Genomic DNA, 208,389 nt, shown 5'->3' with positions numbered 1-208,389 from the left:
TGTCTTGTCCTAGGAGCCTTAGGCAAGCCAGGTTCGCTTCTCAACTTCAGTGCCCGCCTGCAAGAGGTCACAATGCCCATGTCACAGTCCCTCCAAAGAGCAAAACCATCATGCCCCAGTGAGAAAAACACCTTTTGTGGAAAGAATGTTGTTCTTGGTAGTTCACAAAAAGCATTGAGAGTAATCAAAGGGAAAATTCAAAACTCTGTTGGACTTACTTCCTCTTTTTCTGGGTTTAGTTTTGGTTTTATTTTGAACTATATTAGGAATGAGGTGTTGTGTTTTCCTCTTAGTGTTAGGAGCTCAGAAGAACTTTTAAAACTTTGATTTGGAGAATTTCAAACCTAAAAAAGCATTACAAGACAAAATAGATTGCATATCAAATAGGTATTCTACAATCATCACTATTAACTTTTTTATACATAAGACTTTTGTCACCATTTAAAGTCTGAATTTTATTTCATTATTATTTTTTGAGATGGGGGGTCTTGACATGTCACCCAGGCTGGGTTTGAACTCACATCTTTCTGCCTCAGTCTCCTGAGTAGCTGGGATTAAAGGTGTGAACCATCATACCCAGCTTAAAAATCTAGATTTTCCTTTTTTTTTTTTTGCAGTACTGGGATTTGAACTCAGGGCCTTATGCTTGCTAGGCAGGCACCCCTACTATTTGAGCCACTCTGCCAGTGCTGTTTTGGGTTGTATATTTTCAAGATAGGTTCTTGCAAACTATTTGCCCAGGCTGGTTTGGAACCATGATCCTCCTGATCTCTGCCTCCTGTGTAGCTAGGATTAAAGGTATGAGTCACCAGTGTCCAGTTAAAAAAGTCTGGATTTTAAATAGATTCTTGGATGGGGGACTCATATTCCCCAGCCTGTTCAAGTTTAGCATCTGTCTCATCACAGATGGATTTTCCAGGACCATTATATTCACCATGAGCTCCCTGAGTTTTCCCAATTCAAACTTGGACTTTTTCAGCCTATTCATTTTTCTACACAGACATCATGGATGTCTCTAGATATCCATGATAACTAGACTGATGAGCTTTTCTATGTCTTTCTCAGTGCTGTCTGGGATCAGTTTATTGACCATGATCTTCATCATCTTCTGGACTTAACAGATCTGTTGCTGTCAAGTATAAGAGGTCTTTACAATCTGATGCTACATTTTTTAGTAGAAGTAACAGAGAACAAATGAAACAAATAACCACCTTTTTTTTTTTTTTTTTTTTAGTGCTGGGGATGAAAACCCAGACTTGCACATGCTAGACAAGTGCTCTGCCACTGAGCTACACCCCTGGCTCCTCAACTATTTCTATGTGGAACATGGTTGGTGCTTTCTCATCACACCAGTCTCCCTCAGAAAGTGATCAACCACTTTCTTTCTTTTTTGGTGGGACTGGGGTTTGAACTTAGAGCTTTGAGCTTACAAAGCAGGTGCTCTACCACTTGCGCCACACATCCAGTCCATTTTGCTCTGGTTATTTTGAAGATGGGGTCTTGTAAGCTACTTCCTCCGGGCTGGCCTTGAACTGTGATCCTCCAGACCTCACAGGTAGCTGGGATTATTTGCATGAGTCAATGAATCACTGGCACTTGGCCATCAACCACTTTTTTTTTTTAATGGAAGCACTGGGGTTTGAACTCAGGGCCTCATGCTTTCTAGGCAGGCGCTCTACCACTTGAGCCACTCCACCAGTTCCTTTCTTTTTGACTCCCTTTCTGCACCTTTTTTTTGTTGTTGTTGTTGTTGTTGTGCTGGGGCTTGAACTAGGGCCTTCACCTTGAGCCACTCCACCAGCCTGTTTTTGTGATGGTTTTTTTCAAGATAGGGTCTTGTGAACTATTTGCCTGGGCTGGCTTCCAACCGCCATCCTTCTGCTCTCTGCCTCCTGAGTAGCTAGGATTACAGACGTGAGCCACTGGCGTCTGGCCTTTTCTTCACTTTTTGTAAGGCATTTGCTTTTGCCAGCTGCCCAATATGCTGCAGAAGCCAAGGTCAATTATTAACATTGTAGCACATTTTCCTTGAAGATTTTGGGGTTTTTGTTTCTGGCAGTACCAGAGTTTGGATTCAGGACCTTGCCACACTCTATTACTTGAGCCATGCCCCCCAGTCCTTACTTAGTTAGATTTTAAGTCATCGGAGAGTAGAGGAAGTTGCAGACATTACATCCCAACTCATCTTCCTAAATGTTTCAGGTTCTATCTCCTAAGGACAGGCAACTCTGTTGACTTATCCCCAGTGCAATCATCACACTCGGGAGATTTAACCTCGTTATAATACTATTGTCTAATTAATACAGCCTAGGTCCTTCTTTGCCAGTTGTCCTAATAATGCCTTCACGTTGTCTCCTCTAGTTGAGGGCATTTCCTCAGTCGTTGTCTTTGATGACACCGACACCGTGGAAAAGGCCCGCCTGGATTTCGGTTTCCCCTACATTCTGGGACTCAGGACTGGCGCCTGACGTCAAGGGGCACCTGATGCCAGCCTACGCCCGTAGTTAAGACAGCCCTCGCAAAGTTTCCTTTTCCCTTCATCACTTTTGGGGTACCCCAGTACTTTGGGGGGCTGGGGGTGTCGCTCAGGGTAGGTGCAGTCCTTCCAGCAGCCGTCCCTAGGTCGGCCTCGGGCTTGTCCTTCTCTGAGTCGCAGTCCCTTCATTGTACTCAGCCTCGAGGCCATGCCCTGAGGCGACTTTGCGATGGCTCGGGAGAACAAATCCCCCCGGCACGTCTCCCACGCCTGGCAGAGGCGGACGCGCAGACTACAGCTCCCAGAAGACCACGCGCGCGGGAGTGGGCACGTGTCCCTCGCCGGCCGCCGTCGGCGGTCACGTGGCCGTTGGCACGAGTCACGTGAGTGCCGGCGCCGTCACGAGAACTCACCCGGGGTTGCTGTTGCTTCCCGGCTGGTTGGTCCGCTGCCGGCCATGGCCAACGTCTCCAAGAAGGTGTCATGGTCCGGCCGCGATCGCGACGACGAGGAGGCGGCGCCGCTGCTGCGGAGGACGGCGCGGCCCGGCGAGGGGTCGCCGCTGCTGAACGGGGCCGGGCCGGCCGCGCGCCAGGTGAGGCTGCCGCGGGTGTGGGCGACGTGGTGCGCTGGGCCCGGCAGCCGGCGGGGTCCGAGGAGAGGGGTGCGTCGCGTGCCCTGTCCTTGACGGCCACGACGCCGGGGTGGTTATATTCCCTGCCGGTGTACCGTAAGATGGAGTCCCCCAACGGGAGGCCGGTGGCTTTCTGCTCCCTTTTTAAATTGTAATTTCATTTATGGTTCTTTGAATCCCAGGAGATTTTAGCAGGTTAGATGGCAGCGGAGGACCTCGGTCCGCCCCCTTTCTCGGTGGGGGTCAGCGCGGACACCCAAGGCCATCTTAGCAATGACAAGAATCTACCCGGTTTCTCTTAGCACCGAATTGATAGTAAGCAACAGGGGACTCGGCTGTCAAAGCGGTTTGTGTCTTTAAATGCAGAAAGCTTTGGAAGAGGATTAGGGTTTCACTACCCCCCTCTCCCCCGATCCCCGTCTGTCTCCCTGTGTGCATTGTGTTAATTTTGAGTCGGTGAATTATTTGTGTTGAAAAAGCTCTTCTCTACCTTCTCTCCTGGTTTAGACTCGTCTGTAAGACATTTGTATGGCGTTTGAAGGTTAGTAAGGCCACAAAAATCAGGCTATTTCTGTAAAACTTACATTTTGGTTTTTCCAGTCTCATGAAGCTGTATCCACAATGAAGGTCACAGTCTTCTCTTTGCTGTTAGGAAGTAGCTCAGCTCTCTTTGAAGTAACATCTGCTTGCACCCTGTGGTCTGCAGAAGTGAACTGAAGTGGGCAATTTAGAGTGGTGGGGCTGTGTGAATAGTTCTTTTGTTCTTGGGATGTTTTTAGAAGAAATTAGTCTGGAAGTCCCTAAGACAGAAAAGGAAAACTGACTTTGAGAGCTGACAGAAAATGATACTGGAAGAGAGATTGAGTTTGGGTTTATCTTAAGCAACTGAGTAGGCGTGAGGTTTTCTTCTTTTCTTTGCAAGTAGATACAGGAGTTGGCTTGCTTTAAAAAAAAAAAAAAAAGACTGCTGATTTCTTCCCTTAAATATCATTGTAGGCATTTTTGTTTATTTGCAGTTAAAAAATTGATTGCTCTTAAACAACTTACAGAAATAATTGGCCTTGCACCTGTCCTGAGGTGGGCTCTGATGCTTGCTTAGGGTACTGAGGTGCGTAACACAGCTTCTTTCTCAGGAGAAAAAGGCCCTGCACCCTGTGAGGACTGCATGAGGGGCTCCAGGGGAGGTCACATTGGTGCTCAGTTTGAAAAGTGCAAGATCCTGAAGCAGGCAGAGCAGCAGCAGAGGGCAAAGAGAGTGTGTATTTGGGTCTCTGCCATAGTTTTGGAATGTGATGCGGGATGTGGAGATTAGACCTGTTGGCTCATGAACTGACTTTGAGTTTGGCTTGGCTTTGAGGGAGCCCAGCAGGAAGCTGGGGGCTGCAATATTAAGGGATCCTTAGGCTGCCTCAGCAGATGGACAGGCACAGTCTGGAGGCTGGGAGTTCTTGGAGGCCTTTGCAGAAGAGCACAGGCCCAGCTGAGGATCTCGGTCAAGGTCCAAAGCCTGCCTGTGGCAGTTTTCTCATCTGCAGAAAAGTTAATACAGCACAGCACTGAGCATGGTGCCTGTTAGCAAACACACTCTTAATAAGTATTAGTTGTTTCCAGTGGTGTTAAAAGCAGCAACCCAAAAGTGACTCGACTTCACACTTGGCAGTCCTGCATGGCTCCCTTAGCAGCTTCTTCCAAGTCCTTCCAAGTTTCTTTGAAGACTGTCTTGGGGGGAGGTCCGCTATGTCCCCTGGGCAAGCTGCTGCAGCACAGGGGCCTTTGTTTGGTTCCAGGGCCCTTTTGAACTAAAACACCAAACTCAGGCCAACAACCTCTGTGGGAGTGTTCTGGTGAGCCAAATACGAACTTGTCTTTGCTGCTTCCTGATCCTCTAGGGTTTGTTTCAGGATTTCTGGGGTTAGACATCATTGCCACCTGGACAGAGGCACAGCTAGCTGAGCACCATGAAGTAGCGACTGTAGACGGGGAAGACTGGAGAGTAGTTTGTTTGAGGCTGGACCTCTATTTAAATCTCAGGCCCTCACAGCCTATGATCCCTGGTCCTGTTCTTAGGCCCACTGTGCCAAGCACAGGGGGATGGTAGGACAGGGAGAGAGTGAGGTCAGCCTACCAGTCACGGTCATGTGTGTGGGCAGTGGAAAGCAGAGTGTTAGAGAACTTACCAAGAAGTCTGCTTGAACCAGGATTGGATGGTGGCTGGTGAGGTGGGGGCACTGTGCATTTGCAGTATCTGTAAACGCAGAACACTCCTGCAAAGCCACTTTGGGGAGCACTACTGGAAACCTCCAGCACAGGAGGGGTCTCAGGTTGTTGTGGGACCATGTGCTACCCTAGTAACTTGAAGCCACAGGCCATAGCTTGAAGGTGCTGTTTGGAGCTACCGGAGACCTGGTGGTACAGTAAAGCTGCAGGGGAAGGTCTTTAGTCATCCTAGTGACCCTGGAGCCCTGCTTTCTTCGCATGAGCATCCATAGGAGGTTGCCTGCCCCCTCCCTTGCTGCCACCCCTCCCCAGCTCTACTCTCTGTAGGGCCAGCAAATCTTCCCCAGAAGGGTGGGTGGGATAAAGTCAGCCGAGTATACTGATACAGCCCCTGGCCCAACAGGGTGCAGAGAGCTGAGGAATGCAGCTGAGACTGAGCTGGGTCAGAGGACCCTGGGAGGTCACAGTGCACAAAATAAGGTGACATGAACCATCTCCATCCCAGGCCTGTTCCTGCTGTCTCATACCACTCCTTACAGATCTCACCCCTGCTCATCCATCAGATCTCAGCCTAAACGTCACCTGCTCCCAGAAGCCCTCTGGCTACTGCATCTAAAACAGGTCTCTCCTTGGTTTGTGTATAACTTTTTGTTTTTGTTTTTCTAAGTAGGCCCTGCTAGGGCAGCCTACGTGTCCTAAGTGCTTAGCAAGGAGGCTGGTACCAGACTGCTGGTACCTCAAGGTGCGGAGCAGGAAATGTGGAACAGCAAACATTTTTAAATTTTTCAAAAAATATTTTTAAAATTATGATAAAAAAACACATAGCATAAAATTTACCATCTTAAGTTTTTTCCTTTGTTTTTTGAAACAGACTCTCATGATATATCCCAGACAAGCCTCAAACTTGTAATCTTCCTGCTCAGCCTCCCCAGTGCTAGGATGGCAAGCCTGCACCACCATGCCTGGCACCATCTTTTTTTTGTTTGTTTGTTTGTTTGTTTTTGTTTTTGCAGTACTGGGATTTGAACTCAAGGCCTACACCTTCAGCACTCCACCAGCTCTTTTTTTTGTGATGGGTTCTTTTGAGATAGGGTCTCATGAACTATTTGCCCTGGCTGCCTTTGAACTTGCGATTCTCCTGATCTCTGGCTCCTGAGTAGTTAGGATTATAGGCGAGAACCACCATCGCCCGGCCATCATCACATTTTTAAGTGCACAGTTCAGAAAGTATATCCCTGTTGTTTTGCTGGTGCTTTTGCAGTGCTGAGGATTGAACCCAGGGCCTTGTGCGTGCTCGACAAGCTCTCTACTACTAAGCTACCCCCTACCATTTAATGTTTTATTTTGAGACAGGGTCTCTCTGAGTTACTTAGGCTGGCTACTCCCCATGTAGCCCTAGCTAATGTCAAACCTGAGATGCTCCTCCCACAACCTCCTAAGTGCTGGGATTACAGATGTGAGCCACCGCACCTAATTAGTGTGTTATTACTGTTGTGCAACCAATTTCTTTCTTTTTTTCTTTTCCTTTGGTGGTACTGGGGCTTGAACTCAGGGCCTCACGCTTGCTAGGCAGGCACTCTACCACTTGAGCCCTTTTTTGTGTTAGATATTTTTGAAATAGGGTCTTGCAAACTATTTGTCCAGACTGGCTTCTTCTGATCTTTGCCTTACAAGTAGCTAGGATTATAGGTATAAGCCATCAGTACCCAGCTGTTGTGCAACCAATTTCCAGAACATTTTCATCTTGCAGAACTGAAACTCTACCCACTAAATAACTTCTTTTCTCTCTTCCCCAACCCATGGCAACCACTGCTTTATATATAAGAAGATCTCTTTGGATAGAGGATAGTTGCATAAGTGTCTCCTTCTGCTTGGCCTGCCTCCCCTTGACTAGGTAGGGTGGGCCCAGCTAGGAGGTGCTCCTGAGTAAATCAGGGCTCACAGAGCCAAGGGAGTGTCCCAACAAGGGGATCTTGCACCTGTCCCATGCTGTACTGCCACAGAGACCTCCAAGTCCAAAACCCACCCAGCTCTACATTATGGCCACCTATCCTGTTGGGAGCATACTTGAAGTCAGATGTAGCACAGAGAGGAAACTAGAGAGCCTGCACTAAACATGGCATTGTGGAGGTAGTAGACAGCTGAGACCCTCTCAGTGGACAGGGAGGGGCCAGGGCTCAGGGACAGGGAACATTGGCTTGTTTGGCTGCTGCCCACTCCAGCCTATGTCTTGGTGTGTGGCAGGCATTCCATCTCAGTCTAGAACACGAGGGTGGGGTGTGGGTTGAGGAGAGCCCTGGCACTTCTTTCTTTTTTTTTTGGCGGGACTGGGGTTTGAACCTCAGGGTTTGAGCTTACAAAGTAGGCACTCTACTGCTTGAACCACACCTCCAGTCCATTTTGTGCTGGTTATTTTGGATATGGGGGTCTTGAGCTGTTTGCCTGGGTTGGTATGGAATCTCGATCTTCCCAATCTCAGTCTCCAAAGTAGCTAGGATTACGGTGCCTGGCTAAGCCTGGGTTTTCTGTTCCATGCTGCTCCTCTCAGTGATGGGTTGCAGTTCTGGGAGCAGGCCTGGACTCCAGCGCCTAGGGAGGCCAGGACATGGGGTGGAGTTAGAGTCCATTGCATGCCATGTTGCCATGTCTGGGTGCCTCATGACCTCTCTTCTGCTTTTAGTCACCTCATCCTGCATTTTTCCGGGTTGGACAGATGAACAACGTGGAGCCGGATGACGAGCTCCTGGACCCGGTGAGTGATGTGGTAGCCCCTTCTGAGCTATGTTCCAGCTGAGGGCAGATAGTCCCCAGCCTGAGGGTAGTGGACAGTGAGCAGTTCTGGGCGGGGGCACCTGGACAAAGACCACAGGGCTCCCAGAGACAGTGCACAGGGAAGGCTGCTGGGAGGGTGGGGGAACATGGTTCCTGTGTGCCCAGCAGCAGCCTGAAGAGCACATATGGCAGAAGTGCTGTCAGGAGGAGTAGTACAGAGCACAGAAGCCCTGGGCAGGAGTGAGCATGGTGTGAGGGGCTCCAGGTGGGTAGGGCTAGGCTAGGAGGGGTTTCAGGGGTGAGGGGTCCTTGGAGAGTTTGAAGGATGACCATGTCCTCTGACCTTAGGATGGGTTCTGGCATCTCCCAAAAGTGACCTCTTCCATCCTCTGTTGTTGTGCAGGTTCCCTGTCCAGCAGTTGCCACAGGGACCTTTTTTTTGAGCCCCCTCACCCCTCACCTGAATTTGGGTCCTCTTGATGGCCTGTTCTATAGTCCTGACTTGTCTCCATGACCAGTGTTGACAAACGCACTCACTTGCTCTTGGACATTTGTGTTTTTCTGTGTCTAAGAGATGGCCTATGGATTCTGTCCTTTGCTCTTGGCATAGCAACTGCATTAGATTTGGGGTCTTAAGATAACCTTGTGCTCCTGGGACAAACCCACCTCATGGGTTGCTAGATCCCTTTGCTCATATCTTACGGTCGACTTTTGTGTCTATTCCAGGGGATATTGGTTTGTAGCTTTCTCATGACTTCCAGGCCTGCCTTTGGTGTTGGGATAATGCTGGCCTCTGGGATGAGTTGGGAGGTGGCCCATCCTCTGTCCCTTGTTCCTCCTTCCTAATGAGAGCATGTAAGCTGGACATGGTGGCACACGTCTGTAATCTCAGCACTCAGGAAGCTGAAGCAGGAGGATCTAGAGTTCATACCAGCCTGACCTATACAATGAGACCCTGTCTCAAAAAAAAAAAAAAAAAAACTAGACTAAAAGAACAACAAAGAGAGAGAGAGAGAAAGAATATTTGATTTTGTGTTTTCTTTCCACAGGAGGTGGACCCTCCCCACCCCTTTCCCAAGGAGATCCCACACAATGAGAAGCTCTTGTCCCTCAAGTATGAGGTTGGTCCCTCTCCGCCCTGCACCCGGGCCCTGCCCTCTCAGTCCCTCACCGTCCCTGGCTGCACTTGCACCCAGATTCCTAGCCAGGGTGGTAATCATCCCTGCACTTGATCTGCAGAGCTTGGATTATGACAACAGTGAGAACCAGTTGTTCCTGGAGGAGGAGAGGCGAATCAACCATACGGTGAGCTGGGGACTTGGGGTGCTGGCTGCACTGCTGTCCTGTGGGCCTAGCAGTGTGGGACTTGGGGTGCTGGCTGCACTGCTGTCCTGTGGGCCTGACAGTGGGGGACTTGGGGTGCTGGCTGCACTGCTGTCCTGTGGGCCTGGCAGTGTGGGACTTGGGGTGCTGGCTGTGCTGCTGTCCTGTGGGCCCGGCAGCGGGGGACTTGGTACACTTGCCACAGGCTGCTGTCCTGTGGTCTCCCTCTGCTGCTCTGTCCTGAGCCTCCAGGCTCTGGAGCCACTGTTCATTCCTCTGACTGTGACTCTTGGTCCTAAGTGTCACATGATACCTGGCCTTGGGTGCTGGAAACAGTAGGACGGTGTTGTGCTCATTGCAAACAAGAGGCTGTTCCTGCAGATGTCAGACACAGTTCTTGGAATGTCAGCAATTGTTTGTGGATTTGTCAGGAACCTCACCCACCTCTCTCTAGCTTGTCTACTCAGGCCTCTCCATGTCATTCAAACTTTGGCAGGACTTGGACCCAAGTGTCACCCACTGTTTACTATGTGTGGTGGTGGTCTTCAAAGTATAGAGACACTCTTGCTGATGCCAGAGCAGCCTATAGCAAGGCCTTGGCCATTGCTATATGGCCATATATCTGATTGTACCTCTCCCCACAGGCCTTCAGGACAGTGGAGATCAAGCGCTGGGTCATCTGTGCCCTCATTGGGATCCTCACAGGCCTTGTGGCCTGCTTCATTGACATTGTCGTGGAGAACTTAGCTGGCCTCAAGTACAGGGTCATCAAGGACAGTATCCTTTCCAGCTGCCTAGCATAGAGCGAGAGTGGGGGGAGGGACTCAGCAGCCAAGTCTGAGCCTGAGCCCTCACAAGCAAGCAGTGCAGAAAGGGCCTGGCCCTGTAGGGGCTTTGCAGCGTACTCATCCCAGCATGTGCTAGTCCAGTTGGGGGAGACCCTGGTGGGTGGGCTGTGTCTCCATCACAGTAAGACTGAGATGTCTCAGACATCAAGTTAACCCATGGTTTTTCTGGGTAGTGGTGGCATCTGTAGTAGACCATGCTTTGAAGCAGATGTGAGCCCAGGACGTGCAAGCTGTCCTTAACGAGCCTCCAGATATCGACAAGTTCACAGAAAAGGGCGGGCTGTCCTTCTCCCTCCTGCTGTGGGCTACACTGAACTCTGCCTTTGTGCTTGTGGGCTCTGTGATCGTTGCTTTCATAGAGGTACAGGGGCCAGGTGCAGGAGGTCCAGGTGTTTCAGACCCAGGATGGGCTGGAGGGTCTCAGCAAATGGTTGTGGCCCCTCCAGTTCACCATCTGTGTGCTCTGTTGGCCAGTGACTGGATGCTTTCTGCCAGTGAGAATTACAAGTTAGATTCAGCTCAAAACTGATGGAATTCATTGAGTAAAAGCACAAAACACACCAGGGCCTTCTTGCCCCAGAACCCCGCTGGTGCTGCTCCTGACCCAGTAGCACTGGCCTTCAGAGGTCCAGGCAGAGCAGCTTCTCCCCAGAGGAACTCACTCCAGGGGATGGACCCTTCAGGCTGCTCCTTTATCCTGGGGTGTCCAGGAGTCTCCCCTTTTCATAGGCTCCTCTTCTCCCCATCCTTGTCATGGGTGATAGAAGAAAGAAGAGGCAACATCTAGAACCTTCTATTTGAGTGCAGTGTAGTGGCCCCATACACAAGAAGCTCTGGTTCTTCTTGGTGCCTGATGGGTGCCCTGTCTATCCTGGGGTTCCCCGCCTGCCCTACCCCTCCGCAGTCCATTCCGTGGGCCTTTTGTCTCCACCCATGACTCCTTGCAAATCCGTAGCGTTTACTCTCTCAGAGGTTGATCCATTTTGGGGTAGGGGTATGTGAGGTTATCCCCCAGATATGAATCCTGTTCTCCAGGCCAGGCTCTCCTTGTCTCCTGGGGCCATGGGGCTGTACCCACTCATTCTACCTGCTCAGAGGTGCCTTCCTCTTCTTCCAGCCAGTTGCTGCTGGCAGCGGGATCCCCCAGATCAAGTGCTTCCTCAACGGGGTGAAGATCCCCCATGTGGTACGGCTCAAGGTGAGGTTATAGTAACCCCAGGTAGAACACAGTGCAATTTGGGGTGTCTGTGATTGGAAAATACATCTCTTGTCTGCTTGCCCTCCACACCTTGCCCAGGACCTCTGTGTACTGATGCTGATGTGTGCAGATGTGCTGACAGGCTGGGCTTTACATATTAAGCAGCACAGAAACAGTTAGCCAGTGTACACCCTATGACTGCAGCTGGGTAGAGCCTGTCATAACTAAGGACTGTGTGGCCATTAGTGTTTCAGAACCAGAGTGGCTGCATTAGATGGGAAACTTGGGCTGTTTTCTTTCCATTTTTCAAAATTTTCTATAATACTCATGCTTAATATCAGCAGCATTGTAATTCCATAGAGGCTGGGCAGTCATGACCACAGTACACCCACTGCCATTTTTGTCTGTATAGTCAGCTTTCCTAACCCAAGACTGGCCAGAGGCTGCTTCTTGTCACCATCTTAGGATGGGGTGGGGATTGGCCTCCCCTGGGCTGCTCCTGGGCCTGGTGCTCTACAGACCCCCATTTGACTCACATGTCTTTGGGTCCCATCACTGTGCAGTTTTGTTGCTCAGGCTTATGGACAGGTTTCTGCACTCACTGTTTTCCCTGTATACAGACGTTGGTGATCAAAGTGTCCGGCGTGATTCTGTCCGTGGTGGGGGGACTGGCCGTGGGAAAGGTAACTAAATGTGTGTGATGCTGTCCCAGCCTGTCTGAGTCCTCATCCCTGGGAGGATACCAAGGCCCATGGATGACCTGTGCGTGCTGTTTGCTCTGTGCTTCCAGGAAGGACCAATGATCCACTCTGGGTCGGTGATCGCTGCTGGCATCTCCCAGGGAAGGTCGACGTCACTCAAACGAGATTTCAAGGTGAGCCCTCTCCTCCGTGGATGTGGACTGGGGGTTTTTGGACATGAACATCCCCCAGAGCTGGGCTCTGCCCCATTCAGAGTCCCCACCTGGACCTGTGGACCTCCCTTAGCATCTCCAGTCAGGGTGAGCCCCATCCCTGTCCTTCTTCTGTCCCCATCCTGGTTCCCATCTCTATCCAAGAGGTGGCCTGGCCCATTTCCAGCCCAGTCAGGCACAGGTCCTTTGTTTCTTTCTGCTTCAAATGGCCTTTCCGTGGCCAGTTCCCACAATTCCTGTGTAGTGTGTAGGTCTGTTTTTCTGTGGATGGGTGTGTAGCTTTTGCTAGCTTTTAGAGGGATGTATTACCTGAGGGAAGTCAGAGCTTTACATGGATTCTCTGATGTTTGCTTTCAAGATACACTTCAGGTCAGTTGTGGTGGTACACCCCTGTAATCCCTTTCAGGAGGCTGAGGCTGGAGGATCTCGAGTTCAAGGCCAGCCTGGGCTACTAAGTGAGAACCTGTCTTAAAGAAAAACAACAACAGAAAAATGCACTTTGGCAATTTTGCCCTCTTTCCCCACCGTCACCAGCATTTTTTTTTTTCCTCCTTTGGTCATAACTGGGGTATGAACTCAAGGCCTTGTGCTAGCTAGGCAAGTGCTCTACCATTTGAGTCATGCCCTCCAGCCTTTTTTTGTTGATGATGTTGTGTTTTTTAGGGTTTTTTTGTTGTTGTTGTTTTTGTGGCACTAGGGTTTGAATTCAGGGCCTACACCTTGAGCCACTTCACTAGCCCTTTTTTGTGAAGGGTTTTTCGAGATAGGGTCTCCTGAACTATTTGCTTAGGCTGGCTTCGAACCACCACTCTTCTGATCTCTGCCTCCTGAGTAGCTAGGATTATAGATGTGAGCCACAGATGGCCAGCTATTGTTAATTTTTTGAGACAAGGTCTCATTCTGTAGCCCAGGCTGGCCTCAAACTCGAGATCCCCCATCTTCCTGAGAGTTGGGATTACAGGCATGAACCACCACATCTAACCAGACAGTCCTTTTTAAAAGCAAGAACAGATTCAGATTTTCCACATTCGGTTGTCTTCAGGTCTCACAGTAGAGCTGTGAGGTTTGATAGACTTCTTGCACATGTGGAGAAGTTGTATTTATCTTCTCAGCTGTGGGCACGTAGGTGCTTCTAGCTGTGTTCTGTGAATCCAGTGGCTGATGATGTGATTGTCAAGAAGACCCTTCCCCATTCCTCTTGTCTCTTTGTTGGTCCCTCTCGTGGTGACCTGTCACCGGCCTCCTTTCCTGCAAGACGTGATCCTGCAAAGCTGCCCACAACACCCTCTGTCTCTTCCTGTTTCAGATCTTTGAGTACTTCCGCAGAGACACAGAGAAGCGGGACTTTGTCTCAGCAGGAGCTGCTGCTGGAGTGTCTGCTGCATTTGGAGCCCCTGTGGGTGAGGAGAGGCCAGTTTTGCCTGGTCTATGGCTTCACCCTTGGGGGCTTCATAACTGACCAGGCTGGGAGAGCTGGGGTCTCTCAGCTTGGTTGAAGAAATAGACTTGATGTTTGAAGATGAGAACTGGTCAGGGTGTAGCCAGTGACTCACCTCGAGGGAATTTAGAAGAGGCCAATGGCATCGTTAGTGTGCCTGGCCCTGGCCCTTAGACCTTCTGAGAGCCCCTCTCCTTGGGATCTGGCCCCACCTAGTGGCTTTCTTGTGACGTGTGTGTGTGTGTGTGTGTGTGTGTGTGTGCGCGCCCACACGTTACTGGGACTTGAATTTGGCTTCACGCTTGCAAAGCAAGTGCCCTACTGCTTGAACCACACTTCCAGTCCATTTTGTTCTGGTTACTTTGGAGGTGAGGTCTTGCAAAGTAATTCACCCTGGCTGGCCTCATACTGTGATCCTCCTGATGTCAGCCTCCCGAGTAGTTAGGATTACAGGCGTGAGCCTCTGGCACCTGGATTTGTGATGTTGTTTTACTTCCCTGGGGTCTTAGGGTGGGTGTTGGCAGTGTGTGCAACTGCCATGTAGCCAGGGTGACACTTCAGGCCTGTTTGCTGCCTTCCAGGTGGGGTTCTGTTCAGCTTGGAGGAGGGTGCCTCCTTCTGGAACCAGTTCCTGACATGGAGGATCGTAAGTGCCTACTGATGGCATCTCTTGGTTAGGGCTCCAACATCCTCCTCCCCTGAGGTCAGGCATCACTGATAGTCATCTCCTGGTCAGAGTGGATACGTTGCACTCAGCCCACCCTTTCGTGTTGTGGAGTCATGTCCTCCCATGGATCGGTTAACTCTTCGCTCTGTCCTGGGTGTCCTTGCCAGCTCTGAGTGGCTCTGGGCAACCTCAGACCCACTGCCTTCCCTCATGTCCTTCATTCGCTTATCCGTAGCACTTGTCCACAGGGCTATGGCCCCATCTTTGCCTGGTTATGCAGTGGAGCCCTCTTGACTCCTGTGCCCTCCCTTCTGTCTTGGGTGGGGTCTCTATAGACTTGCAGCCTCCTGAATGACAGGTGCCTCCACCCTCTGCCTGGTTCTAGACTTTGAGTTTGGTGGGCTCTGCATGCAACTCTGAGGGTACTGGATGGGTTCTGACATAGCTTGGAGGGCCTGGGTGGGCCAGGTGCAGCTCTGAGGCTTTGACCTCCTTCTTTCTGTCACAGTTCTTTGCTTCCATGATTTCCACCTTTACTCTGAATTTTGTTCTGAGCATCTACCATGGAAACATGTGGGACCTGTCCAGTCCAGGGCTCATCAATTTTGGAAGATTTGACTCTGAGGTAACCTGCCAGCCCATCCCATCTCACTCTTTATGGTGCCGGACAGGACCTTGTTTACTAAGGCCAGACTTGAACTTGGTCTTTGGGAAATTCTAGCTCTTGGTTGTGGAATTGAACTCTTATGTGCAGGCTCCAGGGGCCTGTGGGGCACCAGGGTTGTGCACAGAGACCTGCCAGTCAGGCTTCTTGTGTCCCACAGCTGTGTGGGATAGCCCACGTGCCAAGCACCAGGGCCAGGCTACATGAGCTGTCCAAAGCAGCTGGACTATGAAGAGGACCAAAGTCTGCTCAAATCACCTGTTTCTCCCACCCTGTACACAAGTACTATCAGGTTCCATGCACAAGGGCAGAGCTCTTGTTCATCCTGGGGTTTGAACAGCAGGAGCTGAGGACATAGTCCCTTCTCTTTCTCTCCTCTGCACAGAAAATGGCCTACACCATCCATGAGATTCCTGTTTTCATTGCCATGGGGGTGGTGGGTAAGTACCCCTCCCCTCAGGACAGGCTGTAATGAAAACTTTAATCTGTGATGATGGGTGCCCCAACTCCCAACACTCCAGGTACGGCTAGGCTTTGCAGTGGGCAGAGAATAGGGCCTCCACACCCTGCCCCTAACACTGGATGGGGGGCAGGGGGAGACTCAGGAAGAACCTCAAGCTTTGTGTTCTACTGCTACTTCCCCTTTGGCAAAGTTCCAGGGTGGGGACAGGGTCCCTGAGGGGTAAAGCGGGATCATGGCATCAACCAGGTGAGATCTCTATCTGAAATGCATGGAACTGAAGTGGCTCAGATTTTGAAACATTTGCATATGCATAATGAGATATTTTGGGGAAGGGACCTAAGTCTAAACACAAAACTCATCTGACCATGTGTACATACATGATCTGGACTGTACTTGTCATGGACATTCAGGTGCAGGGTTCTCCACTTGTGAGTCATATCTGTGCTCAAGGAGTTTTGGGTTTTGGATATTAGATTAGGAATGCTTGTCCTTGTATTGCTCTGGGAGAATCTTTGCCTCTGAAAGGAAGGCAGAGCTCCCAGAGTGGTGGTGTCTGGGAAGTGTTTCTGCAGGCCCCTCTACCTCCTGCAGAGGAAGGGGATTCCACCTTCCCATATAACTGACATGAGCATTTTTCCTGGTCGTAGGTGGCATTCTGGGAGCTGTGTTCAATGCCCTGAATTATTGGCTGACAATGTTTCGAATTAGGTGAGAAAGAGCCTGTGTTTTGTGGACTGAGTTGATAGATGTGGCCATTCAGAAAATGGAATTTGGGATCCATGCCCAGCCAGAGCTGAGAGGACTTGCACATGTGGTCCTTCCCTGATGGCTTATACCCAACTGAGCTTCACAGACAGACATCTTTGGGAGGTGCATGGTCTGGGGAGGGAGGACAGGCAAGCCCTATGCTGGAGGATCCCCCAAAGAGAGCATGGGACTTAACTGTGAGGGACAGTGCCCTGGGCAGGAGGCCAAGGCCTGGGGAAAATTAGATACCACTCTAGCCTCTGCTGGGATGCTAGTCTCATTGTCCACCCTGCACTGTCAGCCATCTTGTTAGGAGGGCAGCAGTTGAGTTCTGGAACCTTTGGAAGGGTCCTGGGCTTGCAGAAGCTTCTTCCTCATTCTTGCACAGTTTTGACCCCTGTGGGAGTGGTGGGGGTTCACTGCTGGGAAGTTTGTCACCACAGGAAGATAACCCCAGAATGTCCTGGAGTCTGGGTGGATTGATCATTAAGCCTGTGCTGTGTCACCTTCTGAGCTGTGGCCTCTGGTTCAGGTTGCCATGGCAACCACTGGGGCTGTCTCTGGCCTCCCTGCAGCAAGGTCCATTCTGGCTTTGGGCTCTAGGTACATCCACCGGCCCTGCCTCCAGGTGATCGAGGCCATACTGGTTGCCGCTGTCACGGCTACAGTAGCCTTTGTGCTGATTTACTCATCCCGGGACTGCCAGCCCCTGCAGGGGAGTTCCATGTCCTATCCCCTCCAGGTAGGCCTGGGCTGTGGGGCGGGCTCAGTGAACATGGCCAGCCCCCAAGGAGCCCTTGCCTAGACTGTTGACCTGACCAAGCTGCAGAAGTGAACAGCTGGTGCATGTCAGTCTCAGGCCTGTCCACATGTCCTTTTAGTCTGAGACCAGCTAATGGGTGGTCAGGAACGGGTGGCAGGACCAGGGCTGTTCTCAGTGCGGTCCTCTTCCCAGAAGGGAACCTGGTGAGAGCTTCCAAAGGGGGCTTATGGGTATGAAGTTGAGAAGTGCACGGCTGTGTCCACATAAAAACCTCCTATAGATGTTTGTTTCAGTTCATTCATGATAACTTCTGAAATGGGAACTGCTCACGCATCCAGTCTGTCCACAGGCAAACAAATGAGGTTTCCCTCCATATAGTAGACAGTAGGCAGCCATGGGAAGGGCAGAAACAACAACACGTGCTGTACAGTGAGGATGGGTCTTAGAAACAGCTTGCTCTGAGAAAGAAGCCCAGACTACATGAGCATGCAGTTGCTGGTGGTGACACCAAGTCTGCATCACCCTTCCCACTGTGCTCTCTCCCGACCCTCCAGCTCTTCTGTGCAGACGGTGAGTACAACTCCATGGCTGCAGCCTTCTTCAACACCCCCGAGAAGAGTGTGGTCAGCCTTTTCCATGACCCACCAGGTGAGTGCAGATAGTGCTGCTGGGCAATGCTGGAGACTCTGGGACAGGTTATTGGTTCAGAGGTTGCTGCCCTGGGCTGGGGGGCCAGCCATGGCATGGTGGAGAGTGCTGGAGGATGGGGGCCAGTAGTTTGGAGTCAAGGCAGCAGGGCTTCAAGGGGCTGTCTGGTCCCGTGTGCACCTGGTGGCTGATCACCTGAAGTAGGGCTGGCCATATTCCCACCCTACCATCTTCCTCTCTGGGGATGGTACCTCAGGGTACCTCCATCTCACCTCTCAGCTGGAGTCACTGTCCATCAAAAAACCCAGTCCAGTGACTATACCCAGGGCCTGCCCTCACCTAGCCACACTTGTGACATAGAAACAACAGTGCTTCCAGATCAGAGCTGCCGGTGCACTGCTGTGACTCTCTTCTGCCTAGTTCTGGAGCTCCTCTCCTGCCTAACTCATGGGGACAGTTATTTCTAATTGTTTCCTGCCACAAGGCCACTGGGGACTTATGAAATGCTTATGAAATGTTGCAGATAAACATGGCATGGAATGTGCCAGTGGTCTTCCACATGTGGATCTCTGCCCTCCTTGACCTACGCTTTGCTTTGGTGGTCTGTGCCATAGTGCTCTCAGCATACAGACAGACAGCACCTTACTGGAGCTTACCTTTCCTCTCAGCTGTATTAACGCTTTTTTTCCCCCTTTTTTGGTGGTGCTGGGGTTTGAACTCAAAGCCTCACTCTTGCTAGGCAGGTGCTCTACCACTTGAGCCACTCTGCCAGCCCTAGCCTTATTAGCATGGTTTCTTGTTCATAAATGTGACCTCTTCCCTCATCTGGGAGAATAAGGCCCCTAGGACTTGGAGTTCGCCCACTGGCAGTCACAGTGGCTAGGAGTGGCCATCGCCAGGCCTACCTGTCCTTTCTCAGATGTGACATCTCTGTGTCCTGCAGCTTTGGGGCCCAAGAAGGACTCCCCTGAGTCGTCCACAACTTCCAGGAGGGTGTTTTCCCCAAACCACTGCCCTATTAAACCTGGACCCTGCTCAGGCTCAGGGAAGTCCTTTCTTTGTTCAGTTGGTTGATTTGAGGTCAGGCTGATGATGAGTTGCAGAGTTGGGAGCCTGGTTGCTGCCCACAGGGCATGTGCTGCACCCCCAGGGAGGGTCCTTAAGACTGGGCATGGCACCTTTGCTCCATGGTGTTGGTTATCCTGAGAGTCTGAATACATCACTGATATGGGACCTGGGCTGCAACCCCTGACTTGAGGTCACCCTGTTGAACCTCTTCCCCACAGCTTCCCCATCCAGTTCTCGGGGCCAGTCCTTCCCCTGGGGAGGCTGAGAATGCAGACCCTTCTTGGGGAACCACTGGGGTTGGGGCTTGGGTGACCTGGCTCCCGATAGGGACCATGTAGGCTTGACAGAACAGCCATGTATGGGTCAGGACAGCCTAGCAGCCCTCCTCTCCCCTAGGCTCGTACAACCCCATGACCCTGGGCCTGTTCACCCTTGTCTACTTCTTCCTGGCCTGCTGGACCTATGGACTCACAGTGTCTGCTGGCGTCTTCATCCCGTCCCTGCTCATTGGGGCTGCCTGGGGTCGTCTCTTTGGTATCTCCCTGTCCTACCTCACAGGAGCAGCGGTAAGTAGGGGAAGCAGGAGGAGGGAGGCTGGCCCCCACAGTTCAAGTGTTCTGGTGACTCCAAGTCTCTTGGGGCCAAGACCAGGGCAGATGAAAGTAGTGGGGCTGTGGTGCAGCTGTATCTGTGCACTCTGCAAAGACTTGTGTAGGAAGGTTTTGAGTTTTTTTGGTTTTTTTTAAGAAAGGGTCCCAACTATGTACCCAGACTGGCCTCGAACTCATGAACCTCCTGCCTCAGCCTCCTGAGTGCTGGATTTACAGGCATGCATATCATGCCCAGCTCAATCTTTTGTTAGTAAGAGAATATCATAAACAAATGAGAAGAGCCTGAGGCCATCCTGGCCTACCCAGGGGCTGCTTTCCAGGAGCCCATAGGCTGGAATGGGCTAGCCACCAGGCTTCACCAGTCAGGGTGGTCTTCCCAGCCCATCCATCTCAGCTTTTCTTTATAATCTTTTCTTTTCTTTTCTTTTTTTTTTTTTTTGAGTTTAAGTATGATATATTTCATACATTGTAAGAACTTTTGCAAATACTCCAACGTACCCTAACCAGCACAATAATAATTTTAAAAGATGGTCGTTTGTTACTCAGCAATAAAAACTAATAGAGATAACAGTGTGTCACATTTTTTTTTCTTTTATTTGTATGTGCATACAATGTTTGTATTATCTTTTCTTATTTTTAGTTTGGTCATTCAAATAAGATTGAAAAATTATAGAAGGGGCTACAGCAAGAAGCCTGCTGCCTGCCCTACTTCTGCTCACCAGGCCATGGGCTTGGCTTTCCAGGTTTCCTTCCAGGCACCACTTTGGTTTTGTTTTATTTTCTGACCTGAGATGTGATTCCTGTTCTGTAAAATTCTCATTTGCAGAGTGAATAGTTCAGTGGCGCTTAGACTTACAACACCATGCAGCATCACTGCTGTACCAAAGTGTTTTCTTCACCCTCAAGGACCCCTGTTAGCAGTCTCTCCCCACTCCCCCATCCAGCTCTGGCAATCCCTCATCTCCTTGCATCTCTGGATTGCCTGTCATACACATTTCCCATGAATGTACACATGCTGTGTGGCCCCTTGCGCCTGGACTGTCCCACAAGTGTTCATCTGTGTTAAGCATGTGTTGGAATCTCTGATGTTCCCTGGTAGTCTGGACATGGTGCCCTGCACACACTCATGCCCCAGCTTTCCTCATGTCACACATCTGCCACTCTGCCTCCCGACATACAGGGTCATCCTTCCAAGTTCTCCAGAGTGTATTAGGTGGTGTGATTTGTGCACCCTGTTTCTGAATGAGGCACATCTAGGGTGTTTCCACATTGTTTGTACCAGAGGGTGCTGTAGTAAAACGTTTTTGCATGTGTGTCTGTGAGCTGTCATCTTCCCTCCTGTGGGTGGATGGTTGGGCCCAAGCATGGTGTCCTTACTGCTCTATCCTGTGGATGTGAGCAGGGTCCTGCCATCTTATGCTGTCTTCTCCCCATGTTGCCTCCCGTAGATCTGGGCAGACCCTGGCAAATATGCCTTGATGGGAGCTGCAGCCCAGCTCGGTAAGTCCTGGCTCTTAGCCAGGTGGTGCTAGGCTCTACAGGGCACAGGGTCACCTGCCTCGCCAGACTGGGGCTGTGCCTGTCCATCATGGGAAGCTCAGCTAAGGCTGATTGTTCTTGCAGGGGGTATCAGCTCCATTCAAATGAGCAAAACAGGAAGAGGGTACAATGCTGGGGTGGTCATAGTCCCCCACCACATGGCCAGGTGGTAGCAGTCAAGCCAGGCAGTCACGGTCCTTGCAGTTGGAGTCTGGAGGGGTCGGAGGGTGAGTTCCAGCATGGTACAGAGAATGCAGTCACACAGTGGGGCTCACGGCCACCCCCACAGGTGGGATCGTGAGGATGACCCTGAGCCTGACGGTTATTATGATGGAAGCCACCAGCAATGTGACCTATGGCTTCCCCATCATGCTGGTTCTGATGACTGCCAAGATCGTGGGTGATGTCTTCATCGAGGTGTGTAGAACCCCACACACTGGCCTCAGAGCCTGTGGTGGGAGGTGCTGTCGTCTGGGGCCTGTAGCAATGCAGAGGGAAGAGGGTCTCGAGAAGCCACCCTGCAAATGCTGTTACTCAGGCGTGGTGGGGCTCTTGTGGAGCACTGTGGAGCAGTGCTAAGCGTCCTGGTGCTGCCCCCAGGGTCTGTACGACATGCACATCCAGCTGCAGAGTGTGCCCTTCCTGCACTGGGAAGCCCCGGTCACCTCACACTCGCTGACTGCCAGGTATGGCCACAGGCTGCTGCTCTCCTCCTCCCTACCCTGGGCTGAGGGGCCACACTGGACCTCCTTCCTTCCTCAAGCAGGCGTATGCTAGGCTATGCTGGATGCTTTGGGGGTGGGAGGGAAATGGCAGGAAAGAGGCCACTTTACCTTTAGGAGGGATACTGCCCAGGCACTGGCCCCCCGTGGCCAGTCTGGTCTCCCAGCTCTTGGCTAAGCCTGCAGAACAGGGAGGTGGGGCATTCTGGGGACCCTATTTCCTAGTCCAGCAGTTTTGTGTCAGCAATACAAAAAGAGGCTCTTTAGGAAGTGCCTTGCTAGTGTGAGGTAAGAACTGTCAGAAGCGGTGATGTGATGATGATCATCGGGTGGGGCTTTTTGGCAGGGAAGTGATGAGCACACCAGTGACCTGCCTGAGGAGGAGAGAAAAGGTTGGTGTCATCGTGGACGTCCTGAGTGACACAGCATCTAATCACAACGGGTTTCCCGTGGTGGAGGACGCAGGTGACACCCAGGTACCACAGCCTTCCCTATGTACAAGGTTGTTTCCTAGAGCGTGTTGTCAGGAAGCATTTTGTGAAGTTTGCGTGGACAGGAAACCCTGTGCTGGGTGTAGAGTAAAACCCTGCCACCTGCAAAAGGCAGAGTCTGCGGCTGTGGATGTGCTTGGCTGTGGGAGGGCCATCCCCACAGGCTACCAGCTGACCAAACTGGGCCAGTCAGCATGGTGGTTGCTGTGACCATCAGGAGGTGCTAACAGAACATGAGCCTAGCTGTTTCTGGAACCCCTAACCCAGGTCTTGTCAGGCTGGGTCATGTGGGATGTTGTGTTGTGGTTTGGGAATACTTTAGGGCATACTGAGAGCTGCACCTCACCACCATCCGATACTACCCTCCTGGAACCTTGTTTCCATGGTTGGTGTGGTCAGGGCCATGCTGCGCCAGCCCAGGGACGTGAGATTGATGGGATTGGCTGCATGAAATGCCTGCTACAAGGCACGTGCTCAGAAGTGACCATTAAACAGTGACCGTGGACCAGAGCAGAGTCAGCTGGGATTCCTGCGCAGATGTCCAGGGCTGCTGCCCAGGCACTACCCACCACCCTCTGCAGCAGTCACAGGCCACCTCTGACCCTCTCTCTCCCACAGCCAGCCAGGCTCCAGGGCTTGGTCCTGCGCTCCCAACTCATTGTGCTCCTGAAACACAAGGTGCGCCAGCAGGCTGGGGTGGGGGCATAGGTCCTGGGTGTGTCCTTTGTAGGCACTGACTGTGTAGGTGCTGCCCGCAGGTGTTTGTGGAGAGATCCAACATGGGGCTGGTGCAGCGGCGGCTGAGGCTGAAGGACTTCCGCGACGCCTACCCACGCTTCCCCCCAATCCAGTCTATCCATGTCTCCCAGGACGAGCGCGAGTGTACAATGGACCTCTCCGAATTCATGAACCCCTCCCCATACACTGTGCCCCAGGTACCTAGGGGGACCAGGTGGGGTGAGGCATGGTCACCCTCATACCTGATAGAGAGTAACCAGGTGATAAGGATCCTTCTAGAACATCTTGGAGGGGCCACAGGTGGGCTTCAGCAACAGGACAAGTAGGCTGTGGCCACCTGGATGGGGAGGCTTCATCCCCTGGGAGTCACACAGTGGACGTAGAGACCCACACAGCTATGGAGGGAAAGGGACAGCTTAGAACTCATCTTGCCCATCTGGAGCTGGGAGACACTGCCCAGGCTTGAGGGTCCAGTCTCTTCCAGGGTGTGGGAAGGATGGGCTGAGGGCTGCACTCACCTTGTAGGAGGCATCTCTCCCTCGTGTGTTCAAGCTGTTCAGGGCTCTGGGCCTGAGGCATCTGGTGGTGGTGGACAACCGCAATCAGGTAGGACCAACGTCCCTGTCCCGTGTGTGGCGCCTGGAACCAGGGTGCCAGGCTTCTCTGCTTCCTGCGCCCCAGCAGGTTGTGGTAGTGCTTGTTCTGTGCTCCCTTGGGGACTTTGAGGTGTGGTACCCAGCCTGGCCCTGTAGCCCTCTGTGTTAACGCTGGCACACAGGCTGTGCCCCTTGTCCTGGCCACATGTCTGCCTTAGAACCTGTACCAAAACCCTGGGCTCCCATCCCCAGCTACATGTGGGGCAGGGGTTCCACAGGCAGGTGGGGTGCTGACCCCATTAGAGCTCTGTGACCTGGTGTTGCTCCTGTAGGTGGTTGGACTGGTGACCAGGAAGGACTTGGCCAGGTACCGCCTGGGGAAAGGAGGACTGGAGGAGCTCTCACTGGCCCAGACGTGAGGCCCCACCCTCAGCGGGCAGCGGCACCATGGCCCCTTTGTGCCTTGTCCTGTGTTCCCTGGTCTCCTGGCCAAAGCCTCGCTTTGGGCAGCACAGCAGCAGGAGCAAGCATCCTCCATCCTTGGACCTGGCTGTCATGTAGGCCTGGCCCTTGTCATGGGCAGTTGGTTTACATCCTCAGCACTCCCCATGTGCCCGGCCCCTCAGACTTTCTCCTTCTTGGGTTCCTTCCCCTTCAGGGATCAAGTGTGTGTGCAGTTGCACCCCTGGCAGCTGGCTTCCTAAAAGCCAGCAGGGACTGACGTGTGAGTGAGATGGGCAAGCTGCGCCCTGTTGCTGCTTCTGTGTTGTTTCTGTGGAGGGGTCCCCTCTGATTGCCATGCTGCCTGCATCTTCAGGCACCTCCACTGTAAGGGCTCAAAGGAGCAGGCTCCATGGGGGAGCCCCATGTGTGGCCTGTTCTGGGTCTGTGCCTGACTTGGGAGACTCCAGGTCCAGAAGATGGAGAGATGGGGTCCGTTCCAGGGTCTTAACTGCTGAGACTCCCCTGAGAGCCTGAGTCCTCCTCCAGAGGGTCCCTGCACTTGAGGACAGCAGCCAGGGAGGCAGGTTTCCTCAGCACCAGGTGGCCCTGGTATCAGCAGTGACTCACTTCTCCTGGCTGCAACAGCCAGAAAGTGCAAGACCACTGGAGGTGTCCTCCCGAAGGCCTCAGAGGACCCCAGCCCAGCCCATGGTGACCCTAGGCTGGGGTGACCCTAGGCTCCAAGGGACACTTGGTGAAGGTAATTTCAGTGTTGTGTTGCTAGCGTGTTTCTGTCCTGTGGAGCACTGGCAGGTCTGTAATGCTCCCTCCCAGGGATTGGCCCCTTTTCTGCCCTCCATGGGGCATTGAGTGTATCTGGGTCTGGGTGCAAGAAATAAGGGACTCTACCCAGAGAGCCAGTGCCAGCTTCCTTTTCCTCTCTCCTCTGCTGGGGTTGTACTGAGCCTATGGGTCAGGGTGCTTACCGTGGTGATAACAGGCATACCACAGCCACCTAGGGTCCCTGTGGGAAGGTAAGCTGCAGACCCAGTCAGGTCTTGGTAAATAGTCTGGCACCATCACCTGGGACCCTGGCCTCCTCATCTTGTCCCCACAGCCTTGCTTTTGGGGATTCACCATAGAGCCTGGCTTCTGCCACCATATCTGAGTGATGTTCCCCCAAGCCTGGGCATGAACACTGGTGGGAGGCTCTTCCCCAGGGAGCCCTCTGTTTACACAAAGCTCGGCACAGCCAGGTCTTGTCCCTGACCCACCTTGCCTGCTCCACTGGGCCCTGGTGGGTGGGTCTGAGTGATCAGGGCCTGAGGTGTTCTGGGTCCTGGAAGGGGGCATTTGAGTTGAACCCAAGGGAATGAAAAACACTGCATAGGGCCTCAAAGACTTGGTACCAAAAAAAGCACGTGCAATCTTGTTCACAGTCGTTTTATGTTAATTATATGTTGAAATGATATTTTGGATATATCAAGTTAAATAAAATGAACTATCAAAACTCACTTCACCCGTCTCTCCTGACTCAATGAGGCTGCTAGGAAAGCTGAAGTCTCCAACCAGCCCTGTATGCCCTGGGCATGTGCCTCCCCACTCTTTGTGACCCAAGGACCAGTGATGGCTCCTTGTGTCCTCCCTGTCTATATAGGCCACAGGCCCACCCACCTTGAAAGATAAACCCTTTGCAAGAAGGATCCTTCTCTGTGCCCTTTGGATCCTATTGGGAACCGGCAGTTGGGAGGCCACACGGGATAGGCCGGGTGAGGACTCAGGTTCCACTGGCAGTTGAGCCGTGAAGTCACAAGGTTCTCGTGAGGAAAAGAAGGTTCCAGAATAGCCCTGCTGCCCAGTTGTGCTTGCCTCTCTTGGGATTCTCTGGGAAGGAGGCAAGGTGTGAGGGCAGGAGCTTATTTCCTCACACCTCACCCACTCCCTGAGGCTCCCAAGCTTCCCACCGGACCCTCACTCTCTTCCTGAGACCCCCCCCCAGCCTTCCTGTCCAACTTCCCTTCTTCCCTTTAGCCAAACCCCCATCCGCCCTGGCCTGGTTTCCACTTCTAGGTAGCCACAAGGGCACTGGGCCCAGGGCCAAAGCTGCAGGTGGGGGCTGCTGGTGAAGCCATGTCAGGTGAGCCAGAAGGAACAAAGTCCAGGGGAGGGCCACACAGGTCAGCTCTGCTTCCAGACCCCCACAGGATCCTGACAGCTGGCCAGGTGCACTGTCCTGTTTCTGCAGTCCAATTCTGTGTCATCAGGCAGGTCCCAAAACTTCTCTGAGCTGAACCTCTACCTGGGCCAGGCTGCGTGACTCATTGAGAGGAGATCCTCAGGGTGTTGTGTGTCTGCTGTGATTTGAGTCTCTAATCTCCAAGGAAGCCAGTCCCCTGAGGAATGGCCAGTTCCCAAGGTGCCGCCTTAGGGCTGATGGAGTGGCTCAAGTGGTAGAGCTCCTGCCTTGCAAATATGAGGCCTTTAGTTCAAACCCCAGTACCCCCCCACCAAAGAAAAATAACAGCTCAGCCAGGGTGCCTTCTTGCAGAGCTGGCTGGCAGCATCTTGTCAGGGGTGTCACCCCCCTCACAGCCGAGCACCATCACACTGGAGGACCTGGAGCTCCTCCTGACTGAAGGCCTGGCCAGCCCTGATCCCTTGAGTCTGGGGACCTCCGAGAGGTATGAGTCCAGTGGCCTGGCATCCAGTTCCTCTGTCCCCGAGCAGGATAATTCCAAGTGCCAGAAGCAACTGGAGCAGCGGTGAGCCCCACAGGGCACAGAGGGTGGGAGGATCCCGAGGGTGCCGCTCCCATGGCGCATACGACCTGACCCCGCTCACTGTGGCCCTGGCCAGGGTGGCCGACCTGCAGGCCGAGGTGACATGCCTGCGAGGACATAAGGAGCGCTGTGAGCACGCCACGCTGGGCCTGCTGCGGGAGCTGTTGCAGGTGCGTGCTCGCGTGCAGCTGCAGGCCTCGGAGCTCCGGCAGCTGAGGCAGGAAGTGCAACAGTTGGCCCGGGCTTCCGAGGAGCCACTGGAGGTAAGACAGCAACAGCAGCATCCCCACCCACAAGTCAGCTTCCCCTTTCCTGGACCCTCAACCCAGCTGGGTCCTTGCTGCCCAGGCCCAGAGCCCCCAAATCCCAGCTCCCATGTGGCCCTGGGTCTGTGCTTCAGGGGCTTGGCAGACAGCAGACCTGGCCTGTCCAACCCCACACTCTCCTCCTTGCAGTTCCCTAGGCCACAGAACCAAAACCAGATGCAGTCCCTGGATAAAAGGTACCCCCCACCCACCCGTGGTTGTTCTCAGGTAAACAATTCCCACACATAAGAAAGAAAAAACCAACCAACCAACCAACCAAAACCAAACCACATACACACAAAGAACAACTCCCACACATGGTACAATTTGCAACCTGGCTCTCACTCCCTGGGGTACCCTGAGCAGGTTGTGGGAGGCTGGTGATGAGGCCCCACAGCCAGACCTCCAGCATCCACAAGGCTGCCTAGCCTGCCCTGGGCCTTGCAGAGCTTGCTCCTTGTGTGCCAGGCTGGTGGAGGTCCGGGAAGCCTTGACCCAAATCAGGAAGACCCAGGCGCTGCAGGACTCGGAGCGGAAGGGCACTGAACAGGAGGCAAACCTAAGGTGGGTTGCAGCCTCCCAGCACTGGCTCTGAACCCATCTTGCATGTGCATCTGAGAGTCGCAGGCCTAATCAAAAGGCTGGGGTCTCACCTGCCCTGTACTCCCAGCACTTCCCAGGGCATCTTCTGCCCTCTGTGGTGAGCTGCTGGGGATCTCAGACCCACAGTGGAGCCTCACGGGGCCACACCCCCCCTCCTAGCACTTGACGCTCACCGGGCACCCCAAAGTCTGTTTCAATTTCCGTGTGTTACCTGGGCAGCTTGTTTTCTCTATATTCCCTGAGCCTGAGAAGGGCTCAGTATCCCACAGCCTGCCTACCTCCCTGTGGCTCCCCAAGCTAGCTCTCTGGCCAGCTTAGCTTGTGTGACTGCCCCTAGGCTGACCAAGCTGACAGGCTTGCTGAGACAAGAGGAGCAGGGCCGGGAAGCGGCCTGCAGTGCCCTGCAGAAGAGCCAGGAGGACACCAGCCAGAAGGTGGACCATGAGGTGGCCAAGATGCAGGTACCATTCAGGAGGCTGGCCCAGGCAGGGTCAGGGAGGAGACCCTGACATATCTAGCCTGAGACCTTGCCATCAATGGTGCCTCCCTCCCCCTGTTCCCCCTGTAACTTTTTTTCTTTTCTCTCTCTCTCTCTCTGTCTCTTTTGTGTGTGTGTGTGCTTGTTAGACAGGCATTCTACTTGAGCCACACCCCCAGCCCTTTTATACTTTAGGTATTTTTCTAATAGGGTCTCATGTTTATGCCTAGGCAGCATGGACCTCAATCTTCCTAGTTACACTTCCTGTGACAGATGTGTGTCACCATGACACTCAGTTTTTATTGGTTGAGATGGGGGTCTCACGAACTCCCTGCCTGGCCTGGCCTCAAACTGTGATCCTCCTGATCTCTGTCTCCTGAGTAGCTAGGATTACAGGTGTGAGCCACCCCACCCGCTTCCACCCAGATGATAAAACTTGAGGAGGACCTGCCCTGTCCAATGGTGGCCTCTTACCGTAAGAGGTGCTGTTCATTAACGTTAGTTATGATTTTAGACAATTTAAAACAATTCCACCATCATACAAGCCACATTTAAAGTGCTCAGCAGCCACGTGAGGCCAGTGGCTTCAGGTTTAGGGATGCCTCGCCACGGAAGGTGCCCAGGTACATGCCATTTGCTGCTGCTGTGTCTTCCTCCTTTCCCAGTTCATGTGTACAAGTTCAGGAAAAGGAACCTTTGGCCCCAGAGCCCCTTCCACAGCTGTTTTCAGCTTCCATCTTTCCCTCCAAATAGGAGTCACAAATGCCCAAGACCCTGTGTTCCCTTCCACTGGTGACCCCTAAGAGGAGCCTCTGCTGCACCATGGGGCTAGAAAAGGGGGTGCCACACACCTCAGTGACCCAGCTCCTCAAATCTGCAAACAGAGACCAGGAGCTGCAGGGGTTCCACTGTGTGTCCAGGTCCTCACAGGGCGGGCTGGGTGCTCCCAGCTGCTCCCACATAGCTCCGCTTCCTGGAGTTGGTGGCAATCCCTTCTCACCACCCACTGGGAAGTTGAGATATTGACTCCATCAAGGTGGCAGGGATATTGGGTTGAGGAGTCCTGACCTGCTCAGCACAGGGTAAGCTGCTACTCACAGGGCCTGACTTTTATTTTGTTTTTTAATTTCTTAGCAGGACTGGGGTTTGAACTCAGGGCTTCACACTTGCTAGGCAGGCGTTCTGCTGCTTGAGCCATGCCTCTAACCCAACACCCGACTTTTCCCGGAGCGCAGGGGGCATCTGAGTCCTTCTAGGACTGGAATCAGCACTCTATGACCCTCTGCTTGCTTTTATAAGTAAAGTTTTATTGGCACAGAACCATGAACATTTGTTTACATACTGTCAGTGGCTACTCTCGGGCTACAACCAGAGTTGGGAGGCTTAAAGAGAGACCTTTGCAAGTCTGAAACAATTGTAGTCTGGCTCTAGAGAAAAAGTTACTGACCCTGCTCTAGGGCACCCTCCTTGTGGGCAGGGAGGCCAGCAGGAGCTCAGATGGAGTGAGGCCTTACCTGGGGACCATCTGCTCATGGACTGTGGCAGCTCTCCTAGTTCCCACCTGGCCCTGGGCAGAGCCTGAGCACTGTAGCTAGCAGCAGGAGAGCTCTGTGCTGTGGAGACTCAGTGCTTAAGACAGCCAGGAAGTTAGATGGAGGAATGGAGGGATAGGCTGAGCCTCATACCCCTCTCCTGCACCTTCAGACCCCCATGCAGTAGGAGAGCAACTGTGGAGAGGAGGCCCCAAGGGTCTGCTCAGTTCCCCTTCCTACCCTCACAATGGGTCCATGCATGTCCTCATGTGTGTCTAGACCCCATCTCAGAATGGGATTTGGTAAACACTGTGCAGCCTTTCCTGGGTACAGCCTTTATGGGCACTGAAGCTTTCTGGATTCCTGTGAGACTGACCTGTAGATCAGTCCTGGCCTACAAGCCTGATCCTCTGGGGGACAATGTTCCCTGCCTCCCTGCCCAGGGTGTGGCAGGTTTGGCTCTGCTGGGCTCAGGGACATAGGAGGAGGTGTGACTTGGGCTAAGAAAATGACTAAGCAGGGCCAGGCAGGCTCTCCAGCAGGGAGGCTGAAGGTGACAATGTATCCCTCCCCAGGCCCAAGTGACCAAGCTTGGCGAGGAGATGAGCCTCCGGTTCCTGAAGAGGGAGGCCAAGCTGTGCAGCTTCCTGCAGAAGAGCTTCCTGGTCCTGGAGCAGGTGGGATCCTGGGCTGGGCCTGCTGTCCTTCTGCTTACACCCCGGGCCAGGGGGCAAACTCACAGCAGACAGCCATGTTCCTGCAGAGGATGAAAGCTTTGGAGAGTATGCGGCTGAGGGCAGAGGGCAGTCTGCGGGAGGAGCTGGATGGCCGCTGGCAGAAGCTGAAGGAGCTGACTGAGGAGCGCATGCGAACCCTCTGGGCACAACACGAGGTGAGGTGGGCCTGGGCTAGTGCACAGGTGGGCAGGTGGAGGCTAGGGTGAGCACGGGGGCTCAGGACCACTTCTGCTGCAGCAGGGGGAGGAGGACCACCTATTGGAGCAGTGCCGGGGTTTGGATGCAGCCGTGGTCCAGCTGACCAAGTTCGTGCGGCAGAACCAGGTGTCACTGAACCGTGTCCTGCTGGCTGAACAGAAGGCCCGGTGGGTATCCTGTTGGGCTGGTGCACTACCTAGTCCCTTGCTCAGGAATTGACCCAGGCTCAGCAGGGGATTGGTCCTGACTTCCTCACTCCCCAGCAGTCCCGAGCAGAGCAGTAGGCCCACTAGACACACGGAGGCCAAGTAGCAACCCTCATCTCTCCCTCATCCTGCCCTTCCCTGAGGGAGGAAGCCCTTCTTGGTGGCATCTGTGACAACACCCTGTCCTCTGGTCCATGGGATCTCCTGGAAGGTTCCAGAGCTAGCAACCAGGACCCCTCCCTGGCTGCAACTGCGGGACCAGCCAGCCTTACTAAAAGACAGTCTTGGTGACACTAACATGCAGGGAGGCCAAGGTGAGCTTGGAGGAGAGCCAGGCTGGGGAGCTGGCCTCGTACGTGCAGGAGAATCTGGAAGCTGTGCAGCTGGCTGGCAAGCTGGCTCAGCAGAAGACGCAAGGCACACTGGAGATGGTGAGGGGGCTGGTGGGGCAGGTGTCAGCAGGGATCTCCCCCATAAACACAGACACAGGTATCCGAATGGAGCCTCCCTGACCTCTCTGCCTGTCCCCCCCGCAGCTCCTAGAGAAGAGCCAGTCCCTTGAAGGTTTGGTGACTGAGCTGGCTCGGCAGCTGCAGGACCTGAGTGACCACTGCCTGGCCCTGAGCTGGAGACTGGACCTGCAGGAGCAGACACTTGGCCTAAAGCTGTCCCAGGTGAGCACAGGCAGACCTAGAAGGAAGGACCCTTGAGAAGAATGGGGATGAGGGCAGGGTGGCCTTCCTCCACCAGCAACTGACTCCAGGCATGGGTAGCCCCCGCCCTGAGACCCCTGTACCAGGCAGGATGGCTCCTTCAGCAGCCTCAGCCAGTGTCAGCTGCTGAGGTCAGAGAACCTGACACTGCTGCTGTGGCCTTCAGTTGCCCCCTGGGGCACAGAGGGTCAGTGGGCCAGTGAAGCAGCCTCTGCCCATGGCGTTCTGTTTGTTTTTTGTCATAGCTTTATTGAGGTAATAGCTCACACTTTAAGATGTACAATTCAGTGTTTGTAGACATCCGTAATGCTGTGTAGCCATCACCCCAGTCAGTCACCCCAGATGGAAACCCAGACCCATTAGCGGTCTGTCCCCTTCCCCTGCCCAGTGCCTGGTCACCACAAATTCTCTTTCTGCCTCTCTGATCTGCCTGTGCCTGATGCTTCCGTGTGGATTCACACAGTCTGTGGCCTTTTGTTTCTGGCTTCGCTCCCTGACCACATTTTGTGGACCGTCCCTGTAGTAGCGTAGATCAGAGCCTCAGTCCTTTATGGCTGGATAATGTCCCTTCATGGACAGACCTCATTTTGCTGACCCACTCACCTGTTGATGGATATGTGAGCTGTTTCTTTTTGTGATTTTTGTGAACAGTGCTGCGTTGGCCATGGTCTGGGGGCTGGATTCCCTTGGATGCCCTGCATCTCCCTGGCACACGTGTGGTTAGCACATCTCCCAGTGGTACCCTATGACCCCACCTCTGTCCCTCTCATACAGTGTTCTCTGTCCCTTTCATTATCTCAGTGGGCAGCAGAGCTGGCCTTCCTCTTGAGGATATGGCTCTGTTCAGCCAGGTGACCTTTTTTGAAAAGGCTCTGGGGTTTTCTTGGCCCTTCTGGAATGTCTGTTCCCTGAGGTGCCTGGGCCAGGCCATCCCAGGCTGGGTGCAGGTTTGTGTACAAACATGCTTGGAGCCAGTCGTGGTGGCACACACCGGTCATCAACGAGGTGAAGAGGATGAGGCAGGAGGATCACGAGTTCGAGGCCAGCCTGGGCTACACTTGAAAAAAAAAAATGCTTGGAATCAGGGTGAACTTGGAGACTGCCTGCCCTCTTCGAGCTCCCCATCTCACCTCCTGAGGCCTCGTTATATGCTGGCTACAGTTGCCCTCTTCCATCCATCTGTCCACCCTTCCTTCCTGGGCTCCAGCCTCACTAGGTGTCTGAATCCTAGGCAAAGACTGAGTGGGAAGGTACAGAGAGGAAGTCCTTGGAGGACCTGGCCAGGTTGCTAAAGGAGATTGCAACCCAGCTGCGGACAGTGCAGGAGAAGGTGGACAGCCTTCCCCGGCAGGTGGGTGAGAGCTGGGGTGCAGGCCTCACCTGTGTGGGCACAGCCCACTTTCAGGGTCAGAGACCCCCCGCTTCCCTTCTCCCCATGCCTGCCCTGAACTGGGCCTGGACTGGCCTGGGGCTGCTTAGCTGTCTATGTGAAGTCAACCTGGGCTCCTGCCCACTCCACTTTTCAGATAGAAGGTGTTTCAGACAAGTGCATCCTCCGCAAGAGCGATGCGGACCTGAAGATCTCAGCTGAAAGCAAGGCTAGGTGAGGGCCCCAGTGGCCTCGCGGACTCCTGGGAGTGGGCAGGAGCTTCACTGACTGTCCCCAGGCTACACTGGTCCTCACGGTGCCCCTCAATCCCCCATGTACCTGTGGCAGCTCTGTCCCCTCCCTAGCCAGCCAGTCTCAATCTGGACTCTCCTCCTCTCTGTTAACACCCTGCATTGACCCCTCTTCCACCATCCCTATTAGAGGATTGGCAAAGCTGAGCTCCTTTGACATCCAGAGATGTCCCTTCTCTGGCCCAAGCCTGCTCCCCCCCCACTTCCCACCCCCCAACTTCCCACCCTCCATAGCCAGCCCTTGGTTCCCACAGAGAGTTCGCTGTTGGTGCCATGAAGCAGGAGCTGACCACCCTGCTGTCATCTGTGCAGCTGCTGAAGGAGGACAACCCCGGGCGGAAGATTGCCGAGATCCAGGGCAAACTGGCCACGGTACCCCTCAGGCCCGGGAAGCCGCCTGTGCCCAGCCACTTGCCTGAGCTTAGTGAGGGTGGGGACAGCTGGTGGCCTGTATCTGCTCATGACTGGGACTGTGTTTAGTTTCAGAAGCAAATTATAAAATTGGAAAATAACATCCAAGCCAACAAGACCATCCAGAACCTGAAGTTTAATACAGAGACCAAGCTGGTGAGCGGAAGCCCTTGGGTGGGCCACTTGTGCCACGTGGAGCCCTCCCACTCCCCCACCTCAGTCCCTCCCACTCAGCAGTCCCCCTGGAGGCTCCAGGCAGCTCACCAGCCGTCTTGTCTGTCTGCCTAGCTGGAGCAGAGCAGTGTTTCCCCGAAGATAAGGGCCTCCAGCCAGGCTTCCCCAGTGGAAGATAAGCCCCCGGTTTGCTGCATGCACGCGCACGCACACACACGGCTTAACTCCCACGATCCTGTGGTCGTCCTGTCTCCCAGGGCTCCCGGTAACACTGGCGATCCTGTGCCCCACAGCGCACAGAGGAGATCGCGACCCTAAGGGAGAGTGTGCTGCGCCTGTGGAGCGAGGAGGGCCCCTGGCCGCTGACGCTGGGCAGCAAGCGGGTGCTGATGTCCCTGGTGAGGCAGCGGTTCTTTGTCAAGGGCGTGGCCCCTGGAGAGCTGATTCCTGTCAACTGCTGGGGTGTTTATCAGGCTGTGAGGTGGGCAGCAGGGAGCCTGGGTCCTCAGGGCAGTGGCCATGCCACAGGAGGTAGGTGGAAGGTCCTGGAATGAGCTGTATCTCTGGGCAGGTGGCTGCAGTGGAAAGCTGTCTTCATGAATCTGGTGGCCCGGCGGAGGCCCAGTGTCATCTCCCACCTAGAGTCTGCACCCCAGCTTGCATCTCTGACCCCTTCCCAGAAATAAACATGCTAACTCTTGTGCCTGTGAAGCCAGAGTCCTCCCCGGGCCCTGTGGGGCTGACAAGGGGATAGAGCAGTAAGAGGAGCCAAAACCAAAGGCTCAGTCCCTGGACCTCCCTCCCAGGACCCTTCCTGTCCCACCCAGCCCAGCACCAGGTTGTTGCTTTCCACGGTATGGGAGCCCCACTTCCCAGAAGGGGCTTAGGCCCATACTTGTCAGAACCACCCCAGCCGCCAGTGAGGACCCGGGGAAGCTGCAGGCTTCAGCCAGGCCCGCCTCAGGTCATCTCTGTCCTGGCCCAGCCTTCCATCACATGCAGTGCCAGCAGAGGAAGCAGCTTCTCACCACTAATCTGGGGAGTAAACAGCCATGTTTACTCATTCCATCAGCGGTGCCCCCTTCCTGCCACTCAGGGAAAGCTGGGTTCAGCCTATAGCTCCAAGTCATAGCCTCTGGGAGCCACGGTTCCTGCCCAAGTTTATCCTCCTGTGGGCAGAGGGGCCCGTGTATAGTGGGAGGTTCTGAGGGCCAAGGGCCAGGTATGGCTGGGTCTTGATGCCCCATCACTCCTTCTCCCTCCCAGCCCTGGTGGCTCCTGGTGATAGCAGTTCTGGGGCACAAGACAAATCCAGACCCTTTTCTTGGTCCTGAAGAGGCCTCACCTGATTGGGGGGAGCTGGGATGGAGGGGCCTGGGCAGTGGGAAGAAAAGTCTAGGATCCTGGGAAGGGCAGCCCCATTGCCCCAGTACATTCTGATACTGCCCAGTTCCTATGCCTCGGCTAGCTGTGCTCCCTCCAGGGCCTGGGCACCCACACCTTGCAGTTCAGGGTCAGTCTCAGCTGACCAACTGGCCAGCAGATCACTGAAGTCTGGTGTGCCAGGATGGAGCAGGCCCAGAGGGCTGGGTGCTGGCTCCTTCCAGAAAGATGGAGGTAGCTTCCTCTGGGTCATAGGGATGATGTGACTGTACTTCCGCTCTAGCCTCAGTCTGTGGCCAGCTGACGTGCTGGGCTCTGAGAACTGCCGTAGCCCGTAGTCAAAGAGCTCGGCTAGGGGCCCCAGTGGTGGTGCCCCATCCCCACCAAGGCCCGGCCTCCACACCTGCCCCTCAGGCGAGTGGACCCCAGGCTCTGTGGCCTCCTCATCCTCCAGTGGCCCAGCCTGGGCCAGGCATACCAGGTCAGCATAGTACAGCTCCCGGGCAGAATGGCTGGCCTGGCGGCTGTCACCATAGATATCGCAAGCATCTGGGTCCTGTCCCTTGTCCTTGCTGCCAAAGTACCGCTGGATGTCACCACTGATGAGCTCCGAGAAACGTAGCAGCTGGAGTGGAGTCTCAGGGCTGCTGGGACTCTGGGGGGCTGGGCTGCGGCCCTGTGGCCTTTTGTCCTCCAGTTCCTCATCCCCATCCTCCTCTTCTTCGTCTTCCTCCTCCTCTTCCTCCTCAGAAGTTTCTGGAGGTTCTGGGTCTGAGGACAAGAAGGGTTGGTGGGTTGGTAGGGGCAGCCGGAAGTCACAGAGAGGCCGTATCACACCTGCCGCCATCTCCTCACTGTTCTTGAACCTCTGGGGCCTGTGGACAGCAGGTGCTGGCTAGGAGAAGATAGAGGGGCAGGTTAGTGGTCAGGGTTAGCAGTACCTCGCTGGACTCAGAGCCCATAGGTGCCACAGGAAGGCTGCTTTGGCTCCTTACTCCCTGGAGCCTCCAGCCCTTCTTGTGCTTAGGTAGGACACTGGCTCAGCAGGGAGTGATAGGGGCAGACTAAGTGAACACATGGCTGATCTGGGCAGGGGGAGATTTCTGGGGTGCAGGAACAGGGTCCAGGAGCTGGCTCCAGGAGGTGGCTGGCCACTGGCAGGAGTAGCTGGATCCTGCCTTGGAGGGTGGGGCATCATGAGTGCAGGGGAGCTGGTGCTGTTAGCAGCATTAAAATTGTGGTCACTCAGACCAAGAGGGCAGTGCAGGAAGGAGAAGTCCCAGGGGCTCACTCTGCCAAGCAAAGCCAGGGACGAGGCTGAGTACGGTGTCTGTCCCAACATAGCATGGGGCTGCTGTGGCTGCCGAACCAGCAGCCTGGTGCCTTCTTTGCACAGCCAAGAATCCTTGCAGCCACGGTGGGTAACACTGGGGCTGCCAGGGTCCTGCCTGCCCTGGGTGAGGATAAGCAGGGCCATCCCATCTCAGTAAGTCAGCCACACAGCTGCAGGGACTTGAGATTTTTTGCTTGTTTGTTTTTATTATGTTTTAGCTTTATTTTTTTAAGGACAGGGTTTCCTATGTGCCCCTCAATTCTCCTGCCTCAACCTCCCAAGGGCTGGGATCACAGGCGTGCACCACTATACCTAGCTAGCCCCAAGTTTTAATCTGACAAAAGTGTCACAATGTGAAGAGGGGACACCTGAGTCTCCCAACCCAGGCACCTTCCGGTAGGTGGAGGACCCTGGGAGGAAGTGGAGCACCAGGGGCCTCCATGCTGGTCTAGAGAAGCCAAGGAAAGTGACTAGACCTAGGGCTCAGTGGAGGGTCTGGGGAGGTGACTGAGGGGGTGGCATGTACTCCTCTGGCCAGCTGCCAAAGTGGGGGTGGTTCTGAATCCTGGAGCCTGCCTCCAGGAGCAAATGCCACCAGGCCCCTCTATGGTATAGAGGCAGATGAGCACCCCAGTAGGAGAGAATAAGAAAGGGGAGCAGATGCCCAGTTCCCGTGTTCAGAAACCAGTCTATCTCTGAGGGGCCTCAAGTGGCCAAGGTCCTTGGACAGGTCTTCTTGGGGTCAAGCTGACCCAGGCAGCTGCCCCTCCCTTGTTTCCTGAGGCCCTGATGTGGGAAAGCTGAGGTGAGCTCTGGGGGGCCTCCTGCCTCCTCCTCCTCCCTGGCTGGCCACTCCGTGGTCCACACCATGCTCATCACACTTGGTCCCCTGTCACAGGAGGCATCCAGTGGCCCTAGCTCTGGCTTTTGGAGATGGCTGCTCCTGGAAAGCAAGGCACAGGCACCCTCCCTAGGGGAAGGGTCCCTGCAGTGCACCAGAACACGGGCTTGCAGCCCTCCCCACCCACCACCAGGCCCTGGCTCCTACCTGACTGGAGTGCAGCTCTCGCTCAGCAGGCCCACCTCCACCTGGGCGCAAGCATTTATAGCTGGGCTCCGTAGCCGCCCGCGGCTGGCAAATATTTGGCGACGGCATTGTCATCGCAGACTGGGCAAATAGAGCCCGTTTGCTTTAGCGCCCAGCAACCAGGGCCCCGCGGGGGGAGCACCTGCAGACCAGCCTCACCTGCACGCGGTCTGCTGGGGGACCGTGGAGTGTTTGCCTCAGGCCCAGCTGGCCCACACCCTGGACCCGAGGACCCTTATCTCTGCTGCTGATTGGGGCCTGGTCCAAGCCTTGTCAAATAGGCGGAAAATTAAATTTCATGCTATTTTGAGTTCTGGAGTACACCTCTCTAGAAGACATCCTGCCTGTGCAGCACAGGTTGTAAACCATACTTCCCAGCAGCAGTACCCCGGGCAAGGAGAGGAAGCAGAGCCCATGAGACCGCCAGCCAGCTCAGGGTGTGGGGTCTAATGTAGGTGGCCCCTGAAACCCCTGCCTAGGCCCTACAGTCATCAGGGCCATTTTAGGCAGCTGAGATCAGCTGCAGCCATCACTACCGGTCCAGTCAGGACTGTGAGGAGGAAGACCCCTACCTGGCTGCTGCTTCCCACCTGTCTAGTGCTACAGAGGTGTTTGCAGTCAGTCTGACTGAACAGGAGGGCCAGGCTGACATGGCACCTCCATTCCCTGGTCCCCAGCCTTCCTCTAACTACTGCCATTCTGAGTGGAGTTGGGGGACTCTGACTCCTGCTGACTACCTTGAGTCCTCCCAGGGCCAGGGCCCCCGGGTTTTTCTTTGTTTTATTTTTTTTTCCAGCAGTACTGGGGTTTGAATTCAGGGCCTTGCATTTGCTAGGCAGGTGTTCTACCATGTGAGCCACACCCCCAGCCCTTTTTGCTTTACTTATTTTTCAAATAGGGTCTCTCATCTATGCCTGGGCCAGCCTGGACCTCAGTCCTCCTGTTTATGCTTACCATGGAACTGCAATGACAGGCACACCCCCCACATCCAGCTTTTTTTAGTTGAGGCAGGGTCTTGAGAACTTTTTACCTAGGTTGGCCTCAAATCTCAATTCTCTTTTTTTTTTTTTTTTCAGTACTGGGGTTTGAACTCAGGGCCTTCACCTTGAGCCACTCCACCAGCCCTATTTTTGTGAAGGGTTTTTCCAAATAGGGTCTCATAAACTATTTGCCTGAGCTGGCTTCAAACCACGATCCTCCTGATCTCTGCCTCCTGAGTCACTAGGATTATAGATGTGAGCCACAAGTGGCTGGCAAAATAAAGTCTGATCCAATTTTTTTTTTTTTTTGGTGGGACTGGGTCGATTCTCTTGATCTCTACCTCCCAAATACCTGGGATTACAGGTGTGAGCCACTGTGCCTGGTGTCTCTCAGGCTTTCTGCCACGTAGTTCTGTGTTAGATTCCTGGGACTGCCATAACCAATGATCACAAGCTAGACGGCTTTAAAACAGCAGAAATGGGGGCTGGTAGAGAGGCTCAAGTGGTAGAATACCTGCCAAAAAGCCTGCAGCCCTGAGTTCACACTCCAGTACCACAAAGAAACAAAACAAAATAAAAAGCCAGAAGTGGATTTGCTCTCACTCTGGAGGCCAGAGTCCATATCAAGGTGTCACCAGGGCTGGTCCTTTCCAGAAGATTCTGGGGTTCTATCCCAGTACCTGGTATTGCTGACAATCCTTGGCTTGTGGCTACACTGACCTGTCTCTGCTCTTGTGTCCACATGGTGTGCTTGCTCAGAAGGATGCCTACCATTGGATGGAGGGCCACTATCCAAGCTTGTCCTCAGCTTCACTGCTTACATCTGCAATGACCCTATTTCAAATAAGGTCACACATTCTGCGGTTCCAAGTAGACATGCGTTTCTGAAGATCCCATTCTGTGCAGTCCAGGCACCCTCCATATGTGATGTGGCCCCACGGTACTCACTTGGCATCAGCTATGGCTCCCGCTGTCACTGGTGGGATTGGATCTGAGGACAGTACTTTAGCTCCTCTGGCTTGGCTTGTGCCCGTCAAGGGTTCCAATCACTTGCTGTCCTGAAACTCCAGCTTCTGTGTCTCCACCATGGGGTCTAGAGGGACGGGTACCACTTTACTCTTTCTTGGGCCTTTGCTCCTCAGCTCCAGGTGCCACCCCCTTAGGCAGAGACGACACATCCTACCAACTCTGTGACATCCCAACACACTGAGCTCTGGTCCTTTCAGACAAGTTTTTTTGTTTGTTTTCTTGCAGTGCTGCAGGTGGAGCCCAGGGCCTTGTGCATGGAAGGCAAGCGCTCTGCCCCTGCGCTGCACCCACCCCTGGCTCTGGCCCTTGCGACCACTGCAGTCATTTCCCAGCTTGTGGGTGGCAGGAGCTTTCAGTGACCCTGAAGTCATTTAGTGCTTGGAGAGGCAGGACCTCTGGTCCTGAGGGAAGCTGCAGGGAAATGAAAAGTTTCCCCCAATGACAAGAACCTCCAAGGGCCGGGCTCATGCCCTGGTCTGAGGGATCTGGGAAGCCATGCATATTTTAGGATGAGGTGTGTGCCTGGAGTTGTCACTTAGAGAGGGGACGTCACCTGTAGGTCCCAGGGAGGGACTTGAGGGCATAGGGAAGGTGACCACATTGTCACAGCCAGTCATCTATGATTTACCAGCAGTACCTCTTCCCAGGAAGGAATCCCAAGCCATGCCCCAGGTGAGTCATATCCCAGGTGAGACCATGTCCCAGGATGAAGCTTATGCCCTGGGTGAAGTATGTCTGGCTAGACTCAGTCTGAGAGTCCAGTCTGAGTCTGATCTCAGGCTTGACCAGATCAGAGACTCCAGAGTCCAAAGCCACTTGCCCAGTCCTGGCTGTGGGTGGCCCTGCCTCTGAGGGTTCTCCTCTGACCCAGTGTAGCAGCCCAGCTGTCACCCTAGACCTATGGGAAGCTTAGGGTTCCAGGCAGCGCCCTGGCTGTGGGAGCAGGTAGCCCCCCTCCCCCGCCCAACTACATACAGCCCTGTTCTCCTGCCAGCTCAGGCAGCTTCGGGTGTGGGGCCCTGGGCACCCCCCAACCCATCTACCCAGGACCCCAGAGTTTGGGGCTGTAGCTGATCCCTGCTGAAGCCACAGCGCCCTCTGCTGCCTGCTCCATGTAGGAAGGATGGGCCGGCCCAGGGAAGGGGCTAGAAACAGGTGGAGGGCAACACTGGCCTGCCAGCCTGGGGTCTGTGTGCTGCACACACACCTCCACCTTGCTAGGTGCACAGGGGAGGGAGTTTGGAAACTAGGGAGCCGGGAGGAGGACACGGGAGGGCATGTGGACTGTGGCATATGTGTCCTACCCTGACCAGCACAGGAGACTGTGGACAGGCTGAGGTTGTGGGTGCAGGCAGCCACCTGCTCCCTCAGTACAGCCCCATCTGTGTGGACCCCAAACTGGGTACTATGGGGTGAGGAGATGGGACACTGCCTTGCCTTCAAGAAGGTCCCATCCATGTCACCGTGGGAGGGGTTTGGTGTGAACGCAGCAAGCAAATCCCAGTGAAGGAGAGACTGAAAAGCCCCAAAATGCTGCTGCAGAATGCAAATCTCTGAGTTATCAAATGACCTGAGATCATCACAGCACAAGGTCCCTGAAAGACGGAGGCAGGAAGTCAGAAACACAGACACTGACCTGTATCTGTGGCTTTGAACATGGGAGAAAGAGCCATAAGCCAAGGGATGCCACTGTTCCAGGGATGCCTCCAGTGTGACCTGCTGACACCTCCATTTCAGGGCAGTGAGACCTTCTTGGGACCACTGCCTCCAGAACTGAGTGTCATTCAAGCCACTCAGCTGTGGTATCTGCTTCAGCCTAATAGGAAAGCCATAGCAGGAGATTTGGCCAGAGGTTGGGCTGGGGGAACATAAAGGGCCTCCCCCAAACCACAGGGAGCACCCGCACTCATGCCTGGTGAGCGCCCCACCACTGCAGCCTCTGTATGTGGGACCCTGTCCCTGAGGGAGGAGGACACAGGATTCTTATGCTTCCCAGGGCTGCTCCCCCCATACATCTTTTCCCCTAGCTTACGACTCAGGCATCTGGACAGGGCTGTGATAGGGCTTTGGGTACTGCAATGACCAAGGGCAGAGATGCCCACTCATGCTGCCTGGTAGCAGATTGTCCCCTGACAGCCTGACCTTATATTTGTCCTGAAGTAATCTGGTGTTCTTCCTTGTCTGGCAAGAGACCTGGGAGAGAACTCCAACCTAGGACAGAAAATTCTCGAGTGAGGAAAAAAACAGAGCAGATAGGTGTCTGGGAAGAAGATCCTCATTAGGGCCTGAGGCAGGAGACTAGGGAGGGTTACTACTGTACCAGTCAGACCAAGCTGTGAGTGTCCCACAGGGGCAGGCTCATAAGAGGAAACAGGCCTGAGATCAATTTTAGAGGCAGGCCTGAGGACCTAGTATGGGGAGGTCAGTATCTCACCCCCTTCCTTGTCCCTTCTGAGTTTTGAGCCTTGCTCAGGTAGACCAGCTGCCTGGCAGGTAGATGCTGAATTCAGACTTTTGTCTTTGGTGAGGCTAGGTTGGGGGATGACAGCCTGAGGGTCCTTTGGATCAGCAGAGAGACCTACGTTCCCAGAAGTTGCATATGTCTAGGTGGTGTTGGGTGGGTGGCCAGGGCCTGGCCAAGCAGCTTGGTGTCCCCAAGGTTCCTGGCACCCATCTGGGGCCCTGGGGGGGGGCTGGGCCCAAGCATATGTCCTAGCATCTGCTCCCAGCCTGGCTCTCACTGCAGTCTGGGCCCAGCAGGGCTCTCTGCCCACTGCCCCCACCAGCCTCCACCCCATTGTCAGGCCTCAGGTCCTAGAGAGTGGCTCTGCTCTTTGGAGGCAGCAGTCCTGCCTGTCCTACGCACCCTATATTGATCTTCCCGAGAAAATCAATAGCTCCAATATGTCAGCTCTCAAGTGGCGCTACAATAAATTACCCTGCCATTAAGCACACAAGGACTGCAGCCTCCACACCCCCCCCACCACCATTAGCAGGACATTAGGCCTCCCGTGAAATTTCTCTGTGTGCTTTGAGATAATGAGGGCTGAGGTGTTGGTTTATGTCCAGGGGAGGGGAATGGGTGGGTCCACACACGGCCCCTGCACATCACACCGGCTGTGGGTTTTCCCTCTTCGGTTTCCTGGCCAGGCAGGAACATGCCAGGGTATTAGCGAAGCTGGGTGACTGCAGGAGGGCCCAGGATGTGGGCTTTGCCCTGGGTGGAGCTGTTAGGAGCTATTGGGATTCAGGTGACAGGAAGGTTGCTATCTGTCAGCTTCCTGGGGCTGCTGTGTCTGACTGAACACCACAAACTGGGCAACTTAAAACAAGGTTTATCTCTCATGACCTGGAGGCCAGAGATCCAAAATCAAGGCATCAGCAGGACCGGGTTCCCCACAGATCATGGGGAGATCCGTAGTCCTTGGGGTTCTTGGGCTGACAGCTTCATCACTTCCTCTGCCTGTTTTTTTTTTTTTTTTTTTTTAATGTGTGTGATACTGAGGTTTGAACTCAAGGCCTTATGCTAACACTCTATAACTCTATCATGCCTCCAACCCTTTTTTGTTTTAGTTATTGTTCAGGTAGGGGCTTTCATTTTTGCTTGGGGCCAGCCTGGAACCAAGATCCTCCTACTTACATCTCACACAACTGACAACTGAGAGTACAGATGAGCACTACCACAACCCAATTTATTAGTTATTGAGATGGAGTCTCACAATTTTTTTTTTGTCCCAGACTTCTATCCTTGAACCATGATCCTCCTGAGTGTAGCTAGGATCACAGGCATAAGCCATCATGCCTGGCTCAGCTTATCACATTTTTTTCTCCCTCTGTGCCCTAGCTCTTCTTGTAAGGATGCCTGTCATTGGATCACAGTGTGATGTCAGGTTAACTAACACCATCTGTAAAGCCCCTGTTTCCAAATCAGATCATGTTCTTGTTTTCTGGGGTGGAGGGCGGGACACCACTCACCCCAGTACAGCATCTTCCAGTCTCACAACAGCCTGAGCAGGGTGTGTGGTGCCCATTTACAGCTGAGCAAGCTGAGACTAGAGGGGTCAAGTTGCCCACCGAGGTGTCTCATTTCTGCCCCTGCTCTGTCATCAAGACTGAGTTGAAAGCTGGGTGCCAGTGGCTCACGCCTATAATCCTAGCTACTCAGGAAGCAGAGATCAGAAGGATTGTGGTTCAAAGCCAGGCTAGGGAAATAGTTTGTGAGACCCTATCTCGAAAAAACCATCATATAAAAGGGTTGGTGGAGTGCTTCAAGTTGTAGGCCCTGAGTTCAAGCCCCAGTACCTCGAAGAAGGCTGAGATGGGTGCACTGGTTGTCAGAGGCTGGCCTGCCACAGTGTGAAGCCCCAGTCCCGGTTGCAACTTTTCACTCTGGACCCATGAGCTGTCCTGGGCAGCTTGTGCCCTGCTACCCTAAACATCCCAAATGGGTCATCCTGCATGTGGTTCCCTACCTAGGGAACCCTTGATCTGCACCTCTTCTAGGTTCTGCACCACCCACAATGGAGACCCTTCCCCCACACACAGTGGGCGTTGCCAGGTCCCTGCCAGGAGGGTTGTGTGGCAGTGACTTTCTGGGGTGGAACAGGTGAGGTGGGTCCAGGGAGGAGGATCTGGGCAAACAGGTGCCTGTGTTGACACAGCAACTCTGAACAGGGTCCTGGGCTGGCCTCTAGGGTGGGGAAGACTCAGGTGTGGGTGAACTCAAACACATTCAGCCCTTGGCTCCTGCTGATGCCCGGTAGGAGTGTGATGATTTCCCTGTCAGGAAGCTACCAGCTAATCTGTTTTTGTGGCATGCCTAGAGCAAATTATGGCTCAGAGGAAAAGGCTTGTTCAGGACACCTGACTACACACAAAGCCATGGACAGCCAAAAGCAATGATCCCTATCAGGACCCTGAGCACAATGAAGGCAGAACCAGGTGACCAGGCTTTTCTGAGGGGAAAGAAGCACCACCCAGTAGAAAGGGTGAAAAGCAGGTTTCCAGACCTTGGACTATCTGCAATTGGAATGGGTGTGAATTTCTCTCCAAGACTGGAGCTAAAATGACATGCTTTATGTTTCAAATCAAATTAAACTTACTGCAGGTCCCTGTTTCCCAGAGTGGGGAGAAATTCAAGTCCAACCTTCCTGCCTTCCTGAGAGACCTCAGGACAATGGAGCTGTGGAGCTAATGAAGGTGGGCTCCAGGTCTTTAGAGGCCCATCAACTGTTCTGTGAGGAGCCGTATGTCCCTCTCTGTGGCCTGGTGATGGCACCCCAGCTCTGAGAGTTGTTCTGAGGGCCTCCAGAGACACTGTCTAGCTGCGGTGCTGTAAGAGTGAGGCAAGTCTCCATTGCTAGCAGAAATGCCCACATCACCACCAGTTACCATGGGGAGGGTCACCTCTGTAGAGACAGAAGTCCCTTCCTTCTCACTCTCTAGGACCCTTAGGTTCCAACCCCTAGGATTGGAACAAAACAAACAAAAGCATGAGGATTCCATCTGGCGAGAAAGGAGCCCAAGGTTTCTGGGACTTGAAGTTGTTTGCCCCATGAAACGGAGAAGGGGATTTTCAGTTTTTGTGATTGGCTCACGACCTCAGGAACAAGCCCAGAGTAACGGTATTGGCCTGTCTGGGATTAAGTCCACGTGTACCTGCTTTATATCTGGCACACTGCAACAGTTTCTATGTGGCGTAGGTACTGTAAGGTAATTAAGTCCGAAGACGAGCACAGCACACCACGAGCAGTGCGAGGCGCAATCCCACGAACCTCTCCCCGGAGGCGGTCAGGTGTCTGACGCCCCTGTGGGTCTGCAGTCACCCCCAGGGGAAAGGTGGCTCCTTGGGGACTGGGACAACCCAAGTGGACGTGAAGTCCCCTCCTGTCTGTGTACCGGGCCCTCCCACCGCGCGGCTTGCGTCGGGCTGAGGTTCGACGACTCCGACCCGGCCCCGCCGGCTGAGGCAGCTTGAAGTGGACGCAGCCGGTAGCCGAGCTTCTCCGAGGAGCGCGGCCAGTCTTCGTCGCCATTGCAGGGCCCACAGGCTCGACCCCCCCCGGGCGGGAATGGAGACCACACTTCCCGGCATGCAGCGCGGCCTCCGGGAGCCGGCCCTGAGACGGAAGAGGCAGGCAGAGGAAGCGCGTCATTTCCGTTGCGCCACTGCACTCACGTTCTGTAGTCGTGAGTGGAGGCCTGGTATGGCGTCCGGTTTCCGCTTTTGTGCGACGGAAATGACGCAAGTGCCGCGCGCCGCGGCGCGGAGTGCAGAGCCGAGGTCGCGATGTGCGGTCTCCTGTGTACACCGGCTGCTGGGTGAGCGCCTCGAGGTCTCGGCGAGCAAGGCCGCGAGCTGACGGGCGGGCGGAGTGCTCATTGGTCTCTCTTTTCCAGGGCCGTCCGGGTGTTGCGGTTCGTGGGCTGGGCTTCGCGAAGCCTGCATCTGCCGCCCGGTAGCCGGGCTCTGTCCCAGCCCGCGACTGACGGGGAGGAAGAGGAAGATCCCAGCCGTCCCATTCAGTTTTCATCCAGTAGAGCCAATCCGTCCCGCTGGACGGTGGAGCACTCCCTGGGAAAACAGCAGCAGCGGCCCTGGTGGAAAGTGCTGCCCTTCAGCCTCTCTCTCATGGTTCTGATCATCTGGTGTTACCTGAGGCGAGAGACCAAGTCGGACAGTTGGTTGAGACGGGTGTTGGACGAAGAGGGGCCGGAGCCCAGTGAGCGAGCCTAGGAGCCTGGAGCTCTTGCCGCCTACGGGGCGTGAACTTGACGGGGTGCCCGCTGGGGCTGGCAGGGAGGAAACAGCCCTTCGGAGTCGATGTCGCGGCCCCGAAGGACTCGGTGGCGCCTTTGGCGCTGACACACGTGCGGGCGGGCAGGGCAGAAGCCGCAGTCCCGGATCTGCGCTTGACTGATACCGATGCCCACTGATTGCGTCCAAGACATTTCAGTCCGTAGAAGAGGTTTAGGCTGTATTGTGTGCTTTTGGGTTCGTGGTGTCTGTACAGCCTAATCGTGTTTCCGAAGCAAGTTCGGCGACACTTGTAATGTTGTGTTGCAGGTCATTTGCTTTACGAGTTAGAATCACTGGCAGAAGTGTTAATTTACAGTGCGCCATGATGTGTATAAATAACATCTATTGGTGTTTACATACTAACATACTGAAATACATTTGAATTTGATAACGCCGAGTTAGGGCGATTCTTTTTTTTTTTTTCCCCATTTAGTTTTAAAAAAAAGATGATAGACCAAAAGCCACGTGTTTCAATTTATTTTTTTCACCCCCCGCCCCCCACTTAAGAAATATAGATGCATATTGTGGCATATATTACCAAATGATGTCAGAAATAAGGACCTTTTTCAGCTTTCTGCAAAACCTTATTTTTAGCACAGCAGCAACTTTATCTGAGTAGAGTAAAACTCAGTAGAACACGATTGAGCAGAAGACAATTCTGAGGCAAATACAACTGACAAATAGTTCTCACAAATAAAGGACACTCTTGGGACTAGAGGCATAGTTCAAGTGGTAGGGCACCTGCCTAACAAACATGAAGCCCTGAGTTCAAACCACAGTGCCACAAATAAACAAGGGCACTATTTTGGTTTATCTACCTTATATATGTGTTTTCCAGGTACTACTTAGGAAAACTTGCTGAAGTCTGAAATAAATAGAAGATGCATAAAAGGAAGCTTTTAGTTTATTTAAACTTGTAGTCAAAGGTTTTATTTTAGTATGTTTCTGGAAAATGTTTAAAGGGAATTTTTCTTTTAATCTGATGCACGTTTGAAGAACATGCTCTTGGCTGCTCTGGCTGTGTGGCATACAGTGGGCATTGAGAAGTGCAGTGCATGCAGTATGCTCAGTTCTTAAACACGATGAGATGGACTGTTGGAAAGGTTGACCTACTCTTAGCTCTGAGTACCTGGGTCCAGATTATTTTCTGACCTGGTATAGCCATGACTAGCTTGGCTGTGAGCCATTTTGGTTGCAGTCATTCAAACTACAACCCTTACCTTTACTCTTACTTGCTCCTGTACAGAATTAAAAAAGAAAAAGAAAACTTTCCTGTTAATTTACAAGTGCTTTTCTCCTAGGAGTGGTGGTGCACATCTGTAATCCCAGCTGTTCAGCATGTGGAGGCAGGAGGATTGTGAGTTCAAGGTCAGCCCAGGAAAAGTTAGCATAACCCTGTGTCAAAAAACAAAGAGGGGGGGATGGGCTTATAGCTCAAGTGGCAGAGTACTTGCCTAGCACGTGTGAGGCCCTGGATGTGATCCCTAAGTTTTTTTTTGTGTGTGTGTGTTTTTGTGGGTTTTTTTTTTTTTTTTGGGTGGGAGTGGGGTTTGAACCCAGGGCTTCATGCTTGCAAGCAGGTGCTCTACCACTTGAGCCACACCTCCAGTCCATTTTGCTCTGGTTATTTTGGAGATGGGGGTCTCTTGAACTGTTTACCTCGGTTGCCCTTAAACTGGAATCATCCTTATCTCAGATTCCCAAGTAGCTAGGATTACAGCTGTGAGCCACCTGGGCCTGGCCCCCACTCCTAAGTAATTCTTACAGGACAAAGGCATTATGTGAAAGAATTAAGAATTAGGCAGAAGAAAACTAGAAGTGTCAGACATAATCACTGTGAACACCTTGTCATTCATTGAACCTGGGCCTCTGACACGATCGGCAGGTGCTCCACCACTGTGCTACACTCCCAGTCCTTTTGTTTTTGAGATAGGGCCTCACTAACTTTGTCTTGACTGATCTTGAATTCCTGATCCTCCTGCCTCTTCTTCTCTCCCAGTAGTTGGGATGCAGGCATGTACCACCATGATACTTCATGTGGGATGCAGCAGATTCTGAGTGGATCTATGCTGGTGATTTAACAGTGAGGTGGATAACTGTTGTCAAGAGTAAAAGGAGGACCCTTGGTCAGCTGGGGACAGTGGGCAAACCTTCTCTACACTTGGGCTTTTGAAGGGGTAACAGAGCAGGTTGATACGTGAGCAACTACTAATCAAATCTTTTTTTGGGGGGTAGGCCAGTACTGGGGTTTGAACTCAGATCCTCATCCTTATAGGTAGATGCTCTACTTCTTGAGCTGCTCTGCCATCCCTTTTTGCATTGGTTACTTTTAAGATAAAGTATGCTTTATTGCCTGACTGGGCCCCATCCTCCTATTTATGCTTCCTCAAGTGGCTAGGATGACAGGCACATGCCATCACATTCAGCCAAAGTTGGTTGAGAGGGAGTTTTGTGAATGTTTGCCCCAGCCGACCTTGAACTGTAATCCTCCCAGTCTCCACCTCCCAAGTAGCTAGAATTACAGGCTTGACCCACGCGTGGCCTCCAATCAAGTCTTTTTTTTTTTTTTTTTTTTTTTTTTTTTTGCAAAAGCAACAGTAAAGCTTATAAAGAAAGAAATTTAGTATAACAGGATAAAAATGGGGGAGATGGGGGAAAAAAAGGGAGAAACTTTTTTGCTCCCCATGCAGGAAGTGGGAGCAGAGATTCCCTAATCAAATCTTTTTGTGTATGTTGTGTATTTTTGAGATAGGGTCTCGCTTTTTGCCCAGGCCGACTTGTAGCTAGGATTACAGGCCATGAGCCACTGGTGCCCAGCCGGATCAAAACTTTTAATTAACTTTTTAATAGAGTGCTTGTTGTAGTTCCCCAACTGGGCTGTGTTGGTTTTTTTGTTTTGTTTTTTTTGCTAGGGTTGTTGGGTTGTCTTAACTCCCCCAGGTAGGTGCCCCATATGCATTGGAGAGGGCATTGCAAGTATGAGAGAACACAGGCAATGTCTGTGATTCATTGGGTAGGAGGAAATTGTTTTTTTAAAAAAAAATATTTCAAGGAAGAGGTTAAATGGCCACTTCGTGGTAGTGTTGTGCATTGCATTCCCTCTCCAAAAAAGGTGAAAAATTGATACAGTGATACCCCAGTGTTACTTTATGTACATCTGGTCCTGCCCCAGCCTTCAAGAACGTTTTTCCAGAGCATGAAAAAAGGACACTTCTAGTCCTCTTATAGCTCCTCACAGTTTCCCTTGATGTCTTCTGGGTGTGGACAAAAATGAGGTGCCTTCTCTGCAAACTGTTGTTCGGGAGCAGCTTTCTTATTTATGCTCCCCGTGGCTCCCACCCAGCTCTGCTGTCTCAGGTTCCTCACGCTGTCCTTCTGCATCCCTCCAACTACAGTGACCACTCCTTTTTTATTCAACACACCTTAGCAGTCGTCAAGATTTGTTTATTCCTTTGGAGAATGCATGGGACCTGTCCTAACCTGCTACGCTGTCCAGCTTGATTTAAAATGAAAATTTGTCATTGCTTGGCATGGTGGTACATGCTATCATCCCAGCACTTGGGAGGCTGAGGCTGGAGGATTGGAAGTTGAGCACAACCTGGTCTACATAGTGTGACCCTGTCTCACACACAAAAAAAGATGGCTGGAGCCAGGTGCTGGTGACTCATACCTGTAATCCTAGTGACTGGGGAGGCAGAGAGCAGGAGGATCATGGTTGGAAGCCAAACAGTTCAAGAGACCCTATCTCAAAAACATCTATCACAACAAAAGGGCTAGTGGGGTGACTCAAGGTGTAGCCTGTTCAACCCCTTAAAGTACTAAAAAAAAAAAAAAAAAACTGAGTTTTTAATTTTAATTTTTTAATTTCAAGATTTAAATGCAATGTTTGTAGAGGTGATTCATAATAGTTCATGTAGAAAAGTGAACATATGAAGAAGTCATTCACCTACCAGCAAGTCATAATTTTTATTTTACTCTACTAGTGACTCAAAAAATTTACATGCTGGGACCATATTACCTTTGTACGTAAATCGTTGTGTGAAGCTAGTATTTTTTAAACTGGCATTCCTAGAAATGGAGCAAGAAAGTTATTTTCGGTAAATGCCTGGGCCCTTTGCCCACCAGCCCTTCCTTCAGGACAGGTCTCTGGCATCCCAGGCGACTGCCCAGAACAGAAATCTTAAGAGCACTCATCTTCCAATTCCAGGGGGGGTTCTTTATTTCACATTTAAAATGTTTCATGCCAGTCATTTACACATCAATGAGCTCCTGAGTTCTTTTTCTTAATTTTTTTAAGACCAGTGCTGGTCTGGAGCCCCACCCCTCCTGCCTCTCCTGCCTGATCCTCCTGAGTGCTGGGATTATGGAGGTCCGCCATCACTCCTGGCCGGGTTCTCACTCTTAACCCCCCCACCCTGTGTGTGCAGGGTGTGCACCCCTGCCTACCCTGTGCTCCTGGCATTCGTATTTTTAAAAGCAGTTCAACGGAGGTACAGTTCACGTGTTACCCAGTTCATCCATCTTAAGCACACAATTCAAACATTTTAAGACCACAGTCTGAAACCTTTTCGTGCCAAGGCAGCCCGTGTCTACGAGCGGACTCCGCGTCTCCGTCCCCGTCCCCGTCCCCGTCCCAAGCCCTGGGCAGCGGCGGGCGCACGCGCTGGAACCCTGCACGCACCCGCATGTCCCTGCTCGCGCGCGTGTGGCCTTGGGGCTCGCGTGGGCGTGACAGGGGCGTGGCCGGCGCCGCACGGCGGGGGGCGTGGTCGGCGCGACGGGGGGCGCGGGGGGCTCCGCGCGCGGGGGGAGATCCGGGGGCGGGGGCGCCGGCGCGGCGCATGCGCGCTGCATTGTTTTGACTGAAAATGCCGTCGGTTTCGAAAGCGGCGGCGGCGGCGCTGAGCGGGTCCCCCCCGCAGACCGAGAAGCCGACCCACTACAGGTCAGTGCCCGGGCCGCCGCCTGGACGCCGGCGCGCGGCCGAGGCGCAGGGGAGAGGCTCGCGCGCACCCGGGGCCCGGGCCCGGGGTGTCGCCGCGCGCGGAGGGTGCGCCCCGCCCGCCGCCCGGCCCCGCGCAGGCTGGGCTCGTGAGGGGTCACGCCGTCCGGACGCGAGCGGCCGCCGCCTGAACTCGGGGGCGGTGTCCCTGTTGGAGAGGTCTGGGGAGCGCGCCCCGGCCAGGGGGGTCCTCGCGCCTGGGGCTGGGGATGGGGGAACAGCGCCTGGGTTTGGGTGTCAGGCCGCGCCGGGGCTCGAGCTAGACGCACCGCCATCTGGACTCAGGCTGCCGCCGCCCGAGATTGAGAGGCGACGCCCAGGGACTGGGGTGTCTGCTGGGTTGGGGGCTGGATCGGGGGTCACAGTGGCTTCTTAGACTCCGAGGTTGTGATGTCGTGTCGGAGGTGGGGGGGTCGCGTGTGCCATGAGGATGGGGGTCGGCTGCGCCTGGTGTCCATCTGGAATCGGAGTGGGGAGTCGTGGCTGGGGTCGGGGGACCGCGTCTGGGGACTGGAGGTCGAGTCGGGGGTTCGGCGAATGCACTCGGGCGGGACAAGGCGGTCTGGAGTTACCTAGGTTCCGAGTGGCATGGAGGGCCGCACTTGGGGTCAGGGGTCTGTGCTTGGCGTCCCGGGAACGCGCCCGGGGTAAGGGGGTGGGGGAGGGGTATGGCGGGTCATCTGGGCTCCTAGTGGGGGGCGTCGCGCCTGGGGACCCGGCCCCGCCCACGAGTCCCCGGGGCCGCCCCAAGGCGGCGGTGGCGGCGGAAGCGACCCGCAACGTGTTTGTCTTTTTAGGTATCTAAAGGAGTTTAGGACAGAGCAGTGCTCCCTGTTTTTGCAGCACAAGTGCAGCCAGCACAGACCATTTACCTGTTTCCATTGGCATTTCCTAAATCAGCGTCGGCGCAGACCGCTCCGCAGGCGCGATGGCACCTTCAACTACAGCCCCGACGTGTACTGCTCCAAGTACGACGAGGCCACCGGCCTGTGTCCCGACGGTGACGAGTAAGTGGGGCTTCCCGGTGGGCAGCTGCGGGGGCCTCTCCCTCGGACACGGCTTTGACTGTCAGGAGGTTCTTAATGTCCCTGGTTCTTTTCAACACATCACACCCATACAGGGGATCATATTTTCACTCCCAGGTTTTGCAGGGATAGGGATAGGGTGGAGGGCACGTCTCCATTTTTAGGGGAAGATTCTGTGAGTTTCAGTGAAAGCCTCACTTCCCACTAATTTTTTTTTTTTTTTTGGTGGGACTGGGATTTGAACTCAGGGCTTCAAGCTTGCAAAGTAGGTGCTCTACCACTTGAGCTATGTGTCCGGTACATTTTGCCATATTTATTTTGGAGATGGGGTGGCCCGAACTGTTTTCCTGGGCTGGCCTCAAACTGCTATTCTCTGGGTGTCAGCCTCCCAAGTAGGATTGTAGGTATGAGCCACCCACCACCCCTGGCTGGTATTGGGGTTTAAGCTCAGGGCCTTGTGCTTGCCAGGTGGGCACTTTGCCACTTGAGTCACGCCCCCACCTTTCACTTCCCACTCCTGGTCCCCAACCAGTTCTCCAAATTTCCACCTTAGAATGGATGTTGATGACATGCAGTACCGGTATAGGACCATTTTTAAGTGATCCGTTGCTCTTCAGAGCTTGTCAGTGTTTGCTCACACCATGGAAGATGTCTGCTTTCTTGTTTGTTTTTTTTTTTGGGAGTATTGGGGTTAGAACTCAGGGTTTATGTCTTGAGCCACTCCACCAGCCCTTTTTTTGTGGTGTGTGTTTTCAGGATAGGGTCTCATGCTCTGTTTGCCTGGGCTGGCTTTGAACCTCGATCCTTCTGATCTCTCCGTCCTGAGTTGCTAGGATTACAGGAGTGAGCCACCAGCATCCGGCTCCTTTCTCGGAGCCGGATTTAAATTAAAAAAATATATATATGATAGGAGGACTGGAGGTGTGGATCAAGCCTCAGAGCATCTGCCTGGTAAGCGGGAAGCCCTAATACCTCCAAAAAAAAAAAAAGATAAAGTTTTATTTGCAGACTGTCATTTATGTAACACTTTCAAAATTTAAGAAATCAGGGTTTTGTTTGGGTTGATTTTTTTTTTTTAACGAGTTTCTGAATGGTGTTATGAACAGATGTCTTTATTTTGAAATAGGAAGACAGGAAAAGTCCAAGTTACTGGATGTGCTTTACAGGAAGGTGGAATGTAGTAGCAGGAGATTTTATCTTCTTCCTGCAGGCTGCTTGGGGATGAAGGAGGTGGCCCCTTTCTACCTAAAGGTGAAGTGGCAGTTATCAGTCTTAAAGTCTCCTGACACTTGGAAGGGCTTTGGTTCCCCATGTGCCCTCCCTTTTAAAAACACCTCTCACCCTGCCATACATGGAGACCCATATGAAGACTGTTTTCCTCTATTTTTCAGAAATGCTTTGAAAAATAGTAAACTTTTGATCTGTGACCATCATTTTATAAATTCTGAACACTCACTGGAAGGTTTGTAGTAGTATACCAGATAGTTACATAGTTGCTTTTATTGCAGGTTAAATTTGACATAATGTACCCAGCTCCACTTCCTGTTTGGTTAAGATGGTGTTCTACTTGGCCTGTACTATTTAATTGCTTTTGAGCCATTTCTTGCAGAGGTGTCTTGAAGACAGGTGAGCCAGGTGTGAGTGGCTCATACCTGTTATCCTAGCTACTTGGGAGACTTGAGATCAGGAGGATCAATGTTTAAGGCAAATAGTCTCCAGAGAATTCATCTTTCCAAAATAACCGAAGCAAGATGGACTAGAAGTGTGGTTCAAGCAGTACAGTGTCTGCTTTGCAAGCACAAAGTCCTAAGATCAAACCCCAGTCCCACCAAAAAAACAAACAAGAAAACAAAAACATGTGACTAACTAGCTGAGGCCTGGCCTCAGTTCTTAATTTCTCATGATCTCTCAGGTATCTTGGAGCTGCTGATGCCTGAGTTGGGAATAGGGATCCATGGAGAGAAGACTGGGCTTGTCTAACCCCACCCCAGAGTCAGGCATAGGGACTCTTTGGCAGTGTTCACTGGCAATGGTTTTAATGAAGAAAAAAGCATCTTAATAGCTGTTTTGGGTTCCAGAGCTCAGATGTCCTGCTATTGACTCATCCCCACTACTGGGCATCCAGGTGGTATTCCAGTCTTGATAGGATGAGACTGTGGCAAGGAATGCATAGCTAGAGGTGGTCATGTTTAGCTATGCTTAAATAGTAATTAGATCACATGCAGTTATTACAGACACGTTAACATGCAGCCTGAAAAGCTTGCGATTTGTCACTGGGAAGGAAGCGGGACTAGCATGCTCAGTAGTTCAGTTTGGGATGCGTTGTGTGTACATCTGCAGGGAGGAAGAAAGTCACATGTGTATTATGAAAGCTTTTGTAACTTTTATTGAGGACATGAAATGCCTTGCTTCAGCCCTTCAGGAAGCATTTGCAGGCTGCCTCCCCTGGGAATCATCTTAGTAATTACCGCTCCTTCCATGAGAGAGGGACTTTCCTTTCACTGTACATGTGGAATAGCCCGTTTGTCCCACTGAACTGCATATTCTGGTTCAATTCAGGATTACCAGGGAAATTGTAAACAGTTCCTTTTGAGCAAGAAAGAAACCTTCCTTTGATCTCAGTTCAGTGGTTCTTGAAATTTCCTTTCTGGGCATATATACTACCAACTAACTTTTTATTTTTTGTGGAGATCAAACCCAGGGCCTCAAGAATGCTAGAAGCTCTACCTGAGCCACACCCCCAGCCGCCCCACCAACCTGTTAATAAAACGTAAATTTGTATCAAGAGCAAAGACCCTTCAGCCAGGGTTGGGCAGAATGAGCATCCAGACATTGTTCTTAACGCTGGGCAATTATCCCCTCCTGTGGGCAGCCCTCTTCCCCCTTCCTTGTCCATCTCCCATCATCACCAACCCTGCACGGTACCTCTACCCTTACCCTCTTTCTTCAGTGTCACCCTTCTACCTCCTGCTCTGTGGTCACGCCTTCCTCCCTCCCATGGTGACCCTGGTGTCTTTTCACTTCTCCTTGGTGGGCACCCCTCCCCTTGGCTTACTGTTATTAGTCCCCGTGGGCGCCTTACTACTACCTCTTAACTGGGTGGGCGGTCACCCCCTCGCTGTCTCCATTTTCTTTTCACCGGGGACCCCACTTCCTGGGCACTCCCGCGGTCAGTACCCTACCCAGACTCTTGGCTGGGAGACCCCCTCTGCGCCCCATCCCACCTTCGCTCGCGAAATGCCCTTTGTTCTGGCGGACACGCCCCTTTCCCAGAGCGGGCTTCTATTGGCCACCTGGGTCACGTGCTACGGCGCCCCGCCCCCGTGGGAACCGGCCTACCCACGGCGCTCCAGGCCGCGTGGGCTGCCGGGTGCGCGGAACTGGGCCCGCTGACCGGCGTCCCGCGCCAGGGCAGGCATGCGGGTCGCGTTCCCACCTGGGCGCGCCCAGCGCAGGTGTTTCGCGGGAACGCACGGCTCTTTTGCAGAGGTTTCTGGAGCCAGCCACAGCCTGAAAGCTGCTCCGGGACCGGGGCTCTGTTCCCCCGGTCCAGACCTGCTAATGCGCCCCACGCCGGCCTTCGCCCGGGATCCCAGGTGTGGCTGGCACCTTCCGCCTGCATGAGCCACTCGCCCGCCTCTTTAGTGTTTCGTTCAGCGTATGTCCGCTTTTATCTACGAAGGAACAAGGCTCCTGGGCAGGGAAATGAAGGCCCCTCCCCAAGGGTTTTCTTGGAGAAGTGTCAAGTAGCCCCCAGCTATATAGTGTGTGAGGTGCCCATCTGTGGTGTTCTGCCCTAGACGGTGCCCTTGAGGTGTTGCCGTGTGAACCCTTCAGTATTTGTTGTTTTCACTAAAAAGGGGTTTACCCCAGTAATGCCCACTTGCCACATTTTTTTTGCTCCTTTTTGGGGCTCCCTGTGGTGGGGGTGGGGGGGCGTTTGGGTAGGCCTAGCTTGGCATTTGCTCCTCAGGCTCCCGTGTTCGTCAGGAACTGACAGGAGGGTGTGGGGAAATTCCTGAGTTTCCATTTCTAAGAACAATTTAAATGTGGTGGCTTGTGTCACTTATATCTTGTATGTGACGGCTCTTTGGAAAGGTCCTTTTGCAGTATTTCATGTAAAAACTCATGGGATTCATGGCTTAGGTGGAAGCTGTGCTGTGCAAACCACCCTTACGAGGGGACGGGGGAGCCAGGGCAGGCAGTGTCGCGCTGAGAGTCAGGCTGCCGGGGCTGAGAAGGGAATGTGCTCTTTGGTGGCTCCAAGTTACTCCACTTACTGGGAGTACAATCAGGTGACTGAGCTGGAACCCTTAAGGGACACTTAGACATAAAAAATGCTCCTGGGGCTAAAGTGACTAGCTCTGAGTGAGTGCAGTACTTCAGCTCCTCTTGCCTTGGGGTGGAGCGGGGACCAGGAGGAACCTCCCAGCAGATGAACTGAGGCCTCAGCTTAGAGACCAGGGCAGAGAGGATCTTGGGGAGAGGGAGGCCAGATTGGCATTCAGTTGATAATTTCACTCAAGTCACTTGGGCAACTAAGTGAAAAGGGCCATTTGGCCTGTCTTTGGCTGCATGGGCCCAGCTATGAAGATTCTTTGGGGAGCGATGTCTCTCCTGTAAGGTGGAAAATAGCCTTGCTCACGGGAGACCAGGCATGGGGGCTGCAGTGATTTTGAATGAGCAAGCCCTGGAACAGGTCTTACCTTCCACAGGAATGTACTCTCCCCTGTGTCTCTTACTGACATCCTAGAGTTCACCAGCCTAGGTTAGAGATCCAGTTGGCTTCTCATGCCTTGACAGATTTGTTGTCCTTGGTCTGAAACCACCATGCTATGGTCATTTCTCAGTCTTCCCTCTCTGGGGACAATCCCACATACATGTACGTTTAATAAAACTCTAATGTTTTTCTTTATGTTCATCAGGTTCCTAAATCTAACTGAAGATCCCACACAAGAACTAAGGCGGGGGGGAGTCTTTCCAGCCCTACTCAACTTTGCCAGAACCAGGAGCTGTGGCAGAGCTGGACTTGTTGACAGGCCATGTGCTTATGTCAGGGCTGTGGTGGAATTGTCACTGACCTACTGAGGGTCCAAGAGCTCCTGGAAGCCCGAGGTTGAGGGAGTGTGGGTGACCCCACTCCTGGTGTCAAAAGAAGGGAAGACCTGAGACAGGTTGTCCAGTTTGTCTCCCCAAGCCTCCCCTCCCCCTGCAGCCTTTTGTTTTCCTGCCTCGATGCCCAAACTCACTTTAGTGTGGGTTGCCCCTTAGTGCTGCTGTGCTGTGTCCTGGCTCCATCTATGCTAGAGCTTCTCAGAGCTGGAGGGAGTCATGTTACACTATCCAATACTGTCCTTTTTTTTGGTTGGGGGGGTGGTGGGGATAACGTTCAAACTCAGGACTTTGCACTTGCAAAGCAAGTGCTCTACTGCTTGAGCCCCACCTCCAGTCCATTTTGCTCTGGTTATTTTGGAGATGGGGTCTCATGAATTATTTGCCTAGACTGGTTCCAAATCTCGATCCTCTCTGTCTCAGCCTCCCAAGTAGCTAGGATTACAGGCATGAGTCTCTGGTGCCAAGCTGTGTCCCTTTAAGCCTGGTGGTTCTCATACTTTGACCCTCAGATCAGCATTCTCAGCACCCCCTGGTGACATACTGGGACCTACCTGGTCAGTGTGAAGTGACAGGCCCTAGGGATCCTCACAGACTCATCTGATGCGTCTGGGGCCCCCCCTTTGGATTGAGTGAGAGCTGCCTGTGGGAGGGCGACAGTTTCCTGCACTCCTAGAGACCTGGTCATAGTTTTGAGCCCCTGGCAGATTCCTCCTGTTCTTTCATGCTGGGCTCCATGGTCCTACACCATCATGGCCAAGTTGTGTTCAAGCATGCCATTGTACCATACTGTCAGTGGAGCTGTGCCGTCTTCATGTTGTGGTCACTCATTGGGGACATTTAGGACCCTCCCCCCAGCAGTCCAGGGAGCAAGAGGCCACTCTGCCTTCTCCGCTCTTAGGGTCCCTAAGGTCACAGGACCTTCATTCCCTTAAACCTCAAGCTTTGAGGTCATGGAGTAAGTGGAAGGTGGGCTGAGCAAAACACATAGCCCAGTAGTGGGAATGGGTCTGCCCTGGGGAATGGGGCGCCTCATCCAGGTTCTGGTTGCCATGGGAATGGTGGTGGCACAGAACAAGGTGCTGTTCAGCGCTAACTCAGAACCACAGGGGAATTGGCGTGAATTCAGATTGAAGGGCAGGAAGATGGAGAATAGTGCACTGGCTAATTTCTGCTGAGTAGTGCTGCATAGTAGAGTACATTCGTGTATCTACCTCTCCATGCCTGCAGTGATACTCTGCCAGCTCCGCGTCTCCTTCTGCTAGGATAAGGGTTTGATCTGAGCCTTAGGGGAGGGTCCTAAATTAGGGATCAGGTGTGACATCCTCTGGCCAGAGCAGACCTCTGTGTGCAGGAAGTGGAAGCAGCTGCTCCCTGGTTCTAATGGGGGATGGGCAAAGGTCAGGGTCAGCTCCAAGTCCACAAGGGCCAGACAGTGTGTTTGAACCTCTACTTCCCAGGTGCCCCTACCTGCACCGAACAACTGGGGACACAGAACGCAAGTACCACCTGCGCTACTACAAGACGGGCACGTGCATCCACGAGACAGATGCAAGGGGCCACTGTGTGAAGAACGGGCTGCACTGTGCCTTTGCTCATGGCCCCCTGGACCTGCGGCCACCCGTGTGTGACATCAGGTGAGTGTGGTGTCCTTGGGGAGCCAGCTCACCTCCCTGCTGCTGCCAGCATTACTTGTCCAAAGCATCTCTTTTTTCTGAGCCCCAATATTACGTCTTTTTTTCTTTCCTCCCCCTAGCCCCTTTTTTCTCTTTCTTGACAGTTTCTTGTTACATAGCACAGGCTGGCCTTGAACTCAAGATCCTTCTATCTCTACCTCCTGAGTGCTGGTTCTCACAGGCATGCTCTATGCACCTGATTTCCTTCCTTTTTTTTCCTTTCCCCTTTCCCTTTTCCTTTTTTTGGTGGGACCAGAGTTTGAACTCAGGGCTTTGCACTTGCAAAGCAGGCGCTCTACCCTCAAGCCACGCCTCCAGTTCGTTTCACTCTGGTTCTTTTGAAGATTGGGGGGGGTCTCTCAAACTGTCTTGCCCAGGCTGGCTTCGAACCTTGATCCTCCACCCGATCTCAGCCTCCCAAGTAATGATTATAGGCATGAGCGACTGTCCCCAGCTTCCTAGTTTTATTTTATTTGTAATGAGAAAATTGCTCATTTTTTCCTAACTGGTGTTTCCTTCCTGTGTCCACTGGCCACTCATGAGGATGGGGGTGTGAAGTGACACCTTCTAGAAGGACGAAGCAGGATGTGCCCAGCTGCTTTAGAAAAGCAAATCTATCCTAAGGAAAACCCAGCTCTGAAGTTGTTGGGGTTCAGGTCAGGACTATGATCCCAGACCAGGGCTGCATCCAGGCCTGTAGGCGGCAGCTGTGACTATCAGAGCGGTTCTGGAGGCACAACTTTGCCTTTAGAAGGGATTTGGCTTGGCCCTGGGCCATAACGGCTGTGTTGTTGGTTGCAGGGAGCTGCAGGCCCAGGAAGCCTTGCAGAACGGCCAGCTCAGCAGTGGGGATGGCCTGCCTGATCTGCAGCCTGGGGTCCTGGCCAGCCAGGCCATGATTGAGAAGATCCTGGGCGAGGATCCGAGGTGGCAAGGTGAGCTGAGGCAGCTGCTGAGAGTCCAGGGGAGCACATGGCCTTCACATGGACGCTTCTTCATTTCTGTGCTTTCGTTCTTCAGGCTCATGGTCAAAATCATTTATTAATGCCTTCTAGTACTTTTTTTGTAGTGCTGGGATTTGAATTCAGGGCCTCATGCTTGGTAAGAGGACACTCTGGCACTTGAGCCACTCTGCCAGCCCTTCATTTCTGTCCTTAACATTGCCTACAGGTTGATCATATAGGAAACTGGGCGGCCTCTGTCCAGTACCACCCTGGTCTCTCAGCTGACAGGCGGTTGAGTGGAATCGAATCAGGTGTTTTTCTCCCAGACTGCTCTGAACTTCACCCGCTGGTGTCCCAGGCTGGCACTAGCTGACTGTAGGGTGAGGGGTATGTGCAGCCCCACAGTGTCTTCCGGGCATCCTGTTCCTGCTGGTCAGTGTTTGCCACTACCTGTCCACTGATGTAGGGCAGTTCCACCTTATCTTGGTCCTGGGCCTCTTTGTGTGTGGTGCTCAGGTCAGCAGCTTTTGGGTGCCTGGGCCTGACATTCAGAGCTGTAGGACCCATGTTCCTAGCAGGCTCTACACACAGTGGTTACAAGCAATGAAGAGGTGCTTTTTTTTTAAATTATAAAATTCACCATTTTAAAATGAGCAATTCAGTGACATTTAGTGAATTCACAGTGTTGTGCAACCACCACCTCTGTCTAGTTCCAGAACATTCTCATCACCCATATGGAAACCCCACGAGCAGCAGGCCCCCCAGCCCCTGCACCACTTGCTTGCATCTGTCTGTGGATTTCTGTTCCACACATGTCATGTGGGCAGCAAAGTTTTAAGAAAAACACAATAAGTCATGATGCATCTTGTCTACCCAGGACTTTCCCCTGTGAAAGAATGCTTTGAGACTGGGCACGGTGGCTCGTGCCTGTAATACCACCTCCAGGGGAGGCTGAGGAGGATCAAGGTTTGAAGCTAGCCTGGGCACAAAGTTAACAAGACCCGGTCCCAACCAATAATCTGGACATTGTGGCATAGGCACGTGGTCTCACCTGTGGGGAGGCATAGGTAAGATGATGGTCCAAGGTTGACCCTGGTGCAGAAAATAAGAGACCGGTGCTGGCAGAATAGCTCAAGTAGTAAAGTGCCTGCACAGCAAGCATGAGGTCCTGAGTTCAAACCCCAGTACTGCTAAGAAAAGGGAAAGAAAAAACAAAAACGAGATCCTATCTGAAAAAAATAACAATAGCAAAACAAACAAAAAGCTTTAAAATTGCAGGTATTTCAGCCATGCGTTCTTTTGGTCTGTATGTCTTTCCTCCACTGGATGGAGGTGAAGTGTGATAGGGCCTTGGGTCCCTAGCAGGGATAAATTAATAAGCATGGTTGTGGGAGCTGTTTCTGATTAACTCTCCCACCTCCACCCCCTCCCCGTGGCTCCTTCCCCATTGTACTGGGACTGAGCTCAGAAACCCTCTGACCTGACAGGTGCCCTGGGACTCTCGCCAGGCCCTCTTCCCAGTCCCGGGCCCCCAGCCAATGGCAGTGCTGACAAGTGAGGCATCTGGTTTCATTGTGGGTGTTGGAAGGGGCAGGGCCCCTCCTGAGTTAGAGAGACTGACGTGCACCAGCTGTCACAAGTCAAGGAGAAGACCTGGGTGTTCAACCTCGGGGTGGAGGCTGGCAGCCTTTTGCTTACCCCTGCTGAGAATGGTGCCTAACTGCTTGTTTTTGTCATTCTTTCGTTCCAACCATCCACCGTCCTGTTGGACAGGTCCTGACATCCACCTCATGGGGACCCATTCCAGTGCCACAGGTGGGAGGTTCCATGAAGCTGTCAAGTAGACTCCACTCAGTGGGAGACTGGAGCTAAGCAGGAAGAGAGAAGGAAGGGTGTGGCTTTTTGGGATCCGCTCCCATCCATGACTGCTTTTATTCATTTATTTTTGAGCCAGTGTTTGATTATGTGGTTCAGGCTGGCCTTGAACTCACTATCCTCGCACCTCAATCTCTAGTGCTGCAGTTATAGTCATATGCCACCATGCCCAGTGGTTTGATGATTGCCTTTAAATGACTGCTGCCTTTTTGAGTTAAAAGTCACATGACATAAAGTTAACCTTTTTTTAAAGCTGAGGCTGATGTTTCACAACTGTAATCCCAGCACTTGGAAGGCTGAGGCAGGAGGATCTAGAGTTAAACACAGCACAAGCTACATAGCAAGACCCTGTTTCAGAAAAGTAAAAACAAAATGTTAACCATTTTTAAAAAGTAGATGTTTATAGACCAATTTTAGGTTCACAGCAAACTGAGCAGAAAATCCAGAGACTTCCCATATATTCCCCTCCCATCCCCAGCTTCCTTGCTACCAGCACCCATCGCAGAGGGGGACATCTGCTGTAGTGGGGACCTACCCTGGCTTGTCATTGTCACCTAAGCCTGCTGTTGGTACTGGGGTTGGAATAAGCCATCTTAACCTGGTGTGATGGCTCATGCCTGTAATCCCAGCACTTGGGAGCCTGAGGCAGGAAGATTATGAGTTAGAGACCAGCGTGGACTACATACCAAGATCCTGTCTGAAAAAAGAAAAAAGTCATGTTAAAGTGCACATTTCATTGTTTTTATGCATTCACAAAGTTGTGCAACCATCTCTTCTCTTGAGTTTTAACTTTTTTTTTTTTTGGTTATACTGAGGTTTGAACTTGGGGTCTTGTACTTAGTAGGCGAGCCCTCTGACACTTGAGGAACACCCCCAACCCCTTTTGCTTTAGGTTATTTTTAGATAGGGTGTTGCTTTTTGCCCGAGGGGGTTTCTCAATAACTTTTTACCAAGATTTACTTCCAACTGCAGTCATTCCAGTCTCTGCCTTCTGAGTAACTTGGATTACAGGTGTGAACCCCTGTGTCCAGCCTTAATTTTTCTGGCTCCAAAAGGAAATCCCATCTCCATCAGCAGGAGCTCCCCAGGTCTCTCCTGTAGCCCCTGGAAGCCTCTGTTATATTTCCTGACCCTGAATTTCCCAGTTCTGCACATCTCATACACATAGAACCATACTTGCAGCCGCATGTGGCTGGCATCTTACGCTGTGCATAGTGTCCTCAAGGTGTTACTGTTAGCCCCTCACTCATGGCTAGAAGCATTCCATCATGTGGAAGACCACGTTTGCTTAGCCACTTGGCCGTGGGTGGACCTGTGGCCTCCAGGAGTGCAGTGTTGCCAGCACGCAGAACCAGGCTTCTGTGCCTCTGTTTTACAGACACCAACTTTGTGCTGGGCAGCTACAAGACCGAGCAGTGCCCGAAGCCACCACGCCTGTGCCGTCAGGGCTATGCATGCCCCCATTACCACAATAGCAGGGACCGCCGACGGAACCCTGGGAGGTTCCAGTACAGGTGAGCCCAGGGACTGTGGCTGGCAGGACCCTAACCCACTGCACAGCTGTTCCACCCAATTGGGACCCTCTCTGGCATGTGTGCATGTGTGTTGCTGCGGCCAGTGGCCTGGCTGCTCTCAGACTCCTGTGCCAACCTCCACCTGGAAGGTACAGTGGAGTGGCTGCTCCTCTGTGTCCCTCCTCTGACCTGTGCACCCCATGCCAGGGGATGGGGCATATTTTCCAAGTCTGTTATCCAGTGCTGCCCGCTCTTCGGGTTCTCACAGTGAGGGGTCCCTGTTTAGCACTGCCAACCCTTAGAGTGGAAGCAAAGTGAAGACCTGAGTGTGTGTTCAGGTGTGTGTGGAGACAGAGCTGGGGCACAGGTCTCTCTGCCATCACTCATAGTGACTGCTACACTTTCCTCTGGCTGGGAGCCCTCTGTTAGGCAGTGCTGACCACTGCTGGGATTCCCGTACCTGACTGAGACCCTGTTTGCTCCCACTTGTACCTCTGGTCATGATGACCATGCCTGGGGTGTAAGGACCTGTGGCCGTCTAGCTCAGCTGAGTAGTCGTGGCCCCTCTGGCATTACTGGGATCTGAGATTGATTCTGTCTTCATGGCTGGCAGCCGGGGCACTGCATTCTAGGGGCCGAGAGTCCTGGGGATGACCACGCTCCCTCCTCCTGGGCTCTAACCAGCATCGGGATTCAGACCCTACCAGGCTTGTGCTGTTTGTCATTTTAGTGCTTCTTTCCTGGGTATTTTTGGGGCTGCAAATTAGGAGTCTTTGAGTCCTAGCTGCCACCTGTCCTTCTGAGAAGATCAAGGAGTTTTCTCTTTGAAGGGACAGAAAGTTTATGTGTGTGTGTATAAATAAGTATTTATATATTATATGTTTATATATATGAAGAGTCAAATTCGATTAAGTAATAGCCAGGAAGCATAGGAAGAGTGGGGGATACTGGTAACTTAGAAAGTTTGATTAGGATTTTCAAATCATAGGATCAAAGGTCTCAGACCCTGCTTTGCAGCAGCTGCACATGGCAAAGCCTCACGCTGGCCCTTGGTCACTGTTCCCCTAGGTGTTTTCCCCATGGCATGGGTAGCTCTGACCCAGACCCCTAGAATGCTACGAAGAGTGGACGCAGGGCTCCTGACCTTTATTCTGCCTCCAGATGGGCATTTGCTCTGCTTTCCTGGGTCCTCCTGAGGAGGGTCACAGTCACCACACAGTGTTTTGCCTTTACCCCCTGTGGCCTGATCCAGCTTCTGAGAGCCCAGGGTACACAGGAAGGATACGTGTTGTGACTCTCTTTGTGCCCAGGTCCACACCCTGCCCCAGCGTGAAGCACGGTGATGAATGGGGTGAGCCCTCACGGTGTGATGGCGGGGACAATTGTCAGTATTGCCATTCCCGCACGGAGCAACAGTTCCACCCTGAGGTAGGCACCAGGGCTGGGCCGGCTGGATGGTTGGGGTCATTTGTAGCCTGGGAGAGGGTGGGGCTGGGTTCTATTGTCCTTGCTGTGTCTGAGGGTCCTCACTGCCACTCTGGGGTTCAGTGGCTTATTGAAAGAGCTCACGGGACTTGGCGAAGGCCTCTGGTCACAGCAGGGTCATTATACTGAGAAACATTTTAAAGCCAGCCAAGGGACAGGCATGGGGTCTGTGGGGGCCTCCCAGGAGAGAGGACAGCTCTCCCTTTCCCCACATGCCACGTGACTTCACACAGGAAGTACTGCCGGCTGGGGACACTACCTGGATGCCTGTGCATTGCTTGAGTAACTGCTGTATACCAGATGCTGAATTAGGTACCTCTTTGAGTGTCATGGCCAGCAGGCTCTACAGAGAGAGGTTCAGGTGCAGGGGACAGTGCTGTACATAACTAACAGGAAAAGGTTTATCCTGCCTCACGGTTCTGGAGGTTCTGTCCGTGGTCAGCTGGCCCATCGCTTTGGGCCTGTGTGAGGCACCCATCATATTAGGAGTCACAGTGGAACAAAACCGTGCTCCTGTGGCCAGGAGCAAAAGACAGGAGGAGGAGGGGACCAGGGTCTCACAACCCTTGAGGTCATGCCCTGCCCCCATCTAAGTATGTCCTCTAGTCCCCACCTCTTAAAGGTTCCACAACCTCCCAGTGCTGGAAGCAGGTCTCCAATACATCGTCCCAATCTGCAGCCAGCAGAGTCCACGTGCTGATTGGGAGCTTGCTGCTGTGCACTGTGGCAGCACCAGCTCTGTTCTCCCAGAAACCCAGCTCTAATCCAGCCTCAATACTCTGTTTCATTTTTCTTTTCTAGATCTACAAATCTACAAAATGTAACGACATGCGCCAAACTGGCTACTGCCCTCGGGGACCTTTCTGTGCTTTTGCACATGTAGAAAGTGAGTAGATAGTGTCATGACAGCCCATCTCAGCTGCCAGGTGCAGAGGTGTCCCATTCAGTGACTCTGCGGATGTTCACAGACATTTTGGGTCGTCTAGAGTGCACTTTGAGGACCAGGCAAGTGGTAGGGGCTGCACACTGTAGCCCAGGCACCAGGAACACGTAGATGTATTTGGCGTCTGCATTTGAACTCCTAGATGGGTGGGGTTAATGCCACGTAGGCTTGGCTTCCTAGGCTGGACAACTCCCACTAGTCTGGGCCATGCAGAGCCCAGAGAGGCCTTTGCCTGCAGGCCTGTTGGGATCCTCTCCTATCTTGTGGGGACCCATGACCTGCTGTATAGCTCCTCACGTACATCTCACCCTGAGCCTGCTGTCCTGCTGGGGCTGAGTAGCACCATCTCTGTGAAGATTCTGTCCACCCGAGCCGTGGAAGACCCCAGAGTGCTTTCAAGCAGGCGTGGCCAGCGGGCCTGAGCACCTAGTGCTTCCTGTTGAGCATGTGGGCCCATGACAGGGGCCGCTCCTCCTGCTCCCCAGGCTGTCTACCCAGCTTAGAGTTGGGCTCACAGTTTTGTAAGTGTAGTTGCAAACTCAAATTTTACTTTATTTATTTATTCTAGTGGGACTGGGTGGGGTTTGAACTAAGGGCTTCATAGTTGCAAAGTGGGCGCTCTACTGTTTGAGCCACAACTCCATCCCATTTTGCTCTGGTTATTTTGGAGATTGGGGTCTTGAGTATTTGCCTGGGCTGACCTTGAACCTCCATTCTTCCGATCTCAGTCTCCCCAGTAGTTGAGATTACAAGAGTGAGTCACCAGCGCCTGGCTACTTTCTGTTCTTTATTGACAGTAATAGGGTTTGGACTCAGGACCTCATGCTTGCTAAAGCAGATGCTCTAGCATTTGAGCCACATTCCCAACCCACCTTTCTATTCTTGGTCACATTTAAACAAGACTAAAATCTAGAGACTTGAATCTAAAATCTGAGGTGCCTCTCTCGGCCGGTCTCCCATCCTGTTGAAGGGTCATTATTAAAAGACTGGCATCTGCTCTGAGCACTAACTCACCTGGGTCTGACAATACCACACATGTGTCACCAGCCAGTGACCTCTTGATGCCATCTGCTCTTCTTTCTTGGCAGAGAGTCTGGGACTAACAAATGATTGGGGCTGCCGTGATTTCAACTCCTCCAACAGCACCTCAGCCCACAGCGGCCAGCCTGGAAATGTAAGTGGACGTCACTTAGTAGCACTGTTAGGACAGATGAGGTGGTGTGTGGGTGATGTGGTTGAAGGCAGTTTGCCTGTCAGGGTTTGCAGGTCCCAGAAGAATCTGGAAAAATCCTGGCTACATTTTCTATTGGGCTGGAGCAGGGCGAGCAGCTTGAGCACTGGCCAGTGTGTCCTTGCCTTGGCAGGTGCAGATGCCCTGCCCTCCTTGTCTTTGCAGAACTCCCCTGGGTTGTGTTGGGACCTGGGACCTGGTTGGGTGGGAGTTACCAGCCAACAGTGTGGTGTGGTGGGATGTCCCCAGCCCATGTCACCCCAACACACCAGGCTTTGAATGTGGTCATGAGCTGTCTGATGGTACATGACAGAGAATGACAGACAAGGCTTGCTTCTGGCTTTCAGACCTAGAAAGAGATCATAGCCTTGCTGCAGTGACCCTGCAGTGGTGACTAGCTGTGAGGGCAGAATTTTAACTGATCTTCAAATCAGAGCTGTTTCTAAGAACTGTTCCAGTAACGTCAAAATGTCCCTGAACTCATTTAGCAAAGCCATACTGCTGGGTTCTCACACTTGTGGGTGTGATTACACTCTCTGGCCAAGCCCAGTTGAGTACAGTTGTGTAAGGTGGATCCCAGGGCTGGTGGGCAGGTCTCCGAGTCTCCAGAAGTCTCTTTGCTCACATCCTGGAGTACAGATTGTGTATCCTGGCCACACGGAGGGAGGAGAGGGCTTCTCGCGCACTGCTGCTCTTTCTCCCACTCTGCTCGAAGATGGTCTCCTTTGGCTGGAGAAGAGAGGTTCTGAATCCACCGCCTCCTTGTCAGTGGAGATCTTGTTGCATCTGGGTTAGACACCAGTCACGGATCACCAGTGCTTTTTTGTAATTTACTCCTGCCCCACTGGGGTCCACATTGAGGGAGACCCTGAGGGGTCCATCTTCTCAAGTGTGGGGTGGGCCTGGGCCTGAGGCACCTGTCCTGGATTTAAATTTCTCATTTGTGAGGAGGTTTGGGAGGTGCTATCTTTAGTGCATGCTCTCGCTGTGGTGCCTGGGCCCCGCCCTGCACTTTGGGCACCTGGAGCAGGCCGCTTCACGGGGCCGTGAAGGTTCTCAGGAACCTGTGTGGCCTTCACAAAACCCTCTGCATGTCTCACTGCATGTGGCACTGCCTTCCAGGGAAGCCCAGCTGGGCCACTCTTGGAGATGGTTACCCTCCTTTTCAGTATAGCACCATTTGGACCAGGCAGGCACCTGGGGTCCAGCTCCAGCCACAGCTTTAGCCAAGACTGCTCCCATCATGGTCCCTCAGTTCATGTATATGTCTAAGTCCCACTCCTCATGTGATTGACTCAGCTGTCCTCGGGCACTTTTGGTGTTGGGCAGCCACCAGCTCTGTGCCTGGAGACCTAGCAGTGGCCTGCGTTGTTGTTGCAAGTGTGTGGAGGTCATGCCCTGCCATTACACCTAACCCAAAGTCAGAGACTACACCCAAGTGTCAGGTAGACTTGGGAGAAGGACCCTGCCTTGAGGAAGTGATGTGAATGCTGCCTCTGCCTTGTGAGATGTCATCACTTAGTGTTTTCTAAATCCTGAGCAAAGCCTAGGTCTGTGTGCTGTCAGCTGGTATTTGCTCCCTGCCATTTCCCAGCCTGAGCAGTTTTCTGTTGCAGGCCAAGCGGAGAGACTCACCTGCTGAAAGTAGCCAGAAAACCAGCGAGCCTGACGGCAAGCAGGTACGATCCTAGGGTGGATGGCGCGGCCTATGAATAGGATATTTTTTTTCTTGAACATTCTTGGTCTTGCTCACTCTTGACTGATATGCTTAATATCTGTTTGTTGTATAATTATCTTTTTACCTGTATCCATGTGTCCCTTGTTTTATTGTTTAAAAATATTTGTGTCTGGAGGTGGTAGAGCGTCTGCTTTGTGAGCATGAAGACCCAGATTCAAAACCCCAGTCCCACCCAAAGGGGGAAAAAAATACATATATATATTTGTGTCCGATGTTGGAAACAAAACCCTAGCATTTTCCCTGCAGGGGACACAGGGTACATTTAGAGATGCCCTGTAGGAGTCAGTGATGGCCACTGTAACAAAGCACCACGGTGGGAAGACTTAAACACACAGGTTTATTTCTCACAGTCCAGAGCCTTGGAGGTCTGACATCAGAGTGTGGGCAGGGCTGCTTGCTCCTGAGGCCTACATCCTGGTCTTCTCACTGTGTCCTCACATGGCGCCTCTATGCGTGTCTGGGTCCTAATCTCTTTTATAAGGACACCAGCCTATTGGATTAGGGCCATCCCAGTGACCTTATCTTAACCTAATTATGTCTGTAAAGACCCTGTGATTACATCTCGATGTCCTGGGAGTGAGAACTCTGACGTGGATTTGGGGGACACCATTCAGCCCTAAGTCCTGTCCTCATGAGCCTGGCTTGGTCTCCCATTCAAGGAGCTCTCCCATGTGAGGTTCCGTGTGTGTGTCAGGTTCCCATTTTGCTCTTCCAGGGGTTATAGTGGGAGCTCTCATGCCCCAGTCCTGGAGCTTCTCCCATACACGACCCAGCTTCCATATGTTGTTTCAAACCAAGTTGCCTGTTCTGAGAAACAGGTTTTTCTCCTCAATACTGCTTCCCTAAGGACTCAGAGTAACTCCTTTGCTATAAAAAGCAGTAGGCCTGGCTGGCTTGTGATGGCTTCTGTAGTTCTGCCACTCAGGAGGCTGCGGCAGAAGGGTTTCGAGTTTGAGGCCAACCTGGGCTACAAAGTGGTCTAGGCCCTGTCCAAAAACCAGTAACAGCAAGAATCAGAAACATGAAGTGCGAGGAAGTGATACCTGCAACACATTGTGTCAGTCTTAGGGCTGTGAGAAGGGTCTAGAGAAGTGGGAGCAGAATAGACTCCCAGGTCAACGAAGGGACTGTGCTGCCAGCCCCAGGATGGGGCAGATGGACCGCAGCTACTCTAGGTGAAGCCACTATAACTTTCTGGGCTGCATCATGTCACCCACTTCTCCAGGACACACCTGGAAGAGGTGTGTTCCTTGCAGCCCAGTTGGCCTCCATGAACTGTCAGCAGTTCTGCCTAGGCACTGGCACCGTTATGGTCCGGTTCATCTCTAACCCGGTTCTTGCTTGTACCCAGGACAACATCTGTTCCCACCTTAGAGCTGGCCCCCAAGGGAAACCAGGCTGGGGAGCAAGAATGGGAGCCTCAGACCAGTGTGTGGTTCCTTGACTGTCCGTGGCTTCTGTTTGGTTAGGAGGCACAATGTACCCTGGCAGAAGCAATGCCAAGGGCATGGCTCTGATGTTGACTTCCATGGATGGTGATGCATAGACTGTTGCTCCCTGGAGCCCTCCCTGCCTATCTTTTCTGGCCCTGCCATAGCTGGGCTGGGTTTACCTCTCTGTGACCCTTGTCTCTTCCATGTCACCTGCAGGTCCTGGTGTTCCTGTCCCCCATCACTGGGCCTTCTTGCAGGCAGGGCCTTGGCTATTGAGTTGGACTGGGCCCAGGAATACCCATCTAGAGTTTGATCCTTGATTAATCTGGCCCATGCCCTAGTCACCACCCCCTTCCTGACTGTCCATTGCCTGGGCAGCTCTGTCTGTCTGTCCCCCTTCCCACCCCGACCAAGCCATCCACCCAGGGCCTGTATTTGGGGCCACATTGGTCAGCACAACTTGCAGAGCTGTCTCAATACTGGTGAGTCCAAAATTGCTCCAGGGCTGAGATGTGACAGCCAACCGCCCTCCTCCCACATGGCCCCTGGACGTGTTCCCTTGAGGTTTCTAGCGACCACGGAGACACTGTCTGTGGTGCATCCAGACCCAGTTCTCTGAGGTTCACCCCTGCAGCCTGTCAGGCTGCAAGAGGCTGAGTGCACTCATCCCACATCGTCCCCAGGCGTGTTTCCCTCAGGCTTCCAGAGGTTATGGAGTTGCTGTCCACAGTGCACTCAGACCCAGTTCTCCCCTGCTTCCCCCACCCCCAAGAGACTGCAAGGGACTGGGTGCCCCATGTCAGGCCGCTACAATGTTGCCCCTCAGCCTGGGACACAGGACACTCGGGTCAGAAGGGCAGCTGGGCAGAGTTGTGATTTCAAGCACCCTGCACAGCTTGTTTCTCAGCTGGCATATGGGCTCTTCAGATTGTCACCTTGGATCCCAAGTTACCCTCAGGTGTCCCTGCACTGGCAGACATCACTGTTTCCAGCCTGGCAGGGACTCAGGCAGATGGCGAAGCTTCCAGACCTCAGGTTTGCCGGTAGTTTCCTGGATGTGACACCAAAAGCACAGGCAGCCAAAGGGGGCATGTGAACTTAAGCATAACGACCAAGGTTTTGCCAGGCATGGTGGCCACACCTCTAACCTCAGCGCTTAGGAAGCAGAGGCAGGAAGGTTGTGAGTTCAAGGCCAGCCTGGGCTACATAGTGAGATGCTATCTCAAAAGAAAAAAAATGGTCAGAGCTTTTGTACATCAGAGGACACCATCACGATGACAACACCCAGAGCAGGAGAAAATACTCCAGGTCAGGTATCTGATAATGTGTTTATGTCCAGAATACATTAAGAACTCCTACAACTTAACTAAAAAACAAAAGCTCAGTCTGATTTGATTTAAAAAATGGCAAAGGACCTGAATAAACATTTCTCCAGAGAAGACGTATGACTGGCCAATAAGCATGCACTCAAAGAGATATCCTACACCCTCAGGTGTCGGGGTGCAGTGAACCCGCACTGAAATCCTGCCTCACACTCACAAAGACAGGCAGGCCTCGCAAGAGGTAGTGAGACTGGAACTTTGTGCACCACTTCTGGGAACATAAAATGACACAGCCATTGGAACAGTGTGGAAGTTCCTCAAAAAATTAGACAGAAAAGGTAATTATAGACAGAATGACCATGTGAGCCAGCAATTCCACTTCCTGGAGCAGGGACTGGAACAGGTATTTGTACACTGTTTTCACATCAGTGCAGTTTTCAGTACTGAAATGTGCAAGCAACTCCCAAGGTCCACTGATGACGAGTAGCCGAAGGTGGCTTGTCCACAAAGTGGAATTTCTCCGCTTTCAAAGGAAAGAAATGTTGACGTGTCACGATACAAGACTGTATGAGTCAGCTTGGACTGTCCTAAGAACACAGACCAGAGGGCATAAGTAACCAAATGTATTTCCTTAGGGTTCTAGAGGCTCGACGTCCAGGACCAAGATGTGTACAGGGTTGGTTTCTCTCTCCTTGGCTTACAGATGGTGTCTTCACACGGTCATCCCTCTCTTGCATCTTGGGTGTCTCTTCCTTCCCTTACAAAGATGATAGTCATATAGGGATGCCCCAGTCTTTGAATTCATTTTGCTTTAATTCCTCCTTACCCTGTGAGCAGTAGTCACGTTGGGGTTAGGGTTTCAACACAGGACTTTGAGGTAAGGATACAATTCAGTCCAAGATAAAGACGTTAATGCTAAATTGTAGTAATTCTTAACTACTAAATACTTCATAAGTACGCCAGCCACACAAAGACAAATCCTGTAGGATCCTTAACCTTAGCCAGACTCACAGAGACTGAGAGTAGAGTTTGGTTGCCAGGGGTGGGGAAGGACAATGAGGAGGAGTTGGTGCTTTGTGGGGACAGAGCTCTGGAGACCAGTGGTGCTGATGTTCACACAACACTGACATTGTAATTACTAAGGCACACTTAAGAATGGGTAAGATGGTAATTTTTATCTGATGTGTATTTTGCCACAAGAAAGAAAATCAACAGAAAAAGGCAGGCAGGCAAAGCTGGTGTCAGGACGCAGTGGTGTGGTCCCCAGCGGCTCTTCTGGTCCTGGCCTGCTATGCCTGGTTCTCCTTTTAATGAGGAATGAGGACCCACTCTCAACCCCTCATGGTGGTACGTCTGTGACCATTGGACCCCAGGGGAAAAGGCCTGGCCTGTAGGTGTCATTATTGCTTTTGAGGGCCACATGGTCTTCTGACATCCTCTGGAGCGTCCTTTTCTGCTCTTCTGGGGTGAAGTCAGTGTGTGCCTCACTCCACCATGCCAAGGCAGGGTTGCTTTGGCCCCTTTGGCTCATGGTCCGAAGTGGACTGATGGGGAGGTCTGTAGTATGGAGTATCCCCTTGTACACACACCTGGGAAGGAAGGAGGTGGGTTGCAGTGCCCCATGTAGGGTTGTGGTGTGACGGGGGATCTCTGTGTCTACATGAGACTTCAATGTAGAAGTAGGGCCACAGTGTCCAGGCGGGGCCTCAATGTCCCTGGCCTAGGTGGAGTCTAGCTTCTCAAGCTACTATAGTCAGGGTGTGGGGCCTGAGGTCATCTGTTCACGTGAGGGGCTGGCCTGCTCTATGCCTGGCCCTGGAGTGTTGGAGCGGCCCCCCTCGCAGGGGCATCAGGCCCTGCCTTATTAAAGACTCAGAGTGACAGTCACGTCTCTTCCCCGCCCCCCCCCAGCACACAAACCTGAGGCAGTGTGAGCCTGCTCTGTGGAGCCAAGGACTGCATGTGATTTCTGAGCCCTTTGAGGATGACACACTCTTCTTTGAGAGGAGGTGCCTGGGGTCCTGATGAGGCTGCAGAGCCGGATTCAGGTGAAGACTGAGGTTCGTAGTGGACGTGTGGAGGCCTTGGAAGTGACAGTGATCCAGAACAGTGGCTTCTAAATGGCCTTATAGTTGGTCAGGACTTGATGTCTGAGGAGTCCTGGGGTGGACCTCAGTTCATGTGGGCTGTGGACTTGGCTAGGCACCTGGCTGGGCCCACTGGCAGGAGAGGCTGAGGAGACAGCACAGGAATGCCTTGGGCCATCCATACCTGGTGCCTGCGTGCTAGTGATGCCTGTCCCGCCTCTGAGCTGTTGAGTTCCAGCTGTGACGATCGGGTCAGTTACTGAGGGCTGATCACCCTGTGCCATTTCCTCAGCCTGTGGCCCATGGCTGTGTCCGTGGCTGGTAGAGAATGCCAGTCCTCTCTTTGGTCCAGGTGTCTGTGTCTTTCTTGGGTGTGGAGTCACAGGCACCTTTGTGGGGGCCATCCATACACAGAGGGCTGCCCACTTCTGCCCCATAAGGAGTCTGTGTTCCCACCTACACATTGGAGCAGGGACCTGGTGCCCTGGTGATGGCTGTCCCAGGACTTGTCTGCCATGTTTCCAGGCTTTTCTCTAGAATGTGGCCAGGAGCCCCTTTCCAGGCTTAGCACCTGGATTTGATGTGGGTGTCCTTAGTGCTGTGCTGGGCTGTTGGTGGGTCCCCCGGGTCCTCACGGGAGTTCCTGCCATCCCTGAATGCTCTCCTTAGAGGAAATTCACCTTTGGGAGGGAACAGCAGTATGGCTTGTATGGCTTTGCCCAGGGCTCAGAGAAGAAAGCTGTTCCACAGGCAAGTGTGTTGGAGTTGGACCCCATCTCCCTGTGCATGGCACTCTGAGAGGGCCTCTCCAGACTTGTGCAGTTGGCTCTGTACTAGGATAGGAGAGAAAGGTCAGAGAAGCAAATCTGTCATTCACGGCACAGCACTGGAGCTCACGTGCTGGTTCTGCTACTGTGAGATACATGTTGAAGATTTGGATTTGCTTATTTTTGGGGTTCATTTGGTGTTTTTGTTTTTTGGTAGTACAGGAGTTTGAACTTAGGGCCTTGCACTTGCTACAGGTCCTCTACCACTTGAACCAGTCTGCACGCCTTTTGTTTTTGTTTTGTGGTACAGGGGTTTGAACTCAGGGCCTCATGCTTGCTAGATAGGCACTCTATCATTTGAGCTCTCCACCAGTCCTTTTTTCATTGATTGTTTTTGAAATAAGGTCTTGAGTTTGTGGCCAGGCATGCTTGGTTCAGCATATTTGTGCTTCCCCATGTAGCTAGGATGACAGGCATGTGCCGTGTGCCATTGTGCCCAGGTATTGGTTGAGATGATGGGGGTCTTGCTAACTTTTTGCCAAGGCTGGCCTCAAACTGTGATCCTCCTGATCTTTGCCTTTGAAGTAGTTAGGATTAGACATGAGCCACTGTGCCCTGCTACACTGAGGATTTTGTGATGGACAGTTTTTCTTAACAAGTGAAACCAGCCCTCTTCTGGTCCACCGATGAGGCAGTGTTTCCTGATTGCTTGGAAGCAAAGTCCAGACTGCACTGTTTCCCTGCAGATTCCACAGTGAGCTGTGACTAGCCAAGCTTCTGACTTGTGATGTGTAGGGGCCTCACAGCTGCCCTGTGAGCTGTGGCTTTGCAGCTCAGTCCTGTTTGTTGTTTTTGTCATGGACGGTGCCCTCCACATTACCAGGAACTATTCATGTGGCTTCTTTTTATCTATTATCAAATGGAGATGAGGCAGCTTGCCCCCATTTTCAGGGAGAGTCCACCTGGAGGCAGCTGGGGAGGGATAACATCTGCACCTGGTAGATTGATTTTTCTGGAAAGACATCTGCTTTTGGGCATCACTTCCTGCATAGCAACTCAGCAGATACTTTTCAGATGCTTTGGCTGCCCACCTGAGTGACCACAGCCTGTGGCACTGCTGGTCACAGTCATAGATCAGGTCACTCTACAGTATCGGAAAAGCTGGCTCTTCCAGCAGAGGTTGCTCTGGGGAGGGAGTCAGCCAGCCAGTCCGTCTGTGGTACCTGACCCTGTAGTCACTGCTACGTCATGCTGCTGCCTCTCCGTGAGGGCCCTTGCTCATGTTGTTTGTGTTTTTGAACAGAACCACCTCGCTGTGTTTGCAGTGGTTCACCCACTGGCCCCCAGCGTAAGCTCCAGTGTGGGGTCCAGCCTGGCGTCCAGTGCTGGCTCAGGTAGCTCCTCCCCCACGGCTCTGCCTGCCCTCCCTGCCCGCGCTGTCCCACTTGACCCGGCTGGCAACACCGTGGAGGCGGTCCTGGGTAAGTCACTTCCTCTTCTTTCCTGCGCCTCCTTTGCACACATGTAACTCTTCAGCAATGCTCTCCTCTGCAGAAGGGCCAGGTGTGCAGTTCTGGTTACCTGTCACCTTGGTTGTGTTGTATAAACAAGCCCTGGCTCACAAGACATGCTGGCCCATGGGTGCCATGGGTGCAGGGGATGAAGAGACCATAGCTGTGGCTCAGCAGCATGGGCCTCTACAGAACCAGGGTGGGGTGCCTTCTGGCCCAGACCCACTAGAAAATGGGGAGACTAAAAAAGAAATGAAAACCAAGAGTTATGGGGCCTAGGGAACCGGAAGATGGGGGTGACAAGGGTCGGGTGGGGGACGTAGGATGAAGCTTGGAACTTCAGGCACAGCTGTCAGAACCTTGTACACCATCTTGGGGGGTGGTGCTTTGGTGGCTGTGATTCATGGAGGTTTTGGGCTCTGAGGACTGATGTGATGGTGGCTGGGGTGGCCTGTCAGGGTTCTGGCCAGGAGCCCAGAGTCTGGGCAGGAAGGACCTCACAAAGACCAGAGGGGGGCAGAGCTAGTGGGCAGTGGGGACACTAGTGTACCTGTGGCTTGCTTTGTTCACACAGATGTCAGTGAGTGACAGGTAGGACACTCAGGCCTTGCAGCCTGTGGTGACCAGCACCCAGCTGACTTGAGCCTGCGTCTCTGTCCGGACAGCAAGAACCACAGTGAAGGCTGTAATTCATGAAGGCAGAGACGCAAGACTGGGAGGACACAGCCTTTGAGCCTGGGCAGCACCTGCTGTGCGGGACCCAGAGCAAGGTGAATACATGAGTCAGCCAGGCAGCTGGCCCTGTAGGGTTTCCTGCTCAGATGGGTAAGAGGGCCCCCACAGTGCCCACACACTGCCGGCTCTGTTCTGCCCTGGAGCTCTGTTGACTTCCAGGCTGTGAACCCAACTTCCTGTCCCCTTCTGTACTCTGGTCAGTTTTGAAAACCATCTCCTCCAGGGCCCTCCACTCAGGAGTAAGTGCGATTTAGAAATGGCTCCCATTGGACCTCTAAAGGAGGACATTTCTCAGGTAGTGGGCACTTTGCGAGTGGCATTGGCATGTATGTTTTCTTTTCATCACAACCAACCGATGTTTTATTTCTACCCCAAATTGGGGACAAGTGTGTTGCTCCTGTTGAGCCATAGATGCTACTTGAAGATGATAGCTTTAATACAAAGTCACCTTCATAAAGCCTTACCTAAGGTCTAAGATACACCCTCAAATGCACATGTCCTAGCAGGTTGGAGGGAGGTCAGGCATTCAGCCAGGTTGCACAGTGGCTAGAATACATGGTAGTCAACAACCCACGAGGGTTTTTGGCCTCTGAGCAGGTTCTTGTCCCTTCTCCAGAGCTGAGATAACTGTTCAGGAGCCACTTTCTGAATCGTGTGTCCCACACCACTCGTGTAGGTAGCAGGGTGGGTGTTCAACAAGGGCAGAGTCTGGCTATCTGGAAGGACTTAGGCAGAGGAAACCTGATGACGGTGTTGTGAGCACATGCACAGAGTTTTTTTACCTGCTGGGAAATAAGCCAAAAAGTCATTGGCATGAGTGGCATGTTTTAGATTGGTTTTTATAGATAAGAACAGATACTGTCTTTTAAAATAAGGGTTCTGTTCCCCAGTGTTAAAGTAGTAAGGATGGAGCGTAGCAGAAAAGTATTAGGGAAATTAAATCCATGCCCCCAGGCATGTGAGGCCACATTGGAGTCTGCTCCATCTGCGTGAAAAGTAGAACTAGGTGCCCAAGTGTACCACAAGCATTGCTGGATGCTTTACAGACTTACAGGCATTGGCATATTTGCTGGTACTTCACTGGCCATCTTTGCAGTGCGTTCTCTCTCTGGCATAAACAGCCAAAGGTAAGAGTTCGAGGACGTTTTCTGTTTTGTTTTTGACCTTCTAAAAATTGAACCAAAGGCCTTACACGTCCTTGGAGGATGGTTTTCAGCATCACTGTCTTAATTTGCAGTGTATTTTGGTTGCTGCAGTGGTTGAAATAGTGAGCTTTTGCCATGGAGTGCCATGACCACTGCCCTGAGGTTAGCTGTAAAGTCGTATACTGATAAGGACCTCTTTCAGGAGCTGAGGTATCCTCAGAACTACCCTGGTGCGGGAGGATCCTATGGGGCTGTCTTCCCACCGCTGAGGACCCCTTGTTCCGCAGGCTCAGGGGCAGCCTGACCCAGAGTGCCGTCCCCCCTACCTTTACTCTGGCCCACATGTTTACATTATTGTTCTAAAGGGTTCTGGGCTAAGGAGATGCAGACTGAACGGTAATTGCATTGCGTCGCAAGTTCCTTCACATTCTATGATTAGTTATGCATTAGAGGAAGACAGCAAGTACACTGTACGTTACCGTGCCGTTGCCAGGTGGATTCTGTCTCTCAGGGCTTTAGCATATCAGAGCCACTGCACAGAGTTCATTTTTCCTTTGCCTTCTGCTTCACCCGAATAAATGGTGGTGCTAGCGTAGTTAGGCTGAGGCACGCAGATGCTGGAGGACTCATCACGCTCCAGTCCAGCCAGCGGCTGGCTACCCTGCGCTTTCTGCGTGAAGACCTTCCTTACCTCCCCCAAAGGGGACTTGGCCGGCGAGCGCGCCCACCGCTCCGGAACTGAGTGCGTCCTTGCCTGCTTACGCACACCTGGTTGACCGGGTCAGCGGGGACTGGGAGCAAAGCGGATTGCGTTACGCTGGGCGGGCGAGGGCGGTGCCGCACCACGTGGGGGCGTGGCCTGGCTCTGTGCTGGGGGCGGTATGGGGGCGGGGCCACACCATGGGTATGGCGGGGCTGCCTGGGGCGTGGCTACGCGCTGGGGGCGGTACGAGGGCGGGGCCACGTCACGCGGACGGGAGGGGCGGTCTGGGGCGTGGCTACGCGCTGGGGGCGGGGCCACACCGCGCTCGCGGGCGGGCGGGCGGGCGGGGGTAGGCGCGGTCCATGCTAGAATCCGCAGCTGCTGCGGCGCCGGGCGGCCGGGGACCGTGAGTCAGCATTGGTGGAGCGGCGGACCCCGGCACTCGTAAAGCTGCGGGGCGCTGTTACTCTGCGCTTTGGAGCGGGTCATGTCCCCCGCTACCTTCTCCGCAGGTGCGCGACTCTCTGCGCATCCCCCTAGGCGCCTGTCCGGGTCCTGTCTTCCCCCACCCCCCACCCCTGCCCCTGCCCCTGCCCCTGCCCCTCGCAGGTGCTCCTAGTACCTGTTTGTCCCCGTCCGTGACCCTCCAGGTCAGCACCAGGTTTCTCGAACTGCCGAGCGAGGTGAACGCACCCGTCCTCGCACTCCTTTCCAAGAACCTGCCGCTGTTGGGGCTCTGCAGGGCCGGGTTGGCGGCAGCCCCGGCGTGCCTGTCCCGAGCGCTGCCTGCACTGCCGAGGTTCGCGCTCAGGTGAGCAGATTGCACCCGGGGATCAGGGGCGGGGCTGCCGCCTGCACTTAACCAGGGTGGGTGCGGGGAGGAGTCTGGTACCTGGGAGGTTCTGCGTCCTGCCTGTAACTTTTCGCGGTCAGTGTGTCCCCGACTCCAGGAGACGCAGCTCCTCCCGAATGTGCTGTGTCACGTTGGAATCTGGCTGTGCCAGGCCATTACTCAGCAGCTCTGACATCCAGGCGGCTCCTGGTAGTTTGACTGGTTCTGGGTCAGGTGGCACAGTTTATGTAAGGAGGCTCACCTGGATTTCCAGCCTTTTTAAAAGTTGGTTCTTCCTGTAAGCTGTTTCACATCTGCGTCTGACCTTGGGATAATCGAGGTGAGGCAGGAGAGAAGCTGCTGATGACAAGGTGGGCCAGGGCACATCTGTGAGCCCCTAGAGCCGCCCAAAAGAGTTGTGGAGCCCTTTTCTGGGTTAAAATCTGGTGCCGGCTCCTTCTCATCTTTCCGAACTATTGGCTCTGAAGGAGGGCTGGTGACGCTGGAGGCTGAGGTCCCCTGGACACTCCCTCTGTAGGTGACATGCTGGTTCCTCTGCAGGGACTCACCCCTGGTCTTTATCTGCACCTGGGAACACCTTTGTGCTGAGTCACATGGCACCTGGATTGAATCATCCAGGGAAGAGAAATTCTCCATTTGTTCTTTCCTACTCCAAAGAGAGTTTTTGGAAGTCTGCCGGGAGTAAGGCATGGAGAGCCGCAGAGCTGTCCTTACCTGATCCCTTGGCTTTAGGTACAGAGGGCTAAGTCCAGGCTGCCAGGTCCAGCTGGCCAGCATGTCCAGGGCTGTGACCCACTTGCTCCAGGACAGCCATGAAGGGTGGGCTTGGGCCACAGTCCTGGGGCAGGGCAGGTGTGCAGTGTGGAAGGTCCAGAGCTGACTAGCACTGTCTAGTCACACCTGTCCAGGCACACCTGGACAGCCAAGCAGGACTTTTGGGACTGGACTCAGGGCTTGCTCAGCAGAAGCCTGGGAGGTGCTGCTCTCAGCTGTGAGACCAGCAGGACCATTGAGATAGGGGCTCAGGCTTAGTCTTTGTTCTTCTTGTGAGGGCAGGGCCTTGGGACTTGACAGAATTATCACCATAGAAAGATCACTGCTGCAGGCTCTGGGAAGGCTGAAGACGTGGCTGAAAGATGGACAGGGGTGGCAAAGGTTGGTTTGGGTCTTAGTTATGTGGGGTGAGTGGAGCAGCAGGATCCCACAAAGGCTCTGCTCAGCAAGCCACTCTGGAGGCAGGGACCCTGCAGTGCACCTGCTTTTGAGAGACCACAGGCTTCTCCTGGCAGGAGGGAGGGATGTGACCCATGCTGGAGGATGTCTGACCAGATCGTGGAGGAGGTAGGGCTTTAGAACATGGTGGTGGTCATGCAGCTGGCCACAGGAGAGACTGCCAGGCTCAGGAGGTGGGTGGGGATGCAGAGACAAGGGCCCAGGAGGAAGGGGGTGCTTTGACCAGAGAAAGGGCTGGAGGCCAAATGGGAAAAATGAGGCTTCAGGGAGGGGAGCAAGAGTTTGGGAGAAATGGGGTGCAGAGCTGCTTCAGGTAGTATGGGGGTCTGTCTGGTTTGAGTGTGGCATGCACTCAGCAGGGGTTAGACAGATGTGTGTGTAGAAGGAGTATTGAGAAGACTGGTTTTGAGTGATTCTCTCCCACCTCCATCCCCGGATCACTAGACGAAGGGTCTGCCTCTGAACTGGGATACCAACAGCCCTAAGAATGATTCCTATAAATCCATCTTGATGAGTAAATGAGTTTATTAAGGGTCACTTACAGCGTGGAGATGACTGGAGGCCTGCATTCACCCAAAATCATCAACACCTCTCCCTGCCATCCTATTTCATATGGCTCAGTGTACACACAGCAGAATTAATGCAAACCTGGGCTTAGAGTGCCACCTACTGTTGTTAAAGCAGCTGAGATGACTACAGGCTCAGGTGCCATGTAGCCTTGCTCTTGTGACTTTGCTGGTCTCTGAAAACACTGTGGGACCATGGAGGCTTGTTTTGCTGCAATCTGGCGAGTAGAACATTTAAATGTGACTGCTGCCAGATGGAGTTACAATGGCTAGGATTTGGAGGACAAGTCTCAATACAGCTGGACCTGGGGTCTGTGGGGAAGGATGTGATGGAGAAACGTCTCCAGGGGGACCCCTTTGTTTCTGGTTGAATTGTGTGCCCCCCCAAAAAAAAAGATTTGTCTTCAGTTCAAAGCCTTAGCCCCTGTGGATGTGGCCTCATTTGGAAATGGGATGCTCAGAGATGTCATCAAGTTATTATGAGGTCATTAGAGTGACCCTGATGTAGTGATTCAGGTGTCCTTATAAGGAGGAGAAATGTGGACACACACACAGAGAGCAGGCCATTGTCAGTGGAGACAGACTGGAGCCATGTGGCCACAAGCCCAGGAAAACCTAGAGCCCCCAAGGCAATGGAAGAGCCTGGAGGGACCCTCCCCTGGAGCCTCTGGAGGGACCCTTGGTTTTGGACTTCAGGACTCAACACTGGGAGGATAAATTCCTAAAGCTTGAAGCATCCCAGTGTGTGGTCCTCTGTTAACCACAGATCCAGGACACCCACAGTCCTCTTCTGTGGGGTGTGAGGGAGTGGTGTCTCATGGGGTAGAAATGCTCCAGACACACAGCCTAGGGAGGGGAGCCCATCACCGGGAAGCATCCTCTGCGCTTGGCCTCCGATAGCCAGGGCCTCCGAGACTCTTTGTCTATCTCTTTTCTTGTCAGAACTTTTTCTTTTGTTAGTTGTCGCCTTGGTTCCGATCCTTTTTCATGGTCTGAGGATGTCTGGGATTACAGAAGCTCTGGGGCAATCGTGGTAGTCATCTGTGGACTGGGGACACCATCTTTCCTGTTCCTTATCTTCTCATCTCTTTCCTAACGCTGCACTTAACAGGACAGAGGACTGAGTGACTCAGTGCTGCCATCCAGGGATGGCCTGTGTCTCTTCCCTGACACCTGTCCGTGAGGGCTTTGGCCTCCACCATGGCCATGTCAGACAACACCCTGAGCCCTGTCATCCTGCAGGGCGGCAAGATGGAAGCTGGTGGCTGGGGAACCACTGCCTTGGGTCTCAGCTGGGATGCCCCACTTCTCATCCACCTCTTTTCTGAATAAGGCCTTCGCAAATCCTCTAAAGATTCATTGGCCTAGGAGTGGGTCTTTGCCGGGTGCTGCCTGTGCATTCAGATGGGAAGAACTCTGGCCATCCTGGTCATGTAGCACAATGGGGAGGGTGGTTTTCTGCCTGGCCTCAGGGCCCCAGTACTTCCCCTCAAGGCTGGAATTGAAACAAACACATTCTCCACATAGCTGGCTGCTGAAGAGCTGGGACTAGGCTGTGTTCCATTGGTGGCTCTGGGAACAAGTTCAGAAGCAGGAAATATGCCGCAAACCATGTACCAGCTCAGGCCGTGTGCATGACCCCATGTGGTCATGGGGCTGACACTATACCTGCCTCTTGGGATTCAGGAGCATTTGGCCATCGCTGTGGGGCCACTGGGCCACCAGGCATCAGGTGAGGGATGCTCCGTGGCTGGTTTTTGTGGTTTCCATGGGGCTGAGTGGTGCTCTCTAGTCCTAGGGATGAGAACAGAGATTGAAAGAGACAGCGTGTCTGACCAGGACTTCCTGTTGGGTCTGGACCCCAGATATGTCCCATACACGGGTCCCCACAGTCTGAGGTGTGGCTGGGACTCCCGCTCAGCAACAGTCTTCCCAGCGTCTCACCCAGCTGTGGTGATGGGTCTTTCATTCCCATCCCAGGTTGTTCCTGTCCCCGTGGCAGCTCCTTCCACCTCCATCACTTGACTCCTGAGTCCAGAATTTCTGACAGTCTCGGCCCCAGCTCTGTTCCCTGGCCTCTGCCACCATGTCCTTGACTCTCCACCTGTCACTTGGGGTGACCCTGTACCCCCTGGGCTCACTGTGGGCTCTCTATCTAGATTTTCATCCTGGCTGGTACTCGCAATGTTCTATACTGTGCTGGGGGCCAAGACTCAACCTGGGCAGTAGGAGTGCTGGCACCTCCTTCCCTCCCTCCAGATGCTGCTTATCTCTGAGCAGTAATGGTGCTGCCTGAACAGTGAATTTACTGTTGGACAGAGCACAGGGGACTTGGTGCACTAGGCAGTTGGAGGGGTGGGCAAAGGCTCAACAAGCCTAGTGCTGACCCAGCACAAGTCTGACAACAGTCGCTGATGCAGTCACCCTCCCCCAGAGAGACCCTTGGTCCTGGCAAGGGCAGAGGAGAAGAGAGCTGGAGCATCTTAAAGTGGGATGCGACACCTTGGAGACCAAGGGAGCCTGCACCCAGCAAGGCAGACAGGGTTAGACCACACAGATTGCACGGGGATGTACTGGAGAGAACCAGGGGAGAAAGTTGTGGGTGCAACATAGTCCTGTGCTGTGTGCTCATTGGACAGAATTCTCCCACATATGTGGCCCTGACTGGACTAAGAAGGTGGTGTCACCTGTGGGGTATGCTCCAGGACCTCCTGTGGCCCCAGCTGTGTCCCTGGCCCTCTGTCCCCTACACCTTCCCAGAGATGATTGCAGTGCTGTGGCTGTGGGAGTTTGGGGTATGTTTGGTGGATGGCACCCTCATCTCAGCCTCCCCAGGGCAGCTTCTGAAGGCCAGGGAGGAAGCCCTGGGTTGCTGTCTGTGGCTGAGAGGGCACACACAGCTTGGAGGGAGGGTACAGGGTAGGCTGCTTTGAGGAGATGCAGCAGCCTCCTAGGTCAGCAGCCCTGCAGGGGGGCTGCCCCTTGTCCTGAAGGAAAGGGCCAGTGACAACTTTGGAGGTGGGACCACCCCTGACGTCCTCTGTTCAGTACCTCTGTCCATTCAACAGGTGTTATTGGGAGCACCAGGGTCCCAAGGGAAGTGACAGCCTTGGCTCTGAGGCTGGCTTGGCCAGGTGTAGGAAACCAGCGCAGGGCCTTGCACAGTTCCCAGGGTGGAAAGAGCAGCCTCTGTGCCATCTTCCTGAGTGGTACACACGTCTCTGTCCCAACTGCCCTGTTTTCTTTCTCTTTTTTTTGAGACTGTCTCCCTATGTAGTCCATACCAGCTTCAAACTTCCATCCTTTCTGCCTCAGCCTCCTGAGTGCTGGGATTGCAGGTGTGTACCCTCACATCCAGCTCACTGCTTTTTGATGAAGGAGCTTCTGTGTTTCTTCTGCCATGGGAGGAGGTCCTGATTCTCATTCAGCCATCAAGATGTCAGGATTCATTGTCTTGGTACTTGGCCCAAAATGACCTGTGAACCACTTGTTCATTAAAATCACCCTACTGGGAAACTTTTAGCAGTAGGATGTATTTACTTGGTCAAATTTTTATACACAGAAGTTAAAACAGAGGAAGCACATCTGTGGACAGAGCCAGCTTGCTGAGCCTTGGGTCAGGGGAGGCTGCTTGGCCTAAATGCCCTTGCTGTGGAAGAGAGAGCAGTCTCATTGGCTGTACCCAGGGCTGCAGCTGGGGTGGTGGCTGACACTTGTTCCCAGGCCCCCCGGCCACCCCAATGCCCTTGGGCTCACTGGCCTGCCTAGGCAGGGTATCCAGCTGTGTCTGGGCTCTGAGCTTCCTCCTCAGTGGAAGTTGGGTGTGTATGCTGATCGAGTCACATGTGGGTAACTTCAGGCTTGGTCTCACAGGTTCTGCCTTAGACCTGCGTCTTAGTGACATAAACATCGCATCCTTAGATAAAGACCTGGAAGAGCAGGACAGCCGTGACCCTGGAATAACAGGTGAGGATGCTGAACTCCAGCTGCTCTTGAAACTCCACCCATGCTGAACTGACCCTCTCATTCCCTGCTCCCTGGCATCTTCCTCCTGCTGCTGCTGCCCATGCAGGGCCAGCTGCCTCAGTTTACCTCCATTGCAGCAAAGCGGCCCCTACAGACACACATGGGGCCCTGCTGAAGGAAACACAAGACACTACATTTTAACTGCTGTGTTGCATGAAGATGAATGTATTAACATTATAGGCTAACTCATTTCCTTCATCCCAAAAGTTCATTTTTTTTCTCTGATATCGAAAGAAACCGTTTTAGCTGGGCACTGGTGGCTCACTTCTGTAATCCTAGTTACTTGGGAGGCGGAGATCAGGAGGATTGTGATTCAAGGCCAGCCTGGGCAACAAAAGCAAGACCCTATCTCTAAAATACCTAACACAAAAAAACTGGTGGAGTACCTCAAGTGGTAGAGAGCCTGCCTAGTAGCAAGAGACCTTGAGTTCCAATCCCAGGACTGTTATAAAAAAGAAATAAACAAAAGAAATCACTTCAGGGGACCCTAAAAGCTGTGGGGGCTCTGTACCAGAGGGTATCTGGCTTCTGCTAGGACCCTCACCAAGACTTCCCTTGCTTAAATGCTCTGTGGTGGGCTGAGATGAGGTGGGCCAGCTGGGGAGAGCCTGCCAGCCTGGTCCCTCAGGTATCCCCAGTGTCTGTCTACTGTGACTGCTGACCCCATGAGCTCATGGCAGGTGTTTCCATGGCAGAGGGCCTTACCAGCCATCGCTGCTGCCTGCCTCTCACTCAGCCTCCTTCCTCCATCAGGTCCCAGGTCGCTGGTGGGCTCAGCCCCTGTCACCATCCCAGGCTCCCTGCCCCGCTCACCATCCCTGCACTCGTCCTCATCCCTGTCCACCTCACCACTCAGCTCGCTTTCCCAGTCCCTGTCTGGGCCACTCGTCTCTTCTGCCATGACGCCCCCCCAGCAGCTGCCGCTGCCCCTCCGATCGGAGCCGGCTACGCTGGGCTCTGCAGCCTCATCCTACAGTTCATTAGGTGAGATCCTGGGCGTGGGGCCCTCCCTGCTAGCTCTGGTTCTGGAACACAGTCCAAGTGTCCTTGACTGCAGGGAGTCTCTCCCCTGTGGGCTCCGTCCCCCCAACCCCTGCTGCACAGTTGAGTGAAAGCACTGAGCACTGTCCCCGAGAGGGTTGTTCGGCTAGGAGCTGAGCAAGACTCAAGGCTTCCGCTTGTTTTTTCTGTGCCATCTGGGACTCACTTGAAGCCTCTTCAGGGTCTTCACTGGGCTATCCCAGACCAAGGTGGCTCTGTTGCACCCTTGTGCATGTCAGCACAGTGCTGGGTGCATGCTGTGAGAGGAGTGATGTGACAGACCAGTAGGGACCAGAAACAGCACCACTGCCTGCTGTGCTCGTTTATCCATGAAGAGAAGCTGTTCATCTTACGTAATCTCATGTTGTGAAAGAATGCACGTCACGTGTGTCAGTCTTAATGTGTAATGCTGCATGTGTGGCAACAGGCATCACTCGCAAAAAGAAAAACCGTGGGGCCTCTGAGGTCTGTGGAGAGCTTTGAGAATTCTGCCTCCTGTGCAGCCACAAAAGCTTTGAATTTTTTTTTTTTCCTGTTCATATTCCCCAGGACCTGGTAGAAGGATCTGGGGTGAGTGTCACTGTCAGCCTGTGCCAGCCCCTAGGAGCCTCTTCCTGAGCTGGCTTGACCACACAGGAGGAAGCTGGTGGGGGAACTGGGCTGCTGCAGTCATGAGCTAGTGACCCAGAGGACAGGGTCCTATTCGGGGTGGTCAAGATGCGAGAGGCAGGAATGCACCAGAAACCCTCAGGTACGCCGGAGGCTATCACCCCCCTCTCCCCTGTACTCAGGTTTGAACGGCGTTCCTGGGAGCATCTGGGACTTTGTTTCTGGCAGCTTCTCTCCCAGCCCATCCCCCATCCTGAACACTGGCCCCACAGGCTCTTCAAGTGCAAGTCCAAATGGCGCTGAGCTGGCACGGGTCCGGCGGCAGCTGGATGAGGCCAGGAGGAAGATCAGGCAGTGGGAAGAGTCTTGGCAGCAGGTGAAGCAGGTGCGTGAGTGGGGAGGGGCCTGGCCACGCAGGTGAGACAGACTGTGCGTGGGCGGGGAGGCTGGCCGTGCGGGTGACATAGGGGAGTCCAGAGGGCCAGCCCTGGCCGCCTCCTGCATGGTCCCTTGGATTTCAGGCCTGCGATGCTTGGCAGCGAGAGGCTCAGGAGGCCAAAGAGCGTGCCCGTGTGGCTGACAGTGACCGGCAGCTGGCCTTGCAGAGGAAGGAGGAGGTGGAGGCCCAGGTGAAGCAGCTGCAGGAAGAGCTCGAGGGCCTGGGCTTGTCGTCCTCACTAACGGGGCTGCGGAGCTGTGGTGACATCGGCACCATCCCCCTACCCAAGCTGCACTCCCTGCAGAACCAGCTGCGCCTGGACTTGGAAGCTGTTGATGGGGTGAGTCATGGGGGCCAGTGGCAGTTTTGAGGGGCTGTCCCCTGGGGAGGGAAGATGGGAGCCTGGCTGGTGAGAGGCCCAAGACTTGGCCCAGCTCTGGTTCTCCTTCCTTTACCTGGGCCTTTCTCTCTGACTTCTGGTGTGGCCATTGGCTCTACACCCTGGGCACCTCCTCTCCTCTCCCCTCAGACTGGCCTCTGCTTTTCCTTTCTGGAATTTTCCTTGTTTGCCCTCTGCCTGCCAGCAGGCATGAGAGTGCCCTCTGTAAAGGTGGCCCTGTTCCATTTCAGGAAAGTTAGAACCACACATCCCACTGCCATGGATGCATCTGGGGCATCTTGTGGAAGTGACCGTCCAGGGCTTTGGCTACCTCCTTTCATCTTCGATCTATACCAGATCAACCTGGTGCCTCTGGAGGGTTCTGCAGCCCTGCCTTTACGGGCACTGCTGCTAAACAGAGCCAAGGGCCAGCTGCCACTTGTGCTTCTGGCTTTCCCTCCAAGGTGCGGCCTCCTGGCCCTGACCACTCTTGGCTGATGGATACCACTTAGCCCACATCTTGGGCACCCAGCTGGCCTTTGGCCAGTCCTGGTCCTGCTTGGCTGACCCCTTCCCTGTGGCTGGGATGGCTCTACCTCAGGAGCCAACCCTCTGTTGGGAGTCTCCAGGGAAAGTGTTTACTGCTCCTGGCTGCTTCTCCTCACAGGGTCTCTGGCCTACTGTCAGCCTTGGCTCTGATGCTGTGAGGTCCCCCTGACTGCTGCTGTAGCATGTGTCCTGCCATCCTGGAGCTCCGTTCTCTATCTGGCAGGTAGCCTCAGACTCCGAGCCCTGCCAACCACCTCTTTCCTGCAGGTGATCTTCCAGCTCCGTGCCAAGCAGTGTGTGGCCTGCCGGGAGCGGGCCCATGGCACCGCCCTACGGCCCTGTCAGCACCGTGTCCTGTGTGAGCCATGTGCAGCCAGTGCTCCTGAATGCCCCTACTGCAAAGGCCAGCCCCTGCCATGGTGACCAGAGCCAGGCCCCACTTCCTCCTGGTGAGCATCGTGCAGAGGCCACAGTGTGCCACATGCCACCACAGCATCTACTCACTGCTGGCGTGACCGATGTCAGGACATGAGCTTGTGCCCACTGTCCACCTGACAGCCTTCGAATTACTTTTCCTTACCACGTCCCGCTAGCAGTTTCAAGGTGTTCTCAAACTCCTTAAAAGCTCCACCGAACCTACCTGCCTGTCTTCAGGGGGCTCAGCACCTCAGAGACCTGGGCAGGTGGAGCACTGCTGGTGCACCCCAGTCCTGACGCTGCTGTGGCCGGGTTATGGGGAGGCTGGGCCTCAACCAAGCACTTTGTAAACCGAGGAACTTAGTTAGATGTTACAAATTATAAGCTGCTTTCTAGGTTCGTGTTTTTTAATATGCGATAACATGAAGCTTTATATGTGTACTGTGAACTTGAAGTTTCATATCAGTTTATTGTTAACTCATAGTAAATATTAGATTTCATATTCTGAAGCTACTTAAGAAGTGAGAGCATTTATCTAGTAGTGAGAAGACTTAGGATTTTTACACTTTCAAATTAAGTGCAAACAAATTGTATTTATAAGCAGAGTGATTATTGAAAGACATATACATGTAGATGTTTTTATGAAAGGAACTAATTTTCCTAAACGTGCACATGCATTGGAGTTTTATATTCCAGTATCGTGAAATGATATTGAGAGCTCTATCATGCATTTATGTGATCCGTGGCCACTTTTTCTAAGTGCCTATGCCTTGCAAAAGAAGTGAAGGAAATGGTTCACTGGGTTTTATTTTCTCCCATGAAGACAATTTGATGCTAATGAAAAATGCAACAGAAGGAACCCTGTATTAGAGGATTTGAGTTCACTTTGGAAGCAGCTGTGTCTGGGAACTTAGAGCTGTAACTGGCAATGGTGCTTTGTAACTTCTCAGACGTCTGGGCCATCCCAACTGCGCTAAGCGCGGTGGCGAGCTGTGGTGCGGAGACGTCTGGGCTCTCCCACACCTCTAACCCCCGCGCCCCTTTCTGACCCTGGAGATGCTGTAGTAGCAGTGTATGGGATCCAGGGCAACAGCTTTAGCCGACATTTGGCACCTGACTTGTACGTCCAGTTACCAGCGTTCATCCATGGGACCAGCGAGGTGCCTCAGTGGTCTGGTGCGCTCAGCTCAGCTGTGGTCCTCCACAGCCTGGCCTCAGGCCCACGGCAAGAATACTGCAGAGAGTGGTCCAGTGCGATGACTTCAGCCCTCACTGTCAGAACTGGGACTGTCTCTGGAAATCTGGGGAGAAGACATCTGTATCCACACAGACCCTGACCTGGCAGTTGTTGGGTGCGCTGGTCAGGGCAAGCTCAGTTCCACCTGGAAGTGGACGTCAGGTTTCTCCTCCCCTGTGGCTTTGCCAAAGACTTTTAATAGCATTTTTTAAAGTGCAAAGTGACTAGGTAAACATTTTTATCAGTGACCAAATTAGAATGTATTTAATAATATAGTAGGAGGTTTAAAAGCATTTTTTAATATAAGACAGATAGCAAAGTTGTCATTTGAAAGGAAGTGGATCCAGGATGTCCCGCAGCTCCCCCGCTGCTAAAGGTGACTATTGACTTGGGTTTAGTGACTCTTCGGTTTTTAATTATAGTGACTTATTAGCTCAGTACCTAGGAATCACGTATATTTTGTGCCACTGTTACCACTGTTGAAGATTATTTTTATTAGTATTTATGCACTTGTTGCCCAGGTCAGGCCTTGGGGTCTTTTCTGGGCTGACAGGACAATGTTTATTATTGTTAACTAGCCTAGACCTTTTCAAGTTGCAATGACAGCTAAGCTTTAGGTCTGTCTGTGAAGCTTCTCTGGCCAGTTCCTTCTGCAAAACTAGCCTAGAGCGTGGTGACATCTGGGGAGAGAAGTGGCAGTGCTCAGTGGGGTCCCACGCTGGTGCAGCAGAGTCTGTGGGGGAGACCAAAGAACTGCCCAGGAACGAGTCAGTGTGGATGACCCCCGTACGCTGTGGGGCTCCTCCCCACCCTCCTGTGGGCTGTGGTCTGAGGCCTCTGAATAGATCCTGGGTGAACGGGGCCGAGGCTGTGTGGGCAAGTGGCTCTGCGTTGTTCTTGTTGTCTTTTGACTTTGTAGTGTTAAATATTAGCAGTAAATTATAGCGTGGCAAGTTGCGTGTAACTGTGGTCAGCAGACCATCCGGTTGTGGACGCTTCATGTGGATTAATTTATGGAAGCCCCACATGTATGCTTGTTTTGAGCATTTAGATGAGAATGTTACATGAATGGAATTTTCTTAACCCAGAAGGTCGTATTTATAATTCATAATCATTTACTTGTAGTGAATTGTTTAACACTTGTTTAAATTTTTTTACACTATAGCATTTATGCAATGGTTTACAGACTTCATGGAATTATTTTTATCAGTATGGGAATTAAAACTTTGAATCTTTACTTTGTCTGGGTCTCTGAATTCAACAACTGGTCAGCAGGGCCTGTGAGTGACCCTGTCTTCCTGATACAGGACACCACAGGCCGATTTCTGTTCTTCCACCCCTTGCAGCCACACCAGGTTACAAAATGTTCCCACGCTGTCCAGGACGGTCTTGAGGCTGCTCCGACGTCCTGGCTGTGGGGGACTGTTGGCCCAGGTGCTCAGAACGGGAGGTTTCTGCCAAAATCACCAGGTTGTGGTTCAGTAAGGAGGATTCAAGGCAATTCAGGCTCTCACCCCAGCCAGGTCAACCTACCTGTGGGCTGTGAGTGGGGGATTCCATGCTGTCCTAGCAGCCTGGTCAGCCTTCGTACCTCTTCTGCCAGTTCTGAGTGTGCCTACAACAGGAGTTCCAGAGCGGGTTAGGCCCCTGAAGGGAGCTGCAGGCCCAGGGACCCTCTCCTGACATTACCTTTCTACAGTTTTCCAGGGTCTCCAACCCCTGGCCTTTAGGTCCTCCTTCCTGCTGAGTGGGCTGGTTTTCTCCCGGGGCCTTTAAGTAGCCAGCATCCTCAAAAAGCGCCCTCAGCAACTTTTCATAGCCCTGGAGGTGGAGGCAGCACAGAGAGCACCTGGTGGGGCCGGCTACATCGCCCCCCTCCCAGCTGAGCGTGTACTCACCTGGGGAGTAATCAGCTCATCAGCCAGGTCCTGCTCCACCTGGTCCCAGCGCTGCTGCAGGGCCTCAGGCAGAGTCGGGTACACTAGGGACCAACACAGTGAGACCTCACAGAACCCCATGCTACACCCTTGCCACCCTCAGCCCCACCTTGAGTCCCACCTAACAAAGAGTGGGGGTGGCAGACCAGGGGTGTCTCGAAGGTCAGTGCGTAGGCACAGGTGCTTGGCTCAGACACATGGGCCAGCCGGTTTCTCCTTCCACAGGCGAGTTCCACCTGGAAAGGGAGCCTCAATTTGGGCTAAGGGGGCCCAGATTCTATGCACACACCCACCCCCCCAGTCCCCTCCCTCAGTCGCACCTTGCTTTGCCGGCTCCGGGAACGACAGGAGTCCCCATCGCTCATCCACATGCCGGCAAAGGTGTTGTTGGTGATCTCCCACTCGTGCCAGATGCTGGGGAAGTGGCAGGGTGGTGAGCTGGGGCGAGGCAGCAGAGCCACTGCCGCCTGCCCGCCCCCACTCACCCAAGGATCCCACTGTAGGCATTCCAGCGGAAGGTCTGCTCGTGCTGGGTTACATTGTGGAATGGGCAGAACTCGTACTTGTACCTGGGGGCACAGGGGTGTCAGGCAGTCCCCAGGCACTGCCCGTCCCGCCTACTCCATCCACACTTACATGGACTCCACCAGACTGAAGCACTTGCCAGAGAGTCTGAAGAGATGCGGGGGCCCTGGGGAGGAGAGCACCAGTGAGGCCAGTGCAGAGGCCATCAGCTTTTTGCACCAGGCAGAAACCAACACCCCTCAAAGCCAGGGACCATTTACTGAGAAGCCAAGGTGGGCAGAAGAAGAGCCTCTGCCTGGCAGCTCCGGGCTCATTTCCAGAGTCAGGAACCACCAGTCACCAGCTGATCCAACTTGGCTGGGACACAGCCAAAAGTTTCCAGTCAGCAAAAAGCCATCCCATCTGCTGTGGAGGGGGAGGTCCTCAGCTGCAAGTCTGTCTGGTGCTACCCAAAGCACTGGTCTCTGCCTAGTTCAGCGCTGAGCAGAGACCACAGAACCCAGGACATACACAGGCCAGGAAAGGCCCAAGACCCCCCGGGTGAGGCTCCAGGAAATTAAGGCATGTGTGCTGGATTTGAGAGTGGAAGGCACAAGAGGACAGAAGAACCTGACTGGCCTCAATGATCAGAACCAGTCTGCAAAGACTGGCAAAGCTTTCTGTTTAAAAAAAAAAGATACCACAGGCATACAAAAAAAAATAGGAAAACATGTTCCACTCCCAGGTCAAAGAGGCAAAAACCAGCCAACAGATACATTCAGGAAAACTGCCTTTCAAAAATGGGGGTTGGGGGAGTAATTGCTCAGTGATCGAGTGTGCTTATGTATTCTGCAGCTCTGGTATTTGTGCATAGTTGTTGTGAACTGTCCCTTTCTTGTCTTACGACGTCTTTTGACAGTGTTTTGTCTGATGTGCGGAGCAGGTTATGAGAAGCCTATGAGAACTTGACATAGCACAGCTGTCTATGCAGCTCTAACTAAGCTCTGCAGGCTTAGTTAACACAGCCCCAGCTGCAGAAGGGGCGAGGGCAAAATGCAGCACAGCTGCTTTTCCTGAGAGGTTTACGCTCGAGAGCAGCGATCGCAGGTTCCTCCTGTTCCCAATAACTACAGTGTCACACCCTGCAGAACTGTTGCTCCACCTCCCTGTTTGCCACTGTATATAATAAACTTGCTGGAGGTGGACAGGCTGTTGTGTGTCTCCATCCAAGTGCCCAGCCCACCTGACCCCAGCTTTCCTGTCACTCCCAGTTAGGTTTCTAGGACAAACTCATGCAGGCCGGGAGAGTCTGATACTAGTATACCTGCCTCAGCTCTAGACACTTTCAACCTGTTGGGAGCAAAAGATAGTCTCTCAGGGTCGCATCTACTTCCATCATTTTTAAAAGGCCCGTTTAGCCAGTCTACACCTTCCGAATGGAGGTTGGATCTGTTTATACTTAGATAGTTACTGATAAAGACTTAGCGAAGACAAGCATACGGTGGCACAGTGTTGTCAGTGCATCTTGTAGCTTCTTTGTCCCTCATTTCTTTAGTGTCAACCTTTTTTGTTTTCTTTTATTCCAGTAGTCTCCCCACCCACAGGTCTTGTGTTGTTCAGGCTGTTTAGAACTCCTGGACTCAAGCAGTCCTCCTGCCTCACTCTGGAGTAGCTGAGGCTACAGGCAAAAACCACTGTGCCTGGCTCCCGCAACAGTGGATGGAACCCAGGGCCCCTGGCATGCCGGGCAAGTACTCTACTACTGAGCCTCACCCCAGCGGTGCAACTGGCTTTCAGTAGCATGTTTTGATTCTCCTCCTTTGACATTCTGTTGCTGTTTTCTTTGGTGCTACCATGGGGATTTAAAAACCTAATTTAAATTTACATCAAAACAAGTGTAATCACCTAGAAAAACTCCTGTGCTGTTCCACCTGTCCAACTCTGTTATTTATATCACAAATCACATCTCTACACCATGTGTTCATTGGCACAGGTGTAGTTTTTATGCATTGGTTCTTTTAAATGCAGATTTACAACTGGCAGAGTGGCTCAAGCAGTAAGAGCACCTGCCTAGCAAGTGTGAGACTGAGTTCAAACCTTGGTACAGCCAGAAAAAAAAAAAAAAAAGTACTGTTAAATGTAGATTTACAAACCAGAGACAAGACAGTGTGGACTTTTTCACTTGCCGGTGTATCTCCCTTAGCAGAGACCTTCACCCAGTTACTGTCTGGTGTCCATGCCTGTAGTTCAATGCCCCATTGGGCATAACTGTCACAGGCTGCATTATATCGGAGTGTCCCCTCCCTCTTCTGGAGGGATGCTGGGGATTGAACCCAAAGCTTCGAACATAAAATTTTGGAGCTCTAATGTCTTGTAGCTGCCCCTAAGAGACTCCCTTTAGTGCCAAAGACAGGTTAAAGGGAAGGAAAAATGTACCTAGAAAACAACCAGAATAGTGCTGGGGCAGCTGTACCAACTTCAAACAAAACAGACTAAGTCAAAAGCTGTTACAAAAAAAGGACATATATGCACAAACATCAGAGCTCTAAAATATACAAAACAAACAGTGACAGAACTAAAGGAAAAAAATTCTCTTCCACAAATACGTGGAGGTGTCATAACCCCCTTTTAGCAACAGACAGAACCACCGTGGGGAAGAACACAGAGCAGCAGCACTACAAACCAACTGGACCCAATGGTCATACATAGAACACCCCAGTAGCAGAATACATCACAAAAAACTGACCACACAAAGTATCTCCTCTGATCACAAAGGAGTCAACAGAAGGAAAAGTGGGAAACTCATAAATATACATTCTTAACCCATAGGTCAAAAAACCTACAACCTACCAAAATTTATTGGATGTATCAAAAGAGGTGATAAGATGGAAATGCGTAACTGTAAATGCTTACATTCGAAAACTTCAACAACCTAACTCCTTGTAAAGAACAGAGAAAGAAAAGTGAATTAAGTCAACAGGAAGAAGGAAGAACACAGTACACATTAGCAAGCCTGGTGTGGTGGGGCACACATAGAAGACCCAGCAGAGGAAAGCAGAGGCCAGCCTGGGTTACATAGTGGATTCTGTTTATTAATAAATAACAAGCAAGGGCTGGTGGATCCTCCTGATCTCTGCCTCCCGAGTAGCTAGGATTAGGCATGAACCACCAACACTTAGCTGATTTAACGTTTTTAAGGCAACAGTACTACTCAAAATGACACAAATTCAAGGCAATCCCTATCAGAATTTTAATGACATATTTTACAGAAACAGAAATTTACCTATTCTATAAATGAAATGGAATCTCAAAAGACCCCAAATAAAAACAATTTTGAAAAAGAAGAACAAAATTAGAAGAAAACGCTGATTTCTAAACAATGTGGTATTGGCATAAAGACATCTATAGCCAGGCATGGTGGGGCACACCTTTAATATCAGCACTTGGAAGGTGGAGGCAAGATAACCGAGTGTTTGAGACTAGCCTGGGCTACACAGCAAGACTGTCTCAAAAAAACAAAAACAAAAACAAAACAGGGCTGGGATGCACTTCAGTGGTAAAGTGCTTATCCAAGGCTCTGTGTTTGATCACCAACACTGGGGGGGAGGGCACAAACTCACTTGAGAGCCAGATATGGTGGAGCACACCTGTAATTCCAGCACTCGGGAAACTGAAGCAGAAAGTTCCCAAAATTGAAGCCAGCCTGAGCTACATGGTGAGACTGTCTCAAAAATCAAAAAACAAACCCAAACCAAAAGACTATCAAAACACTGAAAAGGCAACCCACAGAATGGGAGAAAATGTCTGCCAACCACATCTGATAACAGATTAAAACGAAGAATATACAAAGAATTCCTACAACCCAACAGCAGAACCACCAATGTAAAATAGGAAAGGACTGAAAGAAAAGCATTTTTGTGAAGCAGCTATACAAATGGCCCATAGGTGAAGCAAGGCAATGCACACCGAAAGTAGAATGAGATAGCCAGCACTTCACTCCCAGGAGGATGGCTGCTGTTAGAAGGCATCAGTGTGGTGAAGCAGTGGAGAAACTGGACCCTGTGCTCTGCTAGGGGGAGTATACAACGCCCAGCTGCTGGGAAGAGTCTCAAGAAGCTAAACTCCGAGCAACCATGTGACACTGTCGTGCTCCTGGGAATTAGAGATGGAAACTCAACAGACATTGGCATGCCATGGTCACAGCAGCCAAGAGGGGACAGCACGCAGATGCAGACACGATGTGCTCCGTCTGCACAGGAGACACTACTCAGCCACAATGGAGTGGAGCACCTGCACCAACAGGCAAGAACTGTGAAGATGCCACATGCCACACACAGGACAGTACCCCAGAGTCCACGCGGGAGGGGTCCGTGCAAGATGGTTGGGGCTGGAGAAGCAGTTGTTTAATGGAGACAGTTTAACCTGGGATGGTGCAAAGTTCTGCAGAAGTACGGTGATGGCTGCACAGTACAGCAAATGCCGCGGAACTGCATACTGAAAGATATTGTTAAGATGGCACATTTTTCTGGGAGTGGTAGCACAGCGGTGATCACAGCACTTAGGAGACTAAGGTAGGAGGAGGATGAGTTTTGAGGGCAACCTGGGCTACATGGCAAGATTGTCTCCAAAAAAAAAAAACCATCGTGGAAAATTATGGGGTTTTTTTTTTGTTGTTGTTTCTGTACTGCTAAGGATGGAACCTGGGGCCTTGAGAGGGCCAGGCAAATGCTCTACGCAGCTGTGATCTGTTTTTATTGCAATAAAGCATATCACAGAAAACACAAGAGAACCAGCCTGAGGCAGGCCAAAGAGCACACAGCCCAGAAGAAAGGTAAGGGCACAGCACGACAGCCAGAGGCCCCATAGAACCAGAGCCTTCACCACTCAGATTCACAGCTCCGGAGACGCTGCCAACAAAACCAATCCATGCTGGTGAAGACAAATGAGTGTTTTCTACCAAATGTCAAAGACCTTCCTCTGGGGGCACATCTGACTCACTGAACCTGGTGGCCCACCAAAATGGTTCCGGGTGTGGGATTCTGCAGGGCTGTGGTGGCAGCAGGGCTCTCTCTCCACACAAGTTCCGGGGCCTCTACAGGAGCAGGTTCTCCATGCTGCATCTGGCAGACACTGTTTTCCTTTCCTTTCCTCTCTCTAGCTCTCTCCGATATTACTTTTTCTATTAAAAATCAAAGTGAATACATTTGCAGTATTGGATGAGTGTGCCCACTCAGCCTGTCTTATTCAGTCCCTGCCCCAGGAAAGCAGAAAACAGTACCACTGTGCCCTGCCTGGTGTTGACCTGTGCTTGCCTTACTGTTCCCCCAACATCTGGCTCATCTATGGGAATGTCCCCTCCCAGAACAACAGGGAGACCAAGATAATGGGATTCTCCTACTCACTACCATCTGAGAGCACAGGAAGCCCCTAGTTCCTCCTCTCCCAACATTCTCCCCCTCTAGAAAACTTGGCCTTTGTATCTGGTCAGGGCTCTGACCTCCACCCCATCATACCCACTGTCAGAGCCCTGGGGTGCTTGGGTCTGTCCCCTCCATCCTGATCCCAAGGGCTCTACCCACAAGGGTCAATGGTGGCAAGAAGCAGACTTCCAGAAAGCCCTCTTCACATGCTGCCTGTTCACCATGTGCTCCCACTGCAATGGGAGTGAGCAGCTATGTCCATCAGGAATGTCTGTTCCCAGCCCCCAGCAGTGTCATCCAGTGGAAAGAATAGGTGGATGTGACCATGGCTGGGCCTGACTGGCTACCTGTTGGAGGATGCCCTGTATCTTCGAGGGTGCCAGCTATGGGCTCCTCCCTCCTTCAGGGCACCCATGCCACAAGATACCAGGCTTGGAACACCTCAGGTTGTGGCCACCAAGTTCTAGAGTGCAGCCTCCAACCATCCATGGTCCTGGTACTGGTCACTACTAAGCCTTCTTCAGCAACCATGTCCCAATCTCTATGGGATTCCCCCACCCCAGACTCAGCAATCAGCCTTATGAGGTCCATGCCAATGGCCCAGCTTCACCTGATTTTGCAGATGTCTTCTCCAATTCCCTTGACCTAGATAAAGCAGGACACACCTGGGATGGACTCCTCAACGCCTCCCCCCATGCTCACCACCACTGCCTGCAGGGACCCTCCGCTGGGCTCATTTACATGGCCATCCACCTGTGGGAGGTGCAGATAGTAGAATCTTGAATTTGAGGCCAGCCTCATCTATACATCAAAGCAAAAAAAAAAAAAAAAAAAGGAGGGGGGCAAAGGATGGAGCTCAGTAGTGGAGTGCTTGCCTAGCATTGTCTGGTTTGGCTATAGTGTAGGCAGGATGGAGGAAATGCTGGGTTAACTTCCCTTCGAGGAGGCAAAACAATAAATCCCCTAATAGGCTACATCTGTACCAACAAGTGACAAAATGAACCACCCCTGAACCAGTAATTACACTTGGGCAGCCCGTGAGCAGCTGTCAAACCATTCTGGCGCCATTCAGTAACTCCCCTACTTGACAAAACCTCACGTCCCAACAGCTTCCAGGCTGTTAGCCCTTGGTCAGCCTGGCCGCCTAACGCTTCCAAACACTACCTTTCTGCTCATCGTTGTTTGGCCGCACCTTGGGCAGCGTCGTAACTTTAGACGGTATACTCAAGGACAATCCCCCAGCACCGCAAAGAAAAAACGTTCTGGCACATTCTCGAGCACTTAAACATCCATAAGGTTCTCCATCGATACCACCTCCCCTCCTTACTTCAGGGCTTTCCCCGGACTCCTCCGACAGCCTCCGGAGCGGAGACACCGGCCGCCTCGGTCAGCACCCGGGCCAGCTCCCACCTCCCGCTAGCGGCTGGGCGCTGGACTCACCAGACACCGGCGAAGGCTCCCTCTTGGGCTGAAGGCGAGTGGTCTGGGGCAGGAACGGGTTGTTCAGCCTATGGGACACAGCAGGTCAGGGGACCCAGACCAGGTCGCGCCCGGCCCCGAGGCGCCCGCCTGCGAGGCACTCACCCGAACGTGTTGGGTTCCTCCACCACCTTCATTTTTGCAGCTCCTGCCAGCGAGAACCCTGCGGGGAAGGAAGTAGTGAGGCGCGGGCGGGGACGCGGGGACGCGAGACCGCCACGGCGGAGGAGAGCGAGCGCAGGACCACTGACCGCGCACGGCAGTTCCGAGCAGCAGCAGGAACCCGGCGAGCCGCACAGCCATCTCGCAACCGCGCGGTTACGTGAGCGCCAGCCGAGTCACGTGGGAGGCGGAAACAGGAAATGGCGTCACGCGAACGACCGGAACCGGGCGTTTGGCGCATGCGCAGACTGCCACCAGGCGTTCCTGGGGCTAAGGGGCGTGACTCGGGCTCAGGGACCCTGCTCTTAGCCATGGGTCGCAAGAGGGCAGCTCGCGGGCTGGGGACGGAGGGTGGCCGCGCTCGGCGTTCCCCCGGCCGATCCCTGGAGGCTTTCTCCGAGGAGGTGGGCGCCGCGTTGCGCGGTGAGTGGCTAGTGATCGCGTCGGGCATCGGGTCGCGCGGGAGCCCGTGCTGAAGCTCGGGACCCTTCTCTCTCCCTGCAGCGTCCATGGAGCCAGAGGCGGCCGAGGATGAGGGTGGCCCGGGCAGAGCGGCGCTGCCTTGCCCGCTGGCCATGTGGGAACTGGGCCATTGCGACCCCCGGCGCTGCACGGGCCGCAAGTTGGCCCGCCTGGGCCTGGTGCGCTGCCTGCGCCTAGGCCACAGGTTCGGCGGTCTCGTGCTCAGCCCCATGGGCACCCAGTACTTATCCGCCGCAGACAGGTAGGCGCGGGAGGCCTGCGGGCACTGGCTGGGGAGGGAGTGGAGGCGCAGTCCCCACTGTCTCATCTTAGTAAGCCGCCCCGTGTCCAGTGCATCGTTCTTCTTCTGTGTGTGGAACTGGGGTTTGAACTCAGGGCTTCGTGCTCTGGGCACTCTACCGCTTGAGACACACCTCCAGTCCGTTTTGCTTTGGTTAACTTGGAGATGGAGTCTCGAGAACTGTTTGCCCCTGGTGGCCTCCAACCACGATCTTCCGAATCTCACCCTCTCAGATACCTAAGATTACAGGCGTGAGCCACTGGCACATCATTCTCTTAAGGACTGAGTTGTGTGCCATACCAGCCCATCCTTCATGTGAGCAGAGTATATATGTATCATTTCTCCCCTAAATGCTTCATAGCCTTAGTGATAGTAATATCCAAGGACATCGCTCACTTGAGACTATCACCAAAGTGGTGCTGGCCTCCAGAACCTACTTTACACTGTCCCTGGCAGACAGCTGGTGGCCCAGTCTGGGGTTGCTGTCATAGATTGCTCTTGGGCCAGACTGGAGGAGACACCCTTTGGGAAGATGCGAAGCAGCCATTTGAGGCTACTGCCCTACCTGGTAGCCGCCAACCCTGTGAACTATGGCCGGCCCTGCAGACTTTCCTGTGTGGAGGCTTTTGCTGCTGCCTTCTGCATCCTAGGTGAGTTTGGGGCATGATAGCAGCCTGGCCCAGCTGCCTGGTGGTCTGTCTGTGCTCCCAAGACTGTGGTTTCTCCTAGCAGACCCTTGGAGGGGGGTGAGCAGTATATAGGGCAACTATCAGCACAGGTCAGGGCTCAATCCCAACTTCTACTTAGAGCCTTGTAGAGGTGGAGGTGAAATGGGCCAGCTACCCTTGTAGGTGGTATGTGAGTGGTCACTGTCCCAGCAGTACTGCCCCCAGAAACCTCCTCCCCGACATCCTGAAGTCCAAGATGAGGCCCATAATGGAGACCTACGGGAGTACAGGAAACAGCAGTACCATCCAGTAGCCAGGGTGATAGGGTGCCCTCTCTAGAGAGAACATTGACACCTTTGGGTTTTTTGTTCACCTTCAGGCTTTTCAGATCTTGCTGTCATTTTGCTGCAAAAGTTTAAGTGGGGCAAGGGTTTCCTGGACCTGAACCGCCACCTTCTGGAAAAGTATGCAGCCTGCAGTAGCCCAGAGGAAGTGCTGCAGGCAGAACAGGAGTTCTTAGCCAGCGCCCAGGACAGGCCTGAGGAGGAGATTGGTGAGACTTGGCGTGGATGGGTGCTCCTGGGGTGGGGACTTGACTCTGCCCTGGGGTCACTTGGTCACCTTCCTCTCTTCTTCCCTTGGTTCAGACCCCTTTGATGTGGATTCAGGGCGAGAGTTTGCAAACCCCAACAGGCCTGTGACCAGCACCCGGTAAGTCCTGGGGGTTCCAGGTTTTATGATGGCACAGAGCTGGGTGCTGCTTGAGCCCTTGGCTCCTGATGCCTTGTGGGGGTAGTAGCTGCAGTGTAAAGTGGGCACCCACAGCAGAGGGTTGTGCTCAAAGAGTGCAGGGAATAAGAAAGATATGTCCTCAGCTTGGGGGCTTTTGTGCTCAGTGCCACAGAGGGTTGCCTTGGACTAGCCAAGGATGACACCATGAGGAACATGTCTCTCCCAGGCTGCCCAAAGAAACAGATGACAGTGACAAGTCTGAGGAACAAGAGTCTGGCACTGAGGATGGAGGAGGCAGCAGCTGCTCTGAGGAGGAGGAGACTCTGGAAAGAGAAGCTGAGGCCAAGGCCCCAGCTGAGACTTGGAAAGGAATCAAGAAACGGCAGAGAGACTGAAGGTTGCAGACATAACGTTGTTAAAGCTGGGATACAGAAGTCAAGGCAGCGGCAAAATGTGGGGATGGGCAGGCCTGGCAGCACAAGCCTGCTGCAAGGCTGGGCTCCCTCTGAACGCTGTGGCATCCTTGCTTAGGGTGCCACCTTGGGATTCTCAATGAACCTACAGACTGAGAAGGAGCCCTGGCATGAGTCTGTTTCTTTGCACTTGGCTTGAGGGTGAGGGTAGGGCTGGGGGTGGTGGTGGGCTCTGCCTGGGTGGGTCTGGGCTGAGGGTATGTCTGGTATGGTCATATGTTCATGAAAGGACAGCTGACTGGCTGGCATGGAACCCTACCCTGCTCTCCCATCTGTGGTGATGTCCCTAACTTCATAGTGACCCCAGGGAAAACTTCTCCCAGGCCTAAGAGCCAGGTTGGGACTGGAATCTGTGCAATCCTGCTTATCTGCTGTGGATGGGGTGCCCAGAGCCAGGAGAGCCACACAGCAGATCCTCACCCTCCATCTGTGACCTAGCAACTGCTTCCCTCCAAAGTTTGGGTCATCTGAACTTAATCTCCAGCTTTCCTGCCTCTCCCAGGGAGACAGAGTAGAGCTTCTTCTTTCAAGAGGTGCTCTCCAGAGTGGCACTGCTGATGTGTGGGTACAGGATAGTCTTTGTTGAGGGGCTGACTGATCATTGTAGGGTGTGCGCAGTATGCCTGGCCTCCACCCTCCGGAAATAGTACACCTTCAACCTTCACTTTCCAGCTGTGACTACCAAAAGTGTCTCCAGACACTGCCTAATGGCCTCTGGGGAGCAAGAGTCCACTGAGACCAGCTGCTTCTATTTGGGCTGGGGCACAAGGGGTTCACCAGAGACACAGCCAGGACAGACAAAGTCACAAGGTCCAGCCACAGCACACAGGTCATGCACAGGGAAGGGGCTTCTGTGAGCCCTGGCTGCACAAAGCAGGCACCTCGGGGAAGTGGGGAAAGGCCCGTCCACGGTCAGCAGGGCACTCAGGGGTCAGACTCCATGCACTTCTCCAGCTCCTTGAGTTTCTTGACAAACTCCTGCGCCTCCTTGTTGTTACGGCCTTCCAGCATCCGCAGTGCTGACTTCACTGTAAGTGGGTGGGCATGAGGGAGCCAGGCCAGGCCCACCACTCCACAAGCCTCTTCCCCCCACACCCCTGAGCCCCTGCCCAGATACACTCACCCTGGGCTCTGGGCCGGCGCAGGTGCAGTGTGGTGGGCTGCCCAGCCCTCACACTCCCTCCCACCTGGGGCCTTGCGAGGCCACTGATGCTACCGAGGCCAAGAGCTGCCTCCCCGGCAAAGTCGTTGGTGGACAGCCAGTCATGATCCATGACCGTGAACAGCACACAGGCCCCACGGCGGCGGCACGGTTCTGCAGGCACAGAGCTGCACACGGGGCACCCCAGTCGGGAGCCTGCCATAGCCAGGTGGCACAGGCGGAGGGAGGGAGATGGGGTTCAGGGGGACACTCACAAGTGGAAGAGCTCGTCATACACTGGGTGCAGCGTCCGGGCCTTCACCTGAGTCCTTTGACTTCGGACCAGCGGGAAGAGGTGTGGTGGGCCCAGCTCCACAATCACAAAGGGGTCACTCAGACCTGCAGGGCACATCTGTGAGCAAGCTACCTCCCCACCCCGGCCCGCACCGGCCGCCCACCCCGCAGCTGCACCTTACCATTGGTATCCAGAGGGAGCAGGTCTGCAGCGTGCAGCACTTCCACAGCCAGCCGCTGCTCAGCTGCCTCATAATGGCAGCGGACACTCAGGCGACCAAACCGGTTCTGCTCCAAAGACCTCTGCAGAAGAGGTCAGTGAGCAGAGTGTGGCTTTGGATGGGACCGTGTGTGGACACCAACTGCCCTACCTGCTTGAGTTTGTCCAAGTAAAACTGCTCAATGCACTCGCGGGTAGAGCATTTGTGCAGCCGAAGCTCCTCTTCCAGCCTCTGTGAGGAAAGGGGCAAGTCAACATTAGCCATGTGGCAGTGTCTATGGTACCTCCTCATGGCCACCTGGTTTCACGAGTAAGGACATCTGCAAGACAGCAGACTGGACTCAACCCCCAGAGGGCGGGGCCTCACCTTGTAGCTTCCATCCCTAAGGCTCTCCAGGGGCAGGCCTTGACCCTCAGCGTGGAAGAAACTGACCAGTGCCTGGAGCAGGGAAAGAAGGGCCTGACTTGAGCCCAGGACATGGAGCCCAAGCAGCATCAGGTCTCAGGAGCCAGGGCCAAGCTGCTTCTCACACCTAGGGTGCCTCAGATGTCCCCAGGAAGCCTGGGGAAATACCTGAGGCCAGACTGCTGTGTTAAACAGTGACACAGTGCTGCTGGGCCACAGGGAGGAAGAGCTGCCAGTGAAGCCCTGGACACGAAGCCAGGAAGAGGCTGCAAATCCTAGCAGGCTGCCAGGTAGAGAGGGTCCTGGTGAGCTCCTAAAAGCCCTACCTCCAGTGTGAAGTGGAAGCGCCCATAGAAGTCAGCAGAGACGTCGCTGTTCGTGCCCAGTGCCTGCAGAATGGCCTGCAAGAGCAGCTCCCAAAGGGCCTCCAGCACCCTGCAGGGATACAGTGTGGAGACTGTCCACTTGGATCCACCCTGTCTACCCTGCCCACCCCACCCACTCAGCTGGTACCGGCTCAGGTTCTCCTTCACCAGTGAGGCACTCAGCAGGGCCAGCTTCTCATCCAGGTACTTCATGAGTGGGGCCACAGCCTGCAGGGTGTTATGGCAGCTGAGCCTGGGCCTGGCCTGCCCCATGTGAGCACACACCCACACTCTCCCTGCCTGTCCCAGGCACTCACCTCGTCATTCTGAATGGAGTCAGGAGACAGGCTGATGTGCTGCACGTACTTCCTGATGTCAGCCACCATCTGAGGAAAGGGCACTGCTCAGCACAAGGGTAGCGGACACCAGGGACTGCTCCCCCATGCCCAGGTCCCAGGCCCTGCTCTCCTGCCCACCTTGGAGGTCAGGTGTGCAGTCACAGTGCGGGCCTCGCGCTGTAGATCCTCATCCAGGGCTTGTGTGCAGCTGAGCAGGGGACGGGGCAGCACTCCCTCCAGCCCAAAGGCCCCCTCTGGCCACACCAGGCCCCTCAGTGCCTGCCCTGAAGCCCTGCGCACCAGCTCCACGTTGTTGAGCACCACACAGAGCTGGGAGGTGCATCTGGGTCAGATGGGTGGCAGCTGGGGGAGTATGGGCGTCTGCCTAGCCCCCAGCCCCAGCCACTCACCGGCTCGCTCATTGCCTCCCCAGCAGCCCCAGACTGGGTGTCCACCTTCTTCCGCAGGAGCTCCGTGTAGAAGAGGACAGTCTCACACATGTCCTGGGGTGGGAGATGGAGGCTGAGAACTTCAGCCCCTCCCCTGCCCGACTGTCCTTTGGGTCTGCACCCCTAACCCCCTTGCCAGTGCACCTGGCTGAGCTGGGTGCCCAGCCCCTGGGCCTGGGCAGGGTCAGGCCAGGCAAGGCGGACCCAGAGCTCCTGGATGTGGCTGAGGCACAGGCTGGCAGTGGCTGCAGAGCTGCTGTGTTTGGAGGTGGCATCCACAGACTCCAGCTAGAAAGGCAGGAGGGCAGCATTAAGGAAGCATGGGATAAGTCGCGGCCTAGCCCTGGCATAAATTTTGTAGCAGGATTGCACAACCTGAGTGAGTACTCACTGTGTCCACATCCACAGCTCCCTGAAGGCGCCACTTGGCCTGGTCACGCAGGACCTGTAGCCAGAGCTTCACAGCTGGCAGGAATGGGGTGTGGATGCCAGCAAGAGCCAGGGAGCGGCTATCCCTGCAGTGGGAGTTGTCAGAGCTCCTCCCAACTCAGACACCCTGACCCAGCAGGCCTAAGGGGGACCTGACAGAGTCTTCCCCATAGGCTCTTGGGCTGCAGTCCCGTTAGCCCATTTGGGGGAGGCAGGGGAACAGGTGGGGATGCATCCAGGGATGCTCACCGGCCAGGGATGCAGCTCCAGAAGCGCTGGATATCAGCCAGGGTAAGGTAGAGCTCGAAGAGCCCCGAAGCCACCTCCAGGTTCATCTTGGGGCTCAGCTCCTCCGTCAGCACCCAGGCCTCCTCAGCCACCTGCCCAAGACAGCAGAATCAGGCCACCACCAACAGGAAACCAGGGCCCCTCATGCCCAAGTGGCTTCTCTCTGTTTCCCCATGCCTGGTAGGTACCCAGGGTCAGGGACCCTCCTCACCAGACGCTCCAGTTGCCGGAAGGTAAGGGTGAAGAAGTCCACCTTGAGGATGCTGCAAAGGACACATGTTAGCCACCTGCTCCCTGCCACCCTGCCCCTGTGCCAGGCCCAATGTCAGCACCAAGGGTCAGAGCCTACCCGTGGAAGAGGCTGGCATAGATGCCATAGCAGGATTGCAGGTCCTCATAAATGATGTCCGCTAGCTCAACGAGTCCACCCAGGCGCTGTGGTGCCGGCTGCAAGGAAGTCTGGCTTGTACTGACCTCTTGCTTCACCTCCTGTGTCCCCCACACCCACATGTGCACCGAATCACACCTGCTCTCGGGGAGTCTTGGCGTTCAGGAGCTTGTCGTACCATTCCCGGTTGCCTCTCTACAAGGAAGCCAGCAAGGCAGCACGGTGCATTGGAGAGAAGAAGGGGAGATAGAGCAAGGGGCTATGGGAGGGCAATCCAGAGAAGGTCGGGGGCCAGCGGAGGGCCTCGGCAGGTCTGACACACCTTCAGGGCTGCAGCAATGTCCGTGTTCAGCTCCGTCTCAAAGGGGCATATCTCAAAGGAGGGCTGGAAGAGTTGCAGCTTGTCCAGACACCTGTGGAAGGCAGAAGCTGATGGGGGACAGCCCCCACTCCAACCCCCCACCCCATCCCAACCCCTGCTGGCAGCTGCACCCACTTCAGTAGCAGCTCCAAGCGGTACACGGCTGTACTGTTGGTGGCAGGAAAGTAATCTCGGAGCTGGCGCAACAGCCGAAGCCCAAACTCAGAGAAGGCAGAGAAGCTGTCAGCCAGGCTCTCCTCCTGGAGGGGAGGTACAGGGCTCTTCAAAGCCAAAGATACTGGTACTCACAGCTCCCTGATGCTGATAAACACTTTCTCTGCCTCCAAAGCAGCCCCCTCCCCACTGTGCAGCCTACGCACTCTTTCCTAAAGCCCCACGGTGGCCTCCCCTACTGATCTCAGTCTTGCTTCCACCACTCCCTCCATCACTGCACCTGTGAACCTCAGGGCCCTTGCATCTGCTGCCCCCTCTGCCCTATCTTGCCACTGCCCACTCCTTCCTGTTGCTTAGACCCTCACTGCCTCACAGTGGCTTTGCACTCAGTCCAGTCTGACACACCCATGGCGTCCTTCTCCAGGTTATTCAAACACCATCCCCCACTTCCCTACTGCACAGAGCGTGCTGTCTCCCACATTACGTGCTGTGTTTCCAACCCCCCCCCCCCGGAGAACAGGACCCCGTCTTTCTGGCCCCTTCACCAACAGCAGACAGACCTGTGTCCTGTGCCCACCTGCTCCTGGGGCAGCAAGGCCGCCTCCTCCCAGTGTGCCTGCATGTCCTCCAGCAGCCCCAGCAGATAGCCATAGTCCAGCGTGCGGGTCTGATGGTGGCGGCTGCTGACCTGCCAGTGCCTGTGAGGACCCAGTTGGGGGGTCAAAGAGCATCTGGCCCCTCCCTGCCTGTAGGGACCCACCCCCGCAGCGCTGCTCCTCGCTCATCGACCCTGGCCCCGCCCACTCGGCAGTGCCACCACTCACAGCGCCATGTATGCCCCACCCACACCGACAGGCCCCGCCCACGTCCCGCCCACTCCCGGCAGCACCACCACTCAGCACCGCCCGCGCCGCCCCGCCCACTCACAGCACAGCCAGCTGCAAGGGCGACAGGTTGCTCTGGGCTCCGTGGAGGCAGAGGACCGTGGTCCCAGGCCCACTGAGCTCACCACACCAGCTGCTCGAATTGGGCTGGGGGAGGAGAACGGGGGGTGGGCGGAGCCCGTAGAGCCCCTCCATCCCCTGCTCAGGTCCCTGTCCAGCCGCCCCACGTTCCCAGGGGCGCCCACTACCTCCTCCACTCGGTGCTCGAATCGCAGCACACGGCTGAGCAGCAACAGGTAGGACAGGAAGCCCGATCGCCCACGCTGGCTCATGGCCGTGTCCCTCTGGAAGGCAGAGCCTGCCGGTCACCAGCTTTACCCGAGCCCTAGGGCAGGGGGGGCAGGGCTGGGTTTCCTACGGCTCCCCACCTGCGTAGTGATCAGCTTGAGGACCAGGTGGCAGTCTCCCTGTACACGGGAGGCGCTGGAGCGCGGTTCCAGCTTGAACCAGCGGTCTGCGCCGGCCACGGGCACCTCCTGGGGGTTGGGGAGGGGGTGTGAAAGTATCAGAGCTATGAGACTCCTTCCCCTTCCGCATTCCACACAGACCCAGTGGGATCCTGAGAAGGGCGTGCCCATCAGGTGCCCAAGCAGCCCTCCCCCAGCAGCCCAAGACAGGTGAGAGCCTCTAGGAGGATCACAGGACACAGCCCCTAGAGATGTTCCAGAAGGGCTGGGGCATCCCCGTGCACACTGGCTGCACATCACACCCCTCCCTTCCCACGCACCCGGACAGGGATATTGAGGCATCCCAGGAAGTCATCAGTGTGGTCCTCAGTGGGCCCTGCTGTCCCATTTGTACGGGCTGACTTGACAATCTGCTTGAAGTACCTAGGCATGACAGAGGGCTGTCACCCTGACAGTCCCTGGGAAACCACTGCCCTCTGGGCCCCTGTGGCCAAGCTGCAGGCACAAATCTGAGGGCACAAGGGTCCCCACCCGGTGTACCTGCTCATGCCCTTCAGGCCGATGACTTCATTCAGCTTCCTGCATGCTTCTGCCAGGGACACATCATCGTCATGGTCCCTGTGGGGAAGGCTGGCTTGTCTGGAGCTCCTGGCCCAGAGTTCCCCTTACTCCCTCCCCTGCCCTTCGAGGCCAGGGACCTGTACCAGATGTCCAAGTGCAGTTGGTCTGTGCTGACATCCTCGATCTCACTACAGGGAGAACAGAGAGATGCCTGTGAAAGTACTGGGCAAAGGCTGGGGCAGGAGGAAGTTCGGAGACAACAGAGGGTGTCCGCAGCCCTAGACAGGCTTCTGGTTTCAAATTCTGACACTGCCACTGGTTACCAGCTATGAGGCTACAGGAGGCACAGCACTCCTCTGGAGCCTCAGTCTCCTCCTCTGGAAAATGGGCATGTGACCCCCCCCCCAGAGGTCCCTGGGGCAGCAATAAAATCTGAGACTCAGGAGCTTTCACCTTGGGGGCACTTGGCCTCTGGGGTGGGAGGAATGGGGACTTACAATAGAAAGTGCTCCTTCCAGACAGGATTCAGAGTGCTGCTCTTGACCTCAGTGACCTGGATGCACTTGGCAGGCAGCGGGCCACTGCGCTTGCTGCCCTTTCGGAAGCTGAAGCGCTGCTCCTTCTGCCCGCTTGGCTCCCGAGGGGCACCCGAGGCCGGCAGGATGCCCAGCATGCAATAGGGGTCGCTGAAGCCTGAGACAGGGCAAGTGCCTCAGCCCCCAATCCCATGCTTGCCCTCCACTGCTGCCAGATCTGGACGCAACCAGAGTCCTCTGGCTGCCCACTCACCATTGGGGTCTTTCGCCAGAAGGTTCTTGGCACGCATGACCGAGACTTTCAGGGCGTATGTGGGGGCCTGCAGACAGACAGGTGCTGGGGGAGCTTGTGGACTAGGCAGCTTCAGCATGAATGTGATGATACCCCCTTGTCCCTGCCACATCAGTACTGCAGCTGGTCAGCCAGCGCTCGCCCAGGGGAGCTGCCGTCTTACCTTGGCCTTCTTCACACGCGCAATGGCATCAGCGTGTTCCTCAGGGTTGGTGCCAAACACCTGTGGATGGTGGGAGGCAGGAGCCCAGGTGAGCTCTGGAGAAAAGCTGGCCACTGTTCTGGGCACCTCAAGAGTGCTCCAGTGGAGCGGCCAGCCTCAAACCTTAAGGGCATGCAGGAGTGGGGAATAAACCTCTTCCTCTGTTGTGTGACGTAAGCTCACGCTGGGGGTGTGGGGCAGGTGGAGGAACTGTATAGACGGGGTGGTGTGCTGGCCAGGGACAAGGCCGTTTAGATGCACACAGGTGGGAAGGAAAGATGTCTGTCCATTCTCTTCTGGGTGTCTGTATGTCATTTCTAATCTTTGTGTCAGTCTGTCTCATGTCCTTTGCATGTGTCCAGGTGCCTTATCACCTCTCCACCCTCCTGGGTGCGTTTGTCACCTAAACGTTCGCCTGCACACACACGTTATCTGTATACGCATGCTTGCCTACGTGTGCGTTTTGTGTGGTGTTCTGGTGATGACGGTATTAGTGGGGTGTCTTGGCCGTCCCCAGAATGGGGTAGAGTGGGCAGGGCTGCTGGCTCACCTGCTGAAGATAACCCAGAAGGGCCTCTTCGTCGTCCACCTGGTCGGGGCCCATGGTGCCTGCCCGGTGGAGGACTGTGTATAAGGCCTCCTCATAAAGCATTTCCACCTGTGGGGAACAAGCTCTGAGTCCCCAGTCACAGGCGTGGGTTTTGGTCCCTGATGTCCACCCACTGCGTGCCCAGCTCCCAGCCCCAGGCAGCTCCTCCCACTGACGGAGCCCAGTCCCTAGTTCCTTCCTCAGTGTCTTTGTGCCTCTTGGGCCTCTGCTCCTCTTGCTCATCTTTGCTGCCCACCTGTCACAGGATCCCGGGCCCCACAACCCTAAAGAAAGGAGTTACAGTCCCTCCCTGGGACCAGCCCCCCTCACTAATTACCTCTTCCTGGGTCAGGGCTCTCAGGCCACGATTGGGGTCCACAGGCTCAGCGGGGGCTGGGGAGCCACTGCGCAAGAGGACCTGTGAGGGGTTGTGGGGTGAGGGTCTCTGAGGGCAGGGAGAGCCCTGGGCCTGTGACTGCTCCCAGAACCCCTGCTCCAGGGAGAAGGGGGTGAAGGCTGGCTGTGGACTGGGCAGATGGGGGCACTGAGAGATCTTCAGTGCTAGGCTGAGGCTCCAAGGCCCTGCAGGAGGGGTGTCCTCACCTCGGGGCATGGCAGGCCTTGTCTACCATCCCCCTTCTTCAGGATGAGGCGCATGTGAGCGAAGAACTCCACACCATCCCCAGGTTTCCTGAAAGAAGGGCCCCAGGTCATCTCTTGGCACGGCCTGGCACACACGACTCAAGGCACCAATGTGGAGGGTGGGACAGTGTGCTGTTCACTGTGCCCTCTACCTTGGGTCCAGGCCCTCTCAGTATCCCTTCCCACCTAGGTGGGCCAGTTCTGGGCAGCGGCTATGGGAAGTCCAGCAAGGAAAAGGAGGATACATGCAGGTGACTGGGACGTCAGCCCTAGGGTACCCACCAGGCCCCTGTGGCAGGCTCCTGTGGGTCAGTGCTGCTGCTCTCAGGCTCCTGCTCTGCCTTTCGGCGGAAGGACGGGCACGCCTGCACCTGCCTGAGCACGCTGGTCTTAATCTCCATTAAGGTTGACATGGTGGGTCACCTGCAGTAGGAAACGCAGCCTTTATCATCCACTCTGCACCACTGAGGCCACGGGGGTGGGAAGTAGATGGGGGAAGGGGGCAGTGGGTGGGACTTCATGGACTTCTTTTGCTACACCTGTTCCCTGCAGGGTGGCTTTAGGTGGCAAATGTCATGCAATGTGATGGTAGGTGCCGACTCAGAGCCGGTGATCCATCTGGGACCTGCTGGGATCCCACAGCGGAGGGGTGTGTTCTGCCATCCTCCCCACCCATTCAGGGCTGGAATCCCAGCCGAATCCAGACACAAGAAGCGACTGTCTCCTGGGGATTTGCCAAGAGAGCCAAGATGCCAGGGAGCAGTGCCCAGTGTCCACTGCGGGTCTGAGCAGCTGTCTGCCACCCAGGCCTTCTCTGAAGGAGGCTGAAACATCACCCTGGTGCCACACAAGAGCACAGTGAAATGGTACCTGGACATCAAAGAGGCCTGTAGCCTGGGCTTTCTGCCCAAGAGTCCAGCTGCCCACATGACCTGAATCCCCAGAAGGGAGTTGCCTATAGGGGCCCTCACCCACCGAGCACAACAGGAGCCTATATCCCATTCTTAGCCCAGGGGCCAGTCAGCAGGCCCAGGGGAACAGCACCCCTGCAAAGCAGGGCTTGCTCTCCACAGTCACCAAAAATGAGCACATGAAGTGTAAAGGCCGGGGGTGCGAAGTTAAGGCTCTCGCTCTCCGCCAGTCCATCACATCAATTACCCTCCTGTTGCTGTGGCAACCGAGCCACTCCGCTGCATCCTGCTTGGAGCAGCCAGAGCAGCCCAAATGAGTGGCCCTCCACCCAGGCGTGGAGCCCAGGCCTGGGCTGGTCCTGCTGAGGGCCCAGTGGAAGGCCCAGCCCCATTATTCTACTCTGAACCTGGGGGCTAGGGAGGCTTAAGCCCTAGGAGGGGGTTGGGACACAGAGGGGACAGAGTGGCAGTCCTGGCCCTGGACCAAACACTGGGGAGGACTCCTTCCCTGTCCAGGTGGCAGACCCAGGATTCCCTTGACAGTCCCTACTGTTGTTGTATCTGCTGGCCCACTTGTGTGAGGGAGGAAGGTTCGGTCAATGTCCACACCTGTGCACCCCGCTCAGCAGGGGCTGTTCACCTTGCAGACCCCAAGTCAAAGGGCAGGGTGACAGCTAGGATATGGTGGCCTCCTAAGCCCACTCTTCCACTGCACCAACTATCCCAGACACTTCCACTTCAGGTCATACAACAACCTCTGGCCCTGTGCTTTCCCTACACTGTCCCAGGGAAGTCCCCTCCCTCTCCTGAGGTGAAGTGTCTCACAGCCAGCCCATTTTATCACACAGCACCCACCCGTTGGACTCCCCACCCTAGTCCTGCTGGCTTCTGATTTATAGGATACACACTGCTTCTGCCATTTGAACTGGGTCTCCCTCTCTCTCTGAAGCCCATTCATCTAACATACACATCAACTCAAGCAAGGAGGGACACTATTTCCATTTCACAAAACAGAAAATGAACTCAACACTGGGGTTCACTCCTTGCCCAGGACTTCAAGGGCAGTTAGTGGACAGAATGCCAGGTTAGACGCCTCTGCCCTGGGTGCCCAGCCAGGTTGCTGTGTTTACAGTGCTGCTGCTTCTTTGAACCACAAGCATAGCCTGGAGAACCCAGCCCAGGGCTCACCTGGCAGCTGGTGGCTCCAAACAGGTGTCAAGCCAGCTTCCTGGTGCCCATGGAACCTGTATGTGGTGGGGAGTGAGAGCACCCTGGGCCAATGCTTCACCCTGTCCTTAACACTCTAGCCAGGGTCCTGGGGAGACACCAGAGCTGAGGACCAGATGGTGCCTGAGTGGCTTTTTTTTTTAATTGGCAGTACTGGGGTTTGAACTCAGGGTCTCACATTTGCTAGGCAGCCACTCTACCACTTGACCCACTCTGTCAGCCCCTCAGCAATTCTTTATCCTATATGGGGCAGTGCTCAGGAGCCACAAATGATGCCTCACTGCCTTCAAACCTGTTTGTGCCTCCGGTGGACCTCCCCATAAATGTGAGGGTACTCATTGAGCATTGAGCTGCCACCCCACAGGTCCCTAGGGGGCCGGGAGTCACGCCCCCACAGCTAAGCAGAGAGGCTGCTCTCCCAGCACCCCAAGCCAGCAGAGCAGTGGCTGCTTGAGCTGTTGCCAGGGCAACCGCCAGCCGCATCTGTGTGTGACAGGGCCATCCATGGGGGCTCTTGATCCCAGAGACAAACATGACGCAGGAACTAAGCAGCTTGAGCTGCTGGGTTGGGGGGTGTCTTGAGGGGAACAAAATGTTTAAGAGAGGAAGGGGCACAGATGTCCCACCTTCACTGATCACTCAACACCTCACCTGTTAAGCCTTAGATCAGCCCGAGAGAGGGGCGCTCCCTCTCTCAAGAGGGAGGAAACAGGACTGGGGTTTAGGAACCTGCCCAAGGTCACAGAGCCAGCAGGTGGTAGCCTGGAATCCCTGGCTCTGGTGTGTAAGCATTACAGTCCTGTGATGTCCTGAGCTGGGGTTCAGCGGTCACCCCCAGTCTGTTGCTAGGATAGGGACAACAGCAGTATCTCAGTACTGGTGTCATAAGCGGTGGCACGTCCTGGTGCCCAGAAACCACTCAAGTCCCCCGTGGAAACCCCAGGCCGTATAGGTAGCTGATAACCTTGCAACTGAGCAGCCCAGGCCCTGGTAGCCACCTGCCTTGGAGGTTTCTGACTGTGCCCTAGCCAGGGGTCTCATTCACAGCTGCCATTACCAGTGGGCATGTGACAAGTACCTCATGCATGTCAGTGACAAGCATAGGAAGCAGTGGCTATCTAGGGAACTGCAGCCCACACAAGGAAGGACTAGGCAGGGTGCAGGGACCCCCGCCCCCCATCTATCTAGTGGGCCCAGCTGTAACTCCATCCCCACCTCACTGTCTGACCCTCCTAGGCTTGGATAACAGCAGGAGGGATACCCTGCTCATGCTTGGCCACCAGGGCCAGAGACACAGCTCCCATTTGTCCACTGAGCAAAGGGCCAAGGAGCTTTTGAAATCCCAGCTCGGGGCTGAGCCAAAGCTACCAGCCCACCCCATTCCCTGGCCTCAGACCGGAAGCACTGGCCCACTGCACGGCCCAGGACTGGGGCAACCTGTGCAGAGCCAAGATGTGAACCCAGGACTCTCAAGCTGACCTGTCCCCTGCTAGGCTATTGGGAGACTTGGTGGCAGTGAGGCAGATAGGTCTGGGGGCAGCTGAGAAGAGAGCTGGGAAGGTCTTCCTGGTCCCCAGGTGATCATAAACACCTTTGGAGCTGGTGTGGGGGAGGATGCCCTAAGTGCATTTGGGTCCCTGGGGACAGGGAATTGACTGGTGTGGGGGTGGGATGGGATACATGGTCCCACAGTGGCTCTCCACAACCCAGCTTGGTCTCTGACTTTTTCTCCTCTCCCCATACAGCCCCCTCCTGACCGTTCTCCTCAAGTCCTCATGGATTCTGGGGTCTTTCTCCCCCTGACCTCAGTGGCTCTCCAGACTGTCTCCCTTGCCTAGGAGAAGCTTTTGGCCAAGTGCAGCTCACCTGGCCTGCCTGCTACAAATGCAGGGGGAGGCCCTGGAATCTGCACTTCCAGGAGCTCTGTAGGTGGGCGCAAGGTTTTCTAAGGCCAGAGAGCAGCGGAAGCGGCTGCTTTATAGGAACCCGCGGAAGACTGGGATGCCCAATGTGTTCTTCTGCAGAGGCCCCTCTTACCTGCCTGACTCACCTGACTCCATCGACTGACGCCTCCCTCTTCCTTCTCTCCTGGGCGCCCTTTCTAGGTTGGGGCTGTGGGAACCCGCGGGATCCCCGCCCCCACATTTATTGGGGTCTCTTTCCCACTGGAAGGCGGGCAGTCCAAGGGGAGACTGCCGGGCTGGTGTGTGATATTCTACACACCCCCTCCTGGCCCCAAGACCCCAGCTCGGGCTGAAATTCTCTGGCGGCCATGGAGGGCTGGGGCTCGCTTGGTTGAGATTGGGGGGGATCCCACGAGAACTAGAGGAGGGTGGGGGGGACGGTGACGCTGCGGGAGCGGGGAACGTCTTCCTCCCTGCTAGCTTGGGGGGCGTAGCCAGCCTGGAAGGTTGCTGCAAAGCCCCGCGGGGCGTCTCCGGGGTCCTGTCCCTGTTCCCATCTGCAGCCTATGGGGAAGGGGGCCACCGGGGTCTAAGCCGGGTCCCTCCTTGACGACGGGGACGGGGATCGCTAGTGCCCGTGCTCCCCCGGCCACGAGGTCCGGCACTGCTCCACACCCCTGCGCTCCGCAGTGCGGACCCCGCCGCCGCGCCCGTTGCTGCGCGCTCGCTCCGAGGGGAGGGCGCGGGCTGGGGCAGCGGGAGAGAGGAGGCCTGGAGACCCCGCCCCTCCGAGCACGCACGGCCTCAGTTTCCCCACCCCGCGATCCTCAGGCCCGGTGGCGGCCGGACCGCAGGGACCCGGGGCCGAAGCCCGATGGGGGGGCGGAGGCATCTGTCTTGTCCATCGCGGTGGGCGCCAGGCCGAGCCCCGACGGCAGCCCGACGGCACCAGGCGGGAGTCCGCGGCACTCACCGTGCGCCGGAGCGCGGGGGGCCACGGGGTGGAGGGGGGAGGCTCCTGCGGGTGTCGCTGTCGCACGGACCGGGGACACCCAGGCACAGCGACCGCTCGCAGCCGCGCGCACCGGAGACTGAGCGCGGCGGAGCGGACGCGCGGCGGCGGGGGGCGCGGGCGGGCGGGGGCGGGGGCGGGGGCGGGGCCTGGGCCTGGCTGTGTTCGCCCGCAGGCTGCGCGCCGCCCCGCCCCCCCGGGCCGAGGGCCGGGCAGGGGTCCCTGTGCGCCCCCGCTGGCCAGAGAGCCCCTTCCCGCGGCGCGGGCTGTCAGTCAAGCCCACAGGTGGGCGCGGGGACAGAGCGGGCTCGGCGCGGCCGCTGGGCCCCCACCTGGCCTCTCTCGCCCTCTTACCCGGCGTGAGGGTGGGGGCGTCGGCGGGGTCTCCTCCCCGAGGCCCCAGGGAGGCCAGAGTCGCTGAAATCCACAATGACGTGCCTGGCAGCGGCGCAGAGTTCTCTGGAAGAACTGCGCAGCCATCTCCGCAGTTGCCCTCCCCACTCAGGGCCACCCCCTCCCACCTGCCTGGAGGGGCCTGGAGCGTGCGTTCAGCCGTTCTCAGAGGCCACAGTCCTCTTTAGGATGAACCTTGGACATCTCACCACGGCCCTGTCACCTGTGAGCGGGGGAGGCCCGGGTTAGGCCACAGTAGCTGGACCCTGCCAGTGCTCTTCCCAGTTCACCCTCCAGGCCCTCCTCTGGGCCCCCGTCCCACCCACCCTCTGCCACAGCCAGGGCTGCACCTCTGACAAGCTCCCTCTGCGGAATGTTCCCGGACCGCCCATGGAGCGCTGCTCCATGGTCCTGGACACTGAGGTTCTTGGACTTGCTCCAGGGGTTCATCTGGCTTTGGGGTCCAGTGGCCGCCTGGTTGGGATACTACTGAACACCTTGCTGCTGGGACAATTCCACTTAGGTTTGGAGTTTTTACTCCAGAGGACCCACACCTAACTGTGATTCCAGCCAGTGAGAAGATCCTGGAATTTCTCCATTTTGGGCTGAAGCAAGGACTGTGCCCTCTGGGGAGGCTGAGGCAACTGAGCTGAAGGAGGGCTGGAACAGGTTTCCCGAAAAACTCTGGGCAGGGGTGCCCATCTATACATCGCTGCTTTCCCTGCCCAGGGCTGTCCAGCTGTCCTCAACCCTGGGGACTAGAGAGGGAGCCCTGGGGAGGGGAGCAGCCTGGCCACATCCCCCGCCCAGCGATGACACACTGGGGTGGACATGGCCACCTGTTTAGACTTGTGGATTCCAGCTCACATCCTTGTGCGCCCTGTCTGCAGGGGACAGGAGACAGCAGAGTCCAGAAGGATGGCACAGTGTGCTCTTCAGGATACTCAGCCCTGAGCCCACCTGGTCCTGAGGTAGCCTGGCTAGGTAAATGGGCCCTGTGGGGGGCAAGGCGGTCAGGAAATGAGTCCATTGCTGGGACTGGGATGTGCAGTGAGCAGGTGAGGGGCCTGGCCCTGTGCCACATCTGCCCTTCCACAGGGGACGGGAGTTGGGGGCAGCCAGCAGACCTCCTTCCCAGGGTCTTGCGTCAGGTTCTGCCAACCTGTTGGAACAAACACGGCCTGGTTACCATGGTGATCATAATGGCTTTGGGGTGAAGCGATGAGCCAGTCGCTGCTGTAAACAGGAAGTTGGGGGCAGCTGCCAGGCTGTCAGGGAGGGGCCTCAGCCCCTAAAACTAACCCTCAGTTAGCTAGGGCTGGGTGACACTGTCACCACTCTTTTACAGGTAGGGAAACTGAGGTCCAGATATGGAAAAGGCCTTTGAGCCACACTGGGACCCAAGCCCAGTCCTGGGCCTCAGTTTCCCCAGGATCACATAATCCCCAGGGTTCTTCCTTCCCCGGATGTAGGGGTTGTTGAATGAATAAGTGACTTATTCCTCCAGACTAAGTCAGGCTGTCCTCAGTCAGTGCCTTGGCCCTACACACCCCTGCTCATCCCTCCACTGCCTCTGTTCCCCTCATCTGTTCAAAGAGGTAACAGCTGTACCCCTGAGGCTGTCAAGGTGACCTCAGTGGCCCAATTTCAGCCTGGGCTCAGAGTTAAGCTCCTCCCACTGCAAGGGAAGGCCGGATGGGCATCGGTGACCAGGGACTCTAGGCAGGGACCTACTTGCCCCAGGGCCAGACAACTGTGAGGGCTGCTGCGGGAATCTGTCTCCTGGTGGAAAAGAGTTGGCTCCAGGTGGGCGGTGTGGCCTAGGGACTGGCCTCCTGCCTGAGAGGCTGGCCCCTGGCCTTCTTTTCTTTTTTTGTGGTGGTACTGGTTTTTTGTTTTTAGTGGGACTAGGGTTTGAACTCAGGGCTTCATGCTTGAAAAGCAGGAGTTCTACTGCTTGAGCCACACCTCCAGTCCATTTTACCCTGGTTACTTTGGAGACAGGATCTTGAGAACTGTTTGTTTGGGCTGGCCTCAAAACTCCATCCTCCTTATCTCAGCCTCCCAAGTAGCTAGGATTATAGCTAGGATTATAGGTGTGAGCCACCGATGCCCTGCGGGGTTTGAACTTGGCCTTGTGCTTGCTAGGGCAGGTGCTCTACCACTTGACCCATGTCTCAGACCCAGGCCCTTGGCCTTAGACCAGTCACCTGAGTTCACACCGGATGCTCTGTGGGCATCCTGCAGCTAGGATGGGTACATGTAGAGCTGGTTCAGGCCTGGGCACCGCTGTGGGTGTGCAGTTCTTGAGCAGCCCTTGGTGGGGGCAGAGAAGCAGGGCCAGGACAGGGCCCTGCAAAGTGTAAAACAAAGACCACTGGAAGGACACAGCCCATGTGTGTGGACCCACTGTGGAGCAAAGGTTCCTGGTGTCTGTCCTCTGTCCTTTCATTAGCTCTGCTGGGGGCATGGAGTACCAGAGCCCACTGCTGTGCTCACCCTTTTGCCTGGGGCCTAGTGAGGGCAAAGGACCAGGGCTACATCAGGAGACAACTGGACATAGCACCATGCACTGGGCTCCTCCGGACCCATCGTTCTGTGTAGAACCAGGGCTAGGCTCTGGACCTGCCCTTTCCTCAGGTAGGAGCTCCACCCCCAGGGGTGGGAACTTGGCCTCCTCCAGAGGTGTCCTGGGGGCAGAGCCCAGCAAGGCCATGCCCAGCCTTGTGTATCCTGCAGCTTTCTTGGGCCATTTGCTCATTTTCTACAAGAGCTGGTATGTCAGCCTCTGGACAAATGGAGGAAGCTTTGGGTCAGGCCAGGGAACAGGCAGGACAGATGGTCTCATTGGCTCCAGCCCCTTCCCGCCCAATGGTTCAAAGCAGCCATTCAACCCCCCCTCCCCCATCCCCAAGATTCCATGGTTCCCTTAGATGCTTGGGTAGGATCAAGAGGCCTATGCCGGGTGCCAGTGGCTCACGTCTTAATCCTAGCTACTCAGAAGGCAGAGATAAGGAGGGTTGCAGTTTGAAGCCAGCCCAGGCAAACAGTTCTCAAGACCCTATCTCAAAAAAACACATCACAAAAAAGGGCTGGTGGAATGGCTCAAGGTGCAGGCCCTGAGTTCAAACCCCCATACTGTAAAACAAAACAAAACCAAAAAACCAAGAGGATTTGGAGGCCTTCAGAGGGGTCCCCAGTACTGACACTGTGGAATGCCCCCAGTCCCAGACCAGTATCAAGGTTTGCTGGGGACAGGCCCCCAAACCCAGCACTCCTGGGCCCCTCCTGTTGGAGCTGGCTCAGACCGGTTCCAGCAGGTCTAAGTCAGAGCTGCGCCCTCCAACCTGGCAACACGTAGTCATGGCAACCTCAAGGAAGGGCTTCCCACCAGAAGATCCAGATGTAGCCAGGAAGGGAGGGAGGCGTCTGCTGCTGGTCAGGGGACCCAAGTGTCCTGGGCCTCTCTTTGTAGGGGACAGGAGTCAGGACTTGTCAGGGCTTTGGCTAGTTCAGGAAAGCTAGGGGGACCAACACCAAGTCCCAGTCATTCCTGGAGTAAGACCTCCAGGCTGTGGCCAGGTCTTCTGTCCTCTGGAAGCCTGGTTGGTTCCAAGCCCTGGGATCTGGTCACTAAGGGAAGAGCAAATCCATCCTGCCTGTGATCAGCTTCCCTTGGGCACTGCCTGGAGTCCAGCTGGGCACAGCCAGTCCTGAACGCACAGGGATCCCAGGAGCCCTGTCAGGATCTGATCAGAGCACTCACTGTACCTCTGCCTGCGAGCACACTATTCCCTTCCCCAAGGAGAGAGGAGAGCAGCCTGGGGTCCTTGGGAGGACAGGACAGGAGGGGTAGATGAAATGTGAACAGGGACTCCACCTTGACTCGAGGGGCCATCACCTTCACTGGCCACTGAGGATCTGACACTGGTGTTGAGTCTAGTACAGAGAGCTCCTCAAAGCACCAGGATTGAGGCTGGGGCAGCCTCAGCCCAAGGGACTCACCACCCCCCCCCGCCCCCCCACCTCCCCCCCTCTCCTACAAGCCCCAGTCCAGGTAAGAGAGGACAGGGCAGTAAAGGACACAACCTGAGTGCTGTAGTTTGTGGAAATGTTTTTAATTCGAGGATTCTTAGATACAGTGGTTAATTGCTTGCCCACAATCCCTTACTATTACGAGGCCTCATGCTGGGAACACCCTCCTCCCTCACCTTAAACACAAGATGATCACAGTTCATGTTCTCAGGTTACAAGAGTCACATCTTTGTTAAGCCAAGGACTGTGGTACAAAAGGAACATTTCATAGCTGGAATCACTACAGTTTGCTAGAAACATCAATTGCTTTAGAATACTTTTAACTATAAAATATATTGAATTTCCATATATTAACCATATACATGTGTAACTATTACTAAATGTAGTCAGTCATTACAAAATAAGACATTCTGGGAGCAGGCTACAAATATACACCCCGGCTGAACCCCTCCAGGTAAGGCCCTCTGCATTATAAATTGCAACCATTGATCTGAGAGCTTAGCTCTCGCACAGGATACATGGCTAAGCACACCAACAAGGCACTGGGCCCTCAGGCCACCCAGATGCTGCCAGCTCTAGGGAACACAAGTCCCTTCAACTGCAGATAGACTCCTGGCCAGTGACCTGGATGCCCGCAGCCAGCCCAGCCCTCCCTCACTTCTCTGTGGATCCCTGAAGGCACCAGCCCCCACCCCCTCAGTGTGCACTTGTGCCACTGGTGACCATTTCCCATACAAGGGCCCTCCAGGGTGGGAGGGCGTGGTTGGCTGCAGGCCTGGGTCTCAGGAACAAGTCTTCCGGGGACTGTGTTCACTGGGCCAGCTGTGTCCACTGCACCTATATAGGCCCTAGAGCTAGCTCAGGGTTGAGGCCACTGCTGGAGGGCAGCTTCACCTCAGACCAGGTCCAGCAAGCTGCAGGTTTAGCCCACATGGACAGCAGCACCTCAAGGTGTCCTATGCCAATACCACACAGAGCCACAAACAGCTGGAGGAAGTGCCTGCTGCCATCTGCAGGGCTGGTGGCAAGGCTGCTTCCTTAGGAGTTGGAGGACATGTTATCAAGAGGCCTGGGGGCAGCCACCTTGGCCAAGGAGATGCTTGGGCCCCTTGTGGAGCCTGTGGTGCAGTCAGCCAGCAGGGAGAGTAGACAGGCTGCCATGTCTGTAGCCCTCGCTTGGTCTCAGCCCTGATCTGGACTTAAGTCACTGTGTTCTTCCTGGTGTCACAGTGGCGCAGGCCCAACTTCCGACCTCATATGGATTCTGACGTCACCAGGTCTGCGTTCTGTCCAGTACTCTAGGGCCCAAAGGCCTGGGGTGTGGAGAACAAAGCCTCAGACACACACTTCTGTACAGTCTTATTTACAGAGAAGCAGGACAAGAGGGAGCACATGGGGCCTGGGTGCATCCTGAGCAGAGGCTGTGAAAAAGAGCTCGTGGCTACCACTCCTGGATCCCGGCCAGAGGCAGATATCCAGTGAGGGCTGCAGAGGAGTGAGGAGGCCCAGGGAGACCAAAGTGCCTCCTCACACTTTAATGAAGATAATGCAACAAAAACCTTTATATAAACAGTTTATTTACTCTAAACAGCAACACAGACAAAACGCCATATAAACACAAAGGAAGTGGTGCAGAATGGAGACGCTGGCTGACTTTGGATCTGAGGCTCATAGCAACAGCCCAGGTTTTGAAGAGAACGAATTAAGGTGGGGAGGGAAGGGCGAGTGTGATCGTTTTTCATACAGCCAGCTAGAGGCTACAGAGAGCACTGAATGGTGTGAAGCATGCCTGCATCCGAGAGGAAGGAACTAGCTCCTAGGGGCTTATCCAAGTATAAAAGTTTATCATTTTACAGCAGTTGAAATACTGACATCAATATTAAAATAAAAGCAAGTTTTACATAACAATCAAAAATACAAAAGACTGAAGGAAGAGACCCTGTATGAAAAACTGGGGCAATTCAGCGAATCGAGAACTGTGTGCCAGTGGTGGAAATGGAAAATGGCGCCCGCCCAACCCTCCCAGGCGACTAGTAATTGTACGGAGCGACTTAGATTTGCAAAAGGTTGTAAACAAGTTCTTGCCAAACCAATCCCTTCCTTTTTACGGTGCCACAGGGTTGCTGCTTATGAGGGCGCAAACTTCTTGGCTTGTGCTCGAACCCTTTTCTCATATTCCACTCTGTTTTGGCTGAGGAGGTCAAAAGAAAAAGATGCGTTAGGAGACATGACATGGCCTGCCTAGAGGCCTGTGTCCAAGAAGTGACTGAAGCCCACAGGTCTGCTCTGGGCAGGCTCTGATGCAGGATGGTGGTCTGAGGGTGGGAGGCAAACAGGTTGCATGGTGGCCATCGTAACAGGGAGGGTTAGCAGCCTCTACTGGGAGGCTTTGCGACCACCCCAATCTTTCAGGCACAGAATGGCCCCATGAATAGTGAGGAGAGCCTAGAACCAGAGGTAACTAGGGCTGTCTGCAATGTTGTCACCTGTGCTTAGTCCAGTCCTTTAAACAGTAAGGGCTTCACTTGTTGCCCAGGCTAGAATGCAGTGGTGTTCACGGGTGCCACCACACAACTGACCAGCACACACAGCTTGGCAGTCCCCTACTCCAGGTCACCATGGTGATACTGAACTTACTGCAGACACTGGGTTGGTATAGTTTGCCACAGCTTTGAGCTCCTGGGCTCAGGCAATGCTCCCACCTCAGTCACCTAAGTAGCTAGGACTACAGGCACTATTCTGCTTGGTGAGTCCAGTCTTAATCAGCTATGGGCACAAGCTGAGACTGCATTAGTAACTATAGAGAACAGACTGCTGACACCAGTTTTTGCTCATTTCTAAATACAGACAAGGCAAATGGCAGAGCGCCTAACAAGCATGAGGTTCTGAGTTCAAACCCAAGTACCACTAAGACAAACCTTTATGTGGCTGGTGGAGTGGCTCAAGTGATTGAGGCCCTGAGTTCAAACCCAGTACCAAAGAAAAACAAAACAAGAAACAAAACAAAACCCCAGAACAACAATAACAACCAAAAACAGACAAGGACTTTTTTTTTTTTTGCAGTACTAGAGCTTGAACTCAGAGCTTTGCATTTTCTCAGCAGGTGCTCTACTACTTGAGCCACTCCACCTGCCAGACAAGGACTTCTAGTGGGTTTTCCACAAGGCTGCAGGCCCAGGGTAAATGTGTGGGAGGCAGACCTCATGCAGAGGCATGGTGGGCTGGCCTGCACTGCCCAGCTTCCAGTGAAACTGGCTTGCCAGGCAAATGCTATACCTGGGAGCAACAGACAGCCACTAGAAAGCAGCATGACCTTGAGGACTGGGAACTCGATGACATTTATGGAGCAGAGTTCCTTGAAGCAGCAGTTCTGGAGGTCAAAGCACACAGCAGGACCCTGTGCCACACCAGCTGCTGCACTGCCTGTGAGCCTGAGAACTCAGAGCACTCCCTAAGAAGCAGGCCAGGTCGGAGGGCTTAAGGCTGGGCTAGGGGTGTGGTACAAGTGGTAGAGCACCTGCCTAGCAAACTTGAAACCCTGAGTTCAATCCCAGTACCAACAAAAAAATACACAGCTCCCACACCAGTGGCTCACACCTATAATCCTAGCTACTCAGGAGGCAGAGGTCAGGAGGATCACGGTTCAAAGCCAGCCTCAGTCAAACAGTTTGAGAGAACCTATCTCGAAAAAATCCATCACACAAAAAAAAGGGCTGGTGGAGTGGCTAGAGGTGTAGGCCCCAAGTTCTAACCCCAGTACTGCCAAATAAAAACAAAACAAAACAAAACAACTCAGATGGGCCCCAGTGTCCAGAACCCAAGGAATCAAGGCAGAAGGCCCTGATGTGCACAACAGTCCAGAGGGGACTGGCATTGTAATGATGGCAGTGGGCCGCAGGGCAAAGGCCCAGTACAGGTGTCAGTCTGCTCAGGCCCTGGCCCAGCTCTAGCCCAGCCCACCAGGCAGCCAGCACAGAGGGAACCTGCCAACCCAGCTCACTGTTTACCAAGAGAGGGCCCTAGGACAAGTCACTGGCCAGGGCAGGCCTGGAAACTCAGGAAAAAAAGAGACCTGAAAAACACACCTCACAAAAGGCATCTTTAAGGCAGATGGTTGTAGCTGGTGGAGTGGCTCAAGCAGTAAGAGCACCTACCTACCAAGCATGAAGCTTTGAGTTCAAACCCCAGTGACACCAAAAAATAAAAAAAAAGGTGGCTGTTTATAAAGAATGAAGATAAGCACACTAAGTGAGCCAGTGGAGCATGGAACCCCACATAACTGACCACTGCAGGTCTTGCTGCCGCTGTTTCTGGGCCCATGTTGGGATACAGGAACCAAAACCATCAGGCAGGCCCTGAAAATGCAGTGCCGGTTCAAAGCAGCAGAGTGCACAGCCAACCCAGCACTGCTCTACAGTGTGTGGACAGAGGCCCTGTCTTGTGGGCTCAACCTCCACGCATGCAACATGCCAGCTGTGACCATGACAACTTTATTCACAGAGGCAAGACTCCACAACCTGCCACAGCACCCTGCATGAGGGGCCAGGCCCAGCCCAGTCGGTGCATGTAACACTGTCAGCGCATGGCAGGCAATGTATGGAGGAAGCCAAATTCCTGGATCCCAGAGAGACTAGACCGGTGAGCCTGCGGTGTGGTTCAAGTGGTACAGCGCCTGCCCCGCAAGCCCCAGTGTGTGTGGGTATGGGGGACTGGATGCTCCTCAGAGCCAGGCTTAGGAGCTAGGGCTGGGGATACAACATACCAGCACCAGGGTGGGGCTTGTGCCCAGGGAGAAGCACACCTCCCAAGACCTGGCACCTCCCAGAGGACACAGCACATGAGTTTTTGCTCCTGCTGATGAGCTCCAATTCAGAAAGCACCCCTTGGAAGGAGCAGGCCTTAGTGGGATGGGGGTAGGAGATTGAGACTGGGGTACTGGGGCTCTACTCCCCACCCTTGGTGGGGACTCAGATGAGAGTGTGTTGGTGTCTGAACTGCAGGAAGCAGTGGGGTCAGGGCCCCACACAGAGCAGCCCACAGGTGAGGGGGTCCAGGACACCAAAAGGGTGAGATATCTGATTGGGGCTGAGGGTTCTTCTTGTCGCTCACGGTTCTAGTTTGTCATTCACAGCCTGACCAAATCATGCCAGGTCTTCCTCCCTCAGCAGACATGGAAAGGGCCAAAGGCCCCTACTACAGCAGTACTACCTGGGGACAGAGTTGAAACCTAGGCCTGTGCTATTACGTTGTGGGCACACACTTTGGTGGGGCCTCCTCCTTTAGCTTCCATACCCAGGGCCTTCCCTTCTGAGATGACCACAGCTCACCAGGAACAAAGTAGCCATGAGAGCTCATGTTGCCTGATCTCTGCCTCCTAGTACCCAACCCAGCCATGCTCTGCCATGCCAGCTGTTTCTCCATTCTTACTCACTGTAAGCCTTTAGCACATGCACCTCTGCTGCCAACAGGGCCCGAGCCAGACATGGCACCATGTCTTTAATGCCTCCCCAGCAACATCTTATGGCCATCCAGATCCTCCTCTACACAATGCTGACCCCAGCTGCCACCCAGCAGGGCTGTGCCTCTGTTTCAGGGCCTCCCCTCCTGGTTGCTGTCCCCTGTTACCCTCCTGATAGGTGGTCTGGGCCACACTTCCAGGGAAGGAGGTGCAGCCAACAGCCAGTTACTACTAACCAGTAAATCGTGTAGGCCTCTGCTTGAGCTGGGTCTTGGATATTTGGTTCATTTAGAAGTTCCTGTATTCCTAATAAGATCTGTGCAAGAGACAAAAACACATACAACAAAACACAGGTGGTGGTGGTTTGAAAGGTGATCTCAGCCCGAGAACAGAAAACTGAGGTGGGTGGGCCCTGGGGCAGGGGTGGCCAGTCATACTGTACCTGTTTGATCGTGATGGCCGGCCTCCAGTCTTTGTCTTCCTCCAGGATGGACAGGCACACTGTACCCGAAGGGTATACATTTGGGTGAAATAGTGGTGGCTCAAATTTACCTGGAGGACAGGGAAAGGAGGACACACTTTGGGAGGCAGCTGTTGTTTCTTCCCTCAACACATTCCTTCCTGATACCTCCAGGGAAAAGACAAAGAAAAAACAAAACAAAACAAAACAAAAACCAAAAAGGAGGCTCTGAGGGGACAAGGAGAAAGGCAAGCGCACACCTCTTCCTTCTGTGGAACAAAGCCCAAGAGACTCAGCAGACAGGACCACAGACCCTCCCAGGACTCTGTCCTCAGGTGGGAACTCCCGGCAGCCAGAAGAAACCACTGAGGCAGACATCCTGAAGGTTTTCCTGGCACACAGCCCTCTCTCATCCAGGCTGGCCATCTTGCTTCATGATCACACAGGCTTCTAGGACCCCATGTTACTTCTTTACAGAAGAGCAGGAAACTCTGCCATAATCAGCCTCACCCAGAGACTGTTCCATGCAGGATGTACCTCATTTTCTCCTATCCAACTTTCTTTATTTTCAGATATTTAATTATACCTAGAACACTACAAATCCAAGTGAAGCCCAATAAATATCAAGAAATGAAAGGGGCTGGAGGTGTAGCTCAGTGGTAGAGCAGTTGCCTAGCATTCACGAGGCCCTGGATTCCATCCTCAGCACCGCAGGGGGGAAAAAAAAATTAAACAAGACATAAATACCCATTAGTGTTGACAGCGTCCCAGAAAACTCCCCTCTAACATTATCTGCCCTCTAACACCTGTAGAAGACTTCCTGGCCTGTCTATACTCAGTAGACCGAGGCTTGCTCTGTACAAGGACTCGCCAGTTCACATAGTGGGCCATGTGCACTGTGTCCCCCTAAGCATCAGGGCTGGACACAGCTTCTGGTGCAGGTGTGCGCCCTCATATGAAAGAGGCAAGTGCAAGCCTGAGCAGTCAGTCATATCCCCACATTCACTCCAGTAGGTCTTGGGCTCTGGGTGGCATCAGTGGGGTCACTGAGCTACAGCTGTTGCCTGTGCTACTCGCCAGCTGTTGCTCCAAGTCTTGTTCTGGCTCCCACCAGCCTGAAGGAGTTTCCACACGTTCCAGCCACAGCCCTCTAGATCCACATCCTGGAGGTCTTTCCCCACTCTGCTTGCCTTTCTGCTTTCTTATCTGAACCTTCTGGAAAACATGAGTGCCTAACTTTGGTTTACTCTGATTTGTCAGCCTTGTTTCTGACGCCCATCATGGTAACCTGCATGTGGAGAAGAGCACATGCACAAATGCAACCTCCCTTTTGCTGGCCCCTCACCAGAGCAGCGCCTGCTGCTGAGATGTATGAAGAACACAGAGGTCCAAGGCCTTGCTGTCTGGCTGTGTGCTTGGTGCCACACTTGGAAGATTCACTCACAGGCCACATGCTTGCTTCCTTTGCTCTTGCTAGTCCCACTCCACGCTGTTAATGACACACGCTGTGCTGTCTCCTACTTCTGGCTGTCAAGAACAGCTGCCACTGGCTTCTTTTTTATTGTTGTTTGGAGTCCAGGGACTGAACTCAGGGCCTTGGGTTTGCTAGGCAGGAGCTCTACCTACTCCAACCCTTTTTGCTTTACTTTTTAGGTAGGTTCTTTTTGCCTGGGCTCAGTCTTGGACCTTGGTCCTCCTAGCTCCCTCCACCTCCTACATAGCTGGGGTTAGAGGCATGTACCACCATTCCTAGCTTGTTTATTGAGATGGGGTTTTGCTAACTTTTTGCCTGGGTTGGCCTTGAACTACGATCCTCCTGATCTCTGCCTTCCATGTGGCTGGGGATACAGGCATGAGCCAGCATGCCCAACCCTGCCACTCTTATTGCCCCCACCTTTGTGAATACATGCATGCCTTTCTACTGGGTATTTCCTAGAGTGGAACTGCAGAAGTTTAGCTTCACTAGGCACAGCAAACAGCCCTTCAAAGGAAATGTCCCAAACTTATGCTCTGTCCAGCAAGTGAAGAAGCTGGTCTCACCTGTCCTTCTCATGGCTGTTTGCCTCCTTCTCCATCACCTAGAGTAGCTTCTGATGTATCAGAAGTGGTGAGAGGTGCACACCCCTCTCTCCTTGCTCACTGGTGTCTTCTGGTGAGAAACTGGTCTCAATTTTAGTGTTGTGCAATTGGCTGAACCCTACACAGCCAGAACTTGTACTTCCTTGCCTGCCCCAAAGTCATGAAGACAGGCTCCTGTGCCTCCTCTAAAACCTGTTTGGCTCCCCATTCCTGTGGGTTCTCTCTACAATGCATTTGTCCATGGCGAAGGAGATACTCTTCTCTCATTGGGGCAGCAGTACCATCATGCACCAAGCAATGTGCAGGTGTAGTCTTTCTGGGCCGTCCATTCTATTTTGTGGTCTACCTGTCCATCTCAGCACCAATCCCACTGCATCTCAACCTGTGTCCTGAAGCAGGTATCAGTATCTCACTGGTGACAGTGGCCCATCCTGCTAATAGCTCTGGGCACTCTTCTCACCCTGAGACTCTCATACTTTGCATTTCCACATGCACTCTAGCACCCTGTTGACAAACTGGGATCCCACATGTGCAGCCAGCTGGGGGGTGGTTGTCTTCCTGACACTGTACCCTCAGGTCCACATGTGGCAGAGCTCACCAACTGTTGAGGTTGTCCTGGGCTTCTCTCAGAAATGCCAATCATTTCAGTGTACAGCTTTTAGTCTGCCTTTTATGGGACTCATTCCAAGGCATTTGATGCTGCTGTAAATGTTTCAATTTTACAGTGTTCATGTATTACAATTATTTGGTAATAAATTTCTGTACATTAACCTCTACCTCAGGAGCAACTGTGTTCTAATCCTTCCAGTCCTGTGTGACTCCTGATCCTTGCTTTGCTGCATTTGCTTGGGATTTTAGCATAACTCAAATGGAGTGATGACAGCAGCTGCATCTGTAGTTTTCTTACATTTTCTTCATCTTAATTTAACAAAATCACCAAGTAATAACTGCACAGGGCAAAACCAACACAAACAGCCAAGGATAATCCAAAACAGAACAAGTCTCCATCTAGTAGGTCCACTTAACTTTTATGTTCTCTTGGAGGGCATTTATGATGGACAACACAGCTCCACTTAGGAACACAAAGCAGAAGTTCACACCTGGCCTTTAGCCCACTGTATTGAATGTGACATTGTGACTGACCTCAACAGTGTGCATGCCTCAAGAGTGGAGGGACTTGGGTCCTTCCACGCCACTGAGTCTTGTTAAACTGCTATAAGATCATTTCACTGGCACCGCCATTTCAACAAGGCTTAGCTTTTTCTGTGACCTGAAGGTTTGAGTACTCCGTCCACCTGGTTGCACACACAGCCTACGGTTGGGTGTGAATAGGAACAAACAGGACAGCTGCAGCCTGGATAAAGGTGGGATTCTTTCTTTTCCTTTGGTGTTTTGGATTGAACCCTGGGCCTAGCACACACTAACCACTTGCTGTGCTGAGCCACAGCCCAGCCCTCAGGTAAGCTGCTGAAGCCTGGTCCTTGTGCACACCTGTCCCTGGTACTCGTGGGCACCAAGTGCAGGTTCACATAGCTGATGACTACCAAGGGTCCAAGAGTGTCCAGATTAGCCAGGATCAGAGACCAAGCTCATCATATGCACCTCTACTCCCAGGGCTGGAAGCAAAGTCAAACCTACAGCCTGCACACTGGGATCAAAGCTGAACCCCAGCAGAGCGCCTTCATTCCTTATACCACCAGCACCTGTGCCAGCTGGTGGGGCAGTGCTGACACAGCCTTGGCTCTGGACGGCGTGAGGCTCTCTGAGAGGACCCTAGTCTCCCTGTAGAAACTTACATTTCGGTGGTGAGGATGGATAATCATCTTTGAAAAGCATCCGCAGTTTGAACAAGCCTCCTTCCCATGGAGTCTGTGGGGAAGGGAACTGAGGTTAGGGGTGTGGCTTGTCAAGGCAGGCCCATAAAGAAGTCTCCATGATACCCAGGACCAGTGGGGGACACAGACCTGGCAGAGGCAAGCTCCCAAACTGCCCCACCCCCACAGTCCCTATCAGTGGGAATGGGGGACTCCTGTTGTGCCATGTAGGGGCTGGAAGGAGTCAGCTTTGGAGAAGACAGGCAGGACCTTCCAGACCTCTGGAGGGGTCGGGACTGCAGCTTGTGGGTTGTTTGTGAGCACCACAGAACTCAGGTACACAGAGCTGGGCCTAGCAACTTGTGCTTGACAGCATCATTACTTTTACTGCCTCAGATCCTGCCTGCTCAGGGATAGGGTGCTGCTTGACCTGACAGTCCTCCTCAGCCCACCTCCTGGGGCAGGGGTACTCTTGGCAGAGGCTGGGTACTTACCCTGCACTCCCACCTGGATACGAGGGGCAGGGAGCACGCTAGTGGAGGCTGGGCACCCACAACAAAACCTTGCACAAATGACCCCAAACTCTGTGACTGCCCAGGCCAGTCTACGTGAAGACGCTTTGTGCAGAAGACTGTCAGAAGAACCCTGCTGAGCCTGTCACCCACAGCTGGGAGAGATTTGGATCTATGTACATCCCAAAACCTTGGAGGTCACAAGAAGGAGCTACACATAGGAGACCCTCCCTCTCAGATGCCTCCCGTGTGCTTGGCGACGAGGACAGACTACTGGCTCTGGTCAGCCAAACGGGTGATGCCATGGGCTGTGTGAAAAGGACACACTGCCTGAGCGCCTCCAGAGCAGCTTGCATTTGGGCTGGCTCACCCTGCTCACACACCTTGTCACATCCTGGGGGACTGGCTAGAGCCCCAGTGCCAGTCAGTGCGCCAGGAGCTCCTCACCACGGACACTAGCCACCCCCCCATGGCCTGCCCTCCAACCCCATGCCCAGGGCTGTCCATGCCCCCAACAACACACCAGCCCATCCCTCTCTACCTGCTATGGTCTACTCCTGGCCTAGACAGAGATAGGGATGACATCTGGGAGGACTCAACCGTGAAGGTTGTGGTCACAGGAACCATGGACATCTGAACCTGGCAGTTCTGCCCCTGCGAGTCCCTTGCTAAAAATGATGTGCAGGTGTGAGTGGGCAGCAGCGCACTTACCCCCTTCTTTCCAGGGATGGCACACTCCCAGTTCATCAGGTTCATCGTGCCGTCGGGATTCTTTGTTGGGACAGCCACAAAGCCCTGAGAGAGAACAGCCACAAAAGCACATCAGCATCGTGGGCTGCTTTCACCAGCTTGGAACCCGCACGGCAGGGGCCGCAGAGCCAGTGGAGGATCATCCCCTGGGGGACACACAGAAACAAAGCTCTCCTTACAAATGGGTGGTCTTTTCTCCAAGCCTTTCTCTCCTGGGCGAGTCTGCTGAGGGCGATCCCCGACATATTCAAAGTCCCTGGAATAGACAGGGCAGAGTGAAGATTAGGAAAGGCCTTCTGGGCCCCTCTGTACCTCCCTACTCCCACCTGGCTGGATCAGGCAGACTGTTCCCAAGAAGCAGATGAGCAAGACAGAGCAGCCCACCAACCTCTAGCAAGTGGTCCTCCTGGTCTGCATTGTACCTCAGGCAGTCTCCAGGAAGAGCTCACCAGCAGCCTCCCAGAATACCTCCAGGAGGCAGGGAGGGAACCATCACCCGGTCTTTCCCCTGGCCTCCACTCCACAGTGAGGAGACAAGAGTTCAGTTCAGAGGCCTGGCCACAGCTGCTGGGTGCAGTGGGAAGAGGGCCTCCCTGTACACAGAAGCCACCACTTCCCCAGCAGATACTGAGTGCACCTGTCCCCTCTCTTCTGTCGCAGGCTGCAACAGGTTAGAATGACCAGGACCCCTTCCACCAGACTCTCAGGAAAGGAAGAAGCTGGCAGGGATGCCCCCAGTGCTGGGATAGGGTGTAGCTCAGTAGCAGAATACTTGCCTAGCATGTGCAAGGCCCTGGTTCCACCCTCAGCACCACAATCCCCCCAACAAAAACAGTGCTAGATTGAGACTGGGGACAGGAACAGAACACTCCCCTCCCAGTGCACTAGATGTGGGGGGCTGCTGGGACCCTAACTTAGAATTAGAATCAGGACTCATACTGAGATTCAGTACTGGCTGGGAGGATGACCATTATGCTTGAGGGCAAGAGAGAAAAGCATCCCACGGTAGGAAGCAGGTAAAGTGCCTCACAGACAGGTCACTTCACAGGTCAGGCTCTCCAGCCTTCCTCACTGTCCTGCTGCCGCCCACCACATGCCTGCCAGCTCACGGTTACACATATGCCTTCAGGGTAGGTCGGAGCGAACACGTGTGGGGACCTATCTCAGCTTGCCTGGAGGGGCCCAGGCCTCGCATCCGTGCTGGTGAAGATGCACCTCCACCCTGGACCAACAGTTTGAAGCACCTGACCCTAACCCCACCTGGTGCCATATGGCCAAATTTGCCAAAGCATGTGGGTCTTCAGTCCAAAGAAGCATGGAGCTTTTCTTTGAAGTGGCTCACACAGAGTTGCCGGTGACAGGTCTCTCCTCTGCATCTTAGAGGGAAAACTCACTCCTGAGTCTGCCCTCTGCCCTCTATGCTGGGCTTGGAGGCCCTCATCTTCAGGTAAGACCTGCACCAGCCCAGCCTGTTCTCCAGTGCAGCCTCCACACAGCAGTGAGGCCAGACCACCAAGTGGACCTCAGGAGGTGAAGGCATGAAGAATCCTCAGAATCCTCACCTGAGATGCAGCCTCCACTTAAGCCCAGGTCATTGATGCTGAGTGGGACCAGTGTTCCTGCTGCAGCCTTTGCAGCCCCTCCAGTTGGGCTCAGGCTGTCCACTTGGCCTGCAAGGCCATGGCTGCCTTTACAACCACATAGCATACTTCACCCAGCATAGGCCCAAAGCCCACCTGTCAGTCTACAAACCAAGTGTGGCAAACGGGTGCCTTGCTACCCTGAAGCACAGGTGTTCTCAAGGCAGCCCCTCCATCAGCATCACCTGGGGCTTGTTAGAAATGTAAACACACTGTGTCAGGCACCTGAGTAGGGTCCCGCACTGGGGGGGTCTATGTGGCTTGTGATGGCTCTTACACCAAGTAGCCAAGTGGAAGGGGGCTGCAAATGGCATCAGAGGCTCCAAGCAGTCTCTGACATTACCCCAAGAGCCCAGGTTTCAGGGAGTTGAGGGAGTGAGTCACTATAAACCATCCAAGTGGTACATGAGCGCTCAAGCCAACAGATAAAGGAGAAGGCAAATTCTCCCTTGAGAAGCTCAGGCCATCAGGGCAAGACTGTGACAGATGACCCTGTGGTCCCAGCTTCAGCACCTGCGCCCAAAGCACACGCTTTAAATGTTTAATCCTCAAGATTGAGTACACACAGACATACAAGACCTGAACCCAAACCAGACTGCCCTTTCCCACCACATGAGCCCAGAGCCCTGCTGTGCCTCCTCTTCCTTCAACAGTGAGGCAGAACCCTCTAGTAAAAGCGTGAGAGCTAGAGCTTCACCCTAAAGCACACCCCCCAGAACACAGCTGTCTGGAACATTCACCCCTGTAGAAAATATGGGCAGTAGTCTTCTAAGCAGAGGGGAAGTGAGACACGATTGCTGCCCATGGAGGCTTACTGATAAGGAAGAGTGGAGTGCCACCACACTTAGGATGGGCACTGGCATGTCAGGTGGGCTGGCCCGGGTGACACCGAGCAAAGTCATGAGAAACTTGGCAGACTACTTGTGTGTGGGGGGGGAGGGGAAACACGATTAACACAGGAGGACCTAGGGGCCAAAGGTCCAGAACTCATTTCTGTAAGTTTCTCAAACCCTTCACTTCAGTTGGCTCTTCTCAATGGACTGGTCCAACTGCATCCCCAGGGCCCTCAAAAATCAACACCACCCTCTCTACCCCAACCTCCCCCCAGAGGGTGCAGCATATTCTAGTTTCCCACTCTAGTTTCATTCTAGTTTTCCCAACTAAGAGTGGGCTCCCTGAGGGCAGGCAGCACACTGAGTAGCTACAACAGCTGTCCCATCCCCACCCAGGGAAAGCAAACAGTGCAGGCTGGCGAGGCTCTGCCACATTCAGACAGGCTGTCTAGGTTGGCAAGTGGCTGATTAAGTGACAGATCACCAGCATGTCCCAGCAGGACATGCCCCAAACTAGTGCTCCAGACTGAAGTCAAGACCACTGCCACAGGTGGGCAGGGATGGTGGAGAGGCTCTGACTGCTATGGGGAGCACTACCCAACACCTCTCTTGCTGAAGGCAGACACAAAGCTGTCCAGGGGGCCCTGAATTAGCATCCAACTGTGGTTGTCTAAGACACTGAGGGTGATCTTAAAAGAATTCCCCTGCTTCTTCCCAAGGCCAGGCTGCATCTGAAATGCCCCCCTGCCCCAAAGCAGCCTGACACCAGGGGGTGGGTCTGAGGAAGCTGCCTCACTGGTCCAGGCAAAAACCTCGTCCCCAAGAATGTCCTCCCACTCTTTCTGACCTGGAGTCCGTGAGAAAGCAGCTGATCTATCACGATATGGAAACATTCCAAATCCCACTAAAAATTAACAGAGAGCAACTTAATGATCAGTTGACTATTACCAGAAGCTTCAGAACCAGAAAATTTTATGGTGTAAAGACAAAATAACCCTAACTATCAGACACAAGCAAAGCACAAACACTGCTGAAACAGGAACTCAGAGCTGCTCTCACCCATCTCCAGGGCTCCAGCGGATGGGCTGTACCTGGCACAGATAACACTATGGACTTCAGAGGTACATACTGACCCCATGAGCGTGTGCAAGGTAGCTTACCTACTCCCCCACAGTTGACTTACTAATGTGTAACATGGCTACCACTAATGGATAAACCTAAGCAGACCTCTCTCCCCTCTAACACATTCGACAAGCCCCAAACAGCCTGCACTCAGGAGGCCTGGCCACACCAGGTATATCGCAGAACCCCAGGCAGTTTCTGCAACGCGGTCCCAAAGACCGAGAGAGGCCAGACAAGGGCTGGACTGCAACCGCTCCAGAGGCCTAGGGAGAGAACCTCTTTGTAAGCAGATCAGGACACATTTCGGCTCCGTGCCCGTTTTCTGTTGGGTAGACAGAACACCTACCCATGAAGCCAACTTTCCTTAACAGTAAGTGACAGCGAAGGCTAGGGTCCACGCAGGAGCTAACAAAACCCAGCAGACAGAATCACCGAACCCGCGAACCGAGGCACTAAGTAGCCCCGACGATACAAACCACGCCAGCTGCTCTGTGACTCTGGCTGCCCGCAGGCCGCGACACGGCCGGCTGACCACGGCCTTACCTGCCTCTTGGCTCGCCCAACTTCCAGTACCCAGTACCGTCCAGCAGCCCCGCGGAGCCGGAGCGAAATCTGCTGCGGGCCGACGCAGAAGCCCAGGGAAACCGAGCTTACCCTGATGGCCAGCGGGATCCGCCCGCCTTGTGGATAGCGGCGGGGAACCGGGAGCCCCGAGGGCGGAAGAGCGGGAGGGAGGCGGCGGGCCGAGATCCGGGCGACGGCGAGGCCGCGGTGGGAGGGAGGCCGCGGGCAGGGAGACGAGAGGGAGGAGGGAGAGAGGCCGCGGCGGGCTCGGGGCTCCGCGGGTTCGGACCCGGCCACACCCGGCGGCCCCGCGGCCCGGCGGGAGACCGGCGGCGCGGAGCGGGGATAAAGGCGGCGGACCCGACAGCGGCTCACCTGGGCGGCCGCGGCCCGGCGCGTCGCGGCGGCAGAGGCGGCGGCGCTCCTTTGTCTCGGGACTTCCCTCCGCGCCCGCCGCGCGCAGCCCCGAGCGCAGGACCCCAGGCGGGCGGGGCGGGGCGGGGCCTGAGCCGGACTGCCCGCCGCGCGCCTGCTCCGCGCGCCGCCGTCGCCACCCCGCGTCCAGCCCCGTCCGCGCCGACGCACGTCCCCCGCCGTCCGCGCCCCGCCGCCGCGCGCCCGCCGCTCGGGTCCGCCCGAGGAGCCCGGACCGGCGGCGCTTCTCCAGGCAGGCGGCGCTCTGGACGCCCGCACCCTTAAAGGAGCCGCGTCCTCTGTGCCAGGGAGCGTCTGCAAACTCTCCTTCGGGGTGCGCGCGTCCATTCGAGGACACGCGGAGCAGCCGTGCGGGAAGAGGGAGGACGAGATTCCCCAAGGACTGCCCCGATGCCCGGAGGGAACCTTTCTGGACATAGATCCCGGAGGTCTTCTTGGGGTCAGGGCTCGGGCTTGGGGAGCAAAAATCACTGAGGCCTAAGGATCCCAGAATCGTCGCAGGACGGTGACAATCCTCGGAGCATAGCGCGCTGTGAAACCCTTTACAATTGGCCACCTCAGGGTCCTGGGCGGGGCGTCCCTCGAATCTGTCCAATGAGAGGGCCCCATACAAAGGGCCGAACGTGCTCCCGACCGACGGGAGGAGAAGTATGGATGCTCCCTAACCCGCGGGCCGGCCCTGTGTGGGGGAGGGGAGCAGAGCCAGAGCCGTGGGGGAGGGGCGGCGGCCATGGTTGGGGAGGGAGGGGTAGCGGCCGGACACCCCCGTCCCGCCCGAACCTCGAGTCCACCGCGATCCCGCACGCGGTCTCTCCCGGTGCCGCCGGCACGTCCCCGTCCTGTCTCTGCCCGGTCTAGTTCCCCCAGCCCGGCCCCTGGGGTCCCCACTCCGTGGTCCAGGCGCCTCTTCACCGACGGGACTGGCGTCCAGCCCGGCCCCGCGCTCTCTGCGCCGGTGGGGTGACAGATGCCAGAGGCTTCCATGGGCTTAAGCTCTGGGGGTCAGGGGCTCAGGGGGTGGCTGGAGGACAAGGCGAGGAGGGCGGATATTGCCCGGGAATTGTGCTGGGATGGATAACCTTCATCCATCCATCCGTCCATCTGCCCATGCATTCTCCCCTCTTCTTTTTTCTCTTTACTCCCTCTTTTCTCTCCTTGCCATCTCCTTTTCTTTTTCCCTTCTCTCCCTCTCCCTCTTTTTCCTTCCTCAGTTTCTTCACTGAATAACTCTGAGGCTGTTGGATCCCTTTGTCCCTCGCCCAACCCTCTGGGTGCTCAGTGCATGGGTTCCAGCCATCCTCTTGAAGTTAAATCAGGATGGCCTGGCTGTAGTGATGGGGATCCTGGGAGGGCTGGCTCACCTAGGTAGAAAGCAGGTATTACAACTCTCCCAGACCAAGGTCCCAGGACTGTTAACTCCCGGGCCCCATGCTGACTCAGCACTGCCCTGGCCTGGGGTCTGTACCCGCAGGGGCTCCGCAGATCATCTGGGGCCTCTAGGCATTTGCATGTCCGCAGTTGAGCCTGGCCTGGTGCTTTCTGCCCAGTGCCAGTCATGGGCAGAAAGAGGGCAGGGCTGGTCAGGTGGGGGTGGCTTGAAGGGGTCATGAGGAGTGTAGTTTGAGGAGGCAAACTCCATGTGGCATATGGTTGTGAAGGAACTGAGTCTGATGGGGGTAGGAGGGCAAGGGAAGTTGCAGAAGGTTGTGGAACAAAAGCAAGACCAGCCCCTGCTTCCCACTCTGTGTGTGGTGAGCAGATGGAGGAGAGACACTTGCCTGCAGTCTTGAGTGCTGAATTCCAACTAGCACTGTGAACGTCCTGGTGGACAGAGAGGTGAGGTCCAAAGACCCTCTTGCTGGATGGAGTGTTGGGATTGGTTCGAAGGAAGGGGTCACTTGGCTTTAGAGTGGGGCAGGAGGCTATCTCAGTTCTGGGATCCTCAGGCCAGACACCCTCTGAGCAGCCTGCATCCCACCCAGCACACCATTCTCAGAGGTCTGTTGATTTGATTGGGGCCAGGTACTTCGGTACAAAGGAGAAACCAAGGCTTAGAAGGGGTGAAGGGCTTCACTGTGCAGAATCAGTGAAGATAAAATGGTGAGGAAGGATTCTGGGTGCTGTGCACAGCCCCCTTGAAAGAGGGATTAGTAAGTGTGGCACTGCCTGAAGTGAGAGGAAGGACCCGGCTCTCCTGGGTTCTCCTTCCTTGGCCTGTTGGGGACCGAACTCTGTATACAAAGGGTTGTAAGCAGGGGCCACTGTTTCTAGGGCTGGTTTCAAGAAAAGAAGATGTACAAGCAAAAGAATGAAGTTGGACTCTTACCTCACACCTTATATAAAAACTAGCCCAAAGTGGATCTAGCCAAGACCTAAAACAGAACTAAAACTATAAAACTCTTGAAAGAAAACAGAAAGCTTGACACTGTTTGGCAGTGATTTATTAGATAAGACACCAAAAGTACAAGCAACAAAAGCAAAATTAGACTAATTGGACTTTATCAAAATGAAAAACATGTGCATCAACATTATCAAGACAGTCAAAAGACGGCCCCCAGAACAGGAGAAAGTATTTGCAAATGTCTTTATACCTGCTAAGGGATCAATATCTAGAATATATATTTAAAAAATCTACAATCCAACAACAAAAGCAAGGCCTCCCCTCTCCACCCCGGGTCCAGACACCCTTTGCTTCCTCCCATTGAGGCCACACCCTCGACCTTCAGGGCCTCCTCTGCCCTGTGGCCCAGCCTAGCCAGGCAGAGGCTTTCAGAAGATGTGGTAGGTAGCTGTGGTCCTGATCCTGCTGTGCTGGGGACACCTCTCGAACACCCACCCTGTGTCCTTCGACTCTGTCCTAGCCCAGTAGGCACAGAGCTCACCTAGCATCCCAGACGAAGTGTAGGCAGCCTTAAGGTATAATGTCCCTGTCCTTCATGTCGGAGCAGGCAACCTGGTCAGTGGTCACCAGGCTCACTGAGCCCTCGCCAGTAGATAAGCAGAGAGTAGGTACAAAGTCCAGGATGCTCTCTGTTTGGACCATGACCTGAGCTTCGATTGTTTCTCTGCCCCATCCCTGAGGATGCCAAGTGCCAAATTGCCACTGTCCCCAAAGAGACCAGGCTGGGTGCTCAGAACCTGGCTGTGGTCTGGCCTCAGTTAGGTGTCCCCGTTTAACTGCTGGAATGTGGGGACAAGTCTCCAGTTCTGCTCGGGCCTGGTAACAGAGTGCTGAGAGATGAGAATGATAAGCGGCTGACCTGCCCCAGCTGCAGAGAACAAGGGACCGTCTGGTGGAGTTGTGATGCCCCCCCACTACTTTGTAGTCATTTAATATCTGTCTTGGAGCTAGAAGTCTTTGGCTATGAGCTTCCAAACTGATGGAAGACCCCAGGGACCAGGATGTGTGGAGCCTGGTCTCCTGGCTGCTCCAGGCTGGCTCTTCATTCATCCATTCGTTCACTGAGTGTATGTTGAGCCCAGGAAGGAGGGAGGCAAGCACTGGTCTGTGTTTGTTTTCTGGTGGAGAACACATTCACTGCCAGGGCTCCTCCAAGAGAATGGAAGAGAGCTGCACACTGCATGAACGACCAGGGTGCCCTACAGGTGCACAGGCCGCACCCACCTCTGGAGCCTTGTGCTCCGCTTGTAGTCTTTTGGTCTAACTTCTTCCCAGAGGTCCTCAGACAGCAGATGTCTGATTGAGCCCATGTCCCTGCACACACGTCCACTTCTACATTCCTGTCTTTGCTCCTGTGGTCCTCTCGGCCTGCATGCTATCTCCTCAAGGCCAGTGGTAGGCTGGGAGCTCCTTGCTACCTCCCCTAGGTCCCAGCGCCCGGATCTCAGGCAGCTGGTGGAGCATTTGAGGATGCGGGAGGCTGGGTCTGCAGGGGAGAGTGCTGGAGACATGTGTGGGAGTCTTTGCTGAGCCAGTGTGTCTGAAGCTCTGGGCAGATGAGCCATTAGGAGAGGTAAGAAGGCTACGTTGGGGTTAAGAGGTGGCACCAAGAGTCCAGCAGAGGCACCTGGACACTGGTGAAGGAAATCAGGGAGGTTTGTTAAAGAAGGTGTCAGAGTTCAGGAGAACTTGAATGGACTCCAGCTGGACAAAGGTTGATAGGAATTCAAGCAATGCCCCTATGACCCATGTGTCCAGAATCCAAGGATGTTCAGAGTCTGCACGGGGACCCTCCAGGGGCCACAGCCTTGGCTCTCTGCCACCCTCTGATGGCTTTGTTGGGGGACATTAGTGCTTTGGGGAAAACACACTAGGGTGGGACTAGCTGGCTTGGGCTAGGCTCAGTGCTGAGCCAGCGGGGACCCCCTTCACAGACACCATGGGCCTGAGCCCAGAGCTGCATCTGCTGCGTGAGCTAAGGTCAGTTGTGTTGAGATGCCAAGTCGCGGGCACTAACTGGTATCTAAAATGCCCTGTGAGTGGCCCAGGGCTGTGGCTACTCCTCTCAGCCACACGGGGGGTGAGGAGGGGCCAAGGGTGGGGCTGCAAGTCAGACCTGTTTCCCCATACCTGAATGCCCTGCAGGTGAGGGCTGGGCTCCTGACTGACCTGATTTGTAGATCCACCCAGGCCAACCTCTTAAACTTAAGCTTCTTAGGTAGGTGTTAGGGTGTATGGAAGTGGTTCACGATTTTGTGCATATAAATGTGAGTGCATACACACACATGCATGGTACTGGCCTGCTCACCTGTAGGTGTTTTGGGGGTATATAATGTCCACAGCATCGACTAATCTATGGAGGCACAGGTAATTTGCCTTAAGAACCTGTTCTCTGGGTGGAGACTTCCTGTTAATCTTGTTCAGGTCTTGGTCCTCCCCAGGAGAATACCAGCTCCAGGATGGCTGGGCCATTTGTCTGTGTGCCCCACTGCCTGGCATTTGGGTGCTCAGTCCTTATTTGTTGACTGAGCAAGTAACTGAAGCCTCAATTGAACAGTGTGGACTGAGCTGGCCGAATAAGACAGATCTGGAGTGTATGAGAAAATGGACAATGTCCCTGCTCTCTGCACTGAGACTTACGTTAGAAATAAGACACCCCCCCCAAAGACCACTGGGGTCACAATTGAAGACACAGAAATGGAGAATTGTCCCAGCAAGGCAAAATTTACTTGTGCAGAAGGCTGCTCAGGTGCACTGGCACAGTGAGTCCTGCCTCTTTACTCAGGTGCAATCTGTTCATGATTGGCTAATATTACACGTGGAGTCTGAGGGTGGGGTAGATAGTAATTTCAGCGTGAAAATGGAGCTCAGTGAACAAGAACCCAGAACTGCAAGCAGCTAAGATGGCGACACACTGATAGAAAAGGCTGCTTCCATCACAGTTCCTCCTGTTTTTATTTTTCATTCTTTTCTTTAAACTCATTTAACATTATTTGACTCTTGTCAGCTGTACTCAACAACAATTGGTATGATACAGGGGTTTCTATGAGTCCAAGAATTCATTCTTGTATACATGGTATAACACAATACCCAATTAAAGCCACTGCCCCAAATACAACAATGAGGGATGTTAAGATTGAGATCATCACTCCCTTCCATTTTCCAACCCATTGTTCTAGCCAGTTAGTAAGGGGGTCATTTATCCATGAGTTCTTAGCCAGTTATTTGATAGGGCTGTCAGGCCTTGGAGAGCCTTGGCTATGGTCCCATCCGGAGCTGTGTAGTTGGAGATCAATGTGCAACATTCACCTCCAATCAGGACACATTACCTCTCCCACTTTTCTGCCAGAATCATGTCTAAAGCCATCGATGGGGCCTATTTGTTCTGCAATTCCCTTTACTGTATCCCTAGTATAGTTGACAAATCTCTTTTGGTTATAATAGATATAGTTAATCCAATCCGGAATTGTGCTGATTCAACTCCTGATGCTATTTGATTCCTTGCTTTGAATTCATCAGGGACTCCTTATGGTACCCCAATGGCATTTGTGTAGACATGGGATCAAACAACCCTCCAGGGGAAACAAGATTTCATTTCTGTCTTTGCTTGGTTAGGGAAGGTTTGGGTTTCTGGAATGCCAGGGCGAAAGGTATAGCCAATTGGACTAAAGTGCAAGTCCCTCTCCATTTGACTGGAAGAGTCTCAGGTAAAGATTCACTGCAATTCCACCAGACATCTGCCCTGGTGACAATTAGAGCAGACTTATTGCTCATCTCTTCAAAGAATCAGCAATTCTTTATTCTTATTGCTCATCTCTTCAAAGAATCAGCCTTCGCTGCACCCAGATGCATTTCCCAGAAACTCTAACCCTTTCCCCCACCTAGAGAGACAAGAGGCAAAGTTAGAGCTTTGAGATGGGGGTCTAATCGACCAAGGTAGCTTTAGTCTGTCATGGTCATTAATTGTGGGAAACAGTAGTGACAATGTCTTGCAAGACCCATTGCCCAAGACTGTCTGTTCTTGGAAGAGGGCAGTTGGAGGGGGCGCTATTTTTTGCTCCCTCCCTTGTTACGGTGAGATTTCTCTCTCGCTCCTGGTTATTACTGAGCCTAACTGAGCTTAACTAGGGGGCGACTGGAGAGTCAGAAAAGACAGAGGATAGACAGACAGAAAGTGAGGTTAGGTGTGTTGGGCACTCGGGTGAAGACGCCCAACCCTCATTGCTTCTTTCCTCTCTTGATTCTTTAAGGCCTTGATCCTTGCAGTTCTTTAAAACCTCTTTCCTTAGACTTGCTTTGTCCCATGTTTTCTCTTAGCTTATCTTTAGCCTAATCACTCTTAAAGTCTTTTGCCCCCAGGCTTGCAGCTTTTCTTTAGCATCCTCTCTTTAGCTTTCTTAAAGCCTCTGGTGCTCAGACTTGCAAAGTCTCGGTCCTCTGTCTTGCACCGTCCCATGTTCTCTTTGGTTTTTCTTCAGCTTCTAAAGCCTATGTTAAAGTTCTTTCTTTGGCTTAGCTTTCTAAGGCCTGTGTTAAAGTTCTTGGTGCAGACTTTCTATCAACCCCTCTTTAGCCATACTTTTCCATTCAGCAATTCTCCTGCAATTCTTTTCCCTTCAGTAATTCTTTTCCCTTCCTAAAGCTTCCTGAACCAGAAAGCCCAAAGCAAAAGCAAAAGCCCCAAAAGCCCTCCAAAGCCCAAACTAAAAACCTAAGGCAAAAAGCAAAAGCCTCAGCCAAAAGCCCCTCTTCCTCCTTCAGGGGTCTTTTATGAACAGTGGCAAACAGGGTGGAGTAGTGGTTCTTGGGGAGGGGCATGACATTGCAACAGGAGAAACCTGTGTTCCTGTTGCTCTGAACACAGCTTAGGAGACACAGCTGTTCTGTTTTTTCTGTTTGTGGCCAGGGCTGTGCCTATCTCTGCCTACAGGTAAACGTAATTAAGCCACATCTCACCTTGCTTATGCCCAGATCTCATAGGCTTTTCACAATATGCTCTCCTCAGGCAGTCATGCATGCCATTCCAGCAGGGTCAGTGGTCCATCCCAGAGGGAAGGGGACAACTTGGGGTTCTGGTCTTCCTGTTGCACATATGTAGCAATCGATTTTGTTTAAAGGGTGGACAGAATATTTAATCCATTCCAAGCAGTCATTCATTTCCCTATAATGAGTTTTAAGAGCTATAGTCTGTATTAGATCTTTGACTTCCACTATAGTTATCCTGGACTGATTATGATGGAGCTGGGGGGAGGGCACTAGGGGGTGCTGTGGTAGCAGATTCTTTGAGCAATTTTAAGAGAAATGAGCCTATAAGATCAGTGTCCCCAATAAGATCAGCTCTTATCAGTAGTGCCTTAAGACAGATGGCTCTGTAGTCATAGAATGGAGATCATTTATGATAAGTCTAAGGGGGTTACATTGGAGGGATTGACAATTAGGAGGGGGAGTAACTTTCTTAAGCTGGATTTTTCCCTTAACTCCTTACCCCATTTTTCCTTCCCTTGTGTCATCCCCTAGCTTGGTAAGACATATGCCCCAGGTGTAGTTGTCAATCCTATCATTGACCATATGGAACACAGACCATAACCACTTTCATAACTACCTTTTCAGTCACCAGGGGCAGGGTCTGGACACATTTAGCTCTGCTATGGATGTAACACTGACTCTCAAGCTCTCCACAGGCATTATAAACTCAGTAGCTAGAGGAGAAGAGGTCTGAGTGATGCTGATATACTGACAGTTTCTCAAATGGAAAAGGAATAACAACCCTAGTACAGCCTCTTTAAGGTTATTTTTGTGTTGCCAGGACTTGAAGACACAGTCCATCGTTCCTCCTTGGGAGCTCATTTTATTCGGGTATGGCATGTCCATCCCTTCTCAGAGGTCCACCCTGCTATCCCAGTAGTGAGTAACACCTGATAAGGTCCCTCCCAGGGTAGCTGGAGCTTCTCTCCACTCCAATTCCAGATCAGAATATAATCTCTTGGTCAGTATGGATGCACTGGAAATTCAAGTGGAGGAGTCTGGGCCAGCAGTCCCTGTTGCCTAAGGGATGACAGAGCTCAAGAGAGACTGAGCATATAATTCCAGAGAACCTGATCTTTTGTTTCAAAGGAGGGGAGGCCAGAGGGCCAGTCCAAATAGGGTAAAACATATAACATTTCATAAGGAGAAAGTCCTGTGTCCTTCCAGAGTGCAGTCCTAATTCTGAGTGAGGCTAGAGGTAGGCATTTGATCCAGGGTAGTCTGGTCTCAAGAACTAGTTTAGTCAGTTGTCTTTTTAAGGTCTGACTCATTCTTTCAACTTTTCCCAAAGAGGGTGGGTGCCATGGAGTATGATATTCCCACCTGATACCTAGAGCCCTCGCCAATCCTCTGATTATGTTAGCTGTGAAGTGACTCCCGTTGTCTGAGTCTATATTTTCAATAAGTCCAAACCAAGGAATTATATCGTCTAAAAGCATCTTAACTACTCCATTGATTAAGGCCTGTTTGTGAGCCTTCCTGCAAGTTAGACAGCCTTCAGAAATCTGTTTTCCTAGAGTATGGATTTCTGGATGTTCATAAACTCTGAGAATGGCACCACACATAGCCTGGAACCTCCCCCCCCCACACCCCATGACTTCTTTGGTGTAATTGGGTTAATATCTCTTTCATGATAGGTTTGGAAAGTACTTTCCTCCCATCTGGAATGAGCCATTTCCCTTCCAAGGTCTGGGAGGCACCCAGCTTCCCAAATTGAGCTTTCTCCTGGTGAGTGAAAACAGGGGTTAAGGACCAGGTCTGAATGACAGGAGTGAGGTGTAGTATTGGTATCTCTGGGCTTGCAGCTTCATCAGCTAAATTGTTTCCCTGCACCTCAGGGGAGTTGCCTCATTGATGCCCTGGGACATGGACTCTCCTCAGGAAGCATAAGATTCTCTAGCAACTTGATTATTAGCTGCTTGGGTACCAGAACCAGCTCCTATCCTTTACTATTAATCTTTCAGCCCATATTTTCCCAAAAGTATGTGCTACCCCAAATGCATATTTAGGTTTGGGGAGAGCAATTATTGGGTAACCTCCCTGATTCAGTAACTTTTAATCTGACTCCATCTACCACTGAATATCCATTATGTCTTTTTTCCTTGAATAACTGTAGAGGAACCATCCACAAACAGCCTAAGTCCATCCAGAAAGGGAGTTTCCCTGAGATCGGGTCTGATTTTGGTCTGGTATTTGATAAGATCCAGAAAGCAATACCCCATAGGGTCCTGGGCTTTCCCTCCCAGCAGAAATTCCGCTGGGTTTAAATAGTTTTCGGTGGTGAGGACCAAGTCATTCCTTTCCAGTAGGATCGTGTCATGTTTTAATATCCTGGAGTCAGTCAGCCATCTTCCTACTTTCTGCTGAAGAATAGTTCTGACCTGGTGGGGTATGCTAGCTATTAGGGACCCTCCAAAAGTTAATTTTTGACTTTCTTCAGTCAATAGGGCCAACTGCTTGAATATATTCTGGCCATCCTCAGGTTACAGGGCCAGAAATTTGGATAAATAGGCCACAGGTTTTTTCTTTCCTCGATGCTCTTGAGTGAGGACCCCAAGTGCTATTCCCTTATCTATATTAACAAATGTACCTTCTCTAGGGAAGGTAAGGCCAATACAAGGGCTACCTGTGATTAAGGACTGTTTAAGGCTTTCTATTATCTGGACTTCCTCTTGCTCCCAACATAAAAGATTGGGTTCTCTTCCACAAGTTTGGAATAAAGGGTTTTGGTCCTGAGAGCATAAGAGTCTATCCACAATCTGAAATATCCAATTAAATGCAGAAAATTTTGACGTTCTCTTTTGGTCTCTGGTAGAAGCATACCAGTAATCCCCTCTATTCTCTTAGGACCTAATCTTCATTTTTCCTTGCTAATCAAATGTCCCAAATATTTCACCTCTTCTTCAACAAATTACAACTTAGTTTTTGAGATTCTTAATCCTTGGTGGCCCACGAAGTTTAGGAGACTGGTTGTAGTGTCTGTCACCTCTTTCTCAGTAAGTCCAGATAAAGAAGATCACCCCCATATTGTAATAAATTCATCTGGGTGGAAAAGGCAAATTCCTCCAGCACTTGTTCTGAGACCTAGCCAAATAGGTTAGGGGAGTCAGTGAAAACTTGTGGAAGGATTGTCCATCTGTATTTTGCTTTCTCCCTGTCTGAGGGTTCTCCCATTCAGAGGCAAAGATGTCCTTACTACCCTCTGCCAGGGGTCGGGCCCAGACTGCATCCTTTAAATCTACAACACTAAACCATCGATGATCTGGAGGTGTTTTATTGAGGAGACTATAGGGGTTTGGGACTACTGGGTGCCTGCTGCGAACAATGTGTATTAATGGCCTGGAAGGAGGTCATGTACCAGCTAACAAGATCCATCTGACTTCCTGACTGGCAGGATGGGGTGTTAAAAGGGAACGTACAGGGCTTAATTAGCCCCTTGATTAGGGTTTCAGGCCCAGCCTCCCTTCCAGGGGTACAGGGTATTGTTTCCTTCATATTGTCTCAGCAGGAGTTTTCAGGTCAATATGAACTGGGGGAATCTGTAGCCCTCCCCTGTTCCCATCCCCAGTCCAGACCTTGGGGAGAATTTGGTCCTCACTTTGTGCTGTCATCGAATTTAATGAAATCTTAAAATTATTTTCTGTAACTTTTATTTCTATGCCCAGCTCAGACATTAAGTCTCTTCCTAAAAGATTGAGCCCAGTCTTAGGTACAAAAAGGAGATCAATCCATGCCACCTGATCTTGGAATTTTACCTGGGTACCTTTGAAGAGGGAGACATGAAATTCCTCTCCCTTTACTCCTGAAATTGGGAGCTGCCCTGAGGACAGGGACAGCCCTGTGGGCAGGGCATAGTAAAAGATAACCTGGCTGCTCTGGAGTCAACCAAAAGGTGATTTCTTTTTCTTTGGGTCCTACTTTTAAATTTATTAAGAGCTCCCTGTAGGACCCATCCACATAAAAGAGCCCCTACCCCCTATTCTTTCTCAAAGGCCATAAGGGGAATTATCTTCTTTCCCTCCGGACATTCTTGATTGAAATGTGCTGACTTCCCACACTGGTAGCATCTGTTCTCTTCCTTTCTCCCTGAGGCTATGAGCTTGGCCTTCCTTTCTAGAGTTTCCAACTCTTTGAAAAGTATTTTTCTCTTGAGTAATCTGCCTGATTGTGGACAACATGATCTTAACTTTTTGTTTCCCTTTCTTCATCTTGTCTCACATAAACCTTTTGCACCTCTCTTAATAATTCCTCCAAGGTTTTGTACCTCCGGTTTTCTATCTTTTGTTATTTCTTTACAGTATCTAGCCAACAATTGGTCACAAAATGAAGTTTTAGCATTCCCTGTCCCAGGGGGTCATTTAACTTTAAACTTGAATATTTTCTCATTTGGTCTGTTAGCCTGTGAAGAAAGTCAGCAGGTCCCTCATTCTTTCCTTGTTGTACATCAAAGGCTTTGGCTAGGCTTTGGGACTGGGGAACAGATTCCTGGATTCCTTTATTGATCATATTTCTCAAATCCCAATCTCCCTTCTGTTGGCAGGATCGTTATTATTCCAATGAGGGTCCTCAAGGGGAAATTTCCTGTCTGCAGGCTGAACGCTGGGGCTTTCTTTCCCATGTGGCCATGGCAGCCTTCCCAGTCATAGCTCTGTCCTCCCCAGAAAATAGGATCCCCAAAATAGACATAAGTTCTACCTAGGTGTAAGTTTGAGGGCCTAGTCAAGTTGATCCACAACTTCATGTGGGTCTTCTAAAAGTGATTTTAATTCTCTCTTTAAATTTTAGACTTCTGTGCCACTCAGTGTGGCTTCAATAAAACCAGTTTCCACCTCCAGTTGGTACCTCTCTGAGTGGTAAAAGGTCTGTGAATGCATTTTGGGTGATGGGGGAAAGGAGAGATTCTGAATATCCCTCTGACATTGTTGGAGTTCTCTTCTGAGCCCCAAAAAGGATGAACCGTGACTTGAAGGTGGGGCCAAAGCTGACAGGGAGTCACTTGGAGGCTCAGAAGGCAGCTCAGGTTGGACCTTCAGAGGCTCCTGAGGCAGAGTCTCCATCCTGATCTTTGGATTCTGCCTGAAAAGTCAAGGCTTCTGGATTATAAGGGGGAGGTAAACAGGAAAGGGGGTCCCACTTGAGGGAGGTTTCCTTCGGCTCAGTTTTATCCCCCTTTCCTAATTTTGAGGGAAAGAGAACCATGGGTCCCTGTCTCCAACGGAGGGCATGCTCAATCTCTTCCTGACTCCCGGAACTCTTGTTTAACATAGTCAATAAGTAATTGGGAGACCCAGCCCTCATCTGATCCAAATTTTGGCCAGAAAATGACAGGTTTGAGAATGGGTCCCTGGGTCCAGATAAAGCAGCAATATTTGATCATTTGCTGCTTCTTTTTACCTTTGGTTCAAGGATTATCAGACCAATATTTTAACATCTGTCCTAGTGGACTGTCTGATGGGATTTTATTTTTAGTTTCATCTTCCTTAGAGCTCTTTTTACTTGTGGTGTCCCCATCCCAGTCTACCTGGTTGGTGAGAGCACCCAGTGGATGCTCAGCCTCCCTCATTTTCTGGAGATGTCTCGCACACTACCCCATGCATTTCTTCCTTCTCCCACCAATTCCCTTGTGTGACGAGATCCACTTGGTGGTGCTACTTGGCAATAAGCAGAGGGATGAAAGCCCCTGACTAGGTCCTCATGGACTGCCAATAAGCTGTATGTAGTTGCCTGGGTATCTACGGAACTGTGGATTGGGACTCCACACTCACCCCACGTCTCAGACATGTTTCATTCACTCTCACACAACTTCTGAAATCTTCCCTGACCACCAAGGAATACCTCACCAATTGGTGATATGTCTTAACCTTGGTCCGTGCACGGAATCGTTTGTTTGCCGCAGTGCTTGCTAAGGCCCTTTTCCCCTGGGTTGCCGAGATAACTCAGTCCCAGAATGAATTTCCAGTCCAAGAGTGCTGGTCACCCAATACCTCAGCGCCACCACCACAAGGTGGAGGGATGCATCTCCCTTGGGAGAAAGGACTTCCCAGCATCTCTCCCGGATGGAATTATCCTGGACAAGCCTCCCAATTGTTAGAAATAAGACCCCTGAAGACCACTGGGGCCACAACTGAAGACACAGAAATGGAGAATTGTCCAGCAAGGCAAAATTTACTTCTGCAGAAGGGTGTGCAGGTGCACTGGCACAGCAAGCACAAAGAGCAGGGAGTTTATCCTCCTTTTTATTCCTGATGCAGTGGGCCCTGCCCCTGTACCCAGATTGGTTGAGCTGGGTGTACAATCTGCTCGCGATTGACTAATGTTAACCTTGGAGTCTGGGAGTGGGGTAAGCAGTAATTTTGGCATGAAAATGGAGCTCAGTGAAGAACAAGAACCCAGAACTGCAAACAGCTAAGATGGTGACACACTTTGATAGAAAAGACTGATTCCCTCACACTTAGCACCTGAATCTTTCACATTCCTAGGTGCGCTCCCTGGTTGGACTTTGATCAGCAGGAGCCTAGCACTCTCCCCTCCCCAGGTGTTGGCTGGGGGGGACCCTCAATGCACAGCTGGAGGGGAGTTCTCTCTCCCACCCTGCAGGTGCTGCAGGGATCTGGCTGTGCTGCCCCCTCCTGCTCCTTGTCCTCCAGGATGCTCTCCCACCGTCATCATCCCTCATCTCCCTCCCAAATTTGAAGGAGGGCCTTGGTCACTGAGCTGACTCCATTTGTCCTTTTCTGACTCTGTTTTTGCCTCTTTAACCTTTTCCTCCTGAGTCTCCACTCCACAGTCTGGACTCCAGGAAGGGCAGGACTGATAGATAAACATCTTGTGACAAGAGCCATTGTTGCCCCCAGAGACAACAATGCCTTTCTAATTGTGACCAAGCACAACCTGACCATCCTGAGATAATGATCAACAGACGACATCTTTAACCAGAGACTGCTTACTTATGCACACCTCTTGTCCGCTGCCCCAGTTCTTCCTCTACTTAAACCTTAAGCTCATGTCATACCTGGAAGATGATCTTGGAGTCCCTGAATCTCTTAATCTGTCTTCCCAATGTGGCCATTTTCTATTAAATCTGTTTTCTCTGCTGTTCATTACTCATGTCTTTAATTGGAGTCTGGGGACAGGTGGCCAAGCCTCCTCCAGTTGACTCCTAGAGCTGAGGCTTTCCTCCCTAAAAACTCTGGATATATACTCAGTGAAGATTTTCTCTATGTCACCTTCCCAGGAGGGGAAATGTTGAGGAGGGGTCACAATTACACCTAATTTCATGAAGTATGGCTAAATTCTTTTTCAGATGGTTGTAAATGTTTGTATGTGTCTCACAGATCTGGGCTGTGCAGAATCAAAGGTGTTGACCTCTTAAAGGGGCATGAGACAGATGCTGGGCACTTTGAATTCTCTGTGCCGCAGAGAAGTAGGCAGGAAAAAGTGCTGTCACCTGGGCAGAGACCATGATCACAGGCAACCTTGCCCACATTTTTTTTTTAAAACATCTTTTGTTCCTCAGGTTGGATACTTCTCTTTGACCTGTCTTCCTTTCTCCTGATCTCTCCTTTGCCACATTCACCTTGCTGTTCAAGTCCATCCCCTAACTTTTGCCACATTCACCTTGCTGTTCAAGTCCATCCCCTAACTCTAAATATCAGCTATTTTCATCTTTTTCAACAGAGTATTTCAATCATAAGTTGATGTGGTTTAATTTTTATTGATGACTGTGTTTAGTGACTCAATTAAAACTTCCTAAAGTGAACAATTAGCTTTTGTGTGCCGAGCTGAGCCAACACTTATTTGCATAGACTGGGGGTCAAGTTTGTTGACCTCCCACCTGGGTCCATCACCTCACTGCTGTCTTGACTTCTTGTGTACCTGAGGGTGAGAAAAGGCAGACCTGCCTGAATCCCATGACCAGGCTGTGGATAATTCCTGGGTGCTCATGACCTTCATAGCTCTCCAACACCTTCTTGGTGTTTTTCATTTGCAAATCTAAGCAGCAGAGCTGTCCCTGGACCTTTAATGGAGACACTCATATCCAGTGATCTGAGCAAAACTGACCACAGGCTCCAGAGGAAGGGTAGTTCAGGCAGGAAATAAATTTACCTAGATGGTGGCCATTGGACTGAAGACTGTGTCTACCTGCTTACTCATGGTTGATAGACCTGGGAAGCACAGAGCCACACCAGCCTGTTGATTGTGTTGGATAGAGAGCAGTGAGGTGACCTATGACTGCCCATTGCTCCCCAAGTTTATCTTCCACTGTCTGCTGGTTGCTGACATGCCCCTCTCCCTGACTCCTCCCCCAGCCTCAAGGGTTGGGTACATTCTGGAAGTTGTAGAGGATTCACACCCAAAAAGGAGAGCCAGGTTCTAGGCCACCAGAAGGGAACCCTTCATTCTCAAAGACAGTTAATGATCCAGGTAAGGATGGAAGGGGGCCTGGCCTGGGAACCAGGAAGATATCCTCCTTATAAGCACTCCCCTCAGCTTCCCCCTCCCTGCTCTTCCCTGTGTCATGCCTTCTCAAACTACCTCTTCATCCTTGGTGTCCTGTGTTACAAAACAGAGCCCAGGGGTCACTTACTATCTCTTTGGATCTCAAACCTGGTCCTGCCAGGAACCCAACACCTTGGATCCAGCTGTTAACACCTGCCCCACTGGTCTCTTTCACCCAGAAAGCTGTCTTTGTCTGCCAGGAGATGGGCTGCCCTCTCCCTGCCCATTTCCTTTATATGAGAGATAAATGGGCTCTGAGAGCTGCCAGGAGAGGGCAGAGAGACCAGGAGAGTGAGAATACCTCCTCCTTCAGACCCTCCATCCACAAACACCAGGTCCAGCTGCTGGTCCCATTAACTGGGGCCCTGCGCCTTTCCTCTGAAGATGCTGTGGCTGGTGCTTCTGACCTTCCCATGCCTGGGGGGCTCCACAACTGTGACTCAAGGTAAGTCCTGACCTCACCCCATGCCCTCCTGTCCCAGGACCTCACCACTGCCCCTAGGGCCCACAGGACCACCCATGAAGACCAGGGAACCGTTCAGTTGCCAGGAGCCTCACTGACCCCTGAGCCCTGAGAACCTCCACTTGGTCCCCTGATGGCCCCTCCACTTGCTTCCCCAGAGCCTGCCCCAGGACCAGAGCTGGTGGGTATCATTGGGGGCTGCCCTGTCTCAGCCAGGAGGTTCCCTTGGCAGGTCAGCCTGAGGTTCTACAGCAGGAAGAGTCACCGGTGGGAACACATGTGTGGCGGCTCCCACATCCACCCTCAGTGGGTGCTGACCGCTGCCCACTGTGTGGAGCCGTGAGTGGAACCTGCCCCATCCCCTTGGTGTGGAGCAGGCAGGGAATCCAGAGGGAGGTGGGGTGCTTTGGGCAGCATCCGGGGATGGAGGCAGGACTTCTGGGCCCCTCCCCAGATTGCAGAGGGAGTCTTTGGGCTGATTGATGTCTGTGGCTCCCCTGAGCGTGGCCTCCCCTGAGAGGCTCCTGGTGGCTTCTCCCCAGGGGGGGATCTGGAGGCTTGCGCCTTCAAGGTCCAGGTCGGGCAGCTGAGGCTCTATGAAGAGGACCGACTGACGAAGGTGGTCCAGATCATCCGTCACCCCAAGTACAACGAGAGTCTGTCTGTCCTGGGGGGCGGGGACATTGCTCTGCTGAGACTGGAGGGTGCTGTGAAGTTGTCAGAGAGCGTCTACCCAGTCTCCCTCCCAGATGCGTCCCTGACAGTCTCCTCGAAGAAGATTTGCTGGGTGACCGGCTGGGGTGACATCAGAGTGGGAGGTAAGAATTAAGGACCTTTGCATGGGGACATGGGTTGAAGTTGGGAAGGTGGCGGGGACGAGGGTGTACCGTGGGTACCATGATTCTTCATCGGTGCTTCTTTCTGAGACAGCCTTGTACAGGGCCTGGGGGTTTCACAAAGTCACAGTTCCTCATCCTGGGGCTGCCTCAACAAGGTCACTGTGTAGGTGCTCAGAACAGAAGTGTTTGCTCTCAGCAGTGGAGGCTGCAAGTCCACAATCCGGGTTCCAGGTGGCTGGCTTCTTTGACAGACCCTGAGGGATGATCCTCTCCCATCCTATTGGTGACTCAGGGGTTCCTGGGCTGTGGCCATTTCCCTCATCTCTGCCTCTGTTGCATGTGGCCCTGCAGCCGTGTCCTGATTTTGCTCAGCTCAGCTTATCCCCGTAACACAACAGTCACCGGGTTTAGGTCCCTCTAATGCAATGTGACTCATCTTAACTCAATGACAATTGCCAGGACCCTGCTTTCAAATATAGTCACAACAACAAGTAACAGGGCTTAGGGCATGGATTTTTTTTTTGAGGGACACCGTTCATTCCACACCAAGTGTTGGATGGACTTTGTGTCCAGTCCTTAACACCCTCTTCCAATGGCTATGTTCCCCCCGACACAGTTTTTTTTTTTTTTTTTTTTGGCAGCACTGGGTTTGAACTCAGGGCCTCATACTTGCAAGGCAGGCACTCTTACTGCTGGAGCCACTCCATCAGCCACTTTTTGTGATGGGTTTTTTTCAAGATAGGGTCTCAAGAACTATTTGCCTGGAATGGCTTTGAACCGTGATCCTCCTGATCTCTGCCTCCTGAGTAGCTGGGATTACAGGCGTGAGCCACCAGCACCCAGTTACTGCTCAACTCTTGGCAAGAAGCAGGACCCAGATCCCCAGGCCTTACTCTGCTTCTCCCTGCAGAGCCACTGCCCTGGCCCTTCCACTTGCAGGAGGTGAAGGTGAAGGTCATGCGGAACAAGGACTGTGATCACACCTATCGCTTTGCCTTCCCTTCTAAACACATCCACCAGTTCATCAAGGATGACATGCTGTGTGCTGGAAGCTCAAACTATGGCCCCTGTCCAGTGAGGCCCCAACCTACCCTCCATCTTCTCTCCCCTCCTGGCCCAGGAAACTGGGACCCACCAGCCCTGGTGCTGTGGGGCACAGGAAGCACTCACTGAGTCCTGCTTCTCCCCACAGGGTGACTCCGGAGGCCCCCTGGTCTGCACCTGGGTCCAGGTGGGCGTGGTGAGCTGGGACAATGTCTGTAGCCATTGTTCCCTCCCTGCAGTGTACACCAGAGTGATGAGCGTCACGTCCTCGATCCAACATTATGTCCCCCAGTTCTCTGGGCTCTAGACGGGGCCACGTGACGAAAGAGACCCCCCTACTGCAGTCTTCCTTGTTGGTGCCCCCTCCAGGTCTTTCCCTGTTTCAGCCTCACCATCCAACATCCAGTGTGTCCACTCCTGGCTCCTGCTCCAGGTCACTGCTGCTCCCTTTAGCTTCATTGCCTTCCTGTCCTTGAGGGACAGACAGGAGCGGCCCTGAAGGCTGGTGTCTCCCCCAAAAGGGGTGTGTACAAGAAGGATGAATCCTTGGTCTCCTACCTTCTGCTCACCCCATGGGTCTCATTAAACTGAGCAAAGTAGTGTCTATGTGGCCCAGTGCATTTGTCCTGGTGGGTCGTCCTCTTGGGATCTCTGAGCTCTGCCCTCCAGGTGGAGCTACATTGAGCTGGGTGTGGGCATGGCATGTTGGGGCCCAAGTGCTCAGTCTGGCTGGTGGCCTCCTTATTCCCCTTTCTCCCATCTTCTCTCCTTCCCTCATTATCAACCTGTGGGCCAGGTACAGAGGTGGATAAGATGGTGGCTTCATGGTGGATGTCATAGCCACAAACTGCCATGTGTAGTGGAGACGTCGGCATGGGTGTCCCCAGGCTTTCCCAATACAAGCTGCCAGTGCTAGGCGGGTCAGATTCTTTTGGGACAGAACTATGATGGGGTCCCAGTGATGTGCTCAGCAGGCTAATCAGTCCAGGTGGCAAGAGTTTTGGCTCCAATTGTAGGTTCTCATCCTGGCTTTTGACTTTTAAAGGAATCAGAGCCTCCAGAGTGGGGACACTTTGTTTGGCCTTTTTGCTCTGGACTCTGGTTCAGGGCTCCCACCCCACAGTTTGCCTTGCTGGGTGTGGCATTTGCTCTGGGAGCCTCAACCTTGGAGGCTTCTGTACTGGGTAGTGATGTGTGCGTTCTTGGGAGTGGGGCGTCCCGTTCCTACAGACTCTGCTGGAGTCAGGGGCAGAAGGATCGATGCCTTCGGTGATTGATATGGGCTCTAACAGAGAGCAGGGGCCCAAATCCTTCAGAGGAGACCCTTCCCATCCCAGAGGATGGGGAGAGGGAGTACAGGCCATTGGACCATGTCACACCAGGTGTTTATCTGTAACCTACAGTTCATCTGCCAGCTACCCTGCTTTCTTTCCATCTAGTCAGTCAGTGTCCAGAGCCTCAGACTAAAGGCATCCAATAATGGGGTCTGTCAGCCTCTGTATTTCCTTGGGAAAGGGCCAAGACTCCCTGCTTGCCTGGACTTTATGTCCTGGGGCTTTGTCCACTGGTCACTTGAAACATTTCGCCTAAGGCCCCTCCCAGGCCTCTTGCTTGAAAAGCCTGGATCTAGGGGTGACCCTGGTGACAGGAAGTGGCCAGTTTGCTGGGCTGTTCAGGGTGGTGTAGGAGGCAGCAGCTGGGGTGTTTAACCCTGTCTTTGCTTTCCTGGGGGCTGATCTCTGGCCCCATGTTCCCCATCTTTGTGTGTGTGTATGTGTGTGGTACTGGGGTTTGAACTCAGGGTCTACCCTTCAGACCTTCTATTGTGATGGGTTTTTCGAGATAGGGTCTTGCAAACTATTTGCTCAAGCTGGCTTTGAACCATGATCTCCTGCCTTCTGCCTCCTGAGCAGCTGGGATTATACTCATGAGCCACCTATGCCCGTCCCATGTTCCCCATCTTAACCCAGCCCTGCAGGCCGAGGGAGAGCACTAAAGACCTGACTGGGGAGAAGGACCAGGCTCTCACTCTCGATCCTGGGGTCCTGAGGCTCTGGTCCTGTATCTTGGGCTGCATGGGCCCCACAGCTTCTCCTCTAGGGTTTATAGGCTCCTTGGCTCCACTGTGATGCAGTATGAGCCTGGCAGTGGCCTGAGGCTGGGGCTTGGGTTGGATAATGACCACTGTTGCTCATTGTTTAATTGTCTGTGTTTGCAAAGCTGTGTCCAGCAGGCCAAGGAGGGTCTTGGATGGGGCTGATGACTGCTTAGGGTGGGTCTCCATAAGGGGCCCAGACAGGGTCTGGGGGGCTGGGTTTCTCATTTTCAGTGTTTCTTAGTGTTTTTGTGCTGAGGAACCCATGCATAGCCACTTATTCATGTCATACTTCTGTTTTTCACATCATAAAAATCAGACTGCAAGTTGGTGCAAAATTCAGTACCAGCATTTTGGAGTTCTTTGGCTCACTTGTAGCACTAGAAGGAATCATCAGAGGGGTAGAACATTTTAGACACCCATGGAGAGGCTGCAGTCCACTCCGCTCTTCTTGTGTTCCCAATGTCCATCCCAAATGAGGGCCTGAAGCCAATGGCTTGAGAGATTTTTGTTCTGGTGCCCTAGGGCACAAGTCTGCTCTCAAGGTCAGGTTTCCCCCACTTTTAATCAGGTATACAGAGCAGGTACAGTCCTTGGAGAGAAGACAGGTGTGTTCATCCCCATGTGTGAGCCCCTGTCTCCAGCAAGTGCATCCTGCCATCTCAAAAACAACTGGCAACCCTAAAAAAGGAAGAGGAATGGGAAATGGAAAGACAGAATCTCCACGTTCTGGGATTCGAGAATGGAGGTCTTAGAAACAATCTTACAGGTGTTGTAAAGATGGATCTCAGTAAATGTTGATGGACAGGCTGAACAATAATTAGCACTGGCTCCAGCAAAGGAGAAGACCTTTAACCCAATATAAGTTTCTGATGGGGAAATTGAGGCTCTGAGGGAGGAAACGACAAGCTTAGGGTCACATTACTGAGTGTGACACCAACTTAGTACCGGAACAAACGATCCTAGTGAGGCTCATCCCTAAGTGGACACTGCCCAGGGTTAAATTAATCTCATAGTTGCTGGGCACTGGTGGCTCATACTTGCAATCCTAGCTACTTAAGAGGCTGAGATTGGGAAGATCATGGTTCAAGACCAGCCCAGCAAATAGTTCGTGAGACCCCCATTTCCAAAATAACCAGAGCAAAAAACAAAATGGACTGGAGTTGTGGTTCATGTGGTACAGTGAGTGCCTTCTTTGCAAGCATGAAGCCCTGAGTTCAAACCCCAGTCCCAAATCTCAGTCGGGTGGGAGGAATCATGGGTCCACCACAGATTCATAAGAAGTCCTAACAGCAAGAAGGAAGTCCCTCCTCTCTGTTTTCCAGCACAAACCTACAGTCATAGGAATACATGGTTCTTGGCTTTTCATCATTCTGTATTCCTTTTAGAAATTCTCATCAAAGTCAGTAAGAGAAAATCCCCCTGGGATTTATCTTGACTCACAGAATGTGTAGGTTTCTTTGGGAAATCATAACATCTCCCAGTATGGTAATCCTTTTCTAGCCAAGACTGCCTCATTGCTTCTTTTGTAGTTGGTTTGCGTCTTTTGCATAGTCTCTTTAATTGGGTCTTTGCTTTTCTCATTTTGGAGTTTTGAGAAAGAACTCTTCATATGTTCTGGGTACAAATACTTTGTTTTGGAAATATTTTCTCCTTGTGTGTAGGTTGGTTTTTCTTTTCTTAAGGGTGTTTCCTGGTGAGTGTAAGCTTTTAAATTTGATGAAATCCAACTCATAATAATTTAAAAAAATTAATCATGCTATTTTTTGGCCAGTTCTTCCCCATCTTTTATTATCAACCTTTTCTTTTTTTGGCACTGGGGTTTGAATTCATAGCTTATGCCTTAAGCCACTCTACCAGCCCTTTTTTTTGTGATGGGTTTTTTCAAGCTAGGATTTGTTTGCCTGGGCTGACTTCAAACCATGATCCTCCTGATCTCTACCTCCTGAGCAGCTAGGATTACAGATGTGAGCCACTGCTGCCTGGCTCAAACCTTTTCTCTTTAGAACCACCTTATATCTGGATTTTTTTTTTTTTTGGTAGTACTGGGGCTTGAACTCAGGACCTTGATGCTTACTAGTGTTGGGAGCCTAAAGGACAGATGAGACAGTCAGTATCCCATCCCCCATGGAGAACACTATGGGCCTTGAACCCTGAGGAGCTCATAAATCTGCATTCCTGCACCCTGAGGAGGAGATACATGGCCTCATAAATCTGCCACGGGGCTGATAGACAGGATGCTCTCAAGGTTGTCTCCCCTTCTCCCCCATAAGGGGCAAACAGACCAGCTCATCTAAGAGAGCCTGCGCGCTCAAATCCACGGCCAATGGAAAGAACCCACTTAACCCATACCCTAACCCAGAGTTAAAGCGGCCATAAAAAGCCCCAGTCTTCACCTGAGCAGGGATTCATGGGTTTCCGGGCTCTGCAGCCCTGCTCCAGCTGTAACCTTTCCTTTCTCTCTAATAAATCCTACTTTGTGTGCCGGCCTTGTCTCACGAGTCAGTCTGCTGTCTCATGAGCCAGTTCTCTGGCCTGTGAAGGAAAGAACACTGGACATCAGCACACAACATTTTACACCGCCAGGTAACACTAAGCAGCCATTCTACCACTTGAGCTGCTCCACCAGCCCTGGATTTGGCTTCTTATAGCCCCTTCAATATTTGTATCTTAACTGGCAAGCTTATTCCTTCTATACTAGAATAGTTAACATACTTTAATTCAATTGTATTTATTTTTCTTCCTTTTTTGTTTTTACTTTTTTCCTAAATAGACATCTACAATCAGATAAGCTTATCAGACCCTCTGTGTTCTGATCCCTTCTCCTCCCCAAACCCATCACCCTGATAACCAAGTTAATTCTTGGTGATTGTGGATATATTTCCTTTTTGTCTTCGGTGTTATCTATTTTCTAAAGGTAACAGTAACTTTGATGGTCTTTAATCTCCTTTGCAACTGTGTAATTATCTGTCCTTTTACCTCACAGTTTTATCTAAACTGTTTCAAAGAGTGTGAGGTGTGGAACGCCTGAGGATGTTCTCACTTTAGTCTCATCCTTGAACCGGCATGGATAAACATTCTGGGGTTATTTATACAAACTTTCTCACTTAAAAACATTCTCTGTTGTCAATTTGCATTCTGACACTGCTTCTTGTTTATGGAGATCTGGCTATGTAGCCAGGGCTGGCCCCCAACTCCTGATCCTCCTGCCTCATATTCCCAAGTGCTGGGACCACCATATCCAACCTGATTCACGGTTTGCCAAATGACTGGTGGTTTCTCAAAATGTGGAAAAAACACAAGATCCAGACTTCACCCCACTCACCCTGACCACAGCCCTCTCCTTCTTTAGAACATGACACGCTCTTGTACCTCAGCATCTGCCAGGAGCTGGCCCTGGAAGTGGACTTTTGGAAGGCAGGGCAGGGATGGTGCCAATGATGTGTGCACTAGGAAGCCTGCTTCCATTGTGGGTCCCTGGAGCTTCCTGTGCTGGGGAATTCTGGGAGCCAGAAGCACATGCTGGAGTGTTTCTTTCCTGAGGGACTGGGGAGCAGGACATGTACCTACGAGCTCCTGTGGGCAGTTGGAGGTCCTAAGAAATTCCACCCTGTTCTGTTTAAGAGCAGAGCTGGCAGGTGCTGGGCCTGGAGGTGGAACTCAGTTGCACCAAGGTGGTAAGGCTGAGGGTGTGTGTCTGTGCTCTGCTGGGATACGCTCCAGGTAGCAAGGCTCCCTGTGCAATCAAAACTCATAGTTTGGGTTAAGGGTGTAGCTTAGGGGTACAGTGCTTGCCTAGTATGCATGAGGCCCTGGGCTTAATTTTCAGTACTGCCAAAACAAAGAAACAAATAAACAACAACTCCCCCCACGCAAAATAAAAGAAACCCACCCCCCCCAGCATCTCAAGGTTTACATGTGATAAGAACCTGAACTTATACTCAGTTCCACAATAACAGAAAATAGGGGATCATGTTTGGCTGGCTGAGGCCAATGTTTGATGTGCAGCACTTTGAGTTGTCTCCCCTGGTGTGAATGAGATTTACACCAGGGGACACTGATATGAGGTGAGCCTGGGAGTCAGAACCAGAGCAGGAAGGGAAGCGATCTTCAGATGAGAGGGTATCCAAGTCCACGTGAAGAGCTGAGCTTTGCCCTGCTGGTCAGTGGTGGCCACAACTTCTCAGCCTGAGCAATGTGTCTGCAATACTGATGGAGCTTGTGAGAACACAGACCTGCTCACAGAAGCAGCCATCAATCAACGTATAAAAACTGGTGTCCTTCCTGGTCACTGGGGAAGTGCTATGTAGCACACTTGGGGCCCCTTTTTGCACTTCTTTAGACTGGAAAAACTAAAAACCACAATTATACCTAGTGTCTGGAGGCCCCAGAGAAACGAACACTCAGTACAATGGCAGGACAGACACCATTCCACTTGCTCTGCAGGGCAGATGGCTAGGGCTCAGGCAGTGGGAAGAGTGTGCTGCACAGCTAAGCGTTTCCACCCTGGTGTGTGGACTACCGGAAAATGGGGTCTGCTAGGGCTTGGTTTAAATGAAAATGCACCATTCACATTTGTGCTGGAAAGAGCCTGAAACCTCTTCCAGCTCGAAATGGATAGATCCCAATGGTGATCCACCCTACAGAGGAAAGATGTGCAAACCAGTGATGTTACTACCAACACAGCTCAGTGCAGACTCAGTGATGTGAGTGAACGACGGACTCTTAAGACCAGAGGGTGACAGGCTCTCAACATCATAGCTCCCCTTGTCAGGCTGGAATCTGTGGGCAACAGGGGCACAGAGTCCCTTCCCTGGGGACCATGGTCAGTCCTTTAAGTATCTCCAGCCCCAAAGGAAAAGGGGCTACCTGGGAAGGCCAGGTGATAGGGAGATGGGGTGATGACTCTGGGTCCATTGAGGGTATCAGGCTGAAAAAGTCCTGTGATGTGGTGCTGGGACCACAAATGGTCTTTGCTGGGACCTGCACACATGGTCTGTTGTTATGGTGATGTGTGTGGCAGGGGACAGACACACCCTGGCTGCAGCATCTAGGGATCTCGCTAGGTGGGAAACTTGTGCCTCAATGTGTGGCTTTAGTAGGTGCCAGCAGGGGCTTTGGGAGACCTGTCCTCCCTGCTACTCATCTCTAGTGTCTGCCTCAACACAATTCTGCAAACCAGGGGAAGGTAGACACCTTGCTGTCCCGCAGGGGTGAGGTGAAGTTCTGGCTCAGCTGTGATGCAACTTGGACTTAGTCTGGGGTCTGAGATAGAGGTTGGGCAACACCTGCTGTTGCCTAATCTCTTCTTGCAATACCATGTGAGGGGCAGAGGTGAGCTTTGATGGGGCCTCAGACACAAAGGATTCATGGCACAAGAAGGGTCCTGAGTGTCCCCTCTTGGGTAAATGAGGAATGTGTGATACCTTATGTGAAATAAAAACATAGTACAACTTATAGGGGAATTCTGTTTTCACTTCTAACCAGGCACTGCGTCCTAATTTCCTTTCTAAAGTACACAGACCGGGGTCTACTCCAGTGACCTTGCTTTACCTTCATCACCAAATTAAAGATCCATGTCATCTAAATGCAGTCATGTTTTGAGGTCTTGGGTTTCAGGTTTAAAATGAATTTGGGGGGACACAATTTTGCCCATAACATGAGTCCACTCTTTGCTGAACCCTCAGACCCCTTTGTCTTTTAGGAAACTGGACAAAATATTCCTTTTGGCTCCTAGGTCTGGCTGTCTTCCCTCAAACCACACACTTCCCACACACTTAGCAAAACATCCTCAAATGCTCAAATTTTTCTAGAAGCAGGCTATGGTATCACAGAGGGCTTGTGGGGAATGGGAGATGGAGGGAAACTTCTGCACCTCTTGTCCCTGACTCAGAACCACAATATAGCACAGTCCCCCAGCAACCCACCCACCACATGTGGGTCCACAGATGCATCCCGGTTTCAAGAGGTGTGGGGATTAGAGGTTTCAAGAGGTGTGGGGATTAGAGGGGCCTGACGGAGGCATGCAGACAGGCCCAGGGACATCTGTCACTATTTAGGGACCCAGGCCCCAGCACCTGCCAAGTTTGGGAAATTCCGCTGAGAGTCCTGGCAGGGAGGAGCCTCTCTCCCTCCAGGTGGTCACCTTCCTGCCTCCCAGAGCCTGGGTGCCATCTGTAAGCCAACTCAGCCCATGGAAGGACCCTACTGTGTTGGGAGCTGGGACATTGGAGGTCAGCAGTGTCCAGGTTCATGCTACAGGGAGGCAAATGGGATATGGACCACCGTAGGCCTGCCCAGATAGTCCCAAGGAGGTGGCACTGGCAGCTTGGTCCCCCTCTTTCTCTTCCCTCACCTCCTATGCAGGAGGTCATTGTGTAGGGTGGACATGTCCCAGAGGTCTGCTCAGTGCCCTGACCCATGTCTACTAGAACTGCCTTATGGCCCCCCCAAGACCCTAGCCCACATCCTGGGCTGTCATGAGCTGAGGTGCTGGACTCCTGTGGGCTGAGGGGCTGAAGCCACAGCTGGGGACAGAGGGTGCCCCTTTCAGAGTCCTTCCTACTGTGCCTGGGGTGTCAGCGCATAGAGGAGTGCACCCCTCAGGATGGGTTTCTCCTTTATCTCATCTCTTCTTTTCAAATTTGCAGCTGTGTCCTTCAGTTACAGGACATGCTTTGAGCACAGCACACCCCACCACTTGCCCCACCTGCTGGGAGCTGTGAACATGTGTTGACCCCAGTAAGAGAAGAGGGGCTTGGCCACCACAAATGCACTCCTGGAGCACAGCAGGGGTGCCTGTGCCCACATCCTGTGGGAGAAGGATAAATGGGGCCTCAGTAGCTCTGACAGAGGCAGAACAAAGCTGCTCCTGGCCCAAGAAGCTGGAGTTTGAAGCCCTTCTGCTAAGACTGCCCCAGGATGCTGAGGCTGGTGCTTCTGACCCTCTCCTGCCTGCGGGACTCTGCACTTGTGACCCCTGGTAAGTTCTGCCTCCACCCCTGCTGCCAGGGCTCACAGGACCACTTATAGGGACCAGGGACACTTGCCAGGAGCCTCACTGACCCCTGAGCCCTGGGAACCTCCACTTGGTCCCCTGATGGCCCCTCCACTTGCTTCCCCAGAGCCTGCCCCAGGACCAGAGCTGGTGGGTATCATTGGGGGCTGCCCTGTCTCAGCCAGGAGGTTCCCTTGGCAGGTCAGCCTGAGGTTCTACAGCAGGAAGAGTCACCGGTGGGAACACATGTGTGGCGGCTCCCACATCCACCCTCAGTGGGTGCTGACCGCTGCCCACGGTGTGGAGCCGTGAGTGGAACCTGCCCCATCCCCTTGGTGTGGAGCAGGCAGGGAATCCAGAGGGAGGTGGGGTGCTTTGGGCAGCGTCCGGGGATGGAGGCAGGACTTCTGGGCCCCTCCCCAGATTGCAGAGGGAGTCTTTGGGCTGATTGATGTCTGTGGCTCCCCTGAGCGTGGCCTCCCCTGAGAGGCTCCTGGTGGCTTCTCCCCAGGGGGGGATCTGGAGGCTTGTGCCTTCAAGGTCCAGGTCGGGCAGCTGAGGCTCTATGAAGAGGACCGACTGACGAAGGTGGTCCAGATCATCCGTCACCCCAAGTACAACGAGAGTCTGTCTGTCCTGGGGGGCGGGGACATTGCTCTGCTGAGACTGGAGGGTGCTGTGAAGTTGTCAGAGAGCGTCTACCCAGTCTCCCTCCCAGATGCGTCCCTGACAGTCTCCTCGAAGAAGATTTGCTGGGTGACCGGCTGGGGTGACATTGAGTACAACAGTGGGTATCATGTCCGTTCTTTCTCCACTGTTGGGAGTTGGTGGGAGCCCTCAGCCCCTGGTTCTCACCTGGCTCCTCCCCACAGCACCACTGCCCCCACCCTACCACCTGCAGGAGGTGGAGGTCTACATCGTGGGGAACCAGGCCTGTGACTGGCGGTACAAGAATGCCTCCTTGGACAGCCTGGATAGGGTCATTAAGGACGACATGCTGTGTGCTGGGAGACAGGGACAGAATTTCTGCCATGTAAGGCTTGAACCTATCCTCCCTCCTCTGTCTCCTCTTGGCCTAGCAGCCCTGGTGCTGTGGGGTGCAGGGGAGCACTCGCTGAGTCCTGCTTCTCCTCACAGGGAGACTCCGGGAGCCCCCTGGTCTGCAGATGAATTGCACCTGGTTCCAGGTGGGGGTAGTGAGCTGGGGCAAAGACTGTGGTCATCACAACCTCCCTGGGGTGTATGCCCGTGTCAAGAGCTACGTGTCGGGGATCTATCACTATGTTCCCAGGTTCCCTGGGTCCTAGATGGGGCCTGCATGATGGAGGGAACTCCCAACCTTTCTTTTTGACACCCCCTGCTTCTCCAATTCCAATATGGTCTTCCCCTCCAGAGCAGTGAGACCTCCCTGCTCTCCTGGCCCTGGGTCTCCCTGAACTCTGGGAGGGAAGGGCTGAGGGTGGTGTCTCTCAGAAGTGGAGTGGATGTGAGATGAGTGGCCAGGCCCCGGCCTCTTGTTCACCCTCTGTTTCCCATTAAACTGTGGATTGTTTCATTGATCTCTGTTTGAACTTTAATCCCAGCGGTGGACATGGTGGGAGGGGGAAGGGCTGAGCTAGGAGAGTGGGAATTCCCTGGTGAGAATCATAAGACACCAGTGCTGGGAAGATAAGGGGCCTGATAGCCACACATTCATCTGGTGCTATCAAAAGAGGTCAGACCTACAGCCTGGATGGTCCTGGGCTGCACCCAGGTTCTAGAAATCACCCCAGCACTTTCATCCCTACCTAGCAGTGTCAAAGTCCCTCTCTGAGTCCACATGGCAATTCAAATTCTAAAAGCTCGAATGTTTATTTCCTCGGCATGGGTGCTTTGAAATCTGCCCACAGCGAGCCTGTGGGAAAGGCAGCCTCCCAGTCCTTACCTTCCTTCCCATTCCCCACCCCAACTGGATACAGTGAGAGGAAGTGGGTTCTTGAAGGGTCTGCAGATGTACCCCACAGATGGTGCCTGGGAGAAACCCAGTCTTCCTACTGTTGTTGCCAAGTCCTGAATTTTGAAGCCCTAACCCCATGGATGGTGGAATTAGGTGATTAAAGGATTAGTGTCCTTATGACAGGGACCCCAAAGAGTGTGCTTATCTGTCCAGCACGTGAGACTACAGGGTTGTCAATGGACTCTTACCAGAACCCAGCCATGTGCAACTTGACCCAGACTTCCAACCTCCACACCACCAGAATCAAACACTTAGTATTCTAAGCCACTGTGTCCCTGTCACTAGGTTGGAGCAGCCCTCGATGTCTGACAACACATGCCATCACCACCGGCGCAGGGTACACCAGCCAGGGCAGGTGTCTACAAGCTGTAGGAACTGATGCTTAGGTCGGGAGCAGGGTCACACAGCTTCCCCGTGTGGATGACACTACACAGGAAGGAGCCCTAGTTGAGCAAGCAAAGCCAGTCACAAAGAACCACATGGTATGAGATGCTCAAGACAGGGAAATTCATAAGGGGCAAAAAGTAGACTGGTGGTTGCTAGGGGTTGGGGAGGGAGCAAGGGAGCCTGGTGTCTTTTCAGGGTGAGGAAAATGATATAAAATCAACCATGGGGATGTCTACACAGCCCTATGAATGTGCCAAAACCCACAGAACTTTTTACTTCAAGTGGGTGAATTGTGTGGCATGTGAATCACATCTCAGTAAAGCTGTTAAAAAATAAAAGTTTAAAAAAGTCCTTACCACACATTTTCCTGATTCTTTTAAAGCTTCAAACCAGACACAAGCTCCTAGAGAAGCTGCCTGGACACCTGTGTCCACAAACAGGCTCCGGCCTCCTGAATGCCCTCTCTGTACACTGACACTGGGGTCTTGCAATTGTCCTGTCCTCCAGAGGCAGGGCCTGCAGCAGGATGCACTGGACTGTGGTGCTCAGTTTGGGATGGAGTGTCACATTGAGTGGACAGGTGTGGCTGCTGTGTCCACCTGGAGGGAGCCTTGAGGTCAAATGCACTGGGCCAGTGTGAGGCCACCAGGAGTAGGATGGAATGTCATGTGCCCTCGACTAGAGGCCTAAAGTCTCTCTTCTCTTTCTGTGAGACCCAGAAGTCCCTGTGCTCCCAGAAGGAAGCTATGCCTCTTTTGCTGGGGAACACAGGGGCTGGAAGGTGTGTGGGCAGGGTCTTTTGTCACTTATCACCTACAAGTGACACAGGGTCAGGGGCTCTTCTTCCTGAGAAATTTCTTCTGTTCCACCCAGCGAACAACCCTGGGATGCAAACAGGAGCAGGTTGCACACCTGGGATCCCCACAGGGCCAGGGGCCTGTGCATCCAAGCCCATAGGAGTGGAGACAGGGCAGGTGGCAGGTCAGGGATGGGACTGAGGGTGTCTGGGCTCCCAACAGGCGAAGAGAGGTGACTCGATCTGTGGTGGAGGTTGAGCTATGGCTCAGGTGCTGTTACCTCCCAGGCCCCTTTTGCAACACTACAGCTGGGGCTGGGTCCAGGTGGGCACTGGAGGGGTCCAGCAGTTCAAGATTGTCCTCAGGGTCCACATGGGTCACAGTAGAAGGCTCCAGAGGCCTGAGATCCTGGCTCGTGGAGGCCTTTGTCCATGTCACTGGCTGTGTACTGGTCATCCCCAGGTCTGACCAAGCCCAGGGATACAGAGGGCCATGGGACAATGAAACCCAAGTCTCACCACTTGACTCCTGCCTGCTCACATAGGATGCAGGCCCACTGAAAACTTCTGCACCCTACCCTGGTCATCTCAACGTTAGAACACACCCAAGTCCAACAAGCTCCAGCCAGCTCCCGGGCAGAGCTCTGCTCCAGCACAGCAGGCTGAGCTGCTGGGAGCAGCCACGTGTTTTTCTGCCGCGTCCCAGCCACATCTGCAGTCCTAGACTTGGTCTTGCTACAGAGGCAGCCTCTGAGAGTCATCCAGTGTACACATGTGATTGTGTGTGTGCAGGGCATAGTGTACGTGTGCACTCACTGTGTGTACACGTGCATGCATATCCACGTGCAGGTGTGTGCATGTGTTCACAAGTGCATATACACGTGTGCATGTGTATATCACGAGTGCATGCATATGTGTGCACACATTTCACAAGCACACAAGCATATGAAATTGCATGCACGTGTGTATGTACGTGTGTGTGGTTGTGTGGTTACATGGGTTTAAATATTTGCAACAGACATGAAATAGACATGAAATGTACAATCACGCTTCACTGTCACATGCAGGAATGGGCAATGACCACAACTACGCATCATACAATGTGGAAAGCTTTCACCAAATTCATAGTGGCCTAAATTTATCAGTGAGAATCCTGTAATGACATCTTCACTTCCCTGCCTTTGTTATCCCTTCAGTGGCTGTTGAGCTCAATTCTCTGCTGTCACTCCCCTCATAGTTAAAAACAAGAACAGTTTAGCTGTTATTTTTAACTTGCTCACACTTACACTTGGGCACAAAGCTTCCTAATTCTGGCAATTAAAAAAATACACTTTAAGCTAGGCTCACACCTGTGATTCCAGCCACCAGGAGGCTGAGTCAGGAGAATGGTGAAACCCTGCTTCAACTCCCCATTGCCCACTCCACCCCCAAAAAACAAACTAAAAATCAAAGCAAAACATATCCAAGGCTGGCAATTGTGCTCCGTGATAAAGCACTTGCCTAGTATGCATGAAGTCCTGGTTCCATTCCGGCACTGCAAACGTGCAAACAAACGACCCCCCCAACACAAACACACACACAAACGCTTCTAAAGAATTCTTAGGTCAAGGAAATATCAAACAAGTGACAACTCCACCTTCCAGTCCTTGCCCAACCTGCAAGGAAGAACCGGTCCTTCTGTGACTTTGTAAAAACGAAGGACAACAGGAAATGATGTCCTTAGAGCTCAAGTTAAGAAGTGACGAGACCATTTCTTTTGATGAACAGAAGCTTTTTAGCTTTATGAGGTCCCATTTATCTATGCTATCTCTTAGTTGCTGTGCTGCTGGGGTTTCGTTGAGAAAGTTCTTACCTATACCTACTAACTCCAGAGTATTTCCTACTCTTTCCTGTATCAACTTTAGAGATTGTGGTTTGATATTAAGATCCTTGATCCATTTTGAGTTAATATTGATATAGGATGATATACATGGATCTAGTTTCAGTTTTTTGCAGACTGCTAACCAGTTTTCCCAGCAGTTTTTGTTGAAGAGGCTGCTATTTCTCCATCGTATATTTTTAGCTCCTTTGTCAAAGACAAGTTGGTTATAGTTGTGTGGCTAGCATGTGTTGCCCTTAACGCAGAGAAACTAAAGCAGATACCTAAAAGCAACTGAGGCCAATAGGAAAAGGGGACCAGGAACTAGAGAAAAGGTTAGATCAAAAAGAATTAATCTAGAAGGTAACACACATGCACAGGAAATCAATGTGAGTCAACTCCCTGTATAGCTATCCTTATCTCAACCAGAAAAAACCCTTGCTCCTTCCTATTATTGCTTATACTCTCTCTACAACAAAATTAGAAATAAGGGCAAAATAGTTTCTGCTGGGTATTGAGGGGGGGGAGATGGAGGGGCGGAGTGGGTGGTAAGGGAGGGGGTGGGGGCAGGGGGGAGAAATGAACCAAGCCTTGTATGCACATATGAATAATAAAAGAAAAAGGAAAAAAAAAAAAAAGAAGTGACGAAGCGTGTTCATCCTGGTGCTGGGAGTGAACGTTAGGCCCTGGCAGCGGAGGGGCAAAGGGCGCTGGACCAAACTCCTGGGTCCATTCCTACAGCTGGGTGCTAGTTCTGGGGTCCACGCAAGGATGCAGTTTCTGCTCAGTGCCAGGTAGGCTGTCTTGCATGCAGCTCTGTGGCCATCCCATGCTGGAGAGGAGGGGGATGTGGCACGGCCCCCTACCCAGTTCTGGGAGGCAGAGAGGACCTGGGCTGCTGGACAGGGGAGCCTGGAGTCTGAGGGGGCAGCAGGATGTGGACTGCATTTTGGGGCTGTGCTTTTCTGCCACAGGAAGGTGACTGTGGACCTCCACCCTAATGAGCTCAGCCATGTGGGCCCCCAGCTGGCGGCATCTCTGCCTGGTCTTCCTGATTGTCTGTGTCCTCTCAGTAATCTCCTTCTTCCTCTACCTCAACTCAGGCCTTCTTACAAGTGCTCTTGACCTGTCTGTTCTGTGTCCAGACCACCACCCATAGATGTCGCCTGTGGTTTTTGTATGCCTGTCCAGTAGACCACTGGCACCCAATACCTCCTCTTCCAGTCCCCAGACTCTTGGCCCCATCTGGGGAACCTGGACCATCTTTCTAGATGACAGGTTTGGCAACCAGATGGGGCTGCATGCTGCATTGCTTGCCCTGGCCTGACTTGATGGTTGCCTTTCTCCTGCCAGCCATGCATGCCACCCTGGTCCCCGTGTTCTGCATCACCCTGCCAGGGCTGACACAAATGTTGGACACTGGCACACCTCAGCTACAAGACTGGATGTCTGAGGAATACTCTTGCTTGATGTGGCACTTTCTGAAGCTCGCTGGCATTCCCTGCTCTTGGACTTTCATCCACCATCTTCGGGAACAGATCCGCAGTGAATTCACCATTCACGACCAGTTTCGGGAGAAGGCCCAGCAGGTCGAGTTAGCTCAGCTTGGGCCGCACTGGGAGCTATTCTTGTACCTTTGCGGGGGCACACGTGTACCATGGGGACTATTTGCAGGTGATGCCCTAGCACTGGAAGGGTATGGTAGGCGACTGAGCTTACCTCCATAGGTTCTGGGCACAGCATGAGGGTCCCATCTTTGTGGTCATCAGCAATTGTATGCAGTGATGCCAGGAAAACATGGGTACCTCCCAGGGTGACATGGTTTTTGTTGGCCATGGGCTGGAGAGTACACCAGGGAGGGACTTTGCTCTGCTCATTCAGTGTAACCACACCATCATGACCATTGGCACCTACGGCTTCTGGGCTGCCTGCCTGGCTGGTGGAGACACCGTCTACCTGGCTAACTTTGCCCAGCCAAATGTTGAGTTCTTAACGATCTTTAAGGTCCAGGCCTGCCTTCCTGCCAGAGTGGGTGGACCTCAATGCAGATTTGTATCCACTTTGGGCATGGGTTTAGTTTTGGGAGCTGGGGAGACTTTGAGGAATGGTCTAACCAATCTTGACCCAGTGGTCCATGTCTCCAGAGGCCTAACAGCTTCAGGATAGCCTGGGGTCATCCTGGAGCAGGCAGACACTCATTTCTGGAGTGATTCTACTTGACCAGTCTTGGAGGGGAGGGTGCTTTCTGGAACTGCCTGACACTCTAGATCCAGAAGAACATCTTTTCCCTATGCTGGCCATGTTTGGAGACGCTCATGGCAGTTGTAGAAACCTGTGTTCATCTGCTTTCCTCTGGATGGCTGCTCTCAGGAACAGGGAACTTTTCCTTCTAGAGCTGACCTGTTTTTCTCTAGGAGAGGTGTTACTTCTCCCCCTGGGTCTTCAGGCAACTGAAGAAATGCATGGTTTATCTAGAGCAAGTGCTCACCAATTCCTGCATTTCTGGAGTGGTTCGGGGCTGGGGGATTGTTCTAGAGAGGATCACATCTCTAGATGTGCCTAATGACTGTTAAGGGCTCTGAGGGGTCCTTCCAGAGGGGACAGAGTTCCACAATTCTGGATAACTCTGGTGAAGAAGCTAATGAAGATAGAACCAAAAACTCAACACCCCACCATGGCCAGGAAGGTCAAGAGATGAAGACTGCCACTAGCAAGCCCATGTCTTGTTCTGCTAACAGGCTGTGGAAAAGTTGAAGCATTTGTGGCCAGAGCTGATCTCTGAGGAACCCTCAGCCCTGAGAAAGCCTCAAAGACTTTTGGGGGATGGGGTGGGGAGCAAACAGGCTAAAATAGGGTAGAGGGAGAAAGATGGCTACTGTTGAGACAGTGTACCTTCTGAGGTATACAACCTTACAGAGATATAGGGATTTTTTTTTTAAAGCTCAAAACTGCCAAAGACAGGAATTACATACATTGGCTCGAGTTTAAGATCAAGAAAGTTTCTTCCTCTGCAGCTGAGATGCTGGGGATCGGAATTCTGTTTTCTGGACATTAGCAGACCTGCAGAAAGTAGAGGGGTCATGTGCTCCTTGCCAACCATGGTGTAACCCCAAATTTATGAAACCCACTAAGCCCGGCTCTGGGCAGATCCAGGATTAAAGGACTGAGAGGTTTACAGACCCCTGCAGGAATACAGGGGCTGACTAAGGAAGGTGGGATTTTTTTTTTTGGGTGGTGGTGCTGGGGTTTTAGCTCAGGGCTTCATGCTTGCTAGGCAGGTGCTCTACCACTTGAACTGTAGCAGGGAGGAGGAGCAGAAGAAAACAGACTAGGCCTGAGTCCTGAGAAAGAAGCAGGGAGGTAGGGATGGCGTGGCAGAGAGATAAAACCTGAGGAATCTGAAATGGAGAGGGTCACATAGCACTGAGGAGAGGGAAAGTCACATAGCATTAGGGTAAAGTAGCCTATAAAATTGTACATAACCACATATAGATTAAACCTTGCTTTTTGCTCCTGTAACCTGCTTGCAAGGGTACGTAAGGTGAGACCCCTTTGTTCTTGGGGCTCAGCCTTTGGACAGGAATCCACTGGGTCTGTGCCAGCACAATAAAACGTTGCTTCCTGCTAAACTGCCTCAGTGTCCCGTATCAGCTTGAGATTCCTGCCTCATGTCTCATCTCAGCTTGAGATTCCTGCAAGACTATGACTCCTTGGCAGGAAAGACACCCTGGAGAGCCACTCCAGGTCATTTTGTTTTCCTCACCCAGGAAGAAGAATTGCTGGCATTAGACAGAGAATTGTCTCATGCTTCAAAGTGTACATGTGACTGTGTTGCTGACCCCTGACCCCAATGAGGACAGCGCATCATGTCAGACACACGTGCAAGCAGCCTGGCTCCCAAACCCAACAGGCTTCCTGTACCTATCTGTCCCAAATTCCCAATATGCCTGGGTTCCTACCAAGCTGTCTGGCTGTTGCCCCCAGAGCTGCTAAGTGACCCCCACCCAAGCCCTGCTCCAGTGTTCTGCCCACCTGGAGTGCCCTTCCCTGCACAAAGCATCCTGAATGCAGTAGCCCTCAGTGTAGTGATGCCATGTCTGCTGAATTCCCCAAGCTTTACAGTCTGCAGACACACAGCCAAATGCTGCAGGGCTCCCTCCCACAGTGGGGAGGGGGGCATTGCTGACTTTTTGGAGAGTGAAGGAAGGTTTCTTAAGTAATGTCAAATCTAATCACACACCAGACATCCAAGAAGCCAAGCCTCTAGTCTTATCCTTTCCCAGCTCCAAATTACCAAGAAAAAAAAAAAGTGAAAGAGATAAGAGCAGAAGAAACCCGAAGGAAGATGAGGACTAGCAGAGAATGCAGTTAATGTGAAGAAACTGTCAAAAGCTGGTCCTTGGCTAATGAACCAGGTGGGGCTCATCAGATTGAACAGGGAAGACAGTGCACAAGTCACATTAGTCGTCAGAGGCGGACAGAGCAAGGATGGGTTTAAACACCGAAGTGAAAGGGAGCATGTCTAGGAAAACACAGTGCACAAAACAGGATTCGCACCTGCGAAGATCTGTAATTGGTAAAGGACTGAGTTGGTGAAAACCTACCCAGACATAAAGAGCAAATTAAAACACCGTCCTCTGTGGCTTTTTGATTTATAGCTTTAGCATTAGACTAAAACTTTGAGACTCCCCACTTTATGCAAATTCTTCCAGAGAAAAAGAGAGAAACTTCCTGCTGATTTGATAAGATCAGTACAGCCCGAAGAACAGAACTGGACAAGTAGAATTAAAGAAAATTTCAGACCAAGTTCATGTAAACCCACAAAGATTCCAAAGTCCAAAATAAAACAGTAACATACCAACTCTAATAGTGTATAAAAAATCACAACAACCCCCCTCGAGGGCTTAACACCGGGAGTATGGACTAGCATTTCCCATGTTGACAGGGGAGGGGCAACAACCACGGGGTGATCTCCAGAGATGAGGAAAAGGCTTTTGGTCCTTTTTCTCTTTCTTCTTTTGCAGTACTAGGGCTTGAACTCAGGACCTTCACCTTGAGCCACTCCACCAGCCCTTTTTTGAATTAGACATTTTCGAGATAGGGTCTTGTGAACTATTTGTCCGGGGAACCCTATCCTCCAGATCTCTGCCTCCTGAGTGGCTGGGATTATAGGCGTGAGCCTTCAGCACAGCACTTCTGATTCTTTATGATTGATATATTCAACCACCAATCATGATAAAACTCTTGCAAATCTGGGGGATCACACCACAGCCTGTAGCAAACATCCTGCTTCAGGGTGAAACACTGGAAGACTCTCCTCCTCCTCCCAGTGAGGGGCCAACAGGGACAGGGCGGTCATCTCCCTGCCTCTGCTAGCATGGTGCAGGCCACTCCAGGTGGCAGGTGAGCTGGGAAATAAACAGAGGTACAAGGATTAGAAAGGTAGAGATGAGGTGGCCCACCTGTTATCTGCAGAGCATGTGACAGTCTACACAGACTGCTCGGGATCCTCTATGGACACCCTAGAAATGACTTTAAACAAAGTCCATGACAGACCGATGCACTCAAATAACAGGGCTGGCAATGACCAAGGAGAGAGATATAATCAGTAAGACAATAAGACAGCATTGCCAGTCACAAGACTATCGATTACCCGGGGAGAAGTCTGATAAAAACACAAGCACGTTCTTACAGGGGCAATTACCCAACTAACTGTGAGGACGCAGCCTAAATGGGCCCGATGCACGTGGCCACAAACAGGGAGGATTAACGCCACAAAGATGCAATTCTAGTAAAAGATTAACAAGGTTTTGCAGAAGCACCACAACTTAATTTTTAAGTTAGTAATCACAGAATTATGGAAGTAGAAAGTTATCATTGAACTATGAACAGTGACCCTCAGACAACACTGGGCCTTGACCAAGTGGTAAGACCTCTCTGTGTGTATAGAGACACACTCACCACACCAAGGACCACTAGAATTGTGGACCACACGGCGACTTCAGGAACAGGTGATCTGAACATATCAAAGGTGAAAACTGGAACTAAAATATCCCAAGAGTCGAAGGTGTTGTGTATAACATGAATTAAACTCATTTAATTACACTTAAAAAAAAATCCCTATCAACTAAAAGAGAATTAACCCTTGTTTATAAGACACAAATAGTATTTGACAAGAAAATCCTCGTGTAAAATATAGTTTGGAAGTGTATTAACTTTGAAAATTCAAAGTGCAAGACTGGTCCTGGCTAGCATCGCATTTCCCTATCTACTCACAAAGTGTTTTCTTCTTAGCTTTTTTTTCCTCTTCAGTACTGGGATTTGAACTCAGGGCCTCACCCTTGCTAGGCAGGTGCTCTACCACTTGAGCCACTCCACCAGTCCTTTTTTGTGTTGGGCTTTTTTGAGATAGGGTCTCACAACCTACTTGGCTGGGCTGGCTTTGAACCACGATCCTCCTGATCTCTGCCTCCTGAGAGAGAACTAGGATTACAGGTGTAAGCCACCGGCACCTGGCAAAGATAATTAACTTCAATTTTTTGTGTGCGTGTGCTACTGGGGTTTGAACTCAGGGCTTCACACTTGCTATGCCCGTGCTCTACCACTTGAGCCAATTCGCCAGCCCTACAAGTCTTAATAAGATTCACGATTATTTACCGGGTATTATTAAATAAATACCTGTGTTTTCAAGGAGACAAGTTTTTGTTGTTGTTGTTACAGAGCTGCAGAAAGGACCCATGGCCTGAGCATGCTAGGCAAGTGCTCTAGTCTCAGCTTTTTCTTAAAGAGAATTCAAGACCCAAAGGTGACACCAGGGAAAGACTGGTGACATCCAGACAGAACATGCGGGAAGGGACACTCCGGAGGATGCCGTACCCAGCGGCATCATTCGGTCTCCGGATGCCCTCACCTCTCACGCTTTTCCAAGCTCAGGGCTCTGGTGAAAACTGGGGTCCACAGAGTTGGGGGTGGGGGCGTGGCACCTTCCTGTGCTTTCCTGCGGGCCCGGGGTATGACGGGAGGCGGGGCTGTGGGCCATTGAGCCATCGCGGAGTCTGCAGAGGAGGAGGATCTACTCCAGCTGGAACCCACACAGGCTCACACTGCCCCTCCTTAACACACGAGCACCCCCTCACACCCCACACTCCCGGGCAGCCCCTCCCGTCTGCTGGCCGGGAGGCTTTTGTTGTTGCAGTGCTGGGGCTTGAACCAGGGTCTCCTGCTTGCTAAGCAAGCTTTCTGCCACTTGAACCATGGCCTCAGTCCTTTAGCTGTTAGTTTGTTTTTCAGATAGGATCTCCGGGCTGGTCTCAAACCACTATCCTACCTTCGCTTCCCCAGTAGCTGGGATTACAGTTGTGTGCCACCATGCGTGCCCCCCAATAATGTAAATAAAAACTCCCGACTCATTCTCTAAAATTCCTTTTCTGCTCAGATAGCAAGCCGGTTTTTCAAGCTCTGCTCGGTACACGCAAAAAGCACCTAGGTGATCCTGGGAGGAAAATCCAAACGGCCAACAAACACAAGATTGGTCACCAGACAGATGCTGGCTGAACTCATATTAGTTTTCTCCAATGTTTATCATGAGAACCTTCAAAGCTATGGAAAGGTGAAAGGATTTTCCAGTGAGCTCTTACAGGCAACATTTCCAAGTCTTTCTCACAAGGCATAATGCATACACCATGAAATTCACCCTGGTGCTGTGCACACTTGGGTGGAATTTTGTGCATCCGTTGATGGTACAGCAGTCATCTCTAGCTACTTTCAGGACATTTCATGGTCCTCTACACACCCAACCCTGCACCTACTGCTCTGCTTGGTCTCCCTGGCTTTGCCTCTTCTGGACAGGTCAATGGGTCAGAATCACAGTGTGGTCCGTGTCTGGCTGCTGCACAAAGCCTCATGTTGACGGCGATTCCCTTAGGAGGATTTATCCCCTACCCGTCACTGTGCCTCTATTTCTCCAGCAGTTTTATGGTTCTGGGGGGCTCTCTGGACACACCATCCACGCCCTGGCCTGCCCAGCTCCCTCCTCTGTCTTCCAAGATTATTGAAATCTCTCACCCATAACAAGTCCTTCCTGCCACCTCCGCCCTTCTGCCATGTCTCCGGATTCCAGGAGCGAGAAGTTATGGAGCTGTGTTGTCTGTTTCACCTGAAAGAGCAGCTGGAACCCCTGAGGACCACCCTCTATTTTTGCCTGAATCTCCCAGTGAAATGCCCATGGAGCTGACACCAAGCCTTTGTTTAAATTCAGCAAGAGTTCCTGATTTCCTCACTCTCTGCTTCTGGTCACCTGTGTTAGTTTTCTGTGGCTGCCCGGGCAACTTGCCACAGACTGGGAGCAAAATTTTACTGTCATTCTGGAGGCTGGAAGTCCAAAGTCCAGGTCGCTCCCAGGCTCTGGCCAAGGCTCCATTTCTGCCTGGCTCTGGGGTGCAACCCTTGGAGACTTGGGGCTGTACTGCTGCAAACTCTTCCTCACCTGGCCTCTTCCCTGCATCTCCAGGTCTCCCTCTCTTTTTCTCTTAAAAGGACACCGGTCACTGGATTTAGGCCTACCCTAAATCCAGGATGATCTCCTGGACTTAATTGCATCTGCAAATACCCTATTTCATGGTGTGCAGGATTTGGGATCAGGACCTGAACATATCTTTCTGGGGACACTTCAGTGCCCCCACCCTCCAGCCCCCAGCTCCTTCCCCCTGGATGTGTCTCCTGTAGGAGCCTCTTGGTGGGCCAGTTTCCTGAGCCTTCCCCATGCACAGAGGTCTCGTTAAAGTCATCTGCACAACTGATTCTAACCAGGACCTGTGACCTGTGTTCACCAAAAGGAATCTAGTGTCCTGAACTCTGTGCAGTTAGGCTCCAGACACCCAGGCCTGGAACTCACTGGGTTGAGGGCTCCTTCTGTTTTCCCTGCAGCCCCACCCCTGCCTGTGGCAGCAGGTCACCCTGGAGCCAGGGTCTCCCTACTCCACCACTCCAACCAACTAGCTCTGCCTCCACCTCTGGGTCTCTCTGGTTGACGAGTATCTCTGCCTCAGCTGAACCCCTGGACGCAGCTGAGGGTGGGAGCCTGTGAGTATCTGGTGTCCCAGCCTTCCTTGCAGCTACCACATTGCAGAGTCAACTTCTCCTGTGTCCCAGCCCACAGAGGAGTCACCAAGAGCCAGGCCCTCCAAGCTGTGCAGCTTGGTCCTCACTCCCAGGTTTCCAGGCCTCCAATTTAATTTAAAATATTTAGTAAGTGACAGTGTAGGTGGCACAAGGCCACAGGAATGCTTTGCTACACCCAGATGTGGGAGGCAAATTAATATTTTTCATGCCGCTGTCTAAGCAGCCCCTCCTGAGAGAATGCTCTTCTCTCTCACTCCCCTCACAAACTGTTCCCAGTCCTTCAGATGTCCTTTCCAACTGTCCTCTTTCCAGGAAGCCTACCCAGATCCCATGACCATTCTGAGGGATTCCTGCGCCTCATAGCCTCCAGTTGCTCCTGTTTCCACTTCTTGGCCTCCATGGAGCATCCTGGTCTGAGGGCCTGAGCTGGTAGCTTGGACTCAGCCTGTGCTGGCTGAGTCCTGTGGGAGTGAGGACAGGCCAGCCCCCGTGAGGAGTTGCTGGGTCCTGGTGGATGAAGGCAGCTGAGCGAGAGGCAGATGGGAGAAGTTTCTGGGGCTTCTCTCCTCTTTGTGCAGGGACAAGCAGGACTGGGCACAAGGTAGGCGTCTGCTACCCAGGAGGACTTTGCAGCAGTAGGTCTAGACCTGAGCACCCGCCTCCTTCTTTATCTCCAAGGAAACCTGTGTTGTCACCAGGAATCTATTGGAGCTGAAGCGAGGGCTGGATCTGCTCCATGTACACGCACCACCACACGCTCAAATGCTCTGTCATTGGCATGGGAGCCCAGGGTCCTGGTGCGGCAGTCACCAAAGAGTAGGTCCAACCTGACAGGACGATCTTGGTTGGCCTCCATCTTGCCTGCCAGGCAACCCTGGCACATATTCAGACTATATTGGATAAACAAAGTCATTAGGGTAGTCAGCTGAGCGTTTCCTGCCAGGCATTGACGCTAGGACTCCCTCACTGATGCTGAGTATAGTAATAGTTTTAGAAGAAGACACAGGAACACTCCAGTTGGCCATGGGTCACCTTTGTCCAGCTTAGCATATTAGCCCCTTCCTCCTGCCTTGGGTGTGGGATCCTCTGTCTTGCAGCCGCCTAACATATGCTTCTGTCAGTAAGTCCACAAGAAATTGCTCTCTGGGCAGTCCTGGATCTTCCCATCTTTCTTCGGTCTCACGGCACCTTGCCCTGGTTCTCATATGTCGGGACTGGGTATTTTGGGAACAGGTGAGTCCCCAGCCTGGCTCTGAGCCATCTCCGTCAGCCCCCATGGTAGGGGCATGAGTGCCCAGCCCGTCCTGTGTGGACCGTGGGAAAACTGCAGGTGACAGGTTACTGACCATTTCCTGCTGAAGTCTAGAGACTTCATGAGAAGTCTTTGACCTCCCAGGGACTGGCCATGAGCCAGGAGGGTAAGATGGCGTGAGTTTGTGCCCAGACTGGGGTGATTTCACTGGGCATTGTGGACATTTGGAACTGGATAGCTCTTTGTGGGATTGTCCTGTGCATTGCAGGCATTTAGTGACATCTTTGGTAGGTACCACGTGCCAGTGGTACCTATGTAGCCCTGCAGACAAAAAATGCCTACAGACACCTTCAGATGTTTCCTGGGGGCACATTTGCCTTGGTTGTGAGGGGCTGGTCTAGGCAGGGAACCCAGGTGGTCTGTGCATTCCTGCCAGGAGCACTGTGGTCCCGGATGGGGGAGGAAGGGGCTACAGATGGTGTCCAATGTCCTCAGCATCACCCTGGCTGCAGGCTGAGGGTTGTGCCACTTTCCCATTCAATTAGGAAGGTCCGACCAAATCCTACACATCCCTTCCTAAGAAAGATGGAGGAGTTTTGAGGGGGTTCCAGGGAGGAGAGCTGTGATGTCCAGTGTTGAGGAGGCCGAGGGTCTGTAGGCCACCAAGGCCAGCTTCCCATCCAGATTGATGAGGATGAGGCAGAGAGTTAGGGAATGTGATGGCTGAGATCCTGACTTGGACTTAGATGAGAAAAATCACATCCTGGACTACTGCTTCAGCAAAGCAGCTTGTAACACACAGCAGGGTCTTGCTGACCCACAGCCCCTGGACCCCACAGAAAATAACAGTTCCCAGTCTGGCCGTCCAAGACCCAAACTCCCCCTACCTGACATGTAGGAGAAGTTGAGGACATGTAGCCAATCTCACAGTTAATGACATATAACCCAGTTTTCCAGGACTAACCACCCCCATTTCTATAGAGCCTAATAAAACTTGAGGTCTTGGGACCTCCAGCACTGCACTCCTTCTTGAGTCTCCCCACCCTCCTGTTGAGGGTGCATTTTTTCTTCCCTTTGCATAAATAAACCTGCTCCATTCCTCCTATCAGCACAGCAATGGTGGCACTCCCTGAGCTCAGCTGCCTGCTGCTTCTCTGCATCCTAATAAACTTCTTGCTTGGTAAATTCTTTTTTTCACTACAGGGGATGAACTCAGGGTCTACAACTTGAGCCACTCCACCAGCTCTTTTTTTGTGGTAGGTTTTTTTGAGATAGGGTCTCGTGAACTATTTGCCTGTGCTGGTTTTGAACCATGATCCTCCCAATCTCTGCCTCCTGAGTAGCTAGGATTATAGGCGTGAGCCACTGGTGCCTGGCATACTGACCTGTGGCACCAAAAAATTCCAACAAGACTATGACTTCCCCTCCTGCTGCTCCTCCTGGCTCTCCCCTATCTGGGGGCTCTGTGCCTGAGACCCCTGGGAATTCTAACCCATCCAATGCCCAGTCTGCCCAGGACCCCCATCCTGTCCCCCTAGAGGTTCACCCTCAGGGCCTGACTGAAGATGGGAGGTAAAGCCCAGTGCTGTGGGAGGCTGGTCCTGGGATCCCTGACTGTTCATGTTGCTTTCATCCAGGAACAAGCTGATGGGCCTTGTGGGAGGCCACAATGCCCCCTCCCAGGGAAGTGGCCATGGCAGATCACCCTGAGAATCTACAGTTACCTCTGGTTTACAGAATGCACCTGTGCAGGGCTCCCTCACCCACCCAGTGGGTGCTGATTGCTGCCCACTGTATTCACCAGTGAGACTCAGCTGGGGACTTCCTGATGGGCAGAGGGTGTCAATCGGGGCTGCCCAGACCAGCTGCTTCTGAGAAGCCTCAGGGTCTGTCCTCCTCCAGGAAGGATGCTGACTCTTCAACACACTAAGACCAGGCCTCAAGGTGTCAGCCAGGAGACCAGCAAGCAGGTCTTCACTTGCCAAAACTTAAAGGACAAGTGTAAGAACAGAAACAATTAAAAACTTCTAAAGCAGGAGGGGGAAACAGAGAGAATAAAGAAAACCCCATCAAGCCAGATATTAAGAAAGAAAAGCACAGCCAGGAACTGGTGGCTCATGCTTATAATCCTAGCTACTTAGTAGGCTGAGATTGGGAGAATCACAGTTCGAGGCCAGCTTGGGTAAATAGTTTGTGAGGACACCCCCCGACCCCAATCTCCAAAATAACCAGAGCAAAAGGGACTGGACGTGTGGCTCAAGTGGTAGACCGCCTTCTTTGCAAGTGTGAAGCCCTGAGTTTAAACCTCAGCCCCACAAAAAAAAAAAAAAGAAAGAAAGAAATAAAAGCACAATAGTGTTCTCTAGAATCTTCTGATCTCACTAGTTAGGGAGCTCCGTGTTGTCACTAGGATTAAAACAAGAGTGAGAACTAGGAATGATTATTTACTGGTGATGACTGTCCACATCCAAGAGTATCTACCAGCGAGCTGTTGGAACCAACCAGGGTCCACAGCCTGACGAATACAAGAGGACAGGCAGAAGTGCACAGCATTCCCCAGCCAGGTCTGGATGACATTGATAATAGTTGCAAAGTCATCGGGCACGCAGGGATAAATTTAGTGAAAGTTGTGTGAGATTATTACGTGGGAAATTATGAAACCATAATGAAGGTCGCTGGGAGGTAGTCCAAGAGAATGGAGAAATGGAGGAGAAGATGCAAGGCTAGAAGGACGATCATTTCCCCAATTGGTCTAGCAATCCAGTTTGGTTTCACCCCCCGGAGGTAGAAGCACTGCTTCTAAAATGTATAGGAACGAATAACAGGAAATGCTGAGCTGAAGGCTCAAGAGGATTCTGGGATACGAAGACTTGGTTAGGAGGCCGGAGCTGACACAGGTGTTCTTGGGACAGCCGGGGCATGGGGCAGAGGTGACTTCTCTCGACCAAAGGTACTGGAACTTGACAGGGGCCTTGGACCTGAGCGTTGCTGCTGCTCCTTTTCCTCGTTCACATTTGGGAGCTGACAGCCTGTCCCGTGCCTAGGTTGGCCATCTCCCCACCACAGGCTATGGGAGACACCGAGCACTGGCAGGGGCCCGGAACTTGGTGACTTGGCTTTGACACCAGACTAAGTGATTTTTTTTTCTAACATGATGTCCCTCCAGTGAACTAGTGGGAGTTGATACGGTGGGACAGTGGGTATGGCTGGGTAAGGGATTATAGAAAATTTATACTTACACAATTTTTTCCATAGAGTGGGTCTTTTACATGACTTTCATAATAAAAGCTGTTTTCGTGTTGGAATAAAATAATAATTTTTGGACTTCAAGCCACATCAGAGAGGGGTTCATGCTTCTCACAAAATAGTTGTTTATATCTGCTAGCAGCTCAAGGGCTCCACCAAAATACTATTAGGACACCCCCCTGGCCCGGGCATTGCAGTGGCCCAGTGGTGGAGGAGTACCAGTGCTCAGACGGGCCATTCGAGGCCGGGCCGTTTCATTCCTGGGCACTAATGAGATTCTTTCCAAGGACTCTAGGATACCCCTGGGGAGGACAGGTCAGGTCTTATAAATGTGCTGTGCACAACAGAGGGGGGCCGAGTTTATCCCTAATCCATGTTCCACCTGCACACAAGGCTGGCTTACAGTTGGGAACATGGGAAAAACCCAGTCATGGTCCCTTTACCTCCAGGGACCTGGGGCTCTCTGTAGCCTGAGTTCTGAGATGCCAGTCCCCTGTGTTGACCCTCTGTCCAGCCCTCTTGCTACATCAGCCCTGGGCAGTCACATCCTTCACTTAACAGCATCCCTGAGCCTAGGCACCCTGGTCACAGCCTGGACATGGTCCTTTCATTGGCCAGGCCCTTGACCCCATGCTAACGGCTGCACGACCCTGCTCATGCAGTCCCTGGTTGTTTCACTGATCCTATCACAGAACCAACTCATGGTGACCTAGTCCTGCCCTATCACGTATCCTGTCCCCAGGCCTTATTGCCCAATGGCTGCAGCAGAGACCCTGGTGAGAGGGGCTTGGGTTGATCCCACTAGATAAGGAGGCCCAGGCTGCACGGTAAGCAGGACACAGAGGATTTCTCTCCATTTGCCCTCATATCACTCCTAGGCTGTGGGGGCGTCCCAGGAGGTGGGAAGGGTACAGTGTCCTTCCAAGTGGTGGGATCCAGGCTCACTCTGCTGGGCTTATGGGGCCCGTGCTCACCAGAACATCCCAGGCCCCGACTCCTCCCAGGCTGAGAGCTCCTTCCCAAATCCCAGCAATATCTCTGCCTCCCACAGACCAAATGATGCTGAGCTTAGGGTGGTGTCTCCAAGAACCAAGGGCTCTTGGCTCAACCTGTCCACAGCACTAACTTGTGCCTAGGCACCCTGCACACATACTCAGCTGCTCAGTCTCCTGCCTTCTTACCGAAGGACCTCTGGGTCCAGGTGTGTATTTTCCCAGTTTTGGAGACACATCCAGCCCTAAACCACTCAGAGCCATGTCACATAGTATCAACAGTCACCTAAGAAAGGACAGGAATCACTCTTTGAGTCCCCATAGGGAGCTGTTCCCAAAGGTGGAAAGGCAGCCAGAAGAGGAGGCTGGCTTGGGTCTCCACAGAGCTGCTCTGCACACTCAGAGGCCAATTCTGTCATGGAGCACCGGCTGGGGCTGATGAGTGCAGACTCTCTGAGTCTGGCCTTGAGTCCCTCAGGATCCCCTGTAGGGCCCACACCTGTCATGATGTCCCAACTCCCTGCAGATGCCATGGGGAAAAGAGAATTGTCCACACTGGCCACAAATAGAAGGGGCATGTGGCCCAGGACCACTGTGGGGAAAGTAACAGCGGGGTAGGTCACAGGGGCCACGGGCTCTGGGCTCTGAGTGTCCCTGACCAGTGCTGGGTTTCTTCAAGCCTCAGACTTCCACTTGAGAAGTGAGGAACAGACCTCAGGTCCGTTGGCTGACAGCTATGGTGCAGCCTCCTCCCCTTTATGTGAGGCAAGGAGGCCCTCTCCCCCAGAGATACAGTCAGGGCGTCAAATCCAGGAGCTGTACATGGTGGCGGGGGTGGGGAGGCTGCAGGTGAGGCAATGGAGCAGACCCTCTGCCTCTGACAGCTTCTCCTGTGCTTCTGTAATAGAGGATCTGGTCCAATTGGTGCTGAGTGCTACCTGGACAGCTGGGGAGGGATGTTGACCTACACCGTCCCCACCCAGACTGCAGGCTGTGCCCGGAATGAGCTGGTACCTCTGTGAGCTCCCGAGTGACAGCCCTCCTCTCTCCACAACTTTCCCTGTGACTACTGGAGGCAGATGGTGATGCCCGTGTGACCACGACTCTGGGTTCCCTGGCACCTGGGGAAGGACCTAGGTCCACAAGTGTGAATCACCAGTCGCCATTTGTCTCTACCTGAGATCAAAAGCCACTTCCTTCTAGTTTCCTCCTCCCAGGGAAGGACTGGCCAAGACTCCTGCTCACTTCCTGTGGATGGAGAATAAAGGGGGCTGAGAGGCTCAAGGAGGATGGCATTAGGGAATCTGCCACGGTAAGGACACAGGCTCCTTCCAGCCTCCCGCGGGGACTCCAGCCCTCTCCACCCCGACCCTGGTCAGCCCAGCCCCTCACACCCCTTCCCGACTCTCTCCCCTGCAGATGCTGAGCGTACTGGCCCTGACTCTCTTCTTCGTGGCAGGATCCACTGCTGGGACCCCAGATGAGTTGATCCCCTGCCAGCCCCTCTCATCTCGAGGCTCCTGGAAGCCCTGTCCCCAGCGCTGTCACTGCTGCCAACAGTGGGCAGCAGGCTGAGCTCTGCTCCCTGACCTCCTCTTGTTACCTCTAGCACCTGTCACCAAGAATGAGCTGGTGGGCATCGTGGGGGGCTTCAATGCCCCTGAGGGGAAGTGGCCTTGGCAGATCAGCCTGAGGGTATACAGCTACAACTATACTGCCTGGGAGCACAGGTGTGGGGCTCTCTCACCCACCCCCAGTGGGTACTGACTGCTGCCCACTGCATTCACCGGTGAGCCGGGTTTGGAGGCTGAAACCCCAGTTTCAGTTGACTCTGTCCAGAACTGCAGAGGACCTCCCCATGTGGCCAGGGGTCTCTAGATAACGGGCTGAGGTTGTGGCTTGTTTCTGAACACAGGAGAAATGCTGACCCATCAGCCTTCCGGGTCCATGCTGGAGACGTGTACCTCTATGGGGGCCAGAAGCTGCCGAGTGTGAGCCCGATCGTCATCCACGAGGACTATGTGCATGGTGTTCTGGGTTCCGATGTGGCACTGCTCCAGCTGGCGGAACCTGTGCACTGCTCTGCTGATGTCAAGCCGGTCAAGCTGGCTTCTGGGAATCTTGAGGCCTCCCAGAAAAACCAGTGCTGGGTGACAGGCTGGGGCGATGTCCACTTTTTTGGTACATGTTGGGGGAGCTGGAGAAAGTTCAGACTTGGGGACCAAAACCTGCCATTCAAGAATGACTGGTGGGTAGGTGGTGCTGAGATCCTGGGAGACAGGTTCCAGAAAAATAAGAGGGGGCTATTTTTATTTATTTATTTATTTGGTGGGACTGGGCTTTGAATTCAGGGCTTCATGCCTGCAATGCAGGTGTTTTATCCTTGAGCCACACCTCCAGTCCACTTTGCTGTAGTTATTTTGGAGATGGGGTCTAATGAACTATTTGCCCAGATTACCTTTGATCTCAATCCTCCTGATCTCAGGCCCCCAGGTAGTTAGGATCACAGATGTGGGCCTCCAGTCCATGGCAAGAAGGAGCTCTTGATGAACATGGGGCACCTCCGGCTCCATCTCCACAGATACCCTAAAGCCTCAGCTGCTGAAGCCGATGGCAAATGGAGCCCGGAACTCAGTGCTCTGAGGCAGGAAGAACTGGTTATTTTCCACCTGAAAGCATTTGGAGAAATTCCACATAAATGCATCACTCTGTATGTCTCTGGTCCTCGCAAGCGCTGGCAGAGAATCCAGGCCCCTGCATATTAGTGTCTTCACACTCTCTGATCAGGACTCAAGCCTGAGGCTCAGGGAGGGGGATGGACTTGGGCAGGGATGGAGCTATGGTGGAGCCAGGGCTGTCCTCTGTCCCCTAGGACAAGCCTGTTGAGTTCACGGTGGGGTCTATGGCACCAGCAGCCCCATCTCTTCTCTCCTCCCAGGTTCGCTCCCCACCCTACCGCCTGCAACAGGTGAGCGTGCAGTTGATGAGTAACGCCATCTGTGAGGAGAAATAGCACAATGTCACTGGGCCCCGCCACAAGGACCGGAGCTTCATCCAGGATGACATGCTGTGTGCTGGCGGCCTTGGCCGTGGAACTTGCTATGTGAGTCCCAACCTGCCTCCCTCCTACCCATTTGTGCTTCAGGACAAGTTATCATGGACCGCTTTTCTTTCTCCAGGGTGACTCTGGTGGCCCCCTGGTCTGCAGGGTGTCAGGCTCCTGGACCTTGGTGGGAGTGTTCAGCTGGGGCTACGGCTGTGCCCTGTTTGATGCTCCTGGAGTCTATGCTCGAGTCCAGACATTTGTGCCCTGGATCTCACGGCAGATACAGAGATTCTTCTGAGCCGGCCCAGTGGCCCTGTGCTGGTCAGCCGAGGAGGAGCTGCTGACCTCTCCCAGCGCCTGCTGCTTCACCTTTGACCCAGCCTCCTGAACCTGACCTCCTCCTCTGGCCTTCTTGGGGCCTGGACTTCCTTGACAACTGGGAGGAAGTAGGGACAGGTCAGGGGGAGTGGGGCAGTGGCTTGTGCTCTGTGGCACAGATGCCCATTCTGCTGTGCATCTAGCTGTTGAAGGACTTGCGGTTTCTGCTTTCTGCCTCTTCTGAATAAAGATGTGATAAACATTGGTGTTCAGGTTGTTGTGTGAGCAGAAGTCTCTTTTTCTCTGGGAGAAATACCCACAGGGACTGTTTTAATGCCATTTTCAGAGGAGGAAACTGAGGCTGGAACTTGCCAAAGGTAGAGCTCAGGTAGACACCAGGTCTGCACCCACTCCAAGCCTGTGTGTGCTCTGTGTCCTTGTCCCTGATTCCCAGGCTGTCTAGACAGTTGCTAGGCTTAGATTCTTGTCACTCTTTCCTTAAGTCCAGGGCATCCCCACAATGTCCTGAGTCCAGATTCTGCTACACTGGCAGAGGTGCGAAGTGGGTGACAAGTAAGATGCCAGGCTCCTAGAGATCCCAATGTCCCCAAATCAACCTACTGATCTACCTACTCCCCACCCCTGAGCATGCTCCCAGTTCTCCAGAGGAAGACCTGCCTCTCCTGCCCTCGCCTCTAGGACCTCCTTAGGACTGAGAGGGTGGGAGGCCAAGGGGCAGGACCTGCCTGTCCAGGTCATCAGTAGAAGGCTTCAGGGGGAAGAATGGCAAAAGGAAGGTTTGTGGGTCACCTCCAAAGGCAAGTAGCTGGGCTTCTGCAAAAAGCAAAGGCTTGGAAGTAAAGGCTTCCTGTGCTGTTCATTTAAACCACCACGGAGGCCCTGCAGGACCCTGGGGGTGCACAGCTTGCATGGTCTGGGTGCATGGGGCAGGTGTGCATGGTGCCAGTTCACAAAGCAAAGCCCCATGGAGGCACAGCTGTTCAATTTGCTGGGCCTGTATTCAAAAGGCAGGTAGCAGCCTTTTCCATTCTTTTCGGGTTATTTATGTATTTATACACAGACAGGGTCTTGCTGTGTAGCCCAGGCTGGCCTCAAACTCCCTATCTTTCCACCTTAGCCTTCTTAGCGCTGGGATTACAGGAGTGCACCACCATGCCAGGGTCTTGGGGCTCTCTTTTCCTGGGTTTTGACTTGCTATTTTTCTTTCTTTCTGACTTGCTATTTTAATGGCCATCTCCCTAGGACACGGGATGATGGCAGAGGGAGTGTGAATGCTCCTAGCCGCAGGGAGGGCACCGAGGGCGTCAGCGAGAAGCAGGGCTTGGGGGACCCGGACCTTCCTCCGGGAAGGTAGGGGTGCGGGGGACGAGGACGCACGCCCAGGCCCCAAACACCCCCACCCCACCGTCCCACGGGACTTCACTTACAAGGCACAGGCCAGGAATTTCAAGACACGTCGGGTGCGGCTGCGAGGCCCTAAGGTCACCAGGCACCAGGCCCCGCCATCTCGGAGCTGATGACCGCCCCCTCTCCAGTCGCTGCAGAGTCTTCGGCGTGCTGGCCGGGGAGAGCCGCGCCATCCTAGGCACTCACAAGGCTGCTCCTGATTGGCCGGAGGCCGGCAAAGGGGGCCCTGGATTGGCTGCAGGTCCCAATGACGTCACGGGGCGTGGCCGGGCGGGGAGGGTCCCAGCTTGAGCGTCCGCTCAGGGCTATTGCCCACCCCTCCTGTCCTTCCTGTTTTCCGGGGGGGGGGGCCGAGGGGACCCCTGGGGAGGTGGGGTTTGCTTTCTGTCCTCTTCTGTGACCCGCTTGCCCCCTGCGTCCTGCTTCGGAGTTCACACGTGTCGCCCAAGCGTCCTGGCGCCTCCATGGCGACCGAACGCTGTGCGTGGAACGGATCGCCGCTGTCTGATGGACATCTGCGTTGTTTCCAGTTTGGGCTGTTAGGAAAAAAGCTGCTGCAAACACTGATGTGAGCATATGTTTCTGTTTCTCTTGGAGAAGCACCGAGTGGAACGGCGAAGTCATATGGTACACGAGAGGCTTCCAGATCGCTGCCGGGGTGGTGGGATCCGAACCCTCGCCAGAGCCGGCTGGCAGCGGGCATTCCAGGATGTGCGTGGTTGTCGCTACGCTTTAATCTGCATTTTGGTCATGGCTTGATGGTGTGCATTTTACCGGGTGCTTGTATTTTCTATTCATGTGTCTTCTTTGGTTAGTGTGCAATTTTTTTTTTTAATTCACTTCCTAAGGTAAGTCCCTTATAATAGATGTCTGGATTCAAAGTGCTTTAAGCATTGAAATGTCCCACTGAGAGCTGATCTCATTACACAGAATATGAGGATAGAGGTGAATGGAGCAGGTAATCAAGAATGAAAGGGAACTGAATGTCATAAAAGAGTCAACCCTTTCTCAGTTCAGAAAATTTTCCAGCAGGAGGCCACAGGGCCCACAGCAGGGACAGGAACACAGACCACCCTGAGCCCTGGACCTGCTGGCCTGGCCTAGGGTGGGGTGGGCCTCACACCTGCTATCAGGCCAGCGGGGAGAGATCCACTGACAGGCTCCACCATGGATGGTTTCCTGCAGGTGTTAAAGTGGACATGCCTTGCTCTCCAGTCACCAAGTGGGAGACACTGCTTACAAAACCGGCCCAGGTCTTCCTGTGCTTTGAGAGGTGGACAGCAGGAGGCCTTCTTTCCCCCACCTTTTGTCTGGCTGCAGGGACAGATGTCCAATGGGGCTGGGAAAAGACTTGGAAAAGTGCAGAAGGTTCCATGACCACTGTTTTAGAGCCTTGCCTAATACAGAGGTCAAATCTAGAGAGATTAAAGGGTAAAAGTGCACATGCACGTGTACGTCCATAATAACTGAAATCTTCCATCTATAAACATAGACACCCCCAAGACTAAAAAGCAACCAAAACAATTTTCTGCAACTGCTAAAGACAAAGTGTTAGTTTTGTTAAAAACCTCTAAATGATTTAGAAAAGCCTAAAACTCCGATAGGAGTTTGCTGAAGGAGGAGCAGGGCCACTGGAAGAAACGAGCATTGGCCAAGACTGGGCAGGAAGGAAATGCACAGTGAGCTTTGGAACAGTAAAAGGATTCCATTTGCTGCACCAATTTCAAAAGCTCTGATTTCAAAGCACAATCCAAAAAATGAAAAAGGGGGCCATTTTTCCCACTGAAGCAAATGAAACATGTATGTCACACCTTGTCGTGTGTTCACATATTACAGTGTGTAATTTGTATCTTGTGTTCTGTGCATGGCAAGTGCTTAGTCTCACTGACTGCCAGGATAAGGCGAGTTAAAACTTCCATAAGAAACCACAACTCGCACAGGAGAATGCAGAAAGTTAGGGGCTGGCGGGGGGCAGAGGGTTAGGTGGCAGAGCACCTGCCTAGCAAGTACAAGGCTTTGAGTTCAAACCCCAGTACCGCTAAAAACAAGGGAATGGAAAAAGTTAGAGCGGGCAGTACCAGTGTCTTCGAGAATAACTATTTGTGGCCACTCTCTTGCTTGGGAGGTGAGGACACAGCCCCTCCTTGGAAAACAATTTGGCCTTGTCTAGGCAAAAGGAGAAGAGGCACTCGAAGACTCTCTAGCTACTCCCCTCACCTGCTTGGTTTGGGCCCCTGTGTGTGCACAGAAACAGCACGACTGCCCCAGTCCTAAGAGCTCTGAATGGGAACACCCCAAAGTCCACCGACAGCAGCCCTGACATGGACACCACATGGGACTCTGCACAGCAGGGGGAAGAGGTGACCTTGGCTCCACACAGCAGGGTGAGGCCGTAACGGACGCGGTGTCCAGTGAACAGGCGGCCTGCAGGGATTGCTCCAGGCAGATCAGTCACAGACCCACCAAATTAATCACAGGGAAGGTCTCCTGCCACACCAGCGGGGACAATGGGGATGAGGCGTGTGTGAGGGAGACGGGTTGAGCTGACGATGCTCTATTTCTTGACCCGGTTGGAGGTGCCTGGCTGTCCTCTACATCCATCTTTTAAGGTGCCCTGTTGTGCTATGTGTCTGGAGGGCATGACACCACTCACAAAAAAGAAATGAGTGTGAGCAGAGAAGGCCTCCCTGGGGACAAGGGGCTGGTGAAGATGCCCCACCCATAGCAACACCCCACCCCTCAGGGGCTGGGGACCCCACAGCTCCAGCAGCTGCACCCCAGCCCTGCCCGGGATCCCATTCTCCCCTAGGGACGCCCACGACCATAAACACAGTGATGCCCACGCTGGTTTTCATGCACTTTAATGAGAGTGTGCAGGATGAGTGCCCAAAGCCAGCTGCCTGAGCAGGGAGGGTCAGAGGGGACAGGAGGGGATAGGGGCTTGGGTGGGACAAGGGAGAGGATCTCAGGAAGGGGAGGGAGTGCATTGCAGGGGGGAAGGAGGGGACCCGATCTCCCCTGACCCAGGTGGCGACTCTGACCCACTTTAGGAGTCCTGGGGGACATAGCGGTGGATCCAGTCCAAGTAGTGGGTGACACGGGTGTAGACGCCAGGCCGGTTGGGCTCTGCGCAGCCCTCACCCCAGCTGACCACGCCTGCCTGCAGCCAGGTGCCCTTCACCTTGCAGACCAGAGGCCCTCCAGAGTCACCCTGGGGAGAGCAAGGGTCAGTGCTCCGTGAGAAGCCCCAGTGGGTGGGGATGCTGGAGTTCATGGGATCCACCTGGCAGGAGTTTTGATCTTCACTCCCAGAACGCAGCATGTCGTCATACAGAGGCCAGTGTGGTACTTTGTGTCGCGGAGGTGGTTTTCCACCATGGGACCCTCCACCTCCTTCGGGAGAAACAGTGGTGGCAGGTGTACTGTGGTGAGAGAAGGGATAACAGGCTGCGTGGGGTCCCTTCCACCTGAGACAGACCTAGACAACCCTGTCCTTTGTGGGTCAGCTGTTGGGGGCTGGCTGAGTGCCACCTCTGGGCCAGGCTGCTGGGCTCTGGACATTGAAGTGGTGAGTGCTGCTGCCTGGGCTTCTTCCCTTGGCTGTGGACTCAGATTTCTGACCTTAGAGAAGGAGAAGGGTCCTGAGGTTGGTGAGGGGCAGAGCCGAAGTCCACTGCCTGCCCTCTGCTTGGCTGACTCTGGCCTAGGTTGGTCCAGATCCTAGTGGAGCCCTAGTCCCAGAACCCTTTCTCCCTACCTGCGTGGGGAGGCTGGGCGGGACGCTGCACATGCCTGGTGGACCAGGCTCTGCTTCCTTGTGCAGGGCCTGGACGTCATGGCCCAAGGCAAGTAAGCATGGTAATGTCCCCAAAGGTCAGCTCTGAATTGTGGGTAAAGTGGACAAGACCTCCTAAGAGAAGTGGAGCTGTGGATGTTAGCAAGTCAGGTGAGCTTCATCCAGTTCCACCCAACACCTTCCATCAAGACTCAGAATTTCTGTGTCTGGCCACAGTATAGGAAAACACAGGTTCCCTGCCCAACAGTGGCGAGCTCCTTCCATCTGCCTGTGACATACTTGGTGGGTGGGATTTCTCTCCCTCCTTACAGCAAACATGGAAAATTCAAAGCAGGGCTGTGCCTTTTTCAGGTGGGAGGGGAATGAGGCTCGAAGTACCAACTGACTTGTCCCAGGCCACCCTGCGGGGAGGTGGGGGGTATCCCAGGCCAGTGAGACCCAAAGACTCCTCTCCAGGCATGTGCTCACTTCTCGACCCCTCTACCTTCCAAGATCTCCAGATTCCTACTCTGACACAGGGTGTTGGGTCCCTGTCCCCCAAAGGACACCTGAAGTGGGGGCATAGAATGACCCATTTCTCACCTTTCTAACCCTCAGTTGACCCTGCCACACACCATGGTTGTCCATGTCACCCCAGCCTGTCACCCGGTATGACATTCCCGAGGGGAAGGTTTCCAAAGCAGGGGGCAAGGAGACAGGAAGCATGTGGCTGGAGATGTTCCCAGGAGCCTCCTGTCCCCCACAATGCCCACTCGTTCCAGGGATGGGCCTGGGGTTGGGCAGGGCAGAACCTCAGGACCATGGTACAGCCCCACTCTGGCTCGAGCCTTCCCTGAGCTAGGGCAGCCCCAAGCTTCTCTGAGCCTCTCACACCTGGCCTGTGAGCTGTGGGGGCCAGGGACTAGGATGGGGACAGGGTAGGCCTGAGGAAGGACTCATCAGGGGCCATGTGGACTGGTTGAACAGGAAGGGGCAGTGCCAGCACCAGCAGGTTCAGCTTTGGGAAGGAGTGAGGAGTGGGCAGTGTGAGCCAGGCTGGGGGAAAGGGCGGGACTGGGGTCAGCAGAGTTGGACTGCAAAGTGGGGGCTGGGGGTTGCGGTGGTGAGGAGAGTCTCAGTGCTCTTGCTTGGCCACTCTGCTCCAGAGTGACACAAGATGTTTGGTTTCTGAGATGGGGGACTTACCCTGGCCACCCTGTTGCTTTCTACCTCTCTTGCTCTCATCTCTCCACTTATCCTTCCAGACCAGGATGGGGCCAGAGGAGAGGTGTACCATCTTTCAATCCAGGCATGGAGGAAGTTGGTGAATCGGACCCAGGGCCAAGTGTCTGGGCAAAGAAGGGTCTCTGTCATCCTCCTGCTCCCATCAGACCCAGCTCTGCAGATAAATCCTGCAGCATTGCCTCTGGGCCTTATCTGCACAGCTCCTCTGACCACTGACCAGAGGAAACCTGCTTATCTTAGGAATCTGAGCTTAAAGAGGGGCAGCACTTTGAAATGATGGCCAGATGGCAGAAGCCAGCGACAGCCTCCTCTTGGGCACTCCTCCCCTAAGTCACCCCTGTGCCTCCTCCATGTCCAGGGCTGGCCACTGTCCTGCCCATCCATCTACACTACCTCCTGGTTACTGCCACTCTCAGGGCCCCTCCTGCTGCCCAAGGTGGGGGATCTGAGCATCGCCCCCACCCTGCCCCCTGCACATCCAGGGAGCACATTCCTGGTCTCCTTCAGGGCAGGCAAGGGTTTCCCACTCAGCAGCTCTGCTCCCCATTCCTTCTCTAACACCTCCCTCTGAGCCCTCTCAAACCCAAGGCTGACAAGATTGGACTGAGAGGAGCCCACAGGTGGTAAGGATATGGGGGTTGGGGGATGGAGTGGAGGTGGGGGTTAGGGACAGATGGTGGGTGGATAGGGGCAGCTGGGCCAAGGCCTGCAGGTACCACAGACTCAAGGGCTCTCTGATTGGCTCAGGCCTGAGAGGTGAGCCAGTCAGCAGCTGTGAGGGTGTGATTGGCTGACGCTGACGCTGGGTCAATCAGTGACCATCAGGATGAGATTACTGTGATTGGCTGACACGAGACCAATCGGGACTGGTCCTGAGGGTGCTTTTCCTGACACCCTGGTTCCTTGCCTAGAGGCAGTTCCACTGGGAGATGGGTGGACAGGAGTTAATAAACCTCATGAGACCCTGCCTGGACGTCCTCTCAGGGTGACCTTCTTAGTCCATGAGTACCATGTCCTCACTTTATTCAGCAACACAGAGTTCAATTCTTCATATATAGTCAGTATCAAACAAAAATGAAATCAAAATCCCACAATTCATTGAAGAGAGGTAAGTGAAAAAAAATTCGATCTAGTAAGTGAAAATGCAAAATAAACAACAATTCTTTCGGGGTTTAAATTTACAGAGGTTGTGAGATACATTACCCACATTACAGGAGTATGGTGTCTCGTGGACTTGGGAAGAGATGCTATTGGCAGGTGGTCCACCCAGGGCCCTGAGACAGTGACCTCCTTGACCTATCTATGGATTCCTAGCATTTTGGGACCATGACGATGACATGGGGCTGGCTTTACCGGTGTGTGAGCTGCACACCACAGGGCCTGGCCGCTGTGACCATATTTTGAACCTGGACCATGCGTGTTCGGTTTTCACTAAGTCCCCAGATCCTGTAGCCAACTGCAGGTGGTGTGCGTGGCACTTCTGCTGACAGGGCAAGCCAGGGTCCTGAAGCTCTGACCAGTTTATTCAGATTGCATCTGCTTCTCACAAGTGTGTTTTTCTACCTAGTGTCCAATCCGGGGTCCCTCATAAGATCAGTCATTGAAACCTGGGTGAGGTGCATGGCTGTAACCTCAGTCCTTGACAGATCAGAGCTTGAGGCTGACCTGGGCTACGCAGAGAGATCCTGTCTCAAAAACACTTAGTCATTGGGCCGCCTTCATTTTCCCTAACCTGATGTAAATAATCGGTCAATAGGAGAAGGGTATGGTTTTTTTTTTTTGTTTTTTTTTTGTGGCACTGGGGTTTGGACTCAGAGCCTCGCACTTGTTAGGCAGGCACTCCACCATTTGAGCCACGCCTCTAGCCCGGGAATTAAAAAAAAATGTTTGATTTTTTTTGTTCCTTGCTATCACACTTTTGTTATGACTCCCCTTGACCAGATGGGGGCTGTGGATTCAGGGAAGAACCCTGCAGAGGTGAAGGGTGCTTGTCTCAACCCATCAGGGGTACCTGTTGTCAATGTGCTCACCATGGTGGAGGACATGCACATCTTGCAGGGGTCACCCTCCTGTCTCCCCTACACACCATGGGGTGCAGTTGGGGAGATGGGGTCCCCAGTGCTGGAGGCAAATTGAACCAGGACAGATGAGGACTCTGAAGTCCCCTCCTGTGAGGAGCCCAGGGATGACCCTGGGGGGGTCAGGGTGCAGAAGATCTGATTCCATGAAGACCCCCCCCACCCCGACTGGGTGACGCCAGGCTCCTGGGCCCTGGGTAGGAGCAGCCATGGTTGGGCACTGGACTCCCACCCTGTTCTGCTGGGCTGGGCTGACTGGGCAGGTGCCTCCTTCCTGGGGCACACCCTCCCAGGTGTTTGGTCACCATGAGGAGGGTCCCTGCCGTCACGTAGAGCGAGTGGAGGTCTCACTCATCAACACGTCAGGAATTTCACGCAAACCTCTGAGGCAAGGGTACCACCAGCCAGGTGCTGGCGTGTTGTTTGAGAATCAACTAAAGTCGGGTCTTTTCTGTCAAAGGAGTTGACGTGTAACTATCATTGTGTGGGTGTCAGCTGACCTCCCCAGTTGCTGCCTACGTGCTTTGTGAAACATAGCCTGACCCTGCAAGGTTCTGTGGTCAGACAAGGAGCTGTTTACCGCCAGATGCCCTAATCTCAAACTGCTTGATGAGTAAAACGTCAGCCCCCATCCCCTATGTTCAGGAGACCTTGAGAAATCACTTTCTCACTGAGCTGTAAAAATGTCACTGCGTAGGCAAATCTTGCCCTTACGCCAAACGATCGCTAGCTGCAGAGTGTTCTGAGCCCCAGCGTGGACCAGTCCTCGTGAGGATCAGGGAATGACGTGTCAGGAATAGAATCTGGGTGGACTGCCCACTCAGGTGTGCTCTGCCTATGAGACGCTGGTCTGCAGCTTCCCCCTCTGCAGAAGTAAAACTTTTCTTTTTGCCTTGCTGAGCGACTGTTTCTTTGATCACCATTTGGGAACAGCACTTTTAACAGTTGGAGGTCAAATCTGCCCATGGAGTTGCAACTTCTAGATGCTTAGGCTACACCTCCCTGTGCCTCAGTTTCCCCAATTTATCAGGGGATTCTTGACCTGAAGGGTCCCAGTAGGACCCTGGCTTGTGAGTTGGAGCTGGGGAGGGGGCAGAAAAGTCCTAGGCTCTCTTCAGGGTCTCTAATCAACCTGGCCATCAGGCCCCAGGCAGACATAACGGTTAGGAAGGGCCTGCCCTGTGCCCGTCTGATTCGCAGTGGAGACCACTGGACCAGGTGGATGTGGTGGCAGGGATGTTGCAGGTGGTGGGGTTTTCGTGGGGACTCTGGCCATGGGGCGGGGTATGAGATGTCTTAAGAAAGCTCAGTTTGGACACTGTATTTCTTCATTCCTTTCTTTTTTTTTTCAGTGCTGGGACTTGAACTCAGGACCTTCACCTTGAGCCACTCCACCAGCCCTTTTTTGTGATGGGATTTTCCGAGATAGGATCTCGAAAACTATTTGCCCAGGCTGGCTTTGAATTGCAGTCCTCCTGCTCTCTGCTTCCTGAGTCAGTAGGATTACAGGTGTGAGCCACTGGCACCCGGCTCATTTCTTTCTTTAAAAAAAATATACTATTTTGGGTTTAGAGTTACAGAAAACCATATAAAATGGAGATACCCATAGACCCTGTACTCAGTTTCTGCTATGATTAACATCTTACATTGCAGTGGGTCATTTGTTATAATTAATGAGTCAATATGATATACTAGTCAGTTAAAGTTCACAGTTTATTTGGATTTCATTACTTTTCCCCAAATACTCTTTTTCTGTCCCAGGACCCCATCCAGCCTCCCATATGACATCTCTCTCTCTCTCTCTCTCTCTCTCTCTCCCTTTTTCGTGTGTACTTGGGATTGAACCCAGAGCCTCAAGCATACTAGACAAGCTCTCTACCCCTGGAGCCACACCTCTGGCCCTTTCATTTCTATTTTGTTTTTAAGATATGGTCTTGCTAACTTTGCTCAGGCTGGTCTAGAACTCGTGATCCTTCTTCCTCTGCCTCCCAAGTGCTGAGATAACAGGCATGGCCACCACACCAGGTTTCCTCATGTCTCCTTAGGCTCCTATGGAAGGTGACAGTTTCTCCAACAGCTCATGCTTGTGAAGACCTCAGTGGTGCTGGTTGGGATGTTGTGGAATGCCTCTGTATGGGGCTTGCAGGTGTTTCCCCCATGGTTAGATGGGGCTGTGGGTTCTGAGAGGAAGGGCAGAGGGTGCATAAATCTGTGGGTGTCGGCCTTGCTCACTGGTTCCCCAGGCAAGTAGCTCTGACTCCCCCTGTGCAAGCCCTGGTGCTGTGTGGGTGGAAGTCTCCGTGAGCAGCCTTAAGAGGAGAAAGTCACCCTGCTGGGAGTTCAGTATGGGGCATTGCCTTGCTCTTCCCATTTGCTTATTTATTCAGCTAAACACTTGTATCAGTATGGGCTCAAGGAAACTCAATCTAATATCCTTTCTTTCGGGGCTCTATCGGTTTCAGCTTGCCATCGGGAGCTCTTTGGCTAACTCTTGACACATCCTCATTGAATTGGGTTCCCCTACGTAACTCAGGCTGGTTTTGAGCTTGAGATCCTCCTGCCTCAGCCTCCTGAGGGCTGGGATTACAGGTGTGAACTACACTCCCTAGTTTTCCCTTTCCTTTCCTTCCCTTCACTTCTCTTCTCTTCTTTTCCTTTCCATTTCCTTCCTTTCCTTCCCTCTTTCCCTCCTCCCTCCCTCCCTTCCTTTCTTTTTTAAGCACTTTCTTCCTTCTGACACACGTGTTGCATCTCATCTTGTATGCTTCTTGCCCAGCCCTGGAATTCCATTTCTCCAAGGAGCCCTGGCTCTTTTCACTGGCAAAAGCACTGGACATTAAGATCCAAGTGCCGGGCCTGTTGCCACTCCAGGGCTTCGTCGCTGCTGGACCCCTGGGCGACAGGAAGGAGACGCATGTCTGCATAGCTGATGGGCAGACACTTATCTAGAAATCATTTACACGTAGTAGGGATCTGTGTCCACGTGAAGCCAAACGTGAGTGCCCACTGAAGTCTCCAATGTTAACCGAGCCCACTGTGGCCCAGTCCACCTCCTCCCTCTCTTACTGTAACCCTGCTCCACCAGGGAGCTGCCTGCTCCCATCGCCTGCCTCCACCTGCTGCACTGGTCAGGTCCAGCCTGAGAGCAGCACTGAAGCCACTGACTGCATCCTGTGACAATTTATCAACCAGAACTCAGCACAGAGTCTTAAAGACCCCACTTGGTCCCCCACAGAGCTTGGCCAGCACTTCCTCACCCTCCCCTCCAGCCACCAGGACGTTCTTCCTGTACTGCTTCACACACACTCTGCACTTCCATGCTTCTTTGCACCACACTTTGTTCTTCATTATCACCACCTCCCAAGTGGCTAGAATTACAGGTGTGAGCCACTGCGCCCAGCTAAGAGTTTATGATTTTTTTCCGTCAGTACTGGGGGTTGACGAAACCACTTGTGTCACAGCCCATTAGTGGTTTTTTGAGTTCCCTTTGCCTTTTCAAGGTGGTGGAGATTTTCTTACGGTGTCTTTCTAGATGTTGCACGGTTTTAATTTTTTACAGTAAGGTCTATAGTCCTTTCTGAATTAGTTTTGTGTATGTTTGAATAACGGACTTTATTTCTCCTTATATATTTAAATGTCCCAACACCACTTGACAAGGGATATCCTGTCCCTGTGGCAGGAGGGTTTCTCTCCCGTTTATGTGTGGATTTCTCGGGGGTATTGGTTGCATTGGCCCGGACCACTTTCTCCTCCTCCTTCATTTCTTTCTCAAAGCATTTTTATTAGCGTACATTAATCATACAGGGGGCATTCCTTGTGACATTTCTGAATATGCCTCCACTGTACATTGCTTAGGCTAGCTCCCACCATCTCTCTCCCTCATTCCCCCCCAAGAAGATTGCGAAAGGTTCCATTGTTCTAGTTCATAAGTATAAAAAGCACATTGACCATATTCACCCTCACTTATCCCCTCCATTCACCTTCAGCCCTCCCACACTACCCCAGCCCCAGGACCTACATTACATTCTTGTCTTTCATTTTTAATTCCAGAGTCATTGTTCAAAGGGGTCTTGATGTATCTCAGCTGTGAACATACTGTCCTTTGGTCAGTTCAACCCCCTCTCTTACTCTCCCCTGCTCTCTCCTTCCCACCCCCGTTATTCAGCAGTTTTCAGTAAATTTCCCTATGTCGTCTGCTGCACAACTACAATGTATTGTGATACTGTTGACTCACCATTTTCTTTTCCTTTCTCTCCTCCCCCAAGCTCCACAGAGTAGTTCCATTATTGCAAATACAAATGTGTATGTGATCTGTTTGCTTTGTGTATATGTTTATCTTTTGGATCTATCTCTGGACATCATTCTTAAACCAACACCAACTCTGCATTGCTGGGGCTTTATAGTAAGTCCATCAAAGTGTCGCCACCACCGCTGAACCCTCCCCCTCCCCGAGAACCTCTGCGGCCCCCCCATACAAACTGCGAGAGGCAGAAGTCTCCATTTCGGACACTGAGAACCTGCAGCCTGGCCTACCTGAGCCCAGACGGCACCACTGTACAGCTAGACATGCTCTGTGTCCAGGGCCCTGGGGATGCCTGCCAGGTGAGCTTGCTGGGCATGGCAGAGGATGGGGAGCCCAGAGCCAGAGCCCAAAGCAAGCCCACTCCCTGGCAACCTGTCCTCACCCTACTCTGCCCTGCAGGATGACTCTGGAGGGCCTCTGCCTTGCCAAATGGACAGGGCCTTGCTGCAGGCTGGGGAGGTCAGCTGGGGTGAGGGTTGCGGCTGCCCGGACCAGCCTGGGTCTTCCCTGTTGTGTAAACTGGATCCACCACGTCTCAGAGTTAGGGGGCTCACCTGACTCCCTCCCTGGCCCTGGTGCAGCTCTCACCCTGTCTGAACTGGCTGCACCTCCAGTTCAGTCAGAGCAGCCCTGCCTCCTCTCCCCCTGGGGAAACTGAGGCTGAAGGTGCAATTACCTTCCAAAGTCCTGCGCAGGAGGATCTGACAATTCTGCTTCTTCCCATCCACGCTTTCCCACCCCTGCAGGGGCCATGGCAACCCTCAGAGGTCCCCGAGTAGCCCCCGTGGTAGTCAGACCCCGGCTCTGGACCCGACCTGGAGGGACAGCTGGGCACTGGCCGCGCACCTGCGCAAGTCCCTCCCCCGCTCCCACGCCCGCGGGTCTCCGCAGTGGCCGGCGCGCCCTCTGGTGGACATGTGGTGCAACTGCAGCACCCCGGATGGAGATCTGTGGTTGACATTAATGCGTGCACAGAAAACCCGAGGGTCCCACGGACGCGGGGGTGGGTGAACTTAGCTGGACTGCGAGACACAAAGTGAGCCCGCAAAACACCGTATTTCTAAATAGCCTTCACCGATAAGTTCATCTGGAAGCCAATACCGTTTGCTACAGAATAAAAAAAAAAAACAAAACACTGGTCATAAGACAACGCATTGTCTTCCTTTTGCTGTTATTTTAAACTATTATTTTTAGTAAAAATGTCTGCCACATTGACAGGTCTTTCCACTTCTAGATGGAGGTGGCATCTTGTTATTTTCTTTCTGAGGCAGAATGTCCGTCCTCTGGCAGGGATGCTGGCCACACTTTCTCTCAGCCTCTGTGTTGTGTGACAGAATGTCGTCGTGCTCTTCTCCATCTTTTTATTTTTTTTGAAACAGGGTTTCACCATGTAGCACAGGTTGTCCTTGAACTCACGATCCTCCTGCTTCCCCTTCAGAGTGCTGGGATTACAGGCGTGTGCAATGCCTGGATTCTTCTGAAAGATTTTTCCACTGGATGAATAATTCTATGTGGGCAGTCTCATCCCTCCCCTCCCCTTCTTTCCTTTTCTTCTTCTTTCCTTCCTCCCTTCTTTCTTTTGTTCCCATTTTATTAATGGTTCTCCATCATCGGCTGTTTGCTAGTTTCTGTTATTTCTCTTTCACTGAATATTCAGCCAGTTACAGTGTGCCCGGGTATGTTTTTCTTTAGCTTTATTCTATCTGCTGGGATTTATAGATCTGTTGGTTTGTCTTCCTGTCAAAAATAGGAAGTTTTTGCCATCACCCCGCCTCTCCTTTTGACCTTCTGCTTCCCACGTTCCAGGTACCTTGGCCTCTTCAGACTGCAGTCTCCGTCTCAAGGCAAGGTAGGGTCCCCTGGCTCTGCTTGGTCCCTCAACCCTTACCTGTGTCCTGGAGACAGTCATGCTGCACCTTGCTTTCTACACTTCCTGTGTCATTCACGTTTGTGTTGTCACTACCAGGTATTAGTTATTTCAACAATTCTACATTCAATAAAATGTGGCTCCTGTCTGTCCATCCCCTGCAGACAGGAGGAGAGATGATGCCTTCCTGATGAAGGGTGGAGTGCCAGTGAGTGACAGAGTCCCTCTGTGGGAGGATGTCACTTTAGCCTGTCTGCTTTCTCCCTGCTGGGAAGGATGCTTGGGGCTTGTGCAGCAGAAACCATCCTTGCATTTCCAGGCTGTCAAGAAATTTACCAGGGACTCCACCTATTCCAGCCACTGATTGGCCCAACATCAGACAAGGATGGCAATCCAGTCTCTAAAGCCACCAATTGGTCCAGTGTCAGCCAATCACAACAATCCCATCCTCACAGCTGCTCCTTGGTCTACCTCCTAGGCCTGAGCCCATTGGGACATTCCTTGGAGGCCCAGGGCCAGAGCCCCTGAGTCTGTGATGCCTGCAGGCCTGGGCCTCTCTGGTCCTTCTGGCATTGAAGTCCCCTGTCTGTCCCTACTTGACACTCTTGCCACCTGTGGTCATCTCAGAGGGAGGTGTTAGAGAATGAATGGGGAGCAGGATTGCTGAGTGGGACACCCCCTGCCTGCCCTCTGCTGCCCTGGAGGAGACCTGGATGTGCAGGGGGCAGGGTGGGAGCAATGCTCAGACACCTCCTTGGGCAGCAGGAGGGGCCCTGGAGTGGCAGTGAAGGAGTCAAGCAGGGTTGGGGGCACAAGTTCAAGGTGAGGAAGGGGAGCTGGAGACCCCATGACCAGCAGGCCCAGGGACAGCCAGGAGGTAGGGTGGATGGACAGGAAGGACAGTGGTCAGCTCTAGACATGGAGGGGATACAGGGGTGACTTGGGGGAGCAGTGCCCAAGAGGAGGCTGTCACTGGCTTCTTCTGCTATTTCTCTTCAAAGTGCTGCCCCTTTTTAAGCTCAGATTCCCAAGATAAGCGGGTTTCCTCTGGTCAGTGATAAGGTCCAGAGGCAATGCTGTAGGATTTATCTGCAGGCTGGATCTGATGGGGGAGCAGCAGGGCCCCTTCCTGTCCAGAACACTTGATGCTCGTTTCTCTTCTGAGAAGGGCGCGGGTGGAGGGGGGGTCTCCTACAATCCCTCCACTAGTGAGGCAAACTTGAACCTGTGAACTTGGAAGACTTAGGACGAAGCAGCATTACCATCCTTTGAGGGTGTCCCAAAGACACGGGTTCATGCCCTGTGTTCCTCCCAGCTAAATTTTTTTGGGGGGGGCAGCACATAGTCCTTGGGTGCCACCAAGCCTGAGCCCTTCTTGGGGAAATCCTCCACAGTGGGGCAGGAGCCTGGTCCTGATGGCTGGAAGCTGGTGTCATTCCAGTGCTGGAGACATGCCAGCTGGGAAAGGCACCTTCAAATGTCCAGTGCTCAGCCCATGGCAGGGCCCACTTGGGAGTCCGAACGTATGGCTCCTGAGAAGACCTGGAGGCTCTGGAAACAGACTGGACGCCCTGTTGGGAGGGGTCCACGATCTGTCTTCCATTGCCTGGAACATCAGGACAATATACCAGCGAGGTGCTTGTCCTCTGTTGGGTTGTGCACCCGAACCTCGTGGGCCCCAGATGGGCATCTGGATGGTGGGGGCAGATGTCACATGAGGGCCCTGGATCTGAGTCATCCACTTCCTCTATGCATGGATTGGAGGGTGGTGGCCCCTCCTCTGATCCCATCCTGGTCTGGAAGGATAAATGAGGAAGGGAGAGCAGGCTGGGTAGAGAGGAGCAGGCATGGCCACAGTAAGTCCCCCTTAGTCAGAAACTGAACATCTGTGTGTCACTCTGGAGCAGAGTGGCCAAGCCTCGGACCTAGAGACCTCAAGACCGACTCCTAGTCTGGATCCTGTGGGTCCCCAGCTCCCATTCTGCAGCCCAACTCTGCTGAGCCCGGTCCCCCCTCTCCTCCAGCCAGGCTCACACTGCTCCCTCCTTGCTCCTTTCAGATGCTGAAACTGCTGGCGCTGACATTGCTCCTCTTGTCCAGCCGGGTCCACATGGCCCCTGGTGAGTCCTGCCTCAGGTCTTCCCCACAGCCCACAGGCCAGAGGCTCAGCGTAGCCCAGGGAGGGCCTCTCTGGTTCAGGAAAGAGCTGAGCCAGGGTGGGGCTGTACCTTGGTTCTGAAGCTGTTCCCTGCCCAGCCCCAGCCCCAGTCCTGGAACGAGTGGGCATCGTGGGAGGACAGGAGGCCCCTGAGAACAAGTGGCCTTGGCAGGTGAGCCTGAGAGCCAACATCACCTACTGGATGCACCGCTGCGGGGGCTCCCTGATCCACCCGCAGTGGGTGCTGACTGCTGCACACTGCGTGGGACCGTGAGTCTCCAGGAACCGGGCAGGGTGAGGGGAGGGGCTGGGCCCCCTCCAAGGTGCTCGGGAGGCTGCAGTGTTTGGGCCCCTCCCGAGCAGGCCTCTCTCCCACAGGTACATCATAAAGCCCGAGATATTCCGGGTGCAGCTACGCCAGCAGCACCTCTATTACCGTGACCACCTGGTGCCTATCAGCCGGGTCATCCCCCACCCTGATTTCTACACCGTCCAGGCAGGGTCGGACATCGCCCTGCTGGAGCTGCAGGACCCCGTGAAGATCTCCAGCCATGTGCGCCCTGTCTCTCTGCCCCCTGCCTCGGAGACCTTCCCCCAGGGAACGCCATGCTGGGTGACAGGCTGGGGCAACGTGGACAATGATGGTTTGTGGCAGGGCCAGCTGAGGGTTCAACAGGAGGGGATCAGGGCACAACATATCCCCTGCCTTTGCAAGACAAAGACCCTAAGGGCCGGCTCAGGGATGGACGGTGGGCTCCCTCCTGAGGCCGTCCTCCTCTCTCACCCCAGAGTCTCTCCCACCACCATTTCCCCTGAAGCAAGTGAAGGTCCCCATTGTGGAAAACCACCTCTGTGACTTGAAGTACCACAGTGGCCTCTATACGGGTGACAACATCTCCATTGTCCGTGACGACATGCTGTGTGCTGGAAATAGTCGGAAGGACTCCTGCCAGGTGGGCCCATGTCTCCCTGTAACCTCATCCACCAGGGTGTCTCCACGGAGCACTGACCCTTGCTCTCCCCAGGGTGACTCTGGAGGGCCTCTGGTCTGCAAGGTGAAGGGCACCTGGCTGCAGGCAGGCGTGGTCAGCTGGGGTGAGGGCTGCGCAGAGCCCAACCGGCCTGGCGTCTACACCCGTGTCACCCACTACTTGGACTGGATCCACCGCTATGTCCCCCAGGACTCCTAAAGTGGGTCAGAGTCGCCACCTGGGTCAGGGGAGATCGGGTCCCCTCCTTCCCCCCTGCAATGCACTCCCTCCCCTTCCTGAGATCCTCTCCCTTGTCCCACCCAAGCCCCTGGCCCCTCCTGGCCCCTCTGACCCTCCCTGCTCAGGCAGCTGGCTTTGGGCACTCATCCTGCACACTCTCATTAAAGTGCATGAAAACCAGCCGTGGGCATCGCTGTGTTTATGGTCGTGGGCGTCCCTAGGGGAGAATGGGATCCCGGGCAGGGCTGGGGTGCAGCTGCTGGAGCTGTGGGGTCCCCAGCCCCTGAGGGGTGGGGTGTTGCTATGGGTGGGGCGTCTTCACCAGCCCCTTGTCCCCAGGGCGGCCTTCTCTGCTCACACTCATTTCTTTTTTGTGAGTGGTGTCATGCCCTCCAGACACATAGCACAACAGGGCACCTTCAAAGACGGATGTAGAGGACAGCCAGGCACCTCCAACCGGGTCAAGAAATAGAGCATCGTCAGCTCAACCCGTCTCCCTCACACACGCCTCATCCCCATTGTCCCCGCTGGTGTGGCAGGAGACCTTCCCTGTGATTAATTTGGTGGGTCTGTGACTGATCTGCCTGGAGCAATCCCTGCAGGCCGCCTGTTCACTGGACACCGCGTCCGTGACGGCCTCACCCTGCTGTGTGGAGCCAAGGTCACCTCTTCCCCCTGCTGTGCAGAGTCCCATGTGGTGTCCATGTCAGGGCTGCTGTCGGTGGACTTTGGGGTGTTCCCATTCAGAGCTCTCAGGACTGGGGCAGTCGTGACCATTCCAGTGTACACTGCAGCTGGCTGGTGAGGACAGTGGCTGTGGTGTCAGAGTGTCTGTTCCCCATTTGTAAGAATGTCATGTTTTTACCCCTGACTCTGGCAATGCTGTCCTGAGTCTGTTCATTGTCCTTTCCGGCCATTCTGAACTTGTGGGCAGCATTTCATGAAGTTTGCGTTCTCACTTTTATGGTTACTGTCAAGGTCAGTCCATCTTGGATAGACCCTCACCCTTGGTGGGGACGGGAGGTCAGTTGTCCCCAAGCAATGCTGGGTGGAGTCTTGAAGGTCACACATTCAACCTCACACATGTCTCCTTTGGGACCCCTGGTCATGTCCCTTGTGTGGTTCCTATCAATACTTAAGGTAATCTCTCAGTTGGTCAGGCTGTTTCACATTTCAGATGGTTCTCATGTCAGGGATCCAGAAGTCTGGTGGCTCCTCCTGGCTTGTGGCCACCATGCTGATTCTCCCAGACACCCTGACCCTCTGTAGGCATGCAGCTTATCGAGTGCAGATCTGTGATGGGAAGGTAAAACCTTCCTATTATAAGCTGCTTGCACTTGCAAGCTCGCAGTCAAAGCAGGTCCCTAGGTGTGTGGGCCTAGAAATTTTGTTTGTTTCATTTTTGTTCTTGGTGGGACTGGGGTTCGAACTGAGGGCTTTGCTTGCAAAGCGGGCACTCTAGTGCTTGAGCCACACCCTAGTCCATTTTGTTCTAGATATTTTGGAGAAGGGGTCTTTGTCACTATTTGCCTGGGCTCACCTTGAACCGCGATCCTCCCTTTCTCAGCCTCCCAAGTAGCTGGGATTACAGGCGTAAGCCACTGGCACCCAGTCCTAGGAAGTTTGTATTCCCTTTGCCTTTCTGTCCTCTGCCTGCTGTGCAGCGCTGGCTTCAGCTTTTCTCATTCGTTCCGAGGGATCTGAATAGATATGCCACCCTTTGATGGTGCTGGGTTCCTCTAGGTCCTGTGTGCATTAACATTTGAACATGATTATGCTTTTGTACACAAAATATGGAGCTAAACAGAGCCTTCTTTGGGTTGTGTCCTGGGGCTTTTAGGCAGGAAGGAACTTTTTTTTTTTTTTTTCCCGGTACTGGGGTTTGAACTCAGGACCTACCTCAAGCCACTCCACCAGCCCTATTTTGTGTTGGTTTTTTTTTTGAGATAGGTTCTTGTGAACTATTAGCCTGGACTGGCTTCAAACCTTGATCCTCCTGATCTCTGCCTCCTGAGTAGCTAGGATTCCAGGCTTGAGCCACTGGCTCCTGGCTAATATTTATTTGTAATGACAATCATATCAGCCCATCATAAAGACAAAAAATAGGTAAACCTAGAAATCTGTCCTTCCTTTTGCCCTCTCTAGGGGGAGCCCACCCATTCTCTTGGGGTCACTGTGGAAGATAGGTGACCTCTAGTGAGCACCAAAACCCCAATAAGTACATTCAGATGTCCTTCAGTGGAGGCCGTGCAACACAGGAGACAAGGGATCCAAGATCCACAGGAGAAGCGGTACAGCCCTGGGCAGGGGGTCAGGAAGGAAAAGTGGACAGGTGGGGCCAAGGAGAGAGGCAGGGTGACCCAGAGCCTGGGTCTTTTATCTGGCTCCAGATCCCTGAGCTCAGCCCAGCTCAGGCCAGTGGCAGTTGACAGATAAAAGTAACTGTTGGCTCTATCTTGGCTTCCCACTGCAGGGGCAGGCACAGCCAGGAGGCTGTGAGAGACGGGGTGCCACTCGTCTGTCCTAGCAAGAGTTCTTCTTCAGGGCATGGTGCTCAGGTGGTTAGGTCATTGAGGACAGATGCAACCCAAGCCCTCCTAGGGTTTGAGCTACAGAAGACACTCCCTGGTGTGGGCATTGCCAGGGCCAGGGAGCCCCCTCCCTGTGCTCTTCTGTCCAGTGAGGACAGAATAGGGCTGCCCCGGGGTGACACGGCTGGTTTGGAGTTTCTTTCTGGACAGCAGACCTGAAATCCAAGCAAGTCAAGAGCTCTGTAGGGAGCTGGGTGATGGGTGAAAGTGGGGGGGATGGGGTCCCCAGTACTCAAAGCAAATCATGGGACAGGCGAGGGATCTTAAGTCCCCTCCTATGGGAACTTGGAGTGACCCTGGGAGTCAGGACTCACCAGATCTTGTTCTGTCAAGACTTATGAAGACCCTCCACCCCCTCCTGCGTTCAGGTAGGGACAGCCTGGGGATACCTGCGCTCCCCTGGCTTCCCCACCGTGCTGGGCTAATGGAGCAGGTTCCACTGTCCTCCAGCAGCACCCTCCCAGGTGGACAGCCATCCAAAGGAGGAGGGACCCTGCCCATCACCCAGGGTGGGGTGCTGTCTCCTTATCTATCATCAGGTCAGACAGTTGGCATGAAGTGTTGAGCCTCAGCTACGGGACAGGTGCAAGTGTGAAGAAGACCTCGTCCATGTGGATGGTACCGCCTCAGTCTCCCCACACCGAGGAAGGGATGCCTGAGCTAGGTCTCTGTGGGACCCTCCAGCCCTGGCCTGTGATTTGGAACTGGTTGAGTTCCAGGCTCTGCTCAGGGCCCTGCTCAGTCAAACAGGAAGTTTGCCCATCTGATGTGTGGAGGAGACCATGAGCTTCAAGGATGGGTGAGGATAGGGGCTTCCAGGAGGCAGGTTATCACAGGGGCCTGAGCTGACTGGGCCTCAGGCTGAGCTTCCTGGAGAACCCTGAAGGCTGGGCTCCCAGAGGAGGTGTGGGAGGAGGGCACCCCATGGGAGCCAGGGAGGTCTTCCCAGAGGGGGTGTACAGAATCTACCTCTCCCTCGGGGAGAAAAGGCTCTGGTTTGCAGTAAGGTCACCTATTCTCTCCTATCCTGCTATGGTCTGA

The 208,389-nt window shown here is 53.2% G+C and overlaps 12 protein-coding genes, 2 long non-coding RNA genes, 1 other non-coding gene and 2 pseudogenes across 37 annotated transcripts; 9 read left to right on the top strand and 8 right to left on the bottom strand.

The window, feature by feature from the left end:
• Positions 1–1,624: 1,624 nt before the first annotated feature.
• On the bottom strand, positions 1,625–1,697 carry Trnas-aga (transfer RNA serine (anticodon AGA)). Its single transcript has one exon. It is a non-coding gene; the product is annotated as a tRNA-Ser (tRNA).
• A 1,152-nt stretch (positions 1,698–2,849) lies between these two features.
• On the top strand, positions 2,850–25,494 carry Clcn7 (chloride voltage-gated channel 7). 3 transcript variants are annotated; one of them, XM_074059949.1, is made up of 25 exons: positions 2,850–3,071; positions 8,008–8,079; positions 9,149–9,220; positions 9,339–9,404; positions 10,067–10,199; positions 10,522–10,631; positions 11,388–11,468; positions 12,089–12,151; positions 12,259–12,342; positions 13,688–13,781; positions 14,401–14,465; positions 14,995–15,111; positions 15,536–15,590; positions 16,261–16,321; positions 16,964–17,102; positions 17,678–17,771; positions 19,314–19,405; positions 20,899–20,950; positions 21,279–21,406; positions 21,590–21,675; positions 22,058–22,187; positions 22,821–22,880; positions 22,961–23,137; positions 23,466–23,546; positions 23,869–25,494. In XM_074059949.1, exons 1-25 carry the CDS (start codon positions 2,934–2,936, stop codon positions 23,953–23,955), a joined length of 2,337 nt encoding a protein of 778 aa, XP_073916050.1. In that variant the 5' UTR covers positions 2,850–2,933; the 3' UTR covers positions 23,956–25,494. The 3 variants fall into 3 exon arrangements, with proteins under 3 accessions (XP_073916050.1, XP_073916051.1, XP_020024905.1); XM_020169316.2 differs by having other exon boundaries at positions 2,851–3,071; positions 19,236–19,405; XM_074059950.1 differs by lacking the exons at positions 22,821–22,880; positions 22,961–23,137; positions 23,466–23,546; positions 23,869–25,494 and adding an exon at positions 22,698–22,810 and having other exon boundaries at positions 19,236–19,405.
• A 139-nt stretch (positions 25,495–25,633) lies between these two features.
• Ccdc154 (coiled-coil domain containing 154) lies at positions 25,634–34,551 on the top strand. 4 transcript variants are annotated; one of them, XM_074059953.1, is made up of 16 exons: positions 25,634–26,742; positions 26,837–27,023; positions 27,216–27,262; positions 27,534–27,629; positions 28,006–28,129; positions 30,254–30,355; positions 30,442–30,570; positions 30,653–30,780; positions 31,124–31,250; positions 31,356–31,493; positions 32,764–32,883; positions 33,059–33,135; positions 33,467–33,584; positions 33,693–33,779; positions 34,091–34,195; positions 34,369–34,551. In XM_074059953.1, exons 1-16 carry the CDS (start codon positions 26,453–26,455, stop codon positions 34,549–34,551), a joined length of 2,058 nt encoding a protein of 685 aa, XP_073916054.1. In that variant the 5' UTR covers positions 25,634–26,452. The 4 variants fall into 4 exon arrangements, with proteins under 4 accessions (XP_073916054.1, XP_020024988.2, XP_073916053.1 ...); XM_020169399.2 differs by having other exon boundaries at positions 30,656–30,780; positions 34,091–34,278; positions 34,369–34,504; XM_074059952.1 differs by having other exon boundaries at positions 34,091–34,278; positions 34,369–34,504.
• A 699-nt stretch (positions 34,552–35,250) lies between these two features.
• On the bottom strand, positions 35,251–36,027 carry Percc1 (proline and glutamate rich with coiled coil 1). The gene has a single exon (XM_020169317.2). It carries the CDS (start codon positions 36,025–36,027, stop codon positions 35,251–35,253), a length of 777 nt encoding a protein of 258 aa, XP_020024906.2.
• A 9,764-nt stretch (positions 36,028–45,791) lies between these two features.
• Uqcc4 (ubiquinol-cytochrome c reductase complex assembly factor 4) lies at positions 45,792–46,799 on the top strand. The gene is made up of 2 exons (XM_020169407.2): positions 45,792–45,930; positions 46,009–46,799. The coding sequence occupies exons 1-2, from the start codon at positions 45,899–45,901 to the stop codon at positions 46,343–46,345; spliced, it is 369 nt and encodes a 122-aa protein (XP_020024996.1). The 5' UTR covers positions 45,792–45,898; the 3' UTR covers positions 46,346–46,799.
• A 4,423-nt stretch (positions 46,800–51,222) lies between these two features.
• Positions 51,223–91,242, top strand: Unkl (unk like zinc finger). Of its 6 annotated transcripts, XM_020169318.2 has the most exons (15): positions 51,223–51,353; positions 52,208–52,417; positions 59,008–59,184; positions 60,025–60,158; positions 63,421–63,556; positions 64,867–64,984; positions 65,843–65,927; positions 67,073–67,158; positions 68,832–68,894; positions 75,866–76,043; positions 85,182–85,274; positions 86,088–86,318; positions 87,167–87,369; positions 87,506–87,763; positions 88,619–91,242. In XM_020169318.2, the coding sequence occupies exons 1-15, from the start codon at positions 51,277–51,279 to the stop codon at positions 88,772–88,774; spliced, it is 2,205 nt and encodes a 734-aa protein (XP_020024907.1). In that variant the 5' UTR covers positions 51,223–51,276; the 3' UTR covers positions 88,775–91,242. The 6 variants fall into 6 exon arrangements, with proteins under 6 accessions (XP_020024907.1, XP_020024908.1, XP_073915430.1 ...); XM_020169319.2 differs by lacking the exon at positions 86,088–86,318; XM_074059329.1 differs by lacking the exon at positions 52,208–52,417 and having other exon boundaries at positions 51,245–51,353.
• On the bottom strand, positions 60,153–79,652 carry LOC141418522 (uncharacterized). 2 transcript variants are annotated; one of them, XR_012443152.1, is made up of 4 exons: positions 79,549–79,652; positions 79,279–79,447; positions 66,999–78,744; positions 60,153–62,035 (listed from the first exon to the last, which is right to left on the bottom strand). It is a non-coding gene; the product is annotated as an uncharacterized lncRNA (long non-coding RNA). The 2 variants fall into 2 exon arrangements; XR_012443151.1 differs by lacking the exon at positions 79,549–79,652 and having other exon boundaries at positions 66,999–76,314; positions 79,279–79,411.
• Positions 91,098–99,702, bottom strand: Gnptg (N-acetylglucosamine-1-phosphate transferase subunit gamma). Its single transcript, XM_074059332.1, has 11 exons — positions 99,597–99,702; positions 99,451–99,508; positions 99,307–99,374; positions 92,579–92,633; positions 92,428–92,511; positions 92,263–92,356; positions 92,064–92,178; positions 91,904–91,986; positions 91,695–91,826; positions 91,539–91,620; positions 91,098–91,459 (listed from the first exon to the last, which is right to left on the bottom strand). The coding sequence occupies exons 1-11, from the start codon at positions 99,646–99,648 to the stop codon at positions 91,362–91,364; spliced, it is 921 nt and encodes a 306-aa protein (XP_073915433.1). The 5' UTR covers positions 99,649–99,702; the 3' UTR covers positions 91,098–91,361.
• Positions 99,703–99,746: 44 nt separating this feature from the next.
• Tsr3 (TSR3 ribosome maturation factor) lies at positions 99,747–102,245 on the top strand. The gene is made up of 6 exons (XM_020169408.2): positions 99,747–99,930; positions 100,012–100,231; positions 100,727–100,920; positions 101,318–101,491; positions 101,586–101,649; positions 101,897–102,245. Exons 1-6 carry the CDS (start codon positions 99,747–99,749, stop codon positions 102,063–102,065), a joined length of 1,005 nt encoding a protein of 334 aa, XP_020024997.2. The 3' UTR covers positions 102,066–102,245.
• Baiap3 (BAI1 associated protein 3) lies at positions 102,063–116,725 on the bottom strand. Of its 4 annotated transcripts, none has more exons than XM_074059328.1 (34): positions 116,578–116,725; positions 111,452–111,592; positions 111,131–111,218; positions 110,865–110,945; positions 110,489–110,596; positions 109,900–109,959; positions 109,698–109,764; positions 109,406–109,601; positions 109,052–109,096; positions 108,888–108,965; positions 108,668–108,770; positions 108,309–108,416; positions 108,129–108,224; positions 107,924–108,027; positions 107,574–107,694; positions 106,958–107,082; positions 106,784–106,874; positions 106,600–106,656; positions 106,423–106,520; positions 106,285–106,336; positions 106,035–106,165; positions 105,748–105,871; positions 105,501–105,644; positions 105,318–105,410; positions 105,046–105,237; positions 104,887–104,955; positions 104,718–104,797; positions 104,531–104,639; positions 104,166–104,237; positions 103,950–104,030; positions 103,761–103,881; positions 103,560–103,683; positions 103,267–103,472; positions 102,063–103,171 (listed from the first exon to the last, which is right to left on the bottom strand). In XM_074059328.1, the coding sequence occupies exons 2-34, from the start codon at positions 111,580–111,582 to the stop codon at positions 103,068–103,070; spliced, it is 3,459 nt and encodes a 1,152-aa protein (XP_073915429.1). In that variant the 5' UTR covers positions 111,583–111,592; positions 116,578–116,725; the 3' UTR covers positions 102,063–103,067. The 4 variants fall into 4 exon arrangements, with proteins under 4 accessions (XP_073915429.1, XP_073915427.1, XP_073915428.1 ...); XM_074059326.1 differs by lacking the exon at positions 116,578–116,725 and adding an exon at positions 116,185–116,303; XM_074059327.1 differs by lacking the exon at positions 116,578–116,725 and adding an exon at positions 115,358–115,850.
• Positions 116,726–122,211: 5,486 nt separating this feature from the next.
• Positions 122,212–137,807, bottom strand: Ube2i (ubiquitin conjugating enzyme E2 I). 2 transcript variants are annotated; one of them, XM_074059617.1, is made up of 7 exons: positions 137,680–137,807; positions 131,904–131,980; positions 131,686–131,769; positions 130,445–130,517; positions 126,552–126,661; positions 126,346–126,425; positions 122,212–122,842 (listed from the first exon to the last, which is right to left on the bottom strand). In XM_074059617.1, the coding sequence occupies exons 2-7, from the start codon at positions 131,967–131,969 to the stop codon at positions 122,779–122,781; spliced, it is 477 nt and encodes a 158-aa protein (XP_073915718.1). In that variant the 5' UTR covers positions 131,970–131,980; positions 137,680–137,807; the 3' UTR covers positions 122,212–122,778. The 2 variants fall into 2 exon arrangements, with proteins under 2 accessions (XP_073915718.1, XP_020024916.1); XM_020169327.2 differs by lacking the exon at positions 137,680–137,807 and adding an exon at positions 136,259–136,379.
• A 51-nt stretch (positions 137,808–137,858) lies between these two features.
• On the top strand, positions 137,859–155,193 carry LOC109690184 (mastin-like). 7 transcript variants are annotated; one of them, XM_074059616.1, is made up of 6 exons: positions 137,859–138,154; positions 152,579–152,688; positions 152,865–152,887; positions 153,249–153,524; positions 154,456–154,619; positions 154,738–155,193. In XM_074059616.1, the coding sequence occupies exons 2-6, from the start codon at positions 152,657–152,659 to the stop codon at positions 154,894–154,896; spliced, it is 654 nt and encodes a 217-aa protein (XP_073915717.1). In that variant the 5' UTR covers positions 137,859–138,154; positions 152,579–152,656; the 3' UTR covers positions 154,897–155,193. The 7 variants fall into 7 exon arrangements, with proteins under 7 accessions (XP_073915717.1, XP_073915711.1, XP_073915714.1 ...); XM_074059610.1 differs by having other exon boundaries at positions 152,423–152,688; XM_074059615.1 differs by lacking the exon at positions 137,859–138,154 and adding an exon at positions 138,161–140,292.
• An 8,412-nt stretch (positions 155,194–163,605) lies between these two features.
• On the top strand, positions 163,606–165,221 carry LOC109690185 (mastin-like). The gene is given in 6 exon segments (XM_074060241.1): positions 163,606–163,666; positions 163,809–163,979; positions 164,169–164,468; positions 164,554–164,714; positions 164,819–164,843; positions 164,846–165,221. Coding segments are annotated over 6 exon segments (861 nt in total). The 3' UTR covers positions 164,989–165,221.
• Positions 165,222–169,730: 4,509 nt separating this feature from the next.
• On the top strand, positions 169,731–170,795 carry LOC109690186 (galactoside alpha-(1,2)-fucosyltransferase 1-like; annotated as a pseudogene).
• Positions 170,796–185,632: 14,837 nt separating this feature from the next.
• LOC141418570 (uncharacterized) lies at positions 185,633–188,283 on the bottom strand. The gene is made up of 2 exons (XR_012443198.1): positions 188,141–188,283; positions 185,633–186,325 (listed from the first exon to the last, which is right to left on the bottom strand). It is a non-coding gene; the product is annotated as an uncharacterized lncRNA (long non-coding RNA).
• Positions 188,284–190,999: 2,716 nt separating this feature from the next.
• On the bottom strand, positions 191,000–194,555 carry LOC141418622 (mast cell tryptase-like; annotated as a pseudogene).
• Positions 194,556–203,166: 8,611 nt separating this feature from the next.
• Positions 203,167–204,940, top strand: LOC109690196 (tryptase beta-2-like). Of its 2 annotated transcripts, none has more exons than XM_074058900.1 (6): positions 203,167–203,244; positions 203,448–203,508; positions 203,645–203,816; positions 203,925–204,190; positions 204,336–204,499; positions 204,572–204,939. In XM_074058900.1, the coding sequence occupies exons 1-6, from the start codon at positions 203,236–203,238 to the stop codon at positions 204,734–204,736; spliced, it is 837 nt and encodes a 278-aa protein (XP_073915001.1). In that variant the 5' UTR covers positions 203,167–203,235; the 3' UTR covers positions 204,737–204,939. The 2 variants fall into 2 exon arrangements, with proteins under 2 accessions (XP_073915001.1, XP_073915002.1); XM_074058901.1 differs by having other exon boundaries at positions 203,220–203,349; positions 204,572–204,940.
• The last annotated feature ends 3,449 nt before the right edge of the window (positions 204,941–208,389 follow it).

Source organism: Castor canadensis, chromosome 17, assembly GCF_047511655.1.
Source record: "Castor canadensis chromosome 17, mCasCan1.hap1v2, whole genome shotgun sequence".
In the NCBI taxonomy this organism is placed as follows: Eukaryota; Metazoa; Chordata; class Mammalia; order Rodentia; family Castoridae; genus Castor; species Castor canadensis.
Note: the sequence above shows the minus strand (reverse complement) of the source record. Positions and strands in the feature narration are given on the sequence as shown.

Excerpts from the sequence above, each read along its gene's own strand:
- Clcn7 (XM_020169316.2), top strand. The coding sequence starts at position 2,934 with ATGGCCAACGTCTCCAAGAAGGTGTCATGGTCCGGCCGCGATCGCGAC. Across the intron at positions 10,632-11,387 it reads TGATCGTTGCTTTCATAGAG|CCAGTTGCTGCTGGCAGCGG; the intron begins GTACAGGGGCCA and ends CTCTTCTTCCAG. Across the intron at positions 23,138-23,465 it reads CCCCATACACTGTGCCCCAG|GAGGCATCTCTCCCTCGTGT; the intron begins GTACCTAGGGGG and ends CTCACCTTGTAG.
- Ccdc154 (XM_074059952.1), top strand. The coding sequence starts at position 26,453 with ATGAGGCCTTTAGTTCAAACCCCAGTACCCCCCCACCAAAGAAAAATA. Across the intron at positions 26,743-26,836 it reads CAGAAGCAACTGGAGCAGCG|GGTGGCCGACCTGCAGGCCG; the intron begins GTGAGCCCCACA and ends GGCCCTGGCCAG. Across the intron at positions 33,780-34,090 it reads TTAATACAGAGACCAAGCTG|CGCACAGAGGAGATCGCGAC; the intron begins GTGAGCGGAAGC and ends TGTGCCCCACAG.
- Percc1 (XM_020169317.2), bottom strand. The coding sequence starts at position 36,027 with ATGGCGGCAGGTGTGATACGGCCTCTCTGTGACTTCCGGCTGCCCCTA.
- Uqcc4 (XM_020169407.2), top strand. The coding sequence starts at position 45,899 with ATGTGCGGTCTCCTGTGTACACCGGCTGCTGG. Across the intron at positions 45,931-46,008 it reads CTGTGTACACCGGCTGCTGG|GGCCGTCCGGGTGTTGCGGT; the intron begins GTGAGCGCCTCG and ends TCTCTTTTCCAG.
- Unkl (XM_020169318.2), top strand. The coding sequence starts at position 51,277 with ATGCCGTCGGTTTCGAAAGCGGCGGCGGCGGCGCTGAGCGGGTCCCCC. Across the intron at positions 52,418-59,007 it reads CTGTGTCCCGACGGTGACGA|GTGCCCCTACCTGCACCGAA; the intron begins GTAAGTGGGGCT and ends TCTACTTCCCAG. Across the intron at positions 67,159-68,831 it reads ACAGCGGCCAGCCTGGAAAT|GCCAAGCGGAGAGACTCACC; the intron begins GTAAGTGGACGT and ends TTTCTGTTGCAG.
- Gnptg (XM_074059332.1), bottom strand. The coding sequence starts at position 99,648 with ATGGCTGTGCGGCTCGCCGGGTTCCTGCTGCTGCTCGGAACTGCCGTG. Across the intron at positions 99,375-99,450 it reads GAGGAACCCAACACGTTCGG|GCTGAACAACCCGTTCCTGC; the intron begins GTGAGTGCCTCG and ends TGTGTCCCATAG. Across the intron at positions 91,460-91,538 it reads CCCCCACTCACAGCCCACAG|AAACCTCCCGTTCTGAGCAC; the intron begins GTAGGTTGACCT and ends TGATTTTGGCAG.
- Tsr3 (XM_020169408.2), top strand. The coding sequence starts at position 99,747 with ATGCGCAGACTGCCACCAGGCGTTCCTGGGGCTAAGGGGCGTGACTCG. Across the intron at positions 100,232-100,726 it reads TACTTATCCGCCGCAGACAG|ACAGCTGGTGGCCCAGTCTG; the intron begins GTAGGCGCGGGA and ends TGTCCCTGGCAG. Across the intron at positions 101,650-101,896 it reads AGGCCTGTGACCAGCACCCG|GCTGCCCAAAGAAACAGATG; the intron begins GTAAGTCCTGGG and ends TGTCTCTCCCAG.
- Baiap3 (XM_074059328.1), bottom strand. The coding sequence starts at position 111,582 with ATGTCAACCTTAATGGAGATTAAGACCAGCGTGCTCAGGCAGGTGCAG. Across the intron at positions 110,946-111,130 it reads AAGGCCTGCCATGCCCCGAG|GTCCTCTTGCGCAGTGGCTC; the intron begins GTGAGGACACCC and ends AACCCCTCACAG. Across the intron at positions 104,798-104,886 it reads ACTCCATTCAGAATGACGAG|GCTGTGGCCCCACTCATGAA; the intron begins GTGAGTGCCTGG and ends AACACCCTGCAG.
- Ube2i (XM_074059617.1), bottom strand. The coding sequence starts at position 131,969 with ATGTCGGGGATCGCCCTCAGCAGACTCGCCCAGGAGAGAAAGGCTTGG. Across the intron at positions 131,770-131,903 it reads GGAGAAAAGACCACCCATTT|GGCTTTGTGGCTGTCCCAAC; the intron begins GTAAGGAGAGCT and ends GTTCTCTCTCAG. Across the intron at positions 130,518-131,685 it reads CCATCCCTGGAAAGAAGGGG|ACTCCATGGGAAGGAGGCTT; the intron begins GTAAGTGCGCTG and ends CCTTCCCCACAG.
- LOC109690184 (XM_074059610.1), top strand. The coding sequence starts at position 152,447 with ATGGGCTGCCCTCTCCCTGCCCATTTCCTTTATATGAGAGATAAATGG. Across the intron at positions 152,689-152,864 it reads CTCCACAACTGTGACTCAAG|AGCCTGCCCCAGGACCAGAG; the intron begins GTAAGTCCTGAC and ends TTGCTTCCCCAG. Across the intron at positions 153,525-154,455 it reads GGGTGACATCAGAGTGGGAG|AGCCACTGCCCTGGCCCTTC; the intron begins GTAAGAATTAAG and ends TTCTCCCTGCAG.
- LOC109690196 (XM_074058900.1), top strand. Across the intron at positions 203,509-203,644 it reads CCGGGTCCACATGGCCCCTG|CCCCAGCCCCAGTCCTGGAA; the intron begins GTGAGTCCTGCC and ends TTCCCTGCCCAG. Across the intron at positions 204,191-204,335 it reads GGGCAACGTGGACAATGATG|AGTCTCTCCCACCACCATTT; the intron begins GTTTGTGGCAGG and ends CTCTCACCCCAG.